The sequence below is a fragment of the Magallana gigas genome, chromosome 8, assembly GCF_963853765.1.
Source record: "Magallana gigas chromosome 8, xbMagGiga1.1, whole genome shotgun sequence".
Taxonomy (NCBI): Eukaryota; Metazoa; Mollusca; class Bivalvia; order Ostreida; family Ostreidae; genus Magallana; species Magallana gigas.
In genome coordinates, this window is record NC_088860.1 from 3,578,321 (window position 1) to 3,866,678 (window position 288,358).

General features: G+C 34.3%; 23 protein-coding genes across 48 annotated transcripts in view; 10 read left to right on the plus strand and 13 right to left on the minus strand.

Moving 5' to 3' along the window:
* Positions 1-8,827: 8,827 nt before the first annotated feature.
* LOC117690104 (uncharacterized) lies at positions 8,828-16,910 on the plus strand. The gene is made up of 7 exons (XM_034473226.2): positions 8,828-9,218; positions 11,713-11,797; positions 12,438-12,590; positions 12,860-13,071; positions 13,820-13,992; positions 15,022-15,197; positions 15,363-16,910. The coding sequence occupies exons 1-7, from the start codon at positions 8,937-8,939 to the stop codon at positions 15,404-15,406; spliced, it is 1,125 nt and encodes a 374-aa protein (XP_034329117.2). The 5' UTR covers positions 8,828-8,936; the 3' UTR covers positions 15,407-16,910.
* Positions 16,911-22,585: 5,675 nt separating this feature from the next.
* LOC105345057 (uncharacterized) lies at positions 22,586-25,945 on the plus strand. The gene is made up of 2 exons (XM_011453038.3): positions 22,586-22,660; positions 23,063-25,945. The coding sequence occupies exons 1-2, from the start codon at positions 22,638-22,640 to the stop codon at positions 23,550-23,552; spliced, it is 513 nt and encodes a 170-aa protein (XP_011451340.3). The 5' UTR covers positions 22,586-22,637; the 3' UTR covers positions 23,553-25,945.
* A 4,595-nt stretch (positions 25,946-30,540) lies between these two features.
* Positions 30,541-35,023, minus strand: LOC105345068 (neuronal acetylcholine receptor subunit alpha-3). The gene is made up of 2 exons (XM_011453048.4): positions 34,422-35,023; positions 30,541-31,867 (listed from the first exon to the last, which is right to left on the minus strand). Exons 1-2 carry the CDS (start codon positions 34,752-34,754, stop codon positions 30,959-30,961), a joined length of 1,242 nt encoding a protein of 413 aa, XP_011451350.3. The 5' UTR covers positions 34,755-35,023; the 3' UTR covers positions 30,541-30,958.
* Positions 35,024-36,448: 1,425 nt separating this feature from the next.
* On the minus strand, positions 36,449-41,188 carry LOC105345073 (neuronal acetylcholine receptor subunit alpha-6). The gene is made up of 2 exons (XM_011453063.4): positions 40,242-41,188; positions 36,449-37,985 (listed from the first exon to the last, which is right to left on the minus strand). Exons 1-2 carry the CDS (start codon positions 40,572-40,574, stop codon positions 37,074-37,076), a joined length of 1,245 nt encoding a protein of 414 aa, XP_011451365.3. The 5' UTR covers positions 40,575-41,188; the 3' UTR covers positions 36,449-37,073.
* A 150-nt stretch (positions 41,189-41,338) lies between these two features.
* Positions 41,339-63,248, minus strand: LOC105345078 (sodium/hydrogen exchanger 6). 11 transcript variants are annotated; one of them, XM_011453090.4, is made up of 22 exons: positions 62,949-63,248; positions 62,255-62,472; positions 62,063-62,140; positions 61,463-61,539; positions 61,039-61,136; positions 60,549-60,654; positions 60,201-60,351; positions 59,713-59,818; positions 59,226-59,314; positions 58,538-58,651; positions 57,378-57,489; positions 56,957-57,110; positions 56,585-56,636; positions 56,404-56,418; positions 55,900-55,965; positions 54,885-54,926; positions 52,292-52,368; positions 51,602-51,710; positions 50,867-51,019; positions 48,635-48,760; positions 46,701-46,724; positions 41,339-43,931 (listed from the first exon to the last, which is right to left on the minus strand). In XM_011453090.4, exons 1-20 carry the CDS (start codon positions 63,211-63,213, stop codon positions 48,686-48,688), a joined length of 2,157 nt encoding a protein of 718 aa, XP_011451392.4. In that variant the 5' UTR covers positions 63,214-63,248; the 3' UTR covers positions 41,339-43,931; positions 46,701-46,724; positions 48,635-48,685. The 11 variants fall into 11 exon arrangements, with proteins under 11 accessions (XP_011451392.4, XP_011451451.4, XP_011451403.4 ...); XM_011453149.4 differs by lacking the exon at positions 48,635-48,760; XM_011453101.4 differs by lacking the exon at positions 46,701-46,724.
* A 2,560-nt stretch (positions 63,249-65,808) lies between these two features.
* Positions 65,809-68,684, minus strand: LOC136270829 (uncharacterized). Its single transcript, XM_066069611.1, has 3 exons — positions 68,521-68,684; positions 68,229-68,371; positions 65,809-66,695 (listed from the first exon to the last, which is right to left on the minus strand). The coding sequence occupies exons 1-3, from the start codon at positions 68,682-68,684 to the stop codon at positions 66,025-66,027; spliced, it is 978 nt and encodes a 325-aa protein (XP_065925683.1). The 3' UTR covers positions 65,809-66,024.
* A 1,780-nt stretch (positions 68,685-70,464) lies between these two features.
* On the plus strand, positions 70,465-73,301 carry LOC136270828 (uncharacterized). Its single transcript, XM_066069610.1, has 4 exons — positions 70,465-70,631; positions 71,467-71,765; positions 71,863-72,047; positions 72,387-73,301. The coding sequence occupies exons 1-4, from the start codon at positions 70,465-70,467 to the stop codon at positions 72,957-72,959; spliced, it is 1,224 nt and encodes a 407-aa protein (XP_065925682.1). The 3' UTR covers positions 72,960-73,301.
* A 2,879-nt stretch (positions 73,302-76,180) lies between these two features.
* LOC117690456 (uncharacterized) lies at positions 76,181-87,314 on the plus strand. Of its 2 annotated transcripts, XM_066069612.1 has the most exons (10): positions 76,181-76,542; positions 76,999-77,214; positions 77,662-77,774; positions 77,893-78,073; positions 79,690-79,815; positions 83,295-83,456; positions 85,021-85,127; positions 85,222-85,312; positions 86,064-86,178; positions 86,772-87,314. In XM_066069612.1, exons 1-10 carry the CDS (start codon positions 76,488-76,490, stop codon positions 87,244-87,246), a joined length of 1,641 nt encoding a protein of 546 aa, XP_065925684.1. In that variant the 5' UTR covers positions 76,181-76,487; the 3' UTR covers positions 87,247-87,314. The 2 variants fall into 2 exon arrangements, with proteins under 2 accessions (XP_065925684.1, XP_065925686.1); XM_066069614.1 differs by lacking the exon at positions 86,064-86,178 and having other exon boundaries at positions 76,184-76,542; positions 86,772-86,911.
* A 161-nt stretch (positions 87,315-87,475) lies between these two features.
* On the minus strand, positions 87,476-95,682 carry LOC105326326 (uncharacterized). 2 transcript variants are annotated; one of them, XM_011426296.4, is made up of 3 exons: positions 95,390-95,682; positions 89,977-90,025; positions 87,476-89,745 (listed from the first exon to the last, which is right to left on the minus strand). In XM_011426296.4, the coding sequence occupies exons 2-3, from the start codon at positions 90,012-90,014 to the stop codon at positions 89,094-89,096; spliced, it is 690 nt and encodes a 229-aa protein (XP_011424598.3). In that variant the 5' UTR covers positions 90,015-90,025; positions 95,390-95,682; the 3' UTR covers positions 87,476-89,093. The 2 variants fall into 2 exon arrangements, with proteins under 2 accessions (XP_011424598.3, XP_019921960.3); XM_020066401.3 differs by lacking the exon at positions 95,390-95,682 and adding an exon at positions 90,751-90,864.
* A 1,890-nt stretch (positions 95,683-97,572) lies between these two features.
* Positions 97,573-119,305, plus strand: LOC105326325 (uncharacterized). The gene is made up of 28 exons (XM_066069154.1): positions 97,573-97,724; positions 98,082-98,284; positions 98,550-98,642; positions 98,963-99,086; positions 99,406-99,523; positions 99,692-99,782; positions 99,993-100,070; positions 100,207-100,361; positions 102,039-102,091; positions 102,370-102,475; positions 102,604-102,753; positions 103,437-103,581; positions 104,386-104,517; positions 106,369-106,419; positions 113,520-113,715; positions 114,513-114,601; positions 115,100-115,222; positions 115,414-115,465; positions 115,579-115,649; positions 115,847-115,969; positions 116,115-116,166; positions 116,478-116,618; positions 116,849-116,998; positions 117,096-117,166; positions 117,320-117,442; positions 117,621-117,672; positions 118,769-118,912; positions 119,134-119,305. The coding sequence occupies exons 1-28, from the start codon at positions 97,625-97,627 to the stop codon at positions 119,232-119,234; spliced, it is 3,087 nt and encodes a 1,028-aa protein (XP_065925226.1). The 5' UTR covers positions 97,573-97,624; the 3' UTR covers positions 119,235-119,305.
* Positions 110,497-113,236, minus strand: LOC136270490 (uncharacterized). Its single transcript, XM_066067985.1, has 2 exons — positions 112,000-113,236; positions 110,497-111,744 (listed from the first exon to the last, which is right to left on the minus strand). The coding sequence occupies exons 1-2, from the start codon at positions 112,147-112,149 to the stop codon at positions 110,497-110,499; spliced, it is 1,398 nt and encodes a 465-aa protein (XP_065924057.1). The 5' UTR covers positions 112,150-113,236.
* A 4,062-nt stretch (positions 119,306-123,367) lies between the features above and the next one.
* LOC105326324 (succinate--CoA ligase [ADP-forming] subunit beta, mitochondrial) lies at positions 123,368-131,116 on the minus strand. The gene is made up of 11 exons (XM_011426294.4): positions 130,990-131,116; positions 130,507-130,663; positions 130,208-130,319; positions 129,863-130,022; positions 127,774-127,944; positions 127,433-127,532; positions 126,544-126,848; positions 125,862-125,982; positions 125,552-125,640; positions 123,949-124,119; positions 123,368-123,504 (listed from the first exon to the last, which is right to left on the minus strand). Exons 1-10 carry the CDS (start codon positions 131,056-131,058, stop codon positions 124,045-124,047), a joined length of 1,359 nt encoding a protein of 452 aa, XP_011424596.3. The 5' UTR covers positions 131,059-131,116; the 3' UTR covers positions 123,368-123,504; positions 123,949-124,044.
* A 2,598-nt stretch (positions 131,117-133,714) lies between these two features.
* On the plus strand, positions 133,715-136,798 carry LOC105326323 (E3 ubiquitin-protein ligase RNF103). The gene is made up of 3 exons (XM_011426293.4): positions 133,715-134,080; positions 134,649-134,895; positions 135,231-136,798. The coding sequence occupies exons 1-3, from the start codon at positions 133,855-133,857 to the stop codon at positions 136,645-136,647; spliced, it is 1,890 nt and encodes a 629-aa protein (XP_011424595.3). The 5' UTR covers positions 133,715-133,854; the 3' UTR covers positions 136,648-136,798.
* Positions 136,799-138,176: 1,378 nt separating this feature from the next.
* LOC105326322 (tetraspanin-33) lies at positions 138,177-143,895 on the minus strand. Its single transcript, XM_011426292.4, has 7 exons — positions 143,649-143,895; positions 141,682-141,870; positions 141,335-141,529; positions 139,865-139,999; positions 139,703-139,756; positions 139,458-139,586; positions 138,177-138,525 (listed from the first exon to the last, which is right to left on the minus strand). The coding sequence occupies exons 1-7, from the start codon at positions 143,751-143,753 to the stop codon at positions 138,415-138,417; spliced, it is 918 nt and encodes a 305-aa protein (XP_011424594.3). The 5' UTR covers positions 143,754-143,895; the 3' UTR covers positions 138,177-138,414.
* Positions 143,896-146,719: 2,824 nt separating this feature from the next.
* LOC105326321 (DDB1- and CUL4-associated factor 10) lies at positions 146,720-152,248 on the minus strand. Its single transcript, XM_011426291.4, has 6 exons — positions 151,916-152,248; positions 150,262-150,375; positions 149,355-149,552; positions 148,743-149,028; positions 148,218-148,277; positions 146,720-148,113 (listed from the first exon to the last, which is right to left on the minus strand). Exons 1-6 carry the CDS (start codon positions 152,116-152,118, stop codon positions 147,025-147,027), a joined length of 1,950 nt encoding a protein of 649 aa, XP_011424593.1. The 5' UTR covers positions 152,119-152,248; the 3' UTR covers positions 146,720-147,024.
* A 5,329-nt stretch (positions 152,249-157,577) lies between these two features.
* LOC105339655 (ras-related protein Rab6) lies at positions 157,578-168,670 on the plus strand. 5 transcript variants are annotated; one of them, XM_011445297.4, is made up of 8 exons: positions 157,578-157,797; positions 158,564-158,622; positions 159,048-159,101; positions 160,151-160,256; positions 161,685-161,796; positions 162,413-162,506; positions 162,861-162,924; positions 168,253-168,670. In XM_011445297.4, exons 1-8 carry the CDS (start codon positions 157,728-157,730, stop codon positions 168,327-168,329), a joined length of 636 nt encoding a protein of 211 aa, XP_011443599.3. In that variant the 5' UTR covers positions 157,578-157,727; the 3' UTR covers positions 168,330-168,670. The 5 variants fall into 5 exon arrangements, with proteins under 5 accessions (XP_011443599.3, XP_019927488.1, XP_011443601.1 ...); XM_020071929.3 differs by lacking the exon at positions 168,253-168,670 and adding an exon at positions 167,868-168,217 and having other exon boundaries at positions 157,579-157,797; XM_011445299.4 differs by lacking the exon at positions 168,253-168,670 and adding an exon at positions 167,874-168,217 and having other exon boundaries at positions 157,580-157,797.
* A 1,569-nt stretch (positions 168,671-170,239) lies between these two features.
* LOC105339654 (von Willebrand factor D and EGF domain-containing protein) lies at positions 170,240-197,931 on the minus strand. Its single transcript, XM_066068728.1, has 19 exons — positions 197,799-197,931; positions 196,649-196,849; positions 188,240-188,407; positions 187,756-187,770; positions 187,277-187,539; positions 186,987-187,076; positions 186,471-186,875; positions 186,164-186,246; positions 184,421-184,487; positions 183,979-184,179; positions 183,175-183,389; positions 182,726-183,020; positions 174,954-175,127; positions 174,081-174,264; positions 173,423-173,613; positions 172,953-173,210; positions 172,478-172,592; positions 172,206-172,368; positions 170,240-171,908 (listed from the first exon to the last, which is right to left on the minus strand). Exons 1-19 carry the CDS (start codon positions 197,857-197,859, stop codon positions 171,845-171,847), a joined length of 3,213 nt encoding a protein of 1,070 aa, XP_065924800.1. The 5' UTR covers positions 197,860-197,931; the 3' UTR covers positions 170,240-171,844.
* A 2,632-nt stretch (positions 197,932-200,563) lies between these two features.
* LOC117690098 (transmembrane protein 164-like) lies at positions 200,564-216,983 on the minus strand. Of its 2 annotated transcripts, none has more exons than XM_034473210.2 (6): positions 216,826-216,983; positions 214,020-214,392; positions 213,480-213,597; positions 213,049-213,127; positions 211,985-212,085; positions 200,564-202,715 (listed from the first exon to the last, which is right to left on the minus strand). In XM_034473210.2, the coding sequence occupies exons 3-6, from the start codon at positions 213,531-213,533 to the stop codon at positions 202,419-202,421; spliced, it is 531 nt and encodes a 176-aa protein (XP_034329101.2). In that variant the 5' UTR covers positions 213,534-213,597; positions 214,020-214,392; positions 216,826-216,983; the 3' UTR covers positions 200,564-202,418. The 2 variants fall into 2 exon arrangements, with proteins under 2 accessions (XP_034329101.2, XP_065925892.1); XM_066069820.1 differs by lacking the exon at positions 216,826-216,983 and adding an exon at positions 215,125-215,247.
* Positions 216,984-222,678: 5,695 nt separating this feature from the next.
* Positions 222,679-231,946, plus strand: LOC117690094 (uncharacterized). Its single transcript, XM_066068936.1, has 11 exons — positions 222,679-222,682; positions 223,416-223,580; positions 224,185-224,199; positions 224,425-224,687; positions 225,304-225,393; positions 225,482-225,880; positions 226,105-226,187; positions 227,442-227,508; positions 230,793-230,993; positions 231,239-231,453; positions 231,659-231,946. The coding sequence occupies exons 1-7, from the start codon at positions 222,679-222,681 to the stop codon at positions 226,135-226,137; spliced, it is 969 nt and encodes a 322-aa protein (XP_065925008.1). The 3' UTR covers positions 226,138-226,187; positions 227,442-227,508; positions 230,793-230,993; positions 231,239-231,453; positions 231,659-231,946.
* A 3,074-nt stretch (positions 231,947-235,020) lies between these two features.
* On the plus strand, positions 235,021-241,480 carry LOC117690095 (uncharacterized). Its single transcript, XM_066069854.1, has 6 exons — positions 235,021-235,205; positions 235,305-235,495; positions 239,243-239,500; positions 239,601-239,715; positions 239,839-240,013; positions 241,115-241,480. The coding sequence occupies exons 3-6, from the start codon at positions 239,285-239,287 to the stop codon at positions 241,161-241,163; spliced, it is 555 nt and encodes a 184-aa protein (XP_065925926.1). The 5' UTR covers positions 235,021-235,205; positions 235,305-235,495; positions 239,243-239,284; the 3' UTR covers positions 241,164-241,480.
* A 3,602-nt stretch (positions 241,481-245,082) lies between these two features.
* On the minus strand, positions 245,083-258,816 carry LOC105317217 (transmembrane protein 164). 4 transcript variants are annotated; one of them, XM_066068975.1, is made up of 8 exons: positions 258,658-258,814; positions 256,937-257,028; positions 250,824-250,884; positions 249,310-249,681; positions 248,794-248,910; positions 248,354-248,432; positions 247,594-247,694; positions 245,083-247,251 (listed from the first exon to the last, which is right to left on the minus strand). In XM_066068975.1, exons 4-8 carry the CDS (start codon positions 249,649-249,651, stop codon positions 246,955-246,957), a joined length of 936 nt encoding a protein of 311 aa, XP_065925047.1. In that variant the 5' UTR covers positions 249,652-249,681; positions 250,824-250,884; positions 256,937-257,028; positions 258,658-258,814; the 3' UTR covers positions 245,083-246,954. The 4 variants fall into 4 exon arrangements, with proteins under 4 accessions (XP_065925047.1, XP_065925046.1, XP_065925045.1 ...); XM_066068974.1 differs by lacking the exon at positions 256,937-257,028 and adding an exon at positions 256,704-256,904 and having other exon boundaries at positions 258,658-258,810; XM_066068973.1 differs by lacking the exon at positions 256,937-257,028 and having other exon boundaries at positions 258,658-258,816.
* Positions 258,817-258,983: 167 nt separating this feature from the next.
* On the plus strand, positions 258,984-264,357 carry LOC105317219 (methylosome subunit pICln). Of its 2 annotated transcripts, none has more exons than XM_011413795.4 (6): positions 258,984-259,187; positions 259,908-260,044; positions 260,552-260,665; positions 260,905-260,982; positions 261,493-261,627; positions 263,924-264,357. In XM_011413795.4, the coding sequence occupies exons 1-6, from the start codon at positions 259,036-259,038 to the stop codon at positions 263,989-263,991; spliced, it is 684 nt and encodes a 227-aa protein (XP_011412097.2). In that variant the 5' UTR covers positions 258,984-259,035; the 3' UTR covers positions 263,992-264,357. The 2 variants fall into 2 exon arrangements, with proteins under 2 accessions (XP_011412097.2, XP_011412099.2); XM_011413797.4 differs by having other exon boundaries at positions 258,986-259,187; positions 263,927-264,357.
* A 1,263-nt stretch (positions 264,358-265,620) lies between these two features.
* The window catches only part of LOC105317220 (lysine-specific demethylase 6A), a 34,780-nt gene continuing 12,042 nt past the window's right edge, over positions 265,621-288,358 (minus strand). The window contains exons 1-25 of one of the 5 annotated variants that reach the window (XM_066068972.1): positions 288,268-288,302; positions 280,861-280,981; positions 280,007-280,061; positions 279,402-279,436; positions 277,715-277,808; positions 275,748-275,874; positions 274,834-274,932; positions 274,254-274,426; positions 273,849-273,933; positions 273,302-273,386; positions 272,765-272,893; positions 272,581-272,667; positions 271,744-272,461; positions 271,473-271,585; positions 271,269-271,368; positions 271,108-271,178; positions 270,773-270,904; positions 270,589-270,662; positions 270,193-270,398; positions 269,951-270,065; positions 269,681-269,825; positions 269,013-269,197; positions 268,656-268,782; positions 268,283-268,453; positions 265,621-267,763 (exon numbers count right to left, since the gene is read on the minus strand). In XM_066068972.1, the coding sequence (XP_065925044.1) occupies positions 267,749-267,763; positions 268,283-268,453; positions 268,656-268,782; positions 269,013-269,197; positions 269,681-269,825; positions 269,951-270,065; positions 270,193-270,398; positions 270,589-270,662; positions 270,773-270,904; positions 271,108-271,178; positions 271,269-271,368; positions 271,473-271,585; positions 271,744-272,461; positions 272,581-272,667; positions 272,765-272,893; positions 273,302-273,386; positions 273,849-273,933; positions 274,254-274,426; positions 274,834-274,932; positions 275,748-275,874; positions 277,715-277,808; positions 279,402-279,436; positions 280,007-280,061; positions 280,861-280,981; positions 288,268-288,287 (3,282 nt within the window). In that variant the 5' untranslated portion in view covers positions 288,288-288,302 and the 3' untranslated portion in view covers positions 265,621-267,748. Of the gene's footprint in view, positions 267,764-268,282; positions 268,454-268,655; positions 268,783-269,012; positions 269,198-269,680; positions 269,826-269,950; positions 270,066-270,192; positions 270,399-270,588; positions 270,663-270,772; positions 270,905-271,107; positions 271,179-271,268; positions 271,369-271,472; positions 271,586-271,743; positions 272,462-272,580; positions 272,668-272,764; positions 272,894-273,301; positions 273,387-273,848; positions 273,934-274,253; positions 274,427-274,833; positions 274,933-275,747; positions 275,875-276,732; positions 277,271-277,714; positions 277,809-277,970; positions 278,114-279,401; positions 279,437-280,006; positions 280,062-280,860; positions 280,982-282,024; positions 282,075-288,267; positions 288,303-288,358 lie in introns of those variants that run through there. The other 4 variants (XM_011413799.4, XM_011413798.4, XM_011413800.4 and 1 more) reach the window with 4 other exon arrangements.

Here is a 288,358-nt window from a genome sequence, read left to right on the forward strand (position 1 = left end):
TGCTCAGCGTAAACATCTTTGTTTTTTACGTTAAATCGTGAAATAACTTTACGTTTCAAGATGAAAAAAGGTTTAAAATCACATATCTCAAATAATAATTGTTTAAATCGATTTTGAACTCTTTGCTGTTTTATTCTTATCAAGGACATTTTGCTTTTTATAATATAAATATAATATCCCTTTTCTGTTTTCTTGACATATATATGGAAAGCTCAATCATTGCGTTATGCTGCGACTGGTTGAAAATCCTTGAATGTGAATGGATATCTGCTTAAGGAGGTTGGCACCTTAAATAATAGTAATGTTAATCATTCGAAAACCACTTGGATATAAAGATGGGACCTAAAATGTTCTTTTATTTTATATCTGACCCATATCACAAAGTAAAACAAGTAGGGGGTCACATTTCAAAAATTTGAGATATAGCAAGAAATAAGCTAATTTTAGGCCAAAATTGGAGTTAATTTTTTCTTAGCTTCTATGAAATATAATTAAATATGCCGAAATATATTAATAGAAACATCAAAATATTGTTTAAATATGTTTTTTAGAACATCATAAATATATCGTAATACACAAACTATCTAGAAGTTTAGTCTGCTTTGTAAATAAGGAAGCTAGAGTAACAGTACTCTAAAACTAGTGAGCTATGAAAATTGCTCATTTCCTTCTTGAAAACCTTCCGCCACAATATATAGTCCCTTACTTAACTCTGTAAAAATGTAATTTTTTAAGACAATGTTATCCAATTAAGTTTATTTGACATTGTAAAGTATAGATATACCACTAGAAATAATATGTGATGCAGAATTTTCAGACTAGAGGTGACCCAAAATGGCTACCCAAAACCTAAGGATCGAACCTCTTTAACTGATTTTTCTCGTAAAGTCTTTCGTATGTGAAAGCTACATTGAAATACTGTTGGGGCCCTATATTTCCAAAAATTGCATGTGACATGGGTCACAAATAAAATAAATTTACATTTTAGATCCCCATTTTTATATTCAAGTGGTTTTCAAATGATTGACATTACTATTACTTCAGGTGCTAACCTGCCTAATGTCTTTATTTCTTGTGGATTGTCATGTATTTGGGCCTAAATATGAACGCAGCACGTAGATCAACATTAAGTTATCAACTTATGAAAACAAAGTGCACGTCATGAAACAATTTTTAGTTGTTTAGGGATGCACCCGATATCTTCACCTGATTCTCTACATGGAAGACTTGCTGGATCTTACTCATGTTGTAACTTTTAAGGAAGTTGGGTTGGATCACGGTTGGATCGCTAAGTATTGGTTGATAGGTCATGCCCATTAAAGTCTATATTGATCTCCTTTAAAGAAAAGCTCTGTCTAAAGAAATTGGGGGAAAATTATTTTATAAAATATTTGGAATATTTACTTTATTTAATGATGGTTAATGGCTATATAAAAAAATTGGAGGATTAAATCATAATTAAATATTCGTTTAATTAAAAATTAAGCTATAAAGTTGGCGTCAATAATTCTAGATTTACCTTTGATTAAACATTATAAATTGGTTATTCTTCCTGGTGAAAGCGGATAGCTAACAACAAACAACAAAAGTAACACAGTTTTATTTAAGGAATAAGGAATCATTTGTTATGTATTATGAGGTAATAATTTTGGCAGGGGATACTTTTTTTGGTCGAGGAAATGTGAGGCAGATAGTGCTGATATATGATATTTAATTTTTCGGTGGATTTTTAAATTTGCTAAAATTGGTTTGCATGCAGGGGACCCATGGTCCCGACTCTTGATAATTTTTAAATATTTCAGAATAAAACAAGTACAAACTAGATGCTGTCATTAGACAGTAATACCCGCACCATGTGTTCGCCCCTAAATAACACTGTTTTATACCAGTTTAATTAAAAATGAAGGCTACATGCAAACTCCGGTAATACATTTAAAAATTATAATTTTCATAACTGAAGGATGAGATCCCTACCCATATGATAATACACATCGTGACATGAGCAGCCTTTATGTGCAATTTGGGGTAGAACTGTTTGCAGTGAATTTTCAGTTAATCAATAATCTTAACATTTTATGTCATAGGAAGTATAATGGTCTATATAATTATTACAAACAAAATTAAAAATTAAATTATGCCCCCTCCCCGTGGCGGTGGCCGGTTTTAGATTTGCTTCTGTGTGCCTACATGAACATCATCGTGTGCACAGATTTAGAGAAGGGGTGGGAGTGAGGGGTCCAGACCCCCCCTCCACATGAAAATTCGTAAATTACCAAAAATACACCTTGGACCCCAATGCTCTTACAGACGTAAACGCGCTAACCCATTGTGCTTCAATGTTAGATAACATTATTTGGGGGGTAAATATTTAATCAATAGTCAACATACTTTATTGTTTATCTCAATAGGAAGTATACATGTACATCACAATATGCAGGTGTCCTGCACCACCTTAAAGCTGTTATTTACCTAATAAAATAGTGCAAGTGGATTTGAAGAATAGGTCATAAAAATACATGCATGTTACAAATGACTGATCTTTGTCTGAAGTTACGTACACAACACAGGTTTGCATGTCTCATTAGCGGGTACTAGTTTTACCCAGCTCTTCGATTAGATGGGTTCACGTGTATACATACATGGGTGTTGCTAAAACGCGGAACGGAAAACGGAACGGAAGGAAAACGGAAAATCTTATCTAATGTTATTTACCTCATAGATTTGTTAAGTATGCTAAAACGATATACTTTATGTACCTTTTTAATTTTTTTTGAAAGATTAGCAATATTAGATTATTTATTCAAGAATATTTATTTCCTCAAAATTAACAGTACATGCATTGACCACTATATTCTGTCCCAAAATATCCTCGATTCACTTTTTGCTGTATATTTATATATACCTCAGGGTTCAAGCGATTCTCTTTTAGAAGCATTAAACATTCTCATTATTCTTTCTTTAAAACGTCCTCTCTAGCTTATCAGCTGGTATAAATACACGGCTAAAAATAAAGAAGTCTACGGGGTTTTGCATTTTAACAGACCCGGATGATGGTGTTGAAAAATTGTGCAAGGTCTTCTGAGTGACTTCCAAATGGAGAAAAGATGTCAACATTTTCCATTATAAATCGTCCAAATGTGCTGCATGAATATTTTGGGATCGACAGACTATAGTCCCAATATATAATCGGAAAATCAAACCAGGCAACGTCTAGAGCTCTCTATTCGGATCATATGTATATAGCTGCTGGAATAAACAACTGCATGCTTTGTAATGCAAACGTAAACAAAATTGCATTGCTAAAAATACTAGTTTCACAAATTACTAGTTTCACAAATTACCGGGTATTTTAATGTTTACTGTATTTTAATTTTTTAATGTCGTCAGTCCTACAGTTTTTTTCTTCCATCTCAATGATACTGTATCGTCTGTATGATAAAAGATCGTCTAGAACACCGAAAATTCAATTTTGATGTAAGTATATACATGTACATCATATTTGAAAATAATATAAAAATACTCAAAACACGCATAAAACGCTTTCACTAACTGCGTATGTTACGCTAATATGCCAGCAATACCATATAAAAGAAATAAGTAAAAAGTTATAGCTAATTTGCTCGTTTAATCATGTTAATGTTTCACAATTCGTATACATTTGATTTTTCCGTTTCGTACTCAACTAAAGCCGAATGAATACAATGCTATAATTGATAGACATTCATATGAATATTAATTAGATAGCAACATGTTGATAATCATTCATTAGATATAAATAAAAGATACAAAGTAAATCGTTTCTGGCCAGTCTATACCCTTTTTAAGGGATAAACGTGATGATATTTTCCATTCCGTTCCGTTTTCCGTTCCGCGTTTTAGCAACACCCATACATACATGTCTGTGTTTTCCGTATGCAGAAAAGGATTACGGTAGTTAAGATCAGCTAAAGGAATTCATTATTGTGTTTTAATTGGATTATCATTATGATGTTGACCAATTTAGGTAAGCATAATACATGTAGTAGCAGTAGCACAATATAATGAGATGCCAGCATGGGATTCCTGCCAGCATACATACACATGTATATAAGTTCTACTTTCACTTTCTAAATGTAATCTCCCTTTGACAGCATACTGTATCATCATCTTTTAATATTTAAATAAGCTTATCATCGTTACCTATCCTATCGCATTTGTAAAGTTTCTGTCATTTTAGTTGCAAAAGTTATTTTTTTCATTTGTCAGACTGCATGCACTGTTGAGTTGACCCCATATTGACCCTGTATAAACAATTTCTTATTAAATTTGTGTATTTCATATGTAAGTAAGTGTAGACACTTATATTTTTTACATGAGTAATAATAGGAAGGAAGGAGTATTTCTTTCTTAATGTATTATAATGCATCAAATACAATGTAGGTCATGACCTTATGGGACTGTTCTGACCCCACGAAACAGGAAAATACAAAATATCTTCTAAAGTCATTATGATGCATCAACTGGTGTAAAGTACATTAATGACCCCCAGGTGTTGTCTTTAACCCCCCCCCCCCCTTTATGAAATAGGAAATGATATGATACACTGTATATTTTGTTAACTTCTGAGATCTGAGATCCTCATCCCTAAACCGTTTAATTTATTTTTGCTCTTTGTGTCATTGCGCGTAAAATTGTATTGTAAGATTATGCCCCCTTGGAGACACCCTGACATTTTAGAACTAGAAATAATAATGTATTTTATCTTATTCATATGTTATACAGTAGTGTTTGATCCATATGGGTAATTCCTAGCCTAATGATGTCACTGCTTTGTTTAGGAGACTTTACAATTGCCCCAAATAGGTGAATACACATGGCAGTGATGCATATAACATTTTGTTTATAAATCTTAAAAATTGAATTAAGCAATTTCCAAAATGTTAATGTGAATCACGAGAGAAAAAGCAATCAAGAAATGATTTAAAATTTGCTACTGTACACATGTAAGAATGTATTAAGAAGACTGAATCTTTATAAGCAGGTTAGATTGGGGGGGGGGGATGAATGTGGAGTATAAACATTTATAATTTGAATCATTTATTGTTATTAATTAATTTTAACTTGTCAATGAATACTACTTATCTATCCCAAGGTAGAAATATGACCTCTGATCGTATCTCAATAGATCATTTGTCAATTATGCAAGGTGTAATGTAATTTTTTTTAAGAATAACATTTTTTACCAGTTTATAAAAGTTTTTAGACACCCAAATTATATTTTGATTTTAATAGATTATTCGACAAGGAAGGGGGGGGGGGGGGGGAGAGAGAGAGAGAACAGTTTATATTTGAGTTTGTTTGGGAGTGGGGGTTCCAAGTCATATATTTGACAATTTTTTAATGTAATTTAAAATAAGACTAAGCCATACTACAGTCATGAACATGAATAGTATAGAACAAAACACAAACTAATACATGTACATGTATATATACATAGGAAGTATTACAAAACAGATGATTGATCTATATCTGGGTTCTTAAATTGAATCATATATCATGTACATATCATATATTATTGTTTCTTTGTTCAAGGCATTTAAGATGGTATGTAGGTCATGATCCCAAGTGCTCTTCCTGAAATTATCAAATATCATAAAAACCATTGAGATCCCCACCTTAATCCAAAGATATTATTCCTCCTTAGGTCATGCAGGCGCATCAGATCATTATGGCATGTAAGTCATGACCCTAAGGGGTCATCCTGACCCCCTTAGAATCAGAAATTGTCAATTATCTTTAAATTATTGATGTTTGATGATCCTATCTCTATTTAATCTTTATTAATTATTAAGTCTCCTGAATGAAGTTTGGAGACTTATTGTTTTTGTACGGTTCTTAATACATGTATATATTCTTCATCTTCTTTTTCTTCTTTCCCGCTCTGAACTTGTTTCTCAGAGATGGCTGAACATAATTGTACAAAACTCTAGGATATGATATGCCTGCAAATCTAGTTGTGCACCCTGGTTTGATTTTTCTCATTTTGGGTTAGACAACCACTTTTCGGGGGAGGGGGGGGGGGGGAGGGGGGTGTCAAAAGGGTGTGGGGTCTAACATTGAACCTTGTAGAAAGAATCATAGACTCTATTGTAAATGGTAACTTGAAAACGGACAAAGATAATAATATAGGGTTTTCATAATCATATATTGGCTGTTACTGGCAATATATAGGGTTTATTAGATCTGACCCCTGGGGTCATCCCCACCCCCCAGGAATTTGAAATTACCATATATCTCAGAAACTGTTATAATCATGACCCCTAAACCATATATATTCATGTTTCTGATGTCAAGGGGCATCAAATGTTATGTAGGTCATGGGCCCTGTGGGTGGTCCTGACGCCCTCAAACAGCAAGTCCCTTAATATCTTCAAAACAGTTGAGATCCCCACCCTTAAACCATATATATTCTTGTACCTTGTGTCAAGGGGCATCAAACGGTATGTAGGTCATGGGCCCCGGGGGTTGTCATCACCCCCCTTGAACAGGAAGTGCACGAATATCTCGAAAACGGTTGAGATCCCCACCCCTTAACCATATATATTCTTGATCCTTAAAGGGCATCAAAAGGTATGTACCGGTAGGTAATGGGCCTCAGGGTTAAATTTAATTTTTCAAAACCGTAATGCACATCTATGGAACAGTTCCTTTCATATCCCAAGATATGATGTGTCTATCCATTAAATCATAAAAGGAGTTCTAGGATCTATGTTTTTTTTTAAGTGATAAACGTCAATTTTCTGCTACTATTTGACTCCCAGGATGAAATTTAAATTTTTAAAACCTTATTGCACATCTATAGGACAGCCCCAATTATATCCCAAGAGATGATGTAGCTACTCCAAAAGTTGTAACAGGAGTTCTGGGAACCATATTTTTTTTGCCAAAAAACGTCATTTTTTGTTGCCCACTGATCCCCTTAATTAAAAAAAAAATTCTGGAACCTGATCATGCCTCAATATGACACCCCCAATCATATTCTAGAAGATCATTTGGCTACTGCTTAAAAAAAATGATGTTTTTTAAACCAGTTTTTTTGTAAAAAAACGTCATTTTTTAGCCATTAAATGACCCCAAGGACAAAATTGAAAATTCCGAAACCTTATTGCGCATCTATAGGATACCCTAAAACATATTCCAAAAGATGATTTGTCTACTTTTGAAAATGTAGGACGAGTTCGAGGAAGAAGGTTTTTTGTGAAAAAACGTCATTTTTTACCAATTATTTGACCCCCAGGACTAACAGAGAATTTTTGAAACTTTTTTACAAAACAACATGATACCCCAAATCAAACTCCAAGAGTTCAGTTTGCTGGTTTATAAGATGTAAGAGCAGTTTGAGAAAGTAAAACGTGACAGACGGACGGACGGACAGACAGACGGACGGACAGACGGACGGACGGACGGAACAGGGTAACAACAATATACCCGAACTTTCTTTAGAAAGTGCGGGTATAATTACATAAACTTTCATAGGATTGGTAGTTTAATGTATACCCATGCAAAAAATCACCAATTGATGGGGGGGGGGGGGTTCAATCACCTTCTTTTCGAATGACATTTCGTGTTCTGAACCCACTCTACTTTTCAAGCACAAAACCGAAAGTGAAAATTTTGGCCATAGTTTCGCATTTTCATTCCATATCTAATGAAAAGTGCTACCAGTGTTAAAATGTCATATATCAATGAAATTAACATGAGCTCCTCTATCCACAAAATGAATGCAATAAATATTCTAGCAATTTATACCCCTCAAATAATCAGCCAAACACCAGGTTCTCCATTTATTTCAAAATTTTGGTCTTTCCTTCGAAACCATCCCCTGCCACCTTTGCCTACTAAATAACAAGATATTGCGTTCCTTGTTTTTTCGGAAAACATTAATGCGTTCCTTGATATTTCGGGAAACACCAAAACAGAGCGATTTATCATATTTCATGAATGTTGTACGTTTAAGTATAACATAAACAAACGTTTCACTTTGATAACTGGTATCACATGCCAATCATTCTTTTTAAAAGGAACACTAGTACTTATATCCGTTCTAAATCTTCAAAGACGTTGATTCGCTTTACTTTAAAACTAGTTTGACATTTAAAAGCTCAACGTTTTTAGTTAATGAGATCGCTTAGGTGTCTTAACATAATTAATTTTTTTTTAAAAATGTATATTTTTACTAATGACACGCAACTTAGAAATTGTAAATTGAAAACTATTTAAAAAAAAAACAATTCCCTCCTTAAGTGGCAAACACCACAGAATCAAGCCTTTGTGTTTTCATCCTCCCCCTTTTAGAAAACACTCATCAAAAATTCAAATGACCACGTATTAGTACAAAAATTAAACGGCCAGACATCTTGTGCATTTTTTCTATATCCTTTAAAATTAGCACCCGCGCTTTATTTTTAATCCCAAGAATGTTTCCCTGGTTAAGACCAGTCAAAAAACAATAACAAACAAGTAGATAAGATAGTATGAGGATAGGGAATACCTTATTAAGAAAAACAATAAGAAACCTACAAAAAACAATGAAGTCTCCTGTTGTAGACGGAAAACCTTAAAAATCAGAAACAGTACTAAAACAATCAGGTTTTCCGTTGGATACAGAATACCTTAATGATTATTAGTCCGTTATGTTGTTGATTGAAGTACGCCATATATTGAATGCCAGGACTGCATCATTAGAGCATCATCTTTTGTTATTTTATATCCCCTGATTATAAATACTAACAAAGCATTGCAAGAACTCTTCGGTGTTCATTGGTCTGGTGGTGCAATAATGTCCCTGATTGGGTCGATACGTCTGTTCGAAGAGTGGCAATATAAGCAAGCAGTAAGCGGTCGGAAATTAAAGTTTATCAGTTACTCAACAGTGGCTCTGGTGACGATGGTCTAAAATGTTCCTTCAATCATACATATTTGCGTTGCTTTTTAGCCTTGGGAGATCATCCTCCGAGATTTATGGCAAGTATCTATCAGGTTTTACCTTCGCGAGTTTTGATAAAATGGGTAAACAGATGTGTGTCAGGGAGTGTCAATCTTACCCCGGGCGATGTAAGTCTGTGAACTATAACCGGGTGCATCTTAGTTGTGAATTGAACACAGACAGTGCCACGGACAAACCGGAAGCTATCTTAGACAGAGAGGGGAGTACCTACATAGAGATCTTAACTTCTGTGGTAAGAACATGCATATTAGAGCATAATAGAAAAAATGAACTTTAAGATATATTAGTAATTTAAAGACAATTTAATGATAAATCAAATCTTACAAAATATTAAATGACCATATCACATAATTAGCATTTCCTTTATTCATTCAAATTGTCTATTTGTAGATATTGCGTCAATATTGTATATTACCGGAGTTTAATCTATAGCTAGTTACCATTCTTCCCATCCATAACTATTCCATTTCAAAAGCAATGCATTGCAGTCAATAAGGACTTGGTCATTCAACATTATCAATAATTCACCTACTTTGAATACCCACGTGTGTTTCCAATCCAATATAGATTTACCAATTCTAGATTTATTTAAGATAAGGTCAATATTAACTATCAATCGCTAGCATTCAATTTATCAAAGATCTTATCATAAATATTATTATGGTAAAATTAGTCTTAGAAACACGAATAACAGGAATTAACTCTGAAAGGTATAAAAGAATATATTTGCAAAAAGGTATTAAAAATATGCACATAAAGTAATAAAATGATATAATGCAAATGTACTTCAGTTGGAGTATATTTAGAAAACTCTAAATTGTATGTATGATTTTATTACCTTTGCGATCACTGGACCTGGAGTTTCGATTTCCTTTGAAATGTTTTGTTTTTAATATTTCGAGAACAATTCATATTTCTATGGTTGCAAATGACCAATCATCTTGCTGTACATTTTCTAGGGTTTTTTTTTAGTGGGGGGGGGGGGTAGAAAAGAGGGTGAAATTAGTTCGTTGGCAATGATTTCATCGCAAACAAATTACCTATTTTCCAATCCATATCTACGAGAACTAATTCATGTTATTCAATACTCATTTGTTTTTAGATCAACGTTGATTTGATTAAGAAAACAAGACTCTAGGGAACTATTGATTGCAAATTAATTGCTTTCTCTGCTGTTACAATGCGTTTGAGGCTAACTAGGTTTACGGCTGTTTGGTATCTTTAAAACTGCAATATTAAATATCTTACATACATTCGTATGATTGTTTTCATCTCTGAACAACAACAAAAAAGAGAAACAAAAAACCCACTCCACCCTTAAAAAAAGACAAATAAACAAAAGTCAACAACATATATAATATTACAAGTACCTACAGCGAAGTAAATTAAGGCACTTAATATGTCATTTATTAGGTCTTTCCACCTTTCAGGTGAAAGACCTCTTGTTTTCTTTATTTATCTTCTTCTTCTTCTTCTTCTTCTTCTTCTTCTTCTTCTTCTTCTTACCTCGGAGTCACTTTTTTTGTTATTAAGGTTATCCAAACAGTTTAAACTTTATGTAATTGCTCATTAAACGTTATGGTACCAATTGACCCTGTGTCAAAAAAACTCCCAGATCTTACAGAGTAATTGCCCTTCGAGAAGAAAATGCTTGTTATCGCTACTCCTCTGAAACCATCAAAACAATCACCTCCAATTTCTATTACTTATCATAGAGACTTTGGACCACTTGGTATGGAAGCGTCTACCTTGGTCAAACAAATTGACATAAAGGTCAAAGGTCAAGGTCATTTGGAAATCTGTTAATTAACAAGTGTTTAGATCTCTTTTTAGGGTGCTAGAGAAAGACTTTTTTATGGATGTAGTAGGACATCGTAAGACATTTTAAAATATAGCGCCTTGGCTTCCACCTTTGAATAATTGCCGAGTTATTGCCCCTATTATACTAAATGCTTGTTATCGATACTCCTCTGAAACCATAAGAGATAGAGACGTGGAACTTTTACCAATGTCTTTAGTACTAATAGAGGATTTTCCAATCTTTCATACCGATATGGATATGAGGCCCCCATCTAGCAGTTATTGCCCCTGAAAGTATTGAAACTTTGGTAAAACCACTTCCAACTTTTTTATTACTTACATAATGACTTTGGACCACTTCGTATGGGAGCGTCTACCTTGGCCGAACAAAATGACATATGGTAAAAGTTCAAGGTCATTTGGAAATCTGTTAATTTATGAATTTTCATATCTTTTGAAAAACAGAATTATATTCAGGGTTTCAATAGCTTGCTGGATTGCGCAAAAAGGTACTCAGTTGGGTCAGGTATCACATCAAGTCATGTGGTTTCTCAAGTTGAACTTGTTTTTACAGTCAACCAATTCATATTATACAAAGTTAGCTAGCCTCTAGAACACGCTCTTCTATTGTTAGGTTTTCTGTTTATATGCCTTTGTAAAGAATATTCACTTGGTTCAGTTTTGTACAGAGTAAATGCCAAAAAATTCAGAGATGTTTATGATAAACAACGTGGAATTCCTAAATGACTTGAAATAAACAAATCTTTAAAAATCACTTGTGGGTTTGTGGTTTTCCCATTTTATAGTACAATATGTATTATAGGTAGAAGAATTTTTTGTATATTTTTTTTTAGCAATCTAGCAACTTATTAAAATATTAAGGTGGAAAGACCTCTAATTGTTTATTTATGAAACTTTGATTTCAGAACAATTCAGTCTGTGGAGACATTCAGTGCTCAAGCAGGAAAAAATGTGTCGTCACGAAGTCTGGACCATCCTGTATTTTCCAAGGTAACAATAGTTTGGTTTTTAGAGAGAGAGAGACAGACAGAGAGACAGAGACAGACAGACTATTTTTTTTTAATATTTGTCAATTATCCTAAAATTTTTACTTAATTTTAAGACATAGTTATTTTAAAAGTGGTAGCAAAGTCTTAAAGAACTGAATTTTCGTTTTAATTTATTAGCTTTACTTCTTATATTCATGCAAAATCGAATTTTCATATTGAAATATTAGCTATACTTTTTATATTCATGCAAAAATAATTCATGATAATTGCAGAGATAACAATTTCGAGTTTTGATTTGAAAGTGTAAGTAATGGAATTATTGTGATGTGATAATGTGAACTCGCCAATAATTGTTTTCCGCCTTATCAAGGTTTTTAAAAAAAATGGTAAATATTTATTTTCAGGATAAATTTCATTACACACAACCTGCTCTGTATTACTTTAACGTTAGTATCTAGTTTATTTAATTATTCATTCCAAAAGGAAACTTTGTGTTGATGTTGTTAATGTCCTTACAACATAGGCTTCTTTGATTATGTTACTCTCAGGTAGTCGTATTTTATTATGCTTTAGATTTTGTTAAACACAGATGAAAAAAGTAATAAAATCCTTGAAGAGTAATGATAGCATTTTCTTATTAGGTTGTAATATGCCTAGAATAAAAAATGCTAAATTTAATGGCGGACAACTTATGTCTTGGGAATCTATGCAGTGTGAAACAGGCTACAATTACATAACTTCACTGACGTGCACAGAGACAGGCTTGGATAAAAACGCCACTGACTTTAGATGTTGTAAGTAAGAATAAAATGATTGGATTGCAATGTGTAAAAGTTGCATTCCTAAAATATTATCATATAATGTTTCTCTTTATTAATTCGATAAATAGATTCTTTTCATGCTTAAAAATGTTTGTTGCATAGAAAGAAAGATTACATACTTAATTTTCTTTTTCATTTAAAATGTAGTTACTTGTAATACATTTTAAAAATTGCTTTGTAACAAAAGCAGTTTAACAGTTTATTAAATAATATTTAATATGATTTCATTTTACTAATTTTAGATAAAGAAGAGGACGGCTGGATTTTGATCTACAGGGGCCAGAGTGGGGGGAATCACTCTGACTATCTGTCGTTTATTTCTAACGGTACGAGCGATGAAACAAACGAGAACGTAAATGACGAGCATTGTACCTCTATCACAAAGTCTCCACTTTGTACGACCAACTACCGAACATCGCTCATCGATCGGTGGCAGTCACTTGGTAACTTTAAAGTGAGTACTATATATAATCTTGACCTTCTAAAATGCACTAAACATCGACGTTGGTAGCTTTAATGTTTTTCATTGCAATACAATAGCCTCTTCTTGTCTATGATGATGTGTATCAAAAGGGTGTTCTAAAGATACCTTACACTAATGTGTGATTTATTTTAAAACTAAAAGTCAAATTAATGAATCATGCAGTGATTGCGATGAAGTAGACATGTTCTTATAAGTTACAAATTAAGAAAAAGCCGATATCAATTACTTTGACAAAATCCCAAAATCACATGTGGATAGATATCTGATTTACGGTCCAATTGCTTTTGCACATTAAAAATACAAAAAGTGAAGTCCTTATATCTCGGATAAAATTATTTTGATTGACTTTCATTCGACTCCAAAGTTTTGAACGATGAATTATTTTTATCACGAAAACGTTCAGCTACAGCCATCCTTATAGTAATGTTTTCCAAATTTATTTAACTTTTATTTATGAGTTGAAACGTATTGATGCGTCACACACTTTAAAGAGCGTACACAGGAAGAGCAAATATCATTTTACTAATCATGTTACATAATTAAGACTATTGTTTTCTTCACTTATTGCATCAATTTCATCTATAGAATGGTATACGAGAAAGAAAATAACAATTTTATTTCTTTATTGTTACGTATGTATATATTGTGGAAATATTCGTAAACAGAAATCACTGTAAACTACCATGTGCAGTTATTTAATTCTTTTTAATAAAAACAGGTAAACGTATCCCTGTACAAAAATGGGACAAAAGTGGCGGAAGTGGTGTTTAATGGGACAGGTACCAGTCAAGTGAGCTGGTTCTCTCCCAGTAAGATCTTGTCCAGTTCCTGGTCCGATGTCACCCCCAATCAAACGTACAATTATTTCAGCCTTGAAGGAGATGTTGATGCGTAAGATATTTGTTATATTGACTTCTACTTATACATTAAAGTTCGAAAAAAATGTTATTCACGAAGTATCATTTCTTCATACACAAGCAGTTACGTAGGTTTCGATTGCAGTCTTAAGGAGCGTCAACAGATTGGTATATGAAGGTAATATAGCGTCATCTCAGTACAAACACATTAAACTAAAAATCCCCGTTTACAAATAAAAATTTTTTGTATTATAGAAATTAAAAAATAGTGCCTAAATAAATTGCTTTTTAAGAAGGCATCTAAAATCAAAACAAAATGTCGAAAACGAACGTATGAAATATTATTTGCTTATGGAAAATGTTAAAAATGTTCTTCTGTGCCTATATGCAGTAAGCGAAGGTATAGAAATGAGACGGTATTAACATAAATTTGTAAAAATCATTTTAATTTAAGAGAGTTTTTTCTGGACGATAATTTTTTGCAATAGAGCACTAAATTGCGTACAGCGTAAAAGAACTGCTAAAAGACGGGTCACTGGTCGTATAAGCTAATTTGGTAAGACCTGTAATACATCTTTCTTCTGCCGCGCTTTCTGGGAACAAGTTCCATGCGTTGAAAACTATGCATGCTCTACGTTCATTGTCTAATTGTAGCATTTAAATCAAATATATATTGCAGCATGTTATTTAAATATTTTTAGACAACTGTTTGAAAATTCAAATTCGTAAAAAATTTAAAGTTACAAGATGGTGACAACTTTTGAAGAAAATGCACCTTTAAGAGGAGAATGGAGAAACTTTCAAATATGTAAAAACAAGGGCGGTTGCCCAAATGATCTGTTTTGGATGTCGTCATCATGCAGACTGAGGAATGTACAGCCCCCTCAGTAACATTAAAATTTGTTTTTTTTATCCCTTAAGGGAATTACAAAGCCTAAATTCTTTGTCAATAACTGCATCTTTGTTAAGTAAGGACTCATCAAAAACAAATTAACTAGAGGTATTACATCAATAATGATGTCAAAGAACACATACAAAGGACGTATTTAATGTTTATCTACAGGGGACAATGGAGAAACTTTCAAATATGGAAAAGTTATGGGGGTTGTCCGATTGACATATTTTGGATGTCATCATCATATGCTGAACCAGGAAAGCTTTGTCCCCGAGAACAAACAAGCACCAAGCAGTATTTTTATTGTCCCGAAACAACACAGTGTAAATTTGACCAGGGTGCACGTGAGTACTAATTTGATCTATTCTATTTATTTAATAAATATATACATGTAAGTATCTGTTGGAGTGTATTCCCTTTCTAAAACCTAAAGATTATTGAGTAAACAATAAGCCTATTTGTTTTCAAGTTTATTTATCCATCTCAAAAATGTTCTATTTTTAACATAGATGAAGTTGCTGACGTCATGACAGTGTCTATAAAGATGACGTAAAATCCAAATAAATTTTTACAAATTTTCCAATGTAATGAATGAAAATGGTGATATAAAACGGATGTGCAATTATTTTAAATTTGGATGTTATTAAGGACGACGGCGGACCCAATTCATTTTTACAATAGTGATTTTTATGAAAATTTTAAATGAGTTAGGGTTACTAAAGATCTATCAAAATCAATAAAAAAAAAATAACATGAAGATCGAATTAGATTTTTAGTAGAGACCATGTCAAAAATTTGTTGCATTACTTCAATAAAACATAATGGGAAAGGCATTTTTGTGAGAGGAGAAATAATTTTTTTAAAATTCTAAAATGGATTTTCTATCCAAATTGAAATATGATACTTGTAAGATGATTTTGAATTAATTTCATGTAAAAATGATAATGTCACTGACTTTGTTTTTACGGGGGCACATGCCAAATGCGATGTTTTGTTTTTTTTGTCAAGTTTGCATGAAAAATACTGTTCAAAGTCTAAGAAAAAGGTTGTCTACTTTAATTCGAGGTTGATTTATGAAACAAATCAACTATTGATGTGTGCTTTACATTTGTTTTGGATTAAATAGTTCAAACCTTAAGCTCAAAAAAGGTTTTACGCTGTTTTAAATATGAGTATCGGATCGGAATGTAAATGTTTTGTTCAAACTCTGAAAACTAATCTTTGTAGATGGTAATAAATAATTTGAGTTAATATTAAACTCACAACAGTACTGCGACATCTTCTAAAGAAATTTGTTAGTGTTGACTAATGTTGAAAAATGGATTTTATCATGTTTTAAAAATAGCAAGTTCAGACGTAGTGTCTATTAAAATGTGTAATACGATGACGTAGATGATTGGCGACGTACATTGTAGAACAGATAAATATTGCTTCATAAGCAATTTTCATTGTATTTTAGTGATTGTAACGTATTATTGAGAACTTGATGTTCGTAACAATTGCTCCTTTTGGATGCACGATATATTTGCGCAAGCTGAATTAGGTTCGTCGTCCTTAGACAATAATTAGGTTCAAGAAATGCGCTTTAAATCAGCAATATCAGAAACTATATGAAGAAAATAAAAACATATAAATTTATCTAAGAATATATAAAAAATAATTAAAGCAAATGCGCATTCCATTGTAACTTCGTGGATCTTGAGATCCAGGAATAGATTTTAAAAGAAAGGTTTGATCAAAAAATATTTAGCAAAGCAGCAGCATGCTATACAACTAACCGTAAGGACATTCTCCCCAACTTGAAGAAGAGCACTGAATAAGGACGACAGAAAATACCAAGACTTTTACTGCTGCAAAGACACACTGAAGAAAGGAGGAAAATAGACCGACCAAAACAACGTATTGAAAAACACAAGAGGAACAAATATATACAGACATCGGCAAAAGCAAAAACTCGAGACAGAGGATGGTGAGGACAGCAAATAAGGACTTACATAGAGTAAAGAATGGTGAAGTTGAATAAGAACTCATTAAAAGTTTATGATTGGCTTAACTTATTATTTATTAACTTATTATTAACTTATTATTTTGGAAATCCATTTTTTTTTAAATTTATGTATTTGTTAAATTGTATACTAGTATGTAGTTTACGTCGTATTTTCTGTAAACAATACATTAGAACATTCCTTTTTCTGTATATAAAGTTCTTTTAAAATCATTTGAGATTTTTTTTTGAAGAAGCATAATTTCAAATATAAAAGATTAAAGAATTTACTAGATAGTTGTGTGTCGAATTATAATTATTCGATTGTTACGGGTTAAAATCAAAGCAGGGGCAGACTTCATTGTGATATATTTGTGCATTGTATACAGAATCTTCAGCAACGATAACACTAGGAGAATGTGTTATGTTTTAGTAGATTACAAGGTACAATAACAAAGGGATGCTTTCAACTCTGATTATATCCTGGTGTTGACTTTTTAAATTTCTTTATTATTCCTCAGCGTAAATATCTATGTTTTTTACGTTAAATCGTGAACTAACTTTACGTTTCAAGATGAATAAAAGGGTTAAAATCACATTTTTAATAATAATAATTGTTTAAATGAATATTAAACCCTTTGCTGTTTTATTCTTATCAAGGACATTGTGCTTTTTATAATATAAATTGATATCCCTTTTCTGTTCTCTGGACATATATATAAAAAGCTCAATCATTGCGTTATGCTGCGACTGGTTGAAAATCCTTGAATGTGAATGGATATATGCTTAAGGAGGTTGGCACCTCAAATAATAGTAATGCTAATCATCCGAAAACAACTTGGATATAAAGATGGGACCTAAAATGTTCTTTTATCTTTTATCCGACCCATGTCACAAGCCATTTTTTGGAAATATAGGGCCCAAAACAGAAATGATAATTTTCCTGAAATCTTTGCTAAAATTTGACATGGAAATTGATAATTTGAAGAAATCAAACAAATATTTATAGTTTAAGATAATATTTAGTTATGATTTTGATACAGTATGAAGTTGAACACACGTAGTGACTATTAAAGTAAAATCTATGTCAAAGTTTAAAAATTCTTGCTTTACTAGTGGCTTCAAAGGCCAGTATATAATGAATACAATAACAGATGTTACAAAATTTTGGAGTAATCAAATGATAACGCAAATCAAAAAAATTATAGTAATGTCTTCTTTCCAAAACTTTGCATACAAATAGACATATATTGAATGTCTCATTTAAAAGTGTAACAAGTAGGGGGTCACATTACAAAAATTTGAGATAAAGCAAAGTTTAGGCCAAATTTTTTTTTTTAGCTTCTATGAAATATAATTAAATATGCCAAAATATATCAATGGAAACAAACAAGAACCAAGCAGTATTTTTACTGTCCCGAAACAACACATTGTAACTTTGAACAGGGTGAGTACTAACTTGATCTATGCTATATATCAAATAAATATATACATAGAAATATCTTTTAAAGTATATTTCCTATTTAAAACTAAAAAGTTATTAAGTAAGAATTAAACCTGTTATTTTTCAGTTTTAGCTGTTTGTCTCAAAAAATGTTTTATTTTTAACAGAAGGTAAAGTTGTAGACGTCTTTACTGTGCCTATAAAAATGACGTACGTAAAATCCCAATAAATTTGTACAAACTTTCCAATATAATGAATAAAAATGCTTATATTGATATGCAATAAATTCGATGAATGAAAATGCTGATATAAAATGGATATGAAAATATTCTTGATGATGTTAAACAATAATTAGTTTTAAAAAATGCGCTTTAAATCAAAGATATCAGAAACTGAATGGCAAAATTAAAAACAGACAAAATTATCTTAGAAGTTATGAAAACAAATATTAAAGCAACTGCACATTTCATTGAAACTTTATGGATCTTGAGATCCAGAAATATATTATAAAGGAAGATTTACTAAAAAAAAAATATTCAGGAACGCACCAGTATGCTATACAACTCACCCTTGGGTCATTCTACCCAAACTGAAGAAGGTCATTGAATAAGGACGACAGAAAAAAATATCAAAATTTGTACTGTTGCATAGACACACTAAAGGAAGGAGGAAACTAGACCAACCAAAATCAACGTATAGAAAAACAAAAGAGGAACTAATATATACAGACATCAGCAAAAGCAAGAACCATAGACAGAAAATAGGGGGAACATCGGAAAGGGAGTTGTGTGCAGCTGAAGAGATCAGGAATGGTGAAGTTGAATAAGAAGTCATTTATAGTTGGCTTAACAAATTATTTTGGGAATCTTTTTTTTTCTAAAAAGTTATTTATATTAGAATATATACTAGTATATAGTTTGCGTTGTATATTCAGTAAACCATACAATTAAGCTTGCATATGAACATTTTTTCTGTATATAAAAATTTTCGAAAATCATTTAATTTTTTTTGAAGAAGCAGGTTTTTAAATATAAATATTGAAGAATTGACATAACTCTATGTCTAATTATAATTATTCGATTGTTACAATTTAAAATCAAAGCAAGGACAGACTTCATTGTAATATATTGAATACAAAATCTTGAGAAACGACAACACTAAAAGAATGTGTTATGATTTATTTCTCTCGAGAGTAGATAACAATTAAGCATTGAATCCTTATTTTTTGAAAGATATAGTCTCATAACTGCAACGGTATGAGCATACAAATTATCACCGTTGCAGTTATGAGACTATATCTTTCAAAAAATAAGGATTTAATGCTTATATTTACATTTTTTTTACCTTCTTGCCACAGGGGCCAAGCCCGTTTTAACATTAATTTCAATGTAACCATAAATAAAGAAAGGGGTCGAACTCTGACCCAAATAAAAAACTACCAGCTCGCTTCAAACGCCTAATAAATCAATTAATTTTTTAAACACTCGCAATATGCATGTATTTTTCGGAAAAGTAATGTCTGAGATACACTCATGTCGGATTTCAAGTTGATGGGTCTTAAAATAGCGGAGATATACGTCATTATTCTCTCGAAGTCCCCAGTTTATTTTTACTAGGACATTTACCGGTCCAGGGCTCACAATGGGATTTTGCCTCTGACAACAGCAGTATTGCAACAAGTCGAGAAACATTTGCACTAATCTTTTAAAATCTCACATCAAACGCATGCTACTTACATAATTAAATTCCGATAAAATTCCTTAAATACTCTCCAAACTGAACTTTTATTCTCCACCCACATCAACTTCTGACCAGACCGGCCATTGTGATAGCTAATGTTAAACTCAATTTCATTGGTTAATATTCCTGATGGTCCAATCAGAATCAGTCGTTCTCGAAAACGTCAAAATGGCTGGCCATGTCAGAAGTCAATGTGGTTGCAGGATAAAACTTCTGTATGGAGAGTATATAAGGAATTTTATCGGAGTTTTTGTATGTAAGTAGCGTGCATTTTATGTAAGATTTTAAAAGATTAGTGCAAATGTTTCTCGACTTGTTGCAACACTGCTGTTGTCTGAGGCAAAATCCCATCGTGAGCCCTGGACCGGTAAATATCCTAGTAAAAATAAACTGGGGACTTCGAGAGAATAATGACGTATATCTCCGCTATTTTAAGACCCATCAACTTGAAATTCGACATGAGTGTATCTCAGACATTACTTTTCCGAAAAATACATGCATATTGCGAGTGTTTAAAAAATTAATTGATTTATTAGGCTTTTGAAGCGAGCTGGTAGTTTTTTATTTGGGTCAGAGTTCGATCCCTTTCTTTATTTATGGTTACATTGAAATTAATGTTAAAACGGGCTTGGCCCCTGTGCTTCTTGCCTTGGACGCAAATGCGAATTATACCTCAAATTACTGTATTATCCTATGGGTAAGTTCAAATTAATGAAAGAGCCACAGTAACAGCCACAAGTGTGATCTTTGATTTTCGCTTGTGACGTTGTATTTATCAGCGTTCAACGTTTGTGACGTCACAATTAAAACTCGTGTTTTTACCTTTTAGTACCCTGTTTGTGTTATGGTGCTATATCTGCAGTAGCTTTACATGCAAAATATATGGGATATGTAAATATGGTACAATAACAAAAGGATGCTTACAACTCTGATTATATCCTGGTGTTGACTTTTTAAATTTCTTAATTATTCCTCAGCGTCAACAACTGTTTTTTACGTTAAATAATGAAACAAAATGCGTTTCAAGATGAAAGAAAACGTTTTAAAATCACATATTTTTAATAATAAAAATGTTTAACCCTTCGCTGTTTCTACTATTAAGGACAATATCTTGCTTTTTATCACAAGTAACGCGATGATTCATCGTATTGTGCGTGTAGTAAACGTGCCTGTAATGTTAATGATATCGAGTCTACCTTAAAGCAATTAATGAATAGTCGATATCAATATAAAATTTCAAGACACGTAATTACAAAGTCAAGCCTTTATATCTTTATTCTTCATTTACTTACTCTCCAGTGTAGGTAGAAATCGCACTAGACTTTCTTCCCATATCTGTCTACCTTTGCAGAAGATATTACATAGATGCATGTATGTTGAAATTAAATTATAGGTACATTATTTTTCAAGCATTAAACTAGACATCCAAGCGTGACTCCGTTTGAATCTAAAAACTTAAATAAAAACTATATAGCAAATAAAAAATAGTCAATAATGCTTTACAACTATAATTTTTCATCAATATATTAAACCTTATCGTCATCAAAATTGTTTTTAAACCCACATGTTGCAGCAGTCTTTTGGAAATGTTATTATTTTTTATTATGAAAACTATTTTCTCTAGAATTATGACACACAATTTCTTAGTTTCTTCATAAATACAATTAAGGCCATGTTAAAATATCGGTTGAGGAGTCATGCTTAATATTTGATCAGTTTTTCAGAAAATCATCATACCTACGCAACTCATAATTCTAAAAATATCCAATTTACAATAAGATTTAAATTAAATTTTCGTTTAATTAGAAATTAAGCTTTAACATAATTCTAATATGTTCTCGTCAAAGGGACTTTCATTTCTGACGGACCTTTTGTAGTTTTACCAGATAAAATTTGTGTTCTTGAAAGATTTTACTTTTAACATTTGTAAACTTTGTACATCAAAGCATCCATAATAACCTTATCATTTATTCTGCCTGGTGCAGGCAGATAGCTTAGCACGCAAAACAAAAGTCGCGCAGTTTCAGATTTTATTGTGTAGAAAACGATGCCGTCATGCTATTAAAACAAATGAAATAACAATTTACAAAACACTACATAACTTAATATCTTTAAAAAACTATGTAAATTCCTTAAAGCTGAACATGGTTCTTAAATAGGCATAAATTGCCTTTTTGATATATTTCTTGCCATATTTTCTTTTATCACCGTTTTCCCTAGAACCCCTATATAAGCTGCACACCTTTTAACAGTTGAAGAGGTCTCACATGTGTGGAAGTACATACATTAAATCCAAAGACAACCAAAGGAATACAACAGGTCGGCCACGAGTTTCAGGTGTGCAATCGGGTGTAACGAAATCAGGTACCTGTGTGATGGTGCCTATTTATGAGCGGTGTTCAGCTTTAAAATATAACATAAATAGCTTTAGACTTAAACAGTTGATAAGAAATAAACCTTTGCTAAAGATTTACAGTTTTTTTGCTTATTTAAATGACTCATATTTTTGCATTTAAATAATATTTAAAAAAGAAAAAGAAACAACAAGTATGAAAAAACCCAGCACCTATATATAGTACAAAAATTTCCACAGTTGTTACACTACTTTATCGAAAAATGGAGTCCTTTACTCACGAAATGTAAGTATATTATATATATATATATATATATATATATATATATATATATATATATATATATATATATATATATATATATATATATATATATAATCAAATCTAGACATAATTAATGTAGATATTGAGATAAAAGAGTCTGTTACCCTCGTTACACATGTTACTCTGTTTTACAGAAGACACGGGTTTTATACAGAATTTGAAGCATTGTTAAAGTTTAAATTTAAAAGTCCGATTATTACATTGGTCGTATTTTATTTGTACATGGGTTACAGATATGCCGTACTGGGAACATCTATTGCATTTTTGCCATATATGGATTAATGAGTAGCCTACATGTATAAAATATGATAAAGAAACAACATTATAGGGAGTTTTCAGTATACTATTATTCAAAATTGACAGATGTGAGGGAATGCAGCACATGTCGGAGACGGTGTTTGTGGCATTGTGTGAGATAGTGGGGACCTCACAACAAGTTGCCTTAAGGAGGGAGGCAATGGACATCAGGGATATGGCAATGAGACGAGTGACACCTAAAGATGGGTTCAATATAATTCAGATGTTTAGTGGAAGTCGGAGAGAGGGATTCAAACTGAATGGATCAGATACGGACTGGATGTTTTGGCCAAACAACCACCGGTTGATCATGGACATGTCTCAGTCTGAGTATTACAACACAGCCAATACAGCCTTGATTCTCTCTGACAGTTCTGAGAGTCCACCAGGATTCACTTTACTTAAGTTTCTGACACCATATATAAGCAGAGTCATGTGCTTAGCATTTGTCAGAATGAATAAGAGTCTCTACATATCTAGTTCTAAATACAGACAGTTAACTTTTTTATCGATATTTTCTGATTCTACTGACATGGACCCTGTAGTAGTGAAGTAATAGGAGCAACAGAATATGACCATGCCCACTGTTTTGTTTGTGACTTTTGGCCTCCCTCTGTCTCTTCATGGGTAGATAGATGTCAAACATGGCCTGGTCCTGAGGTTGTTAATGATATTGTTAGAAACGGATGCCACTTTGTAGCAATAGGACACCCACTAGGTATCCATGAAAATGAAGAGTGGAGAATATCTTTTTCTCAGGCTGAATACAAACTTGTGCACTCAATGAACCACTGTCAGTTTTTGACATATGGATTGTTAAAACTAATTTTAAAAAAAGTTATAGATCAATAATCAGAAGAAACCAGTAAACTATTGTGTTCCTATCACATGAAGACAACAGTTTTCTGGGCAATACAACAAAACACACTACATCCTTGGTGTCCACAAAATCTCCTGGCCGGTTTCTGGGTCTGCTTTAAACTCCTCCTTAAATGGGTGCATTGTGGAGTTTGCCCAAACTTTTTCATCCCACAAAACAACCTGTTTCTAACAAAGATTTATGGCTCAGCACAAAACAGATTGTTTTTACAGTTACATGAATTGTACAGCAAAGGTCTGGCTTGTCTGTTACAGAGTTCCTCTATCAGGTCTCACATCATTGATGTCTTATATAATCAGAGACGTTTTGTTCATACAAATGAAAGACTCATTTTGACCGAAGTTGACCTTGATCTAGAACTTTTTGATGAAACTTTTATACCTTTTTTTTCCCAAAACACCTTTTTGAAGTTACCAAAGCCATACACACATTGGAACAACTATTAGAGTCACCCCTGACACAATGTCAAATTATAACATTACAAAGACTTGCAGTCATTATTCTTCAGAGCACTGCCTTTATAATTCCAAACATGTTCACTTACACAGGTGTCAATAAACAGATGTATATTGCAGACAAGATGTCATGTCGCTTGCTGAAATTAGCAGTTAAGTTCGGGTATGTTTCTGACATGTTGTACATTGCTATATATTATTACAAGACACTCAGATACAGGGAAGCTTTATTTGTTTTAGAGATGACAAAGGTCATGTTAGCTCGGCCATATCTGATGTGTAATGATAATGTAGACAAAGAGAGGTACACCGAGGCTTTAGGAGGACAGTCCTGGTCTACAAAAATGAGACATGCATGCTGTAGCAAGGGATATCAGTTTTTACAACAGAATCTGTTATATCAGTGAACTAATACCAGAACAACAATCTGCTCTAGAGAATACAGTGTGTTTATTATTCATTCCAGTGTTTTTATGTTACCCTTCCTAGAGTTCTTGTGTTACAGACACATTGATACAACATTATCACAAGCAGCTCTAAATGAGTTACAGGTCCTAGTCCACAATGATCAGGGACTGAATGTTTCTTTACTAGACAGAGACATCTCCTGGGAGATCCTGGGTCTCTGTCAACAGATCACAGGGAACCTCCAGGCTGCTCTATACTCATACCAACAGTCACTTAACACACAGTATCCTTTACACAGAATACAAGCCGCTACACAAAGGAGAATGAGGAGAATACAAGATATTGTAGGTGAAACAAACATCCATAATTGATCTAGAAAGTTTAAAATGTTAATGCGTATTTACCTTGTTTTGCTACCTTAATTCATAGGAGGCATTTCATTTGATTTATGAACTAAAAACCACATTTAATTACTGTTCTATTTTTTTAGTTTCTTATTTGATTTTGTCTAAAAATTGTTACATTCTTAGCCACTCTTATGATCTTTTCAATTGTATATATCAATATAAATTGTGTATATAATCACTGGAAGTTGAACAAACTTTTTTTCAATGTATCACAATATACTACTATCCTATTATTCATCCTATTCTTCATATTTATGATTTGAAATGTTTTTCTTATTGTATGTACCTATGTGAACGGTTACTTATTGGTAATATAAGACATGTCATGACCATCCAAAAATTGAATCTACAGTTAGTGTATTATATGTGATGGTTGTGATATCAGCGAGAGAGGACTACATTAAGAGCCAGTATCTCTGTGCATAAACAACCTATCAAAGAGCCGGAGTACCGCTAACAAGCCATTTAAATACGGACAGTTCAAAGTGTGTCATTTTTAAAAGTGTTATGAGACAGTGCAACAGAAAAAAATTATTCAAATTTTACAACCCTTTCCTCAACAGGCTACTAGAATTTAATCGTTATTTGTAAAACGTTTGAAGATAAGTAAGACTCTATACCATTCTTTACTCTGTTTAGAAATTGTTCATCCTATGGTTGGAGAGAGAAAGAACTTCAACAGTGTAAAAACAATTGACAGTAGTGCATCTATCTAATAAGTCCAGTTTATTGTTTAGTGTGTGTATCATTGTATTAAAAACCAAAATTGTTTAAAACCAAATTATTGTTGTTAAAAAAGTTAAAAGAAAGCAGTTTTTGCAATTGAATAAAGATTTGAACAATCAATACATGTATATCAATAAAAGAGGGAAAACTCACAGGCTTCTTGTCTTTGATGGGTGTTACTACTAGTATTTTTAAGGTATCCGATCAGAGTTAGGATCTAATATCCTATTATATCCGTAACGTATTAAATACTTTGTTTTTATTTCGAAGCATTTTAAAGTAGAAAAGGATTTACTAAGAAAAATTTTCCAAAATGTTATTATCTAAGCAGTAACTTATAGGCCTTCGGACTAATAAACATTCGGACTAGTGGACCTTCTGACTTATGAACCTTCGGATTACTGGGCCGTGATCTAAATAAATTGGTGAATGCATTATTTACAAACAGAATATGCATATAGAATAAGAAATAAATGCAAAATAAATCCAAAGACCACTAAAGAAATTCAACGTCCGCCACGAGTTTCAGGTGTGCAATCGGGTGTAACGAAATCACTAGGTGCCTGTGTGACGGTGCCTATTTATGAGCTTAAAGGCCATTATCGCGTGTAAATCTTTATAGAATGGTCTTTCCGTATAATAAATTTCAATCTGTAAGTATGCTTCAAACAAATGATTCAACACTGAAAAATTACAGCAATTATAACAATAAGGAAGACTTAAGGTGGTATGGGACATCTTTCGATATTATTGTGGATTAAAGAGCAATAAAATTAAAATACTTTTACCAGTTTAGAATTTCACATTTTACAATATTTAATAACAAATGCGATTTGAAAACTTTTGGAAAGGTAAAAATTTTAAAATCCCCAACGGGATTCAAACTCATGAGCCGTATTGAACCCCCTAACCCACTGTACTACGTTGTTTGGGGTCAAAACTGGTAAAGAAAATATTCATTTATAAATAAAATTATTTATGAAATTAAACTGAATTCTATTGTTTATTTCGATAAATCATGGAAGTGTCCCATAGCACCTTAAGTAGTATATTGAGGCTGTCATCAAATAGGAAAAGGATTGACAAATGTGTGACCATACTTATGCTGCCTCAACTACACAGGTAACTTTAAAGGGACATGGTCACGATTTTGCTAAAAAAAAACAACCCTGTTTTTATTATTTACAATGCTTTATAAATGCGTTTCTAATGATCAAATGAAATTTGTGTGTCATTTGTTGAGTTATATGCGAGTTACAGAGCTTTCAATTCTTCATCATGTAAACAAGGCACGTGTCCTGTTTTTTGTTACATAGGTTTAATATACCAGTAAAAGGTTTTTTTCAAAATGATTTGTCTATCCTCTTATTCATTTTAAGCATTAATGAACAGTTTCTAACGGTCAACACATTCATTTCGTGTTTAAAACTAGAATTTTCACTTCAACATTCAAAATGTAAACAAAAGCTTTGTTTACATAGCGAAGAATTGTAAGCTCTGTAACTCGATTATAACTCAACAAATAACACTCAAATTTTGGTTGCCTTACTAAAGCATTGTAAACATTTAAATCGAAAAAATAATTTTAGACCAAAATCGTGACCATGTCTCTTTAAGGTAACAAATAGCTGTAATGGAAAGCTCAGAGGCATCGCAGTAGATCAACAGTTCTCAAGATTTGGCGTCATTGAGATGAGGTACCATGACCTGTGATATCTACAATTTTTTCAATGATTGGAGTGTTGATTTCCAAGTTGTCCATTCTCTTACTATTTGTGTGTGTAGCTGGTCGTCCTAGTCCACACTAGACGCAACAATTGTCCTGATGATAATTTTTTCAGCAATGGTTACAAGAGATGAGAGCCCCAATGGGTCGTAGAAGCTTTTGACTGTGGAGAGAGTTCTCGTATCACAGGTTTGATTTCATCAGAGATGCTGAATCTTAAGTTGTCTGTTTTCTAGTCCCACAAAAGGCCTAGGATACGCATGGTAGGTGTGTTCTGATCAAAATCTAACTCACTAAATTACTGGTTAGGTCTTGATGGTCTAATGCATTCGTTACTGCTCTGCTGTTTGATGCAAGGTCTTAGATTCCCATTTATTTTCAGCGCAACTTGTGTTTAGAAATGAACTCAATAGCTTCTTGTTCTGTAGGGCATGACTTCAGACCACCATCCATGTAAAAGTCATTGACAATAAACTCCATCACTTCTCGTCCATGATCATGTGTTTCTGCAGCGAACCCTCTAATGTGTGGAAGTCCATACATAGTTGTAGATGGTGATGGACGATATCCGAATACTGACGTGCACAGAGCGAGGCTTAGATAAAGACAACGTGGATTTTGACTTTGACGTTTATTGTTAACGACACGAGCGATGAAACCAATGAGAACGTAAAGGACGAGTTTTGTACCTCTACCACCCGGTCTCCACTGTGTACGACCAACTGGACAACGCTGAGAGATCGCTCGGTAACTTTAAAGTGAGTATTTAGTATAATCTTGGCCGTATAGGCCGGTTTAACGTAGAATAATGACCCCCGTAGAATAATGGTCATTTTTCGACGTAGAATAATGACCCCTCGGTTATCCTTTTGCCTGAAGAATAAGTGTCATTTTCATAAAAATGAGCACACTCTACATGAAGAAAAGTGACCCCTGTAGAATAATGACCCACCTATAGATTAAAGTTTTTCAGTATATTTTTTTATTTTACTATTTGTGAAATAGTCTCTATAATATTGTAATATTTACTGTTGTTTACAGTTTACGCCTTCGTCTGTTTTGATTGCATTCAGCAAGTCTCGGTCGATCGATGTTTGTAACTTTAATGTTTTTCATTACAATACAGTTGCCTCTCTTTGTTTATGATAGTTACAATTTAAAAAAAAGGGTGTTCTAACAAAACATTACACTTGTATGTAATTTGATTTAAAAATAAAAATGAAGTTAATGAATAACCATACAAATTTTTTTCGATTTGATAAGCCTTTATCGTCATTCTACAGAAAAGTGGTATCATTTTTATCACGAAACGTTTAGAACAGCCATCCTTTTAATAGAGTTTTCCCAATTTTTCACTTTTTATATACAAGTTGAAATTCATTGATGATTTGAACCCACTTTGAAGGGCACAAACAACAAGAGCAAACATCATGGAATACATATAAAAATGATAACATTGTTAAATTAAATTGTACAACGAGGCTAAAACCAATTAAAAATGATCACAGATTATTTTAAAAGCTTGTTAATGAAAACAGAGACATATAAAATAACATTTATTGAATTATTTGTAATTGCTAACTTTGATGCGGTAACATTATAGAAATTTAATATTTCATTATAAAAAAAAATATTTCACAGCATCTTAAATATCACGAATTTTGTTTTATATTGCTTAAACACTTTTGGTGTTTCTCCTAAATGGATTATTCTTTTCCATTTAAAAGCGTTTGAAAACAGGTAAACGTTTCCTTGTAGAAATATGGAACCAAGGTGGCGAAAGTGGTTTTAAATAGCACGGGAACCAGCCAAGAGAGATGGTTTGTTTCCACTCAGATTTTGTCAAGTACCTTGTTCGATGTAACCTTTACTCAAACTACTAAATACCCTAAATAGCCTTGAAGGGGATGTTGCGAAGGATATTTGTTACAGTAACTCCTCCTTGTATGATGAAGTTCGAGATATGTTTTTCGCGAAGTTTCTTTTTTAATAGTTTGTTTTATTACTTTGTATATTTTGCCTCCCCAAAGATAAAAGTATGATTATCTTTTAAAGTTCTTTACTTAGATTTGATAACGTGAGTTTTGGAATGATAAGTGATTTTATGACTATTAACCACCATCTTAGTCTTAGCAAAGTTTATATTTAGTCCTGATGTATCAGCAAAAAAAAGAATCTAGTTCTTTTAGAATCTAATTTTTCTGGTGATCAATTTTTAGATAAAGATGTGTCATCTGCGTTTTGTGAAATTTCTATCTTTAGTATATCCAATTTTTATGCCTTTAATGTTTTTATTGTTTCTAATTATTGTTCCTAATATTTCTGCACAGAGCAAGAATAAGTAGGGTGATATTTGATCAACCTGTCTGTCTGTACCTTCTTTGTAGGTAAAAAAAATAATCTGATATTATTCCATTCTAAATACTAGTAATGCCCTTTTATATATTATAAAAGATTTGTATCAAATCGTTTATTAAATTTCCGAAATAAGGTCGAGTGTATGAAAGAAAAGATTCCATGGTATACAGTTAAAGGCCTTTACAAAAAGTATAACTGAAATATATGCATTCTTCATTTTAGTATAGTTCATAAGATCATATACTAATCTGATGATTTTCACCTATGAATCTTTCAATAAGGAGCCAAGTTTGATCTCTGCTAATTACTTTATCATTATATAACTTTAACTTATTAGCAATCCAGCATGACGCAAATTTGTAAATAACATTTAAAAAGGCGTATCTCCCGAATGATTAGGTTTATTCAACTCGCATGTTATTCATCGATTGTAAACTAAGCAAGCTTCAGAATTATTAGTCAACAAAATGCAAACATGTTTTTTTTAATTTGCCAATCATTATGACCCTTATTTATAGCCAAAGTAGTAATACAACCATAGCTGCCTCTACGTCAGGGGCAAATTATAATATGAGGCGAAATAACGCGGTACTCTCCTGTGTGGTTTGTTTTTAAAACAAATTTTGTACATCATTCTTTTCATTGAAATATGGCTTAAGGAAAACTACTGCAATAGTTTTATTATACACATACTTAGCATAACCATCTCGTTTAAAAGCGTTTACAGAATTTGATATAAAATCGAACCAAGCAGCTTAAAAAAATAACAATACAAAAACAGTGCATAATATAAGAAAATTTATGTACGGAACATTATTATAAACAGCCTTTAAATATAGCACACAAATCTGACGTAAACCTTGTAACCGTGTGGTTGCATAATGGTTGGTTCAATGAGCTACACATTATTACTTTTGTAACAAGTTGAAGAGAATTGATGAGTATTTAGATAGAAGTAAGCGAGAATATACTATCATATTAAATTTTTTAAGCCATTGCCATTTACATGTTTGCTGCCATTGCAAACATGACTATCGATATCAGTGAGTTTGTGATGGAGAAAAACCAGAATGCGAAGAAATCAATGGAAGATGCAACCTGGTTCCAACCAAACGTTTCAGCAGGAGCAACGTAATTATTACGCACGGCTTCTTTACCTTCTTTCTCGTCATTGTTGTTTAGATTTTCGACTTGACTGTACTTTTTACACCGTAGCCTTTGCTGTAACTTTATAGCTTTTACCCAGAATGCATGAACTTCCTCAGTCTCGTCTCTGTGACGTAAGCGGAGCTGAAAAGCTGATATTATAAGGGCCAATACTCCATATACAAGTTGAATTACCAGATAAATAGCTAAAATTGGTATGCTGGTAGAACTAGTTGGTAACAATGCAGATATGATAGTCAGAAATACTGCAAAAGACAGAAATACTGTCACAGAGAACGACATTTTTTCTCCAGCATCTACTGGGATTACAAACACCAGAATGTTCAGATAACCCAGAAAAATAACGGGTAGAATGATATTCATCACGTAATACAAAGGCTTCCGCTGTAGTTTGATCGTAAAATCGATTTCAGATTCTGATTGGTCTTTTTTTATCATCGAAGATGTATCTACAATTTTCCATACTCCGTTTTCTTCATAATTATAGAACTGGATCCCATTTGTAGATTTTGAGATTTCAATTTGGTCCACGGTGTGACTCCACGTGATAAACTTGATGTCACATGATTGGGTGTCGAAAGGGAATTTGGTGATGTCCATGGAGCAGCGAGTTTCGAACACGTCAAAGGGCAGCCATATAACACCGCCTACATGGACGATAGACAGGTAGTAGAACTTGCCGCCAAGCTCTTCAAATTTTTTAAACCCGTTCTTTAAAACGAGATCGGGCTTCCAAATGTCATTCTACAAATAAACTACAATATTGTATTACAAACTCTTTAGTTTTATTTCATATGATATTGCTCAGTTCAAACCTTTATAAATGCAATTGCTCTTTTAGAAAAGACGGAATCAAAAAGCTGCCAAGGTTGAAATGCACATAAAATCAAAAAGGCTTATAACAAATTCTATAACCATAACATTATTAACTAAGGTTGTTTAATCTGAATTTTAAAACAAAATATTTGGTATACATCCACAGGCTATTTCAGTTTACAATGCTATGTAAACGAGAACATTTTAAATCTAATATTAACTATCTATAAAGTTTACCTATATTTATAGTTAACTTATATGTAATTAAAGTATATATATAACATTTAAGCTTTCATATTAAAAGTAATTCCTTTTTATTAACCTTGCATGGGACAATGCGTTCTTGTGTCGAGTCACTATGCAGAGAATTCGAAGCCTTGTTTCCGAATGGAAATTAGCACATAGATTTAAAAACATAATACAAACGGCCTTTAGATTAAGAAAAAGGAATCATTTTCAAATGTCTTATGCGTGTATCTCCATTGGTATCGTTGGCCTGTAATTGACTTACTGGACTTTCAAGGGGCATGGTCACGATTTTGGTCAAAAATTATTTTTCCGATTTTATTTACAATGCTTCAGCAAGGCATTTTTAAAAGGCAGCCGAAATTTGAGTTTCATTTGTTGAGTTATATGCGAGTTACAGAGCCTGAAATTCTTCGCTATGCAAACATAGAGTTTGTTTATATTTTAAACGTTAAAGTAAAAATTTCAGTTTTAAACCTAAAACGAATGAGTTAAACGTTAGAAACTGTTTATCTATGCTTAAAATAAATGAAAAGATAGACAAATAAGCTAGAAAAATATTTTTTACTTGTATATTGACTCTATTTAAAGAAAAACAGGGCACGAGCCTTGTTTACATGACAAAGAATTTGAGCCCTGTATTTTGCCTTTAACTCTAAGAATGACTCTCAAATTTTATATGATCATTAGAAATGCATTTCTAAAGCATTGTAAATAATAAAAACATAAAAAAGAATTCGACCAAAATCGTGACCATGTCCCTTTAAGAACTGGCATTATAGGATCATCGTCGCATTGTCTACCATTCACACTTACGTTTTATATATCTTTTATTGTAGTTTAAGCACGGGATATTACAAATATAATGAAATTGCACTTTAACGATTAAAGGAATTGTTCTCGTATGAATTTTATCAAAACAAAAAGCATGTAGACGATATGGGGATGTCTTCTCAACAATACGACTTTAATCCAAAATGTAATCAATACGGAGATTCCCAAACCTGTCCAAAAGGGACTAAATTCTTTCAATGTAGAACCCTATTTGCAATGCCTTGCCTTTTCTGTAATGGTGCTAGTATAAATCAAAGTACTGAAGTACTGACGGGAGTTGATTTTATCGATTATCATTTATTCAAAATCAACGATATGTGATTTTGCATGGCAAGTAGTATCAGTAATTCGTTTATCTCCGACAAGCAAGAGAGACTCTGTTTTGTCGGATATTAAAGGAGACCGCCAAGAGTCTGGTTGAACGAGATTACATTGAACTCTAGCGTAGGAATACATACGACTTTAAAAAATATCTTAACTGTTTGTAAAATTTAAAATCTTACTATTTTCATGGTATTAATAAATAAGTTTTCTTGAAAAACAATGCTTCAGTATACATAGCATCGAATTTATCGATTATTTTTCATGAACTAAGTGTTGTCAGTGGTTTTGATTTCTGCTTAGGTCCAAACACTGTTTCACTTTCGCTTTGCCCGAGTAAGTGCATAGGAGAGTTGATTAAAATCAACTCCCAAAAACTAAATTAAAGCAACACAAGTTACTTTGGACTTGGTCTGAGAGTCATCATTACGATATGGCAAACAACGTAAAAATCTAACAAACCATCTAGGTTTTATATACTCTGTAGATGCTCTAAAGAACCATGCTTTTATCACTCAAAATAATGTTACTTTGATTGCAATTCTTCTCTTTTTTGAAGCACTAGAAACATTTTCCTTTTAATTTGGCAGATATGAACATAGTGTTGTAAGGAGCTACTAGATGGAGCGCGATTCCAGTAGGCATACTGTCTAAACAAAAACGATATGAACTTGACATCAGTGGAAAAGAACACTTTTAAATTTAAATCTAATCATCAGAGCCATGAAAAATCTAAATCTACTCCTAATAAATATCTAAGTGTTAGTATTTTTAACCTCACATTTTGAAAAAAACAAACAGGTTCACTGGTAACATATGTTAAACATACGTTGCAGTTTTACCTGTGATATAACATCATAATTTTTTTTAAGCATTTCAATTCTATTTTTTCGCCATTGCATCGAGAGAGTTAATAATGATATATCTATGGGCATCGAAATTAATTGACGGTTGTTAATTGGAAAACAAAATTGGATATGATTATATAGATGAATGAATCATAAAAAAAACTTTTAACTACATGACTGAAGATTATAACTATATTCTCTGATATGATATAAGTTTCGTTTTATACTTGTACCTGCGGAACAAATATTGTGTCGGTGTTGTTATAGTCGGCGGGCGTCCATTTCAACAGTTCGTCCGTCCATGACAACTCCAGGTAACCCGTGGTAACCATTTTTTCATCGACCTCGTTGACCTCATTAACGCTACTGACGTAGAAGCTGACGTCAAGCTGGAGAGGATGTTGCTGATTTACCACAGGGCGAACTTTTGAGGAATAAGAGTCAAACAGAGTGTCGACCAGATTCTTCAAATCATCACTGGTTTGTGACGTCACGGAATCAATCAAAAAACATGCAAAACACACAGTTATTCCTAATTTCAACCACAAATGATTTTTAGTCTTCATGATGACGGTCAGTACGAAACTGCACAAACGAGGTTTATCTTATTATTCACACCAATACACCAAAACGTGTTTATAAAAAAAATGTCCAAATATATTGAAACGTCCTCATATAGTCTAGTACATCAAGCATGAGCACTGAAGTCGAATAGTGAATGTTTAAGGTAGTTATGTGAAAAGATTTCACTTTTCGAAATCCTGTCTAATTGACATGTTTACAAAAGTTTAATGCACAGGGACAATAGATCCGGTAAGAAAATCTTCTTTGTTAATACATATCAATAAAATGTTTGTACTATGTATATTCGTTAACAGAAGGGTGTATCTTTGTAATTAGGAAAGGGAACTATAAGCTTTCCCATATTCAAACCTTTGTGTCAATAAGACTGGAAAGCTTCTTAAAATCATTGTTTGGTGTTTAGAAGTTTTGACCTTACTGTGTCTTTTTTGCTATGGCCGATATTTCTATAGTCATTTCGTTTTTATCTGAAGATATCTAAGGTATATCCAATTTTTAAAAGACATTTTAACGGCATAAGTTTGTTTTTACATTGGTTTTGCATTAGTTAACTTCCCCGCACAAGAGTTCAGGGAAATGATAAAATATTCATACTCCAAGTACTACGGTACATAAATGGTATATTTACACCATGTCCTCTAAACATGTTATGATAATGCTCTCATGTATTATGATGACAAGATTAGAATAAAATATATTGAATTCCGAGGTAAACATTATTGAGACAAAAATCAAAACATCCGGCCACAAGTTCTAAAACATAGCGCTAAAAAGTGTACATATAAAGTTTCTATTTCCAATTAAATCAAAATTTCTCACCTGTCATAAAATATACGGGTTCAACAGAAGAGCGATGCACGCTGCATTCTGACCCACATATTTTCAATCAAATGAATTTTTTAAAATTAGATGTGGAGAAATGTAAACAATATAATGAACAATAGTAAGGTAATCGGGATCATGGCGGTCATAAATCGAGAGTAACCACGTGGTCATATTTCGTATTTTGATTTGATGCCATCCAGATCTCTCTATAAATACCGGATAAGAATATCGCCAAGTGGTTCCTATTAATTAATGGCCGATATAGACCACAAAACCAATTGTTTATAGATAATATAAACCCTTGTTTAGACGTACATGTATGTAAACGATATAAACCGGAAGACAGTTTTGGTTATATCTGACATCAGACCCCAATGTATATTAATTTCAGTTAAAATAAAAAAGCCAAGAGTTTTTTTAGATGAAAAAAATGTACATCGTTTTTTACCATTGACTTCTATTTACACATTGATAAAAAGCTCTATAGATGATCATGAGTGATTCAATTTACGGAATTCATTATGCAGGCCTTTAAGTCTACCGTCCATTGGTCGGATATCCGGGAAGGATGAGTGGGCTGACAATCATAGTAAGTGGATCAGTCAATCTACTCTCTGCCAAACCTTAAATAACAACATTGCAAGACCTACATGTAAGGGCCTAATAATTTAATGAAGCTGCAAAAAACAAGAAATTTGTGTTAAAACCTTCGTTTTTAGTGAAAAATATTAGCAAACTGGAAATTTTATTTTTTTTAATCTTTTCTACTTAAACGGGACATTCAACATGCTGATTATAAGTTCAATATTATGATATTTAAAATATAATTTACCAATTTATAATAACCAGTCACGTTTTTTTTAACAATTTTGCTCAATTAATAAACAATACAGCATAGTGTCTTTTCTTCAAAATGGATGAGACCCCTAAAACATGCGCATTGCAGTTGGTTAAAAAATCATTTCAACATAAAAATGTGCATACACTGTATACTGATTTTTCTTACATATTAAACAACTAACAATCTTTTAAATCAGAATTTACAAACCCAGTTCAAAGTTCGAACACTTCACTGTTACTGTAAATGAACATGTGATGAAAAATCAATGCCCGTTCAGAAAGATATTATTATATAAAAGACGTTTTTTTTTCTGGTGACTGACAATTGTTTTATGTACATGCTTGATTTTGAAAAAAGGTTCTTAAATCTTCATATATTTTTGTTAGTCTATACAAATCTTGTTTGTCTACATGTATGATTTATAAATCATGTGCATACCGTAGTGACTGTTTTCCATTTTAGATCAGTTCAAGGATCTTAATAGCTAAGTTAAATAACCAAACAATTTTAAAATGGATTTTGGGGGATATTTTTACTTTTTCTTTTAAAGGGGATAGCATGACATCATGATAATAGTTTTAAAAGTATTTTTTAGAATTACGTTTGGTGACAAAACTGAGATAATACAAAAATTTGGTTACGATGCCGCCACACTGAACATTGCAATAGTGATGATGATGTTTGTAATGAGAAAAGACCAGAAAGCAAAGAAATCAATGGTTGATGCCACGTGATTCCAACCAAACGTCAAATCCGGATTTTCATCTGTTTTAGGTTTGGATTTAAGATCATCAATGTTTGAATTTGAATCGAAGGGTTTTACTATAACGGTATTCATCTTTTTGCACCTCAGTTTTTGTTGAAACCGAATGGCCTTCACCCATATACCCGAAACCTCTTCACTGTCGTCTCTATGACGTAAGCGAAGTTGAAATGCGGTGATGACAAGGGCAAAGACTCCATTTACCAGCTGTATCACAAGGTACATAGCAAGGACGGGAATATTTTCAGAACTGGTCGGCAACAAGGTAGAGATGATGGTCAGGAAGACGGCGAAAGACAGAAACACGGTCACAGAGAAGGACATCTTCTCTCCTGCGTCGGCCGGGATTACAAACACCAGTATATTCAGATAACCCAGGAAAATGACGGGTAGAATGATATTCATCACGTAATACTGCGACTTTCGACGCAGTTTAAAAGTAAACTTTACTTCCGATTCTCTCCCTTCCTTTTTGATCTCGGACGTTGTGTCCAAAATATCCCAGACGGCGTTCTCCTCATATTCATAGAAGTTTATCCCTTTTGACGATTTCGTTATCTCGATCTGTTCAGCAAAATGGCTCCAAGTAACGAACTTGATGTCACATGACTGGATGTCAAACGGAAAATTAAAAATATTCATGGAACATCGAGATTCGAAAACACTAAAAGGCATCCAAATAACCGAGCCTTCGTAATCGATATAAAGATAGTAGAAACTACCGCCAAGCTCTTCAAACTTCTTGAACCCGTTCTTTAAAACGAGATCGGGCTTCCAAACATCATTCTACAAAATAAAAATCTAATAAAATGGAAGTTTGCAAAATATCTACATAATAAATAAAAGATTAGATTATACCACCACCACCCAAAGACTACAACGAGCCAATTAAAGTAACTACTCTAAGCGCCGCGTTAACTATATTTAATGCATAATTGTAGCTTTCTAGACAATAAAATAGAGAAAGGACTAGAAGATTTAAGTTTTGCTCAAAATAAAGAATGAGTATCTATGGTACACAATTGTTCTTCTCAACCAGTTGAATTTATTACCCGCATTAAATCGCTGTATCAAAGCAAAATATCTGCAGGTGAGCCAATGCTCACTAGGTATACCCTCGCCCTAATGTGAGCACACAAAATAAGCTAAGTTAAAATTTAACAGGAAGTTGACATCGAATTTGTCAAAAAAATTGAAACAACCATATTACACGAGAAACAGTGTGTAATAGAGAACGCCTCAACTGCCTTATGTAGATAATCTTCATAATATGATGATACTTCAACATTACATGCTGATACTTTAACATTACTGCTCAAATCAGATTCAACAGCAATGCAATGCTTTATCCTTTGCATGATCTTATAAGTTGCATGTATGGTTGTCGTTTGCCTAAATACATTGCACCAAAACAAATCGTATGTTTCGACAATATTAATATTTTTATTCAGTAGAGATCCTCTCTCGTGAGCTGTAGTTTATTGTGTACTTCTTCAGTTCCAGCTTTTTTTTTTATTTTTTATTTATTTATTTTTTTGTTTACACATAAATCCACATACACACATATTTCAGACATATTTCATACATTTCAAGATTCTACATATTGTAATATCTTATTAATCTAAAGGAAATAGATTATCCGTGTAGTGTGAAAACGTGTTTTATTGCAAAAAATATATATAGATAAAAAAAATAGTAGTAAATGAAAAGAGAAAAGGGGAGATATAGAAGATAAAAAAAATACAATAGAAAAGGGGGTAAATGTATCAAAATATTTGTTCACAAGTCAAAATAATTTTAAAAAAAAAGTATCTACAGTTTTTCAATAACATATATTTTCAAGCAGAATCCTGTTTTTTATTATTTGTAGTTCCAGCTTTTTGTCATGATCCAAACTAGTCTCAGTGGATCTTAGTCCTATCTCTGAAACAGAGAAACAGCCCAATGTTAAAACTTCCCTATTTTAAGAACCACCGCATAGTGAAGTATCATCATATAATGAAGTATCAGCATGTAATGTTGAACTATCAGCACGTAATGTTAAAGTACCATCATGTAATGTTAAAGTATCAGCATGTAATGTTAAAGTACCATCATGTAATGTTGAACTATCAGCACGTAATGTTAAAGTACCATCATGTAATGTTAAAGTATCAGCATGTAATGTTAAAGTATCAGCACGTAATGTTAAAGTACCATCAGGTAATGTTGAAATATCAGTATGTAATGTTAAAGTATCAGCACGTAATGTTAAAGTACCATCAGGTAATGTTGAAATATCAGTATGTAATGTTGAAGTACCATCATGTAATGTTGAAGTATCATCATATTATGAAGATTACCTAATGAGGCAGTTGAGGCGTTCCATAGTGTAACCTTGTTTAATACCATAGCTTGGCAAGTTTTCTATTGTTAAAAGTGTGGGTTATATGTACATATCACGTTACAGACGGACAAACAAGAGCTTGTCACGAAAATACGGCAATATTCAGTGGAATATACCTTTGAATTAGGCGAACATATTTTGTCATCAAGACGATAAATTGTACCAATTCTTTTATCGCTTTAAAGATTAAGATACTATCTGACAGTTATACAGGGTTAGATTTTCTATTATTCTGATGCGTCTTTGTAATGTATTCCTTTTAAATTCTATATATCTCTTTCACTTGTTATTGGTATTTAAATTTTTTTAGCCTGGGTTTAGATTTGTTAACGGATTAGGAAGATAAGTAATCTAAATATGTGAAGGGGATTTAATCAAATAGAAAAGAAATTATTGAGAACTACCAACTCATTAACACACGAAGGATCTTTATATAATCCAATGCTTCAGTACATTCATATCTTAAAAAGTTGCTATATTATAATTGAGAGAGAGAGAGAGAGAGAGAGAGAGAGAGAGAGAGAGAGAGAGAGAGAGAGAACGCTAAACAACTGAATTTTCTTATGATTCCGAAAGAAGTTCTAACACATTAAAGATTTCAAAGGCGGAGATGTCTGTTGCAAAAAATGTCTTTAAATTAGAGAATAAATCTTTACCTGCGGAACAAATATTACTTCGGTGTTGTTATAGTCGGCGGGCGTCCATTTCAACAGTTCGTCCGTCCATGACAACTCCAGGTAACCCGTGGTAACCATTTTCTCCTTGACCTCGTTGACCTCATTAACGCTGCTGAGGTAGAAGCTGACGTCTAACTGGAGAGGTTCTAGCTGGTTAATCACAGGGCGAATCTTGGAAGAGTAGGAGGCGAAAAGATCGCCTTGGAGTGTCTTAAGATTCTCGTTAGTTTGTGAATTCACAGAACAGATCCAAATACTGAAACAAGTAACTAAAAATTTCATTGTCGGATAAGTTACGCACGGAACATTCATCACGTTAACATGGTTAAAGTTGTATGGTTGTTCCGTTTAAGTCCACTGTTTTGTCTTCTCCAGTACCCTCATTCCTCTATAGCAGAGACATGTCCTATGTTTCTTGATTACAAATATTATTATTATCAAGTCACTACCTTTTAAGCTTATTAATACCGAGCGAAAACAGTGGGCATTTATATTAAGTTTTAAGAGCCGTGATAAACAACCATTTACCCTAACTTAAAGGCAGGTGTCGTAGAATTTGTGAACCATAAAACAAACATTTATAGAAATCAATCTCGAGTGAACTACGCCCCCTGTCTGAGGGCAGTATCGGATACGGGCAGTAAGCTCATCCAATGAACTCTAAAGCCAAGAATGGAACAGTTAATAACATTTGGAAATCCATTACAATATCCAAATACAGCGAGCAACCCCCACTGGAGTAATTGTTAGGAAGGTCTATACATCTCGATATTTCCCACATAATCATACTTTTTAAATGTTAACAATGAAGTTTTCCAACTCATTGATGGTGATAACTTGATATGGGTAGAATTCAAATTAGACAATTAAATAACTTCTCGCAGACCTGTCAGGTTAGGGTAAGGTCGAGTTGTTTATAAATCCGTACTGTTTCATTTAACACACAAAAGCACATAGATTTCAATCTCATGAATTGGCTAGGTTCTAAATAACAAGTCCTAAACCATATAGTCTATTCGCCCCTGCTTTCAAGATTATAATTTATGATATAAATGAAACCAAAAAAAACCAAACACTTTTGCAGTTAAAATTTATTAACAAAAAATCTTATAATATGCCCAGGTGCATTTATGAATGCGCCTGGTGTATCTAATTGATACACTTGTTTAAACAATGCATCCATAACATTCACACACAATTAAAATGGGACATAAACATGTATACGAATATTTTCTAATAAATAAAAATAATAACTCGAACACACATATTTGTAACCATAAAATCACATCAAGAAATCCTTAAAAGCACTTTTATCGAAAAAATGTTATGTATATATCTTTGGGAAACTGTTAGGTCAGTCAGAATAAATATATCTCCGTTGGGAGGAGAAATCTCTCTATCTTAATTATTAAACATATTTGCCGACTTGTAACAACGGCAAATATTGTTCATGATATTGCATACAATGAGAGATTTCCCTTTGTTTGTTGTGTCGTTTTGCAATACCTGTTTATCTAATCAATTAAAGGTTTAGACTGAGATGTTTGTAATTTGAATGAGAGTATTTTTTCCTGTCAATGAGTAAATATATTTGAAAGTTTAACAATCTCCAGACTTTGTCCTTGTTTACAAAGCAAAGGGATAGAAAAAAATCTATCACATAATGAATGGTGTGTTTCATTTGTGTCTTTTATCCTTGACAAATATCGAAGAAAAAATATTTAATGGGACATGAGCAATAGAAAACATCAACATCCAAGTTTGATTCAGTATTTGTAAATTAAAACTTCTTTCTCTCAGATCTTTCTTGAATAAAACAATCAACAAATAAAAAAGGAGATTGCTAAATGATTATGAATTATGAAAAAGATTCACAGTAATAACAGCTTTAAACACCTAACATACATAATTAATCAAAGTTCTAGTGTACTATAATGCATGGTCTAGAAAATATTAATGGATGTTTATCAAATTGATACAATTCCATTTATATCATTTGATATTGATTCTAATCTGACAGCTATATCGGGCAGTCCTTCCATCAATGAATAAATTACAAGGAGTCCCCAAATGAATACTAGTAGGACTATAACATAATTAAAGCAGGTAACAAAGGTACTCACAATACCACCAATCAGGTAACAACGGTACTCACAATACCACCAATCAAAACTGGAGGTTTATACATTGAAGTAAGTTTGGCATATTTTGACAGAAATGCTACAATTGATATTAGCTGACATGTAAGTAACTCGCACTGTATAATGTCTAACATTCTCAACAAATCATGAAAATAAAAGGCCCATGAGACACATCGCTCACACGAAAACAGTTCCTTGCATCATTCTTTTTCAGCATTTTAATACATTTCCTCAAATATTTCAATGCTAAACTTTAAACCCCTCTTGGGGCCCATTATTAGTCTAGGAGTCATGATTTTAACAATTAGAATCCTCATTATTTGAGAATGCTTGCGCAGTAATCTCACAAATTGTAGTTCTTGAGAAGTGTTTTTAAAGCATTTCACTATATGTTTCAATTTAATCTTTGAACTCCATTTGGGGCCCCAGAATTAATCTGGGTGTCACAATTTTAACAATTTGAAATGTTCACAAGCTTTGGTTTAAATATTGAAGATTCTGGTGAAATGGTTCTTGAGAAGAAAATTTTTTATTGAGGACATACAACCTGTTTTCTCTGTTTTGAACCTATCTTCCTTTGAAAAATGGTTTTACCCTTTATTTAAACAATTTAGAATTCCCTTCCCATAAGGATGATTCACACCAACTTTGATTAAATTTGGCCAAGTGGTTCTAGAGGATATTATAAATGTGAAAAGTTTACCGATAGACGCACAGACAGAAAGACAGACAGACTATGGACAACAGATAATCAGAAAAGCTTGCTTTAACCTTCAGTTCAGGTGAGCTAGAAATAAAATCTCAAATGTTTCCCAACAATGGCTCCCAGAAAATAGTTGATCCCTGAGAGTCATTGCCAGATGTATTAAACACATTGTTGTAACCACAAGAGAAAGTAACCTGTATATATTAAGCAAAACTAAATAGATTAATCAAAATTATGCATGTACACAGACTTCACTAACAACATTCAATCTTTCAGATTATATCCCATTCTCTCAGATTATCACAATCCTAAATTATGCCTCTCAATCTCTCAGATTATCACAATCAAGTACATTTAAATGACACAGGTGGGTATTTAGTGAGAGTGGATATTGGAGAGGGTGTGTTTGTGTACGTAAGGTTATCAATCTATCCTTTGATTATAGTCACCTCCTATCAATCTGAGCATAATGGCAGTGCATGACAATTCATCACAAAAACAATATGGAATGGACAAATTCAAACGAATTCGCTTTGCACATCAATAGCTGCTTTTGTTCTTAAATGTATGTGGGTTTTTTTTTAGATATTTTGTTAATTACTCTACATATAGTATGGCTCTCACTAATTCATAACACAACATTATGAACATATATCTTCTAAATGTACACAGATGGCGGTCCACTAGGTGCATAGCGATTCCAAACAAAGGTTCTTTCCTTTAGTATCACACGCGGTCACCAGGGGGCCCAGGGATATTAATACACATGTTCCTGGGTTGGAGGGCTCCTCCAGAGTCAAAGTTTACTTCAAGTTGAAATGTCTAATATGAAACAAAAAAAAGTGCAAGACTATATGAATCTAAAGTAAAGATTGTCTGATAATTAAGATTCCTTTAATGAATTGTAACCTGATTACCAAAATAAATTTAAATGTTGAATGGTCACTATATCTACATCTTTTCATTGCACAGAAGAAGTAAATTTAATTAAGAATGAAAAAATCAGATTGCTGTTCTGAGAAAACTCATGGCAGTTCATGTTAGTGTTATTTTACATGTAACAACTGCACACAGTCAAAATATAAACCTTTTCCTTGTGGTAAACAACTCTAGCTAAGTGAGTGTCAAATCTGGTTCTAATGCATTTATTTAGTTAATTTTACATCATATAACCCTATTTTACTTCAGTGAAAATTTAATTTCTTGGATCTACAGTGTTACTGAACTAAGTAAATGAATTGTTTCTCCAAGATATCACACACCAAGATACATTTTCAAACAACCCTGTTCTTATAAAATATATACAGACCAAGGTAATAGTACAGTTGCTGTTTTGCTATTGTTTGCATTGTAAGTAAATAGGTGTGAATTAAAATACTGAAGGATACATTAAGTCATTGATAAAAAGTTTGGTGTCAGGGTTTTTTTTTATCTAGTTTGATCCAAACATAATCAGAGAAATTACAGAAATAAATCACATGGGAAATAAAAGCTTCTGCCATATAGATTTGATGATCACAACTTTCATTGTGGGCTAAAAGCCCAGAAACTTTTTTATAGTGTATGTTGTTTAGATGCACTGGCAGGTTTACTTGCTCTCTTTCTATATAGAATAAAAACAGTGTTTTAATTTCTATGCGAATGCATCAGTAGAAATCAATTTCTAGGAATGAATTCAATAGCTATCCATCTAGAGTAATAAAAAACCAGATGGTTTCCATATACTATATGGATTCCTTAATTGCAGTGACAACCTATTTGAGATGTCTGTCATTAAATGACTTTTACTCCAATGGTGCATGGTGGAAGTGTATTGTAATTAAATGGCAGTGCATGGAGATAGTTTCTAAAAACCATTTATTGTCCTGAGGACCTCAATTGAAACAGGACAGAAAATTGTCTACACAAGAGATCCCTTATTGCTCATAACCATATCATCAAAGAGAGTTCTTCATGACGTGTTAACCTTCCCCATCTCAGTAACAGTAAATATTTTCCCTATGATGAAAAACTTAATCATAGATATATCAGCCGATTCCTAAATGTCACGATGCCTTGCTGGCAGTACTTGTAATATTCATATACAGGATGCATCAAAAGCCACTTCTTTCTGGAAATGTTTTTGTTTGTGCATTTCTGCATTAGCTCTATATATTATATTACTTCATATAATTAACAACAATTTTATTGACATAGCTTTTATAATGAGCAAAATGATTTGTGTATTAACCTGTAGTAGAAATATGTGTAAAGTGTTTGAGTGATATCAGAGAGGAGAAATGTTAACAGCCAACTGATTTAATGTGACACAAGGTGTTGTGTGAACAGGGCTGTGTTCTATATGCTTACTTCAGTGTGTTATTTTTGTTGTCTACTGTTTAATGCCCTGGCTGTATAATGTTGTCCTTATTGTGTGATCCTTTTTACCTTGTGTTAGTAGTGGTCACCAGTGTATATAGAGCAGCTTATAGGCATCACACCAGTAATCGACCAATCAAAATGAACTTATCACACCGGTAATCGACCAATCAAAGTTACCGGTAATCGACCAATCAAAATGAACTTAGAAAATTTGTTTTACCACTGAGTAGGATATTTCATGTATTTTGTTAGGTGGTGATCTTTTTCCACAGGGACTACTTCTTTCAGGGCACATGCAGCAGCTTCCTGGGGAGTGGGCAGTCTGTTTACATACAAATGGAAAACACGTGGTTTTGAGGGTAGACCTGATTGGAGTTAGATATTTTGAGAAAATGCCGTATCGCTTGCCCTTTTTATGGTGTTAGCTGATGAGATAGGTCACAAATAACATTTCCTCCGAATATTTTGTCATGAGAAATACAAACTGATTTTTAAGAATTTTTTTCCCTTCTATAGTGCTATATAGTGAAAACAATTACCGGTGTGATACCTTGATATATTTGTTGGAGCAAAGTTGTATTAAAATTGTTGTCTGCAAGAAATTATGTTGTTTAAAATGAGTTGTATTTGCCATTTGTGATTTTTCATGTTGTAATAGCGATCAATTCATTATGATGAATTGGTAAATACTAGATAAAGAATTGCATTTGCCATTTTGTGGTGGTGTAGAGTTGTTTGTACAGTTTTACTGTGTATGCCACAGGTATAAGGTATTTTTATGTACAAGTTTTATTTGTTGTGTTCAAGGAGTTTACTTGTAATTGTTTGAATAGATTTTAATTTTTTGCTTGCAGTGAGCTTGATTTTTTCCCTAAACCTAGGTGTATTTTTGCTTGTTATGTTTTTGTATAGAGTTGTATTATACTTTTTGGGGTTGTTAAGTGCAAGGAAACATTGAGTTATTATTTCTTGCATTTGTGCAAAGCTTAGATGCTATCATGGTAGAAAAAAGATTGCTCAGTATTGTCTGTATCATCAATTTTTGTTTGTCAGCAGTTTTTACGTTAAGTCTTAGACTACTGGTTTTTCTTTTTGTTTCTTACTACATTGTATTTAAGGATAATTTTGATAGATCAAATTAAACTATTTGAGTAATAACCATAACAACAATGAATGGATTCTTGGATCAGAAAAGGTTAAGTGTGTAATGTGAGTGTCTGAACTAAATACCTTTTGTTAGACTCTTTCTTGGAACTGAAAATAAGTTAAATAAATCAAATATTACAAGCAAGCATTAAAGTGTTACAATGCATTATCAATTCCCTACAACTAATAACATAACAGGTTAATGATGGAATTAATACACAAGTATATGACAGCTAACACATGTTTTTATAAGATAATTAATCTATGTACAAGATTACAAGAATGTGACAACATGCTAGATATGATAGAGTGAGAAAGGCATACAAGAATGTGCATAACAATCACTGAAACAAAGAAATGCAGGCAAAGGAGGACTTTTTTCTCAATACAATATATGTGTACCTAATCAGCTAAATAAAAAGCAGCCAACTTTACCTCAAATGAAGAAGGATCATCTATGCCCCATTACTTGACCTGCGATTTGAACTTTGACCTAAATCAGGATTTTTGTTATTTTTTCTATTCTTACACCACTAGTTCCACAACAAACTACCAGCCTGAGGGTACTTTCTAATGAGAACCAACTTATCTCCTCCCTAAAGACCTACAAGTTTTGCTTAGATGCCTCAGTAAAGTCAAATCAAACATTCAATCAAAATTCTGGGAGACTTGATAAAATTTCAATTCTACAAAAAAAATTAATAAAATTGAATGACAAGAAAACTGCAAACTCAGGAGAAGGGAACAACTTGTACTTTATTGATTGCTTTCATGGAAATAACTATATAAAATGATATGAGTCAAATTTGGCCTCTATAAATCACAATTTTTTAAAGTACATTAAATTGTTATATCATTTTTTAGAATAGTTGATATAATATGTTTTACACCTATTTGTTTGCACTCACTGGCAGTATATGATGTCAGAAGTGACATTATTTTTGTAATTTAGTCAATATCAGTCAAAAATAGACAATTTTTTTTACTTTTTGAATGGGAAAAATAGAGCGACACTTTGAACAAGAAAAACTTTTTGTCACTTTTAAGTCTTTGATGGATAATGTGGAATCATTTATATTTGTGGGGGCCAATTTTCATGGATTGTGGGTTTTTCGCTTGTATGTGAGAATGTAATTTTGTGGATGTCTGTTTTCAGTAGCAGTACGAAACCGAACTCAAAGTTTGTTTTTTGTCGAGGATGTAAATTCGTGGGGGAGGGCTACCCATGAATTCCACAAAAATTATGCCAACATGAATTCTAATGATTCCACAGTTCATCTTTGATTAAAATATTTTGTTTGTTCAAGGAATGGCTCAATGTTTTCTGAAAGAAAATCCATTTCAAAACAAGCAGTTTTATGCAAAAAAAAAGAAAGAACGCCGAGAAAAGATTAACTTTTTGATGTCATATTTCAAAATTAGGCCATTTGAATCAAAACGATAATTATAAAAGAACTTTACAAAGGAAACAAAGAGTTACAGTAAATTGATGATGTTCATTTTAGAGGGCCAAATTAGGTCCGTATCACATATAGTCCTTTGTTTATTAAGATAAATAAAATCCAAATAATTTTAATTCAAATTCAAAGTTAGAGACATCATTGGACACCAGCCCACAGCAATTGTTCCTTAACCCAAAGCTAGGTCAATTTTAAATCTGAGCAAGTTCCCTTTCAAAGCCAGGTAGATAAAACTCAACTGGGCCCCTTTCAAATCCAGGTAAATAATGAATTGATTATAAAACAGGACCCCATTCATATCCAGTTACATGAAAAAGAGCAAGGACCCTCAAAAATCAGGTTTGACAATACGAATCATTTGTTCACAGACACAACAAGCAACATAACCAGGCAACAACCCATTTCAAGCATTAACATGATTCCTGATCACACCACAGGACAAGCTTGGGAGGTTACTTTGGTTCTGTCAACCTGGCTATAAGCTAGTAATCTTTTGTTAGTGCGTCTGAAACTACCTTATCTTGAATTGATGCACACAATTCCTTCAGAGATTCTTACTTGCAATGCATTTTTGTAGTTTTTCAGAGAAGATATTGAAGCGGGTCAAGGTCATGGGGTTAAAGGTCGGTCATCACTTGAGGGCGAGGATTTATTATTGTGAAGGTCTATTGGAGAAATATCCACCTCCAAAAAAAGAAAGAATGTGAGTACATTATCATATCAACTGAAATCCAATAAAAGAATACCAGAACTTTCCTTTTGATTCTCATCTGTTTCTGGTTTCCAAGGGTGCCAAAGCTGCTAACACTGATGTTTTTGTATCTAGACACCAAGTTTTTCAAAAAAGATACTAAGATCAATCCTAAATACGGTATATGTATTACTACAGCTGTAGTGTGCCGGACAGGTTTTTAGGGGTTTTTGAAAAATGTTTGAAGAAGCTTTGAAAAATAATTGGAATACAATAAAACTCTTCCAAATAAAAATTGCTTATAACCTTATTATAGTATCTTTGCAATTTATGTTAATACATTTTCTTAATTGTAGTAAAATGGTCTTTAATCTAAATAAATGGTAGCTATAGAAGGATTATCCAAGATCTGTGTTTTCAGCACTGCGCCAAAAAAACTCAGATAAATTCAACACTGTAATCATTGTATTATTCTTTTAAATAAAGTATCATTCATTTTATACAGATTGTGTAGTGCTTCATCCCCACTTCTTCACAATTTAATCCAGTGAAACAAATATTGTCACAAATGTTTCAACAATTATGGCATTTATCATGGTATGTTGTAAGATCAGAGGTCACAGCCTTACAATGCTTGGAAACCAGAGACAGGGTGCAGCATTCAACACCTCCAGCTGATCTGGCATGCTTTTAAATGCAGCATTGGTGAGGCATGAACAGCATTAGTTGCAAAGAGGTGTGCACAAGCATGCTTCCTTGCTAAGCTTTAAAATAAGTCCCCAACAATAAACTGTCAGACTGAAAAATTCTAATTAATACAAAAAATTAAATTAAAAATCATGATACTGAATTCCATGCAGTCTGTTTTGTGCTCAAACTTAAAGACAAGAACTGGACATACACGGGGATGTTCAATCTCTAGTTCATTTAATCAGCTGGTTGTGTTTGTGGGGTTATCTACAAAATTGGTAGTACACGACAACAACATTTAATATTGTTAAGATATAAAACACCTTCCATTATTTGTGATCATATAATTATTGCGATCGATTTACATAGAGTTTTCTGATGGGGTGGGCAATAAACTGTCATTTTCTTAATACATGTATTTCGTGAGCATTCAAATTTGATAATAATTTGTGGATCTCATAAATTTCAAAGTTTCAAGATTGTTGATTTGTGGCAAATTGTCCTTTAAGCAAAAGCTTTTTCAATTTTAAAATCTGTTAACTTCAATAGTGAAAACCTTGAAAATTTATGTCCTCTAAAAATTGATAAAAGCTTAGTAACACACAATCAGTTCATATGCAACATGTGTAATAGGCTGAATATTAAGTTATTTAACATCTATTTTTTGTTGTTGTTGAAAAGTTATAGTCCAATTCAAATGTGGGACATGCAACAGACAGATTGACAGACAATCAAGTATATTAATTTTTAAATGTCACATCCCCCCCCCCTTCCAAAAAAAAAAGAATTAAACATCAAACATCAAACACAAATGATGGAAGATTCTTTTCATCACATGTTTTTCCTCTTTCTTAAGAAATCAATTTATGCAGGGGCTACACAAAATATCACTTTTTTAATAATATGTTGTACCCACTGGTATATCAAACATGTGATAAAAAACAACATGCATTTGAAACATAGTAACAACAATAATTTAACAAGTAACATACAATGTCTAATAAAGCATACAATGCTACTGGAAAAGTAGGTCTAAACCAGGTAATCAAATCATAAAAGCTGACAAAAAAAGGATAAACATGCTTAAAGAAAACACAGTTCCACTTATTTACATATTTGAAATGTCTAGAGATATTTGATTTCAGATTCGAAGCAAAACAATTTGATTTCACCTGATTGATTTAACAAAGCTTTAAGTTTTAAATCTACTGCTTTCTCTACTTAAGTTTGTTAAAATACATTGTACAAATGTTTATGCAGTAATTACCAATTGAATTGTTTATCTATTTGTTAGAATTGGATGAGTCATGTTTTCTAAATTTTCATTTAACTGTTAATACAGTTAATTTATTGGTTCATTTGGTTGACCTACTTTAATCTGATTGGGTGATTTGAATGTGAGGCTTTACCTGATTGGTTGGATTGTGAATCTCGACTTGCTGAAAGCCTGGTTGTGGGGTGGAGGCAGCACTGGTATTGTTACTGGTCCCCTCCCCAATGGACAGCTCTCTATGGTCAATAATCATGTCTGTGTCGGAGTCCTCCTCAATGTGGGACCTACCCTGTGTACCAACACATCATCACTTAATTTAGTGCATTTCTATTAAACTTTCCCAAGTATATTGCATTAATTTTATGTAGTAAATGAACAATGGGAATTACATAGGAATAGAATTGAATGCAACAGAGAATAAAAAATTAAGATAGCAAATAGGAATACTGTTATGATAAAAATGGTGATGCCTCAGACCTTTGGTCGGTAACCACTTTTTGTTTTAGATATTTTCTCTGCTAAAGAGGATACAGAAAGTGAACTGTTATCTTGTAATTTTATCAAAGTGCATTGCCACATGGCTCTATATAAACAAAGTATATGGCAATTTAATAAACTCTGAAATCAAACTATGTGTATTAAAATAAAAACCGTTGTAACTTCTTGCCAATTTTTTAAGAATGAATGAAAAATCTTTTTACCAAAGATTCAATGATAACACTCCAAAGAGACGCACAATAAATAAAGATAATTATAATGATATCTCGAGTATCTTAGGAATCTTTTTATCAAGGTGGAATAGATAAAAGTTGATCCCACTTCCCCAGCTTGTGAGGACCTCTATGAGTAGACTGTAGACCGAGTAAAGTACCTCCAGGAGCTGTTCCTCAGTGGTCAGTAACCTGGTGATGGGTAGACAGCACGCTGGCAGGGTCTCCATCAGTGTGGGACGACTGTGGGTCAATAACGGCTTCAGTATCCTGAAATCAAGAAATAACACATCTACTGTTCACCTATTCATAGTATTTACCTGCCTACTATAAAGTATTTACATAACATGAAAACTGTCCTCTATAAAATGGTTAACTTTCATCAAACATGCCGTCAATAAAGTTTTAACTTGACAAAGACCTTGTGTTTTACAAAGTGATTAATTTGACATCAAACTTGCTTCCTATAAAGTGATTAACTTGACATCAAACCTGCTTCCTATAAAGTGATTAACCTGACATCAAACTTGCCTTTATAAAGTGATTAACCTGACATCAAACTTGCCTTTATAAAGTGATTAACCTAACATCAAACTTGTCTTTATAAAGTGATTAACTTGACATCAAACTTGCCTTTATAAAGTGATTAACCTGACATCAAACTTGCCTTTATAAAGTGATTAACCTGACATCAAACTTGCCTTCTATATAATGTCAACTTGACATCAGAACTGACTTTTATAAATGTTTACCTGTCATCAAAGTTGACTTTTATAAACATTTACCCGACATCAAAGTTGACTTTTATAAACATTTACCTGACATCAAAGTTGACTTTTATAAATATTTACCTGACATCAAAGTTGTGCCACTTGCCCACCAGGTAGGCTTTGTCTCTCTTTCTCTGTTCCGATTCCTGACCACTTCCCTATTCAAGATTGAAATTGACCCATATAAACACATTTCTTGTATTTTTTTGTTTGTTTATATAGTACATTTTTCACCAACAAGACTGGTGCAAAGACATTTCAAATATTCATCAGTCTACTGTTACGTGGTTTTTAGGATTTGAATGAAAGCTTGTAAGATATATTTTGATAATGTACTGGTATATCTGAACGGTAAATAGCTATTGCACAACTTAACAGATTAAACACTTGTAGGGATCAAATATGGCTACACCATGGCTGGATATTACTAAACCATAAACATATCATAAAAATGGATATTTTTCATAGACGGGTCATTATTTTTAATTTCTCCTCAATTTTTTTTATATCATCTTAGTTCTACATTAATAACTTTTACTTTTTACATGAAAATATCTCTTGAAATCAAAATTGAAACAATGAAAATGTACAGATTGACAAACAGAAAAAAATTAGAAAACACCCTAGTACAACAGTCAAAGAATTGAACAAACAAATGAAACTTAATAGCAAACTTAACACTCATTTCAATATATAGATATGTCTCGAAATACCAGTACCTCAAAACCTAAATGACATCATCATTATATTTACTAATACAGCTTTCAGTTGCTTTTTTTATAGAATAATAAGAGTAGATTGACTAAATTTTAGTTTTTAGTGTCAAAGAGATTAACAGATATTCACTACTTTCATACACAATCATCTGTAAAAGTACCAGAAGCATTGAATACACACCACAACCAGAAGCTTTATCTATTCAGGGTGTGACAGGGGTGACCGAGTCTCACATTAATATACGTAACCGACAATTGACTCTGTTAGTATTAGGTTGGATGTATTGTGTGTGTGTGTTTGTGTGTGTGTGTGTGTGTGTGTGGGGGGGGGGGGGGGGGGGGGAAGGGGGTGTTAGGGTTAGATATCGTTAGTTGTTGGTGGTTAGTAGAAAACTATTCAGTTAAAATGGAATATTGATGCAGTGAAAACATCTCAGAAAAAAATTCTTTATAATCATCATCAGAAAACAGTGTAGAAAATTCCTGCAAATATTTGTGTTGTTGTAATTCTGGCTTGGGTTATCAAATTACTGCAAAAAAATGGTGAAATAAGGTGGGGGAGGGAAAGTGTGCTGATACTGGGGTGTCAACAATATTCATGGACATTGAATTTCATAATTTCATTTTATATGTTGATGTTCTGTTGATTTCAAATTCATAAATTAAATCAACAACAAAATCCACGAAAATCAGTGTTTACTGAATACTGATGAAACCACAGTAGTTAGTATGATAAATGTACTTACAGGTATAGAGGAATAAAAACCAGCATGCCTATAGTGTAGCTAAAAATTAGTCAAATTAGTCTGTGATCTGAGTAATAGTGTGACAATACTTTGTAAAGAAAAGGAGAAGCAAACCAAAGATATTCTACCGCTGATTAAAGTAAAAAGTTTCATATTAAAATATAAAAAAATTAACAAAATATCATTGTTCGTAACCATTAATCTGGTCAGTGTTTATATCTACTGGATAAATTTTGATGACCTTGTGAAATCAAGACAAAAAACTTAAAGACAAGATCATCAAGATCAAATCAAAAATCTTCACCATTCCATAGTAAGACTTCCTGTGGCATAATTGTTTAGTTTTTTGTTTGCATTTTCCTCAAATTAAGATAATGTATTATTCACAGGAACATAAAATTCACTCAAATGTAGATTTGTTTTCTGAGATTTTGCTATGAGAGAGATAACCAGGAGTTATCTAAGCATGGAGCATAAGGCCAGCTTTCTGGCATCATTTATTGTTCAGATATAGACTAAACACTGTACATATTGTCCAAAAGTTTTGTTATAGTTTCTATTTTGTCTCCCTTGTTTTATTTTTTGGCAACTCTTTCCTAACATAATGAATAATCAAAATGACACAAATATGCATGTCTGTTAAATCAAGTCAGAATAAGCTATTAGGCAAGATTTTTAGTGATGAAAAAATAAAATTGATGAAATTAGACAATAAAACTCCAATGACAAACAAAAGAAAACTACACAGTACAGAACATTGCCCACTGATTATCAATCAACCTGGGTTAAGGTCAGACAGTTGGATAAATTATAGTTCATGAACTTGACCTTAATCAGCTGACCTTGATTGACATCTGACCATACAAAAAAATTGTTTAAAATTAAGAGAAAATTGTGTGGTTTTTTTTCAATATGCCTCTTAACTAGATAATGACACTTGGTATGATAGAAAACTGGATCAGATATTTAAATAAAACTGAAAACTGGTATCTATAAATAAAAGCAAAATTAGATAAAGGATTAACTGCCAAAAAAAAAAAAAGAGACAAGATGTTACTGACAGTGGGTTAGGGGAGGCTACATACATCAAAACTGAGACCAGTGCTGAGAGACAGAGATGTCACCCACAAGTCGTCCAGTCAGTTGACCAGACCCACAAAAGAAAACCCCCAGGGTCAGTGTGTACAGAGTCTAGTTGGATTCAAAGAATACCTTTAACAAAGGTACAACTTGATGTGAAGTGCTCTCTTCTTGCTAGAAAAACAAAACAGTAAGTGATGACAAGAGCTGGAGGGTTTGTTACATGCATGAACAGAGCAAGTTCAATCAAATCTAGGCGAGCTTGTCAACTGTCTTTTCAAATATGTGTGTTTGTTAAATAATGATCTGAATAACTATAAAAATAATATATAATTGGCATTACAGTAGAGTCTGTTAGTGCTTTATAGAACCCAATCTACAGGCAGCAGACATCCAGAGCACACCAGGAGATATTTATTCACTGGTTGCTTAGCATCAACTATCAAATGGTTACCAAGGAGATCATCAAAGAATAATAGAATAATTAATCAGAAGGAAATCTTTATAAATTCATTCACTTTAAGTTTGGATTATATTCAAAACAAGCTAAAGTGTAATATTTTAAATGTTACTCATTTGACAGAACAATCAATAGACTCTGTTGTTTACAAAAGGTTTAAATTTGATTCACTGGTGATCGACTAAAAACTCCAGTCAAAAACTAAGAGTTTGAAAGAAGAACAAAAAATCCCGCCATGGAATGGCTGATAACAGCTAAAAACTTAATGTATGTATTATTTAATAGATATAAACACATGACCAGATAATATAGGGGAATCTCTTCTACTTAACAAGCACATCCTCAACCAGGAAGCTAAGTCATGCTGAATAATTCTAGGTCATACAGCTATAAATATCATGCTTCTTAAACATATAGGTCATAATGTACATGTACATGCTAAATATCAATCATGGATTTGGTTTCAAAAATGAATATGTCTCATGGGTTTAATATCAACCATCATATTAAAAATTTGGAGATTGCTTTAGAATGAAATATTCTTCAGTTTTAGATCATATTGGATCAATGAGATTTATCTATCTGAAAACAAATCCACCTTTCTTCATCAAACAGAAACAAAAGAGGATAAAAACAAGTATCAGAGAGCAGAGTGACACAAGACGTCGATAAGGCGAGCGAACAAACCATCTGTGGCTGAGCGTCGTCGCGCATGTTCTCCATCGTGCTGTACTGTCGCTGCCATTTTCCTTTCTACATCCCAGCAAAAAATAACGCACATCAGTCCATATGCATTACTTACATATTTAATGCATAGAAGTCTGAGAGAGATTAACCAAGGGTTTACCCCACAGAGTACAAGATTTATATACATATGACTAATGGCTTACCAAGGAAATATATGAACTAGATATTTACTGATTGTAAAAGAGGTATTGTAGAGAACTGAAAATAAGAGCAATAGATGACCTCTATAGCTAAGCTCTGCCAAATGATATGTGCTTGATCAAGATATGGATGAAAATGAAAGCTTTGGGATCATTTTAAAATCTAAAGTACAAAAAAGGGGAAAGGAAGATCCATTTAAGGTTTTAATTAAATTGTGATTTGAAATTTTCTGTATCAGATTAGGTATAAAATAAAATGGTGAATTCTGTGTTTTCTTGTACGACAATAAAATTGTATACTAACTTTGTCATTATCCTGCTGTTTGATGTGCATTAATAAATAAAAGACCAATTTGATAAGAATCAGAATCATCAATGAAGATGTATCATCTGTGATTCACACATGTACAGACACATGTAGAGAATTAAAAATAGCATATTGGTGTAACAAAGTCAGAAATAAGATGACAGGGTAAAGAACTTACCCCCGCGGGACCAGCAAAGCTTGTCATCTCTTTCTCTTCCTCAACCCCAACTCTGTAACACAGACATAAGGACTAAATACAACATAAATTATCAAACAATTAAAATCTATATCAGACCAGTCTCTCTTTGATGATTGCAATTTACAAACTAAGACCTGACCTGTAGCCATCCAAGCATTGGGGTTGTGAGACCCCCCCCCCCCCCCCCCCCCCCGTATTACCTTGATGATCTCAATTTACATAAATTCTAAATCTGACCTGATTTGTAACCATCCAAGCATTGGGATTGTGAGACCACCTCCCCCCCCCCCCCACCGAGAATTTCCTTGATGATCCCAATATATAAGTTCTATGATAAGTTCTAAATCTGACCTAATCTGTAGCCATCCCAGCATTGGGGTTGTGAGACCACCCCCTAGTATCACAGTGATAATCACAATCATCATGGTGGCGGACACCATCAGCTGGCGAGACTCTGTAGATGTGTTCCGGATGGCCAGAGCGAAAGCTATGGCTCCTCTAAGTCCTAAGTAAATAAAGCATCTATATTATGTGTGTACTGAATACATGGTGTATAATAGAGGCATGACAAGAACTGAAAGTGTGACATGCTGTACAAATACAGGTGTCAACACACCTATGGTCAATACTAAAGCACTTGGAAAGAATTTTTTTGACTTAATCACAAATTTACTGTAAATGCTTTTAAATTAAATTTTAAAGAGCATTTATATATGTTTACTCTGGCATGAAATTATTCAATTACATAGAATGTGAGTTTAAGACTACTCACCCGAGAACATCATCATATGCATGAATGGGCGGGTGATTTTGTTTTTCCTTCCCAAATTCAATAACAATGACAAAGGATAAATGTTGAAAAATCTTGCAATGAAAATAGATATCTTCATAAAGTTAAGGGCAATTTTTCGGCTGATTTTAATGATCCCTTGACATATATTTACATATATTGACAAATGACCTAATCTGTATACATAAAGAACTGTACAAGGGTATACTCTACATATTACTTTAAAAAAAAATACTGTGAAAGCAGAATTATTTGTTGATTAAATCCAATTGTTTAATTCATTGTTAACAATTAACAAAAAAATTAATCTCAAATAAAATGTACATCTGGTACATGTATTGTCTTATAAAATACGGCTATTTCAAAACAAGATTTTAACTCTATAAGGAACCATCTCAGATCAAAGATGAACAAAATTTCACCCCCATGAAAATGTCTGCTTTTTCATTATGGCTACGATACAGGAAGTGACACGTACAACAGGAATTATACAGCTGGGCTGCGTTCAAGATCGTAGCTGCTACATAGGGCTATACGTAGACATTCATAGCCTAAATATTTTATGCTAAGTATGAAATCCAAGATGGCCACTTTAGTTACCAATTTGTAAAAAACCTTAAAATCAACTTAATTAATGATATTTTGTTCGTCCCTTAAGTTATAATGAATTTTAACATGTATATTTCCGCTTGAGATTATCAAATTATGTCGATGTAATTAGTCTTTAGTTGAATATTTCCAAATTCAAATCTGAGACCTAGCAGCTAACCTAGCAGTCCGTTCAATAGACCTAGATATCTACAACCTAGCGGCTAGGATAGCTGCTACGATCTTGAACGCAGCCCTGGTGTATGCAGTGAAGGGAGACTATTCACAGTGATACTTTTCTGTTATTTACCCACTTAAAAGACATTAGTTTTCCTTTGATGCGATAGAGAGTGTTTAAAATTAGATTTTTTTTCTCTACTTACAGAAAACAGAATACTGAAATTGTTCCGTTATTCACTATTATTACAGGGTTTGTACGGTAACAGCAATCCTTTATAAATGATTTGATAAACCTATGATAACTGGAATAATTTATTGGAGTATGATCAAAACCCAGGCAAAAAACATTTATGACTTGTGTGGCAAAAGGATACGAGAGCTGCTAATATGAAAAGAGGGTTCCACTTCTGCGAATGAAATGTGAAGACAGCTACTCCAATGTAAAGGAACACAAAGTTTTCTGCCAGGAAATTCATCAGCTCAAACAACTGTAAGATAAAAACCAACTTAGGGACTAATAAGGCTTCTCATTAATAATACATTAAGCTCATGTCAATCTAATGAAACACAAATCTAATTAAAATCAGAACTTCCATCCGCTCGAGCCTCCCTGATCTTCCACATGACGTATCAGAACTGGGGAGCAGATGGAAGTTCTAATTTTAATTTATAGATTAATTAAACACAAAAGGACAAACATTGTACAGCAAACACATCTTTTCGTTTGGCTGCTCAAAAATTGAATCACTATATATATCTGAAGATCTCATAAACCCTGCATTGTTTTTACATTAATACAAAAGAAAATACATCTTTTGTAATTATGTACCTTAGTTTTCAAAAGTTTCAAAAATCTTTAATTATCATAAATTTTGCCATTGTCTTCTCTGACAATCCCTCCACTTACGAATTAAACTTCCTACCCCAAAAAACATCAATTTTGAAAGGTTTCACAAAGTCTATCTATAATTAACGATGCTACAGTTACTGTTATTTTTTTTCTTTTATCAGAAATCAAATGGGTGTATTGTTTTTGCTGTATCAGTAGAGTAACACACCCACCTGCTTCGTCCTGAGTTTGGATTCCACAGACAGGTTATTATACGTGTAGTGAGCTTGTGTAATCCCACAGAACAGCACCGCTACAATGCCTGCAAACAAAAGAAAATTTTATTTAGCAGAGGCAGACAATACAAAAAGGCACATGATTAATACATGTTTCATAAAAACTAGGTAAATTCAGAACTGAAATGTTCAACTTATTTTAATAACTGAAATCATTTTAAAATATAACATAACTATTTAAAAATCCTGAAAGCTGGTAGACTTTTCATAAGTATAATGTTTTTAAGGTTTAAAAGTACAAAGCCCAATATTTCTGCTGATCTGAAATTTCCCCATATACAGTACATTACATATAATTTTAAATGGTATTGTACTGAAACTTTTAGAGAGACGTTGGCTAGTGCTGTTTTACAAACTGATCTGATCCTTTCTTAGTTTTACAGCTGTATTACACTGCTTTCTTGGTCAAGGTGATTCTTTTTACCTGTGAGTCCTGCTGCTTCACATGCTTGGAAAGACATGTAGGACATCAGGAAAAACATGGCTGTCTCCAGCAGAGGGAAATCCCGGATCTTGGTGAATTTAGTCAAGTAGGAAAGTCAAGGATCAACAAGACTACAACAACACTGGTAAATACTTGTTGCTTGAACAAGCACACAACAAATTACAATTGTTGGCTCTACTGAGGACCATCAATCTTACTGGAGCTTGAGCTAAACTTCACCAGGTAACAAACTTAGCTCATAGTTATCAAAATCAATATCATTAAAGTGAGCCAAAATTAAAAGCTATGGCATGAGTTCATGATAACCAACATTAAATATATTTCTCAAATTTCTAAAATATCAGTTTAATTTATAAAATTGATATCATTATTTCTTTTCAGATAATATATTTCTGAATATATTATTATATAATATTAATATTAATTTCTTTAACTTAATCATTCTTTAACTGCTGCCTGAAGGATATGATAGCTGTAGCACATCCAATCAGAGACCCAATGGCGAATGCCCCAGCAAATATTCCAACAAAGTTTCCAAGCGACGAGAAAAAGGCATGAACACTGAAACCCTGGGATTCACCAGATTGGGATGCCGAGGACCCGTAAGTTTCTACAGCTCTAAATTAAAGACAACATCCATATAAGTTGTTGAGAAGATAGCTAGGTACATGTATGGTCATTGTGAAAGCCATGGTTGTTTCATTTACAAATATAAGCCATATCATACACACACACTTTATACCCAATGTCATGTATATTATGTCTTTGTAACTTTTAATCTTACTGACTTTTTTTCTGCGTTTTAGTTTACTCACCCTGAAAGAACTATGGCTACAGCATCATTCAACACACTCTCCCCAAAAATGAAAGCAAACAAATCTACATCCACTTTTAAATCACTAAAAATGGCCAGTACAGTAACTGAAACAAAACAATTCAGAAAAAAATTATTATCCTTAAATAATTTGTATAAAAATACATTGTATAAATATGCATTAAAACATGGATATTTCAATAACTTGTTTATTACTTGAATCTAGAGTGAAATATACTAGAATATGCTTTTGGACTAATTTAAAGACTCATAGGATTCAATCTTTCTATGTTTTAACAAAGGTTTCTTTGAATCCTAAAAACCAAATAATTTAAAAGAAAACAAAAAAAATTTCCCACATTAAGGCATGGATGAGAAAAGATTTGTGTAATCAGCAAACCAGCAACTTTCTTTTCCATGTTTTTATTTCAAATAGAAACATCTTTTGGATAATTACTAAGCTATTTGTTTGAGTTTCTTCTCTTAGTTACCTGGATCTGTGGCTGAGATTATAGCTCCAAAAAAGAAACAATCATTCAACGAGAAAGAGGTCAGATTCATCAGACGTGTAACACCAAACATGAATCCTCTACAAAAGAAGTTGTGAAAATTACCATAAACACGTATGATATTACAGAAAAGTTGTGAAACTTACTTCACATGATACCTCTTAATAGAAAATCATTTATAAATGAGATCCCCCTATGAATTTCAAAAAAGTTGTAAAATCTATTCAAAATGATCTTCTTAAATATTAAAACTAACAACTAACATGCACGAATATACAATGTATTGTATGGGAAAATACACAATCTTTTTTACTGACAATGTACAGTCAAAAATGAATGAAATCCTTCTCTTCTGTAAGTTCAAGATTGTTTATAAGTGGATATACTCAGTTGTTCAGTAACTCACCCCACCACAACACAGGAAATCGTTGTACCAATGAATGCGAAGGCCATGATGGATCCTAGATTTCTGAAGAAATGTCTCTGCAAAGGGAGAACAGCTTGTTTTTTATGTACTTGTATTGCAAAGATAGTCTGTGAATGACACTCGTCATAAACATCATATTTTAAACCCAATGTGAAAATTTCAGTCCAATATTCTTTTTTATAAAAATATCTGCAAAATTATTTACAGCCCAATCAAAAGAATTTAATATCTATAAATCTAAAAAAAAAAAATGATCTATCCTTACTTGTGTCTCAACAGAAGAAATGTGTTAGAGATAAATGACTTGAATATAAAGTATTCTTTACTGTTGATTCATGTCTGTTCTCATTATCTGGAGTAAAATGAATTACCAAATTATTGGCTCTCTTAAACAAGTTTTGAGGGGGTTCTTTTTTCAAAGAAAATGCTGAAACTTGTTTCGTGTGGTGAAGAAGTTGGCTGGCTTTTCAGATTTAATTCATTGCTAAATAAAAGTGCTCAGCATGAAGAAGCATCCCTGTATTTTACAGGAAACTTACACATTAAGATGCATCAAAATAAATTAAATGAATAACTTACCCTCTTCATGCTATAGCCAGCTTCAAATATAATGAATGGGAGTAGAACATTGAAAAATAGCTCTGGATCAAATGTCACCTGAAAGAGAAAAAAAGTTTTAAATAATTTTAGCCCTGTAGGACCCTATGTTACTGTTTTTGTATGTAACATCCAGTGCGACTTCAAGATTCTGAAGCATTATTGGTGACTTACAGCCATTACAAGTTGTGACAGGGCCTTGTTCTCTTCTGTCACTTCACCCCAGATGTTGTACTTGATAGTCATCGACTTGTTCCTCACTGACAGCAGCACGGACTCCGGGGCCTGATCATCTGGGTACGTATTATTCCCTGTGTTGATGATCTCCACATGGGGAGGTTTTGTGCTTGGTTGAAAACTGCCATATTTAATTATAACCCCAACTATCATTCCTGGAAAAATATATATTTTAATTTATAGCGAGCTCAGAGAGCGGCTATAAATGCCACTTGCATACCAAGCTCCATAGACAATGTGTACAATGAGCAGAAATTTGATTGGGAAATCTGCACAATGTTCAAAGAAGTTTTTATCAGGCCAGGTGAATTCATCTGCCTTGTTTCCCCTCCATTGTTAAGTTAGCAAAGTTACCAGGTTACATGGGGATTTTGCTTTCATGTCGATCAAATAAAATATACCAATATTTGTAAGATGCAGCTAACAGTGTCTAAGTGAATGATACCCAATACTCAGTCTAGATTTAAAATCTCATGATTAAACATGGAATATGTCTTTTCATAGCGTTTCGCAATATTTATAAACACAGTCATATGACCATGAATACAGTATTGATCAATGCCCATAAACTTAGCTAGACGTTCGCCAGGAACAAAGCAACAATTCACATTCTTCCAAATATTAATATTACCGTAAATCATCGATAGTCCTGACTCGTGTACAAATCGGAAACGGCGAAACTTGAAGAACCATATCGTCAGGATAGTGAGCAGAAGCAGCCCGAGTAACATCAAAATGGTGGAACTGTCAATTTTATGCGTTTGTATCACCTGTTTCTCTTCTTCTTTTTCGATAGCTGGCTCTAAATGTGCAGGAGCATTCGCCATAGTAAAGGGCTGTATTAAAACGCAACATAAAAATGATATCCAACACAACAACTTTGCTTTGACAGCCATTTTTGCGGATCTGCCCCTTTTTGTATTTGTTAGGTCGTTCATGGAATCGCCGCCGGTTTGTAGTTCAATCGTACGTTGTATGCATTGGGCAATAAGAATATACTGGCACAATTTTATTCTTACATCGTATTTTTTTTAGAACAAAATGTGTCTTTTTTATAATGAGATATAACGTTCTTATTGACTGAAACATGACATCCTATAGAGGGAGTCAAAATGAAATTGTAATATTATACAAATATTGACTGGGGTTGAGGGCAGCATTGATTATATTAGCCCCCGAGGGACGAAATATTGCCCGACGCGAAGCGGAGGGCAATATTTTCGTCCCAAGGGGGCTAATATAATCAATGTTGCCCGAAAACACAGTCAACATTTGTTTTGTTATATGAAGAAACAAACCAAAATTTAAGAAATTAATTGAAAACAGATCGCCGTAATTTTCTCAGCTCAACAAAGAATTCACGAATTCAATTTTGTGCAAAGTTCATTTTCAAAATATCCTCCGCATTAAACGGTGACTGGTGATATTCCGCCAACCGTAACGGTAAGAATTAACATACATGTACAAATGTTCTACCTCATGTTCTTTCACAGTAATTCGCAAATCCTTATATCCGTTATGATAGCAATCCGTCGCAATTGCGCGTTCGTTGTTTTCTTGCCTTGACTGACTGTCTATTATGATGTCATCTTGTTTTGGAGTCGCGAAAGGTTATTTACGTCATCGTTTACGAATCAACAAATCAGAGGCGATTATATGAAATAGAGGGAATGTTCTCTAGATATTATTCCTAACCGGTCAATACCAAAAAAATATTGACCGGTCAATATTTTTCGGACGAGCTAATATCACAATTATTGACTATTCGTTTATATAGAGTTATATAGTGAGAATATACTACTGAATATAACAATGGACGTTATTGTCCTAATATATCCGAACACGGATTTGTGTGCTTGCTTACACAGTGGGTTTATTTTATTTTACAATAATGAACTCGATTTTGAAAAAAACAAGCCAAACTTAACCATTTCAACAGATTAATCATTATATTAAGTAAAAACTAGAGATGTCAACGATTGCTTGATTATCTATGGCAAGCCAAATTCACAAAATTAGCTAAACATAGTTTCACAGTCGATAAACTAGGTTTATCGACTGTTAACTATAGTTTACAGATCGTAAACTATAGTTCTGTAAACTATAGTTAACACTGAAAGCAATCATCTGCGGTTGTTAAACATAGTTTATCTGATAAATGAGGTATGTCCAATGCACGATGTTTTATCAATATTGTCGACATCGCAATGCTGACCAATATCGTCTATCGACTGTCTACATCATGTTCCTTCTTTTCTGTTTGCATCGTCGACATCGCAATGTTGATCAGCATCGAGTCGACATCGTGTCTACATCGTGTTCCTTCTTTTCTGTTTACATCGTCGACATCGTCGATATCGCAATGTTGACCAACATCGAGTCGACATCGTGTCTACATCGTGTTCCTTCTTTTCTGTTTACATCGTCGACATCGTCGATATCGCAATGTTGACCAACATCGAGTCGACATCGTGTCTACATCGTGTTCCTTCTTTTCTGTTTACATCGTCGACACTGTAGATGTTGCAATGTTGACCAACATCGAGTCGACATCGTGTCTACATCGTGTTCCTTCTTTCCTGTTTACATCGTCGACATTGTATATATCGCAATGTTGACCAACATCGAGTCGACATCGTGTCTACATCGTGTTCCTTCTTTTCTGTTTACATCGTCGACATCGTCGATATCGCAATGTTGACCAACATCGAGTCGACATCGTGTCTACATCGTGTTCCTCCTTTCCTGTTTACATCGTCGACATTGTCGACATCGCAATGTTGACCAACATCGAGTCAACATTGCAATGTTGATCGGCATCAAGTAAACATTGTGTGTACATCGTCGACGTTGTCAATATCGCAATTATGGCCAACATGTTTTATATTCTATCTGTATTACATTTGTCATTTTTACCCTATTGTAATTATTGAACAAACATCGTATAATGTTAGTGATGATAAATAAAAGAATTATCCAATCTGTAGGTAAGTGTTCTGCTTAACTGACTACAAGTTATCATTTTGTCATTGACAAAAGTATCTTATGCTCTGCTTTACTTGCATTGTTTGTAACCACCAGCGGAGTGATAAACATAAAGTAGGGCAGAGTTCAGTCCTAGACCGTTAATCTTGTCCCGTCGGTGGAATTTCACTATCGCACCATTGAAATTATGAATGATTCTACATTTATTAGTCTTGTTAGCATGGTTTACATCGTTAAGATTACAATAGTAGTTGATATAAAGTTTTAATGATGTTTACAGAGCATATCAACTATCTTATTCACAAGCTGACGACATTGTCCACTTTGCATTATTAGTGTTGATATCTATATGTATGTAATTAACTTTCATATTTTACCCCTTCAATATAGATAGCATCGTCAACCCTTTTATTTTACCCCTTTTATGACAAATTTAGTTGACGACATTGATTGTTTTATCTCATTTCTGCAAATTTGCATTACTAAATATGTGGGCACGAACGTTGAATTTATGAAACTATATTCAAGAAACATTTATGATCCAATGCTTGAATAAAAACAACACTTAACACTTACTATGAGGTAGGAGAGATATATTTTTAATCTATTATGTAAACTCGACATTTAGGAACTAGATCGAGTTATCAATAATATTAATACTTGAAAGTTAATCATGAAAGGTCGTGTACAATAAACATCATAAATAAAGAAACATGTTCACTTTACAAGTCTGCGATCTGGTTCGGAATGCTATTGACAACTTGAAGTTTCATCTTCTTAGTTGGGGGGACATTTTCTGAGTTGCTGATGAATGACTCCTCGTAGTCTTTAATATCTATACCCAACCTACTGAGGGAATTTGTCATCTGAACAATGTTTTCGAGAGGCATATCTTTAGTCGATTGCTTGATGAATGTAAAGATCAATCGCCCCCCTCCCTGTGGTTTTTCATGTTTGGTTTCTCTTAGGCCGAGAAGGCACAATGATCTCATTTCATCTTTGACCTGCTCCGCAGTATTGCGCGTGCTTTTAGTAATTGCATTGCAAGGGACAATAGGACCCGGGTATAAAAGGATTTTCTTTGAAATTTGCGGGATTTGAAGACTGGTATGTTGAAGAACACCCCCTGGTGTGTATCCGGATAGGTATTTCTTATGCTGCATAAGGTAGTTTGCAAGGCAGATTGATTTCTCTGTGCTGTGCAAGTTCACATAGCATTTGGTCTCATCATCTTCGGATTTGGTTAAAGCGTTTTTAACTTTACTTTGGAACTCCTGAGATAATGGAAGAGACAAACATTCTCCAATCAATTCTAAAAATTTTGTCGCATTAAAGGCCGCTTGCATTATCATGGCCAGGCGCTGGGTGTGTCCCTTTAATTTCCCTAGTATTCCTGAAAGATAGTGTTTGTTTATGTAAGATAAAATATGAATTGATTATAAAAAATGTAATGGAAATCAAATTTAGTCTCAGATTAATCAGTATTGTTTATTTGCATGATCAATAAAAGCCAGATAATGTGAAAAATATAATTATTTTTCCATTGGTTGAATTTTATAAACCAAATTATTTTTTTTAATATTCATGTACTATAAATGTGGCAACCAAGTGGAAAGAACAAAGTTATATATATAATTTAAATTACAACGTTGTACAAAAATCAGTGTAGTATTTTATTTAAAAAAATAATATTTGTAAGAACAAGGAATAAATTTAAAATTGGTTACAAAGACAAATGTGGTAGATTCCACGCTTTTTAAAAGGACAGTTTTCATTATAGTGGAAAACTGCGTCCTTGAAACAAAATGTGTTTAAAATGTTAACATTTTATTTATAGTAAGACTATTTGTTGAAAACAGTCATTTCATATTGTTGTATGAATAACCATAAATAACCTCGAAATATAAGAACGCTGTGTTAAATTTTCTCAACATTCTTCAGGACCAGAATATTAGAGTGATAGTCGATTAAGTATTTAGAACTAATACTGACCGAGACTGTTTATTTATTTATTAACGCTTGCAATTGTTGTAATTTATTTCGTTTAATTGCAAGAAAATTTTATGTATATCGACATTTATGAAAGTGTCATAAAAAGTTTTGTAATTGAAGGCTTCTCAATATGTAATAACGTATAAGGGGATATTTACGTGCTGCTAATTTTTACTAATTTTTACGAGTTTTATAAATCCGTAAAAATTAAACACGTAAATTTCCACAGAAGTTAAAAAAAACTGCACTTAAAGTTTCTACATCGTATGTATGAGAGTAATGTTCATGAGCTTCAGCTCAGTACCTGACGGCTGTACATGTAGGTATATTTGAGCGTTTTTAGTCATGTGGTGATAACAGTTCAGATCTTTCTATTCAGTCTTGAGTATTTTTTAAAACTACGTATAATGCCAGGTTAGTAGCTCTAGATGTCTTTTTTGGTTGGGAGAGAAAGATAAAGAGAGAGAGAAAAAATTTGAAATGGAGTTATCTTTCTTTTTTTCCCGGTAAATCGAACTGAGACGAGCACATGGTGTACATCAATGATGATACCCAGATAAATATGAATAAGTAAAGTGTATATCACATATGAAATAAAGGTAAATGTATAAACACATATACGGAATCGTTAACAGAAAAACGATTTTCTGATTTGTATGTGTGTTAACTGTAACAAAATCACGGTTGAATGTCCCCCTTTTACCACAGATGATTTTAATTTTTACAGGCATGTCTAATTCGTAAACAAATTACGCGTAAAAATTCAAATCACCCTATTTTATGACAAAAATCACGGCAGTAAAAATTACCCTTTATACGGTATTTTGCATATGTGCTTTAAGGATATTTAATCATCTTTTTCACGATAAGGTAATAATTCAGATTTTCGGCAACATCTTCTTAAAGAAATCGATTAATAATACCCATGGCTTACCTGATATATAGGTGTCAGTACTGTGGTTTTCTCGGAGGAATTCCTGTTGTTCATTGTAAAACTTGACCGCCACTTTCTGAGCATCGTCATCGTAGATATAGACCCTTTTGGTTTTATGCATCTGGTCAATCACATAGAAAACTCTAGAAAGAAATAGAATGAAGATCAATAATATGAATAAATACTAAAAGTTGTGTTTATACATGTATGTACATGTAGTCTAAATTCTTAAATTTTCAAGAATAAATTTTAAAATAAATATTAAAATATTCATATAAAAATAATGGTATACCTTGCTAGGTTAGGTGTGTTTGGCAAAATTTCACTATTCACATCTGCATCCCTAAACTCTGGCTTTGGCATGCAAATAAGGAATCTGCTGTAAAGTCCATCATTGGAGTTTGCGTTTTTTCTTTCTTCGTCGAGACATCTGCATATTTCGCCGGGATGTGCCATACCACAGATATTCAGACCGGTTTTTGAACGGAGATGTTACCTTTAAATATAGATATTAAAGTTAATGTATAATGAAATAGGTCACATTTCAATAAAGGTAATAATTATAACACAATTATTCAAAATATATGAATAACATACTGCTACATGTCTGTCTCTTTAATGTTCCTCCATTATAGGCTGTTAAATAAATGGTGGTATCGTAATCAGAAGCAGATCCTGTTTTGTACAGCCCCAGGCTGCTCTGCCATGTCTTAAGTTCATCCCATAGCTGAATTTGTCTGCTATCGTTGTTAAGCTGCTTTAATAGCGATTCTACTGTAGCTGCTACAATTTAAAAAAGAAAATCTTTTTGCTTATTATTAATGATTAATTCTCTCTCTCTCTCTCTCTCTCTCTCTCTCTCTCTCTCTCTCTCTCCATCTACAATTAATCTATTAAAAGTCGGTGTTTGATAAATACATATAATACTATATATTCTAATGAGTACTGGAATGTTAAATACTGTTTAATATTGAGAACTTCTATATGTCTTTGCTACGTTAGAAAATAATTATTTTTGTTTTACACTAATCGGTCATTAATGAATGCGAAATGCACCGTATATCAGTGCGGTATTATTGAAGTATGTGTGAAATACATCTAGAGTGTGATGGGTTTTTAAAATACATAACCGTATATATTTAGTGATTGCCTTTTTTTAAATTCTTATCCGTTGTATTACAAATTTGTACAGGTTTCTATTTTTACTATTTTCAAATGACTCCGATCAATTTTCAGGATAGACAGATTTGTAAGAAAATATATATATATAACAGTGTGGGGAAAAAAAATCTTTAAATTGGTTGTTGACACTTACATTGATTGACTCTAGACTGTAAGTCGCATATACCATTAGCACTCTCCACGTCCGATATTGCGTTACGGATGGCATCTATAGCTGCAGTTTTGTTGGTACCTGTAAATCCTACCGTAGCTGAGTAGATAATCGATGGCTGTGTCCAACTTCCCCAGGGACAGATTTCTGACTTGTTTAAAAAATGCGCGATTGCAGTCAAAAAGGGCGGAATTAAAAATTCCATTGGAACACTGTTTGATAGAGCAGTATTTTCAAGCATTCGGTTGGTAAGATCATCGAATGGCTCCTGTATAGTTTCATTATAACAATATTCTATACGGTCCCGGTGCAGAAAGGCAGACATCGTCCAAAGTTGTTGGCGGTTTTTCTAACAATAACGTTAACGTTTGTATTGTATTGTTTACGTTACTATTGAAACGTGGTAAACGTGACGTCAAAATAATATTATTTTGCCAACGTCAGGGAAAAGTCACGTCGTTTATATATATAACGATGCCGTTAGGAAATATCTGTTATTAGTCATGGATTTAAACAATTTATTAAAACCGCTTCTTAAAATCGAAGACGTCATCAAGATCATAGAGTATACCAAAATCGTACCACAAGGAGTTCCTGATAGGTATGAACATATAAGAAATGTGTTTAATTTGAACATCAAAGAACAGTGAGTTGTCCATTGCTGACGTTGCGCGACTAGTACAAACATTGGAGACTTTACTACCACGATTTGGTGATAATCCGGCGGATATTAATCGTGATTCAGTGGAAAAAGATTTGCAAAACTATATTTCAAAGGGGATTTCTGAAATTGGAACGGTGAATATTATTCCACCTATAACTACATGCTGTGGATCCTTAAGGAAATCAGGACAGAAAGCGTGTATTGTTTACAGATCTAGATTTAGACCCGTGGTAAGAGTTATGTATGAATTGAAGTGTAGCAAGTGCAACACTGTATACAAATGCAGTACATATAAGAGGAAAGGATTGGAACTTTATTACAACGATGTTTTAGAGCAGGAGTATTTCATGTCAACATGCGACTCTGTGTTTTCCATGGAATTTATGAGGAGGATTGATATAGATATGTAAGTGTAATTAGAAATGTAAATACGGCTTGATAAAGACTGATGATGTTCTGAATCAAAATAACAGTAATTTTATATATTATTACGTTAAAAGTAGGAGCAAATATTTATTTGAATCATAATTCATACAATGTACATTTCAAACGAAGGACCCCCCCCCCCCTTTTTTTCCCCATTTCCCCGCATGAAATCTTGGTCAGGCTGTCGGCGCATTATTCACAAATGTATGATCATTATGTAGAATTAAAAAAATCTATTCCAATGAATATTCATCACATACGAATATCAAACATTGAGATCTGTGTTAACGTGATAATAAAACGAGTATATGTTAATATAATGATGGTCCAGAGTTTTTTTCCTTGTGGGTATGGTTCATGGGATAATATGAATAAGTTTGAATAAGATCCGATTCATATTTTCATTATTAAATTTAATTTTTCAAAAGGGGGGGGGGGGGTACCAGACCGCCTATCCCCAATTAAACAAACTCTAGATGCGCGCGTGAAATATAATAGAAAAATTCACAAACACAAATTTTACTCGAGAAAAATATTTTGTGGAGAAAGTTATAGCTGGTCCGATCATCAATGAGATTTTTAATATGATTTATACCGAGATTCAATATTATTTTTGTATTAACGGATAGGAAAGAAATTAAAGTATTGTTCATATTCATATTGATTAGCGAATTTGAACTAATTAAAAAGAGAAATGAACTTTCATCAATGAACTGTCAAAAATAAATTAGAAGATGGTTTTTACAATATGAGAAGGAAGATAACTGAAGTAAAATTAATGGCAGAGAGCTAATATTTGATTTAAAATGTTATAGATTCAGGAAATCGGCATCATTTGAAGGAATTGCGTATGCATACAATGACGAACACTTGGGGATAGAGTGGATGAATTCGCTGAACAATACACAGATATTGGACAGACGACGTCTAAGTGAGGCATGGTACAAAAAAACATTAATTGAAATGAAGAAAAATTATAACCTACAAACCGATATAGAATATATTCTTTCGGATAAGCTGGAAGGTATACTGGAATGTGAAAAGGATGTCTTATGGGAGAAATTTTCAATAAAATGGTCTTCATCACTACATACTGACAACTGTAACCACGAAGGTACGAATTTTAATGACATAATTCAAACGAGATAATATAATTAAAAAAACCATTGAATTAATGTTTTAATGACATGTATATGTATGTATTTATTAAGAGTGCTGTAAAGCAATAGTCATTGACGGGCATATGAAGGGAACACGTTCAGTTTGTGGTGCAACGGAAGTGAAAACAATTGACTCCGAAGAACTAGGTAGCATCCATTTGGGCTGTTGGAAAATGCCAATGAAGGGATCTCTTTATTGTACTGAACATAAACATGTGAAGGAAGAACATAAAAAGGTTATTACCAATACATGTATTTGCAATATTACATTTATATATATATATAAAGTAATTAAGAAATTATATATTTTTATATATATATATATAAAGTAATTAAGAAATAATTGTGTATTTAAGAAAGTAATTAAATACAAGAGATTTCTATACTAACTAATAGTATCTGTATGCGTTCTGTAATTTTGTTCATTGCATTTTTTTTCTACAAATGCATAACCTGTTATGTAGTACAAACACATTTGCAAGTATTCGCTGAGCAGGCAATTTTAAATTTAATATGATAATAAATTTGTGCTTGAAAGATAAATTTTCAACATAAAGTTAAAAACTTTTTGACAGAAACCAACTGAAGGAGCGAAGACAGAGGAAGATTCTGAATGTAACACCCTTAAAGAAAATGGTCATCTCCAAAAGTTCAAAAGTGCAGGAGTGTGTGCATCTGTATATAACTGCGGTATTATTAACGGCATGAGAGAGTTGTACGGATGTGAGTCTTTGACCCAAGTCTACATCTTTTTGATTTGGCTGGCAAAGGTGTTGGAAATTTTTCCACATTTACTTGCCTATGACGATGCTTGTCATCTAAAAAAATTCATAATGAATCCGATCAGGGCAGAGAAAAGTGAATACTCCAAATTTTTGACAACACTACGCATCGTTGTTGACAAAATGCATTTTGCAAATCATGTTGATAAATGGTGTAGAAGAAATGTCAACCCATACACTGATGATTTGTTCAAACACATTAACACGGAAGCATGTGAACAAACTTTTCAGTTTGTGGCTAAGTTTAAGTTTGCAACGAAACACATGTCCTGTGGGAAGTACAACTTGTTTATGTTGAAAATTTCAGAAATGTATAATAATGATAGGTTGGTAAGAAACAGGAAAAGAATCAAAGAAGATAAGTAAGTGAAATTAAACATTATTGGTTGTAATAATCATTATGAATTAATTGACAGATGTATTGTAGATCGATGTATTTAATTTTAAATGTAAATGATATATTTGCTTTCAAGTTGTGTAATACTCGTTAATAAAATGGAAATGGATGTATGCATTTGTAATTTGTATTTGTAAACAAAAAGCAATAACAAATTTAAAACGACAATGTTAACAATGTAAACGTGAAAGAAATATCCATAATGTAGACAATGTAAATTTGATATTGGTTCAACATCGTCGACATTGCGATGTCGACAATGTTGACGATGTTAACAGAAAAAAAATATCGGCAATGTTGACGATGTAAACTCGATATCGGTTCAACATCGTCGACGTTGCGATGTCGACAATGTCGACGATGTTAACGGCAAAGAAATGTCGGCAATGTTGACGATGTAAACTCGATATCGGTTCAACATCGTCTACATTGCGATGTCGACAATGTTGACGATGTTAACAGAAAAAAAATATCGGCAATGTTGACGATGTAAACTCGATATCGGTTCAACATTGTCGACGTTGCGATGTCGACAATGTCGACGATGTTAAGGGCAAAGAAATGTCGGCAATGTTGACAATGTAAAATCGATATCGTATCAATATTGTATACATCGCGATGTTGACGATATCGAAAAAGAAATATGCATTGGACATGAATGTGATAAATAGGGGTTTATGGTCAGTAAACTACGGTTTACAAATCTAAAGCACGCCAAATTCCCATGAATTAGCAAAACATAGTTTCACAGTCGATACACTAGGTTTATCGGCTTTTAACTATAGTTTACGGATCCTAAACTATAGTTACCGACGTTAATCTATATTTCACATCTGTAAATCTGTCTGGAAATACACGTTTACAATAGATTTTGCTGATAAATATAGATTCACATCTGTAAACTATAGTTTACATTCGTAAACTAAAGTTTAGAGTTGATAAATATAGTTTCACGATTGTGAAACTATATTTATCAGATATAATTTGCATTCGTGAACTATAGTTTGGAGTTGTTAATCATAGTTTCACAATGGTGAAACTATATTTATCAGATAAACTATGTTTAACAATCGCAAATGATTGTTTTCAATGTTAACTATAGTTAACAGATGTGAAACATAGATTATCGCGTTAACTATAGTTTACAGACGTGAAATATAGATTAACGTCGTTAACTATAGTTTTTGATCCGCTAACTATAGTTAACAGTCGATAAACCTAGTTTATCGACTGTGAAACTACCTGTATGTTTAGCTCAATTTTGTGAATTTGTCTGATAAATGTAGTTTCACGATTTGTGAAACTATAATTAACAACTCTTAACTATATTTTACGACTGTAAATTATATTTAACAAATGTGAATCTCTATTTATCAGCAAAATCTATTGTTAACGTTTTTTACAGATAGATAAACTATGATTATCATTCGTAAACTATAGTTTACATTCGTGAAATATAGTTTCACAGATGTAAACTATAGTTAACGAATCGTTAACTTTAGTTTAGGATCCGTAAACTTTAGTTAACAGCTGATAAACCTAGTTTATCGACTGTGAAACTATGTGCCATAACTATCACTCGATCACACCGTTCATCGACTAACATTTTCCTAGTGGGTCACTCGTAATGAAGTAAAAAGTTTTTCTTTTCTCGACACGTTTGATCCGTAAATTACACTCTATTAAATCGGTGTCCCTGGTGTATTTTTGAAACGGCTAATAATTGATCCTTGATACCTGTAAATAAACTACATAATTATGTTTAACCTTGTCCAGTCAGGTCAACAATTTACCATTAAGAACTCGTGAGGTCTGTGCTCTCCTGATAGGACATAAACTGTTTCGCTTGGAAAATATTCTTTTCTTTCCTCTTTTTACCTTTGGAATATGTATACAGCAAATTTACTTCTACGTGAAGGATCTCTAGTATTAGGCTATGTCAGAAAGGGAAATGAATTATATCATGGAGATCATTGTATACGTAACATAAATTGCAAATGCTTACAAACACGATGTAAAAACTATACATGTACGTTGGTTATGTTTGCCAAACAAGGTATGATTTTTAAGAATGTCAGCGCAAAAAATACCCTAATGTTTATTTTTTAGATGATAATATTCTTAAACTATTACTTCAGTTCCAACTTCCGCATTCAATGTTTTGTTAGGGTTCAGCGCCTTTAACAGACACCATCATTTTGTTTTGTTTTGGGTAGAGTGGAGTGGGGGGGGGGGGGGGGGGGGTTACATATTACATATTTTATGTGTTATTGAATCTGTTCCTTGGTGGATTTTCACAAATGAACAGAGCACCATCTACAATATTTTGTTGATGAAATATTTACACATGTATACGAATTTAAAATTTTGTATACTTATATCTTGTTTTAATGATATGGGAAATTACAGTGAACAATTTACTTCAAATTCAAAAACAATACAAATTAAATTGATACAATGCAAATGGAAATTATAGAATGCAATTGGAAAATTATACAAAACAAATAAGAAATTAAATAAAAAACGAATATTTATCTAATACAAACGGAAAAGATCGAATATTGCAACGTTTGACATGCTATAATATAAAGCTCTATTTTGCTGTGTATTTCAAGTAGAATTTTGGAGGAAAGTCGCAAGTTTACGCGTACGCTAAATCGAGAGAACCGCAAAACACCATTCAAACTGTATGTTATTGACTTTGATTTGAAATGTTCTTTAAAAGATGTAAATGCATATACTTAATGTATTTCACAGAAATCTACTGCCTAAATTTTTGCTTTCTTGTTCGTTTTTGTTGGATTTGTTGTTGTTGTTGTTGTTTAATGTTTTAAAAAACAATTGAAAACTTATTTTTATAAACTGGCTTTTGATTAATTTTTAAGATATATATTTATGTATGCGCAAACTTTTTTAACATAGATGATTGTAATCTGTCGTCCTATTAGTATATTATTTACTTCTTGCATTCTATGTTTTGTAATGTCCATTTTATGTAAAGCGCCTTAGAGTGATAATTTTATTTTATAGGGCGCTATAGAAATTATTATTATTATTATTATTATTATTATTATATTGTTGTTTGGGTTTGTTAGTTATTTGTTCATTCTGTGCAAAGTTAAATCCAAGAGGAAAGAGAGACATATTATGACAGGAATACAAATAGTTAATAAATAGCATGTTTCACAGTTTCACATTCTACATCTGAGTCTAGTGTCCACTGCCTAAACAAACCCTTGATTTGTAGTACGGACTTCCTGGTTAAAGATGACCAGACAATGAACCAGGGAACAGCCTGGTAGGCGACAGTTTCAAATGTAATTACTTGTTTATGTTCTTAATGGGAAATCACGGATGAACGCACTTTGTTTTCCCTGAATTTTAAAAACAGGCCGTAAAGAATGGCTGGCCGGGTCAGAGGTCTGCGGACACCAGTCACCTTCCGTTTACACTTGTCAGATTGAACATGTCTATAGTACGATGTCCACCGAGCAGCCATGGAAAAAGAAGTGATTGTTTTACTGAGCTTGGTAGCGAGGCTCTGTAGTTGGGGTGAGCTCTCTCTCTCTCTCTCTCTCTCTCTCTCTCTCTCTCTCTCTCTCTCTGGGATAAAAATCGGTAAATATCTGTACCGTTTATTGATATAACGGCTATATCACAAAAAAAAATTTCAAATTTCATTCAGCAGTAGATAAGAATTACATGTAATCTATATTTAATAGTTTTTATATATCTGAATTCCATGCATATAGTGTGATTTTGTAAACAACCGTAGACGTAAATGACATGAACATTTTAGCTAGAACAAAGCATACTACATCACTGGCATAGGAGAACGAAGTTTAAGTCATAATATACATACAAAAACATTTCCGATTCTTATTAGACGTTTTCTATTCTCAAATACTAAATTAAATGGTCGATATCGAGTTTTGAAAACCACTCAAGCAGACAGACATATTGGTTATGTACAAGTAAGTAGATATTCTATGAGTTCGGACGTTGTAGTTGCATGTGAGGGGGCGGACACCGAGGTCATTATACTGGACCAGAGCCAGTCCTGGGGGGATGGACTCAGAGAGTGTCACGACAGAAACGGTTCACTGCTCAGCCAGGAGGAAGCCGAGTCCGTGGACTGGAACACGATGTTTAACGGCAACCAATCAGAACAGGGGGTGTGGACCGGGATGCATCAGTACCAGTCTGACTGGTTGGGCGCCATTGGTATTTAAGGATACATCTCAGTAGAACTTGTTTAACTCCAAAGACATGTATAGTATATAAATAAATGTAATAAAAATGTGTATACTAAAAGTTATACAGAATTGAAGTCAAAAGCTACCAAATAAGTAAGAAAAACAATTGGATTTGGTCACCTTACGCTTCAAGTTTAAATAAAGTCTATTAGCTGATTAATTGTGTGTTTCAAACTTATACTGAAGCATTGTGGTAAAACCAAAAGCGAGACAAAGAAGCGGAAAACGCCTCCTCATAATTGCTGAAATTCTTTGAATTTGCTTTATGTACACTAAAGAGCGATATCGATACTTCTAATTAACGAATGACAGTCTCTATAGTGTCTCATTAGAGGTATATAGTTGTATATCTTCGTTCTTGTGCTGTACTATTTTACACAGAAGTTACGGTTACTTGGTATATATTTTTTATAAGGATGGGTTTTCGATAGCAGTATAAGGAATGTCGCTGGAGTTACTTTTGAGATGGATATTTCGTCTCCAGGCGCTTGCCAAGAGTTATGTCGAACGTCATTGTATGCAATAACAGTACGTGGTTAACTAAATTTTACCTACACATTCAACAAGCGAGTCTATTTTTAAAAAATATTCATCGAGTTATTAACCACATTGTTCTTCTTCTTTTTTCTTCTTTTTTTTTTCTCAGAATGGTTCGACTTGTCTCTGTATACCTAACAGCGACGGTTATCCAGGCTTCACTATATACACGACTAGAGCATCAAGTTGGAAGCGGTGTGATGATTCAGAGACACCAAATATATGCGGGGGAAAACAAAATGACCTTGACATTGCAAGTCTGTACGGGGATGTAAACTACCTATTACAAGGTTAGGAACACACTACTGTGCCATAATTTTAATTATATTGCGAACATTCACGACGATTGATATAAATAACAGTAAGGCAAATAAATTGGTTTTTTATGGAATCCGTAGCTATGGTAACCAAAGGTGCATAACCTTTATTTAAAGAAGATGGGGGAACAAGATAGTGCAAATGCCCATTTGGTTTAGTCGTAAAATACAATTTCACTTTTTTTCAACTAAATATACTTGATAATGTTATAATAAAAGTTTACAAAAGCACAATATCTAACTATATTCAGTTTTGAATATTTTAACAAGCGATAAGAAAAAAAAAAATAAATTCTTAAGTTTAAGTGGTATCGAACCCACAACCTAAAAAACCTGGCTCTATAAAGTTACCGAATGTCTGATCCCCTAACCACTGAGCCATTTTAGTCAAAACAAAAATCCAATGTTAAAGGGGCATTGTAACGATTTTAGTCAAATTCTATTTTTAAGTTTTTATTATTCATAATGCTTTAGAAATGCATTTCTAATGATCAAATAAAATTTGAAAGTCATTCGTAGAGTTATAAGCAAGATACAGGGGCTCAACGTTCAAAATGTAAACAAACGCTTTGTTTACATAGCGAAGAATTTCAAGCTCTGTAACTCGCTTATAACTCAACAAATGATACTCAAATTTCGGTTGCCTATTAAAAATGCCTTTCTGAAGCATTGTAAATATTGAAATTGGAAAAATAATTTTTGACCAAAATCGTGACCATGCTCCTTTAAATGCTATATGTGACTTCAACCACAAAATTACGGACTTGTATTATTTTTCTAAAACGTTCAATTGTTGCAATACAAAATGACATATTTAAAGTATAGTGGGTCATCTCTCCACGTTTATGTTGAATGAAATCGGTTTGATTTCCTTTAAACCTTATATATAGACTATGACAAAAATATGGAGCTCAGACCCACACAATAAAAAAAAATGCAAAAAATGACAGTATTTGGAGGTTTTGACAAGCATACGCCGGATAAAATCAACCTATTCCAAATATTTCAGATATTTAAAAGTTATAAATCGGTATGGTAAATATACATTGTTTTCAATAACTTAGAAAAAAATTATGAGATTTGTTGATATTTTAATTTTATAGTATCTTATCTAGTATCCTCATTTAGGCAGTTTACACGCCTTATTCACCCATCATCTTCTTTATAAAGGTATATGTAAGCTATCAAAGGTAAAATTAAAAATTGGATTTATTGTCTATAGATGTGTAAATTTTTAAAATCTATTATTAAAGAAATAAAATTCAAAGGATGTTGCCTTGGAAACTGCTTAATTACACCAAATTATGAATCAGATTGCTGCGTTTTTAAACATATAATTTGGTTAATTTGGAGAGTTTTATAACGTTATCATTAAATCAACAACTTATGATAAAAACACACATTTCTGTGCTTATGAAAAAAAAAATAAAAATAATTGAAAAAAAAAAATATGGTGATTTTGAAGGATTGACATTCTTGTTTTGAACACATTCTTTTATTTCTTGAATATTTAAATCTGCTTAGATTTTTCTTCTGCAACAACATGGAGGTCTGAAGCAAAATAATAACTACCCACCTTATTTTTTAAGGTGTGACCGTCAGCGAAACAAACGGGCACTGTGCCACGGCAAGGTGCAGTTCTACGTCAGGTTTTCCGACGGTCCAGGGCTTTGACTGTCAGACAAACCTCCCATATAATTGTGAACAATCATCTAGTAAGTTTCCTTCATTTGTAGGAATTCAATCTTACTTCAACATGTCTTAATTAGTACTACTGGATATTCCAGTTATAACTTATTAAGAGGAGATCACTGCATGTGGTGAGTTTTTTTTTAATTGAAGTACTCACTGTGTCCGGACCCCCCTCCCCTGCAAAATTCAAATTTCATTAAATTACATTATTATAAAAATATCAAAAATATGCCATATGCCTCGGACCCCTCCCCCTCCGGCAAATATAAATAACCGTTGTATCCCCCCCCCCCCGTCTCTCTCTCTCTCTGGAAAAAAAAATTCTTGATCTGCGCATGCTGGCTGTTCCTAATGTGATACGTTCAAATTGACATAAAAATTATTTACTTGTACTTGTCTTTACTCTCTTTTTAATGAATAATTGATTAAATGATTAAAAGATAGATGTACAGTAAATATAGCAAACACGCTTATAATGAAATGACGCTTACAGCGAAGTGAATTTCATTCCCCAAGACTCTATTATATGGAACGCCATAGCTGCCTTAAGATCAATTTCATATTATATGAACTGGTATCTTATTTATATGCAATAGTAATATCATTATATGCAGTGGTAACGTCATTATATGCAGTGGTAACATCATTACATGCAGTGGTAACATCATTATATGCAGTGCTAACATCATTATATACTATTATATCACCATTATATTCAGGGGTAAAATCTTTATATGAAGTGGTAACATTATTACGTTATGTCGTAAGATCATTATGTGCAGTAGTTTATTCATTATATGCTATGAATAAATCTTTATATGATATGATAAACTCATTTCATACAGAGCTAAACTCATAATGAACTCTTGTTCAATCGTTATGTTATATGGTACACTCTTCATGTGCAGTTGCAAAATCCTTTTATGCAGTGCAACTTCTTGACATTAGGTGATAAGTTCATATATGCAGTACTAACATCATGTTATGGTGTATTAAAACCATTATGTATGGTGGTAAAACCTTTATGTATTGTGGTGAAAGCTTTACATGCAATTGTAAATCCTTTATATGATGTGACAATTTTATAATATGCCGTTGTTGAGTCATTATATTATGAGGTCAGTTCTTTACATGATGTGATCATTTCATTATATGGAGTGGTAACTTCTTTTTATGCAGTCGTAACTCTTTATGATGAGGTTGTAAACTGGTTCTCGCTGAAAAGTTTTAATGGGGAAGAGGTCCAGTTTTATTTTTAAAAAGATGCCGCGCTCGTTGTGGCGATGCACATTTCCTGGTCAACTTGTCGTTTGTTTTGAAGAGAGAGAGAGAGAGAGAGAGAGAGAGAGAGAGAGAGAGAGAGAGAGAGAGAGGAGAGAGAGAGAGGTGTGGGAGGAGGTGGGTCCGGGGCTAATTTTTGGTAATTTCATGGAAATTTTAAGAAATTTTAATTTTTCTGGGGCGGGGTCCTCCCCACGACCCACCCCCGTTCAAGACCCCCATGCATTAAACAAATTGTAAAATTGTTTCACTGAAAAATGTGTTTCATGGCATATCCGATTTTTGTTTCAAAGAGGCATATTTTTAAAGATTAAACTTCGAAAAAAAAAATCCGAAGTTAAAAAACGGTGTTTTAAATCTTAGCAAACTTTATCGTGTCTAGTATAGCCGAGTGGTTATGCAGGATGTCCGAATAATCACCGAGACTAACTGCTTGGTATTTTTTAAATTAATTTTGAAAAGGTAATACCCCTATTCCGATGGTTTTGAAAATAAATGATGTCGGGATAAATAAGTTTCAAAACGCTTGTCATTGTAATATTTTACATGTGTGCTGATTTTTTCAACGTTACCGACTTTGTTCACATTATAAACATTTGTAGCTGCAGATCTGCAGCTTAAACATTTGCTGCTGAACGAGGAAGTAACGCATTAATCGATAAAGTTAATGTATCTTTTTTTTGTAAAATATGTCGTTTTCAAAATATATATACATATTGTTCGACATCGTTAAAAGCAAGCCGTGCAATAATGTATGAATCAGCAAAATACGGATAAGTTTGTTCCAAGCACCATGGTTTATATGGATGCTATTAAAATTATTTTAAATAACAATCAAGAGCAAAGTAACTCCTCAATTTAAACGTTTTTGAAGAGACAGAATTAGATTTATTAATTCAAAAAGCTCCAAAAAATTACATACATATTTAAAACACGATAGCAAGTAGAAATCAAATTGTTCTATGTTTCAATATCAAGATACATAAAGTGATCTTCCTAACTGTATACGCGGATCTAGAAGCAGAGGGGGTATACAATTTCTATAAAGTACAATCATTTTTTGAAATTTATTTTACTTTTAAAATTAAACGCGTACTCTACTAAAAATTCATTCGATTTATCACACATCGATGTATCAAGAACAGAGAATATCTCTCTCTCTCTCTCTCTCTCTCTCTCTCTCTCTCTCTCTCTCTCTTCAAAATAAACGACAAGTTGACCAGGAAATGTGCATCGTCACAACGAACGCGGCATCTTTTTAAGAATAAAACTGGACCTCTTCCCCATTAAAACTTTTCAGCGAGAACCAGTTTACAACCTCATCATAAAGAGTTACGACTGCATATAAAGAAGTTACCACTCCATATAATGAAATGATCACATCATGTAAAGAACTGACCTCATAATATAATGACTCAACAACGGCATATTATAAAATTGTCACATCATATAAAGGATTTACAATTGCATGTAAAACTTTCACCATAATATATAAAGGTTTTACCACCATACATAATGGTTTTAATACACCATTACATGATGTTAGTACTGCATATAATGAACTTATCACCTAATGTCAAGAAGTTGCACTGCATAAAAGGATTTTGCAACTGCACATGAAGAGTGTACCATATAACATAACGATTGAACAAGAGTTCATTATGAGTTTAGCTCTGTATGAAATGAGTTTATCATATCATATAAAGATTTATTCATAGCATATAATGAATAAACTACTTCACATAATGATCTTACGACATAACGTAATAATGTTACCACTACATATAAAGATTTTACCCATGAATATAATGGTGAAATAATAGTATATAATGATGTTAGCACTGCATATAATGATGTTATCACTGCATATAATGATATTACTATTGCATATAAAAAATATACCAATTCATATAATATGAAATTGACCTTAAGGCAGCTATGGCATTCCATACTATTACATGTTTAAAAATAAATAACGCTTAAAATCAAGTAAAATTGCCCGTCCCTGGGACTTCGTTATAAGCGTGTTTTACTGTAAACATATACAGTTAATGGGTTTTTTTTTTGGTACTTCATTCGGGCTATGAAGGTAGCTAGCATCGCAGAAAAGTTAACATACCCATCTTATGGGTATTTCATAATGATTTAGACTTAAAAAATCCAACACATTCAGACTAATTTCATTATTTCAATGACGTTAATTTGATTATCATTTCAACAGAAACGAGTAGCAGTATCTGGGACCAAGCGTATGAGAGCTGTTTGAACGTCTCTTCTCTCACTCAAATATCAGGGTGTGTCACATTTGTACAAACACCCCGCTTGGCAAGAACTAATTACTGGGTAGGACTAAAGAGGCAGAACTATACACGGAGGGACAGGGGTAAGACAAAGATGTATTTATACGAGCGACAGGGGTAAGACAAAGATGTATTTATACGAGCGACAGGGGTAAGACAAAGATGTATAAACGAGCGACAGGGGTAAGACAAAGATGTATAAACGAGCGACAGGGGTAAGACAAAGATGTATAAACGAGCGACAGGGGTAAGACAAAGATGTATATACGAGCGACAGGGGTAAGACAAAGATGTATAAACGAGCGACAGGGGTAAGACAAAGATGTATAAACGAGCGACAGGGGTAAGACAAAGATGTATAAACGAGCGACAGGGGTAAGACAAAGATGTATAAACGAGCGACAGGGGTAAGACAAAGATGTATATACGAGCGGCAAGGGTAAGACAAAGATGTATAAACGAGCGACAGGGGTAAGACAAAGATGTATAAACGAGCGACAGGGGTAAGACAAAGATGTATAAACAATCGACAGGGGTAAGACAAAGATGTATAAACGAGCGACAGGGGTAAAACAAAGATGTATAAACGAGCGACAGGGGTAACACAAAGATGTATAAACGAACAGCAGGGGTAAAACAAAGATGTATAAACGAGCGACAGGGGTAAGACAAAGATGTATAAACGAGCGACAGGGGTAAGACAAAGATGTATAAACGAGCGACAGGGGTAAGACAAAGATGTATAAACGAGCGACAGGGGTAAGACAAAGATGTATAAACGAGCGGCAGGGGTAAGACAAAGATGTATAAACGAGCGGCAGGGGTAAGACAAAGATGTATAAACGAGCGACAGGGGTAAGACAAAGATGTATAAACGAGCGGCAGGGGTAAGACAAAGATGTATAAACGAGCGGTAGGGGTAAGACAAAGATGTATAAACGAGCGGCAGGGGTAAGACAAAGATGCATAAACAAGCGGCAGGGTAAGGCGTTTAATATAAATAGTGTGGTAGAGGTAAGGCACTAATTATAAACGAAGCGACAGGGGTAATGCATTTAATATAAACGATGCGACAGGAGTAATGAAATACATTTATTTATAAATGGAGCGGTAGAGATAAGGCACTAAACAGAAACATTTTAAAAATGAAAGAGGTATTGCACTATAAAGAGAGCGATAGAGGTGAGACACTAAAAAATAACGGAGCGACGGAAGTAAGGCACGAATTATAAACAGAGGTAGAGGTAAGTCACTTATTATAAACCAGGCCCTTGCAATTTTCTTTTAAATACGCTTTAAGCTATATGTATATTACAAAAAAACATGGTAGTTTAGAAAATTGAATATATCCCTATTTCTTTATACAGAAATCTCTCTCTGAAGGAGATCAGAAAGGTCTAAAAATGATCACGACCATCAAGCCTAAAACACCATTATCAGAATACTTGGCTTTTCTATCCGTTGCATTCCTTTATAACTTATAGAAAACCCGTCCGTTCCGACTCAGCTCTAAATTTTCTATGGGACAGGTTCCAATTCACTACAATAACCAGTTTTACTTTGCTTACACCTTTTTCATTATATGACCACTGCTGTTTTCTTTTACATTTTTGTCTTAAATAAGACTTCATCTGTTTTTTAACATAGGCGACGTCGAATTCAACTCGGTTCAAAAATGTCAAAGCTGTAACACTTCCGGAAGTTGTGAATTTCAAACAGATTGCCAAAGCGTCAAAAAACTGGTCCCATGTAAGGTAAATACTTTTTATATTGATATTTGTTGTAAAACTACACTATCTCGAGTAATGACACTGATTATGACTATCCGCTCTTTTGTTGTTTCTTTAGGTCCCCGCTTCAGACACACCAACAACCACGCTCCAGACAGTATACCTAGAAACAGCGGCAACAACCTCTGATCAATCAACAAGGGAGATAAGTATGTATATCATGCAGCACATTTTCTTAAATTATTTGATATTTATAAATTCTGTACCTCCGGCCCAAACTATGATAATTCAGTACTTTAAAAATCAAGAATTTATTATTTTAAAACACCGCTCTAGCTTCTCAGGCAAATATAAAAAATATGCTTTGCAAGGGAGATGAAGGTACTCAGACGGAAACGTTGAGAAAAATTGTGCGCGGTGCTCCAACAACTTCAAAGTGACTTTTAATGTCATATTTTCCCCATTATAAATTCCCGTAAGAAATTTGTTTTAGCTCGTGTGAAATCTAATATTTTTTTTTCTTTCATCAATTTTAATTGTACTTCTTTAACAGGTACATGTATGTGTATTTTCGTTAAAAGTCGTGGAAAGGTGTATAAAACGGTAACTTGGGTGACTATAGTCACACTCGAAGAAGATTCCTTGCTGCTCAGGCTGGTTTAGAACTCTTTTTTAAACTATAACATTCAAGCGAGCTTTCTGATGATAAAAAAAAATGTCGCTGGTGATTGCGTTGTCTGAACTTTTCACCACATTACAGTACAACAGATTCCCAACTATCTCTTCTCAATAGTTACAATTAATTACACTTTTCTAAAAAATAAATCAGAGTTTTCGGTTTATGCGGAAAAGGACGTAATCAAATGGGGTTAATGTTTTTTTTATTCTTCACTCTTTTACCTTCTTCATATAACTCATAAGGCATTTTTCTCTTGTACTAATAAACAAGGTATAATCTAGTTTCTGCAGTAAAGACCCCAGAAGATGACTTTCCCTTGCTATTGGTGCTGTTTGCTGCGATAGGGGGCGCTACGGTGATTTTGCTGTCAGTGATTTCTGTCGTTACCTGTGTCAGGTGAGACATTTCCCCACCCTGCCCATATGCAGCTATAGAGGAAGGACTTGCTTGTAATATGATAAAATTCAAAGTACTGAAAGTACTGAAAAGCGGTTAGCAAGTGTAAATAATACTGTTGTAATGAAATTATCATGCTTGTTAAAAAAAACAAAAAAAAAATGTGTGCACGTACACATAACGTAGACCAGATTTCATTATCAATACTTTGATTCATCATAGATAGCGCATTCGGTTGCGTAATGATAGTTTTGGTGATATGCTAACCTACTGTATACAGGGTAATTTTTTGCCCCTCCTAATTTTCGCCCTTCTACACTTGCAAACAGTTTCGCCTCGTCTTGAATTCGTCCAGAAACTGTTGTGTTTTAATAGAAATCATAAGAGAAATAGGAATTCGCCCAGTTTTAAATTCGCCCGCTCACAACGAGGGCAAAGGAGCAAAAATTAAACGGGGGCGAACATTTCCCTGTATACAGTACTTAAATATATCCGTATAGTTTTACAAGTATTTTATCGTCGCTGAATGCATGTGATGAATAAGACTTGATATTAAGATGGCCGTGACTTAACCATGTAATATTTTATATTAGATTAAGAAGTAAGAGGAACAGAAAAAGAACTGACAGTTCTGTACCTAACGATGGCGACGCAACGACACAGAGGCAAAACACTACAAATGACCTTAACCTTAGAGATTTAAACCACCGAGGTCAAGGAGATTCAGACCGAGACACATACGATCACATTGAAAGCAAAGAGCTAACGAATGGAAGAGGTGAAGGTTTATCAGACAACCAAAATATTTACCACCATCTCCGAACGAAAACCGACCGGAGCGATGAATCCGAAAGTAACATGTATGACGTCAGTGGTGGGAATGGTCGGAATGGCGAAGATATTTATAATCATCTCAGAGAAGGCTTATCAAATGAATTACTGAGTGAGAACGAGTATGACGTAGGAGGGTGTAGCGGTACTGAGGACCCAGAAATATACAACCATCTCCATAGTGATTCTTTTGTTGAAAATTCTGACAATAATTACAACATGTATGGGGTAAACTAGTTATCGTCTTTCTTATGGTAATGGTTTTAAACCCAGAGAGAGAGAGAGAGAGAGAGAGAGAGAGAGAGGGGAATGATTCTTTTTGTTATGATAAAGTTGTATGAATAAATGTTGACTTTCCTTTTTTCTATTAAAAAGATCATATTCATTATGTGAAATACATCTTAACAAATATTACAAGGGATTTGGACATTTATGATATTTTTTCTGTTAAAAATGTCAAAACCAATGATAAAATAATTGTTTTATTAAAACAACAGTACCAAGATCAAAGATAAATCAAGATTACGAACATTGTATCACATCTAGTTACATGAATACAATTATAGTAACACGATAAAAAGAATATGATGATGTATGATCTTTATGTGAAAACATGTTTGACATTAATCCAACGGCCTTCTGCCAAGGGAGGTAACTTTCACAAAGATAACTACCTCTACTGCAATGTCTCTCAAATTCTCTCCTCCCTTTTGCTGTACCAAATATAGACTGTCATGTATTAATGATTTATTATTCTCTTTTGAAATCGTTATCACTAATGGAAAATTAGAGGATTCGTCACTTGAGAAGACTAGACTGCATTCCAGCCAGGATCTGTGATCTAAAAACTATATAGGAGAAATTGTCAAACACGGTAACAGAGATGTGAAGAGTATATTACAGAGTATATATGTATCTTGAAATAAAGCATAAGACATGAGTTTTCAATATTAAAAAAACACGGGTATAAATCAATTCGACTGCTCTGGTTTTGTAAACAACGCCCGGAAACTTCTTTGATTTAACGATCGAAATGTGACGACGGTGAACTTCGAGCGCAGCGGAAATGTGGCAATTTCACCGTCAATGTCGCAATTTCATTTGCTAAAGCTCATATAATATTTACATCTTTTTTACTTTGAGTTAAGGAATTGGTGACTTTGACGTCATGCATCGTGAGGGTAGTTATTAAGTTAAAAAGCCAGAACAGTTAGTTTCAGGTTTGTTGATTTTGTTACAGGAATATCACAATTTGTGTTTAGCATTTATCCTCATGTTTCCGAAGACATCAATTAAAGGAAAACTTACTGCCGCTTTTAAACATAAATTATTTTCATAACTTATAAGTTCTTTAAAGTTGACGAAACTGCGAAATGTCTCCAGAAGATTTACAAACAAACGATATTTTCATGTAATAAATGGTAAATTGAGAAAGTGGTTATCACTTATTATCATTTATCGCATGTACTTCCCCTGACAAGTTGAATAACAAGAATAGAGCATGGTAAATATTTACAAATGAATAATATGACAAGAAATAAAAATGTGACATCACAGAAATAATCACAGGATTGCTTCATGCTGCTTGTCAATTACAATTTTTCTTATAGTTATCTGTTTGAGGTTATTTAAGTTGACCAAAATCTTGGAATTTATGGTAATAATTTTAAAAATGGTAAATTTATGTAAGGTATTCTCCCTTATAGATGGCAAGAGATCAATAGCAGAATAAATACTCAGGAGAGGTTTTTTTCTTGTAGAACAGATGACTTTTGTGCATGCCGCTTGCGCTTGCAAAGTTTTTAGGGATCCAGATTCGTGTTTGTCACGAAAATCACGAACATTTGAACCGCGCAAAATTTGTTGATTGTACAGAAGTATATCTCCAAATGATCAAACATGATGATTTCACTGTAAGTATTAACCTGACGGATTGAATGAGTTATGGGACATTGCTGAGGGTTGTATATCCTTAAGAGATTAGGCGTTGAACGATTAATACAAAATAACATTTCATTGTTTTCTTTAGGAATCTTTGTACATATCACATTTATTCATATTTTCGTGTTATTAGCTGTTCGGGTTCAATCTGTAGTAAACACAAGACGTTTCTTCCGACCTCTCATCAGGTTTTTCTCTTCGTCTCCGATCCTCAGAAGTTGTTTGGTAAGTTCCAGGGGAGAGTACTCCTGTTTCTTCGGCTGGTAACCGGAAGTCGGATAACCCGGCTGTTTCGGGCCGCTTAAATAAATAACGTCCTCTACTTCTTGGTACGGTGGTGGTGGGGTTTTACCGGTGTGCGTTTTCGGTCCTTTCTGGGGCATTGTGTTTCCATGTTTAGACCTTGCGTCCATTTGCTTCACCTTTGTCTCCGAATTATCAGGAACCTCCCATGGTAGTGGGGTAGTCCTGGTTTTCTGTTCGGTGGTCTGGGTTAGTTCAGGGTGGATGCTTGCCGTCGAGCGGGGGCGGTTATCCACTTGGCGCTGTGTGACGATACTTCTCCTTCGGTTTTCTTTGATTAGAAGTTGGCGGTCTTTCCTTCGCTTAGACTTTTTACAATATCCCATGCATTTGTAGATGCAAAATATCAAACTGCATCCGCCGTATACAAGAACAATTAGCGGAAGGACCAGGTACATGGCCATGTTGTTTTTGTCGGAATAGAATTGCTCTATCTGTCCCCATAGTGAGTTGTCGACTGGTGTCGCCGGACCCACCAAGCTGCCGTTGGACCTGGTACAAAGAAAGTACATTATTATCGTGGTAAACAAATACATGAATACATGCAGATTCATTTGGAAAACATATAAGTACGAGCTATTTTATTATGAATAAAGAGACTCATTTCAAAAGCATGGGAAATTATTTTGTCATTTAGATTATATTTTAAGAAAAATAATTGTAAACTGACAGATAATACTGGGTAATTTAAAATATATATATATATTGTTAATGTTCACTTACGGTGAGTTGGTCACGTTGTCTGTCGTCACCGATGCCATAGCAACAAGTCCTAAAAAATAAAACATCAACGATTCAGTACGAGGTGGCTTGGTAGTGGACATTTATTAAGAAGAATGGATGGTCGTTGAAATACTTTGAAACTGTTTAAGGGGGCTGAATGGTCGTTGCCATTTTTAATTTATATCAATCTCCTTCAGAAGAAGAGCTTTGAATAAAATATCGAAAAATATTCAAATTTTACCGCTAAAGTACTTAGATTTTTTTATTTACTCAATTATAGTTTAAGGTTAAAGAAATCATGCTTAAAACTTTGAGGTAGATCCGTTGATTACCCAGTCTTATTAAAACAAAGTCCATTTTAATGATTAATACCACACAACATACAAAGAAGGACGTGAAATGCTAGTAGATTGATGCGACATGATAGACTTGATGCATTTCTTTACATCCAAACGGAATGACATTTGTGCTATCATCATAACTGCATGAACCGTCAGAGAGAGCCGTTCAATGGTTGAACCAAAAATCATTAGAGGATAGCTTCCTTTTTATCACTGTGTCGACTGCAAGTCTATAGGATTGTTTTCTATCGTAACCTTTAATCTGATTGGGTTAATATATGGAAGCAAAAAAATTTAATTTTCCTATGAATAACATCATTTTTGCTATAAATCTGCCAAAATACATCAAGTGTAAAATGTTAACTTAATCTACGTCAATTTATGAGGCCTAGGATTGTGTTATCAATAATTGATTGAAAACAGACCGTTTTACCCAAATGTTTGTCTCGATAACCTGTGCTGCAGATACACTGCATGCAAGCCGGTGAGTGATCTCAGTTCGATATATTGAGATTCATTACATGGTTACTGACAACACACCTGATGATGGATATATCTGTAACAATTATTAAAAATCCAACATGTTAAATAATTAACACCTGTCATTTAAAACACCGGCATCAGTAAATGATCTCGTCTTCCCAAGAGCTCGATAGGTATATATTGATTCCGCCAGTGGGACCCATTGATGCAGCACGAACACTGAAAAACCGTTCGCGGAAACTAACAACTCAATGTCAATTCTCTGCGCAAACTAAGGACCTTTTTTATAATTGATGATTCTGATATATTTCCATAAAATTCATGGAAATGTACGGTTTGTGTATGTTTGAGGGAATAAACACGCTGACAAATTATATAATTTCACAATACCATTGTTGAAAGTTAAGCACTACATCGTTAAGAACATAATCAGAAAATACACTTTTTCGTTGATCAACATTACAACCTATCATTTTTACAAAATGAAATATTTTGATAAATTCATTATTTTTTGCAAATATTGGTATCTGGACCAAGCCAACTGATAAAAAGGTGAAATATCCGCTTCACCAGCAGAAACACAGAACAGCAACAATCCAATACCTGCATGACTTGCTGATGTCACGAGTCAGTGCCCAATACCTGCCTGGCTTGCTGAGGTCACGAGTCAGTGCCCAATACCTGCCTGACTTGCTGATGCCACAAGTCAGTGCCCAGCCTCCAGAAAAATTCTTTATACGATCGAGATTCAGTTAACAAATGACGCGTATTGATCTGTAAACTCCTGAAAATCCAGCTTTCACCAAGCCAGAACTACTTCTTACTTAAAACATGTACACCCTCTACAATTAAGCTGGGCATTGAACTCCCTTTGGACATCAGAAGTCTCTTTTTAATTTTTGGAATCGCAGAGAAAATATTATACGTTTTCAATTAAGAAACAATGCTAGTATTTTTAAATGGAGAGACCTTTTTGATGATTCTATTCGTGAAAATTCAATCTGCGAAAATTGTGGCTATCATACTGAAAATGCATATCATTTTTTCTTTGAATGTCCTTAATATGATGATGTTTTTAAATCAGATATCAATGTTAGACTTACTAAAATTAGTAACTCTAGATATATAGTTATTTGGAGTTGATAAAATTTCATATGATGAAAATGCTGTACTATTTAAATCAGTTCATAACTATATTGCAAAATCTAAGAGATTTATCTAACTAAAATTACTTTAACTTTAGCTATATATCTAATACATGTACGCAAAAGTAGATTATACCTATGCTGTAACAGTACTGTTTAAGTTCTTGATTATTTTGAATTTTTACTCTCTTTCTTTTTTCCTCAAACCGGTTTTTGCCAATCTTGTTTTTCCCATCTGAGTATATATTTTATGCTACATCACATTATATCATAAAAAGTGTATTATTTTATTTGTCATTAATATTCTGCACTTTATTTGTATTACCTTGCATCTTACGAGAAAGCTTACATTATAGGCATTGTCTGCTGCCTAATCCATTTATGTAAATAAATATTTGCATGATATAATATGTTCAAATAAAAAAAAGAAAACAAAAAAACTTTCACCAATGAAATCGAAAACAACCAAAATAATATAAGAAAAAACAAAGAAAGTTAAATGTCATTTTGGATACTTTAGAAATGCTCGTGTTTATCTGTGAAATCAACAGATTCACCGGTACACACCAAAAAATGTAAAGCATCAAAACTAGTTATAAGAGTAAACCTATCAGTCATAACTTGTAGTATGTAATACAAAATGCTTATTTTCGAATCTATCTCTATCAATTATAACTTGTAGTATGTAATACAAAATGCTTATTTTCGAATCTATCTCTATCAATTATAACTTGTAGTATGTAATACAAAATGCTTATTTTCGAATCTATCTCTATCAGTTATAACTTGTAGTATGTAATACAAAATGCTTATTTTCGAATCTATCTCTATCAATTATAACTTGTAGTATGTAATACAAAATGCTTATTTTCGAATCTATCTCTATCAGTTATAACTTGTAGTATGTAATACAAAATGCTTATTTTCGAATCTATCTCTATCAATTATAACTTGTAGTATGTAATACAAAATGCTTATTTTCGAATCTATCTCTATCAATTATAACTTGTAGTATGTAATACAAAATGCTTATTTTCGAATCTATCTCTATCAGTTATAACTTGCAGTATGTAATACAAAATGCTTATTTTCGAAGCTATCTCTATCAGTTATAACTTGTAGTATGTAATACAAAATGCTTATTTTCGAATCTATCTCTTGATTTCAACTTTTTCTTTTAACTCGTTTACATACATGTATATTTTTATGTTGTTTAAAGTCAATAAACAAATTTGAGTAGTAGCCTCCAATGGTTCAGAGCTCGTATATTGTCATATTTTCGTGTGAACGTTTGGGAAAGGGGGGGGGGGGGCTATAATTAGACTACAATCACTGTATAGACTCAACATCGCGTACATATGTAAACTTTTTTCAAATATGCATCTATTTTTAGTTAATTTATCTCTTGTATAGACAAAACAATTACCTTATCAATCATTCAATTAAAGGGACTTAGACACGATTTTAGATCAACATTTTATTTTTTAATTTTTATGTATAAAATGTTTAAATTGCGCATTTTGAATGGTTGACCAAACTTTGAATGTTAGAAGTCAAGTTATAAGAGAGATACAGAGGTAAGAATTCATTGTTGTATAAACAAAGCTCGAGTCTCATATTTGTTTACAAATAATGTAAAGTATGGAATTACCATTTTCTTTGACATAATGACTCGTGGCAAACATAGTAAACTGATCCAATGTGTTCATAAATAATATTATCAACAGAAGAAATCAACATTCATTTGAATCCTTTACTAATAAACCACACATGTAAACAATAAAAAGGCTCGAGCTTTGTTTACGAAACAAAGAATGTCAAACCCCGTACATGTATATTGCTTACAACTCAACGTTTGACTTTCAAATTTTGACAAAGCATTAAAAATACCTATATTAATTACTATTCCAAAAAATTAAAAATAGATTAATATTTTAGATATTGACCCCAAATTGTTTCTAGGTCCCTTTAATCAATACTCTTTTTCTTATAGCTACCATTTTTAACATTTAATAAACATCTCGTTCAAATATATAGATTGATGAAATAGTGGTCTAAAACCCCAGTCAGTAGATGAATTAGTTCAATGGATGCAATGGTGCCTGGTTTTCTGCCATGAAAAAATATATGAACTTCAATTCTACATGTTCATGGTGGGCTGTTCTTGTAAACAGGTCATGGGAAATCGTCCGCCATTATTTTCAAAAGTGTCCGACAAAGCACCAGTTTACTTCACTGACTAATGTGGGAATTGTATTCCTAATGTCTTTCTGACATTTTTAAAGTTCGACCAATAAAAGTATATTATTTCTTTAAAGTCACTAGACACTTCGTTTCTTTCTGATATTAAGTTGATATGTTAATATTAATGTAGACAAGAAAATTGGCATGACCAGCATTTCGTATGGATAAAAAGTATTTTAGATGCATACGTGTATTTTCATTTTTTTAGGATACAAGTAAATGTAATGGTACATTTCATTTCAAAATATTTCCCGAGAATCGGTGTGGTTTGACACAATAGATTGAAAAAGGACTGCCTTAGAATAATAGGTAAAAATGGAAATCTATTATCTTTGCATAGAGAAGTATTATTATTTCATCAAAAACTCAAATGTCTATATTACGTCTCAGTAAACACATCTGACAAATGGTCAACGCCCACTTGATTAATTTTACCAGCAAATTTGCTTATTTAATTCAGAAATCATATATTCCATTTTTTTTGTTGACGGTGAACTTTTTTCTAAATAAAATACGTATGTTATTCTCTAAGGTATTTTTTAATACAATGACTGGGTCTGAACAGATATATCTCAGAAACCATCAGTGTATTCATATCTCACGAACATGATCGTTTAGATTCCATTGGTAAATGTACCCCTCATCTACCAGTTTCCCCTCCCCGTGTTGAATTGTTTGGAACTATTATCCATGGTCTACATTGTACAATGTAATACCGTTAATCGAACAGCCTTTTCATTTCATGGTGCCCCTTCACCCACCAGGCTTCATTTAATTGAAACCCCTTAATTGTGGATTTAATTGTTATCCATTTTCCAAAAGAATGTGGATTTTATTGCCACCCATCATCCACTGGGCTGTGGATTTCATTGGAACATTTTCTCCGTTTAAGAAAATATTCCCATTGGGCAATTTCACTACGTTTTTGGTTCGAATATTTTTGTGAAATTCAAACGCCATTAAATTCTTAAATAACGAACCTATCCGCGACTATAAATGTCTTTACAAAAATATTGTTTAAGAAAAATCCTCACGACGTTTAATTTAACAATATTCATATTCAGAATTTAAAAAAAAACCCTTCTGTAGATGGGTAAATCTGACACAATCCACAAACATTGCTCCTCCCTCATACAGATATTGTTTTATATTATCAGATTTTGTAAATGATTCCCCTCTGTAAAATTGATAACGACTTACCTGACCGGATGACTGGGACCCGTTTAATAAGTCTACCTTTTTTTTTATCCCAGTCTTCCTGAAATACCTGCAACGCCGGTGTAATTTGTCGTTTTGAAACTTCCAATGCTTATTCGGTTCAATATCGATCTGGTTACCTCTGTTGCGATAATTGCTTTTAAATAATTCGATCTATCAATTTTTCATGTTTGTCACAGCCCAGTTAGATTCCTTGATATTAATCCGTTCAAAACATAGCAGCAGTTTGGTAAACGTAGATAAAACAAATATTTTTTGAAAACATTGCAGTGAATCCACTTAGATTATAATAATATCATTTATCTGTGTTGAAGAGCAGGGAGGAGGGGAGATAATTGGTGAACAATTATACATAGCTAGTAGGATGAGGAAATAGTCTTGTAGGTGTGTACACTACATGTATGTTGATTTCAAGCTTAGATTTATAATTTTACTAATGGTTCCTCCAGTAGAGAAGTGAGTTGTAATGAAAGACACAATGACATCGAAAACAATCAATGATAAAAAAGGGCTCGTGTCAGTTTCATCAACTTGCAGAAAATGGGATAGTCTATTGGTGCTGGTTGCATCACCGCCGAACTATTGATTACATAGACGTAGCAGCCTGCTGCCTGATAGCTATCCTGAAAACGGTTTGGGCTTTATCGTTTTCTCCTTTTCCGCTTCTGATTTTTTGCTTATTGTAATTTTAAAATCACATCTTCGTTATATTTTTCTCAGAAATGCATCTAGTTCAAATTAAAAATACACATTCTATATAAACAATCAAAAAGTATCTTCAAATTAGTGAATATCTTCTCTCAGAGAGAGAGAGAGAGAGAGAGAGAGAGAGAGAGAGAGAGAGAGAGAGAGAGAGAGAGAGATTGATTGTTGGTTAGCTTTTTTCTCATAAAACACACATTATACAATTTATATCACACAGGGTGTCCTTTCAATGGGATCAACAGAGATTTAGATATTTAATGTTGCACACATCGATTTTCTCTTCATTACTGGTAGAACAGATGTCATTAATCACATAGAACAAGCACTAGGGTGTTAAAATATATTTACTACAGACAATTAGTTCCAGATTCATTTGCCTGTGTCAATTCTTCTCCGGATCTTCGAAAGGATTTACTGAATACTTGTCTAAACATTCACCTCTTAAAAAATTCCTAAAGTGCATCAAATTGGCGAAACATCGATAAGTTGTTTTTTTTCTTTATAAATTACAATTTGTACATAGAAAAAAAAATACTGCTCAATTTTGTGAGAAATACAAATATAACAACTTGTAGATGTAGGAAATGTCCTCCTGTATCATATTTGATTTTCAGTAACATTGCTGCTATCTTAAATTAATATATATTTATACGAGATACGGTCTGCCATGGGTGTGCACTTTCCAATATCTACTCTACTTTTGACTGAACAAGGTTGATCAAAGCATATCTGGTGTTTTCAATGGCACCAACCAACCTGAAAAAATGATACATAAGGACGGCAGGACCCAGTCATTGATTTTTGTAAACAATTTATCGCCAGAGCTGGTGATTAATTACTTCATCAAAAGAGTTGGTCTCAGCAGTAGGTCACTCCGTGCAGCAGCCAGCGGTGAGGACCACACTCCTCCCGGCATTGACGGTATAAGATGACAACCTTTGGTCGCTAGCCTAGGAGAAAAGCTTTCTCGACAGGGAGCAGATACTTACTATTGCCATTTTATGCATGAGAACACAGAAATAATTGACAAAATGAAAGTATATCTTTTCTTTTAAAAAATGATAACTATTTTTAATAATTATATATTCTACCCTGGAAACCCCAAGTTCGGCACATTACTCACAGTATGTTCTTAAATAAGCATTAAAATGGCATTTTTACATCTTTACCCTCGGTTACCATGGCAACGGGACCACATAGCAACAAACAAATGGTGTTAGGCTTTTATACTCACCAATGTCTATCAAATTGTCAAGTATGAAGAAAATCCGTGACTATGCGTGGCCACTGAATTTTGATTCTTACATAGAATTGGTCTTTAGTCAATTTTAAAAATGACGTTGGTTTTTATGAAATTCTATTTTAACGAAGAAACCTGAATCAACCTTAATTTATGTCCCGAGTTTGGTCTTTTTTGGGAGGAAGTTCTGCAAGATAACTGTTATCTGTGATAGATAAAGTCACGTGATACTTCAAGAATACTACAGGGAAATCAAAGCAGGTAGTCTGGCCATGGTTTGGTGTCTCTGTATATTTTTACTGGCCCCTTTGACACAGGGTCTTGATTTGTCAGAGGTATTACAGAAACACGTAACCGAGGTGGAGTACGAAGGTTTGTGCATTTTTAAAAATTGAAACAGCATAATCAGTTTAATCTCTGAATCCATACAAAACCCAGTTTGGCTTATGTTTTGCTCGTTAGTCTATGCATATAGAATACCGAGTGAGTAGTCAAACAAATTGACACAACTGGACGGCCAAATTTTAATATTCTTTCAATTTTTTTTCAGAAAATCAATTGTAATTGTAAAATCAACGGCAAAAAGTAGAAAATACACAACCAAAAAGAACAACCAACTGATCTTTTTTTGTATAAAAATCAATTCAAAGCTGAAGTTGTTTATCTAATATTTATTAAAAAGTAAAACAATTGCAGACGACCCCTTTGTTTGATTTTTTTCTCTTCCAGAATTTTCTAGAGTCGATTGTTTACCGTCATCTATATTCACAAACCATGGGATGCCCCATCACCTGCAGTGTAGCTTCCACCACCGAGGCGAGGAGGTCAAGCTGGACCTCATCCGTAATAGTCCTCACAGATACCAGGTTCCTGTGTACTCGTTCACTGACCAGAAAGTTGAACAGGAAACAAGACACGACCTTGAAGCCAAGGTCAGAACAGAATCTGACACAGAATTCTTATCTGACATTTGGTAACCCAAAAGGAAGTCATTAATGGAGACAAATAGGGTCACACCATTTTGTCCCATACATTCTAATATACACCAATTGAAAAAAAGTACTTTAAACAGCATCATTAATAAAAAAAAATCAGAAAACTAATATTTACTGTAGGGGATTAACAAATTTATTTTCGTATTGATTTATATTTATTCATTACATTCTTTTACCTGAGTGAATTCACTTCTACCTCTAGAAAGATCCAACAGACTTCTACCAAAACCAGGATGGCACTGCATCATTTAAAGTCTCAAAAGTCAAAACCAATTCTGGTGAACATTATACTCTAGTGAGTTCCTTAATTTTAATCATTAGTTATTCTTTTTTTAAACAAATTGGCAACGTGCGTTCTTCTCTAAATAAACTAGGAAAGTGTGAATTGCAGTTCACAAAACCATGAACTCTAAAAAAACACTGTATACTTCTTATATTTGAGTTTTATAATTAATTTACCTTTTTAACTGTTAATGTGAGAAACTATGTGTGTGAATGCAAACAAAGGTTGTATAAAGAGCAAGACTAAGTGTTAGTTGGTTATGCAAGCATTATGTTGCATCGGTAAATCTTATGAAAAAGTTCAACCAGTTAAATTTTATTTTATTCTTTCAGACAGGGTATACATTTCGAGAAATGAGTCATGTGATCTTGCATCCACTGCCTGGAAGAGAGGACCACAGAATTGCTATTCCTCGAAACTTGCACTATAAATCAAATCTGAAGTATGATATCACAGGTATGTTGACTAAATTTGAATTTTCATATCAAATTGGAGAGTCTTTAGAGAAAAGACTATATGGTGTTTAGTGCTGGTTGGTGATAATTATCCATTAAAGTCAACGCATTTCTGATTTGTGTCCACCAATTCATGCTAGTTTATACAGGACATTTAGTGATGTACTTAACCTTCCACCAAAAAGTCTGAAAACAATGCCCACTTTTAATGGCTTTACAGTATGTTCCGTTGTTACTGCTACATGTAAATGTATCTACTAGAAAGTAATCGATGCGCTGCGCACACCTGTAATATCAAATATTGTGGACTCTTTTCAAAGAGAAGAGGTTCGCTTCCTCCCACGAGACGTACAGAAGAGCCGCTCCCCAGGGATCCGCCACCCTACCCCTCCAGACGGCCGAGATCCTGGTGGTGGTGGATTACAAGTTCTATAGCAGGTATTACTATAAGTATTTATTTAAATTTATAGCTGTGTTTAATAAACATGACTGTTGAAGACCTCTAACACGGTCAAAATACTTTAAAAAAGAGTTTGCGACTGTTAATATATATATATATTAACGTAACCTTGATTTTACAAATTTTTTTCCACTTCATCCTTTCAGCCTCGTTGCAAATGAAACAGACTTCACGCACGGAACAACCTCTGGCGTATCGTCTTTCCTCAGCGAGTACATCGCTCTCCTGTTTGACACGGTAGGATGTATATATACATACATGTATATTTTTAAAGAAATTTGAGATAAATGTATATACATGTTTGTCTTAAATTTACAGAAAAGCATAACAATACCGGTATACATGCAGACCCGCCTCGCTGAAGTTCACAGCCCTAGATGATATATGACATAATTTCTACGATTCGATTCACAGAAATCGTAATTAAATGTATTTTTTCTGTTATAGACAAATATCCCATACAGAAACCTGGTTAGCGGTGGAATACACCTTGTTTTAAAACCCGTGGGAATTGTTGTTGCCAAGGTAATATTACTAATGACATGCATGTATTTAATTGAAATATGTATAATAAATTAGATATAATTTTGGTTTATTAATTATGAATTAGCTAAAATCAATAAGAAAAAAATCCGAAGTGATTTCTATGACGCTGTTACAGCAAAAAACTGCATCACCATGGACAGAAACAAGTTTGTTAAATTCCACGGAGTTCCCAGATATCGCCAATGCGTCTGTTGTCTTGGATAAATTCCATGATTACGTGGTCCACCACAAAGCCCTGCCACCGCACGACCACGCCATGCTCCTCACAGGGCAAGTAACGTATGATAATTATAACAACAACCACGCCATGCTCCTCACAGGGTAACCAACATATAGTTAATATAACAACAACCACACAATGCTCCTCACAGGGTAACCAACATATAGTTGATATAACAACAACCACGCAATGCTCCTCACAGGGCAAGTAACCTATGATAATTATAACAACAACCACGCCATGCTACTCACAGGGCAAGTAACATGATAATTATAACAACAACCACGCCATGCTCCTCACAGGGCAAGTAACCTATGATAATTATAACAACAACCACGCCATGCTCCTCGCAGGGCAAGTAACATGATAATTATAACAACAACCACGCCATGCTCCTCACAGGGCAAGTAACCTATGATAATTATAACAACAACCACGCCATGCTCCTCACAGGGCAAGTAACCTATGATAATTATAACAACAACCACGCAATGCTCCTCACAGGGCAAGTAACCTATGATAATTATAACAACAACCACGCCATGCTCCTCACAGGGCAAGTAACCTATGATAATTATAACAACAACCACGCAATGCTCCTCACAGGGCAAGTAACGTATGATAATTATAACAACAACCACGCCATGCTCCTCACAGGGCAAGTAACGTATAGTTAATATAACAACAACCATGCCATGCTCCTCACAGGGCAAGTAATGTATAGTTAATATAACAACAACCACGCCATGCTCCTCACAGGGCAAGTAACGTATAATAATTATAACAACAACCACGCAATGCACCTCACAGGGCAAGTTACATATGATTATTATAACAACAACCACGCCATGCTCCGAACAGGGTAACCAACATATAGTTAATATAATAATAAACGCCATTATTCTCACATAGTAACTAACATTTATGTATAATCAATATAAAAGCAATTACACCATGCTACTCACCTGGTAGCAAAAAAAATAATGTATTAACAACCAAGCCATGCTCCTCGTTGGGTAACCAACATATAATTAATATAATAACAAAAATGTCTTGCTCCTCTTTTGGTAGTTAACAAATAATTGATATGATAGCAAGCACGCCATCCTCCTCATTGGGTTTACTATCATATGATTTATGTATTAATAACCAGGCTATGCTACTCCTCTACCCTTTTATAAACTTAATAACTATGCCATACTCATCACAGGGTAAATGACATATGATTAATATGACAACAATTACGCCATGCTCCTCATCCAATAACTAACATAAAATTAGAACCATTTTAACATTAAGTTGGACTTTGAGTAGTTGTGTTAAACAGCAATGTGACATAGGCCTGTCTATTTCAGTGTCGGCCTCTCAGCCATGGCTCTTTGAAATCAACCAAATTTGTCTGGCTTTTGAGCTAAGACTACGCAATCAGTGCATATTTCGCTTGAATCCGCGTCATTTTAACTTGTTTTGACGCAAGAATTAGACGTCCTACTGAAAGTCCAAGGTCTTGTTAAAATGGTTCTAATATTATAATAACCACGTCATGTTCCTCATCGGGTAACTTACAACACTTTGCACAAGAGAAAGGTCTAGAAGAAAACAAATATAAACTACATGAAAATTGAAAGGCTTCATTCAAAACCAAAATATTTTTCTTTTGCTATCGTTGAAACTTATACGATGAAAAGCTCAGAATTGATAGATAAACTTTTTTTTTCTTTTTACAGATATAAAATGAAAGACAGCACCATTGGAAAGAATAACTACACGGACATTTTAGGTAAGCGGTCAATTTTCTTTAGACTAAGTTCTACGCACACTATACAATGTACAGTTAGAAACTATTACATTGTTTATCACTATTAAGACTTTTCACATAAAATTTATAAATGGATCAGATACATGTATCACACTCAGCTGCAATATATTTATATAATTATATTTCTGCTGTAAACTTCGTAAAGATACGAAACTGAGTTTCTTAGATCTCTTGAAAATCAAGGAGAAACCAGTTTTACGTACATGTATTAAGGCCGTGGCTTCCTTCCCTGGTTTCAGGTATCGCCTCTCTGTCAGCGATGTGTGGGAGGAGGTCCCAGTCCGTCGTCTCCTCACAGTTTGACTTCACTCCCGCCTTCACCATTGCTCACGAACTCGGACACAGGTATTTTCTTTACTTCTCAAAAAAACTATAATTTTGCAACAATACTTGTTCCTTTCTGGGATGATTTATGTAGTTAGACATTATTTATTTGGTGACGAATATTTAATAATAATTTTGTTGCTTTGCAGTTTTGGATGCGAACATGATGGTGAAAACAATACTTGTCCCGAGGATGGTCACGTGATGAATTCCACTTCCGCTAGAAATACATCCAATATCTGGCAGTTCTCCTCATGTTCTGAGTCCTATATAAAAACTTTGCTGCACAAACTAGACAGGTAGAATACAGAAACTCAGGTTATGACCTAAGTCCTTCACTTATATCTCATGTCATCTCTTTCTTATGAAGCTAGAAAGAATACTATGATTACTCAGCTTCACTTCATTTTATCTATGTCAATTTCAATTGTGTAAGAAATCGGTACCATAGTCTACGCAATTTATTGCTGACATTTTTATACACCTGTATAGACTTCAACATTAACCATAGCGAATTAATCCTTATCGACCAACGATGTAGAATATAGTATTTCAACTATCAGACGTCATAAGACGTCCGTGAGTATTGAAAAATATACTATGGAACGTACCGTCAACGTTTGACAGAAGCATCAGAAACTGTCAGATAAAAAAATTGAGAAATATTACAGCGGTAGAGTACTGTTAATTGGACGTACAGGATCATAATCAATTTTTGAATGTAATACATCACGTACAAGAGAATATATATACTGTGTCAGGGTTATTTTTGCCACGTATAGTTGTTACCCCTTTACTCTTGCAAACTGTAACTGAATTATTGGTTATTCGGTACCAGGCAAAGGAATTATTAAAATGTTGGTCTTAATGTCACTTTTACAAAGGTAAAATAAAACGGAAAAGTGATATTGAGATCATGTGTTTGCTTGTTTTAAGTTTTGTATCCCCGATCTTTCTATGCATAACAACATTATACTGACAGAACCCACAAGAACTGTCTGCTGACCCAGGAGAACCACGCCGTGGACCCGTCCCTGACCGTACACGAGCACGAGCTGTACGGACAGATCTACTCCGCCGACCAGCAGTGCCAGATCTACCTGGGCCACGACTCCTACATGGAAAGGGTGAGACTCTCTCAACAGATTCGTCTTATCTCTCCACTGGGTCATTTATACTGAATCAAAGGCATTATGGAGTACTTATTATAAGTTCCCTTGCCTTTGGGGTGACTAATTTCCATCTAACTCTCAAGTAACAATCTTGACGTCTGGTTGCGACCCAAGACCTAGGTCTTCGCTGGATATCATCAACATTTCCGGATTGGTTGAATTTTCTTCGAGGCTTTAGGGTTGTTGTTATTCGATTGAAATAATAACATACTTATAGCATTAAAAATTATGTTAAAATAATTTTTTACACGGTCTGACAAATATGAAAACATAATCGAGGTCAAAACGAACAGTTGATTAAGAGTGAGTAAAACCTATCGTTAGAACAACTCAGACACCAACATTCCAACGCCTCTGGTTTTTTCCCTAATGATCATTCTGCACTTTTTAAAAGTGTTTTTCTTTTGAGACTTTTACTAAAGACTACAATGTAATGTCGATCGCAAAAAGTTGCCATTTATATGAAAAACTTGTTGAAAAACGCCGATTTCTTGTTCTGAAGTTTTGTCACGGGTAACTGATTTCGATAAATGTTGTTTTATTTCTACTTTGCTATTTGTTGAGAAGACATATCGGTTACGAGATGTTGAAAATTTCATATTTATTTCACAGTTTTCTTTCAAATTATCATATTTATCATAGCCAACTTTTAAGAAGTTGTTTTTTAAGTGTATAATACTGTGTTCTGTATCGTTGCTGTCAACTTATTAATAGACAACAATTGATGATAAATTCTCTCCATTTAACTAACAATTGCAGGATGATTTTAACTTCACCGGGGCCTACCAGACGGCGTTCTGTCTACAAATGGTATGTTACGATCCGGTCAACCATGAGGAGTTCAATCGGTACGCCGTGCCCGGGGACGGAACAACATGTGGGCACCAAAAGGTATCGAACCAAATGGTGTGGGTTCCTGTAAATAAAATAATAATTTATAAATCTCAATATATATTGCCGACACTAGAATTGAATTAGGTATGGCAATAACTATACATAATGGTAACGGCCATTTTGCATGCACCTGAAATTGACCGAAAAAAAATATAATTTCGTTACTGCATTTAAATCTGTATTCCAACAAATAGTATACGATTCTATCAATTGAATTATTTTTTTTTTATTTTTCAATATTACATTGCCTAATCTTCCTTAGAATCAATTACTAGTAGTTCAAATGTCTTGTTTACATATGTAAAAAAAATATTTCCTAATAGAACAATCCAGACAAGCATCAATATTTGACTCCAGTGTTAGTTATGATATACAAACACAGGTACATAGCCTGCGGTTTCTCTGGGTCTGTTTGCCCTATATGTTGACGCGGAGAAAACCGATGAATCAATGCTCTTATCAATTCGTAATCAATTCCAAATGCACTTAATATCCAAGGAAATTAAGATATTCTTTCCGATAAGAGCTGGTTTTTAAACAGCTAGAGTTGACGGAGAATAAAATCATGTTTAATTCAGATAGGAATCAATACCAATATAATAACAGTATCCGTTTTTCAGATAGAACGATCCATCATGTCAGTCAAGGGACGTAATTTATGAATCATAAATCACCTGGTCCAGTGTTTTGACTAACCAAACATGGTTTCACTTTTTTTTTTATTAAACTGTAGCTTATCAATACATTTCTTTTATGCCATATAAGACATAGTGACACCATCCTAATAAGGGCATTACTTCATATTCTGGAGATTGATATCTACTCTGATACTTACTTATTTACCGAAATATTTAGTCCTACCTTACCCAAGCATTACTGAATTACACGGATATCACTCCTATCTAGGAAAGCCCAGTAGGGCTTTGTCAAAAAAAAAAAACCCTCTTAAATACAAAAGGCTCATTTGAGATTCGAATATCGAAGGAGCCTTTTGTATTTTAGAGGGTTTTTTGACATAGCGGGAAACAGTTTTATTTGCTAAGCTAGGGAAAATTCAGTGAATTTTTTGAAAGACAGAATCCGATTTAATTTATTTCTTCATCATCATTACTTCCGTAGACCACATTTTATCATCTTACCTGGATGTTTTTACATAAAGTTTACGTAGACATCAAAACCTTATCAGACATACCCTCCTTATATTTAGACATAACTTGCAAAGACGTTCATATCTTTTAGACATCACTACGTTTTGACCAAATTACCTAATCTTGACTTGTACCCTTACCTCAGATCTTAATTTTTCATTTTTTAACAGCAATATCTTATACGTATGTTTTAAAGAATTGCGCATTCAGAATTTTTTCCAGGGGAGGGGTATTCCAAGGACGGGGGGGGGGGGGGGGGGGGGGGGTTCAGAGGCCTATTTTTGCCAATTTTGATAAATATGAATTTTCCCAGGGGCATCCGGACCCCCTACCCCCACCCTTTTTAGATCCGCGCCTGTAGGAATCACCAATCATATACCTATGTCTGATAGGATTTAATACAACTGAACATACATACAATGTTCATACATGTATATGCAGCAACAACACAAATTCTTTGCTTTTTATGTTCACTTTCTTTTTACCTTTGTCGTGCATGGTGTATGAAAGGGACGTGTATCCTCTCATTGTCGATTTATTTTTTTAACAGGTATTTTGCAGGGGGCGTGCATTCACCCACTTTCTGTTTATTTTTGTAGTGGTGTGTGGCAGGGCGGTGTATTCTCTCATTGTCGATTCATATTTTTAACAAGTATTCTGCAAAAGCGTGCATTCACCCACTTTTTTTTTATTTTTGTAGTGGTGCATGGCAGGGGCGTGTATTCATCAACCGACTTTGACGCATAGTTCTGTTAACGTTTTTAGAATCTTTCGGGTTTTTTGGGGGGATTTTTTGTTGTTTTTTTGGGGGGTGGGTGGGGGTTTTTTTAATAAGGGAAACAAATGCCATTATACATGTACGTTAAAATCAAACAGCTTCTGAAGAAATGGCGCATTGTCTGTCGCCGGGTGGCGTTGCGGCTCCAAAATAATAACGTTCAATAGGTTTACGTAGCTTTTATTCAGGTGATAATTTACAGATAAATTTCCAATTCTTCAACAGACTTGAGATTAAGGTACAAAAAGGGATCTGAAATATAAATGAAATGATAAATACACAGATAACATTATTTTACTCATAGTTGCATTTTACTGCACATTACTCTACTCAATACATTTTCCTGTATTTACACTTACATTTTGCACATTTTGCTGTACATAACTTTACTACTTCACTACATATACTTTACTTTACTCAATCACTAGACTCGTACACGTACTTCACTTTCATATACTTGTGTACTTCATAAATACATTTATTTTACGGCAACTACTACGCGCCTTACTCTGAAATACTATACATCATATGTTTACATCACAACAATACACATACTTTTACTTAATAGTTTCCGTATGAGCAAATACTCGTTATCACACATTACTTCTAAATACTTCCAAATTACTCACGGAAAATATAAAACAAGATTATCTGGCCATTTTAGGAATAAATACGGCATTAAATCCGTTTCATTAAAATAAAACACACTTACCCAGAATAGTTGGACTCTGGTCAGTTATACTTATACGTTACATGTAGGATGAAATGAGGGAGCTGGTAGAAAACGTCCGCTCTCTCCAATTGCTACGCCCAGACTGAATTCTTAAATGCACGGGATTAGAACCCGCCTAGTAAAACCGGCTGAGTGAGCTTTAAACTATGGAAAGCAACTCTAACAATAAATTAGTAACATTATAAACGTAGCACAAAATGTATGGAAAGTAATTATGGACGTAAATTGTGACATACCTCCCCCCTTTAATAAAAAAAATAAATATTTTTTTATTATACACAACAATTTATGTACATAAACTATGTTTTTACTTATTTTTTTTTTAGATAAAAACAAGATAAAACTGTTCATTTCCTCATTTTATTTACACTGAAACACTCACTTCTACTCTTACTCACGTCTGACGACTTAAATAGTCCGCTCCAACATTGTCTTTTCCTCTAATTGCAATAATGGGGAATCGATATGGCTGTAACAGCAATGCCCAGCGCATCAATCTAGAATTCACTAACTTTGTTTTGTTCAGATACATGAGAGGGTAATGATCAGTCTCTAAGATGAACTCTTTTCCATAAAGATATCTATGAAACTTTTGCACTGACCATATGATGCCCAGACATTCCTTCTCGATGGTTGAGTAATGTTCCTCACTTGTCTTGAGTTTGCGACTAGCGTAAGCCACTGGGAGTTTGAGATCACCTTCTTCCTGTAGAAGCACTGCTCCGAGTCCTCTATCCGATGCGTCTGTCTGCACTATAAAAACCTTAGAAAGATCTGGCAATTTCAAAATCGGAGATGTGGTAATTGAGGATTTTAAAGTTTGAAAAGCTAGTTCTTGAGCTTCCGTCCACTGAAGTTTGCTTGGTGAGAACTTCCGGGTGAGATCTGTTAAAGGAAGTGCAATTTGAGCAAAATTTGGAATAAATTTTCTATAGAAATTTACCAATCCTAGAAAAGACCGTAACTGTTTTTTCGTTGCAGGATGATTTGCCTCTCGAATAGCTTTGACTTTGTCGGGATGAGGGTGCAGTTTATTGTCTCCCACTATATGTCCTAGACATTCCAGCTTTGGGTACGCCAATGAACACTTTGTTGGCCTTGCTGTGAGATTTGCTGAACGTAGACGCTGTAACACCTCAGAAAGCACAGACATGTGATGATCAAAAGTATCAGTAAAGATCAAAATATCATCGATGAAATTGTCCACATTCGATACATTTTGCAACACATCACGCATGAGACGACAAAAAGTTGCTGGTGCTGTGACCAACCCAAAAGGCATTTTAGTGAACTGGAAAAGACCTAAAGGAGTCTGAAAAGCTGTCAAAGGACGGGCAAAATGAGTCAATGGAACCTGCCAATACCCCTTAGACAAATCTAACCGAGAAAAATACTTATGACCTGATAGTTTAGCAAACATTGCATCGACATCTGGCATTGGCTCAGCGTCAAACACAGTGATACGATTGAGAGCCCTAAAATCAACACAAAAGCGATAAGTGTGGTCTTTCTTGACTACAAGGACTATTGGGGATGAATAGGGACTATCTGAAGGTTCTATGACCCCAAGTTCTAGCTTCTTGCTCACCTCATCTTTAACAGTGTCCATCATAGCGAACGGGATTTGTCTTGGACTAACTCTTACAGGTCTATCTGTTGTCGTCCGTATCTCATGTTCGAGTACATGCGTATGCCCTGGTACGTCTGACAAAACATCACTATACCTGTACAGAAGTTCTTTCATTTTCTGCTTTTCCTCTCTACTAAGCTCTGGATTTACATCTACATCAACGTGCGTTTCTTGAGACTGAACTTCCAAGAAATCTGTTTCTTGACTACACTCAACATCTCTGAGTCATCAATCTGTTCTGAATCTACAACTGACATAACACAATCCACAATTGGTTCACATCTTTCTACATATTTCTTCAACATGTTTGCATGATAGGTCTTTACTTTGCCCTTTACTTCTAACTGATAGTCTACTTTACCTAATCTTTTAACTATTTGGTATGGACCTTGCCATTGCATCAGGAGCTTGTTACTATCAGATGGCAAAAGAATCAAAACTCTCTCACCTGGTTTCATATTCCGCTTTCTAGCCTTCTTGTCAAAGTACACTTTATGTCTATGTGTTGCTTTCTTCAGATTCTCCTGCGCTAACTCCCATGTTGATTCTAACCGCTCTCGGAGATCTAAAACGTATTGGTATGTAGACTTTACCTGCTGATCTTGGATTTCCTTTGTCCACAATTCTTTCAGAATTGTCATTGGTCCCCGAACAGTACGGCCATACAATAACTCAAAGGGAGCAAACCCGAGGCTTTCTTGGGGAACCTCACGATATGCAAAAAGCACAGTGGGTAAATATTTATCCCAATCTTTAGGTCTATCTATACACATACGCTTCAGCATTTGTTTGAGTGTACCGTTGAAACGTTCCACTAGCCCGTTACACATAGGGTGATATGGCGTAGTGGTCAGCTGTTTCAATGAAATGAGCCTACTTACCTCCTTCATAAGCCCTGAAGTAAACTGACTTCCCATGTCTGTCAAGATTTCCTCTGGTATGCCTGTATAAGAAAACATTTCGAGAAGAGCTTCAGCTACCCGCTCTGTATCTATTCCAGGAAGAGCCTTGGCTTGTGGAAACCTTGTAGCGTAATCTACTAACGTTAAAATAAAGCGATTACCTTTATCAGTAGGAGGATGTAATGGACCCACAATGTCGACTGCAACTCTTTTGAAAGGTACATCTATCAAAGGCATGCTATCTAACGGAACTTTACTCACCTTTCCTTTTGACACTGTCCTTTGACAGGTATCACAAGATTGACAGAACCGTTTGATCTCGGACTGCATACCTGGCCAAAAGAATTCTGACAAAATTCTAGAAATCGTTCTCTGTATTGCTAAGTGCCCTGACATAATTGATTCATGAGCGAACTTCATTACAATATGGCGAAACTTTGCAGGAACAATGAGCTGACAATAGGTTTTACCTCTATCTTTTTCTAATCCTTCATATTCACGGTATAGTAAACCTTTCCTTTCAATCCATTTTACTTTACCATCACGTGATGTTCGACCTTCTCTTGCATACTGACGTGCTGTTTCTAGCGAAGGATCTGCTTGTTGTTCTCGCAGTATGTCCTCAGGACTGATTTCCTCTTTGACGATTTCAGGAACCTTGAGTGGTGGGTATGCTTTCTGTTTGTCTTTTACCTGCTTTCGCGTCTCCACAGTAGACACAGTGTTTGGTTTCCATTCTGGATCTGGATCATGTGGTTTTCTTGCATTATCTACTTCACCTATGATCAAATCAAATACTCACCAGATGCATAAGGAGAATCAATAATAACTTTTGCCACTGGGACCACTATCCTTGTACTATCTGCTAGAATACAAGTTTCCTGTTTACCTGTAAAGTGGTCATCTCTAACAAGACTTTTCCGAACTACAATGTTCCGACAACCAGAATCTCTAAGTAACGTTACTGGTTGACCATCAACGTAACCCGCTGAGAGTGGCATTGGTTTTTGCACAGAGTGACAAGCAGATGTTAAGACAGGTGTATGGTCACTTACTTGAGTATAAATTGATGGACTTTGGGTGCAGATAAGAGCAGCGCAATTCTTTGCAGTAGCTTGACAAGTGGCTTGTTTGTCTTGGTCTTCCTGCGCATATACTGCTGCACTAGAATTTCTGTTTCTGAATTTGCATTGTGGTGCTATATGACCGTGTTTATTACAAATATAACACTTTCTCTCATTTATTGGAACAAACCTTGACTTCTGTTGTTGTTGAGGGTGTCCTTCTTTTGGTTTCTCTGGTATTTTGTTTACTTCAGCTGGTTTCCTCATGACTTTTGAACATAAGTTTATAGCACTTGTATTCCTTGCTTCCCTGAACTGATCGGCCAGTGTACACATCTCATCAGCTGTCTTTGGAACGTTTTGCTTAAGAAAGACTGACAATTCAAAATTACTTACATGTAAAATTTGATCACAAAGCATAAGATCAACTAGAGATTCAAAAGTACAATCTATTTTCGACATTTCAATCCAACGAGTTAAATACGAAGAAAGTCTAACTGTGAACTGAGAAAATGTTTCTCCAACTTCAGGTCTGCATGAACGAAATTTTCGCTTGAAACCATCTTCAGTCATATCGTACCTTCGAAGTAAAGCTGCTTTGAGCTCATCGTAATCACTGACTTTTGCTGTAGACATGAGAGCATAGACATCCAAAGCTCGTCCTTTTAACAGAGCACTTAAATGTGTAGACCACAACGATTTGTCCCAACCCATAGCGGTCACATATCTTTCAAACCTTCTCAAATAGCTATCAATCTCATCTTTATTCTCTTCGAATGGAGGAATTTTGGGAAGATTGGGCTTAACCATTGCGTCAACAGCATTACCTCTAGCAGTTCTCTCTGTCATTTCTAACTCGTGTTCCTCTTCTAACTCCTTCATTTTCATTTCGTAGTACAAACGTTCCATCATAAGTTGATGTTCTCTTTCATCTTTTTCTTTCTGACGAATTTCTGCTCTCTCTTCTCTCTGAAATTTCTGTTGATCACTAACATATTTTTTCAACTCATCATCTTTGTAACCTAACCTTTCACCTGCAGCTATTAACTCTTGTACTGAATCCATATTAGACATTTTGTAAGACACAAATACTTTACTAACACATTGGTTTTGATACAAATACTGCAGTACTTCTTTGTAATCTACTAACTTTTTATTTCTACCACTTTTTTCAGCAATTGACTTTTCAGAATGGGCGACACAATTGTACTTTGTTTTTTTTACTTTGATACAATTACCCTGACCAGTTTCCACACACTCTGAGGAAGTCCAACCAACACCCTTTCTAGAGATCTGGATCCCAAATGACCAAATGACCGTGTCTCCTACAAAGACATACAAGACAGCCAAATAGATTAACAAATGTGCATACATTCATAAACAATGACAGAACACACAGCAAATTTAGATAAATATTGTACAAACTAATTCATCTGCTTTGTTTCAAAAGAAAACTTTTTAAGTCAAAATTCTGTTTCAGATTAGTTTTCAAGACACAATCAGTTTTGTTTTTAGAAACAGTGAAACTTGTTTGAGGAATTGTATCACGTTCCTGGGTTTTAATCAGGACATCTTTGAGGAGTGTAGTAATTCTGTAGGTATCTGGTCTGCGGAGATATTTTCTCTTGGAGGATAACTTCAAAGATAGCTGATATGAGTAGTTGTTCCCGTAGGATCCTAAGTCAGTTTAATAGAGATCTGATTTAGGTCTTGAAATCTTTGATTTGGTATCCGTGGAGACGTATCCCTGGATAGGTATCTCTCTGGTGTAGGTATCTTATACAAAATGATGTAGATCACTGGATAGGTATCTTTGTATAGATATTGCTGGATCCTTGAAGAAGTATTTCTGGATAGGCACTGCAGCATCCCACTTCTGACACCATTTGTCGCCGGGTGGCGTTGCGGCTCCAAAATAATAACGTTCAATAGGTTTACGTAGCTTTTATTCAGGTGATAATTTACAGATAAATTTCCAATTCTTCAACAGACTTGAGATTAAGGTACAAAAAGGGATCTGAAATATAAATGAAATGATAAATACACAGATAACATTATTTTACTCATAGTTGCATTTTACTGCACATTACTCTACTCAATACATTTTCCTGTATTTACACTTACATTTTGCACATTTTGCTGTACATAACTTTACTACTTCACTACATATACTTTACTTTACTCAATCACTAGACTCGTACACGTACTTCACTTTCATATACTTGTGTACTTCATAAATACATTTATTTTACGGCAACTACTACGCGCCTTACTCTGAAATACATACAACATATGTTTACATCACAACAATACACATACTTTTACTTAATAGTTTCCGTATGAGCAAATACTCGTTATCACACATTACTTCTAAATACTTCCAAATTACTCACGGAAAATATAAAACAAGATTATCTGGCCATTTTAGGAATAAATACGGCATTAAATCCGTTTCATTAAAATAAAACACACTTACCCAGAATAGTTGGACTCTGGTCAGTTATACTTATACGTTACATGTAGGATGAAATGAGGGAGCTGGTAGAAAACGTCCGCTCTCTCCAATTGCTACGCCCAGACTGAATTCTTAAATGCACGGGATTAGAACCCGCCTAGTAAAACCGGCTGAGTGAGCTTTAAACTATGGAAAGCAACTCTAACAATAAATTAGTAACATTATAAACGTAGCACAAAATGTATGGAAAGTAATTATGGACGTAAATTGTGACATTGTCTTCGTTTCAGATAGTTGTCCCCAAGGCGAAGTCCCCGATAAATGGCTAAGACTTTATTACTACGACGATTCTCCAGAACTCCATTCCTTTCACTTCACGTCATCCTGTAAGGCTTACATACAAGCCAGACCCGAGCAGTGTTACATTCCAGAAATAAGATACTCATGTTGCCAGAGTTGTAGCAATGTACCAGAGTACACTAACGGTAAGGCTTACCTCAAATATTGGTACACTAACGGTAAGGCTTACCTCAAATATTGGTACACTAACGGTAAGGCTTACCTCAAATATTGGTACAATAACGGTAAGGCTTACCTCAAATATTGGTACACTAACGGTAAGGCTTACCTCAAATATTGGTAAACTAACTATAAGGCTTACCTCAAATATTGGTACACTAACGGTAAGGCTTACCTCAAATATTTTACACTAACGGTAAGGCTTACCTCAAATATTGGTACACTAACGGTAAGGCTTACCTCAAGTATTGGTATCCTAACGGTAAGGCTCACCTCAAATATTGGTACAATAACGGTAAGGCTTACCTCAAATATTGGTACACTAACGGTAAGGCTTACCTCAAATATTGGTACACTAACGGTAAGGCTTACCTCAAATATTGGTACAATAACGGTAAGGCTTACCTCAAATATTGGTATCCTAACGTTTGGAACCATTCTGGTGTACTCCTGTTTTTTTATTCATTGGTACACCAAATTTAATTCTGGTTTCACTGAAATTGTTAAGTTAGTTGGTGTTGTGACCTTGGGTGTGCTTACATTAGGTCCAAATCATTGGAATTATGGTGTTGATGTTGCTGTAACTATAACTCAGATATACATTTGTATATTGATATAAACACGTTTATCAGTTGATAGAGGAAATAAATGACCGTGTACGACATACTGATGTACTGGTAATAGGAATATCAGTGCAATTGTCATAGTTTTGTTGCTAGTGATGTACAATACGATTACTTGGCCGAATTTGTGTTGGTTTCAGGTGTCCTGCCAGAATCTGTCTACAATGCCGTACTTCCGGAGGACGCTCAGTGTAAACAGACTCTCGGGAGCTCGTCCTATTACTGTGGGGTAGGTCTGGAAGTCACTAGCAAACCAATATAGTAAGGTTCAAGTAGCTTGGCCTTTAAAGAAATCCAAAATAAAGTGTTTGTTGGTTAGTAAACAAAGCCGTCACAGATTCACGTACTTACACAACACGAGTGACTAAAAGGAGTTCTTTAATTTTGGATACTGTAAACCAACTATTATTCGCGACGACTTTATTTCGCGATTAACTGGAGATGAAATGGTTCGCGGTGACTTATTTTCGCAAACAAGCCTTATCCATACCTGCCCTTTTTATTACAACTTTAAGGTACTAGTAAATACTGGTTCCCGGGGAGAAGTATTCGTGATATTGAGGCTCTCGCGAAAATTTCTTGCACGCGAATAAAAGTTGGTTAACAGTATTTTGTTTGAAATGTCTCTAACTTGTAGAAAGCGATTGTCAATCGATCACACAGTCTGCAATATTCTTTCAAACCATGGTTTGTTTTTTTCAACTGGTCCGTTTTATTGGTTTCCTAGAGAAAGGTGTACGGTGACAATGAGACTGACCTTTTCTGTACCCAGCTGCGATGTTACCTGCCGATAGATGATCTCTGTCATTACCTGGTGCCCCAGGACGGTACCAGGTGTTCTTATAACAAGGTAGGTAACAGACAGTGGCTGTACCGTATTTATAGAAGATACATGTATATTGAAAACATCAATGCAGTGATAATATTAATTTTATAACCCGTTCGTCTTTATCAAACATAACTTTACTAATATATGATAGTATGAATAAAGTAAAGCATGATATCAGTTTATATTACTTATATCACTTGTTCCTGTTAAAGTGGTGTGTAAATGGCGCATGCGTGGACGATCCAAGAGCTCTACTTCCTACAGGTAAAATTTGAAACATACGAAACTTTTGTAAGAAGAACCAGATTCATTGATCAGACTCAAGTTTATAAAATGACAAATTCCTACTGATGTTCAACATTTGTTTTTCCCGCCAGATTACAGCCATGTTCCCAGTCCTCAGCAGCAGTGCCAAGATTCATACGGCGCGCATGGCAAATTCTGCGGGGTATGTACGAGCGAAAAACTGAGCATTTTTCTGCCGTACAAGCAGAGAATATACATGTATAATTAATTAAGTCCCAACCTGAAGACCGAAAGTTCAAGTAAAAGAATAATGATATGAAAATCTTCTTTATTTTATACGTTTTAATAGATATAAAATGAGTTTTTGACCTTAAAGCTTGTTTTCAATTAACTTTTCAGAGAACAGATACATACTCTACCAATTATCACGAGATATGTAAATCCCTTTACTGCATAATACCTGAACAAAAACTGTGTCATTCCATCATGGCGTTAGATGGAACGCCGTGCGGTACGAAAATGGTGGGTGGTGTTCATTATCATGTCATGAACGTCGTCATTAACAACATGCTTCAATTTTTCTGACGTATACTCGTATAGAATCATAATCAATATTTCAACGAATACACAGTGTACAAGAGAATATATACATTGTATTATGGTACAGGTTTGTCAGGGCGGGGAGTGTGTCCATAGTGATCACGGACTGGACCTGCCAGGTAAGACAGACAACAATTCCAGATCAGGCGGGCAAAATACAATGTACTCACAATATAAAAAACAAAGTCATGTATTTTATTGAACATTACAGCTACCTTTACTTTCACTCGTAGTGAAAATGCAAATAGTACGTGCGATCGGTTTCTTACTTTTGCAAAACTAACTTATAATCTTGCCTTTATGATATTTAACTTTCGGTAACATGATTGTGTTCCAAGCCCTTTACTGTTCAAAAAGCTATAAAAATCATTTCAATTCTCTTCCTGTCGTTCTCTAGAACCATTTTGATTCTTTTCTTGTCGTTCTCTAGACGACTGCCTCTTTGTTGACAAAAGTACTTGGTGCCCAGCTAACATCCTTGGACGGGACACCGCCTATAAATGTACATTCGGTAACAATGAGAACGTGTGTTGTTACACCTGTCAGAAGTACGCCAACAAGTCCATGCCAGGTCAGTTTAACTTTACACAGGTACAATTCCTAGAAGTATGTACCAGATATATAGTAGGTACTTTCCTGTAAAAATTGCTTACTTGGCATAACTAAGACAGTTTATCTTAAAAAGGACGCCAAAATTACAGCAGCAATACCACGGGTTCATTTTTGTCATATCGTCAGTTTAAAAAAACACCTACCGCTGCTGAACTAACACAAGAATTAAAATTGATCTTTTTTTTGTAGCGAATTGTCGCTATGGAGATGAACTTTCGTACACGCGCTACCACCTGTCCTGTGACCAGCTGGTGACCCCGTCCCCCCAGCAGTGTTACGAGCCGTCCGTCCGAGAGAGATGTTGTCAGTCCTGCTACAACGTCGCCTCCTCACTTCCGGGTATCGTACATCAACACAGCTTATAATGGTAGATCTATACGGGTGATTTTCTAAAGGATAAAACTGTTTTGATTTTGTTTCTTTCGTTCTGTTCAAGGAAAGTCAAGACCCCCGTCTTTAGATGAGCAGTGTCATGTTCTGTTTGGGTCTAGCTCATCCTTCTGTAAGGTAAAGGGGATCTTTACATTATCACCTTCACTTTGTTTGCATGTTTGATTTTACACGACAGAGTAAACAAGTAAACTACCTGTACGTGCTGTATATTAATTAAGCTGCTCTGCCGCTTATAAGGGTAGATAACTTAGAACTGAATTTCTGCAGAGAGTAGACGATTACGCCACTTCCTTTGAGCCTCTCTGTGGAACCATGTATTGTGCTGATGCTTCTGGGAAGACATGTCATGGTGTCATCGCAGCGGACAGAACGCCCTGTGGTCCCAAAAAGGTGGGTAGTGATCGCAGAGCAGTCAGAGGTTTATTTTCATCCCAACATTTAACATCAATATCAATAGATGTATCCATAAATGCATCTTTAAATATGTAATAGAAAAACTCCTTGAAATATGAAATAAGATTGTTTTATGTGAACTCTGAAACAGCATTTCTTTCTCTTTCCTACAAAGTGGTGTTTGAATGCAACATGTGTCCATGACGATAACGCTCCAAACATTCCAAGTGAGTACTAGACCAGTTCACATAGAACAATTACAACTCATACTGACCAGTAAAGGAAAGGGAGGTTATACTCGTAAAATGGCTTTGTTGTTAACAATAGTTGCATATACTTGTATATATACATTAATTGTACTGGTCATTTTGTTGACAATGGCGGCCTATGCTCATATACAAGCCATGTTGTTAAAAATGGCGGCCTATACTCATATGCAAGCCATGCTGTTGACAATGGCGGCTTATACTCATATTCTGGTCAGGTTGTTGACAATGGCGGCTTATAATCGTTTATACTGGTCATGTTGTTGACAATGGCGGCATTTACTCATGTACTGGTCATGTTGTTGACAATGGCGGCTTATACTCGTATTTACTGATCATGTTGTTGCCAATGGCGGCTTATACTCGTATATACTGATCATGTTGTTGCCAATGGCGGCTTATACTCGTATATACTGATCATGTTGTTGACAATGGTGGCTTACCTTCGTGTATACTGGCAGAGACATGTTATTTATGTCTCTGATACTGGTCAGGTTGTTGACAATGTCGGCTTATACTCATAAACTGGACATGTTGTTGACAATGGCGGCTTATGCTCTTATATACTGATCATGTTGTTGCCAATGGCGGCTTATATTCGTAAATAGGTCATGTTATTGCCAATGACGGTATATACTCGTATTTACTGATCATGTTGTTGCCAATGGCAAACTATACTCATATACTGGTCATAATGTTGAAAATGGCCGCCTATACTCGTATACTAGTCATGTTGTTGACAATGGCGGCTTATACTCATCTACTGGTGTCATGTTGTTGATAATGGCGGTATATACCCGTATACAGGTCATGTTGTTGACAATGTCGGCTTATACTCGTATATAGGTCATGATGTTGACAGTGACGGCTTATACTCGTAAATAGGTCATGTTGTTGACAATTGCGGCCTATACTCGTGTATAGGTCATGTTGTTGACAATTGCGGCCTATACTCGTGTATAGGTCATGTTGTGGACAGTGGCGGCCTTAACTCGTGTATATAGGTCATGTTGTTGACTATAGCGGCCTATATTAGTATACTTGTCATGTCGTTCAGACTCCTGTGTTCCCGGAGACCTACATAGCTGGTGCTCCACCAAGAAGGCTGACGGCTCCTACCAGTACTCCTACGTGTGTTACACTAGTCAGAAGGACGAGTGCTGCGACATGTGTAACAGAGTCCATGCCCCCAACAACAAGGGTAATCACTCCTTACATCCTGTATAGTCAACCAATTTAACTGTTTGGTTAACTTAAGATCAAACCTTTATTTAGGCCTGAACATCACAGAAATTCTCTATTTTTTGTTAACATGATTAAATGCTTTTTGAAATAAATGGCTTAATCATAATTAAGTTGTACATAATTATTGGTTTACTCAGTCAGTAGTAGATGTTTATCTGTGGGTATTGTTGTCGGTAGGTTGTGAGTATGGCGACCACACGAGTTCCTGTGAGAGGTCCAAATGTTCTACGTACGACGATCATTCCAGAAACGTCCTGTGTTGTAAAACCTGTGCTTAATCTCATGTTTTTTTTACAAATACTTGTTTCAATAAATATCTTTATTTTCTATTGCATGTACAATGTTTGATTTAGTCAACAGCTTTTAAATGAGCTGGGACAAACCGAATTTAGGTGACGAGTGCAAATATGATTTTATACATACAATTCCGTCAAAAAAATTGAATTCATTCACAAGTAAGCTACTGCAAACCAACGAAATACGTTCAAAGATCAACAGAGATCGTATAAAAGGGAATCTTTCTAAAATTGTTTTGAAAATTCCATAGTATCATAATGAATGTTATTATGTTGATGCTAGTAAAGTGTGGTTTTATTATCCCTTTGGTAACACGTTAGGTGTAAAAAACGGCCATGTTGCTATGGTAATAGGGGTAATAGATGGTTAAGTGATAATTTCAATCAAATTAAGCCCCTCAAAAACGACAGTTTTTAAAGCGTTTCAACCTTTTTAGATTGTTTTGTGGTTTTAGAAAAGTTGATCAATAACTTTATGAAATCTTTATAAGTTCGCACCAGCCGTTCACCTCCAAAACGCTTGAGTGCAGACGAATGGAAATGATGCAATAATAAGCATTTTCATATTTAAAACCAAATTTAAATTTTTTAAAGAATTTTTCATGCCCCCATTCAAATATGTGCATGTTACTGGCAGGATACTTTTAATACTACTTGTTATGAAAGACCAGATATGTACATATTGATATCAAATGAAACTGAATTTTAGCAGCAAAAATTGCAGTTGTTTTTAAGTTTTTAAAACATAGGTAATCACAGATTACAAAGCTCACCGAGACGAGACATCACCCTTATGAGATTTCACCTTTATGGACCATCTTTATCATATTAAATGAAAATCATACTTTATGATCTTGGATATTCATGGATTCTGTTTTGACACAAAATCGTATATCATCTGTTAAAAAATTGTATGATAATCATATGTTTATATGTTAATCAATACAATAATATAAAATTAAATATTGCATCCAATCATATTTACAACATATACCATATAATACAATAAAATACCATTATAAACAATGATGAGATATGATATTGTAGCGTATGATACGACATTGTATTGTGTTATACGTTATTGTATTTGATCAAATAATACAATATCATAATATATAAAACAATATTATATAGTATTATATTACAATATCATATTACATAATACATCATAACATTGAAACATATGATATTATATTGTATAATATAGTATGATATTGTATGATACTGTATCATTTTTGATACATAATATGATATTGTATCATATGATACAATATAATTTGATACAACATTGTATCATATCAAATGATACAATTTTATGTGATAAAGTAAAATATTATATAATACAATATTATATTATACATATGGTATCATATGATACAATAATATATTTTACAATATCATACAATACAATTTCATGTGATGTGATAATATATATTATAAACCAATATCATATTATACAATATTGTATGATACGATATTATATAATATAACAGTATCATATTATACAACTTCATGTGATATTATTCTCTATTACAGAAACTAATATCATATTATGCAAAATCGTATGATACAATATTATAGAATATACAATATAGTATCAATATACAATATTATATTTTGCAATATCTGATGTAATAGTATCATGTGATTAGATAATAAATTAATAATACAATATAATATTATACAATATTGTATCATTATATACAATACTATACATAACGATATCATGATACAATATCATTACATAAAATATCAAAAAAAATTATACAATATCATGTCGTATCATTTAACTTTTTATAATATTACATATGATATTATATTGTTTCATATTAAACAATATTGTTTCATACCATACAATACTATATCATAGGAATCATGTTATATCATTTATCAACAAACACATCTATCTATCGAGCAGGTTTGAGTGAGGTAGGAGATTTCTTTAGCATCCTTGATAATGGAGATCAGGCTCTGCATCTGAAGCAACCCCTGCGTTTCATTTATAATATAGTTAAATCAACTATGCAAGCTATCATCTATAAAACATGTGACCTGTTCCAAAAAAACTAAACATCATCCAGCATCCGAAACCTATGGCTCAGATTCAGCATTCAAGCGTGTCTGGTGCATCAGTATACATAAGACGCATCTCCATGCAAGTTTGGTGAAGTTCTGACCAGTAATAACTAAGATATCATCATCAGAGGGCACTAGCAATTAAAACCTTAACCTGCTCCAGCATCTGCAACCTATGGCTCAGATTCAACATCCATGCCTGTCAGGTGCATCTGTATCATAAGACACACCATCCATTCAAGTTTGGTGAAGTTAGGACCTGTAATAACTAAGATATATTTTTTAGCATCCTTGATAATGGAGATCAAGCTCTGCATCTGAAGCTTCCTCTGTGATTCATTCATACTACAGTTTAATCAACTATGCAAGTTTGAAAAAGTACTATTATCTATTAAACGTGTGACCTGTTCCAAAAAACTTAACCATATCCAGCATCTGAAACCTATGGCTCAGATTCAGCATTCAAACCTGTCAGGTGCATCAGTATCATAAGACGCACCATCCATGGAAGTCTGGTGAAGTTAGGACATGTAATAACTAAGATAAAATCATCAGAGGGCACCAGTGTTTCAAAAGCTTTAACCAGCTCTAAAAACCTTAACCTCCTTCAGCATCCGAAAAGTATGGCTCAGATTCAGCATTCAAACCTGTCTGGTGCATCAGTATCATAAGACACACCATCCATGGAAGTCTGGTGAAGTACGGACCAGCAGTAACTAAGATATAATCATCAGAGGGCACCTGCAACAAAAACTTTAACCAGCTCTAAAAACCTTAACCTCCTCCAGCATCCGAAACCTATAGCTCAGATTCAGCACCCAAGCCTGCCTGGTGAATCAGTATCATAAGACACACCATCCATGCAAGTTTGGTGAAGTACTGACCAGCAGTAACTTAAATATTGCTATCAAAGGGCACCTGCAACAAAAACTTTAACCAGCTCCAAAAACCTTAACCTCCTCCAGCATCCGAAACCTATAGCTCAGATTCAGCACCCAAGCCTGCCTGGTGAATCAGTATCATAAGACACACCATCCATGCAAGTTTGGTGAAGTACGGACCAGCAGTAACTTAGATATTGCTATCAAAGGGCACCTGCAACAAAAACTTTAACCAGCTCCAAAAACCTTAACCTCCTCCAGCATCCGAAACCTATAGCTCAGATTCAGCACTCGTCTGTCTGGTGCATCAGTATCATAAGACACACCATCCATGCAAGTTTGGTGAAGTACGGACCTGCAGTAACTTAGATATTGCTATCAAAGGGCACCTGCAACAAAAACTTTAACCTGGTCCAACAACCTTAACCTCCTCCAGCATCTGAAATTTAGGACTCAGATTCAGCATCCAAGTCTTTCAAGTCCATAAGTAGGTCCAGAGGCATCATCCATGCAAGTTTGGTGAAGATAGGACAAGTAATAGCTTAGATACAGGACCTGCAACAAAAACTTTAACCAGGTCCGGACGCCGACACCGACGCCGAGGGTATAGCATAAGCTCCCCCTGACTTCGTCTCGGTGAGCTAAAAAAGGGAAGGTTTTAAAAAATCCAACACCACAAATTTTCTCTAACAACAGCAGCAACTCACTGAATATAAAAGTTTTGTTACCAGAGCCATAGGTATCGGATTTTTTAAAATGATATTTCTGTTGACCATGATAGTTAATTTTTTTCAGTCACACTTATGTCAGCTGGTATCCATAGCAACCAATTACTGATGCATTGCTCCTTCTTACACCAGTGTGTACAAAAAGAGCATAACAGTCATTTCGCATTTTTAAAAGAAAAGCACTGTTCTTTTTATTTTTTTTTTATTATTTTATAAACCTAACACATCAAATATGCAAAACATTTCAATACAAATGACTGCATATAGTAGTAATAAATAACAAAATATTGTTCCTTTGAGTCTAAAAAAGCACTTTGTTTTAACCACTGCAGCATGCAAGAAGTCCTATGTGTCTGACTGGACAGCCAAGCTATGGTGGATTATTATGCTGCACTTTGACAATATAACTTAATGAGGATGTTAAAATGTAGCTGGAAAGATTAATGAATTTGGCAGATTGTTATTCTAAGCAATTTCTCAATATCAATATTTTGCCCATATTTTATGTTTCAAGAAATGGAGATTCTGTAGAATAGATCAATTAAATGCAAGCAAGAGTTTTTAAGTTTAAGGTCAGACGACACGTTCCTCAATTTCAGATAACTTTTCCCAGGAATTTGTGAATGGTTTACTACTACTTTAACAAGCTTTCTTGCAAAAAATTAGGGTACCTAACCAGGCATTTATGCAAAATACTAGAGTATGCAATAATAATCTTCTTGAAAATACACTTGAATTGCTGATATAAAAGTAAATACAACTACAGCACAGCGAAATTCACTATATTAGAACAATATCTCCGTCGGGGCGGGGACTTGAACTTACGACGTCTAGAACCTTTACGCTTTTGACAGTGAGCGGCCACGGTTCTCACCACTTGACCATCTAGACAAATATCAAAATCCAAGTAAATTTTGATCATTTTTAAAGTAATTATAAAATTAATATTTTTTATTGGAACTCTTTATGAGGAGATACAAAAAAGATTTTTGAGGAACGTGTCGTCTGACCTTAAATAAGACAGTTCACTTGCACAGTTTGTTTCTTTTGTATTTTGTATATATAATCATTTGATATTTAACTGTAACAACTTTGATAAAAGACATTCTAGAGTGGTAGTTCAAAATTCACAGCAATGTTGGCTTCTTTTGCAAGGCCCACAATCCTGGAGAGTCGCACCACCTGAAATCAGCAAAAGTTGACATGCAGAAACTTTTTTAAACACCCAACATTTTTACAATTATTTAATAAACAGTTCACACACTTTTAAGACTATGGAATCAATATCAAAATCTTAAGCTACCGGTACCCATATGAAAGTACATGACTACATTTATGTAGTGTGTACACGCAAATGCATATAAAACTAGTGGGTATTGTTTTTTTTTACAAAACAACACATGTCTCCCCTTCTCCCCAAGGATTGTAATATGGGGCAAATTTAACGATTGTAAAGAATAATGTCAGCTATATGTTACCCAGACCCATCTTTTTCTTAATTTGACCTTGAGTAAAACATGGTCAAGGTCATATATAAATCAATAGTACACCTAAGTGTATTATTATTGTTCTTTGTTTAAAGTTTGAACTCCTTCTGTCAAAGTATATTCAGGAGTTGAACAATGAAGTAATGAAATAAAAATTCTAAGGTCAAGGTCAAATTTTTTGGTAAGGTTCAACTAGTTATATACCATCTATCCATGATACAAGTTAAAAGTCTGTATGTTAAAGGAGTCTTGTGTTATGGTCAGGACAATGTTTTTTATGAAAAGCTTGACCTTGAAGAACAAAATAGGTCAAGGTCAAAACTTTTGGTGGCGTGCACTCATTCTCAATACCATCTACCTATGTTCCAAGTTTGAAGTCTTAATGTCAAAGGGTATTAAAGTTATGACCCAGACAAAATTTTATTATTTTTTTCTTTTTTCTTAATTTGACCTTGAGTAAAACAAGGTCAAGGTCAAATATTATCAAATAGTACAACTAAGTGTATTATTATTGTTCTCTGTTTAAAGTTTGAACTCCTTCTGTCAAAGTATATTCAGGAGTTGAACAATGAAGTTTTTTCTAATATGACCTTGAAATAAAAATTCTAGGTCAAGGTCAAAACTTTTGGTAAGGTACAACTAGGTTATATACCATCTATCTATGATACAAGTTTAAAGTCTGTATGTTAAAGGAGTCTTGCGTTATGGTCCAGACAATATTTTTCATAAAAAGCTTTACCTTGAAGAACAAAATAGGTCAAGGTCAAAGCTTTTGGTGCCGTGCACTCCTTCTCAATACCATCTACCTATGTTCCAAGTTTGAAGTCTTAATGTCAAAGGGTATTTAAGTTACGGCTTGGACAAATTTGGATGAAGAAGAATAAGAAGAAGAAGAAGAATAAGAAGAATAAGAAAGTCGACAAAAACAATATGTCTCCCCTTTGAAAGGGGAGACATAATGACAACTATAGAACATAATGACATAGTCTTTAATATTCCGAAAATGAAAAATTTCTCAATTCAGCTGATTATAATAAAAAATGTATTTCCATCTTGGTAAAAGCCTTCCACTAAAGGCTAAAACAGTGTATATAAACTACACTATTCTGATGAATAAACAAGCTTACTGTTGCAGCAGCTGCATCCAGGTTATCATCAGCCATTATCTTGAGACTACTGGCAGCCATTAAAGCCTTGGCATCCTCTACTTTTGTTCCTGCAGATATTTCATGCTTCATATTAAACATTCTTATTGATAGGGTAAGACATCAATGAGTTTCTTTGATAAATAACTTCATAACTTTCTCTCTATACACTTTTAATGGTTTGACTTTCTGGATCACTAGGCAAAAATCAGTTGGCATATTTAAAAAAAACCTTGAACTAAATGAAACTAGAGGTATACTTTGATACCATTTTGAGCACTTGATACTGTACCTTGAAGTCGCACCATGATGGGAACTTTTAAGTGCAGTTCTTCTGCGGCGGCTATGATGCCTTGAGCAATAACATCACACCTCATTATGCCTCCAAAAATATTGACTAAAATTGCTTGCACCTAAAAAAATACCCAAATTGAAAATTGATAGAGATGTATAAAAAATTGTCACATAAAATATTAAGTTCCTCTATTCATTAATCATTTGAAATGAATTTTCCAAAATATGTTAGGAACACATTTAACATTTAGAAATAAATGACTGACAAGAAAATGTTGTCAGTTATTTCATATAAATGAAATAAATAAATTTGTCTATCCCTCTGCAAAACTAAGTTAACTCTTAAATAACTCTGAAAACCTTTAATTTTGATATATCTTAAAATTTAGCTTTAATGTTAGAATATGTGGTGACTCTATTACAGAAAGAGGTTAATTTAGAAGATAATTAAAGACTTGGGCTCATTGGTATTCCATCATGTAAGAAGTTTGTAGGTTCAACCTTCCTGTCTGCTTTTCCAAACTTATTACTTCAACACAAATCTTCTATATCTTTTCTGTATTTTTTATTACAAATTTGTAGTGCAACAATTACTTTGTAAAACCCCTAAATATAGTATTTAAACTTCTTTTGATTCTAATTCACATTTGAAGAAAAGAAGAAAGTAAATTGTGAGTTACATTAGGGTCTGAGGTGATGAGCCTGAAGGCCTCCATCACTTGCTTGGCTGTTGCTCCACCTCCAACATCTAAGAAATTGGCCGGGCTCCCTCCATGCAATTTAATAATGTCCATAGTGGCCATGGCTAAGCCCGCCCCATTAACAAGACAACCGATGTTCCCGTCCAGTCCGATATAATTCAGATCGGCCATTGCAGCCCTCTCTTCTCGAGGATCTTCTTGTGACCAATCACGAAGCTGGAAGATTTGTTTCTGCCTGAATGATGCATTGTCGTCAATGTTGATCTTACAGTCCATGCAGTATACTATAATAGACATTCTGGCAATGAGTACATATTACATCAGACACTAAAATAACAATGTTACATCAGACACTAAAATAAAAATGATACGCATTGAGTCATCATTTATTTCTTTAATTTGGATCATTTCATTTACGTCACCTAAATATAGTTGAACTTCCATATTTCAAACACTGATATCTTGAAAACAATGGATATGTTGAAGTGATTTGTAAGTCCCTACCACTTATTTTTAAAGTATTATACCCTCGATATCTTGAATACTCAGATATCTTTAAGTTTTTAAACAGTCCCATCTAGTTCAAGATAACGAAGTTTGACTTTATGTTAAAATACTATAAATTAACATTCATGTCATATTTAATACACTGTATCAGCCCAAGAAGCCCCTTATCTGCCTAAGGGCAGAGGTAAGATTATACCTGTTAATGACTGAGTGAAAACATAATTTACATCACTAGAATGGTAAAGTGAATATATACTTATAAAACTTATGTACATCAGAAAATATAATATCATTTTGAAATATTAGGTACATGTGTGTAGAAGATAACATATAACACAATCAATCAGAAGAAGACAGTTACCTGTTCCATCGTTAGATTCTGACATTGGATTTATTTCTATCATTGTAGCATCATGTTTGAGGAAAATATCATGGTAGAGTCTAAGGAAAATATCTGCTGCCTGTAACACAAGCCATTAAACCCACAAGATTTGAATATACTGTAATTATTATATTATCCAATAAAAATTAATTTATTAACTTTAAATGTTTATAATTTTAAAAATTTTACACATTGATTGGACAACCAGCAACCTGTAATACATAGCGGTACATGACAAATATAAATGTCTAAAATATGTCCATAAGCATTGCACACTGTATATTATTCTTTTAATAAATAATGAGCTTTGATGTTCAAACCTGGTCAATACACGCGGGACTGAATCCCATCTCTCCGGCCATGCTCACAGCCTGCTGTCTCGTCAGTCCTGCAAAGATGTCTACTGGTTCCTTTAAGATGGCCGTTGGGTTTTCTTGGGCCACATCCTCAATGCTCATTCCTCCCTGGGAACTTCCAACCATCACTGGTCCCTGTGGATCAAAACATGCAAAGATTTCTAAACTGGTTATCTATTTAATGATGTTTCACTAAATGTACGATGAGCTGGTACAAAACTGGAATTCTGGAATTGTCTAATACTTCCTGTAAAGGGTACTGGGTGTGTTGTGTACCCAAGGTTAGAGAGGTTAAGCATTGATGTATGTACATTGATGTATGTACACAAGTACAGCCTACTCCGGATATATTGAAATTCAGGGGACCATGCAAATTATTTCAATATATCCATATTTCAATATAAGCGAAATTGACTGACGTGAAGCCGCCATTTTTGAAAGTTCAGTCCTGATGTAAGCATAGAAAACCAAACCCGAACAAATTATTTGGTCATCATTTATCTATCACAGTGAACAGATAACATGAAATATTAGTCCTTCAAAGTTTGATTAAAATTATATTCGTAAGTTTTGTAAGTTTCATTTTGTTACTATCTTAAACCTCGTCATAATCTCCGATCGCATTCTTTTACATTTAAGAGAAAAATCACTAGACTCAAACGCTTAAAATTCTGCTGAACGCTGCTTGTATATCATCGTAAGCGTACTCGCGATAATCTCAAAATCCTTAGCTATTTTGAATTTAGGCTTTGTCCTTTTATCAATAGCCATAACTACATGTAGTTCGTATTTAGTGTCCGAAGATAAGGTTTTTCTTTTCCGTGGGGTTTCCATATTACGTCTAATCTCAATACATCCGTATATGTAAAAACAAAAAATTCAACAGTGAATAAATTTTACTTTTCAAAAGAAGTATAAAAACACACATGATGAGAACTTATCAATAAACACCTTCGTATATCATTAACCGGGCAGTCTGGCATAATTACTGTCACTAACCGTGACGACAGCTGCCTGGGAGTACTTCAATATAACTGTTATGAAAACATCTAATTATCACCTATGGGGACTGATCAGTGGCTTCAATATAAGCGATATTTCAAAATAGCCGATTTCATTATATCCGTTAAATCAATGCAAAGAAAATGAGAGGCAAAAACTGGGGATTTATTTCTTTTTCAAAATAAGCGGAATTTCAAAATAAGCGATTTCAATATAAGTGGAGTAAGCTGTATGTGTAACTTGGGCAATCCCATAATTTTATGCAGATAACATCATTATTTCTGAATACTGCATAATTCTACAAGTTGTAAAAAATGCGTAGAATCAAAAGTACACAGAAGTAAAAACTTGTAGTGATTTTTGATGAAATATAGACTTTATGTACATCAGACATTGTTTTGAGTAAAGCAGATGATAAATTGAGAAAACTATGATTTTTGTTTCATTAAAGCCTTTTATACAATTATTTCAAAAACAGTGATAGAAAGATAGAAAGTAAACATGTTGGAATTGTTGTATAATTCATTGATCCCAAATTTTGTTACGTGTACTTGTAAACATACTGTATACAGGGAAATATCTGTCCCCTTTTTATTACTGCCCCTTTTGCCCTTGTTGTCAGTGAGCAAATTTAAGACTGAGTGAATTCCAATGTCTTTAATTATTTCTGTGTCAATTACAACTTCAAGACATGGCAAAACCTTTTGCAAGTGTAAAAATATGAAAAATAAATGGGAATAAAATACCCTGTAAAGAGTACTTGTAACTTCACATACTCATAGACATTTATTTTCAAATGCTTAACCTCTCTAATATATACATATCATTACCTAGTATATAAGAAAATGCCCTACGGTCCAACTCTAACACTTTTCAAAACCAGAGTTGGTATCAATTTCAAACCATGTTCATAGATAAAGCTAAACTATTAAAAGAACACATTACAAACAATATTCTATAGCATTTTTTTCTGTTTCAATAAAGCATGTAAATGCAATCTTAACTGTTCAGGATGTCAACAAAAATGTTACTGAAATTCAGATTCTCATACCATAAATGACCTCTCCATGGCTAAGGCAAAGTAGAATTCTCGTCTGGCATACAATCTCTCTGAAAGCATAACCTGGTTACAGATTCTACCCATGGGGGCCTGTTTAGTAATCAGCCTAGAGCCAATCATCTGGGATGCAATATCTGATGCTTCATCTGGACTGTAAAGACAAGACCACATATCCCAGAATGTTATATCTCATTTGATACAAATCAAATACTAATTATATTCATTTGTTGTTTTTTTTTCATCTCTGACGTGAAATTCCTTGAAATTTTATATAATTGTTTTAATGTCTGACATTAAAATCGTTACTGAAAGTTTATTTTATAATACATGACTTACGAAAAACATATTTTGACACCTCCCTTGAGACCACTAGTAAAATGCCCTTTGCCACGCCCTCCAGCTAGAACCTGTGCCTTTATCACCACATCTGGGGAGCCAGTCTGCTCCACTGCAAAAAAAAATAAAACAGCATACCTCAGCACTACAGTGTAAGTCTAGCTAATATCAAGATAATACTATCATATAGGAGGGAGATATTCAAGTAATTCTATGAAGACTTTGAAAAGAGGTTTTTAAAAATGTAATTTAGAGCAATGTTTCGTGAATACTAATGATAATAAGTTGCCACTACTTACACAAATCTCTGGCGGCCTTCTCCACTTCCTCTGTGTGGTCACAGACCTTGTATCGTGGGATTGGTACTTTGGCTTCTTTAAGGAGTCCAAAACTCAGGTACTCATGTAAAGACAGGTGACGCCTGTCCTGATGGTTGACACCACTTGTGCCCAGCACCTAGAAGAAGACAGCATCAGAAGTTATCTGACATGGAAACTGCTGGGTGTAACTTTAAGATTCAAAAAGAATTACAGAACTTCCAACAACAAAAAAGTATTACGGCTAATTTTCAAGAGGTTGAAAATTGGTGGATTTGATTTTAATTTTATTAAACCATTCTAAGATTGTTTTTATTAAGATCGGCATCGGGATCTCAACAAGGACAAAAAGTCATTCCGATAATAACCCTTTTAACATAAAGCAGCTTCTGTTACACAAATAACAAGTAATTAAATTCGCCATATCATTAAAAATATTGATGGCAATGCAAATATATAACATACCTTGGTGACATTTTCTAAATTAAGCTTCGATGCTACCCGTCTGCTTTTCCGAAAGAGAACAGCCGCCATGTTTTTTGCTGTTGCTCCTAAATAAAACGTAACTTCCGGATTTTAGTAAAAGGTGGCGGATCAACTTATTCCCCAAAAAGGTAGGGGTACCCCCCCCCTTTTTTTATCTAAATGAAAAGGGGAGGGTGACATGCTTAATGAAAACATGAAATAGTTGATAAAAGTATATTGATTAGCATTAAAATGATAATATTAAACAGTTAAAATGAAAATTCAGAATGTTTTTATTTTTTTAAAAATGGGGGGGGGGGGGGGGGGGGGAGGTTGGGATACACTATACTGTTATAAGTAATTTGGTTAGACAATCACTATTCATAGAAATCGGACCCCCCCCCACTTGTGTGCAAAGTTATACATAACCATAACCAAAAACTTTTTTTTGCTAGTCTCAAGATTTTGATAAGCCTAGCCCCCCCTCCCCCCTTTACACACACTCTCAGTTTGCTTTCAACGACACTGCTTTTAATTTGTAATATTTTCCCACACTACTTATCAGTGTTTAACCGGCAATTAAATTGTCAACTTAGTTTTATACATGTACGTCCCCGTTCATACAAAGTTTTAAAGAAATAGAAAAATATGATATTTGAGAAATTATTTGCACAGCATTTTACTATGTAAATAGTGCCTGTTTGGGAGGGTAACAGTTGAAATTGACACCCCGAGAAAACCATTGTCAACCGACGCGAAGCGGAGGTTGACAATGGTTTTCGAGGGGTGTCAATTTCAACTGTTATCCTCCCAAACAGGCACTATTTATTTTGTTATACTGAATGTCTTAATTTTTAAGAAAATTTTACTGCTTTTATATAGGAATAACGTGAATTCTACAGCGAACCGTATGCGCATAATTTTCGCGCATGTAACATTTTTTATTGTTTTGCCTCGGACTAGAATGTCGCGATGTCATTGGATGAAACGCGTCACGTGGCTGCCTTACAAAGGACTATATATGGTTTGAGCCTAAAATGGCCCCCTAAAATAAACATTGTCATTTTACTGTAATTCTTTGTTTTATTTGTACAAATATACATTTGAAGTTTTTTCATCATTTTCATTTTGATTTTAGTGCCCACAATTTAAAAATATGACATCATAAAGTTGACCTTTTCCCGCCATTTTCTTATTTTTAGCATAAAACGGCTTGTTTTGAGGCAGTTTTTCTTAAAGAAAACATTGAGCGACTGCTTGAACAATCAAAATATTTTCACCAAAGATGTATCTTTACAATACTTATAAGTGACAAAAAGTTCATTCTTGTTCAAAGAGTCGCTCTATATTTCCCATTCGAAAAAAGATAAGAAAAATGTCAAATTTTGGTTGATTTTGATTGAATTATAAAAATAGCGTCACTTCTGACGTCATATACTGCCAGTGAGTGCATATAAATCAAATAAATGGGTGAAAAACATATTTCATGTCAACTCTTTTTTAAAATAACACAACAAGTTAATGTACCAGAATCATTTTAAAAATAGCGAATTTTGGGGGCCAAATTTGACTAATATCATATATAGTTCTTTCTTTAAAAGGCAAGCGTCAAAATTTATAGGGCAACATGGCGGACGTAACGCTATTTGAACTGATTTTCTACACAAACGTTTGTTTACATATCAAACTTTAGGTCCTCGACAAAACAAAACACTTATTAGGTTTGTTACTGACTGTTTAAAGAAATTTGTGGGGTCGGTAAAGTCCATAGAAGGCTCGGCTTCGCCTCGCCTTCTATGGACTTTACCGACCCCACAAATTTCTTTAAACAGTCAGTAACAAACCTAATAAGTAATAATGTTACCCGTTGCTAAGTGCGTTGCTAACGCTGAGGGTAATCGAAAATATTATTAACTGCGTCTTAACCAATCAGATTTCAGTATATAACATAAAAATATAACAAATGTAATTGTACAATGCTTGATGATTTATGTCGGTACTGCCTCTGAAAGTTTTATCGTATTTCTTCTAAATGTGATCATTTATAAGGTTCGAATATATATACATCTAAAATAAATATATACCTTTCAGAGAAAATTCCAAGTAAAACATGTTTACCGTGTGTATATATATATATATATATATATATATATATATATATATATATATATATATATATATATATATATATATATATATATATATATATATATATATATATATATATATATATATGTTTACCAACCGTGTAACACGTGGTAAATACCTCACATTGTAAAATGATGTGCCTTTTTTTTTTTTTTTTTTTTACATAAAATGTACATTGATCGTTTGAAATTCATGTGCTATATAGTATTTAGTTTTTGTTCATGTAGTCATGTACTATGCACCCAAAGAAAATAGTTAAAGGCTTAGTGTACATTGTTGTTTTTTGGGTTGTTTTTTTTAAAGTCAGTAAGTTATAGTGTCATTTCTTGATATTGCTTCATCCTTGGCAGTAATAAAATTTTATGCACGTTACAAAAATTCTCAATCCCGTAAAATAAATACATCGTTTTCACAATAAAATTGTTTGTGACTATGTCAAGTATCCCGGGATTAGGAAACGCGATCAACTCAGGAAATACAATACTGCTTTTGTTTACTTCCGGTAAATTTGACAGTTTTCGCCATCCCCCTCTTTGGCCATTTTTGTTTTAATTACTGATGTCTGGTGAGCAAAACAATCGGTGTATTAGTATTTAACTACTAAATACTATATTCGAACCCACAGAAAGGATGTCATGTCTCCATATCCGAAGATTAGGAAACATAGCTGACGTGTCATATTTCTGTCCCCTCTTCTGAATCTTGAAAAAAAAAATAATGTGGTTTAAGTTAATTTTACTGCTGATTTACGTAGCCGTGCTTTTTGTCTTGGCACGTGTTCTGGAGGCGGTGAGCTGGATAGAGACGGGTGTTTTGTCACATCGCTTGCTTGACCCTATGACCCTATCCGTGCTGAAGCTGAAGACACTCTTGGAGCAGAGGGGGGTCAGTTATGAAGGAGTAGTGGAGAAACCAGAACTCAGTGAGCTTGTGGATACCACAGGTAATTATTAACACAGTCAATCAAGAGAGGGGGAAGGGGTACACCACAGGGAAAAATATAAACGGTCATAGGAGAGAGGGGGGAGAGGACACCACAAGTAAAAATATACACAGTCATAGGAGAGAGGAGGGAAGGGACCCCACAGGGAAAAATATAAACGGTCATAAGAGAGACGAGGAGGGATATTGCAATGTTCTATGTGACAAATTGTTATACCCTAGTACACCGAGAGTATATGCATGCATGTTGTTGTAAAAAAAAAAAAAAACTTTGCAATTGATCTGTTTGTAGACAATGCGGTTAAAATAATTCTAGGAGAGAGAGAATTAGATATCAAAACACCTATTTTAAACATGCATGTACATATATGGTAGAGCAAAAGTAATAGAATCTCTCTATTTTTGTGAAGATTTCATTTTCTAAGGAGTTTGCAAATACTTGTTCACAAAAACTGGAATTAAAAGACAGTGTAGATTGTAAGTATAGGGTCAAAATAGGATTTGAATGGCATGAATTAGAGCTTGTTTGCATGGACCAACTATTTTATGAAACTGGATTAATGTTGTAGGCCTGGTGACGGAGGGGGAGGTGATTGATGCTGGATCGGAGGAATCCTGTACCGCCACCAACTTCACAGGTGGGTCCCACTTCCTGGAGCAGGTGGAGGATGCCAAGGACAGTGTTTGGCTGGTCAGAGTCATTGCTAAGCAGTGGAATTTCCAGCCTCCTTCTGAGAGAACATGGACGTCTGTTATCAACAAGGTCACAAAGTTTGGGGTTAGAGTCGGCAATTTTCACTGCAAGACTGATTACAGGTATATAATTGAAACATTGGAATGATAAGTGGGATTATCATTTAAATACAAAATTAACAGTTTTATTCATATTCTGTTAACCAACGGCATTTAGTATATACTTTATTTTATGAATCATTGATGTCAAAGTATTTAGGAACACCATATCTTCATAATTAGTTATTCATGTTATTACTGTAAGTATATATGGTATTTAATAGTTAAAAACATTAAAAATCATTTAAGTATTAAATAAATGAAATGGTTAGCAACAAGGAATTTATGTACAAATTCAGAGGTACCGGTAGTCTAAAGACTGATTAAAACTACATTACCATTATTAAATTTTTGTGCAGGTTCTGCCATATGAAAAACTGGGACTCCACTCGCTTGATCCTTGGCTTACCCCAGAACTTCCAGTCCAAGTCACAAGTTCAGCTCTACACTTACAGCGGCAACCACCGACTAGTCAGCATCAGTCACTGGATCAAAGACACTGTCAACAGGAAGGTCCTGGTCATCTCCGATCCTGGCGAACTCAACAGGAACTGGATCTCCTACACACAGGCAGAGGACCCCGAAATTCGAATTATCATGGTCTCCAAACATTCACAAGTTCCGCTGTTTTACTCTGCGCTGAGTGTACGTTTTCCTGGAAGAATTCGTTTTGGAGTGACTTCCAAAGAAGTTTTGATAAGAAGTAATGCTTGGAAGATACTTCGGGAAAAGAAAAATTTGACATACTTTATTATCACAAAAGAGAAAATTTTTCAATATGGAATGAGACCGTCTGAATCCATCACCTTTCAATCCATGGAGACATATTTAAAATGTTTATATCCGAGTCTTAATGATGTATTTATATTGACACTTTTTATCTGTAATAGTCTTACTATTTTTGAAATCTGTTTAATTCAAGGTTCATTTGTTAAGAGAATTGTAATGTTACTATACTGTGCTATTAAGTACAATATTGTATTGATTCTCCTTTGGATGGGGCTTTTAACACTTTTCCAAATTCCATTTATAGCTAATCTTGTTCCCTACGGCCTTAGGTTGATTCGTTTGTTTGGTAGTACTGATACCATGACGTTCATTAGGGCTGATGTTAAGTTTTATTGTCAGCATTTGTTACTGGTCGAGTTATCCTTGGGCCTGTATTTACTATTCCTTGGGCTGTGGTTCTATAAAGAGAGTTCTGAGGAAGAGGCTGACCAGGAATGGAATTTCGCACAGTTTCGTACTTTAGAGCATCTCTTCTACCCTCTACATCCGCGGAGCCTGAGTCACCTGGATCGTAATGCGTTCCTGGAGTGGAACCAACAGGAGATTCCGTCGCTGTGGATGGCCGCTCACATGTCTTCTGATTACATTAAACTGCTGCCCACCTGGTCATACATTATCAGGGACCAGAGTACAGAATGTGCTGGATCCAATACACAGCCCGCATACAGTACAACTAATAACAGAACAGAGCAAGATCATCCCCCGATACAATCTGATAACGTCACACCCTCTCAGTCTTACATTACTACAGAGAGATGTCCCCCGGCCCAGACGCGCCCTCTGTGTGTGTGGGACTATGTGGAGTGTAGCCAGTGTGTGATATGTCTGGAGGACTACGAGGAAGGTGTCTTACTGTGTGGGCTTCCATGTAAGCACAGCTTTCACCAGCGCTGTATCGTGGTCTGGTTACAGAGAGACAACCATTACTGTCCGGTGTGTCGATGGCCCTCCAACAAGGCAATGCCGGTTCATGTTCACTCGGAGTAGATCCTGGGACCAAACGATGCTTGCAGTTGTTTAATATACATTGTAACTCTAGTTTATATATATATTTTGACAAAACCAAAGTCGAATATAAAATCCTCCTTATGTATAGAACAATCAATCTCAGTTTAGCCTTTACTCTGGAAAGAATGAATGATTGACCAAACATAAGAAACATCTCTTGGTTGAATATTATTTAACAGAAAATTGCTACTTGTATTGGGTCGATCTCTCATATTTTCTCAGTTATAAGCACTGACATCTGGATTTCTTAATATATTTTAATACTATATTTATATATTGTTTTGAGCAGTTTTGACTTATGCTGCTAGCAACATACATTGTATGCTTTTCATAACCAGGAAATGGAATCATACATCACCAATATGTAACAAAGGGAGTTAAATCCAGGTTAGATAAATGATATCGGGATGGAGTCGGGGAATGGGGTTATTACATTGTTTTGATCTTGAACCATCTTATTTTTAGCACTTTACAGTAATATTATGTTTACATTTTTTGTTGACAGAATTTAAATGTTTTGTTTAATTGTTTTGATTTGGTTTGATTTTGAATTCAGTGCAAAGTCAAAGGGCATATTCAGTGACCAGTACTAGAGTGCGACTCAGGATTGCCTCAATCTCCAGTTATTGTTCTCTTTTATTCCTGTTTTTTATTTATGTTGTTTATTTAACTGTTAAGAAATATTTATGATATTTAGCAATCCTTCTCTTGGTTTTTCATAACAATGCATGTTTTTGTTAACTTAAACTGTGAATTTAATCTCCAAACAATGGGATATAACTGAAGATGTCATAAACCGGTAAATATATACCCATGTTTTACACATCCTATTCAAATGTTTTTCTTTACTGTGGAATCATTAAAATTCGTGGGGGCCAATTTTCGTGGATTGCTTAAATTTTACAGGTTCGAGGGGACGTTATTTCGTTTATTTTCGTATACATTCAAAAGAATTGTGACTTTATAGCCCTAGTTTATTAGCTCGTGGGGGTGTATATTCATGGATGGGAGGTAGCCATGAATTCCACGAAAATTGAGCCACCACGAAATCTAATGATTCCACAGTATGTTGCATTTTCATTTTATTTATATCACCTAAAAATCCACATATTAACAAACAAAAATCTCATATTGTATTAAGATTATCAACACCAGTTTATTAAGACTGTTAAAAAGTTTATTAGCCAAAGAAAGGTGTTGGGAAGTGGGATTATTTTTGTATTTGATTAACTACTAATTTGTTACACCAGATTGTCCTCTTGCTAATTTGATGTTTGAATTCACCTGATCAGGGGATTTTTATACAGTATTTACAATATGGTTGTACCTTGTTTTATGGCTGATTTTGTTGACAATGTGAATCAAATGAACACAAAATAAAAAAAAAAAAAGTAACATTGTTTAACAAGTTTTTATTTTTCGTACAAAAAAGAATTTCAACATTTTGAGGAATCACCGCATCTCTCTCTCTCTCTCTTTCTATCTCTCTCTCTCTCTCTCTCTCTCTCTCTCTCTCTCTCTCTCTCTCTCTCTCAAAGAATTTAAAAATTGAAAACTTCATAACAAACATTACAACACTTCGTATATTGCTAATAACCAATGTAAATCAGATATAGTAATTGTTATATAAGTCATAACTTATTTTTATGATAACTGTATTGACTTGAAATTTTGAGATAAAATGTTTAAAAATCTCTAAATAGTAATGAAAGTATACATCTAGCCAAAGTTCCATTTTAATTAGATTTAGTACCGCTCAAAAGCTCGGTTGTCATGGTAACGTTTCGGTCGGTTCCATTTTGATTTCTGTATCTTTATTTGGTCTCTCAGAGATCTTGACATGCACATCACAAACATCTGCAATGCAAAATTCAAACAAAAAGTATACTTTATTTAGAAGCTCAACAAGAAAAAAATCCATCGGGTATCGCAGCTAAAAGCACAGGCACTTCAATTGACGTTATAATTTTTAACCGGGTTTTCCAAAGGAAAAATCCGGTTATTAAAATGGTGAAAACGGCGGGCGGCTGCCAAAAGGGTACCCTCATTGTACGGATAACTCCTACAGTTTTCAAGATAGGAAGTTGTTGTTTTGCAGATCAATTGTACATATATCGGAGGTGTGCATATTGCTAGGATTTTGATTTCCGATAATTTTTGAAAAAAATACCAGCTTTTGAACTTAGTCATTTTTTGGCAAAATATTGCATATAGAGTACCCTCATTGTACGGATAACTCCTCCTACAGTTTTCAAGATAGGAAGTTGTTGTTTTGCAGATCAATTGTACATATATCAGAGGTGTGCATATTGCTAGGTTTTTGATTTCCGATAATTTATGAAAAAAATACTAGCTTTTGAACTTAGTCACTTTTTGGCAAAATATTGCATATAGGGTACTCTCATTGTACGGATAACTCCTCATACAGATTTCAAGATAGGAAGTTGTTGTTTTGCAGATCAATTGTACATATATCAGAGGTGTGCATATTGCTAGGATTTTGATTTCTGATAATTTATGAAAAAAAACCCAGCTTTTGAACTTAGTCACTTTTTGGCAAAATATTGCATATAGGATACACCATTTCACTGGATATGGGTTGACATGGATTATGGATACAGTTCACATAAAAGAAAACCCGGTTTGCTGTCACATTGACAGCTTTTCACTTGTTTCTCATAATTCAGTATAAATAACATATACCTAATAATTAATACACGATGTATTATTAGGCATAGGTTGTATATTTTTATTATTAGATTGGTATGATTGTGTTATATTGTGTTTACCTGTGGAAGGAGTATCCCCAGCAGAATGCCCCCTAGAACCATAGCATTGGTCTGAATCCACGTCCCAAGCGACTTCACACATCCCTCCTTGTTAATACGACTGATGTACGGACCATCCATAATATTACCCTACAATCAGTAAACAAATGCTCTGAATGGGTACCAATGCCTATATCTGTTGTCAATTTTTTATTGGTGAAGAATGGTATTGAATCATTTAGTTTTTAAAATCATTATATACTTACGTTTTCATCATACTGCATGACTTTTCTACCACAAAGAATGTTTATTTCCTCTCCCTGTAAACAGTGACGCATCATGAATTGATTATTGTAATCTCTCTCTCTCTCTCTCTCTCTCTCTCTCTCTCTCTCTCTCTCTCTCTCTCTCTCTCTCTCCATACCCACCGGCTTGATCTTACAGCAGGAGTGGGGCACGGAGCATGCCTCTGGACTGTTGTTTGATTCTGAACAGTTGTAGTAGATGTTTTTAGCCCAGCCCCTGTATCCGTCATCCGTGTTGTCCATGCCACAGCACTGAAGCTGTAAAGTAAGTTATACTGTAAGGAATTTATTGTACCAGTCTAGTAAGGAATTTATTGTAATCTAGTAAGGAATTTATTGAAACGTACCAATCTAGTAATGAAATTATTGCACAGATTTAGTGACGAATTTATTACACAGATCTAGTAAGGAATTCATTGCACAAATTTAGTAAGGAATTTATAGCACAGATCTAGTAAGAAATTTATTACACAGATCTAGTGAGGAATTTATTACACAGATCTAATAAGAAATTTATTACACAGATCTATAAAGAAAATTATTGAACTGTACCGATCTAGTAAGGAGTTGATTAAAGTGTAAATGATCCAATGAGGAATTTATTGCACAGATTTAGTAAGAAAATTATCATAACGATCCAGTAAGGAATTTATTGCACAGATCTGGTGATGAATTTATTGTACAGATTTCTTAAGGAATTGATTGCACAAATTTAGTACTTAAGTAATTAAATGCATAGATCTAGTAATTTAATAATTCATTGCACAGATATGCAGTAAGGAATTTGTTGTACAGAACAAGTAAGTAGAGGGGCGTGGCAATCGTATTGCGCAGTGATGAAGGTACAACGTAAAATCTGTTCAATTAATTAAGTCATGCTTTTTTACCTAATCCATTCACTCTTTCTTTGTTTCTTTAAGCGTTGCAGCTCATCAGATTATACAAATTAAACATAGTAAAGTACAGAAGTGGGTATTTTACAGGCGACCCTAGTACATACATGTATATGAAAAATGACTTAAGTAAAAGGGAAAAGAATCAAAAGAACAACATCTAAATCAAACAACATCCATCCTCAATAAAATTTCAAAAACGTTCCCAAAAGTTGCAAAACAAGCTTTTGCAGATGTGCTCATCACGAAGTAATTCCTTGTTTTCTATCGGCAAAGCTTTGGGGTAAGTGGAACTGTTTATTTAAGGTAGTCCATCCATAACAGAGGTGAATTAAACAATTTTGATTGACCTAAACTACATTAAATACCTCTTTTAAAATCATTATGAGGCAGACATCAACCAAGTCGGGAGTATATATATGTAGACTATTAAATGAACCTTTTGCACTTGAAACTTAAAAAAAAAATTCAAAATGTGATAAATTTGTTGCGCTTTAAAAGTTCCAGAATATTATAGGCCTACGTGTATTTATTACATGTAGTCTGGAATTTGAGGCGTAAGAAAAACGTCACTTAATTAACACGTAAACGTCACTGACGTCACATCAACATATTAACTTCAGGGATTTTATGGGCCTGTCGTTTTTGGGGTGTTGTGACGTCTGTTAGAGAGTTGTAGATCAGGAACTTAGGGACCTACCGTTTTTTGAATGTTGTCTATCAAGTTAACCATATCATCGTCATCCTCAACGCCATATTTCACTATCGCCTCACTCAAACTTTTTTCCGGGAAAATTCCAAGCTTATCACGTGACTCGGGGACGTAATAAAACACAAAGATGAGAATGATCAGCGCCATCTCTCCGAAGAAAATGAAGCCCAAAATGTAGTTGTACTGAAAGCAGATATAGTTATTTGATATAAACAAAGCGTTTGTAAGTCTGAGAGCGATTATAGCATTTCTTATACTGCATTTTATATTTTACTTTCATCAACTAAACAACTTCAAGTTTTTCATTTCTTTAAACTAAAAACTGCTGTACTTACTGTTTTCAGAAAACACACATTTTCCCTCAGGGCCCCCATACATCCAAAGAATGTGATGAAGACGACGATAGCACCCCCTGTCGTCATCAGTGTGGACGGGTCCAGAAAGAAATCGAACGCATCCTTCACCACCTTCTTCTTGATATACAGGACATAGGCGCCTATAGCAGTCATCGCAAGACCAACGAGCTAGAAAGACAGGGCACGGTATAGCCATCAGCAATCAAATTTATCACAGTTTTTATTTATTTTTAAGAACCTAATTTTTTTTAGAGGTTTGCCATAATTAATTGATTACAACTTTAAGTTAAGGCAAGCATATGAATTTTGTCTCAGTCTATAAGTATGTTTGAATGTTGCCTCTTCATTGCATCTTTCTGTTGTCAAAGGTAAATAGATTTTTATTCGTAAATCATGATCTCGAGGTGAAGTTGTAGGTTCCCCCTCCCCCCACTCTTGACCACAAAGATCTGTTGGGTGCTATCATAAACAAGGAGAGAGTCCGAGAAACACGTGTGGTTCTAAATTCAAAACTTGTTCAATATATTCTGAAAGTATTGTCAGAATGAAAGTAACAAAGGGAGTTTTAAAATATTTGTCATAAATTCACCATGCATTCGTTGGATGTTAGTGGACCTTCTTTGGGACATTTTAATTAAAATGCTTAGGGTGGTGTGTACCAACATGGTGGACATTTGGATAACATTGATAATTAATTGTACTTAACGTTTAAAAGGCAAGACATGTTTTGAAGATCTTAAACAAAGAAAGACGTCTCCAATATGTTCTGAGTAGCCCTTCTGGCTTCAAGGGTTTTGATCACGTGACCAACCAAGTTCATATCCTGGTAAACTTTTTAACATGCTGTTTATTTCTTAGGTGAACATATCGAACGTTTTTGTTGCAGCAAGAACAATGTAAATGGTTGATACATGTTAGTACAACATTATAAATCCTATAGTACTACTAAAATTATAAAACAGCGGAAGTCCATCACTACCGTAAAACGTGAAATAAGTATCAATCAATAGATGGATAAAAGAAATATCGAAATAAGCGTTTTTAAGTTCAGATAAATCTGTTCAAAACTTATAACAGGTTAACATCCAAAGCTTAATTATCTCTACTGATTGATTAGATTTTGCGATGTTTTGAGAAGTTCTGTAAAATTTATTAAGATAGTTTTGAGCATCAACTATTTTGTAATATTTTGTATAGTATGTTTATCAGACAATGATAATGCCACGTCTATACAATATAAATATTTATATTATGTAAACAATACTCAACGATGTTAGATAGGTCTTTGCCAGTTGTATTGTAAATGTATTTTTGCAAACAAAATATTTGAATTTGCATTTTATTCACATTTACTACTGTCTCTCGGTAGTTCTGGTACTTATTAAATCAATAAACATAGAACTCCTATCAAAAATCCCTGAATTCTCATTGCCCCACTCCCATACCAACTCAAACTACAATCCAAACATCACTTCCAAGTTTCCTATGTGTTGTATACTGCATGGGTTTTAAAGAACTTGTAGCCTGATTTAAAAGCTGTCGAACTCCAATATTTATCTTAAGGTCAGGAACCAATGACAAGACCCAGGTAGTTCAAAAATTCTTTCTTGTAGTATTTATTCAATACAACTACACGTAGATCTATAAAAGTAAATTCAAAAGTCGTGGTCGATCAAATTAAGGTACTGTATATAAGTACAATACAATACATGCATAGCAGAACTCAAAGAGACAACGCAAACTTCAACATGACTACGACAAGCACCTGTAGACCCAGGTATGTGCACACAATCAGTGATATCGATACTGGGTTTCCTACCTGTATATTTATATTTACTTTATTGTCATCTTATCTGTAATAACAATGCACCCAACCACAAATTTAATCCGCCAATCGCGTCATAATAAACCAATTTCACAGACAAATCTGGCACCTGTTCACTTACCCAAATAAGAAAATTTTCAAAGAACAAAAAATACTTCAGCATCGGGTTGATTTCCGAGTAATCCTTTCGATTTCGTCTCCGGAAAGTCCTTCTTAGTGTATCCATGTTAGAAGTTTAGAATCTCCGGAAAACAACTTGAACTAGTCGCTCCTGATCGAGTCAGGTGCGCGCTCCGGTAAAGTGTGAAGTATCCAGACCAGGACGTAGTTCGCTCTCTCTCTCTCTATCCAGGGAAGTGTTTGTCGCGTTAGATAAGAGACCATTATCTCACAAACATGGGCGGATCTCCAAACATATGAAAATTTACAGGAGCGGATCTCAAAATGTTTAAAAATTTATAGGAGCGGATCTCCAAAGATATGAAAATTTATAAGAGCAGCTCTCCAAATATATAAAAATTTATAGGAGTTGATCTTTTAAATCATTAATCAAATTTCTTTCGTATCTACAAATATTAAAACCCTACGGCGGTGACCTCAACCTGTCTGAGCCTTTTCGGGAAGGATCTCTACAAATAATCAAATCTTCTAAGAAAAGAGGATGTCTTTACTAATCTGAACATACAGGTGTATAACTTTACGAAATATTTCACCATAAGTTCTTGCACCTTCCAAGCTATGGTTTCCAGATTACGCCATCATGTCTACAGAGCCCGGGGATCCCAACTATCAAAACATTTTAGAACGGTTCATAAACTAACTCAACTATCTCTATATATCTAAACCTTCTCGTAACGGATCTCCAAATATATCTAAACATATTCGGGAGACACATATTTTGGTAACTGATACCTAAACTGTGTAGGGGAATGGCCCTCATACTCTCAGTCTCGGCCGATAGCCCTAAACCTGACCACATTCATCGTCCGACCAAACAAACTGCTCATGGGTGCGTTCAGAGTATTTCCAGTGGTACCAATACCTGTTTGCCAATGGTAACAATTTGTGCCATTGGTGCCATTGGACCCATATGTACTCTGAACGAGTTTTAGGGTACAGATAGTACGAAATTTACCAATGTTAACAATGGTACCTTTGGTGTACCATTGTTAACACTTGATGATTATTTAGCGGAAAATATCAAACCAAGATGCAATATTTTTGCCTCGTTGATCATTTTGCACCAAAAGGATACATTCAGAAATATAATTTGTGTACAGTAAATCATTTTTTTCTTCTCCTGAAAACCGTGAGTTGATCTTTGAAAAAACATGCCTAGAATGATCTAGATTACTATACTATACTATACACCTGATGATTTTAATACCGTTTGTCCAAGGACACATTTGAAAGTAAATGCTATGGTTCATGCCAAAATCAATCTATAGGGCCCTACCCCTAATTTTGTAAAGGCTCTGTTGGTTTTGGTGTTTTTTTTTGGTAACTACGTTTGAGAGCTTTCGATATATGGCTGATCGGTTTTAGAACATCCATAAAGGGAAGTTTTTTTTAAAGAGTACAGTATATTCTCCTCCTTGAAAAATATTAAGGCCGAACAGATAGCTTACACCAGAAGCAAAAAAAAATTAGAAAACTTTCAATTTAAAAATGTTTAGGGTGCTTTAAATAGATGAAAGTCATATTCCAACCAATGTCCCTAAACACCTACAACATGTCTACGTATACGGAAAGATATTTTATTTAGCTGTACTTCTGGCATGTTACAATGCTTAAAACGAATTGTTAACTGTGAAATTAATATGTTGCCTTCCATGCATACACAAAATCTGCCACTTTTGTGACGTCATAAAAAAGTTACCATCGCTAACAGAGCTCTAGATCGTCTGCAGAAATGTCTACCTATGGTAAATTTTATCGGCAAACATTGGTACCGTTGGCATACCAATGGTAAAAAATATTACCAGTGGTATATATTTGCCAACGGCAGTACTCTGAACGCACCCCATGTGTTCTTCATTCAAGAATAAATATATATCGTCACTATTCAAAGTTCACATACTTTACATTTGTTGACTTGCATCAACTTCTGTGTAATTTATTTTGATGCGAAAACAATCTGTTTGGTTGTCCTGCATGTGTGAAATCAATAATATAAAAATAAAGCCCTGCTTTATTATAAAGATCTATTTAGTGAAACCTACGGAAGGAATCTTCTTTTACTATGGGATGTGTTTTATAGATATGATGCTACGTTTCACTATCACGATTCGCGGCGGCGCGATTAAAATCGCGGAGTTAATCGTTGATCAGTCGTTGTTATCGTATCATGCAGATCTCACTTAATCTTGAGGTTTGTCGCGGCAATCGTGTTGATCGTAGAAAAACTTTTGACTCATACATTTTCTACGATCAACACAATAAATTTTCAGTCGAAATTAATTATTATCATCGTGTCAGATTTCATTCCATCGTTACTATGGTTACCAGAGACGTACGTGTTTTAAATATGTCTCTGTCGTTACCAAGCGCAACGTGTCGCATTTATACGTGATCCACCAATCGTGTTGATCTGGATCAAGGAGGGTACAAACACCACGCTGCTCTTTCTTCAGTTGCCATGGTTGCGATGTGTGAATATTGTCATGCAGTCGGGCTATATTACCTAAAGAAAAATTCGTTGGGTTCCAATCCTTGCTCAAATCGTGAAGATCTATTTTTTTATGAACAAAATCGCCATTATTATCATGCCCTATCGCAACAGAGCGCATCCGTTCGCAGTTAAAGTACATCGTAAAGTACCGGTATACAGACGTATCTGCACGTACACGTGCGTCCCAAATCGGGAAGTTATTGCGATGTTCGGATGAGATCGAGATCCAATCGAGAATTTATGCAGATATTCGAATTAGAACGTATGTTATCGTATCTAAACAAGGACTTAGATCGTCAGAGATTGTGTCACCTGAAATATGTATATATCGTGACTTTAACATATTTAAACTTAATTAATCACACAAAGACGCATTGACTCCATCTAAGTCTGAAATTACAGAGATATTCCACGATCAACTACGATTTGTCCATCGTGGTGTTCATGAAATATTCAAAACAGTTGAAACCTAGCATGAACAGACCCGTATTCTAAATCATATTGCCATTGCCAAAACTCAGTATCATATGACAGATTTATTAATATTATTCATTCACATGTGGAAACATTCATTCATTTACAATCTAAACAAAGCACCAGGCATGTTTATCATATATATATATAATTCAATTTTATATTATGCTTCAAGATTACACAACAAAAACTTACCATCAATGTGCGCATGTCCAATATTTTTAATGCATGTCGCAAGCACACTGTTAGGATCATTACTACAGTGTGAAGTCATTAACAAAAGCTTTCAGAAAAAGACTCATAAGCCATTAAATAACAAACCAAATAAAAGAGTACGCTGAGATTTCTGGAATCAAAGAACAGGCTGGTGAAACATGACCTTGCCACTCAGACAGCCCGACACAAACATGCAGTGTCTGGGTGAGAACTTGCAGGTGACCACGATGTTACTGTGGGAGAGACAGTTAGCTACTTCATACAGTCTAACTGGCTGACTAGGCACCACGTCACAAAGCTCGCTACACAGCGGGTCAAATCCCAACAGACGCACGCCAAATCCAAACGGTGAACAGATCAAGCGGCCGTCTGAACTGAAGCACAGCTCCTTGATGAACCCCCTAGCCACATTAGGTTCCTCCGTGTAATACATGAGTCTGTCCGTTGTCCGTGCGGCGGGGCTCTCGTAGGCACTGCCCAGTCTTACCCTATGATTGACATCGATAATGCCCCTCGTCACGTCGTACCTGACGATCAATGCCACAAGATCCTGGTAGCGGGGTCTGTCAGAGGGATTATCCTCGCTCCGCTGCACCTCTGGAGCCACAAACTCACCATCACTGTCATCAGCACTGGACTCAGAACTCAACTCATCTTGGAGAAGAGACTCAATCTCACGGTCGCTTGGGTGGTTGAGCCCCCACTCCTGGTGGGTGTCCGAGTCTACAGAGCTCGGGGGGGAGGTTTCAGATGAGGTCAATAGGTTCCTCCACCCACCCTGAGAAGTGGACGGCCCCGCTTGAGTTGTGATGTGGATTGTGACAGAAGACTGGAAATCGTCTGATCCGCTTGAGGGGTTGGAATTGATCACTAACGCAGACTGCCCGCTTCTAGCGGTCTGTGGAGAGTTGTCCGATACCTGCCGTCCTTCCACACTGAAGGTCGGTGGATTGATCACTATAGAGGGGGCACTGACTGTGCCCATTGCACTGTCATCAGAGAAGCTGCGGTTGATGATGATGGAGCGAGGCGTCTGGGTCCTGATGGACGCCCCTGGGGAGGTTGATGTGCAGGGTGAGGTGGTAACTAGCGTTGTGGGGGCAGTTGAGGATGAGGCAGGGGTGTAGGTGGACGAGGACTGGCTACAGGAAGTGTGGGGCATCACAGAAAACTCCTGGGATTCCCGTCTCCTGATTGGCTCCTGGAGGTCATGAATGCAGGTCCACTAAAAATAAAGGACTTGCTCTAGAAACTGTGCACATTTTAATAAATAATTTCTATTTTATTAATTTACAATATTGTTAATTTTCTACAACTGATTTTGTTTACCTCTGATTTCTTGTCCCTGCTGACATTTCTAGACATCACACACCAGCCTTGTGGATGGATCTACAAAAAAACAACACCATGAATTATCCAGAACAAACACTTGACCCGCAAGATTTCATCAGTTCTGGTCAATTCACATTTACGTCATTTCCCTATGTTATATTTAGTTTGCACACAGAGCTGGTACTTAAATATGCAATCATTGGTTTATCTGATGTGTTACAGTAGAAATACATGTACCATGTACTATAATTCTGCCACAGTGAACATTACATTAACAGTAAAGGTTAAAATGACAATGTGCAGAAATGCCATGATTCAGTTCCAGAAATAGTTATTATAACAATGTGTAGAAAAGCCATAATTAAGTCCTAGTAATAGTTATTCTGACAATGTGTAGAAATGCTATGACTTTGTCCCAGTAATACATGTAGTTAATATGACAGTGTGTAGAAATGCTATGACTTTCCCAGCACAGATTGATATATGCAATGATTCCGTCCCAGTGAAGGATAAGCTGACAACCTGAAGGGAGGCGATGTCGCTGGCATTGTCCCCCGACGGCCACTCTCGGATCAACTCCACTCGGTTCCGGCGCTGATTCCTCTGGAAAGGGAATGAAGATGGAGATCCATAGGGAGGAAAATTTTTCAGGTCATCTGCCAGGGTTAGTAGGTCAAGGTCGTGAATAACTATGATGTAACCGTTCTGGGTGGAGACAACAAGCTTGGAGGAGTCAGGAGACAGCTTGGATCTCATCAACAGTTTGTAGGTGAAGACCTTGGTGCCCTTCGTCTCAGTATCTGTGTACCTGCACAAAAATGTTAATGGATAACTAAATACAGCTGTCTTAACAAGAGCTTGGGCTTTGGGCAGTGTGTCACAAACTCCAATTTGATGAAGACAGGATCTATTTACGGTAAACTGTTTGATCATTGGCTAATAGATATGAATATATTGTACGCAATGACACTTGTCCGGCTTCATACAGATGTTGTTGTTGAAACAGTGTCAATTTCACATAACAGACCAGATATTTGCATCAATAGGACCAGCCAGGGAAGTAATGTTACCCCTAATGAACTACTTCTTAATGAGCTTCAGATGAATTGGCACAGGCAGCATCTTTCTCTTTACCTATTAATATCCCAGGTGAAAATGTTGCCATCAAAACCGGAGGTGAGAAGGAGGCCAGTGTTGCGGTCATATTCAATGTTCTTGACCCAGTTTGTGTGACCTTTAAGCTCATGCAGTTTATGTTTCAAGAACCGGACATCCCAGAGAGCAACAGTCGAGTCATCTGAACAAGTAGCAAATAATCTAGAGTCCAGAAACCTACAAACACAAACAATTTATTGTTTATACTTTATCTTTTAAAAACAGAATAAACATAATGAATGTAATGTGTTTCATTTCATGGAAGCCAATTTCTGTAAATTGTCAATTTCATATACATATAAAGGTAAGTATGGATTTATTTTTCAAATTGTTGATTAAGTTGAACATTTTATGAATGAAGAATGTGTTGCATTTCAAATGCATTGAATATGAATGGGCGAAATTCCACAAAAATTGAGCCATTATGATTTTTAACGATTCCAAAGCATGCACAATGCATACTTTCTTTATATGATACTGTAACAGTAAATTACATACACCAGTATAAAACTTCATCTGAATTAAGCATTGATTTGAACATATTTTATTGTATACATATATATAAAATACATATACAAATGGTTTGGACACAAGTTCTGACAACTTACTAGGTCTTTTAGGAATTAAGCATGTATGGTCTTCCTACTGTATACAGGGAAATATTTGCCTGTGTTTTATTTTCGCCCTTTACTTCCTCATTGTCAGTGGGCGAATTTAAGATGGTGAATTCCAAATTTCAAATATTTCATAGTATCCCTCTTTAAAAACAACTGTGTCTGGGCCAATTAAAGACAGGGCGAAACTGTTTGCAAGTGTAGAAGGGCGAAAATTATATGGAGCGAAAATAACCTTGTATACAGAATTTCTAAAATACAGATATCCTTACTTAACAATGTTGACACAGTCAGTGTGTGCTTTGCTTTTTTCTCCGATCAGACGGCCATTGAAGGGATCAAACAACAAGATGCTCTGTCCTTCACAAGCTGCTGCCAACAAAGATCTACCAAATACAAAACAGTCAAAACAAACCCATTGTCATCTCTTTCATGCAAACAAGGAAAATTTGAGGTTTTTTTTTAATTCAACACTCATCAAAAATTTTTAGGAGCCAGAAACTGTTACATATTCCATTTTGGACTTAACAAACTTGACAAGCATTTAAATTAATGTTGAAATTAGTAAAACTGAGTTTCATCCCTCTGATATTAGAAACGTGTATTTTTTCTTACAAAAATTAAAACTTAAAAGTGTATACATACCAAAGATTATCAATTTTTAAAATACATCATGTACATTGGTGTAAATTAAAATTGGATTATCAATAAAGCATAGCTGTTTTGGATTTCAATTCTGATTAAAAATAATTAGTGTCCTTGACATCACTGAACTGTGGAGGCTTTTAGCATTTTCTTTACATTCCAATTATGAATACCATAATAACCTTGACATTAAAATACGACTTTTAACTGATAAAGAGAAAGCATGGCCTAGAAATTGACAAAGATTCCAGACCAAGTTACATGTACATTGTACATACTGTATAATTAACTTCTTGAATAAATTAGCATGATAGTTATAAGTAATGATGGAAATGATCATGCAAAAGGTATCTTATTTTCATGTTTATGATACTTATGTAATCTAATGGAGTACAGAACAATATCTTGGTCTGCCTTTTATTTATTCAATATCAATTTAAACAAAATTGAAATGAAAATAATAAATCCATAAATATAATTAAGAATAATTAATTTATTGATAATCAAATGAATGATATTGATATTGTTATTATTGTAGGGTTATTGTTCTTATCTAATATGTCTATATAAATTTGGAAAAGATGCCCAGCACAGGTTGGACCAATCTCCAAAATGGGGTATAACAGCCCGTTTGGAATATAGTATCCCAAACTGGATATACATTTTCAGTGCAAAAAAACAAATTTTATTTTGCTAAAACTATAGTACAAGTACTTCATCTGTATTACAACAGATGACATGTAAAAACTTGGTAAACAACTTTTTCTGAAACTGTACCTTTACGGAAATTGATCCTTCCGTATATCCAAAACTTCTTGGGGATCAATCATACAAACTGTAGGCTTATAGGAAAAATTGCTTACCAAAAGTTGTTGCATTTCATATACATTAATGATTAATGCCGATTTATCAATTAAAAAAATAAAAATAACCAATCAAAAATTGTCATTTTTTGCACACCTAATTTATATCCCATTTGGAATAATATCCCAAATAGGCTATACAGTTGATTTGGGCGATTGTCTAAACCTGTAAAACCCAAACAGGCATTTATTTATTATCCTTCGGCACAAAAAATAGCCGTTACATGAGAGAGAGAGAGAGAGAGATAGAGAGAGAGAGAGAAAGAAAGAGAGAGAATAAGTTTTATGTATTCATCCTACAGTATACTGAGTATAGAACATGTAATTCGTTTGTACATAGCTGTATACAGGTATAAGCGCTTGTTCATCTGTTCATGTTCATTACTCACCCCATAAAATAATAACTGAATAATCTTACCCATCAGGAGAGAAGTCAAAGTTAAATATTCCACCGTGGTGTGTAGAATCCACAGTCTTCTGCGGGTCCCATTTATGGACAGCTTTCAATGAGGAATATAGACCTCCACGGAAACTTCTGGCTTCAAAGCTGGAAAATTTGTGTCCAAGTTCTCTCTTCTTCAGCCAGAATAAAGGAGTAAACTTGGCATCTTTACACGTCATACTACCCTGTTTACATTTGTGTTTCTGGGATTATCGTCTATGTGAAGAAAAAGATGAGGATAACATTAAACATCATGTGAGTCAAATGGTTAACAGAGGAAAATGTCGTTGCAACAACTTTTCTATCTCCTTTATAGAAAAACTGTTGTAAAGGGAGATAACCTGAAAATCAGTCTCGATTATTTCAGCATTTGAAAAAAGGAGAAACGGGGAAGTAATACTATTACGCCTCATCATTTATAATTTTCAGGTTGTTCGGTGACGTTGTGGAGGGGTAGCAATATGGAAACAAATTGTACCCCTCCCGAGCGGCAAACACAATTATCCCTCGACCCCCCCCCCCAATGCAATTTTTTCTGGATCCGCGCATGGCCACTAGATCTATATTATAAAAATTCCGAGGCGTCGAAAGGTACTTTATATTTCGGTGGTGAGTAGGTGGAAGGGGGGGGGGGTGGGTGAACGAAAGATACACAGGCAAGTAGCATCGGGGGTGGGGGGGGGGGGCAGGAGGGGCCTACTTTTTTGCGCAGCAAAGATGGAGTTGCCCGCCCCCCCCCCTCCCTCCACTTTTATGGGATCGTGTAAAAATTTGCATTGAAAATAAGGAAATAATCAGTGAAATTGAAGTTAAAAGTATACTACCCCCCCCCCCCCCCAGCACGGTTTCGGATTTTGGAAAGTAACCTTTTTTCCCCCCCTTTTTTTTTTGCTTGTCAAGATTTTTTCGGGATGAGTCTGCCCCCCCCCCCCCACTTTAAAAAAAACGATGCTACATGCCTGATACATATATTCAAGTTTGTATGTTCATTTCTATTTTGACATATTTATGTATGGTGTTTAACATTATACAAATATTGACTGGGGTTGAGGGCAACATTGATTATATTAGCCCCCGAGGGACGAAATATTGCCCGACGCGAAGCGGAGGGCAATATTTTCGTTCCAAGGGGGCTAATATAATCAATGTTGCCCAAAAACACAGTCAACATTTGTTTTGTTATATGGAGAAACAAACCAAAATTTAAGAAAGTAATTGAAAACAGATCGCCGTAATTTTCTCAGCTCAACAAAGAATTCACGAATTCAAATTTGTGCAAAGTTCATTTCCAAAATATCCTCAGCATCAAACGGTCACTGTTGATATTCCGCCGACCGGAAGAATGAAAATACAGATGTTCTACCTGATTTTACTTCACAGTAATTCGCAAATCCTTATATCCGTTATGATAGCAAACCGTCGCATTGCGCGTCCGTTGTTTACTTGCCTTGACTGACTGTCTATTATGACGTCACCTTGTTTTGGAGTCGCGAAGAGTTATTTACATCACCGTTTACGAATCAACAAATCAGAGGCGATTATTTGAAATAGAGGGAATGTTCTCTAGATATTATTCCTAGCCGGTCAATATCTAAAAAATATTGACCGGTCAATATTTTTCGGACGAGCTAATATTACAGTTATTGACTATTCGTCTATATAGAGTTATATAGTGAGAATATACTACTGAATATAACAATAATATATAGAGGACACTGTATTGAATGTATAGAAACATAATATATACTAATTAAATGTTCATGTCTGTCCTAGCTCTTTCAATCATCCAACTCTTTCCCTCTTGTATACATGTATGTTTATTGAATGTTTTATGTACATTGGATGTTGTATGTACAGTCTTCATGTTGCCCCTTGAGGGCCCTTAATTGGTTAATAAAGAAATTGAATTGAATTGAATTTAAAAATCATGATATTGTCACTTATTTGATGGCACTATTAATACAAGAAACAAAGTAATGCTGTTTATTTACGTTTGACGACAGCTGATCAAATTTAATCCCATGCTGACTACTTTTTTTAAAAAATAATATTCGTTTGCCTAAAAGTTGGAATTTTAAATATTTTTTTTTACAGCGTGGCACTAATACGCTTAGAACTGTGCAATGCATTCCAAATACAATGTACCCTGTAACAAATTCCACTATATGGTTTGGAAGAGTTCAACATAAACGGTCCATTTTTTTACTACCTAAATGTTTTAAGAACTGCATAGACCTATGTTATTTTCCCTAACAGTATAAGGTGTCTTGCCTTCTTTCTCGTTTTAAGTTCATAATTTTTCCATGTAACAGAATTTTTTTATCGTAACTTTTACTAAAAAAAAAATAAAAATCAAAACTCAAGGTATGAAATTCAGTCAAAAAATTACCCTCATATATAGATTATCTCCCAACCAAATACTTTTTGTTTTTAGACTTCTGTTTTTCTATATTCCAGACATATCTGCACATGAACTAATTGTTGTGTAAATGATGTGACTTCTGCAGAGTTGCAGAGTGTGGCAAAGTTAGACATAACTTTCAAGCACGTAGCATCAGGGAGGGTCCGGCCCCTTATAAACCTGATAAGCTAACAGGGGCATTTCAAATAAGAAATCTTGGAAATTTTTCATACTTTTAAATGAACATCGTATGAACCCTGAGGTGTTTATAGATATCGAGTTATCAAGCAAAATGTGAATCGAGAATATCTTGGAACAGAGTTTAGTCAAAAAATAACAACACTGATATTTGTATACTTATTTCCTTGATATTTTATTGAAATTGACAAGTTCAAACAAGATTTTATATCATGTTTACCAAATATTTAGGTTCTGACACACCCTATCAAACATAGATCATTGAGAAGAATTCATAATTACATAAACCTAAACATGCGCGGATCCAGAAAATTTTTCCAGGGGGGGTCCGAAGGATAATTGTGTTTGCCAGGGGGGGTCCGAGGCATATTTTCGCGATAATTTTACTATGTAAATTTAATAAATTTTCATTTTCCAGGGGGGGGGGGGGGTCGGGACCCCCCCGACCCCCCCTCTAGATCCGCGCATGCCTAAACATAATCCTTCCATTTTACCATACATATGGCTCGCTAAATTCACAAAAATGAGCTAAACATGGTTTCACAGTCGATAAACTAGGTTTATCAGCTGTTAACTATAGTTTACGGATCCTAAACTATAGTTAACGATTCGTTAACTATAGTTTACATCTGTGAAACTATATTTCACGAATGTAAACTATAGTTTACGAATGATAATCATAGTTTATATATCTGTAAAAAACGTTAACAATAGATTTTGCTGATAAATATATATATAGATTCACATTTGTTAATTATAATTTACAATCGTAAACTATAGTTCAGAGTTGTTAATTATAGTTTCTCAAATCGTGAAACTACATTTATCAGACAAATTCACAAAAATGAGCTAAACATAGTTTCACAGTCGATAAACTAGGTTTATCGAATGCACTGAAAACAATCATTCGCGATTGTTAAACATAGTTTATCTGATAAATATAGTTTCACCATTGTGAAACTATGATTAACAACTCCAAACTATAGTTCACGAATGCAAATTATGTCCGATAAATATAGTTTTACAATCGTGAAACTATATTTATCAACTCTAAACTATAGTTTACGAATGTAAACTATAGCTATAGTTTACAGATGTGAATCTATATTTATCAGCAAAATCTATTGTAAACGTGTATTTCCAGACAGAAAAACATAGATTTACATTCGTAAACTATAGTTTACAGATGTGAAATATAGATTAACGTCGGGAACTATAGTTTGGGATCCGTAAACTATAGTTAACAGCCGATAAACCTAGTTTATCGACCGTGAAACAATGTTTTGCTAATTTATGTGAATTTGGCATGCTTTAGATTTGTAAACCGTAGTCCACTGATCATAAAACCCTCTTTATCAGATAAACTATGTTTAACAACCGCAAATGATTGTTTTCAGTGTTAACTACAGTTTACAGATGTGAAACATAGATTATCGCGTTAACTATAGTTTAGAGATGTGAAATATAGATTAACGTCGGTAACTATAGTTTACGATCCGTAAACTATAGTTAACAGTCGATAAACCTAGTTTATCGACTGTGAAACTATGTTTAACTTATTTTTGTGAATTTGGCGTGCCATACATATAACGTTAACATTATGGACAATTAACAATTTTTTTTCAGTGGTGTGAACTTAGCGAATTCGAAATTATATTATAGCGAGCGCAGCGAGGCGGCGCAAAGCGCCGCTCGCGTAGCGAGCTCCATAGACAACGTGTTTGAACGGAGGAAATTCGAGTTGAAATCTGCACATTGTTCAAAGAAAATTTTATGAGGCCACGTGAAAACGTTCTACTATCCCAGTGATCCTTTGCGGTGCATAGCAACATGGCGGAACAGGAAGCGTTTCTAAGGAAAATTCTTACCTGTAAATCGCATACATCATTTTCATTTAACAAGAAAAATTCCTTTTGAAAACATTAAAGTAAACAACACATATGCTTACGTAAAAAAACTGTACCTATGACGTCATTTCCTTCCCCGAATTTGTCCGACAATTTACGAAAACTGTCGAGCGGAAAAAGTTAAGTATGACGTCACAGTGATCTCGCGTTTTATATTCCCGCGATACATTTAGAGGTGGATCAAGCATCTGTACTGAATGTAACGTGTAGGAAGTATGTACACAGTAGGGAGTCACCGTTAATACTGACACTGCGCTCGCTATTAACGGTGACTCTTTGGCTGATTAGTTTTGTTTTGATGATTTTTTTTTGCTCAGTAAATACACATGCAAGTTCCAAGCTAAATTTATTGTCATATTGATCCAATCATTGTATACGTTAGGTAGGTGACAAAAAATTATTAAAAAAGAAAAGTCTAATCGTTATTAGAAATACGTGTAGCCACGTCATTTTGTAATGAATAAATAAAAGAAAAAAATTAAACTGTTAAAATATCAACATGTATTTGTTATAGTTGCATATGTGGTCAAACCTTTCAAAAATATTACTAAAAAGAGAGGGAGGGCACATATGTCTACAACGCTTACATGTATATAGCGTACAAAATATAAAAACATTAAAAACAAAATTGATGTCACAGAGGAAAATAAAACACCAGTAACAAAAAGGAACAAAATGAGAAATAACACAGACACACAATTTATTGACTTTAATGATCAAATTATTAAAAGGTAAAGAAGAGATAAAAAATATAAAAAAAACCGGCTTTGTGTTTATCAAAATATTTTGATAAGTCTGTTTAACATTTTCTTAATGCTCAGTGGTAGTTTTTTGTTTAAGTGTATAATTAATCCTAGGAAGGGACCATTGGAATAAAAGTTTGATATCTTCCGGTTCCTTGCGGTGGTAAAAGTTTTCGAGAAGTCCACGGTTAAGTCCACGGGTTGCATTTAACAATGATGACAGATGTGTGGCTCCTTCTGCGCTCGCCCCAACGGTCACACCGTAAAACATATTAATAAGGTATATTTAAACTATTTATTTAACATATCTTTTTCAACATAAATTTAGCAATTTCAAAATTTCGCGCTATCGAAACCAAAGCGCTGCAATGACTAAGACAACCATCCGTCATTTTCACGCAAGCGCATTGAGGAATATCCAGTCGTATAACGTGTCTACGTCAAGACTGATTATAATTAATTTAATACAGATGAGATTTGTTATTTATTTGTAAACTCTGTGCTATAGACTGTGATATTATATTATACAACATTTTAAAATGAGTTCTTCGGGTGAATTCGGGAACCCGTTGAGGAAATTCAAGCTTGTGTTTTTGGGGGAACAAAGTGGTAAGTTAACCTGTCATTATACTTGTCAAACGCATCCTGCTACGTCTCACATTGAGGCAGGGCTTGCTTTGGGTGTTCCATTGCATAATGTGCAGATTTTGATTTTGGAGAATATATGCATCAACTGGCAGATTTTCTCTCTAATTCTTAATTGATAGAATTTGGCTATATATTGTATATAAACAACCCATGATAAGATTTATGAGTCATGCGCGTGTGTATTCCGTTGCCTGCTTCCAGCGTGGAGACACGAGTAAACTTTAACAGAAGTAACAAGTGAACTGCTCTTGTGATATCTCGTGTGATTTTAGTCGTATTATTGTGTCAAAAATGAATAATTGGAATCACATTGACAAATTTAAATTGTCTCTTTTTGGTGAAATGGGAGGTAAGGTATAAAATTTCTGTTACAAATGTAATCTCTTGTGACTAGTGACCATACTTAAGGCAACATTTTTACTGGATGATGGGTTGTTAGTGAAGTCATTAGCTGTTTGATAATACCTGATTTATAAAATCGCTGTTACGTGAATAGTTCTAGATAATTAAAGAGAAGGAAGTTGATCTTGTTGATTCTTCCACACATATATTTAAGAAAAGTATCTGTGTGTCTTGAATCATGTTATTGGTCTTTGAATTGATGAAGATAAAATCAATAAAATTATGGTTGAGTGAAATGTCAGTTGGGAAGCCATATTTGTCTTTGAATCATGCAACTGAAGTTTATATCATCCAATTTGATATTGATCATTCATCTTTTTTTCAGTGGGAAAGACTTCTCTAATTACAAGGTTCATGTATGACAGTTTTGACAACACCTATCAGGTATTGTAACAATTACTGATTTCTACAAAAACAGGTGCATTTATTAACAATATAAAATATTTTGTGGAATATCCAGCAATACACACATCAAGTAAAAGGCTGCTGCTTAATATAGATCTACAAAGCAAAGGATGGAAAAATTGAATGCATGCTTCTCAGAAAATCAATGAATTGGTCGATAAGGCAGGCTGCTTTCTGCTCTGTTCTAGACACATCATTAAAAGATTCATTATTTAGTTCAAAGACAATGCATGTATTTGACATGTCTTTTGATAGAATCAAAATAAAAATGGCATCAACAAGGGTACTTTTATATCAATAAAAATTTGATAGTGTTTGAAAAATAGGTGTGAAATTTTTTAAAATTTATATATCTTGTATGATATTGATGTAATATAACTTTTTTTCTTTTTATATGTTTCCAGGCCACAATAGGAATTGACTTTTTATCAAAGACCATGTATTTAGAGGACAGAACTGTAAGTGTAATAAAACTACTAGTGCTGAAACGAATGTTCGAATATTCGCCAATGAATAGTAAATTTCTAATATTCGAATGCATATTTAGCATTGGAATATTCGATCATGTGTTTTTAACACCCAATGGCATATAAAATGCTGTAAAGTATGCAGCATCGTGTTATTTTGTTACTATGGAAAACTTTACTCTGAACGAAAGTAAAGACAAAGCCATCTATTATTGCCATGCATTACTTAACCCAGTAATAGACTCTTCCGCCACGCTTGTTTACATTGAAAGTAAAAGCAGGGTTTACATCGAACGGAGACAAACATCCTGGATTTTTCAATTCATATCAGACGATGAAGAAATAATTTGCTTAAAAGTTTGAACGAGTGTGAGCTACCGAGTGTTAATATTGAAAGGTACATTGAAAGTTTTTTTTAAAAAAAGATACTTCAATGTAATTTTTTTTTTTTTTTAAATAAACGGAACATTTTCGGAGTAATGAGCGTTGTTAGTTTTCTTTTTAATACTATATCAAACATGGCGGAAATATTTGGAATGACTTACGAAGTTACGTATCAGTCTCATACAGGAGTCAGGACTGCAGTATATTATTAAAGAAGTCATAAATCTTTTGATTGTAGCTGATGGAAGTTAAAAAAATTAAGTATATTAATATTGTTTGCATAAAAAATAAATGTGCACATAATTCAATGGATACTCATGCATAAAGTGTCAACTTCGAACTGACGTGTTTAAGCAGTCTACACATACACCCACTTAGTAATACAAACTATCAAACATGCTTAATACCTTGTCAATGACATCTAGAAATATTCGAATACGAATCGAATAGCACTCAGTAATATTCGAATACTGATTTATGGTATTCGTTTCAGCACTAAAAACTAATCAGTACAAACTAGACCCTTAAAATTTTGCTCTCCAATGGACGTTTTCTGGTTGGGAACATCCCAGTTCATGAACGCAATAATCTGAACACTACAGTTTGTTAGCAGTGACTTCTTTGTTATTCATTTTTAAATGTCTGTGTATTTACAGATACGGCTACAACTTTGGGACACAGCTGGCCAGGAGCGATTTCGGAGCTTAATACCCAGTTATATAAGGGACTCATCTGTAGCAGTAGTAGTGTACGATATTACAAGTACGTATCATTGTGTCTACTATTAGTACATGTCGTAACTCATTTAGGGAATTTCAAGTAGCAGTGTGATGTTTTTCCACCAAGTAATTTCAGTCTTTAAGAAGTAGAGGATTTTTCTGATATGAGAATTCTCATCCTAATACAACAGAAGTGGGAATAATATTTGTTTGGTGTATAAGTATTTTCTCCCTTGGTTCTTGAGTAATCAACAGCTTAAAGTAAACTATCTTTCCTTTTCAGCTTGTTTCATGAATAAGATGTTCATTCATGTAGAAGTTACCCCATATAATATTGTTGGTTATGTGCAGATACGTGATGGAAGTGGTCATAATGACATAGGGAGCGTAGCTCTCGAGTGTCGTTAAGACAACGCCCATCAGGTATCTGCACATACTCAACAATATTATATGGGGTAAGTTACTTGTACCATAGTTTGCGATTATTCATTATATCTTATTATAGTTATCAAGAGTGCACTTGCCTCTAAACAATAGGGTGCCAATGCGTTTGTCTTTATATATGTACATTTTACTCTGTGAATTTCCAAAATGACTTTTATCCCCAACAAACGTTAAGTATTCTTTATTTTTTTTTTAAAATTCATAGCCCTAATGAATAGATCGACTTCGCATTGTTATATTTTTATTTCATATTTAATCATTTTCCGACTTAAGTATCGATATTTGCTTCAAAGAATTAAACTTATTAACACAATTTCATATTACGAAACCTATATTGTGCAATGCTTCTGTGTAAACAACTAAATTTTAAATTGATGAAGGTAATTAGTTTTTTCCATCACATTATACTCTGTATCAATAATATACATGTATGTTTTTTTAAAGCATGTACATATATATACTGAACAAAATCAATCAATAAGCCAAAAAAAAAACTATCTGAGATATGCATGTCGCGAAACCATAAATGGTAAATGTCAAATCTGATTGGCTTCCGCTATTCACTCAGTCCACAAAACAAGTTTACAATTCAAACACGCTCCTATCACGTGATTGACTTTCAATGAAACCTTTATATACAGGATACCCCTATTTCATCTAACAAGCGTTTTTCTTCTTGTCCACACATGGAAGAAAATATTAGAATAGAGTCTTTTTTTGATTATAAATTTGATGGACTAAGTTAGTCGAGTCAGTTATCCGTGTTGAGTTTTGGTAATTTTAATCTGGAGGAATCTCTTACTGTGGAGTATTATGGGCGTGTTTCAAAACAACTTTGTTGATGTTGTTTTTACTTGAGATAGTGGGCGGAGTATGTACATATAACCCACACTTTTAACAATAGAAAACTTGCCAAGCTATGGTACAAGTCCCATTAACAATGTTACTTGTATTATTTTCATGTCAAAAGACCAAGGGCCCACTCTCTCAGGCTATAACAATATCAATATTTATCATTTTTTTGCAGATGCAAATTCCTTTCAACAAACATCAAAGTGGATTGATGATGTTCGGACAGAAAGAGGAAGTGATGTCATAATTATGTTAGTGGGAAACAAAACAGATCTGTCTGACAAAAGGTAGGTTGGCACAGCTTGGAAAGAAGGAGTTTTATATTGTTTTATACTCTGTTCCAGGTTAGCATTTTCGTCACTTTTTGATCTTTTTAACAAAAGTAAACATGCCTGTCGAAGAAGTGCAAATTGAACCAGATATCGGAGGAAAAAATCTATGATTTCTTTATTAACATGTCATCTCCTCTAACTTAGAGAAATTGACAATAATGAAAAAAACCACCATATTTCTACTAGGGAGATCTATAATGAAAAACATATTATTTCCATTCATAAGTTTCTAGAACACCTTGCACAATTTTTCAATGTTTTCATGCTAGTTGTTTCATTTTGTTTGCAATGCAAAAATTTCTTATGACGTTTATTTTTATCACATTGACCAGATGAAGAAATTTCAAAGGAGAAATCTGGATTTTTTATTCCAGTGAATGTATTATAGTTGGTTTGAACTCTGTGTAATTTATGAGTATTGAATAACTAGGGAAAATATGTTGCACGAATATTTAGGGACAGAGTATAATCCTACTATTTTTTTATCCTAATTATCCTACTAATTTTTGTGTGTGTACCAATTCAGTTGAGTCATGAATATCAATAATGATCTTCATATGAAACCTTTCAGGCAAATAACAACGGAAGAAGGAGAGAGGAAGGCAAAAGAATTGAGTGTCATGTTCATTGAGACAAGTGCAAAAGCTGGGTACAATGTCAAGCAGGTAGGACACATTCAGACAAGCTAGCAAGCATTTCTCTGATATATTTTTAACTTTTAAAGGGTTATCTACACTGTATTATCCCTAATATTAAAGTGCCCATGGTGCTTGAAAAATGGTGAAAATGAGGTGCTTACTTGGTATTTGTATTAAAATCTTTTCTGATGTGTTTTTAATTCAAGAATTTAAAAAAAAAAAATATTAAACTTCAGAAAACTTCTTTATGATTGTTATACTTTTCTTCACAAGAAGATAATCCACCCAAGTCATATTTCCTCACAAAAAAAAAATATTAAATCTAGGTTTTTCACATTACACCTTTTATAGTAGATACTGATTGCTTTTTCTCACTTACAGTTGTTTAGGAGGGTAGCCGCAGCACTGCCTGGAATGGAACAAACCGAGCCAAAGAAAGGAGAGAGTATCCTTTGTTGTTTTATTTACATGTATCTCGTTATGCTCATTAGTCATTATGCAGGTGACGTAGGTAGGTAGAGTATTTGGTGGAAGAGAGGAGTACAGGACTTGGCTGCTTGTGGAATCGGTCGTAGTAATTTGGTTGCCTGTGTTCCAATCTTTACATCTGGCATGATGGTAATAAATTCTTTGAAGACAACGTATAGCAGTTGCAGTCAACACTTTTAAAATTTAAAACTTTCTTGAAATTAAAATTCAGTTTTTAACTCTTTTGTAATGACATAAATATATAAAAATTAGTTTTATGAAAAATCCCCTGAAAATGAAAAAAAACTCTAACCAAATATGGCTGCACATATGGTGTACATATTGAAAACTGTTACACTGTAAAGACTGGGGACCCAGTCTAGTGCTACAAAACGTGTCGTCAAACAGCTGATGAAGCATAATGCTTAAAGACCCTGTGCTACGTACAAGTAGAAGGTGTGGGTACTGTATTAGGTATTACAGCCAACTAGCAGGGAGCTGTATGGGGGCATGGCCTATGTCAGAAGGGGGCGTGGTTTCGATCAGTAGGGGCATGGTCGGTCAGTAATCTCTGCTGCTTTTTCAACTAGTGCTCTGTATCTGGCACTTCACACTGATCAACACCAGTGTCTTGACTGTACACACATAACAATGATCCAGTGGTTTGTATGCTTGCATGGCATGATGTTGCATTACTTAAGTGTGCATGGCCTCCAATAGTAATATATTAATAGCCGCTTATGATAGTACATAGTTTTTTCCCACCCTGCTGTCTATGTCTCGACCTAAAAAGGTGCAGTGAAGATGATATGGATTAATAGAATTACACTTAGGCATTCTTTCAGCAACTGTCCTTAAAATCTGTTTGCAGGTTAAGAAAGAAGTTGTTATATGAAATTAGATATTTTTTATGGAAGAAATTTTATGATATTCAAGTTAAGTGGTCTCAACAGGCTCTCTGATTAAGTTGGAATTAAAACATCTTTGCAATTTGTTATGCTTTAAATGATAAATCCCCCATCCCTCCCCCCCCCCCCCCAAAAAAAAAGAAGAAAAAGAACAAAATTACCATCTATTAAAAAAAATATAACAAACAAATAAAGCAGGCAAAAAAAGAGGGAATAGAAATAGGATGATTCTAACACATTAAAAAAAGTCAGGTTAATTTAAAAAAAACTATTCAAACCAATGTTCAAGATATATATATATATAAAGTTTTAGGTTGACAGCTAATTATAAATTCCAAGGTTTAAGCCTTCAGCTATCCTTTCCAGGGGATGCAGAGCTGGCTGTTTAAGATTTTTGTTTTTAATGTTGTCAAGTTTTTTTAGTTTTAAAGCTTACTGCTTTCATTTTCGTGTGATTATTTTATTTTTTGTTTCCTTAACCTTTTGCCGCAGTGACGGAGGTTAAACTGAAGGACACCGGGCCGATTGAACCGGAACACAAGGAAGGAGGGTGTTCGTGTTGAGTGGGTTGGGCGGGGCAACATCAGGCGGAGACAGCTACAGAGGAAGACGGTCAATCAGGTCAAACAGCAGACCCCCAGGAGAGGTCCCCTGGGCAGGACCACCACCTATATCTATTTATAAATACGCCCTCCGAAATTCTGCTAACTTACTGTACTGAGACATTAGGTGCTGTATTGAGAGACATACTACACATTCTCTATGATATCACCTGTATCAAAATTGATGTCTATTGTTTGTAACCATTTCTTATTTTATGCATGTTTTTGATTATGATCAAATTCCATTAACCTATTTCATTTGACTGTGTTTGTTGAATAATGAACTTTGAAATAGGGCTAGCCTGATGAGTAGTTTTGTTTGCTTGCATTGTGAGTAAGAATTTACCTGTGTTCAGTTTTCATCATCCTGAAGTATGAACACCAATTCATTTACATTTTGCTTCATTAAGTTTGCATGTCACTTTTGATACAACAGCCCAAACGTTTTCACAAGCAGAGCATGTAATATATTGAGTTATGAATTTTGTATATTTTTTATTCATGATTTAATTTAAGAACCCTAATAAGTTGTTGGTTAACGGGATGTTGTTGAGAACTAATTAATCAGAGCCTGCCTTTGTTGATGGGAGAATGAATCTGTATGTACAATGGTTTATTATTGCAAGTGAGGATGTACCGAATCTATGCATTGAACTCTTCATTAATGCTACAGGCATCGAGTCTTATTTCATGAAAGGTGTGTTTATGAATTTCATTACATATCTGGCTATTTATGATTGCATTTTAGCATGTACATTGTATATTAAATACTTGTGACCAGCAGGAAAAAAGAATGTAAAACTGTGATGATCAATGGATAACATCAAAGTTCTTGTTGGTATACCAATAAACTGTGAATTCTGATTCATTCTCTGTCATTGTCCTAGGGTCAACATTCTCTGTCATTGTCCCAGGGTCTAACCTATGGAGGTTTATTGGAAACTTTGATCATGCTTAGTACGGAAATGGTGATGTTCACTATCTGTGTACTAGTGATTACTGATAAGGGAAAAAATCAAACTTGCTGCACTGTGTGCAGAGTGACAAACCTTAAAGGATGACTAAAAGAATTGCTTACCTAGTATAAGTGTGTTGCTGTTAGCTGGAAAAGAATTCCAGTGTGGTGAATGATTGGTCCTTGGGTAGACCTAATGCCGTGATTTATTATCTGTCCATATTTTTTTTCGGCTTTGGAGACATTTTGAGAGATACAGAGAGCAGCTATATGATAAAAGGGGGAATTATTATAGGATTACTAGTGTCTGACATAACTACAACCACTGCATGTTTAAGAATATTGGGTCAGATGGATACTTCTGATTGGATCAGATTTATGTCATAGGCATCTTTCACTGCGTTAGGTTTGACCCAATTCTAGGACGTGTTTCAATTTTTTTTTCTGTGGAGTTCCGAGAAAATTGCATAAAGCAGATTGTTGCTTGCCTGTAATGACCCGGATACCGGTAAGTTAAAGGAAGAAATGCATTATATAAACTATACACATGCTGTAACACACATGCTGTAACACAAATCTGCTTCCACGGCAATTTTTGTAATAATTATCTCGATTTTATTGTAAAACTAAGATGTCCGGATAGGGCCATTTGCAAAACTTCATAGACCCATCACGCCGTCGATCTTTTCTTAACAATGCTAGAATTTAATTTATTGTTTGTTGTGACGTCCTTATTCTTTCATATTTTCGTGTTCTCGGGATCGAATGAGCTAATTTTAAAAAAAATACTTGACACAAAACATACTTGGGCAAAAAATTTTAAGCCAATGCAAATATAGAACCAGACCCACTTCCAACTTGGCAAAAATAGATAAATGAAAGAATGAAAACGACGTTGCTTTTTTTGAGAATCTATTCCTCAATACCTAAAGAACTTATAATGTCTTAACTTTTACAAGAGCTTCCTTATGTGTAGTTGATTTACTATTGTTCATATCATGACCATTAGGAGTCTGAAAAGGGACCCTATAGGTGTGTACAGTACTTCATAAATTATTGATAAACAACTTTAAAACGAATTTAAGTCATGTCGTTAACCCCTATGGTCAACCAGATGCTGTGGTTAAATTTTCGTCTTCTTCACAACCATTGGGCTAATTTCAACCAAACTTGGCACAAAGCTTTTAAATGGTACGAATAAATGGCCAGGCCCACTTCCTAGGGGAGATGATTATAAAACGAAACTGAGGTATGAAAATAACATTTAAATCAGTGTCGTATTTGTGTTGTTGAATGTGTTAAGTTGTTTTGATGAGAGGTATGTTAGATTGCCATTGTTTCTTATGTGATGGGTGTGGTTTTCGCAAGGTTCTCTTGTTTCTGAACGTGCTGTTGGTCTTGCAGTGGTCTTATCAGGACACAACATAAAACTGTATACATTCATGGGCTATATCTTCTAAAACCAATTATTTGTATTATACATTTATGTGCAACCTAAGAAAATTAAACGAGGGTTTTTTTTAACCGCGTGCTTATTAAATAAACACATAACTAACGCCAGATAACCATCATATTAATTTCGTATTTCCCTCTATCTGGACCACTAGACCCAGGTATGGAATAAAATAATGTAAACAAGCAAGACTTGGGTTTGTGATTGATCAGTATATAAGTTTCAGATTGTTGTAATCAATTTATTAACCCAATCAACATTTGCCGCGCGACTGTCTTACTAGGAGGTCAAAAGAGGTCACGAGAAATGTCTTCTGTAAAGTTTGTATTAACTAGGTGATACTTTAGACGCAGTAGGCCCACTAGTTGTCTTGCTGCAAATTCAGAACTATCTAGATCCGTAAATTCAATATCAAAAATTCAATACTTCCCGGTATTCTCACAAAATAATCTGTGCGAAAAGTATTTCAAAATTATCAGATCGTTGCCCCTGTAATGCAGTCAATTTCTGAAAAAAGAGAAGAAAAATATAATATTCGTGTGCAGGACTACACACCGGGGCATTTTTTCAGTTTAGCCCTTTTATAAAGCCTGAGACGGAGTAAGAATAATAAAATATATATCTTATGAATGATTATGTTTATTCATTTATTCACCAATCAAGGGCCATCAGGGACATATACATTAAAAGAAATAATATCATGATTTTAACAAATAATGAATGAAATAATAGCCGAGAATGTCAAGGTTATGTTTATGTTTAAAATTATGTTTAAAATGTTTTTTTGCAATCTTCATGTGCTTGAAAATGAAAGAGAAGACGTATTTTCTTTCCATGAAACTGAATGCACGACTGTTAAAGAAACGTGCTAGACTTATAAATAAATTTAATGCCGATTTAGTTTAGTTATAAATCCCTTGTTTAAGATTAGAAGAAAATAACAGCATGCAAATAATAATTTTTTACAAATTTATAAATTTATTATGATATCCTTGACGACAGCTTCAGATATAGAACTACTTCCGTCGTCCATAGACCACGTGGGACAGGAACCGGAAGGGAGTGGCTGTTCCTGCTGAAAGCAGTGCGTGCGCAGACTGTTCATGTACAAGAGCTGGTCACATTTTTATTTGTGTTCTGTGCCAAAGGCTTAAAAAGCATGAGTTTTTTCGGTTCAATAAGTGTGTCCTGTTGAACTGACGAACGATGGAAGAAAAAGTTATAAGCAGAGTGGAAGAATGTCTAGTTTTTGTTGCTAGTGTGTTTGATTTTCTATATGCACACCGAGTATCATGTGATGTCTTTATTACTTCTCCATTTTATATAAACAAATATACGAGTTATAACTTGCACTGTTTTTGTTGTACTGATCCTTGACTTGAGTCAGATGTGGAGCTACAGGCCGTGCCTCTCCGGACGGTCGGGACGTCAGAGCTTGTGTCCGGGGGATGCACGTGCGGCTAGAGCTCGTGCGCGGGCCCATTGCTTCATTCATGGTCCGTCGTAACATCATTAAGGCCATAGTTCTGTTCGTCGTTCTTTTTGCTTGGCAAACTCCACTATCATTTCCTTGGCATTGTGTCTTTCGGACTTTGGTGTTTAAGTAACAACCACGATCAAGACTTATATTGGCGACGTATTAAGTACTCCGGTGTTAACTGGCGTGAAGTTTTGAACGAAAACTCATTTTCATTTTGTTTGCTTACTGCAGCTGGGACCATCATTGAAAGTAAAAATTTGCCTTATTGAACAAATTTAGTTGTGATTACAAATCATGAATTAAACGGAGGACGAGAATTGGTAAATTGTTTCAATATAGAGGTGAGGGACGGTCAAAATAAAAACCAAATAACAAAACAAAAACCAAAAGTCAAAAAACAAAAACAAACAAATGAAGGAAGAAGATGGTGTTATTCTAAATTGGATTTCGTTTTGATTTAAATACTTATGCAATACGCGACTTCTTCTAACAACATTGTCTTGGTGTTCTCCAATACCATATTAAAAAAAAACAACAACAACAAAACGAAAACATAAAATTGATATATTTGACTTGATTTATACTGCGGAATACCGAGACGTGCAGTTCTAATTAATTTAATTTAACAAGCTACGTTTTACGATCAGTAAAAAGGGACTATTACTAGTATGTATCCGGACTAATTTAAGGAGGCATAGGGCACCACCATTTTACGACATGTGGCTTAATTTTCATGCTTAGAATTGTTTGATTGATTGATTTATTTAAATATGTGATAAGAAGATATATCTTCACAATAAATTACGCAGTTTATATCAATCGGGTTAAAAAGATACAGAAATTAATAAATAATTTTTATAAATAAATAAATCAATAAATAAGTCCACGATAAATAGAGCATTTGAATATAAACCCCGCCTTAAATCGGCCACGTGATACCACGCTTAGTCTTTCACAACATCAATGGAGACGACGAGAGAGATACATGTAGGTATACCCGTAATACCGTTAAATTTGACAGATTTAGCCAAGAAAGAAAAAAAGATAGACTGACAAGGATAGGAACAAAGGGAAGATTGTTATCGGAGACCATGTAGATTGTTGTAATAGGAATTAAAGCCGAATTAAACTTAAGTTTTTATCATGAAGTTGTAGGGGTTTTGCTAGTGCTCCATGTGTTCCATGTCTTTACTTTATAAATTATGAACCACAAGTGGATTTTCGTTTAGAGAAATTTTTGAATAAAGAATAAATAAACACTCTCAGTACATCCCTCAGGGTAAGGGATATTCACTCATTTTACCGTGTCGTTGATGCTAAAATAGTGTTTCATCTTTATTACACACAATTAGCAATTTATATCGTTCTACATTAATGAATAACGGAATAATAATGCTTCGGGTATCATCTGATATAAGAATTATCTAATTTAAGACACGAAAAACGTGATTCTAATTTGTAAACAAACTGTTCTTCCATCGTGTTCTCAATACTAGGTTTTTCCGCACTCATGCGCAGTGGCATTACAAATGGCCGATCACATTAATATTCATCAGACGTGTTGCAAAGTTTAGAGACAAATAACTAAAGAAAAACATGTTTTACGGGCCTAGAGTTTGTAAAACGTCTAATTATAAGAAGCATGATGTATATTTTTACTCCAAATACGCCACATATACCTTTAAAAATATATAGCTTTTAGTAGATGTAAGATTAAGCTAATGAGTCATAAGTTCGAAACCACATGATACTTTTATATATTTGTTCACATACAATTTTAAAATTTTAAAACAATGACTAAACGTGTATTTTGAATATGGTGTACTTTTATCCATAATAAAATCTCAAGGTGTCCCGTGTCATTTAAGGACACTACCAAACAATAAGAAACAACACTTGTGAGTTGGTTTTAATTTTTCTTATATTACAAAATTGATCTTAGCATCAAATGAGAAATGAAAGTCAAGTGAAACAGACGATTAAAACATCATTAGACATGCTTTGTCATTACAGTGAGACATACATACAATGAAGTGTATCATATCCTCAATCGAATTTACTTCTCCGAAACACGAGTTCGTTACAATAAACAAAAATAATATTTGTTTTCTGGGTAATCAAACTAATTATAGGTATGAAAAATTCATACAGAGTTGCAAGTAATGAAAAATAATTAAAATATTTATCATGCTTATGTTTAAAAATGGTTGTATAAATAGGCAAAAATAAGATATATTGTAAATACTGAATTAAAGCACCTTATGTTACATACGTAAGCACGCAGATTATGGAACGACGCACAATAATGAAACACAAAGAAAAATTTAATTCCTTAAAATACATTTGTATGCTGTAAACACCCAATGAAAGTCATACACATGAAATGAATTTAAAAAATAAGGGTAACAATTATTTCCTTAAAAATATCCATTTATTAAACGATATTAATTTATGAACAAAAAACAATCTAATATCGGAATGATTAAGCTTGAAATGAATAATTTGGACACATACCTTCACCAAATCTCGGGATAGTACCCCCTAACTGTAATATTTATCCGATTTTCATTCCAGAAAACAACCAGATTTTGGGCTGAAATTTTCAAGAAGATTTGGTGAACGCGCGCATATACTCATTTCATTGGCCAAATCTGCACGAGCTTACTCTTGACTTGTTTGACAATATCTGTAATAGACCTTTCTCTGGCAAAGGAGCCTGTAAGGTACACATAATCTACCGGGAGGCAGCTAATACTAATATTATATAACATGACAAAGCTTTTATTGCAAGTGCCCCTCAGTAAAATAAAAATTACAAGCCTACAAATAGGCACCACTCAGGGTTCCTAGTACTTATTGCACGTTGGTGTATACAATCGCATTTACACAATTTACACAGACATCACGGTAAAGTCTGAAATGTTTACACAACTTTCATACACATGCAAATAAAAAAAGCTAGAAACGCAATTACTTTTTAACTTTGGAAATAAAATTACTGATTTATATTTTATATGTTATCATATGGTAATTTTTTTTTTCTCCATGTATATTTGAAAAAATATAGTCAATTTTCTGGAAGAAAAGAATGAAATGCTCTATAAATTAACATGTATAATACATCGTTCTTTGAACATTGCGTTATACATATTACAAAAATAACCAATTAAAAAAAAACATTATTCAGTGCATCTTTGCACATAATTCTATTTGTCATAAAATCCGGGAACCACTTTATGTACAGTGTTTAGGCCTTTAACAATTAAAAAAAAATGTGTAGATGCAATGGTCGTTCACAAGCTCAAAGCAATTTCACTTTGTAAATAAAATGACATCAAAGAATAAATGACAGAGATCGCTTGTAATAAAGACGATTTCTTCTCGTTTAAAATGCTTTAGTTTATTTTCGACCAACTTTGTTTGCAGGACAAACGGCATGCAAACAACCTAAACTGGCGGACTGACAGACAGACAGACAGGCAAACAGACAGCCCAACTTTCACGTCTCTTCATGTGTAGCTACCTCGCTGTAGGCGACCCTATCTTCTAATTTTATGGAATGGCTGTAAAATATTAATTTCACAATCATAAAACAATTAAAAGTTTAAACACATCCAATGGATTGTAAATGCAATGAAATTATTAAGAAGTACTGCAGTTTTCTTTATTTTACACTTTTCAAAGCTTCAATCAGACGTTTTAATCATATGCCTATAAAATCATAATTATCGAGGTGGCTGTTCTAAACTTTGTTTGTAAAATTCTATAAAGCGAAACAAGAAGAAAAGGTAGTTTATACTTGTAGAACCCTTATGCACAATCTTACATAAAAAACTATGGTATATTTTCAATAAGAATACCTGGCCGAGTGTTTCTTCTTCCTGTATAGTATTAAAGCTACTATCAAAGCCGCTAGAACTAGAACACACACTAGTACTATAACAACCACGGTTGTCGGAAAACTATCCTCTTCCGGTTCCACTTCCGGTTTGCCATCAGACTCCTCTACCACTAAGCCACAACCTGTGATCACACGATATCATAAACTGTTATCAACTATCTGAAACTTATTTCATTAACATTTAGTTCGATTGATAAGTTTTAATTACTAGTACTAAATGACAAGTCATACCTTCCACTTTGCTCCATTCACTAGTACTTTTTTCAGCATTGCAGTTCATGCATTCATCGGTTTCATGGATGTGGCCATCGCCGTAACATTTCCTACTGATGTAACAATACCCTCTCTACAAACGATAGGAAGTTTTGTCACTGGTGGTATTGAAAGTTAGAAATTAGAAACATCCAGAACTTCATGTACGCTGAACAACTTGATAATAGACAGTTCCCAATTGTTCAAAAAATTGATGTTAGTTAACATTCCTAAGCATTGTCTGATTTATTGAAAACTATCCTCAATAATGAAAGAAATATTCAAAGTATTTCCATAATATTAAAAATTTAAGAAAAGTTTTTCGTTTGTCAATCGACATTGGGAAACCAAAAATTAAACCTATATATAATTACTTTGAAGACAAATCCTGAGCCACAGGCAATTGTTCCTGCGTTTAAGAATAAATTATACTTTTGGGATAAACTGAGCGTACCCTGAGAGTGAACTGGATATCCCCGGAAACATTGACCGTGTCCTGACAGACACCGTCCAACACATAGATGGTGTGATGTGTGCTGAAGTTACGGCCGTTGTTGGCCACGGAGAGGGTGATTCCCTGAACGAACCCCCGGGGGACAGAGCGTCTTCTCCTGGCCGGTCCCAGGGGACAGAACACCTCGGCTATACTGTCGTGTTCAGCTTGAACCATGTGCTCCATGACGTCACCAACTACTGTCTTGTTTTCTGTAACCTATATTAAATCAACTTTGTCAACCACCAAAACAATTCATTTTAACATTTGAAATAAATCACATTGAAATGTTTTTCAACACGATATTAACCTTTACATGGAAAAGATACATCTAATTTGTTTGTGTTTTGTTCAACTTTCCTTTTATTACTAGGGAATTCTTCAAAATGGAATTTTTGTTTAGACTCAAAACGGTACTCAGTATGCTTTACCTGAAAAACTGTCAGAGAACACTGGAGAGTATCCATGTTTAGAAACCCGTAGCCTTCCACCAGGGCCCTTTGGCAGGTTCTTTTATCACAGAGCCCACCCTCCTCAATGTTCACCCCATACACTACTGGGGGTTTGTTCAGGTCCATGGAACAATCCTTGGCCCCAAAACCTTCATCGCATTCACATGTTCCTGAAACAAAAGCAATATGAAATCTGTCTTGTTCAAATACGAATATTATTTTGGGAGACTTATTACCGATTTGTGATTTCGCTAACAAAGCTGTTAAATGCCTCATTTTTTAAAAGAAGATTTGTATTTTGTTTGTTGCTGAAGAGAGAAAATGCTTAATTTTTTAATTGATATTACAGGACTTTTAAGATATGAGAATTTTAGGAATCCTATTTGCTTTGAAGTTATGGATTGGTTGAAGTGTTGTTATTGGTTTTGGTTACCAGATAGAGGCTTCAAAAGACCATAAGTTCTAAAGAAAAAACACTATAAAAATAAAATTTGTTATATATAATCAACTTAAAAGTGTACAACTGTTTTTTTTTATCTTACGACGAATTTTATTATCTAATTATCAAAACATGGAAAAGGGACTGGTTTTTGAAAGAGATTTAAGGGTATTTTTATCATTATAGTTTTCAACTTACCGTTAAGACAAACGCCGTTGCCACTGCATTCATTTACACAGGCAATCTTTTTCACTTGTTCGGCTATAGATGGCTTTCCTTCCTCTGTAACTTCCTTCAGTGTGGTATTCTGTGACAGTTCCTTCATGCAAGTTGTTCTCAAAGCCTCTCGACTACCTGCAGCCCAAACTGTAGTATTGGTCAACTAGTCAAAACAGAACAAAATAAAGGAAAATAAAACGCATAGACAACAGCGGAGGAGACATTCTATAACATTTATGTAAGTAGCGAACGAGCGATCTTTAAAACATGTATAACATATGATACAATGTATATGCTTTAAATTAAATGCAAGGGGAAAGAAGATTCTTCTCCAAACCTTTAACATTTTCATAAATTAGCTTAATTTTTATGAAAACTTTACAATTTTCATTAATATTATCCACAATCATCATCAGATTGTTGATATCTATTCAATATCCAACCCAGAGATTCTTCGAGGAATGAATTCCTCTAGGAATTGCAATAATTACAAATATTTCAAAAAAGGAATTCAACCATTCTTCTGTATTAAGTACACACACTAGCTTCATGATGTGCTTTTGGTTGATTTTGGGAGTAATACAACTTACCTCCTTATCCTATGCACTGGTTTTTAGGAGTAATATAACTTACTTTTTTATTCCACGCATAGGTTTCCAGGAGCAATATTATCTACCTTCGTAGCTTAAGAACATGCTTCTAGGAGTAATATAACTTACCTTCTTATTCTAGGTTGCCAGGAGCGAAATAACCTACCTTCTTATCCTACGCACAGGCCTCGGGACCATTAACATGTAGAAGTCCTAGCGTTGGTGTCTCCCATGCCTGGTTTCTTTGAAAAATTGGACTCACCTCTATATCCAGGATGCAGGATTCTATGAGGAAATCTGCAGAAACACTAGGAACCTCATTGCAAGCATTGTAAGTCTGAGACTTTTTGATGAAGTGATTACAAAATTCTGTCGCTTTTTCCTTTGTCCAAATAATTTCTGTTTCTCGCTTATTCCTTGAAAGGTATTCTGGAACCTAGTATGAAGAGCAATACCGTATGTAATATTAATGTAACGATATAACTTGTATTGATTTATTGAGTGCATCTAAGTAGCATTTGGAAACACTAAAACTATTGTAACTTTAAGAAAAATCTTAATATATACACCATTTTATACCATGAACATTAAAAACAAGTAAGAAAAATTTAAAAATCCAATATAAAAAGGAGACAAAAAAGTTCACAAGACAACGAGATTATCTTCTAAATTTGTGGTCCGAACAGTAATTTAATCAGTTCATAAGCCTATCTTTTCTTGAGCAATATATTACAAGTAGGTATCTCGCAATGTTTCCCTTTAGCAAAATAAAGAACCGTATTTAAAGGGGCATGGTCACGATTTTGGTAAAAAATTATTTTTCCGATTTTAATATTTACAATGCTTAAGAAAGGCATTTTTAATAGGTAACCGAAATTTGAGTGTCATTTGTTGAGTTATAAGCGAGTTACAGAGCTTGAAATTCTTCGCTATGTAAACAAAGCGTTTGTTTACTATGTAAACAAAGCGTTTGTTTACTATGTAAACAAAGCGTTTGTTTACATTTTGAACGTTGAAGTAAAAATTTTCGTTTTAGACCTTAAACGAATGTTTTAAACGTTAAGAACTGTTTATCCTTGCTTAAGATAAATACAAAGATAGACAAATAAGCTGGGAAAAGATTTTTTACTTGTATATTGAAACTATGTAATCAAAAACAGAGCACGAGCCTTGTTTACATGACAAAGAATTGTGAGCCCTGTATCTTGCTTATAACTCTACGAATGACTCTCAAATTTTATTTGATCATTAGAAATGCATTTCTAAAGCATTGTAAATAATAAAAACATAAAAATGGAATTTTTCCTAAATCGTGACCATGCCCCTTTAAGGGGGATGTGCGGTCCTCTTGTACATTGAGGATGAAAATATAAATACTTCTTGAACTGGCTTGATTCTGCCCAAAGTGGTCAAAACCTTGTCGTAAAATAAAACAAAGTACTGAAGTACTGAAAGCCGGACTCTTTTGGTGTGTCTTTAAGCATATTGTGTAGTAAAGACTGAAAATATCTCTCTCTCATGCTTTTTATGTCGGTGTTACGTCGAAAAGTGACCTCTGTAAAATATTGACCTAGGGTCACTATTCTACGTAGAAAAATGACCCACTCAGTTGTAGAATACTTGGATTACATCGTAGAGATTATGGCCTTAGGGTCATTTTTCTCCGTGTGGGTTGTAGAAAAATGACCCCGTAGAATATTGACTAAATTTTATTACATATTCTATGTTTACTTGTATCAGGTCCATTCTTTTTCCTTAGGGTAGTTACAGGGATGGTGGTGATGGGGGTGGGGGTTGGGGTTATTAAATTGCCTGCTTGGTACTTAGAATTTTTATCGTATAACCTTGTACGAATAACCAGCCTGAGTTAGCTTTTCCAATAACTTGTCATCATTATTTCAGTCAGTTTTTTAATTTTTCAAATAAAAAAAAATAAGATATATATTTCTTTTATTAAAGTACATTGTTCAACCATGACTGAATAGGAACGATATCAATCTAAATAAACAAAAATACTCGTTCAAATTGTATTGTAACAGGAATTGATACCAGTAAATTTTAATGGGGAATACAAAATTATTCATCACGGTCTTTATCACAATGAGAAATTAATTATCAGCCATTGGTCTGAAATAAGCATATCTCATCACATGCGTGAATTAAGAAAATTTTATCCGGGATTTGGGGGGAGTGGATATTTATTGGAAGGGGGGTGGAGGCCTATTATAGATAAGTTTGATAAGTGACCATAATAAGTTTGAATTCCTCATCCCTTAGATCCGCGATCGATTGCATGCGTTATCTCATTTGAATATTTTTAACAATCAGTTCTTTATTTTTACAACAGACTTAAAAAGAATGCATTTTTAAAAAACACAATGCTTGATTTTAAATCCAAAAACTTCGAATTTAGAATTAAACACAAGATACAGAATATTTTACAAATAATTTTGCATAAATTTAAAATCGGTATCTGTTGTAATATTTCGGTATATAACAGTGAAAACAAATTGCAAAGAAACAATGACACCAAAACGGGCTTTGGCGTTGACTTTGACTCTGCAAATAGGAGAGGAAGGGGAACATCAGAACAGGTTTACATCTTAAGAAACATACTAAAACAGTCCATAGAATGGCAAGCACAATAACCTTTATAGATTTCAAGAAAGTCTTTGACAGCATAATAAGGGGTAAATTATGGAATATACTCAAACATTATGGAGTTCCTGATATATATATATATATATATATATATATATATATATATATATATATATATATATATATATATATATATATATATATATATATCAGGCTTGGGGTAATGCTAAATGTAATGGTAATGCATTGCAATGCAATATATGTTTTCAAAGTAGTGCTAGTAATGTGTAATGCGACAAATTTAGCATTACAAGTAATGGTAATGTAATTCATTTCTTTCCAAAATCTAGTGTAATGCTGGCAATACTTGGCATTACTTTGAATTACTATGCTTATTTATGCATGTTCACTTTAAAAAATGTGATGAATAAATAAATAGCTGAAATTGAATTTGATTAAATTTTTTTTAAAGAAGAAAGAAATAATACTTCAGGTAAAAATGTTTTAGTTGTAATATTGAAAAAGACTTTTTAAAACTCACTTTTAAATTGTTAATATTAGTAGATATAACTACACAATTTCATAACATTTTAAGAGTGTTGTTATTAAGAGTTTTGAATCATTTAAACAATTTACTCCAATTAGTTTGTTCAGCAAAATGTTCAGCAAAGAATGTCAACAACACACTGTTTGCCCCCAGGATAATCTAAGTATCATAACACTCTATTGTTATAAGAAGTGCTAAACACCCCAATCCCCTTCCCTTTGCTATGTCCCAAAAGAATAGAGGAACAGGCGTGCACCTTAAAAAGCAAAATGAATGCTCTGTCCATCCATGATGAAAATCAAAATATATATTTTAACCCATTTAAAAATAATTTTACTCTCTCTCTCTCTCTCTCTTATATTAAGTACATTAGTACATTAGTTTGGACTGATAGAAAATACAAGATTCATCTATTTTTTCTTTTATTCCGCTTAATATATCCTAAGATAAAGATTGCCAAACAATTTTTCAGTCTAAGCTTCCACTGCTCCTGTAAGACATTTATTTAGTATAGCTGGGAAGATTTTCAATCTAACAGGATGCAACCCTTTGAAACTTAGTTCATAAAGTGCAAAAGCAATCTTTTCTCTTAAAGTGTCCTTAGTATAAAGAAATCCAATTAAGATATATTAAGAAATATAAATGGGAAAAACCCTCGGTTTATAAATTAATACAGTTAAGTGTCCAAGATTTGTGTAATCGGGGGAAATATCTCTATTTAGCTTTTAATAACCACAACATTATTCCGGAAATTGTTTTCTGTTATACATGTAAATCTGTGTCTCTATTTCATATCTGACATTGTATCATGCCAAATGTGTATAAGTATCTTTTTACTTATGTAATATGGTGTTCAAAATGCCACAAGATGATTATATATGACCAAATAAAGAATGACTCTTGTATAGTCAATGAATTTGAACTTGATGCTGAACATGAACCTGCAGATGTGTTAAAGAGTGTTTTATATTTGAAACATTTGCAAAAACTCTTTATTAGCTTTAGGTTTTGAAAACAAAGTAATGGTAATGGTAATGCATTACTTTACTCATGAAATGGAAATGTAATGCATTACTTCAAGAAAATCAAGTAATGGTAATGGTAATTTAATGCCCAAATTCATGAAGTAATGGTAATGTAATGCATTACTTTACAATGTAATTTGCCCCATGCCTGATATATCTATATATATATATATATATATATATATATATATATATATATATATATATATATATAAAGCACTAAAAATAACCAACGACACGAACAATAAAGTAAAATATTGTCAAATTTTCGGGACAACCCGTCCCTTCTTCAGGACAACAAAATAAAAACTACATAAGAAAGAAGAAAAACATCTTTTCAAGATTGTTTCAAACTTTCACTACGAATTATCTTACTAGTACAACTTAATTAACAGCAACTCCCAATTAGCAAGTTAATTCTGGAAGCGCATACTTAGTTCTATCTAATTTTTTATCTTTCAGCACTTCTTCACAGACCGTCCGCTGCGTCGGACGGGATTTTTCTTTCTCGGGCTCGAATTCTTAAATATAAAGATGTAGCTGCCACGTTTTGATCCGGTGTTTAAACATTATCTAGTTTTTATATATTATTTAGTTTAGTTTAGTGCTAGTTTTGTAGATGTTTTTCTTCTTTCTTATGTAGTTTTTATTTTGTTGTCCTGAAGAAGGGACGGGTTGTATCTTTTGATCCGACACTTTAGATAACGAGTGTTGTTGGTTTGCTAGTGCTTCTTATATATATATATATTTATATATATATATATATATATATATATATATATATATATATATATATATATATATATATAAATGTTAACATTCAGAAAAATGTATGATGGAAAACTGAAAACTGAAAAACAACTGACTCGTTCAAAGTTCAGACCGGAATGAGGCAGAGACTTTTCATGTCTGAGTTCCTATTCATCTTTGTGGTTGATTGGATAATGAGAAGCACCAACGATAGAAAACGAGGTATACGCTGGAAATTCAAGTCCACACTAGAAGATCTTGATTATGCCGACGACCTTGCGCTGATATCCATCAAAAATAGCGACATACAAGAGAAAACCTCCAGACTGAAAGATGTCGCAAGATATAGAGGACTAAATATTAAAAAGAAAGATGCCATCAGCCTAAACAGCAAAAAAGTTAAGGAGGTGCAAACATTCCTTTAGCTCATAGCCATAATATAATAACATAATAGAGAAGACCGGAGGGACAGAAGCAGATATAAAGAAAAACATATGGCTAGCCAGGAGTGCCTTTCCATCCCTGAGCAATTTATGGAAATCAGCCCAATATAGCACCGAGACCAAGCTGAGAATATTCAACATCTCTGTCTTAATGTATAACATTGAACTCTGGAGAACCACCGAAAAAGATGACAAGAAGCTTGATAGATTCCACCGAAAATGTCGTTGGAGAATTTTGGAAATACACTGGCCAGACAAGATATCAAACAATCAACTATATACATATGAACAAACAACAACTCATATATCAGAACTGCGCTGACCTGGACTCCTGAAGGAAAAAGAAGGGGAGGAAGGCCAAGGAACACCTGAAGGCGTACAGTGGAGAAAAAGAGAGAAGAACTTTGGAGGAACAGTTGGAGAGAGGCTTGTTGTCAGGGACTGACGTAAGTGGCTTCTTTTGTTGCACGTCTCTAAGCCTCCTCCGGGGCACGGAGGGGAAAAGTAAGCAAGTATAATAATGAGGCCTATTTAGCAAAGCGAGCATAATGCTAACAGGGAGCGCATGCGAGCACATCATAATGCTTATACCCGGGGGGGGGGGGGGGGGCAGAGCCCTAAAAAGGCTTAGCGAAGGGGCTCAACAAGGCAAACTGGAAGCGCATACTTAGTTCTATCTAATTTTTTATTTGCTATCGCTACTCCCCCCCCCCCCCCAACGACACTCGCCAAACATGAATGCTAAACGAATCGCTTTGAATTTCTTTAATTTCTACGTAGTTTATAAGTGAGGTAAAAATCTGTGGGGGCCAGTTTTTAACGTGAGGGGGGTCGTAGATCTACAGGTCTGGATGAATTTCTACTGTAGAAAAAGGACCCTACTTGTCATAGAATACTGACCCTGGGTCAGTTTTCTCCGTAGAAATTTGAACCCCCGGGTCAATATTCTACGGGGGTCACTTTTCGTCGGTACAGGCAAAGCGTCAGAGAGCGACCAAATTTTGTAAGCGACTATAAACAAAAATATGTCTGTCTAGTAGAAAAAAGTTCAACAGTTGCTGCCTTGAATTTTGCAACAGGCGTTATATGTTCAATCCCCATTTCTTCAACACGCAGCAAAGTAGTTCATTGAAATTCATGCGCATTGTATGTGTCCAAAATGCATAGTCTTCTTTTTCAAACACGTTATTATTGAGACAATTAAAAAAGACAATTCTCTCAAAATTAAAAAAACAAAACAAAATGCCAACAAGTTTGACAAAACGTGGCTCTTTGTGTAACTATTCGGTATAGCGGAAGCCTTTACTTTGACGCTGTTTGGTTTTTTGTTTACCTTTGAAGTTGTGCTATTTATAGTAACATTGGAGATTTGCCTGCCTACAGCAAGGACTCTGCTTTCTGCAGAACCCGGTTAAAACGTAATAAATAATAGGTTCTACTTCTTGTTTTGTATGCAAATTACGCATACAAGAGCAGAACAATACCTTTTTTAATCACTTAGAACTGCGCAGCTACAGACTTAAATTCATAATTTATGAATCTGATAAAAAATATGAAAGGGGGGCAGTAGTGTCCAATCTACACCCATTTTGTTGAGAAAAAGGTATAAACCTGCTTATTTAAGTTGAAACTTTGTCTCAAAAGAGAGTACACTATCCTTAAAGTATGTCTTAAAAACCATCAATTCGCACGAAATATTTTTGTCTGTGTCAATGGGAGTGCATTGAAGTTATATTTTCATTGAAAATTAATGTATGTCAATTTTTTATTAAAGTTATTAGATCACTACCTTTTTTCTAAGAAGAATTACAATTAATTTTTTATTTATAGAAATAAAAAAAAAACCTTTGGAGGAGGTATAGACATGCCTGTCACATTCAACACAGATTGATTATTTTCTGAAAATGTCAATATGCCTCCATAAACACGGGAATTCTAAGTAAAGACTGGATTTTTCTTGTTCTAAAACTAAATTCCAAGCCGACTGACAAAAATAGGGTACCCTGTTTTGAGGCAAGAAGTTACTCCAACACTGTGCAAGATTAAACCTTTTTCTCAACAAATTGTTGTAGAAAGGACACCAATCAACCGCTTTTATTCTTTCAGATTTTTAACCCTTCAAAATAGGTCTGTAGCTGCACAGTTCTACAGCTGTTCTAAGTAATTAAAAAGGCATTGCTCTGTTCTTGTCTGCGTAATTTACATACAAAACAACAGGTAGGACATCATATTTATTACTTTTTCATCTTCTGACAAAATTTTTGGCCGGTTTTAGACAGAAACAAGCTAGTTCAAGAAATGTTCACAGTTTATTCCCAAATACTGAAAGCGTATTATATTTGGCGTGTACGATATTTGGCAGAAATTGGTTTTTGAACAAGTTGGCGTGGATTTGAATTAGCGTATTCCTGAATGTGACTATTCTTATACATATATGCATGGCATTTAGAGATGTAATTGATTTAGCGGAAGCCGCATTCCGCCGAAATCGCTAAATAGAATACACAACCAAATGTAGTACGTTTACAGTATACAAAATGGCTGCACAGCCTCCTTAAATGGTAATTGGAAATACCGTTCCCTTGATGATTTATTGTGTATCATTATAACAATTCTTGTTTACTGAAAGGTTTAAGAACTTTTTACTTGATAGATAACATTAACATACCTCGTCAATGTCTGTAAGTTTAATGTCTTGTCTCTGGAACATTTTGTAGGAGAATGGTTTAACAGTAGATCGTTTCGATCGGATTCGACAGTTGTTCTTGTTGAGTGTTGGGTTGTCCTCCTTGGCACATTTTACAATGATGTCCTCGCTACACTGACCAACTTCCTCCGGTGTGTCGCCTTGGACTTCAAATTCTTTGTGAGGACAAGTACAGTACATCACAGCGTTCTGCCAGCGAGGCAAAGCATTTAACTGGCCCTCGTTCATGTTTCCAAGAAACTCGTCCTCCTTCAGACTATAGTTAGAGAACCAAATGCATATAATGATAAATGCATAATTGACTCAAAATAATTTTAAAATTGGTTATTTTAGTAGCCAGATATTTATGAAACGACAAAAAAGAAAAAGCAGTTTTTAATTTTCAAAAATTGATATTCAGATGGACATACCTCCAATATCGATTAAATTCTTCGTTACCATTTAGTAAATTACCGTCCCTGTCCATGAAATCATCCCATATATTTCCGTTCAGAGTTCCACACAGTCCGCCCGTCCGGTCGTGGTCGGATTTGGACGGATACACGTGTACGTTGATTGTCCGTACGTTATCTGTACGATAGTCCTGTAACAGCGCGTGAACGTATGTACCGCTCGGGAAGTATATCTAGGAACAAAAAGACAAATGTTAGTTTTTGAGTTCATTATTTATTCAAAGAATTAACTTTCCCTTTCAAGCATGGCTTATTTTGGATTTGTTAAATCAGTTTCCCCTTCTCTGTTTTGCACTAAAAAGTTTCAAACAATGTGAAATAAATCTATTTTAATCAAATTTGTCGTAAGGTAGCATGGTCATGATTTGTGTAGAAAAAATCCAAAATAAAGCTTCCATTTTTAAAGCTAAATAATGCTTCATCTTTGTTATTTCTTATGTTAAATGAATCGTTGAATACATTTCTCGATTCTGTGATGTGTAAACAAAGTTTGTGTCATATATTTTTTAGAAAAATCATTGAAATCATTTTTATGTTGTTGTCATTTTGCAAGCTAATAATGGACACTGTTTCCATGATTATCAATTGCCAAATTTCATCAAAATGTGGATTTATTTTATTTAACAAGTATGAGGTTAATAACAAAGAATGGGGAACTTTGTACTGACGACTGATTTTCAAATTTTGATAAAGGAATCAATTGAATGAAAACGCAAGGTAAAACCGTAGCGAGATTCTTTTTAAGAAATTCTATGGACAAACTTTGTATTCCATTTCTGTTTCTTTACGAGCGTCCAAAAGGTTCTCTTTACAGGACAGGTATTTAATCCGTATGGGTTTATTCGGACATCGATCAATGACGAACACGTCCGCCCCCGCCCGTACGGCTAAAGCGCAGACACAGTATGGGGCCCATCTAGGGTTTCCCGGATGTCTGTTGCACGCTGTTGTCTCAATCTGAACCTAAGATAACAAATATATTTACCTGAATTTAAACACCCTAGACCTTGTCCAAGAGAATGAATAAACCGAAAAGATAGAAAGTGTGTTTAAAACAAATTACAGAGCAAAAAATACTAGAAACCGAGGAATATTTAAAGTGTTTTCAGAAATTACCAGTTATCAAGGCGGGTTTTTCTAAATATAGAAAGGGTCTTTAAAAACTATTGTTTGAGTTTAAAGGCTTCAATACGATTTTATCTACCTCCATTGGAAAATCCTTCCTCTTTCCCCAGTACAGAACGAATCTCCCCTCGTTTTGATTTTCGTACCTTTTAAAATAAGAAAAATACATGTAACTTTTATAAACAGTGATGTAAAGTCTATCATAACAAAACCAGTTTGCTCAATGTATGGACAAAATCGACAATGTGCTTGATATGAGCCACCACTATTCTTTTGTCGGGTAACTCGAATTGACTGCCTGTTCTTTTAGACAAAAATAAGATATAAGCACTTTATATCGACTTTGACTTCATCAAATTATTTCACTTGAGCAATACTATATTTATTTTCAAAGGACTACATATGGTTTCAGCCTAAAATGCCCCCTTAAATGAACATTGTCATTTTACTGCAATTCTTTGTTTTTTTTGTACAAATATACATTTGAAGTTTTTTCATAATTTTCATTTTGATTTTAGTGCCCACAATTTAAAAATATGACATCATAAAGTTTACTTTTTCCCGCCATTTTCTCATTTTTAGCATATAACAGCTTGTTTTAAAGCAGTTTTTCTTTAAGGAAACATTGAGCGACTAGTTGAACAAACAAAATATTTTCAACAAAGATGTATCTCTCCAATACTTATAAGTGACAAAGAGTTCGTTCTTGTTCAAAGAGTCGGTCTTTATTTCCCATTCGTAAAAAAGATATGAAAAATGTCAGTTTTTGACTGATTTTGATTGAATTATAAAAATAGCGTCACTTCTGACGTCATATACTGCCAGTGAGTGCATATAAATCAAATAAATAGGTGAAAAAAACATATTTTATGTTAACTCTTTTATAAAATAGCACAACAAATTAATGTTCCTGAATCATTTTGAAAATAGCGAATTATGGGGGCCAAATTTAACTAATATCATATATAGTTCTTTATGATATTTTTTTGTTGATTTCATTTTCAAACACAAATGGCGGGCGTTAATCATAAGGCACACTGTTCATAATTAACTATTTATTTGCTTAAGGAAGGAGTCTTTTCGTTATCAGACATCCTTTTAATATTAAGAAATTCAGAAACATTTTACACAGTCAAACATATCATATAACCAAATGATTCCATTAAATTAATCAAATTTGACCTGACGGTTTTCCCATCAAGGTCAGGTCAAGGTCACTTCCATCCTTTAACCTCAACTTAAAGGATAGTTATCTGCATTTAGATACGAAATTTCTATTCTTCAATGAAATGATAGAATATCAGAATATCCATCAGCTTATACTACTAAGTTGGTAATAATATTTTAAATAAAAATGATATTGCTTTGTCCGCAATTCCTCTAATTTTCTTAAATTTTGAAGATATTTTGATTATTTTTTTATGCTTCCAATCTTTCAATATTTCTGATTTTCACATATTATGAAGACTTTACATAAAGATATAAATTGATAGAAAAGCTAATATATTGATCATTTAATAAGATGAAAAAACCGATTTTAGTGATTTTTTAACACAAATCTATTTATAGAATGCGCGCTTATAAAAGCTAATAAAAATGTAACATGATATTTCAAAAACATATTCTGAAATCCAAGTACCTTATTGAAACATACTATTATATATAAAGAATAATTACCAAGCATTTACAATCAAGTTCTCTTTGAAGTTCTACATTATCAAACCAATCACATTTTCGATAAGCATTTTACGTACAGTAGTGCCCTTTTTGTTTAAAATGTAAAGATCGATTGCCCTTAGAATTCCAAAGCTAATGAACTCACCCCCTTCCATCAAACGTGTACATATGGGGGTCGTTTACAGCGGCACATTTCTTGCCCTGCCAGATGTCGGAGCTATCGGCAATCTTGAATGAATTTGCAATTCATTATTAATTATTAATTGGATTAATTCATTTATTTACAGCAAAATAGAATTATACTTTTTCAATAGTTTTTAAAAAAAAAATGAATATTCATAGTTATATAGCTGTTATATAAATTTTAACAACTTGCTAGATTTGGGCAAAATAAACATTTGACGGATATTAAACATTTTGGATATCTGTTGCTGAAATTTTAAATGGCATACATGGACATAAACATCCTGGAGTTCGATTCTACTCCACTCAGGTTTTTCTTTATTCTGTACAGTTATCATTCCGATCCGGAAAGCGCCATCTGGTGAATCCGGAAGTACTAAATTGTATTCCGGTGTGTCAATAAATGAAATGGGAAGAGCAACTGTTTCCTGCCATTCCGTGTTGAGAATTCTAAACCCACAGTTCTTTCCTTGACCAATCAAATCCATTGCTTTGACGGCTTTTACATCAGAAGTACATTTTGTTTCGTTTCTTGGCACGTTCATCTCGATGTCCAATCCACAGTTTTCTACACTGCCGTCTGGCATAAAGGGACAACCAATCGGTACCGTTAACTTTACGTCAATCTGACCACGTGGTTCATCTCTTTTGATGTTAACCTTTGTTGATTTGACCTGTGATTAAAAATAAAAATGCTTCATCTATACAATCAGTAAGAAATTATCAAAATCTGATTTTGATTTATTACGTTCAATATCAATTAAGAAAAGAAATTTGGATCGTACCTCAATGCCAGCAAAGAAGTTTTCACTGAGCGTGGAGAGAGGTCCGGGGGCACCTTCAGGTTCCAGTTTTAATCGCACCGCGCACTTGATCTAAAATCAATTGAATTCAAGTATATTGAGAGCATTGATGATTTTTTAATTCAATAGTTGCAGGGACAATCTAAAACAATAAAATCGTTGATCCTATAATTATAGGTATTTTGTAGGAAAGTGAAACACAGGGTCAATATTTTAAATGAAGTAATGTATTCATAAATTGTTTTTATTGCTGCATAACAAAAATATGTTACATTTATTCCAAGTTTAAGATATCCTTTCGTGGGGTCTCCATCGCTTCGGCCTAGATTTGTTTTGGTTATGGAATCCTTTTTAACAGGCTCTGTCACCACCACAGGTTTATCTTCAATATACCACACCACCTGATAGTAGAAATCGGTGTCCTCAGGGGGAAAGGAGCAGATGAATTGTAGTTCTTGAAAGGCTATCCTATCCTCTTTCCTGACCAAATTATGACGTACTACTGGTTGTGGTATCACCTCAGTCGGTGGAGCATCTAAATACGGCATAGAAGTAGAATTGATGACCATTATTGAACAGATATATGCATTTTAAAGCTAATGTTCTCTTAAGACTTACGTGCATTTTACAATCAATACTTTATCTGCCTTTCCTTGCAGAAATGACCAATATTCCATGCTTTTATGTTATATATGTGAGCGAATTCTTAATTTTTATCTGCTTTTGTTAAATAAAGTTTCATATCACTTACCTTCAGTAGCATATTCTAAAATGTAAGGATACGTTTATTACATTAAAAATAAATCAGTTGAATTCTAATACATTGGTGTACTTTATGTAAAACAGTCATTTTTAATACATAACCAACATTTCTTCATGTCTATATATTAAAAATTTATAAAATTCCAACGATTTTAAACATTGAATATTTTTTTAAAACTGTTCATAAATTCAGACTGCAACTTGCGAAACTAAATAAAATTATAATGTGCTGACTCTCAATCATCTACATCCTAGACATTGGAATTATTTGCTAATAAATATATGGATTTCCAAATAACCTTAACGTATAAAACAATCCATATAGTTATTTATTTTGGTAAATTACTCAATTAGAAATGCTAAGTACTCATATATGCTATACTCTTGTCGCTAAAATTATGCCGATATGATAACCAGAGCTCTGTCAAAACTCATTTACATAAAAATACGGTTTAAGTTCTACTTTAACTTACGGAAACAGTACGCCTTGTAGCAGTTTGTTGGGGGAGTCAGGAAATAAACGTTGTAACCGACACATTTCTTGATCTTGATCGGCAGTGTTTCTTCGCACGTGCCCCTCAACCCAACTACACACGCCACTTTATCAACTGGTTCCTCATCAACGGTTTCTGGAGGAGGCTCTGCAAAGAAATCCTAAAGTGTTTGATAATTCAATTTTATTTTTAATGTATTTCCTCTACTTTTTGTCAGGTTTTCCGCGTTTTGCCGAATAAACTTTAAAATTAAGTATTCTGTGTTTAGTTTATTCTAACCTTTTTTCACAAATAATAGCCTTTTGGTTTTTCAGAAAAAATTTTTAGCGTCTAATTCTACTACTATTTTCTGAAATTTTAAATCATTTAGGACCCCTTCTTGAACCCTTGGAGTAATGATTTGAACAAATTAAATTTTTTATAATTTTTATAATTTTTAATATTTTTTATAATATATATATAATATATATAATATATAAATCAGATAATTAATGTTAACTTTGGGTTATTACGGGATATCTGGTTCTACAGAGCAACATGTTTATACTTCCTCATCGTATCTTCACTCTTTCTTAATTATCTCGCCTTTGAAAAGAAACTGGTCCCTCCTTTGAAAAAAGGAAGCGGCCAATAGGCCTTAACGGTCACTTCAGTACCATAGCCCATACACAAAATTGTCGAGGAGTCTCACTGATGCATTTAATTGAATTTCATTATGGAGTAGAAGATTATAATATTGTAATGACATCCACCTCCCTACCTGAAATCTTTCGAAAAGGACTCTTTACCTTTAAGTCTCGCACAAGACTTAAAAGGGCATAGTCACGATTTTGGTCCTAAATTATTTTTCCGATTGGAATACTTACAATGCTTCAGTGAGGCATTCTTAATAAGCAAACAAAATTTGAATGCCATTTGTTGGGTCATAAGCAAGTTACAGAGCTTACAATTCTTTGACATGTAAACAAAGCTTTTGTTTACATTTTGAATGTTGGAGTGAAAATTTCAAATTTAGACCTAGAATGAATGTGTTAAACTTTAGGAACTGTTTATCTATGCTTAAAACGAATAAGAAGATAGAAAAATCAGTCTGAAAGAGGGTTTTAATTGGTAAATTGAACCTCTGTAAACAAAAACTGTGCCTCGTTTACATGACACAGATTTGTGAGCTAGCTCTTTAACTTGCTTAAAACTTAAAGACTGACTCTCAGATTTCATTTGATCATTAGAAATGCATTTTTAAAGCATTGTAAATAATAGAAATAGAAAAATAGAATTTGACGAAAATCGTGACCATGCCCCTTTAAGGCTCATAACAGAGTGTATGACGAACTACAGAAAAGGTGCACAGATTCCATTCCAATTGTTTACCTCAGGTATGAAAGTCTTCCAAATAGGTTTTATGATTATATGTTTTCATAGATAAACTGTAACAAGGTGGCTAGTATACTACTTATTACTTTACTATGAACAAGGATCTGATTTATTTAAAAAATTTAAAAACTGTTTTTGTTTCAATTGATAAAATACTTGGATAACTATTTAGTCCTACAACTTCTTAATTACATTATTTTAATTATACATTATGATTAATTACTAAATATGAAGCCAAGCCAAGGAAGATAACTCCATTATGAAGAAGCAAGGGTAGATAACTCCATTAGCTGTTATAAGCCCCTTCCCTGTACTCTTATCAAATGCTATTACAATATCTTATTGATAACTTTGATATCGATGTTCATTGAAATTCCTGAGCAGAATAAAATAATGAGACAAATACACTACCCCCCTCCCCACCCCCCCCCCACCCCAGCTATAAACCTTGCCTTACATGCAGGTGATATGAAATATTATTAAAGATGACCGGATAATTTTTTTTCTAAAATGTTGTTAAATTTTTATTCTGTGTTCTGTGTTCGTAGAGAAGAAGATTTTTAAACATTATATGCATTAACACTATAAGGCCATATTGTCCCCCGCCTCCCCTACGACCTGAACCCCTGACCCAGGTGCCATGAATTTCATAATATAGGTAGAGGAGTTTGTGCACATCATAACCATGCATTTAGTTTTTTTGTGGGAGTAAAGAAGATTTTTTAAGATTTAATACATTTTCACTATATGGCTAAAGTGGCCCTGCCCTAGGGCCTAAAGCCCTGTCCCAGAGGTCATGAATTTCACAGTATAGGTAGAAGAGTCCGTTGACATCATAACCATGCACTTAAATTTATTCAAATGTATATGGGGGAAGAGAAGAAAATTTTTTAAGATTGAATACATTTTCACTACATGGCCAAAGTGGTCCCGCCCTCGGGCCTAAAGCCCTGTCCCAGGGGTCATGAATTTCACGGTTTAGGTAGAGGAGTCCGTTGAAATCATAACAATGCACTTAAATTTATTCAAATGTATATGGGAGAAAGGAAGAAGATTTTCTTAGATTAATACATTTTCACTATATTGCAAAAGTGGCCCAGCCCTGGAGCCTAAATCCCTGACCCAGGGGCAATGAATTTCACAAGTTAGGTAGAGGACTTTGTGGACATTATAACCATGCTCTCAGTTTTATTCAAATATATATGGGAGAAGGGGAGAAGATTTTCTAAGATTTAATACATTTTCACTATATAACCAAAGTGGCCCACCCTAGAGCCTGAAACCCGGACCCAGGGGCCATGAATTTCACAATTTAGGTAGAGGGCTTTACGGGGATCATAACTATATATTCAGTTTTTACCTCACATGTGTGGAAGTAGAGAGGAAGATTTTTGAAAATTTGGCTTATTTGCATATTTGGCCCCACCCCTGGCACCCCAGGGCCTTGTAGTTTTAAAGAAGAAGTTAAAGATGTAAAATTGTTAACGCACGACGCACAATTCACGACGACGGACGAAGACCAATTGCATTAGATCACCTGAGTAACTCAGGTGACCTGAAAAGCTTAAAAGTCCTTTCCATAAGGATGCTTTATGTCAATTTTTTAAAAGTTAGTTCAGAGGAAGGATATTTCTTTAAAAAACCCACTTCTTTCGTCTTTTTTGGAGAACTGGCCCTTTCTTTGAATACTTTAGATTCCTTATAAAACGCTACTACACAATTTCTACTTCGAACTGTTTTTCATCAAATCGCAAGAATATCAAATCGCGAACGTCGTATTTTTATTATTATTTATTAAAGAAGATGGGGGATTAAGATGGCGCAACTGACCATTTGGTTTTGTCGTAAAATAAAATTTCAAATTTAACATTTTTTTAAATTAAGTATACATAGTATTTGATATGTTTTATTACAAGTTTACAAAAGGGTAATTTCTAACTACCCAGTATATTCAATTTGAAATATTTCCTTAAACGATGAGAACAAATAATAAATCAATAAGTTTTGGTGGTATCGAACCCACAACCTAAAAACCCAAGTCTATAAAGTTACATTATGTCTGGTGCTCTAACCACTGAGCCATTTCATTCACAAAAAAGTGCGTTGTTTAAATGCTATATGAGACATTGGCCACGAATTTACGGACTTTTATATTTTTTTTAAATCGTTCAGTTGTTGGGCTACAAAAAGACATTTTTCAAGTATAGTGGGTCATCTCCACATATGAAAGTCTTCCAAATAGGTTTTATGATTATATGTTTTCATAGATAAACTATAACAAGGTGGCTAGTATACTACTTATTACTTTACTATGAACAGGGATCTGATTTATTTAAAAAATTTAAAAACTGTTTTTGTTTCAATTGATAAAATACTTGGATAACTATTTAGTCCTACAACTTCTTAATTACATTATTTTAATTATACATTATGATTAATTACTAAATATGAAGCCAAGCCAAGGAAGATAACTCCATTATGAAGAAGCAAGGGTAGATAACTCCATTAGCTGTTATAAGCCCCTTCCCTGTACTCTTATCAAATGCTATTACAATATCTTATTGATAACTTTGATATCGATGTTCATTGAAATTCCTGAGCAGAATAAAATAATGAGACAAATACACTACCCCCCTCCCCACCCCCCCCCCCACCCCAGCTATAAACCTTGCCTTACATGCAGGTGATATGAAATATTATTAAAGATGACCGGATAATTTTTTTTCTAAAATGTTGTTAAATTTTTATTCTGTGTTCTGTGTTCGTAGAGAAGAAGATTTTTAAACATTATATGCATTAACACTATAAGGCCATATTGTCCCCCGCCTCCCCTACGACCTGAACCCCTGACCCAGGTGCCATGAATTTCATAATATAGGTAGAGGAGTTTGTGCACATCATAACCATGCATTTAGTTTTTTTGTGGGAGTAAAGAAGATTTTTTAAGATTTAATACATTTTCACTATATGGCTAAAGTGGCCCTGCCCTAGGGCCTAAAGCCCTGTCCCAGAGGTCATGAATTTCACAGTATAGGTAGAAGAGTCCGTTGACATCATAACCATGCACTTAAATTTATTCAAATGTATATGGGGGAAGAGAAGAAAATTTTTTAAGATTGAATACATTTTCACTACATGGCCAAAGTGGTCCCGCCCTCGGGCCTAAAGCCCTGTCCCAGGGGTCATGAATTTCACGGTTTAGGTAGAGGAGTCCGTTGAAATCATAACAATGCACTTAAATTTATTCAAATGTATATGGGAGAAAGGAAGAAGATTTTCTTAGATTAATACATTTTCACTATATTGCAAAAGTGGCCCAGCCCTGGAGCCTAAATCCCTGACCCAGGGGCAATGAATTTCACAAGTTAGGTAGAGGACTTTGTGGACATTATAACCATGCTCTCAGTTTTATTCAAATATATATGGGAGAAGGGGAGAAGATTTTCTAAGATTTAATACATTTTCACTATATAACCAAAGTGGCCCACCCTAGAGCCTGAAACCCGGACCCAGGGGCCATGAATTTCACAATTTAGGTAGAGGGCTTTACGGGGATCATAACTATATATTCAGTTTTTACCTCACATGTGTGGAAGTAGAGAGGAAGATTTTTGAAAATTTGGCTTATTTGCATATTTGGCCCCACCCCTGGCACCCCAGGGCCTTGTAGTTTTAAAGAAGATGTTAAAGATGTAAAATTGTTAACGCACGACGCACAATTCACGACGACGGACGAAGACCAATTGCATTAGATCACCTGAGTAACTCAGGTGACCTGAAAAGCTTAAAAGTCCTTTCCATAAGGATGCTTTATGTCAATTTTTTAAAAGTTAGTTCAGAGGAAGGATATTTCTTTAAAAAACCCACTTCTTTCGTCTTTTTTGGAGAACTGGCCCTTTCTTTGAATACTTTAGATTCCTTATAAAACGCTACTACACAATTTCTACTTCGAACTGTTTTTCATCAAATCGCAAGAATATCAAATCGCGAACGTCGTATTTTTATTATTATTTATTAAAGAAGATGGGGGATTAAGATGGCGCAACTGACCATTTGGTTTTGTCGTAAAATAAAATTTCAAATTTAACATTTTTTTAAATTAAGTATACATAGTATTTGATATGTTTTATTACAAGTTTACAAAAGGGTAATTTCTAACTACCCAGTATATTCAATTTGAAATATTTCCTTAAACGATGAGAACAAATAATAAATCAATAAGTTTTGGTGGTATCGAACCCACAACCTAAAAACCCAAGTCTATAAAGTTACATTATGTCTGGTGCTCTAACCACTGAGCCATTTCATTCACAAAAAAGTGCGTTGTTTAAATGCTATATGAGACATTGGCCACGAATTTACGGACTTTTATATTTTTTTTAAATCGTTCAGTTGTTGGGCTACAAAAAGACATTTTTCAAGTATAGTGGGTCATCTCCACATATGAAAGTCTTCCAAATAGGTTTTATGATTATATGTTTTCATAGATAAACTATAACAAGGTGGCTAGTATACTACTTATTACTTTACTATGAACAGGGATCTGATTTATTTAAAAAATTTAAAAACTGTTTTTGTTTCAATTGATAAAATACTTGGATAACTATTTAGTCCTACAACTTCTTAATTACATTATTTTAATTATACATTATGATTAATTACTAAATATGAAGCCAAGCCAAGGAAGATAACTCCATTATGAAGAAGCAAGGGTAGATAACTCCATTAGCTGTTATAAGCCCCTTCCCTGTACTCTTATCAAATGCTATCACAATATCTTATTGATAACTTTGATATCGATGTTCATTGAAATTCCTGAGCAGAATAAAATAATGAGACAAATACACTACCCCCCCCACCCCTGCTAGCTATAAACCTTGCCTTACATGCAGGTGATATGAAATATTATTAAAGATGACCGGATAATTTTTTTTCTAAAATGTTGTTAAATTTTTATTCTGTGTTCTGTGTTCGTAGAGAAGAAGATTTTTTAAACATTATATGCATTAACACTATAAGGCCATATTGTCCCCCGCCTCCCCTACGACCTGAACCCCTGACCCAGGTGCCATGAATTTCATAATATAGGTAGAGGAGTTTGTGCACATCATAACCATGCATTTAGTTTTTTTGTGGGAGTAAAGAAGATTTTTTAAGATTTAATACATTTTCACTATATGGCTAAAGTGGCCCTGCCCTAGGGCCTAAAGCCCTGTCCCAGAGGTCATGAATTTCACAGTATAGGTAGAAGAGTCCGTTGACATCATAACCATGCACTTAAATTTATTCAAATGTATATGGGGGAAGAGAAGAAGATTTTCTAAGATTGAATACATTTTCACTACATGGCCAAAGTGGCCCCGCCCTCGGGCCTAAAGCCCTGTCCCAGGGGTCCACATTTTCGTGATTGAAATCGGTTTAAATTCCATTAAACTGCATATAAACTATGATAAAAATATGATGCTCAGACCCACTCTACAACAGAAAAGGCATTGAAGTTATAAAAATGACACTATTTGAAGGTTTTGACACGCATACGCCAGTTTAAATCAACATGTTTCAAATAATTTAAATATATATTTAAGGGTTACAAACCGATGTTACGTTAAATATACACTGTTTTTAATAAAAAAAAAATTAAAATTAACAGATTCAATGATATTCTAATTTTGCAATATCTAATCATTCCTGATATGGTCATTTTACACGCTTTATTTAACCATCTTCTTTATAGTTTAAAATTAAAAAAAAAATTAAAAAATGTTATTCTCGCAATTTAACGTAGATATCAATTCCTCGCTTTTAATTAGGAGTTTACAGTAAACTTGAAAACGCTTTCCCCAAAGGATGCTTTGCCCCAAGATTAATCGAAATTGGCCCAGTGGTCTTTGAGAAGAAGATGAAAAGTTTACGACGCTGACAACGACGAATTATTTTTTGAGTATTATGACATGATAATTTTGGTCGATGCGTGATCAAATCCAATAAAGTCCGAAGGGCCTCATTATATTCAAAGAATGAATCATTATAACTTATATTTGAAGAATTTTAAGCCATCATACGATTATATACTTAAATATAAATAAGCAAACCTCGCTGGCGCCTCAATTTGGCATCATTTGAAGTTATGGGTTATATAGTACAAAATCGATGCATAGTGTTATCACAAGTAAAAACAGTGGAAAATGTAAACATTAACGGACTAACTTACATATATTTTTCTTATATTTTTAAAGTTATTTGTGGCTATTTTTAAATGCATGTTAACCTTATTAAGTAAGTAAATAAATCATTTATTATAGCGACAAGTGTTTCAATTGAACATATACTCATTGAAATATAACATATATTGTCACACCCGGCCCATCGGACTTAAATGTCACTGTTTTATATTTTAATACAAATGCAAAAGTCAGCCTGAAAGTTTGGTTTGCCTTATCCTGAGCGCTTTAACTATGACTTGAGCACATTGTCGGGGAAAGTTATGGTGTGATGTTTCAAATAAATTGTTGTCATTAAAAATGGAGCCTAAAGTGTTTCCTAAAAGAGAGTTGCGTAAGTCGTTATATAATGAGCATTTTAAAAGTAAGTGTTCTTCAGTTTCAATTTCGTTTAAGTCACAGAAGATTCAAATTCTATCATTGAGAGGTTCACCGTGAAACCGCCCACTTTCCACACGAAGGGGAAGTATCCCACAATTAAATAACATATATTACATTTTTTACAAATTTTCAGCATCAAAGTATTTGATAAAATTAAGTTTTAGAATAGCCAATTTTTAATAACAACTTTGGCTATTCTTCAACTTTGTTTTTATCAAATTCATATGCCGAAATAACAATGCAAAATGTTAGGAAATGTTGCAAAAAGTTTCCAAGCAGTGTTTTATGTATTCTAGAGATCTGCTGCATCTTATACATTACTAAAATTATAAAAATGGATCATTGCACAATATACCAATTGTTTATTATATTACAAGTTTAACATTTATAAATTTTTTGGTGAACGACATACCCTTCATCCAGATAGGATAGCGGGTCCCACATAACTCGTGGGGTTGGGGTTCGGTCTGTAACAAGTCTTGTCCGTCTGCTCTGACCCAGCGTCCATTCCCTAACCGGAAACGATCACACAACATCGCAGAGGAGTCCTTAGCAATGTTCTCTTTAAATCGTTGATCCATTTTATCCAAAACGTATGCTGTTGTGCAGGGATCTTCCAGTTGTATTGAAAATGATTAAATACAAGTTTTAACCGAAGTGATACAATGACATTGATTTAATATCATTGATTTAATTTTAAAAATGATTACATACCATCGAATATGATAATGACTTTTTGATTAATAGTTTTCAATAAAATATTAAATACCTAACCTTGGAAGATTTGGTTCTGCAATCCATTATTTTTCTTGCTTAACAAGGCTTTTTCGGATATATACTCCATACCATTTTTATATTTATTTAAATATTCTTTTTCAGAAACACCAATACTTTTTAAAAAGCATAACATTACTATCAGGTGATTATAATTTAGACGCAAATTGAAACAGATATAACACACCGTTACTGCACGCCCATTTACAGCGAGCAGAGATGTGTTAAATGGAGCGGAACCTACAGCATGTTCTTGTCTTTGCAAGATAATGTAATTCATGTAAACATCATGAGAATTAATACTAGATCTAAGGGGTTTTTGGGTTTCATACCGACAAATATTTCATTATAACTTTATATTTTTTTGTATTTTTGGGTGTTAATTTATTGATTTGATTGAAATTGATTTTACGATACCATATATAAAAATGGATTTTTATTCGTTGTTCTGATCATAAGTTACTGTTATCCACTCTTGACTTTGACTTTCATCGTATTAGCTACTTTCTTTTTTACAAATCGTTATTTTAAAGGTACTTCAATAAACGAATTGAAGTCAAGGACATGTTAATGTTAGAGCATCGTCCTGCTTTAATAATTGATCTCGATGAGTCATACTAACATGCAGCAATTGCATAAAAATTGAAGACACCATAAAAACTTAAAGTGCATGCGTCTGGTTTTACGTCGTTTTAGGAGTAATCTGCATATGATTCAAACATTATGCATAACTTAAACATGTAAACAGGTAAAATTGCGTTGATCTAAATTGATAACAGAAATCCTACCTTGTGCATTTTGTGCAACTACACACGTAGAAAGGAAAAACAAACACCAAATACGCTCCATGTTTCTTTCACTGCAACTTGTTAGACATCATTACCGCGTTTGTACCAAGCTTGTCGTGCGCATGTGCAGCGTGAAAACAACTAATTATATAATACTGTTCTACTCACAGAAAGAAACAGAAACCGACAATCAGATTTTACTTTGGTTATATTTATTAAATTTATTTAAACTTATAAGATGTACCACGTATTTAGGCGTGATTCTTACAAATTGAAGAATGATATCTAAATGTTCTAATGTTTCGACAAAATGACAAGTAGCAATTCTAAAATGTTTGTTTCGAATGAAATCGTTTGGGCGCAGTGTTAAAATGCAGCTTCGAATACATTTTACTTTTTATCATGTTCCTAGTTTAAAAATTAAATAAAACTCCTACGAATAATGATGCTTGTGCCAAGGTGGCATTTTTGCACCCGTCTAAGCTGCATTTATCAAAACTTTCAAACATGCTATATATGTTAAAACATTAATGAAGGGGTTTATAACCACTTTTATTATTATACCCCGCGACGAAGGCGAGGGGGTACATGTAAACTCATGTATTTCAACGTTAATACAACGTTGAATCAACGTTGAAATAAGGTTGCATATGAAAGTTGGGGCAACGTTGAAAGTTGGGGCAACGTTGAAAATGTAACGTTGTTTCAACGTCGAAATTCAACGTTGATTCAACGTAGAAATCGTGTTGAAAACTAGTTGAAAATATTTTGATATGATGATGAAAATAAGTTAAAACTAAGTGATTGTTTTCGTAAAATGTTGCTTTTAAACATATATTTTTTTATTATGTTGTGCTGTTCTATGTGTTTTGACACTTTATTAAAAACTTAAAATCCAAATGTAAAAAAGTCGCCCTTCATTTAAAACCTAGTAGTATTTGAGTACATCCTTTGCTAAACAACTTGTGTATAAAGTCCTCGTTAAAAAGTTGAACTTGGCATTTCAAAATGTTTTAAATTAGGCTGTAGGAAAATGAATACAAAGAAACCACGTGTACATTCCGCCAATTGGTAGCCATGCTTGTTTTCCATGAATTGGAACAAAGGGTGTCAACACAAAAACGTAGAATCCACAATAGTCAGTTCATCATTTGTATTCTGCAGACTGTTGTAAAAAATAACTCCCAAGATACTCGAATGTAAAATATAAAATAGTTACAATAGTCTAAAAGCTAAAATACCGGCATTTTACTGTACATGAAATCCATGTAATGACTGCACGAGTTGTACCTAAAAACTGAATTTCTTTGTTCACCACTAGCGTCTTTAGCGTTCAAACTGACATGGGGCAGCCTGGTAAATTGCATAATTCCCAAGATCAGCAGTGATAGGTGCGCATCCCCTTGCCACTGACCTAGTTACAATGCATTTATCCACTTGCTGTAGGCACAGCCCATTCTCAAATTTCTAGTAATGTGAAATAATTATTTAACATTTCATTTAAAAAAGATTTATTGATGTTTAAAATTGGATAATACAACAATATAATAATTTTATTCGAAATAATATAATATAAAAATATATCCAAATTAACATTAATATTCTTAAAAACACATATCATTTAATACTTCTACAGTATACAAAATATAAGTAAAACCTAAATAAAATAAAATAATAAGGACGTTTAAAATTTTAAAATATGTAATCAGTGTAATCAGTGTCATTTACTAAAACGTTGTTTCAACGTAGAAAAGTGGTTGATATCATCAACGTTGAAAATAAGTTGGGTCTTCAACGTGGAATCAACGTTGAGTTATGGTTTGGGTTTCAACGTAGAAACTTCAACGTTGATCCAACGTTGAATAATGGTTGATCAACGTTGCAACTTGATTTCAACCATTTCTCAACGTTGAAACAATGTCGGAGAACTGATATTGACTATCATTTCCTCCTTGCGAGTTTTCAGTATTCCCTCAAATCAATTTGAAAACATGTTTTACATAGTTATGATTCAGAGAAATAAATAACCAATAAAGTTAAAGGGGCATGGTCACGATTTTGGTCAAAATTATTTTTCCGTTTTGAATATTTACAATGCTTTAAAAAGGCACTTTAAATAGGCAACCGAAATTTGAGTGTCATTTGTTGAGTTATAAGCGAGTTACAGTGTTTGAAATTCTTCGCTATGTACACAAAGTGTTTGTTTACATTTTGAACATTGAATTAAAAATTTCAGCTTTAAACCTAAAACAAATGTGTTTAACGTTAGAAACTGTTTATCTGTGCTTAAAATAAATTAAAATAAAAATAGACAAAAAAGCTGGAAAAAGTTTTTTTTACTGGTATACTTAACCAATGTAAACAAAAACAGGGCACGAGCCTTGTTTACACGACAAAAATTGTGAGCCCTGTATCCTGCTTATAACTCTACGAATGACTCTCAAATTTTATTTGATCATCAGATATGCATTTCTAAAGCATTTAAATTATAAAAACATAAAAATAGAATTTGACCAAAATCGTGACCATGCCCCTTTAAGGGTTGAGAAAATCTTTATTATTGAAAAATGTTTGGAAGACATATCCCATCAAAATACAATGTATATTTGAAAGTTTCTTCTTTAAAGTAACAAAACATTCGATGAAAAACTATTGATTTCTTCAATAGAAAAACATGATTAACAATCATGAACACCCTCCTTATCAGAGGGAAGTACTATATCCAGCATTATTGATAAAACAAATGTCAATACCTTGGTGCCCCCCCCCCACCTATATGAAAAACAGCCCTGCATCAGTCGTGAAAACTCAATTGAGTGAACGGATTTTATTTTGGGTATTAAAATGGAGTATGATATCGTTGCTTAATCTGCCTATGTAGAACATCCCAGACATGTTCAGTATGGGTAAGGTTTGATGACTACGCAGGCCTTTACATTTTCTTTGGAGCCTTTGCCTTAAGACACTTGTTCACAATGTTAGCTCTGTGGTTGTAATATGGCCTTACCACACACGAGAACGTATTCTGTACTTATGTATGGACCCAGCAAATGAACTCACGATTGGGTGAAAAATATGATTTCTTCACCCAATAACTGTCAATGGTTTATTTTTGATGACATACAACTCATTGAACCCTTGATTGAAATGTTTCCTCGCACAATAACAACCTCTATCCAAGTGATCACATTGAGCCACAAAGCAGTCACTGAATTGTACATTCTTTTGTTTTTAAACACAAAATCTTCCATTATTAAAGTCTACATATAATTTTAATTCGTCAGTAATAAGTATGATTCTAAAGAAACAGAAAATTTGCATGATCACTTGCACAATCTATTCCCCGTTTTCTGTAACCTGCAGTAAAAATATGACGTACTGATAGCCGCCTTGCCTTCAAGTTAGCTTCATGGAGCTTATTTCAGCAATACTAATTAGTAATCTTTCTTCAGACTGTCCCTGTATGATTCAACGAAAGTCCCTGTTTAAGGCAACAGTCGAACTGAATCCGTTTTGCTTTGGTAGAGTTGGCGGTCCTACCGGGCCATCGTACATCGTGATGATTTCTTCATTACTCTTTCACTAGTAACAATAAAGTTTGCAGCATCCCTATGGCGGTCTTTGAGGCATTACGTGTAATACGTTTCTGCATGAATAATCTTAATTGTTACTATTAAATTAAGAATATTGTTTTTTATTTCATCATGCAAATAATTTTGATGGGACAGCCCGAAATCATGATTCCGCATATCAGTACTCTTAATACTTTGATATTTATTTCGTTTACTATTTAAAACAAGATTATAGTGTAATTTTATATAAAACAAACTCACGCCACGGCAATCTGGCGTATCAATAATGATCTACTAAACCAGCTGCAATTATCACGTTTACTTATCGGCAAAAGATCACTTTTTATGCTTTTCACATGATGTAAAAATTTCTCAGAATTTATACAATTGCATATTTTCTTATATATTTTTTCATATTATTATTTTAAATTGTTGCTTTTAGTGTGTGCTTTCTGATTTTTATTGCAAGAAAGTCAGAAAGTTTATATTGTAAATTAAATTCTTATCTGGCACTGTCTCCAAAAAATGTAAACCATAAACTTTTATTCGGTGAATTTTAACACAATTTCTATGAGTGTGGTCACCCCGCGATTCAACATATCGTTGATTGAGCAAACCTATGCTTTGTTGACGAGTTGTCAATAACCAGGCAAACTTAGTTGTGTTTGTGCACATATTAGTTAACAAATAAAAAACATTATTTTGATACTTTTGATACTTTGCGGAACTTATTTCTTATGCGCAGTTAGATGGTGATGCAAAAGAAAAATCTGGACGAATGCCAGACTGGACGATCGCTAAAAGACTTTCAAACATCTTTAGAATGTGAAAGTCTTCTGTAGGTTCTCTACGGAATTAACAGCATAAATTATTGTTTTAACATCAACAAATCTGTAATCGGTGCATTTATTATACCGAGTCAAGTTAAAAGAATTAAGAATTTTAGAATGTTTCCTTCTCCCCCCTTACACTATGTTAATTACAAATTGATTTAAAAACGTGTGTATAAAGTCAACAATAATAAGTATTCAGTTAAAGCTAGGTTTCTTCAGGAAGACTTGAGGTGTCTATTGTTGGATGGGCGATCCCCTTGACTAATCACTCCATTCTTCCCTCTGAGATTGTCCGGTGCGGGGGTCTCGGCACTCCAGTCTATACTAAACACAGACACCTCTTCGTCCCGTGCGGAGGGGGTGAGGAATTGTTGTGACAGCCATGTGTAGAACCTGCCCACCGTTAGTATAAGTAGTGCCTGGTGAGTCATTGCACAGATTCTGTAGTACGGCCTGTAGAACGGGTCCGACACCCAGGGACAAAGCATGGTATTTAGGTTCACTAATGAGATCTGTTAAGTTTAAACAGGAAATATGAGTTGTCCTGATCAATGGCAAACATTTCTATAAGCAATAATGAAAGCATTGCATTCTACAGGTCCACTATGGAATTCACAGCAGCAACTGATGTTTTAACATCAACAAATCTGAAAACAGTGCAATTATTATATCCATCAAGTAAAGGATTAAAAATTCTGTAAATTTTGCCTCGTCCCCCATAAACAATGCTAATCACAAAATGCTATTAAAAACCTGTGTATAAAGTCAACAATTACAAGTGGTCAGTTAAAGCTAGGTTTCCTCAGGAGGACTTGAGGTGTCCGTTGTTGGGCGGGCGATCCCCATGACTAATCACTCCATTCTTCCCTCTGAGATTGTCCGGTGCGGGGTTCTCGGCACTCCAGTCTATACTAAACACAGACACCCCTTCGTCCCGTGCGGAGGGGGTGAGGAATTGTTGTGACAGCCATGTGTAGAACCTGCCCACCGTTGGTATAAGTAGTGCCTGGTGAGTCATTGCACAGATTCTGTAGTACGGCCCGTAGAACGGGTCCGACACCCAGGGACAAAGCATGGTATTTAGGTTCACTAATGAGATATGTTAAGTTTAAACAGGAAATATGAGTTGTCCTAATCAGTGGAAAACATTTCTATAAAAAAAAGTTTATCAAGGTATTTCATCATATTTACATCTAAATTGAATACAAGCGTATGTACTCTTAGTAACATCAGTAAACATATCGTTTTATGGAACCATTATGATATTTTTTCTGGAACACTGTAAAACTGAAGTTTAAGCTTTATTTGTTCCTACGAAAGCAGAGAAGGATCATTCGAGATTCGAGATTCAAAATACGAGAATCGAAATACGAGATTCAAGATTCGAAATTCGAGATTCAATATCTAAATTAACCAATCAAATCATGGATCTGAAACCTGTATCCTAGCAACATCAAACTGTTCTAAATAAAGATCATTCGTACATGCTCTTTCCTGCAAATAAATGTCTTAATAGCTCTTATGTAATGGTTATAAAATGGTTTAAATTAACATTGATGAATTAACCCCACACAATATAAACAATTAAATTAGTGATAACACTGTTGGCTTTGCGAATCTTTGTGATTTTGTTTGTCCTGTATGTATTTTCCCTCCGAACTATTTCAACCCGTAGTGTATTCGCCCCAACTGTGTAAAAATAGGCTCGCGAAAAAAGATCTGTTTAATCTAAATAATTAAAACTGAGTGTGGTTTTAGCTATGAAACGAAATTCAATGAAATAATCGACATGTCAAAATATAGGTTATGATAAAGTTTTAAACCATAGAAGATATAATGATATACAACCTCAACGACAACAATCCAGATAGGAATAGTGTATTGTAGGGTATCAATGTCATTGTCGATATAAGAGAGAGAGAGAGAGAGAGAGAGAGAGAGAGAGAGAGAGAGAGAGAGAGAGAGAGAGAGAGAGAGAGAGAGAGAGAGAGAGAGAGAGAGAGAGAGACAGAGAGAGAGAGAGAGAGAGAGAGAGAGATTTGTAGTGTCATATTCAATTTTGATTTAGAATTTGAAATTGATTTGATTTGATACAAGCATATATAGACAATTAGGACTCTCAAAGGAGAAAAGAGAGGAGGTAGCTAGGGTAGGGCAGACCAACTAGCAAGCTTTAATTTGAACGGTGTTAGCGCACGTGTGATTTACATCGACTCTCTCTCTCTCTCTCTCTCTCTCTCTCTCTCTCTCTCTCTCTCTCTCTCTCTCTCTCATCACCTAGCATTTCCTTTTCCGTGGAGGGGTTTGGGGTAATTGTGTGTGATGTCTTACATTAGCTAGCGAAAATGATAAAAAAAAACCATGAACTTTTCTTTAAATTGTGTGCGGATGTTGTACTCAATAATCTGTTTTCAGTATATACATTTCGGGGGGAGGGGGGCTATATAGTCCTAATTTAATTTGTCAGTTATTCTGTCCCCACTTCGTTCGCTCTTCGTTTCCAGCATTTTTTTGATTTGGCTCGGCAAATTAATTTCAAACTTTCTGTGTAGCTCCATAACGATGCACTATAGATATATTATGAGTAGTTTAACTTTTGATAAACAGGTATATATATATACTTGATTAAATTTGACTCTTATAATCGGATTTAAGTATGAGTAGTTTTACTTTTGAGAAACAGGTATATATATATATATATATATATATATATATATATATATATATATATATATATATATATATATATATATATATATATATATATATATACTTGATTATTTGACTCTTATAATCGGATTTAATGTTCCAATAAATATAGGGTAGGAAAGAGTAGACGGGACTTTTTTGCGCATATCCTACTGTACCATTCATTCAACACATGTATAAGCACTCATCGACTTCGACTTTCCTTTTTTTATTCACTGGTTTTAAAGCAATTAATTTTTGAAAATATTTAGAATTTATGGCCTGATTATATATAAATTAGAGCTGCGTTGGTGCATCTACTAGTATTTACCCAAATGGACCAAAATATACCCAAATGAATCTAACAAATTTGACAAAATTACTTTTAAACGACTCATTTTTCAATTCTAATCGGGTATGTCCTTTAGAAAAATCTTGAACCACACACATGTTTAGCAAATAAAACGACAATTGTTTCATTTTTTTTATGGGGAGGGGGTGGTGCCGGTAAAGACATTTATTGTTTGTGGCAGTTGGGCTATACTCTCATTTGTTATAATAAGTAATACTACATATTGATATAAAATGAAAGTTTCCAATTACACGGTACATAGCTTCTATCATGCATGTTGACCCGCGCGATAGTTTAAAACAGTTTTCAAAGCATTTAATGTAATTCAACCGATCATTTTTGGAAATAATTTTTCTGGATCCCCGCCTGATACGTCCGCCTCCATGTACATTAGAATTACATGTACATTGACTATATGTAAACATTAACTTAATCGGCTATGTTATGTGAGGATAACATTTTTTATCAATGTATTTGCAGGATAGGTAACAAATAACAGCCTATTTGTTGGTTTCCGCACTGGTTATTTGAGATAATTTGCCGCCATCTTCTATGCATTCCCCACACCACACACAGTTTCCTTATTTGGTGTTCTGTGTGTATGGCGACAAATTGGTAAATTTGCACTTCTCGCCCTTTGTAGCTTCACCCTTAATACATTTTATCTGGCTAAGTGTAATGTAGTAGTATATTTAAAAGTACACACATCTTTGCAGTGCTTATTTACATCTTTAGAGAGTTACTTACATACAAAGTAAACTTTTGTATGATTTATATGCAATTATTGTCAATTTTGGTGCGTGGGGGGGGGGTGGGTGGGTAGGAAACTACAGAGAAACTCAACTTGGGTGTGATACATATGCCTGTCTATACCTTCTAGTCTTTCTTGTTGATATATCAATGAATGAATTATAACAAACTACAACAATAAATTTTGAAAAATTCATGCACAATCAAATTTTTAAAATTTTACTGTTCTCTGCACAAGAAATCGGCAATGTGAACAAATTGGCACCTATTATCCCTACCTTTAATTGTACAGAATATGTATCCTTCTATATTGGTTACATGTGTATGCGCATGTGTCAAGGTGGTTAGCAGTGAGTGAGGAAGGAGAGTGAATTTTTTACAAAGTTTTCATTTTTCCCAGTGGATTTCTTATGAGAAAATGCTGTGTGCCGTTTATTACACTATCCCGTTTCAATAGGATGAGTTCTGTGTCTCCAGTGAAACCACCGAAGAAGAAAAAACGAACTAAATCCAAAACGGGAGGTCAGGAAGACAATATGGCGTCTAACATGAACACTACTATGACGGGTCCTGCTCCTAGCATATTTCAACATCCAGGTACCAGTCCAGTCCCTACACAACAACAGCATTACCACCAATCGGCAGTGGATCCACAATTTTATGCAAGTACGCATCCTACTCATATGCAACAAAACTTTCAACCGAACATTCAATCGAACATTCCTAACAATAACATTCCGTCACCAAGTACAGGCGTTCCACCTCAGTGGGCGCTAGATATATTTAGCAGATTAGACGGAATTTCTCGCCGTCTCGAAAAGCTTGACAGTATCCAATCATCAATAAGTGCTATACAGAGAGAAGTGAAAACCCTTTCTTCGAGAGTTGGTGAAGTGGAGAAAAGCCAAGAATTTCTTTCCAAGACAGTAGAGGAAAACAAACAAAAAACCGAGGGAAACAGCTGTGTTATGAGCAGGTTAAAATTAGAACTTGAGGAGTCCATTAAACTAAACACACAAATGAAAGAAGAAATTCTGGACTTACAGTGCAGATCGATGAGAGATAACCTGCTGTTTTACAACATCAAGGAGGCTCAAAACAAAGAAACTGAGGATTGTGTCCGAATTATTCAGGATATCTGTTCATCTGAATTGGAAATAATGGAAGACGTCAGTATCGAGAGAGCCCACAGGATCGGCAAAAGAGAGAGTGGAAAGATTCGCCCGATTGTTGTGAAATTCACCAGATTTCCTCAGCGGGAGCTTGTGCGTAAGAGTGCATCTAAGTTGAAAAACACAGATCTCTCCATTTCCGAGCAATTCCCAAGGGAAATCCAAGACAGAAGAAAACAACTTCTTCCAGTGCTGAAGCAAGCGAAGGCCAACAACAGGAAAACGGTTTTTGTTAAAGATAAGCTTTTCATTGATGGGCGACTCTACAGACAGGACCAGGGAACAACACCATTACCAAACCGCAAGGGATCCCAGTCGAGGTGAGGAGGTCCGGAGAATGAAAATACCCTCAAAATTATTAGTTGGAACATTAACGGTGGTTTTGTAAACAAGTGGGGTCAATTAAAGCACTAACTGTGTACATACGACATTATATGTCTATCGGAATGTTGGATTCGTAAAGACTTCTCCGTTGATGTGGAAGGCTATAAAACACACATTTTCCATAGAGATTCTAGATCCGTCCAGGGAGGAGGAACTATTATTTTGATAAAAGATATATATGATAAATATGTGTCTGTTATTGATTCTTTATACGATATGATTATATTTGGTTCAAAATTGACAAATCTCTTTGTGTATATAAATGCGATGTGTATTGCGCATTTACATATTTACCCCCTGCGAATTCTGTATTTTTAAAAAATCTAAATTGTGATATCTTTAGTGAATAAGAAAATTTTTTGTGTAATTATTTGAATCAAGGTGATGTTTTTGTTTTTGGAGACTTTAATAGTAGAACGCAATCATTACCAGATTTTATTGAAAATGATTCATTACATAATGATATTTTAGATAGTCTGCCTACATATACAGCTGACAGCAAGTTACCTGTAAGAACGAACCCTGACACTGGGCATAATGAATATGGTACAAAACTATTGTTATTATGTAAGACCACAGGTCTTCGTATTGTGAATGGAAGACATAAAGGCGGTCACGCAAATGATTTTTCTTTCAATGAGTCACGTGGACTCAGTACAATTGATTATTTACTATCACCTGTTCATATGTTTGATTGTTTTCATAAGTTTATTGTCTGTAATTTCAATGCTTTTTCTGACCATGCACCACTACACATAGAACTGCACATTAGTATGAACAACAACCCATGCCAAAAGCCGGCTGACTCGCATGAATACTCTCAACGTAAACGTTCCTCATGGAAAGTGAAACACCTCGGACCGTGCACAGAATCTATTATCCAAAATCAACACAGATTGAATGATTGTATTAATATTGAACATATCTCATCTCAAACTGACATGGATTTTTGTATTAACAAATTTAATGAAGTTTTTCATGAAATTGTAGATCCATTTTTTGAAATCAAGAAATTTGACACCAGTGATTGTAACACTAGAAGAAATCAAACAAAGCAAGATAATGTACATGAATTATATTTATCTACAAGTGATAAACCATGGTTCGACTGTAAATTAAAATCACTGTATAAAGAGTATATTGTTGCATTACGTAAATTCAATTCTTGTAAAAGTGTTGTTAATCATCAAGTATTGATATGCAAAAAGCGCACATATAAGCTTTGTGAAGCTAAATGCAAAAGACAGTATTTATTGAATGAAGGTCAAAGACTAGAAATTCTTAAAAAAAATAATCCTAAGCAGTTTTTTGCAAAATTTAAACGAAAATCTAATTTTAAATCTAATGTGCAACTAAGTGAGTTTTTTGATCATTTTAAATGAACTTCACAAAGCAATGTTACTATTGATAATGATATCTCCAATGATGCTGAAGATTGTACTTTTGAAGAACTAGATAAGGATATTGATGTTGAAGAAATTAAAGTAGTTATTAAGAAATTAAAAAAAGGTAAATCACATGGTGACGACTGTTTACTTAATGAATATTTCATTGAATTTGAAGAATATTTGTTGCCTATCCTACATAGACTTTTTAATTGTATACTACAAACAGGTTTCTTTCCTGAATCATGGTCTTCTTCTATTATTGTGCCTATTTTTAAAAAGGGAGATAAATCTGATCCTAATAATTATAGAGGAATCAGCCTTGTTAGCAACATGTGTAAACTTTTTACTTCCGTATTGAACAACAGACTTATAACATGGTCAGATGAAAATGATGTCCTTACTGATGCACAATTTGGTTTTAAATCTAAATGTGGTACAAGTGATGCAATCTTTGCTCTACATACTTTAATTACTACATCGTTGGCTAGTAATAATAAAAAACTTTACTGTGCCTTTATTGATTTCAGAAAAGCATTTGACTCTGTTGATAGGTCTAAACTTTGGATGAAATTGTCAAAAATTGGTATCCAAGGAAAACTTCTACGTGTTATAAAAGGGTTGTATAAAAATGTTAAAGCATGTGTGACTTCTGATGGACACTTGAGTGATTTCTTTAACAGCAATCTTGGTTTAATGCAAGGTGAAGTACTTTCACCCATTTTATTTAATTTGTATGTAAATGATTTTGAAATCAATTTTTTAAATTCTGAATGTGTACCATTTGAAATTTCATCACTGAATCTTTTCCTTCTTATGTATGCTGATGACATGGTGATTTTTTCAGAAACAATTGCTGGTCTTCAATCACTTTTGGATGAATTAACATATTATTGTAGCACATGGAAATTACATATTAATGTTGATAAGTCAAAGATTGTTGTTTTTAGAAAAGGTGGAAGGGTAAAAGAAAACGAAAAATGGTATATTTATGGTAAACCACTTGACATTGTAGATCAGTTTGCTTATCTTGGCATTATTTTTTACTACAATAATAAATTTTCTAAAGCTGAGAAACAACTTGCTGAGCAAGGCAGGAAGGCATTATTTGTATTGAAAAAAAATATTAGAAACATGTTTTTTAATCATAATACTTTGCTATCATTGTTTGATTGCTTTGTTGGCAGTGTCATTAACTATGCTTCTGAGGTATAGGGTTCACTCAAAGCACCTAATATTGAGAAACATCATCTTGATATTTGTAAACATATCTTGAGAGTTAAAAAGGTCAACTTGTAATGTAGCAGTTTATTCTGAATAAGGACGCTGTCCTCTGCTGTACCAAAGAATGTTCAACATAGTTAAGTTCTGGAAAAAAATACTGCACCATAATAATTGTATTATTCAACATTGCTATTATACACTATATGACTGTGTCGAAAAACATAATGCAAGATTTTTTATGCAATCTGGGTATGTTTGAATTGTGGGAAAAACAAAAAATAACAGCTGCAGATCTCATTGTTGTTAAGCAACGTATTTTTGACCAAGCTACACAGTATATTTTTTCTCAACTAGATATTTCTAGTAAATGCTCTTTTTTCAAATACCTAATTGCAACCCATAATTTACAATTTTATTTAAGGAAACCTATTCCAAACAAATATCAAAAGTGTATTTCCAGATTCAGGTTATCTTCACATCAATTGTCGATAGAAACAGGTCGATTTTATAATATTGAAAGACACAATAGAAACTGTTTTTTATGTTCAAATTCTATTGAAGATGAATTTCATTTTATTTTAATATGTCCCATATACGAAGGCTATCGCAAAAAATACATTAAGCCTTATTACTGGAAAAAACCTTCAGTGTGTAAACTTCTGCAACTTTTTAATGTTGAAAATGTAAAGGAACTATGTAATATGGGTAAATTTATTCACTTTGGTTTGAAATTAAGAAAAGATTTACTTAATGCAAATTAGATGTTGATATCATAGTATGTACACTTCTGCCACATTCTCCTGTTAACCTACCTGTACGTGTATATTGTTTATATTTATTGTACTGATGAGCTGTATAGCTTTAAGTTAATAAAGAACATGAACATACATTGAAAACAATACCAAAAGTGAGACTCATAATAAGTTGTTTACTCAAGAAAAGGGGGGAAAATTGTATTAATTAATAATTCCGTATGATGTGATAATATTTCAATGATTAGTTTATAATCATAGTACTAGTGTATGCCTGTATACATAAAAAAAGATAAGTAATGCTAATATTTATTGGTGAAACCTGGACTGATTATTTATATTTTGATTAAAACATATTTTAGTTACTATATAATCTTCATGCGCGGAGGGTGTCTATAAAGGAGGTGGTCAGGGGGTCTGGACTTTTCTCGGGAAAATTGAAGCTTATTTAATTTACATAGTAAAATTATTGAAAATTGGCCTAGGGCCCCCCTCCCCCTACCGAAAAAAATTGGCTCCGCTTATGAAGCTCTCTACCATAACCGCATTTTTACACAAAAAGGGTGAATAAAGCCGGGGTTTAAACTATTGGTGGTGAAATACCCCAGGGTTCAAACGCATCAGGTAGAAATGCACCAGGGCAAACAAAATCACTCAGATCTGCGAAACACACTGCATTATTACTAGTCTACTTCAATATTCTGTGTAAAAATAAATACAAACAATTATTTAGTTAGCTAGGGAGAAGTGAACATAGCATTTATTTGTATATTAGAGCTTGGATTAATGATCTTTATTTAGAACAGTTTGATGTCGCTAGGAAAGGTGTTTTCAGATCCTTGATTTGATTGGTTAATTCGATAATGAATCTCGAATTTCGAATCTTGAATCTCGTATTTCGAATCTCGTATTTTGAATCTCGTATCTCGAATGATCCTTCTCGGCTTTCGAATGTTCCCAATTTATTCCTTTTATTTCTTTTAAAATTTTATGGATATATTTGTTTTTACAGATAGAGTAGATTTTGACAAAATAACTTTTTAGCAGAATGGTTAAGTATTTCCGATTACTTACATATGCTATATACTGTACGGGTATAAAGTATATAATGTATTGAACTCCCATGGACACTAGCACCCAGCTGAAGTCGTTAATAGGTTCAGCAGTGTAGGAACCTACAAAACCCAGAGCAAAACCATGGAGCTTGAAACAGAACAAAACCATGTAGCCAGAACAGTCAGTCATTACATCAATGTTAAAATAGAGAATGCAAGGTTATTTTACCCCATAAAGATTTCGCCATTACACAATTTTTAAAGATTTCACCAAGTTCTCGTTTTGCTCTATCACAACTTTATATAAGGCTAACCATGAAAGTTTTTGTCCGTCGGACATCCAGTGAAAAAGGCACGAGAGGGCGAGCGATTCAATAATCAAATCATTATATTTAATAGCCAAACTTTTTAGGCGGTACGTAAATAAATTTGTGCGGACGGCTATATTTTTTTCTTCTTGTTTCTGATTAATTAATTAAAACTATTTAAAATACCAAAAATAAAGCGGAAACATATAACAAAAAACAACGCAGAATTTCCTGGATGTTTCAAAGTAATGATAACGTTATTTGAAGAGTTTTATTTAAATACGAGCGCGCAGGGTCCGACGTACAAAAAAATTATATTGGTGTGACCTAAATAGAAAAAATCAACAAGCATAATTTAAATTTGCCGACTGACAATAAGAGGGTAGTGACAAAACATTCATGTAAACAGTATTTCCCTAGTATCTTTTAATTTGAAGATATAGACCTTAATTTTTTTTTTATTTTTTTTTGGTAATTAGAGGAATAGTTGCTTACTGAGTTCAAATGAAAGATTTACATGACTGCATATAGATAATAGTACATGGAGTAAATCGTAAACAGATATATTTTTAATCATGATTTTTATAGGAGCTATGGATAAAATATCATAGCAAATGAACCATTTCAGAAATATTAAAAGATATGACTTTGACAAACTTTGTTATTTTTCAATAAAATAAATCAATTATTTCATGAAGTGTTTCTGATACAAACTTGATAAAAAAAATTTAAGTAGTCAGTATAAATCATAATTTTATCAATAATAATGTTTTACCTCCGATTTTGATTAAGTAGAATGGAATGACTAGTATCAGGAAATGTTGCATATAATACACTTCTGTCTCAAACGGCAGCTGTAAAGTTATCGACACATTACTGTTAATTATTGTATCAACATTTACAAAATCATTTACTTATCAAGGGGGGGGGGTCTACAAGAAAACCATGCAAAAACATTTTCAAAAATGACATTTTAAATCTTTACCAATCTAATATAATTACGACTCTTTTTTTTAAAATGCAAGTTTTGTAATTAAAATTAATATTGCAGACTTGTTCTGAATATAATCTAAGCAATCGAACATTCAATAAAATGTTTTACCAAACAAGAATTTCAATTCAAATCTTACCAAATGATTATTCAAAAGAGAATATTTTCATTCAATCTTGAATTTATAACAAAATCTTACCAATCGTGTATCTTACCAATCGAGTGTTTATTACAGGGAACAAGATGGCTATATGAGCCCCCGTTAACATGTGCAGATGAAGCCGGAAAACTGTGGTAGTCAGTCTCCCTGAGGGTGCCGCCAGACAGAAATATCTGAAATAAAGAAAAAAACTTTTTACTAACTTACAACGCATACTAAATGTAACGATATAGTCGTTTTATAGTAAAAGACTCTATAACTAGCTAATTTAACAGAGGATATCTTTTCTTTTCTTCATTACTTATCATTCTAAAATGAACTTTTGCAAGCGTTGGCTTATTCAAATTACCAATATCAAAACATTCTATTTCAATTTTATGCAGATCAAGGGTAATAATAATTCCAAACCAATAGTCCAACTATTCCGATCATACCAACAATGCACTGTTTTTCATTGGACTCCATTTTAATTTCATCTCATTAAATTACATCTGAGCAAATTAAGTTAGGACATGAGTAAATTGTCGAATAGCACATTCACACAAAGTCAAATCAAAAACAGGAATACACAGTACAGTCCATCGATTTGCTCTACCTGCATCATAGTTACTAAATGGCATGGATTCAGTATAAAAATCATCCTATTCGTAACAAACTTGAAGCCCAGCTCGATGCCGAATGTTAAACAATGGACCACTAAGAGGATTCGTTTTCCGACGGGATCTGGTAGGAGAACCGAGTTTTTTGGCAAAGTCAGGTGTGTGATGGCTCTGTACAAGATAAGACCTGCCGCTGCACAGCTAATCACTGTCTCAATGACTCGCTGCTTTACACTGATGAAATCCCTACACTCGATGCCTCCACTTCCTGCCAGGTCAAAGTTTACGCCACTGTAGGCCCAGGAAAATAATCCTGTTACATTTTCCCGACTCCTTCATTGCTTAAATCATCAATCCGTCAGCAAAGGTCTGAAAAATTTAAAAAAATTCAACTGATCAACAATACATTTCACACACATCTTTACAAGGAGGAATATTTGCATTTGCAAATATCCTTCCTTATAAACCTAGAAAGTAAAAAAAAAATAATTTCTCAAACTTTTCAAGTGTCTATGACATCAGAATAATCACAGCATGAGTATTTGACTTGACTGCTGCCTTACTATGCATTCAAAAACCTTTAAGATTCACACTTTTTTGTTTGTAAAAAATACCAGGCTGCTCTACATAGTATTAGAAATTTTTTAAATAGAACCATTCCCAATTAAACGTACTGCATATTGTTTAAGAACTTTCGATATTTTATCCCAAAACCAAATCAATAAAAGGTAACAAAAAATGGTACATTTGTCAAAAAAAAAACTGTATTGATGCAACACACTGAAGAATACGGACTCAATACTTAACGTAATTTGTCATTGTACAAATAAGAACTTCTAGATCTATTTTCTCACGTGGGCATTATTTTCTTATATATTACATGTCCGGCAGGTACAGCATATTAACCTTAACTACCTGGCACATCTTACCAACTTGATATGTGTACAATAAGGAAGTTATATCAATTTTCAATTTCTTGGAATTGACAATTTCAATAATAATTTAGTTAACTAAATGCTCTAAGAAAACATTTTTGTTAAAGTAGGGGGGGGGGGGGGTGAAGTAGAGTGGTTGAGGTGGATCTAGAAAGAATATTCTTACAGTGAGCGGGCTGCCTTCAAATAAACCGGGTCCGTAGGATGCATAAAACGATGGATGACTTCTAAAGCAATCCTGCATTTTTATATCCATGAAACTTTGGTAAGGAATAAAACCTAAATGCGAATGTAAGAACAATTCAAATGGATACCCTGCCCAGTAATTCGAAATTACACAGTAGCCCCCTCCCCCCCCCCCCCCTAAATTCAATGAAGCAAAATTAAGCTGATTTCTAGTTGTAGTAATGATGAACAGCTTTTTACTAACGCTTAACAACCCATGTAAGGTGACATTTAATGTGGTTATACTTTCATGTTAAATACTGAAATCTGATTGGTTAAGACGCAGTTCATAATCCGTTCTATTACCCTCAGCGTGAGCAACGCACTTAGCAACGGGTAACATTACAAATTGTTACATGCGCGAAAATTATGCGCGTACGGTTCGCTGTAGAATTCACGTTATTGCTATATAAAAGCAGTAATATTTTCTTAAAAATAAAGACATTCAGTATAACAAAATAAATAGTGCCTGTTTGGGAGGATAACATTTGAAATTGACACCCCTCGAAAACCATTGTCAAACTCCGATTCGCGTCAGTTGACAATGGTTTTCTCGGGGTGTCAATTTCAACTGTTACCCTCCCAAACAGGCACTATTTATATAATAACGAACAGTCTTCAAATGGAAAAGTCCAAAACGGCTGACCTTAATCCAGCCAACAAAACTGACGTCGTAATAAAAGATTAATCAGAAACATGTTGTAACTGACTCACCAACATTTACAAACATAAAAATGTACTCATTTTGAATCTAAACTTCAGTGGTACATTGAATTATGAGCCATCCTACGTTTGAATTTGAACACTGTTCGTTATCACCACAATTCACAAAGCTCTGTATTATAAGAGACTTTTTCTTTGTTCCAGGAAACAGGTACAGAAGAGCACATGACTTTTTTCAGATACAGAATCTAGTCCACTCCTGAGCCTTCATCTTTAAATTACTTTCACCAACTTATCAATTTAATAGCTACAATGATTCTGAACTTACTTGTTTATCTAATTTTTCGACAACATCATTCTAACCAGGGCAAGCTGATTTTGTTCAATTCTCTGTGTGTAATAAGACAACTTGAGCTTATATTACATTATACTTACCCGGTACTAATGACATTACACGTAATTACATTTGTATGTCTACTATTACTTTACTAGAACAGGGTATGTTACTACAGAGACAGTAATAATTCTATAACTAGATGTATAAGAATGACTCTCTTCTCCTTATCCATCTTTCCTCTCTCTACCGCCTGTATCCTGTGTTATCTATGTGATCATCAATATAGATATTAAACATAGATGTACAAGCAGTGAAGTACAAGTAGTAGGGAGAGGGTGGATGGTCACTCAGGAACCCACACAGTGAAGTAGCTGGTCACTATTTAGTAATAATCAGTAATAATGACATTAAAGATCTACTAAGAATTTGTACTGATTGTGGATGATGTTAGAGAAGCAGGTTATCACAAGAGGGTTTTGTTTCCAAACATAGTTACAACAGCTACTGCAGCTGATTGAATGAAAATAAAAAGTTTCCTTTCAAATTCAACTTAATTTGTAATGAAAGCTTTAATAAGCATTATGCTGAAAAGCTTACAATGGTAATTATTACATTATAATTATATCAAACACATCTACTTACATTGCTTATATTGACCGTGTTATCCTGTGTAGTTTTAAGTAATATTGACACTGCATAGGGTGCATCACTACCGGATCATGGCGCCGGATATAGTGAGATGGCTTCAATAATTATACAATGTAGGGTTATTGACAGGATTGAATATTTGAGCGTTAAATGAATTCAGTATACGACTGAAAAGCAAAATTTTAAATTTTCTATGATAAACAACCTTTATTAAAGGATTCAAAACATGGTAATTCTCAAAACTTGGAATTAACGATTAGCCTGTTTCCAAAGTCTATAAACTACCCATAATACTTCAGCAAAACTAGGCCAGGCATCTACCGTTTATTGGTAGCCTGTTTTCAAGCCTACCCACAATGCGCTGGAAAAGAGGTTTTGCGGAATATTATGGTTATGAGGGAAAATACCATGTGTCAAAACTCTGCAAAATTAAGCTCAAAGCTTCTTCTGTGAAGCAAGAACACATTCGATAATAAAAATTAATTGTAAATATTCACCTTAACAGAAGAGCAAGATTTAAATGGACAACCTCGTAATTAGTTTGAATTTCCATGTCCAATATTTTTGTGAGTTGTTTATTTGATATACGTCAATACGTGTGTTGCTACCCCTTACATAAAAAACCTTGAACTGAGCGAAGAGACTGTCCTTGGGTATTGAATGTAGTATAATTCCATTGCTGCCTCTGCATTTGAAAAACACTCTGAGTCTCTGCCTCAAATTACTAGTTCACGATATTAGCTCTCTGTGGCTTGGCATTATCATCCATTAGAATTTATTCCGATACTAGTACATGTACCTGTAAATGATTCATTCTTGATAATGTACAATTCTTAGGACCCTTAATAGAAATGGCTCCCCACACCTCCATATAAGTAATCAGAAAAAGCCACAAAACAGTCACTAAATTCTTAATTCTTTTGTCTTTATATTCGACATCTTCCATCATTAAAATCTACACAGAATTTTAATTTGTCAGTAATAAGTATGGATCTCAAGTGACAGATTTGCAAATTTGCATGATCTCTTGTACACCCTAGTCCCTGTTTTCTGTAATCTGTAGTCACAATTAGACGTACGGCTAACCGTCTTGATTTCAAGTTAACTTCATAGAGCTTAATTCGGCAAGGTTGATTAGAAATCTTTTATCTGTCTGTCCCTGTCTGATCCACTGAAAGTCCCTGTTAAAGGCAACAATTGAATTGAAACGGTTTAGCTTAGTAGAGTTGGTCGTCCTACATCGTAGTGACCTCTTCATTCTCTATATCTCAAGTGACATTCCAGTTTGCAGCATCGCTATGGAGTCACCAGCTTCCTGTACATTAAAACGTCGTCTTTGAAACATTATATGTAATTTTTTTTGCGCAATTTGAATGCTTGTTCTAAATTCAATAAAAGTAAAAAAAATATTATTCACAAGTACATTGGCGTCTAAGTTATTTCTAAATACAAAAAACTACTGGAATGTCGATTACCATTTCCACAAAGTAACTAACCTCGGTCCTCTCTTATATTCGCTCTTTCGTAATTTTTCCCGTGCATGGAAGATTATATAAGGTAAACTTGGTTCTGGTTCGTTTTAAATCCCCTTTATTACTATGATCAGAGTTTCTCTTTACTTAGCATACTGCATGAATGACTACATGATTAACTGCGCATGTGCAGATCATGCCAAATGTAAAAATATAAAAATTGTAACAGCAAGTGTCAGCAAAGACGATATGGGGGGTTTGTGGCATCTGTGTCTTTTTTCTCTGTGTACAATTGTACACAGTGCAGGTATGATTTAATTTAACAGTTAAATCTTAATGTTTTTGAGAGCTTATTTCTATACAAAAGGTTAAGAATAAGTTAAAACGCCTAGACAATGTTTTTTTTAAAAGAGCGGCTGCACAACAAGAAGTTTGTGAGATAGTTGCAGTATGCTAAAAACGCATTACAATATATATGGTTTTAAAACACTTCGAATGTATATCTTTAAGGACAAGTACCGTTTCATCGGCTGTTTGATATAAATTTCCTTCCAAATTATAGTTGTTAGTTCCGCTCCGGTTTGCAAGATATTGTGAACCAGCATTAACATATCTCTACCATCTATTTACAAACATGTTCGTTCCAATGTAAAGACTTTTGTTTTAAAGACAATTGTTTACGATATCTAACATGGAAAGATAATAATCTTGTTTAAAGATGAAAAATGTAGTCCAAGCGTTCCTTGTTCAATTTTTATGACCAGCTTCTATTGCGAGGTTGGTTATATGTTGGTTAATTCAAAAGTAGTCCACATGCGCTGAAATCATGAAATCTTGTCGTAAAAAGCCCTTTCAAATATTAAATATTTCATTCAGATCTAAAAAATTTAATGTGACATGATGCTTTCTTGGGGGGTGGGGGGGGGGGGGGGAATGCTATAGAGAGTTTGGGCGTTTGTAACATTATTAATCAGGATTTTTGGTGCTTTTTTAAAGGAGACTTGATAGTCAACAAATAAATCATCAAATCCGTTTTTATTTTTACTTTTTTACAAACCATTTAAAAAGGTCTATAAAGTATTGCTCCAGTATTTTCCACATTTACAAAAACATGATAGTTTTAAGGTAAAGAAAGGCTACAGATAAAGAAGTTACAGACAAGACAAGTCAGATATATATGAAAAGATTCCTCAACATAGTTGACATTGCTATCAGATAAAGAAAGAAGAAAATACAATGCTATTGATCAAAAGGACCCTATTTTGCTTGTATGTAGATCCTTACAATGAATTTAAAAATATCGATTAGGTGTACAAGGGTGTCATCAAATGATAATACAATCAGAGGAAAAATGAGGAAAATAAACAGATTCGATAACGATAAAAAATTTAAGACACAATAATGCAAAGATAAAATACACATTCTTTGGGGATGTTACATAAGCACGTTGCATGCATTCATTGAAGAAACGACACATCTGTGTGCGATAAAAAGATCTATAAAAAGAACTCTTTCACCCCTGAAATAGAACCGGATTGTATCAAACTCAGTCAAACAGTGAAAGAAATAATTGGAGGAACCTTGAAATTTTAAATGGTTAAAACATCAAACACGTAATTTAATATGCAGACTAAAGGCGACAGCAAAAAGAAAATCTTTGCGTAAACAAGACCTTTCCTGATACAGATCTTACTGCTTGTTTGCTTAAATTAGAATTCGAGATATCTTGCATTATGGTAGGGGTTGGCTATTGTTATATGACAATTTAAAACGATGAGAAACTGGTGAAGAGGAGGTCGTCATTTTATCCACCTATCACACAGACCAAATCGACATTTTTTAGTTGTTTTATCTTTTCCCCCTAACGCTGATTGTGACGTTGTAGCGTTATTTTTTTTCCAGCGGCGCACTTGCAATAACGTGAAGAAAAAAACTAATTTACAGTATAGAGTAAAGTTTGTAGTGCACAAGTCACGTATTTCGTCGAAAAATACTGAGTAGGTCATTTTAATCATTGGTCAGAAGATATTGTAACTGTGCATAACTTGAATTGGGGTAATCTGGTAATTGTATGGCCCTATTCAATTTGTTCAAATTTTTGTGTACATAATTTCATTATACATACAGAGTGTTTTGGACCAAACATTTGTATAACGACGTATTTGCGACCAACTATTTTTAATAAGTACCATGCACATGGATTTCGTGGTTAAAATGCTTGTACACATTTATTGTAATTATTGTGTTTAAACATCTTGTTATTTTCCGTAAAATAATGGAATTTCTAATCATTAATTGTATTTTTTCATCGGGATTCCAAACAATTTTCTTCTCTCGCATTTCATATTTCATGTATGTGCATGAACGGTACATTTTTTGCTCTTTTTTAAATTGCTGGATTTTATATCATTCAAATAATACTACTAGATACTGATTCCGACTGCTTTAAAGTCAATTCGCTTCATTTTGCTGTTTACATAAAAGAGGCGCGCCACCATCCAATGAAATCAAATGCTCAAAATTTGATTGACAGGTTAAGCCAGATAGCTGATGTCCGATGATATGTGTGGTATTTGTACACAATCTTATCGTGTTAAAAATGCATGCTAATTACATCACCACAGCGTCATTTATGGTTGATTCATATGTTGTTATAACTGTGTAAAGCATGTCGATGTATTGTGCATTCCACAATCGTACCGATACGGAAACATCGTAGTCAGACTTTATCGGCAGTCTCCATTTTAAAACTGACTGAATTTTTTTTTTTGAAAAAGAATACAATTTTGAGTAAAAGATAATACAATGTATATTAATTTCTACGAGTTAAAGTTTTAGAATGAATTCACACGGTTCTCGCACGCTTTGTTCGTAACGCTTTACACACCTGATGTGACCCGCAATTCACGATTTCGTTGTATTAGTAACAATATTTTTTGTGCAAACATTTTGCTGAATGAAAAAAAAATCAACAATTTAGATTTTTAATTCCAAAAATAACAAGGTCTCAATCGTAAAGGAATAGAAAACAGAAAAATTAATTTGGACTATATCGTACATCATGAAATGATCAAGCAAAAATTCTTATGTTTTCTTGTATTGGGAAAATGATGGGATCAATTTTTCATAATAAGTTTGGTGAATACATAATATAGAAATAGAAATAAATATTTTATATCTCTTTAACGTTTAAATTAGATCTAACCTTTAAAAAAACTTACCTTTTTTCATTACCAGAAGTGAAAACAGCGAATCAACGATTCAAAATAAATTATACTTTTGCTTGCGTTTCGCACACCGTTTGTTTTAGATCATAGCCATCAAATTTCAGCATTTATTAGAAAATGGAAAAGATTTTCTTGCTACCTGAGGAAGATGAATTTTTTAAGTTACAAAACCATTGCCTGCTAAGTATCCATGGATTTATTAACATTATTGCATTTATTTAAGAGGTGGACATGGTGGCATAGGTCTGCCACAACTTTTCAGGTAATTAGGTCGACTTTAAAGATCTTGATGTCGACTTATCAGACAACTATGATGACTCGTCAGATCTTTATGTCCACTTTAAACTTATTCACGTGTGAAAAAAAATCAATACTAAAACGTTTAGGACCCATATTTTCCCATATGGTTGACTTAATATTTTCCTACAAGTCGGCTTAAGGATCTGACGAGTCGACATAACCATCTTTTAAGTCGACATCATTATTTGACAAGTCTATATAATTATCTGATAAATCGACATACTTATATGACAAGATGACATAATATTTGACAAGTCAACATCATTTTCTGACAAGTCGATTTATAATATGAATGATCATTTTCTTCAAGCTTGTGGCAATATTGTTTTTTTCTGTCACATATTCATGTTAACCTGTACGATCGTTATGTCATCTTGTCCAATAATTATTTTAACTTGTTAACTTTTTATATCGACTTGTCGGATATTTTAAAGACAAGTAAGTACGGTAGCGTAGCGGGGCCAACAATTGTGTTTCAACTTATAGATTGCATGTCCTTCTTTTTATTGTATTGTCATTACATAAAGTATTGTGACCTCTTATTTATTTAAATGAATTGAATTGTATCTTGTGATTTCTATACAATTTAAATCACTTCATTGGATTTCCCAGTTTATTGCTATCTGCATTATCGACTTTAAAAAAATATGAAGTTTGAAACGTTGATTTATGAAAGAGAATTCATTACATTGACAGATACAATTCAAAACATTTGCATAAATAAGAGGCTATATAACTTTATATGTTGACAATTCATTAAAAAAGAAGGACAGTTTATAAGTTGAAACACAACAAGTGTAGGCTCCGATACCCTCCGTAAAAGTGTAGAAGTAAAAGAAAGCCACCAAATGCGTAGGTTGAAACTTTTGTTCATTATACCTTCTAATTGTACATGTACACGACATCAAAAATGACATTAATATTGCTGCTACTTCATTTATTTTCTTTCTACTTTTCAATAGAGTGTAGTTTTTTTCAACCTTATAACTCTGCTAAAATTCCAATATACCTATATATCCTTGCACCATGTTCATTCTCCCCCATCTTCACACTCCCTTCCCTGCCTGTTGACGTATTGCCAAGTATGTCTCCTAATTCAAGCATGTTATCTGCTTGATAACGAAAAAAGAAAATTAATTATACAAACGGGTATAAAGGTATCTAGAATTCAGAAAAATACCTGCATCAGATAAAATTGTTTATAGATATGAGAGTCCTCAGAGGATGAAGATATTTAATATATAAAACAGCACTTATCGACAGTAAAATTATGCTCTCTTGATCGTGCATAATAAAAGCCAATGAACATGCCTTGGATGTACTATTTTTTCATTACATAAAATAAATTCATGAAATATTGTAATTATCATCACAGTAAGTTTGTTTTTCTTTTTGAAGAAAATGATTTCGAATATATATATATATATATATATATATATATATATATATATATATATATATATATATATATATATATATATATATATATATATATATATTGGCATTGTAGTTCTTCAGAAAATAATGCAAACGTACAATCTATTTAAAATACTTGCACTTAACTAGTTTACTCACAATCATATAGAGCCTCCTCCTGGAAACGTTAGCGAGGAAGTTGAGAGGGACGCATGCGTCGTGGGACTACAGGACTCGTGTGCCGAAACACTGCCGATCAAGATCAAGAAATGTGTTGATTACAATGTCTATTACCTGACTCCCCCAACAAGTTGCTACAAGGCGTACTGTTTCCGTGAGTTTTCAAAATTTTATTGAGACTTACTATTAAATTAAAAATTCACCAAAGCTCCTTTTTAATTATTTTTTAGCCTTACAAAACAAAAATTCAAGTTGCATTTAGTTACTGTTTACGTTCATATCTCGCTTTCTTCCCTGGAATCAATGGTGTGATCTTTTTTAAGTGCTATTATCAAATCAAAGATTCTTATGGTAATCTAGATGAGTGGTCTTAAAACGATAACTCTACTGGCAATAGTTATTTAAAGTTAATTAAAGCTGAACACGACTGGTAAAAGGCATTATCCTCCATATTTCTCTTTCGTCACCGCAATCCGTTCATCCGTTTATAAGCTGATATCTCTAAACATAAAACACTTCAAAGTAGTTATGAAGGTCCGCATACTGAATGTAAACAGAAAATTTACATAAAACAGTTAAATAATGTGCAAAAATGTATGTCAAAGTAAGAAAAATTACACATCAGCCAACAGTTCTAGGTGTGCAACTTGGGGTAAGAAAAACTATTTTTTTTAATTTGCTACAATCTACAAGCCATTTTTAGATTTAATGTATTTTCTTAAATCGTTTATTGTTACTTTTATAAACTGAATTTTCAGAATATTCTACCAACGGTACGTACAATTTTTTTTTAAAAAGAAAAAAAAAGTCATCAATAACTCAAGTGATTTTAATGCATTTTAAACATTAGAACATTATACTTTTATGTGAAACATTTTCATCTCGTTATGAAGAAACAACATAAACAAAAATCTGGATATAAAGTGGATTTATAGGTTATTTTTGTTTACTCCTGGAAGCATTGCAAAATTCATTATCAAAAATAAAGTCTAATTTAGGTACTCCACCAACTGATGTGGTGGAACGACCCGTGGTGAGCCACCAGTTTGTCAGGGTGGAGGGCAAGACAGCAATGCAGCAACTACAATTCGTCTGTTCCTTTACTGCAAAAGGATTCGAATACTACTATCAGGTGAAGTGGTATATAGATGACGAGCCTCTTATGATTAAAGATGGCGTCCAAAATGAGTCCATAAGAAATACAGATCTGGGTTATGACGATAAAGATGAAAGAAAGGGATATCTGAAGCTTGGCATCAACGTAAGTTATGACAGTTCAAAATTTTCCCTTCTGTGCGTTAGGTTCCGACAACAAATTAAATAATATTTATTTTTTGTTTTTTATTGCTAATTATATTGTATAACATTGAAAATGCACGCATGCGAATCCCCTCCCTCTCCAAAAAAAAGATGATTCGTTTTCTTCTAAAAGAGAAGGGAGTGGAGTGTCCACGGAAACCATTATTAACTTTACTAAATAAATTATAGTACGTCATAGGTTATCGTTTCCGTCACTTTTTGACGATGTAAAACAAAAATGCACTCACCTGTCACAGAAGTACAATAAAACCGACACATAAATCCAGACAGAGTATAAATCTGAAATACCTGTAGACTGAGGGGATCCGGACACTTAATACACCCATCATTCCCATAGATCCCGGGTTTAAGTGAATTATAAAACACTTTCAGACATTGGGGTCATTTATTGTCATTATTTATATTTGATAATTGTTGTTGGTTTCTTTTTTTGTCATATTTGAGTTTATGGTTTTCCTAGTATTTTGTATGTTTTTCTATTTTGTTAACATATTACTCATTAACAAGATAGAATCTCATATTTAAAATTGAGTCCTATTCATGAACCTTTATTTAAGATCAAGTGCTCGGTGCGTTTAAAAGAGGTACCAGACGGTGTGCCCGGACCTTTCTCGGAGATAAGTAAAACTGTCTTTGCTGGCATACAAGTAAGTAAACCCTTTATAACAAATAAATCTCTAATTTGTGAAATTGAAATAAATATTTTGGGAATATCAATTAACGATTCAAACGCAGGTCACGTCCACTAGAGTTAACATCAAAAGAGACAAACCAGAGGGGCATATTGAAATCAAGTTAACAGTTCCTTTCGGTTGTCCTTTCATGCCAAATGGCAGTGTAGAAAACTGTGGGTTGGATATTGAGATGAACGTTCCAAGAGATCCGGAAAAATGTTCTTCAGTGATAAAATCTGCAAAAACCTTAATAAGTCAAGGCAAAAATTGTGGGTTTAGAATTTTCCAAACGGATTGGGATAAAAAAGTCACACTTCCAATTGCATTTATTGACATGCCAGAATACGATTTGGTTCTTCCGGATTCACCAGATGGCGCTTTCCGGATCGGAATGATAACTGGACAGAAGGAAGGAAGTCCCGAGTGGAGTGGGATCGAGCTCCAGGATGTTTATGTTCATGTGTTTATTTAAGCTATATTCCATTTATAATAATGTAGAAATAATTTTCAATTACATAATTTGATGAAGGCAAATTAAGATTTAATGAAAATCGGTTAATAATATAAATATTTGCTAAATTTCAAAAAATACAAAAGTATTAACGTTTTTTCCTTACCTTTTCTCCAGAAATGGCTGTATATGCTCTATACAAGCTCTACATTTACCTGGGGTGTACTTTGTAGATTTTACATAGCCCTGATATTTGGCATGGCTAGGAATGTCCCGCCGTCAATGATCCACACATGCTGACGTTTGATGGAAGGAGGTAAGTCCTCTGGTATCAATATTTTCTGATACAAGATCATGAAATCATTTAATATTTATTCGTTTGATGAGATATCGGCGCTTCTGATTGGTCGAAAAATTTCTTTGATACCTGCATCAATAAAATTTTTGCCGGATCTACTTTTCTAAACTGTTCTGATCTAACACTATTTATAGAACGGGAATTTCCAAAATAAACACTGTCAACAAAATGTAAAGTTATGTCTGTTTTATTGTCAGCAGACAAAATACAATTTTATAAACATAAAAACTTGAAAGTTTAACCTTCAAAAATAAACAAAATACATTATTTGATTCACGAAATAGAAAATTAAGCGTCTTCTCACGATTTCGTCTGCTTGAGATCAATCAACATTACTGCGAGGCTGGCTGTTCCTTTTCCAGAATAATTATAACGAACATATAGGCCTATACACTTTCACGGTAACACTGCTGTTCAAATTTGGTAACGATGATTTTTAAATTTACACATGTACATGATCGGTCATCAGAATAAGCATCGTAAAGAAAAGCTAAGACTAAGAGTAATGCATCAACTCCTCCGGCGCATTCCAAGCGGCAGATATACCATGTAAGTACATCACTGGCTAGCTAGTTACCACAACGTTTACAAAAGTAGCTTATACATACTATTCTTTGTCGACATATCAACTATATTCGTCCATGATCGCCTCTCTTTGGATAGTTATCTCCAGTTGCATATTCCAGCGATCACACATGAAAACTAGTTTTATTACGAATTTTCCAGCACAGTGAATAATATCACAAGCTATCGCATGTATTTTCCTTTTGTTTTCAATTCAGCCGGTTCAGATTTTAACTCACTATTTGTGTTTAATCCATTAATTCAACTCAGTAGCTCTGCATCAGCTGAAGGCGCAACCATTTTAAATATTGTTGCTGTTGTTGTTTTGTATTCATACGCGCCGCTTCATTTACATTATTTACATTTTTGATCAATGACACTTAACATTTTTTGATTTGAAAATGTTTTATTAAATGATAAGAAATGAAGATAATAATTTTTCTATTGATCGACGTATCAAAGATACGTCGATCAATAGAAAAATTATTATCTTCATTTCTTAAATGGTTACTTATTCACATATTCTACAATGTAGATACTGTTTAGTTTGAAAAGTTTGCCCAAACTCTTTACAATTTCATCAAAATGTTATGGTATTTCATAGAAGAAATGATCGTCTTAATTGATTTCATTCATCTTCTTTGTAAGATACGAAAATCAAAACCCTGGAAGATTCGTTCTCTACTGGGGAAAGAGAAAAGGTTTCTCTTTGGAGGTATTTACGTATTCTCGTATTTTTGCTTTATTGTCTTACAAAGTTTTGATATGATACAATAACGAAAGGGACATGGTCACGATTTTGGTCAAATTCTACTTTTCTGTTTTTATAATTTTTTGAATATGTCGTAAGTAACGTGTACTCCATGTTCTACTACCCAAGAAATTGAGTTAATATTCTCTCGACACGCTTCTGGGGAATGACACAATTGTCAACGATGACCACATCACCGAGAAAAATACTGGTCGTCGGAAGTCGTCCAGAGAGAATGATGACTCGTGCCAAAAGTAAAGGTAAAGGCTGTGTTTGCGGAACCATCAACGAAATTGAAATACAAAACAAAATCACACCAAACGACAAATTTAAAGGCAAATTTCTGCCAGCAAGATTCCGGCCGATTTCGATGCATGGTTCCCCCTGTTTAGAATGACCATAATTTCTGTCACCGCATGTGACCTTAAACCCGCTTTCATCTATAAATTTAAGTTGTCTTGCCGTCTTTCTTTGACCAAAATCTATATATGCCTGGTTATACACCATATCATATTGGGTAAATCCGGTACCTTTTGAGTGGCTCACACGTTTGTACATATAGTTCAGTTCTTTTGAAAGAGTCACTTAGATCGTTTTCACAGAAATGGCCCTTACAAAACAACAAATACAAAACAAACCAAAAGATCCCAAGATCAAAAAGAAGACTAATAAACGAATTTACCAACAACTTTTCTCACAAAACTCGCACTACATGCCTTTTGTAGTCTATATTGTAATTTTATAACAACATTTATGAATGCGATTTTATATTACTAAAACAATTTTAAACAGATAGTAACCTGAAACAGGAAAGTATCTTTTAATTTTATCTTGTATTTCTTTTCCGGTCATTGTTGGCGACTCATTTTTTACAAATTCGATCACGTTTACATCTGGAGGTGTCTGGACGACCATTCAAATGTTGCGGGGTCGCCTCTACGTTTCCGTTGGACATATACCTTTTACAGCTTTGAAGAAGTCATGAATGAAACTCGATATTTATTAGCAACGATAGTAAAAATACCCTTGGAAACATCACCGGTATCCAGTTTTTCTCCATGCTCTATTATTTCTTGAACTATCAGAAGTCACAGGTCTTTGCTTGTACCCACGCTGTTCTTGTATTCTCTACATTTTGGGTCCTTTGCGGTTGCCATTTTGTTTGTTTTAAACCTACCTTTTATACATCTCTTAAAAAACGACAAACGACTTTGCATATTATAATTCAGCGCGAAACTTTGGAATAGTATATCTTTATTTTATCTGCGAACACTCATTCATAAACCCCATATTTGATTACGTTAAAACTTGCTACAATTTATATTATAATCGCCCGAACTGCATGTCTAGAAACAAGATGGAGGATATTCAAGTGCAAGTGGAATATGGGCCAGGGGAGATAATCAAGTTCAATGTACCAGATAAACCGTGTACTTATGAAGAGTTAAAGTGTGAAATAAAGACAAGAATTAATCGTTTGAAGGACTTTTGAAAAGCAATATCTTGACGATGATGCTAACTGGATAATAGCAATCAGCAACACGTGCATTGCCGAGGCATTCAGGTGCGCCGTCCCTGTCGCTGGATCGTCCTTGCGTCGGTTCAAAATGAAAACGTTTGATGGATGTTCCCCCAGCCAGTATCCTAGCAAACTCAGGTGGCTTCCAAAACTTTTAAAACCGAAATTATTATTTGTTGAAGAGCAACATGATTCACCTGATATCACTATCAATGTAGATCTTCATGAACATGACCAGTGCCAATTATCAACACTTATCCATAAGTCACCGCTACAAATTTTTATTGATGAATTAAAAGATGAACTCTGTAGGAATTAATAGCGCAAGAAACCACGTATCTCATCTAGAAAAAAAACTTAAGTAACCCATTAAATGTCAAAATTGATCAAACTAAACTCAAATGTGGAAACTGTCATTTTAGACTTGGACACACAAAGTGGGGTTGTTCTTAAGGGCCATGTGAGGGAGCGCAGTATTGTGGGGATTTGAGAAGAAACAAGTTATTGATAACCAAAGTGCCGTGAAAGTTTTTTCAAGAGAGTTGGATAAATTAAAACATTGTATGACAATAAAAGAACCGCCTTTGAAGAACAATGCAACACTTTTTAGCAAGGTTCTGTCCTATTTGGTTAACACAAACATCGACAAGTATTACCTCGTAGTAAAATTCTGTATTGCGGACACTTGCTATGGGTGCAATCCATCAAGATATTTCTGTTCTTGAATAGTATTTTCAAAGTGCGGTACCTAGAAATTTAGAAGATACCTCGTAAACGTCCCAAAACATTCTGAAATCTCAAAAGTCGACGCATATGTCATTTGAAAACAAACGTGGGAATGCTGCAAGACTCCTTCCTGAGGAACAAGGAGTGCATTTTCCAAATTTCAACGAGCTTACCACTACCCCAATTCACTATACTAGCTTACAGTGTCCTAACATCACATCACCGGAATTGGAAACACATACTACATTCCAGTGATGCCATCAGATTTGGATTTGCAATTTTCAGCCAAATAGGCTAAATTACATATAAGAGAAAATCACTTTTTTGACTTAATGTTTTGTACGTTACTGGTTTATCATCATATTTTTTTTCAAACACTCCACACAGGATTTCGTCCCACACAAATAGAAATAGACATAGGCCACATGTAGGTTCTAAGACATTTTGACGAATACTACGAAGGTTTTTATTAGAGGACACACCTTCTCTCAACGACCTGCCCAGAACTAAACCGGTCTATCAGACAGTGACTAGCTGACTGTAGCACTCTATGGAGCACCGTTACTCACAATAATAAATAAAAACTAATAACTTTTTAATTGAACATATATACAAAATTGTGACTTACCTCCCCTTTCAAGTTTTTTCATGATGATCTTGCCAATCTATTTTGTTTGGACACCTTTTTTCGTTAAATATGACAAAGGAGGAGCAGGTCCAATACCACGAAGGTTCTTACCAAAGAACACACCATCTCTCAACTACCTGGTGAGAACTAACTCGCACACGAAAACTGGTCTAACAGTCAGTGACTAGCTGACTGTAGCACTCTATGGAGCGTCTTTAATCACAAAAATAAATAAAAGCTAATAAAACTTTAACTGAATATACATACAAAATTATGACTAGAAGATGGGATATAAATTTTTTTTATTTTATCTTTATCGTAAAGACTTCTAACAATGAAAGACCATTGGGGATACTATTCATTGTTATTCTATAGGTTCAGATTGAGACAACAGCGTGTAGCAGGGGACCAGGACGTCCCACATGGGACCCCTTTTGTGTCTGCGCTGTAGCCGTACGGGCGGGGGCGGACGTGTTCGTCATTAATCGATGTCCATATAAACCCATACGGATTAAATACCTGTCCTGCAACGAGAACCTTTTGGATGCCCGAAAACTTCACGAAAAAAACTATAGAGTTGGTTTTTTATTCAGTAAAATACTTCATAGAGACTAATTATCTTTTTTTTTAATGCACTATCCATATCTTTTATTAAGCTTCATTTGATTCAAAATAACCACTTTATAAAGGATTTATAAATTAAACTAAAAGTTAAGTATAATTGGTCAGATAAAACACAGAATAATTGTGTGGGTTATTAATTGAAAGATAGTGTTTTTTATATCTACCATTACAAACTGATACTTCAACTTCATCCTTAGATATACTTTCCGAGTGGTACGTATGTTCAAGCGGTGTTGGAGGATTATCTCACAGATAACGTTCGGACAGTCAACGTACACGTTTATCCGTCCAAATCCGACCGTGATTTGACGGGCGGACTGTGTGGAACTCTGAACGGAAATATGTGGGATGATTTCATGGACAGGGGCGGTAATTTACTGTGGAGTACTGAAGCATTTAATCAATAGTGGAGGTATCGTTTTTCAAATATTTCATATAATCGTTAAATTTTATTAAACCAGGTTAATCTTTAAAAAATAAAAATACTTCTAAAACCATCAAGGTTTTACCTGTGCTATGATGAGATTTCGCTGAAAGCATCAAGACTTCAATGTACCCTGAATGAAATACATTTATATCCTTTTCCTTTGTAAATTGTAAAATTTTTCTGACGATAGTCTCGGGAAGGCTGAGTTTTGGGGAAACATGAACGAGGACCAGTTGAATGCTTTGCCTCGCTGGAAACACGATGTATTCTACTGTACATGTCCATATGAACAAGTGTCCGGAAACAAACCTACAGAAATTCGCGATTGCTCTGAGGACACCATTGTAAAATGTGCCAAGGAGGACAACCCAGCACTAAATAAAAATAAATGTCAAATCCGGAATAAACGGTCTGCTGTTAAACCGTTCTCCTACAAAATGTTCCAGAGACAAGACATTCAATTGAGCGAATTCACAGACACCGATACGAAAGCCGAGAAGGATCATTCGAGATTCGAGATTCAAAATACGAGATTCGAAATAGTTACGAGATTCAAGATTCGAAATTCGAGATTCAATATCTAAATTAACCAATCAAATCATGGATCTGAAACCTGTATCCTAGCAACATCAAACTGTTCTAAATAAAGATCATTCGTACATGCTTTTTCCTACAAATAAATGCCTTAATAGCTCTTATGTAATGGTTATAAAATGGTTAAATTAACATTGATGAATTAACCCCACACAATATATACAATTAAATTAGTGATAACAGTGTTGGCTTTGCGAATCTATGTGATTTTGTTTGTCCTGTATGTATTTCCCCCCCGAACCATTTTAACCCGTAGTGTATTCGCCCCAACTGTGTAAAAATCGGCTCGCGAAAAAAGATCTGTTTGATCTAAATAATTAAAACTATGTGTGGTTTTAGCTATGAAACGAAATTCAATGAAATAATCAACATGTCAAAATATAGGTTATGATAAAGTTTTAAACCATAGGAGATATAATGATTTACAACCTCAACGACAACAATCCAGATAGGAATAGTGTATTGTAGGGTATCAATGTCATTGTCGATATGAGAGAGAGAGAGAGAGAGAGAGAGAGAGAGAGAGAGAGAGAGAGAGAGAGAGAGAGAGAGAGACAGACAGAGAGAAAGAGAGACAGAGAGTTTTGTAGTGTCATATTCAATTTTGATTTAGAATTTGAAATTGTTTGATTTGATACAAGCATATACAGACAATTAATCCACTCAAAGGAGAAAAGAGAGGAGGTAGCTAGGTTAGGGCAGACCAACTAGCAAGCTTTAATTTGAACGGTGTTAGCGCACGTGTGATTTACATCGACTCTCTCTCTCTCTCTCTCTCTCTCTCTCTCTCTCTCTCTCTCTCTCTCTCTCTCTCTCTCTCTCTCATCACCTAGCATTTCCTTTTCCGTGGAGGGGTTTGGGGTAATTGTGATTTCTTACATTAGCTAGCGAAAATGATAACAAAAAAACATGGAATTTTCTTTAAATTGTGTGCGGATGTTGTACTCAATAATCTGTTTTCAGTAAATAAATTTCGGGGGGGGGGGGGGGGGGGGGCTATATAGTCCTAATTTAATTTGTCAGTAATTCTGTCCCCACTTCGTTTTCTCTTCGTTTTCCAGGCTTTTTTTTTTTATTTGGCTCGGCAAATTAATTTCAAACTTTCTGTGTAGCTCCATAACGATGCACTATAGATAAATTATGAGTAGTTTTACTTTTGATAAAAAGGTATATATATATATATATATATATATATATATATATATATATATATATATATATATATATATATATATATATATATATATATATATATATATATATATATATATCCGTACTTGATTAAATTTGACTCTTATAATCGGATTTAATGTTCCAATAAATATAGGGTAGGAAAGAGTAGACGGGACTTTTTTGCGCATATCCTACTGTACCATTCATTCAACATAGGTATTAGCACTCAGGTCGACTTTCATTTTTTTATCCACTGGTTTTAAAGCTATTAATTTTTGAAAATATTTCGAATTTATGACCTGATTATATATAAATTAGAGTTGCGCTGGTGCATCTATTTACCCAAATGAACCAAAATATAACTAAATGAATCTAAAAAAATTGACAAAATTAGTTTTAAACGACTCATTTTTCAATTCTAATCGGGTATGTCCTTTAGAAAAATCTTGAACAACACATGTTTAGCAAATAAAACGACAATTGTTTCTCTTCCATAACCGCATTTTTACACAAAAAAGGTGAATAAAGCCGGGGTTTAATCTATTGGTGGTGAAATACCCCAGGGGTCAAACGCATCAGGTGGAAATGCACAATGGCAAACAAAATCACTTAGATCTGCGAAACACACTGCATTATAACTAGTCTACTTGAATATTCTGTGTAAAAATAAATACAAACAATTATTTAGTTAGCTAGGGAGAAGTGAACATAGCATTTATTTGTATATAAGAGCATGTACTAATAATCTTTATTTAGAACAGTTTAATGTCGCTAGGATACGTGTTTTCAGATCCTTGATTTGATTGGTTATTTAGATATTGAATCTCGAATTTCGAATCTTGAATCTCGTATTTCGAATCTCGTATTTTGAATCTCGTATCTCGAATGATCCTTCTCGGCTTTCGTACACCGAAGAGGTATGTGTATTATCTTTATATAGTAAAAAGTTCTTCAACCTTTGAGCAATAAATAGAAAGTACCTAGGGTAAGCGATAAATCAGATTTCGTTTTTATGTTTCTTTTTCTTTCTGAAAAAAACAACAACCATGTTCTCATTGTTTTAATTACACTGATTTTAGTAGCATTTGATTGTCATGGAACTCGTCACATCACTTGATTACGGTATTAATATGCAGAATAATATAACTTTCTATCAGAAAATAAAATTGATGAACCAACCACATAAATTGTATTACGAATAAAGAAGTTTTCAAAAGATATTATGGATTTTAACACACATTTTTTACCCGGTGACATGGAAAAGGAATTTAACAATTTGAGATGACGGTCACTCCTGAAGATGGTTATAATATTGACTTGAAGTTAAAGAGAAGTTATAAACGTTTAAAAGATTAAGGATAACAATGGACAAACATTAATAGCATCATTTGAATAACTTAAAATGTTTTTGAAACTTGTGAAAAATTTTAAAGTTGTGGGGGTTTTTCTTTGACAGATAAATATATCAAGGACGAAGCGTGAAGCGGAAGTTATTTGGACGCGGGAAAAAGCAAGCGATTTTTGCAATAACTTTATCAAACAATCTCAGACTTACAAAACATGTAGTCGAGTTCCAAGTGTATTTCCTGACTCTCTCATAGAATACTGTGTCTTGGATATCATGATCGTATAAATCTGTGTTTGGTATTAAAATGGTTCAAAAAGTTATTTAGATATTAACTTAACATCATTTGCTGTTAAAGCTTGTTTTCTCGATATAATCAAGGCACGGAGCAATAAAAAATGTAATCGGATTGAAACCAGGTCATAGTTAATTACTTTTCAGATGACCAATTCCACGATTTGGGCTGGAGGGAGTCGAGAGGCTTTGAGAACAACTTGTATGAAGGAAATTTCTCAGAAAACCACACTTAAAGCAGTTACAGAGGAAGGAAAGCCATCCATAGCAGAACAAGTTAAAAAGAAAACCTGTACAAATGAATGCAGCGGACATGGAATCTGTATTAATGGTAAATGAATGAATGTTGAAAAGCAAGAACAAATACTACATATACACTTTTTTTCTACCATACAAAAAATAACTGGATGTTCACATGTTTTTGTTTCAGGAACATGTGAATGTGATGAAGATTTTGGAGCTAAGGATTGTTCCATGGACCTGAACAAACCCCCACTAGTGTATGGAGTAAACATTGAGGAGGGAGGGCTCTGTGATAAAAGAACCTACCAGAGGGCCCCGGTGGAAGGCTACGGGTTTCTAGATATGCACACCCACTAATGCTTGCTGACAGTTTTCCATGTGAGTAAAGCATTTTACCCTAAAACAGGAGAATATTTTTAGCTCACCTGATCCAAAGGCTCAAGTGAGCTTTTCTGATCACAATTTGTCCGTTGTCTGTCGTTGTCGTCGTCGTCGTCGTTGTTGTAAACTTTTCCACATTTTCATCTTCTTCTCAAGAACCACTGGGCAGATTCCAACCAAATTTGGCACAAAGCACCACTAGGTGAAGGGGATTCAAGTTTGTTCAAATGAAGGGCCACGCCCTCTTTAAAGGGGAGATAATTAAGAATTATTGAAAAATTGTTGGTATTTTTCAAAAATCTTCTTCTCAAAATTTATTCGGCCTGAAAAGCTTAACTTGTGTGGAAGCATCCTCAGGTAGTGTAGATTCAAGTTTGTTCAAATCATGGTCCCCGGGGGTAGGGAGGGGCCACAAGAAGGGGATCAAGTTTTACATAGGAATATATAGAGAAATTCTTTAAAAGCCTTCTTCTCAAAAATATCAGGCTAGAAAAGCTCAAATTAAAATGGAAGCTTCCTCAGATAGTGTAAATTCAAGTTTGTTCAAATCATGGTCCTCGGGGGTAAGGTGGGGCCACAATTGGGGGATCAAGTTTTACATAGGAATATATAGAGAAATTCTTTAAAAGCCTTCTTCTCAAAAATATCAGGCTAGAAAAGCTCAAATTAAAATGGAAGCTTCCTCAGATAGTGTAGATTCAAGTATGTTCAAATCATAGTTCCTGGTGGTATGGTGGGGCCACAATGGGGGAATGGATTTGTACAGAGGAATTTATTGAGAAAATCTTTAAAAATCGTCTTCTCAAAAACTATTAGGTCAGAAAAGCTCAAATTAAAATGGAAGCATCCTCAGGTAGTGTAGATTCAAGTTTGTTAAAATCATGGTCCCTGTGGGTAGGGTGGGGCCACAATAGGGGGATCATGTTTTACATAGGAATATATAGAGAAAAACCTTAAAAATATTCTTATCAAAAACGATTAAGCCAGAAAAGCTCAAATTTGAGTGGAAGCATCCTCAGATAGTGTAAATTTAAGTTTGTTCAAATAATGGTCCCCGGGGGTAGGGTGGGCCACAATTGGGGGATCAAGTTTTACATAGGAATGTATAGAGAAAATCTTTAAAAATCTTCTTCTCAAAAACTATTAGGTCAGGAAAGCTCAAATTTGAGTGGAAGCATCCTCAGATAGTGTAGATTCAAGTTTGTTCAAATCATGGTCCCTGTGGGTAGGGTGGGGCCACAATAGGGGATAAATTTTTATATATCGAGAAAATCTTTAAAAATCTTCTTCTCAAAACTATAAGGCCAGGAGAGCCCAAATTTGAGTGGAAGCATCCCCTGATCGTATAGATTCACGTTTGTTTAAATAATAGTCCAGGGGTAGGGTGAGGCCACAATGGGAGGTGAATTTTTACATAGGAATATATAGAGAAAATCTTTAAAAATCTTCTTTTTAAAGACTATTTGGCCAGAAAAACTTAAACTTGTGTAGAGGCATCCTCGGGTAGTGTAAATTCAAGTTTGCAAAATCACAGTCCCTAGTGGTAGGGCGGGGCCGTGATGGCGGTTTGAATTTTTACATAGGAATATATAGAGAAAATCTTTAAAATATTCTGGAAAAGTTTTCGGTCCAAAACTCATTACTTAGTGTGAAAGCACAGGTTATGCAGATTCAAGTTTGATGAAACCATGATTCCCTAGAGAAAAGTGGGGCCACGAAATGGGTGGGGGGGGGGGGTTATATAGGAATAGAGAAAAATCTTCTTACAGGTACAACAACAAAAGGGGCTTGGTATTTACCCCCCCCCCCCCCAAAAAAAAAAATAAAAAGAGGTGGATAAAAATTGACAGATTTTCAATTTTTTTTAGCAAGATCTACTTAGTTGTCAAGATATTTTGATACTGTAATGCTAATTTGATCAGAATTAAGGCAATTGTTGCTCAGGTGAGCAATGTGGCCCCTGGGCCTCTTGTTTAAATTATGTGTCAACTCTGGAATACCATGTAAGTGATGGATGAAAATAAAAATAGTTTTATCCTTTAGAAAATGAAGACTTATCTAATCTAAAAGTTATCTTTTCAGAGAAAATACGGTGTTCATTATGAAGTGGGTAATTTTTTAGGTCACCTGAATAAATCAGGTGACTTATTGCATCCCATTTTCGCCCTTCATCGTGCGTTAACATTTGTAAACATTTTCAGCTTCTTCGGTGAAACTACTAGGGTTATTTTGACCAAGTTTGGTGTCCAGCATTCATAGGAAAAGTGGAACATAAATTGTGAAATTCATGACCCCCATTCCCCAGGGGCATACATTTTCGATAAAAATTTGTAAATAAAAATCTTCTAGACATTCAGCAGAGAAATTAAAAGCACATGGTTAGGATGATGAGGGATGCTTTTACCCAAATTGTGAAATTCATGGCCTCTGGGTAAGGGATTTAGGCTCTATGGAAGTGCCAACATTGCCTTAAAAGGAAAATTTATTTAATCTTAGCAAATTTTCTTCCTACTTCCATTTGAGGAAAAGTAAATGCATGACTATGATTTCTATGAAGCCCTCTATATAATATTTTCTTCTGTACTTTTAAATTTGAGAAAGATGATCTAAATTCAATTAGAAAGTTACAACAAAAGCACCAGCGGAAATCGAACTCGGAATGTACGGACCACATGCCCGACACTTTATTTACTCTGCTATGTAGAAAGTTACATTTTGCTGTCGATAAAATTCTTTTAATAAAACGATATGTCGTTCTGATCAGAAGTTAGCCATTTTGTGATGATGTGTTATTTAAATTGTAAATGCATCGTCCATAGGACATAAATTCAGGCTTTTCACTTGGGGATAGATGGATGGATGGATGCAAATATGGCTTTATAATGAACAAGAATAGTTTGAGGTCACTTGAGTCACTCGGGAAACCTTTAACCGTTGTTCGTATGTCATCCGTTAACTATTTTACAGTATATTGTGGTATTCAGGTGACCCTCAAGGCCTGTGGGCCTCTTGTTTTGGCTTGTTTGGGGTTTATAATTACAGAAAATTACTCTGTCAAATTCAAAAGATTTGTGGCAGTGTGGACGAAACAGCTTAACTTAAAATGTTTAAAAGCATTTAAGGTAACTCCGTACCTATAAAATTATAGGTTCAAAGTTAAAAAACTTAACTTTTTTTAACTTATTGGACTTGAATTTCATAAAAAAATAAAGAAAATATATATGTATCCATACTATTTAAGATGTAAGGTAATAAAAACCAAAGGCTGAAATTATCATCTGAAAATCACACTTTTTCTTGTTTAAAAATTAAATAAAAGTGGATGGATACTGGTTTATATATTCAAATTTTATTGCTTACTATGCCAGAAAACTAAAATTAATAAAAAAAAATTGTTTACATTATAAAAATTATAACATTTAGATATATCACTTAGAGAAAAATAGAAAAGAGTTATTTCCCTTTGTCATTATTGAATTATGTCGAATATAAGGATGAAAAACGCTAATAAAATATCTCCAAGTAAACACTGATTTGAGTTTTTGATGTACACCTATAATAACTTAGAAATTACAAATCTACTTGCAAGAATTTTAATGAAATCATGGTTTATGTAAAATGTATGACGTCATAGGAGGGTGGATTTACTTTAAGGCGAGGAAAAGAACCCGAATGGTGATTTTTTGTCAGTGCACTTGGCATATATCAAAAAATAATTTCAAAGACGATGATATTGTAATGTAGGTTACAGAAAACAAGACAGAAGTTGGTGAGGTCATTGAGTACATGGTTCAAGCTGAACACGACAGTATAGCCGAGGTGTTCTGTCCCCTGGGACCGGCCAGGAGAAGACGCTCTGTCCCCCGGGGGTTCGTACAGGGAATCACCCTCTCTGTGGCCAACAACGGCCGTAACTTCAGCACACATCACACCATCTTTGTATTGGACGGCGTCTGTCAGGACACGGTCAATGTTTCCGGGGATATCCAGTTCACTCTCAGGGTACGACGCTCTTATTTTGTCATTAAATATGTTAAATTGTTTTAAGATGTTTAAAAATTTATATGAAATGTTTGCAAACCAACCATTCAAATTCTTGTAGGTAGGATATTGTTACATCAATGGAAAATGTTATGGTGATGGCAGCATCCATGAAACTGAGGAGTGTATAGCTTGTAACACCGAAAGGAGTACCACTGAATGGAGCAAAGTAGATGGTTAGGTTACGTTATTTGTTTCGAATCATAGTTCATAATATGCACGCCAATAAACGATTCTAACTCTAATTACAGAAATGGTTATAAGCTTCATAAGAAATTCCATTCGTTTTTCAATTTTAGGATGTGGATTAGTGACGGAGGCCGTTGATGACAAACTGGAAATAAATGGAAATCTCAAACCAGAAGGAGACAGTTTTCCGACAACCATTGTGGTCACAGTTCTAGTGAGTGTTCTGGTGCTGGCGGCCCTGGTAACATCTGTGGCCCTATACTACAAGATGAAACGCTCGGCCAGGTAATAATGGATTTTTTTTCTCATAAAGTTCATAATATTATAAAAGTCAAGAAAGGAACATACTATAGTCTGTCCCAAGTTATTGCTTCCATCAATTTTTGATGATTTTGAATAAAATTACACATACATGTGAAAGAAATACAGTTGAAATCGTTAAAAGGGAATATATCCAAGATATCTTCGTTGAACAATTATCCATTTCCATCTCAGAAAAATTCACAGGAACGAAAACAGATTCCTTACGGAGATTTATAATGGGGAATGTTTACATCTTTTCTCCATTCGGAATACACTCGGAATACATCGCGCAATTTTTTAACGTTATCATTCGGGCTTATTAATGGCTGTTGCAATGCAAAATCTCCGTAGACTTTCAATTTCGGGATGTGTATTGAAACCTGAAGCGGTAGAGGGGGCGTTTCAAAACAGATAATCTGGACATTTTTTTATATTAGTGGATGAACGTAGTTTGAGCACAAAGGTATTTACTATTAATGAAATATCATGCAAAAAGTGGTGGAAGCAAAAACTCGGGACAGAGTATAGTACGTGTTTCTGGTATTTGAAATATGATTTCCGTCGATGATACTTGACAACATTAGCTCATATTGAGTGTACAGGAGCAGAATTTTAATGAAATGTGAATTAAACTAAATCTCAAAGGATTTTTTTATCCTAAAACTGTATCCGAATACATACAATTTTTCAAAAACGGTAGTCTATTAGTATTTTCTTGACTTTTTTTCAAAAAAATATATCAAATTTAATATACATGTACTATTGTGTGTATCTGGATTACTTTCACATAAATCCAGTTCATTTTCTGTAACTCACTTATGACCATTAAGTACCGCAGTGAAGTATCATCATTTAATAATTAAGGAATGAATATCATTAAATATCTAGTGTTTAATCGATTGTTTGTTTGTTTTCATTTTGTTGTGGGGTTTTTTTTTTTGCATTGACCACTATTTTTTTCTTTATCAATATATGTGGTTTAGTTTGTCTTTTTGAAAATATTCAATTTTTTTATTTAGTAAATGAATCCTTTCAATTCTTTGAATTATTGTGATCTCATAATCACATTTCTTTGTTTTACAGCTTTTCATTAAAATCAGAAACCTTCAAAAACATGGAAAATAGATATTAAAAAGTACCTTTAAAGTTTGTACCATCTATTGTGCACTGTGTGTGATAAGTGACGCGTTTCTTTAATCGCTGAACTCTTCGTGTAAACCATACCCTCGTTCTTTTATTAAAATCGTATACTCAAGTATTCAATAACATATAGATATGCAGATAGATTTTTGTTTTTGTATTGGATTTATGTGTTCCATTATTGATTACTCAAACTAATATGTACAATTAAAGTAAAGGTATATTACGTTTATATAAGTGTGTTTAACTAGAATGCTACCCATGTGTTGTTATATTTTTGCTAACATATAATTTTCAATTATTCAATTAATGTGTTCTTATTACATGCTTCATCTTATTAAGCTTCATAAGAAATTCCATTCGTTTTTCAATTTTAGGATGTGGATTAGTGACGGAGGCCGTTGATGACAAACTGGAAATAAATGGAAATCTCAAACCAGAAGGAGACAGTTTTCCGACAACCATTGTGGTCACAGTTCTAGTGAGTGTTCTGGTGCTGGCGGCCCTGGTAACATCTGTGGCCCTATACTACAAGATGAAACGCTCGGCCAGGTAATAATGGATTTTTTTTCTCATAAAGTTCATAATATTATAAAAGTCAAGAAAGGAACATACTATAGTCTGTCCCAAGTTATTGCTTCCATCAATTTTTGATGATTTTGAATAAAATTACACATACATGTGAAAGAAATACAGTTGAAATCGTTAAAAGGGAATATATCCAAGATATCTTCGTTGAACAATTATCCATTTCCATCTCAGAAAAATTCACAGGAACGAAAACAGATTCCTTACGGAGATTTATAATGGGGAATGTTTACATCTTTTCTCCATTCGGAATACACTCGGAATACATCGCGCAATTTTTTAACGTTATCATTCGGGCTTATTAATGGCTGTTGCAATGCAAAATCTCCGTAGACTTTCAATTTCGGGATGTGTATTGAAACCTGAAGCGGTAGAGGGGGCGTTTCAAAACAGATAATCTGGACATTTTTTTATATTAGTGGATGAACGTAGTTTGAGCACAAAGGTATTTACTATTAATGAAATATCATGCAAAAAGTGGTGGAAGCAAAAACTCGGGACAGAGTATAGTACGTGTTTCTGGTATTTGAAATATGATTTCCGTCGATGATACTTGACAACATTAGCTCATATTGAGTGTACAGGAGCAGAATTTTAATGAAATGTGAATTAAACTAAATCTCAAAGGATTTTTTTATCCTAAAACTGTATCCGAATACATACAATTTTTCAAAAACGGTAGTCTATTAGTATTTTCTTGACTTTTTTTCAAAAAAATATATCAAATTTAATATACATGTACTATTGTGTGTATCTGGATTACTTTCACATAAATCCAGTTCATTTTCTGTAACTCACTTATGACCATTAAGTACCGCAGTGAAGTATCATCATTTAATAATTAAGGAATGAATATCATTAAATATCTAGTGTTTAATCGATTGTTTGTTTGTTTTCATTTTGTTGTGGGGGTTTTTTTTTTGCATTGACCACTATTTTTTTCTTTATCAATATATGTGGTTTAGTTTGTCTTTTTGAAAATATTCAATTTTTTTATTTAGTAAATGAATCCTTTCAATTCTTTGAATTATTGTGATCTCATAATCACATTTCTTTGTTTTACGGCTTTTCATTAAAATCAGAAACCTTCAAAAACATGGAAAATAGATATTAAAAAGTACCTTTAAAGTTTGTACCATCTATTGTGCACTGTGTGTGATAAGTGACGCGTTTCTTTAATCGCTGAACTCTTCGTGTAAACCATACCCTCGTTCTTTTATTAAAATCGTATACTCAAGTATTCAATAACATATAGATATGCAGATAGATTTTTGTTTTTGTATTGGATTTATGTGTTCCATTATTGATTACTCAAACTAATATGTACAATTAAAGTAAAGGTATATTACGTTTATATAAGTGTGTTTAACTAGAATGCTACCCATGTGTTGTTATATTTTTGCTAACATATAATTTTCAATTATTCAATTAATGTGTTCTTATTACATGTATCAAATATTCATCTAAAACAACTAATAAAAAATATGATAATTAATTTACTTTTATCTCTGTTTTCATTTAAGTGCCTCTCGAATGGAACATACAAGTTTGCTACCCCGTATCTTTACTCTGTCAGTGAAAAAATTCTCATATTTGGCTCTCCTACATTCCTGGATCCGGTTTTGTTGGGCTTTTGTTCATCTTTATTATTTCCTTGTACTTTCAAGCTGAAGTGAATAATTCCATTTCTTCTGTTTTGAGATTATCTTTCTCGGTCCTTTTTTTTCATTTCCAAGAATTTGTTAATATTTAAAGAGGACTTTGCAGAGCCATCAATCATTATTCCATTGAGCTAGCACCTCTTGAATGGAACTTACAAGTTTGCTTCTCTCTTTCTTTCTTTTTTTTTACTCTGCCACTGAAGCCTCATATTTGGCTCTCCTTCACTCCTGGGTTTCTGTTCGTCTTTCTAATTTTCGGAGATTTTCTTGCAGAAATGTACTGCACTTCTATTGTAAGGGGTCATCTTTCTTGATCTTGTATTATTTTTTTCAAAAATTTTTGAATTTCAAGACCTTGTACAGCTACCAAATGTTATTCCTTGGGTTAGCGCTACTTGACAGGATGACATAATATACTCCAACGTTCCTCACTATAAACATTAAAAAATTAAGCTTTTCATGGTCCATCTCTTGAAGTTAGTTTTGTGGGTGCCCTTTATTGCATAGGAAAGCATGTCGATCTGAATCATTCCTGATGCGCGGTTGAGCGACCTCTGTAAAACATCCCACTTAATTCATGTAATATATGAAGACTTAGTCTCGGATCCATTATGATAACTTGTCGAACTTTACTCGCCCATTTCTCTTAACTCTAGATTCCTCCCTTTGGCTACTTTAGTTTCTACTTCTCATCACCGGTTTTTTCTTCTTTAGATACTATTAAGTTATTCCAACTTATCAAAACAAATATTGGACATGGGTTGCCCTTTCCTTACGTTCACATCGAACTCGTGTTCTTTTTCTTCAGTATTCCAAATTAGTAAATGAAATGTTACTAAAATGTATTCTCTGTTATGGGACAACCCTCGGTTATGACTGATCCATTGTCGCAGGCAGCGGCCAATATGTACCACCCCTCCTATTTGGGGGAGAGCTACATATGGGGACTCTAGACCTTGAGATGGTGCGACATTGGCCCTACCACAATTCATGTACGGGAATACAACAGTGACATGATTTGAATGCCTTAAGTGTCTTGCCAAAAAAATAAAACTCGATATCCTGTGCTGAAAACCATCATCCCTAACATACGTCTCAGGACTTTGTACAACGTTTTCATGGTTGACATTTTTTCAAAAGAGAAGTGCATTTCAAGATACTAGTAGATCGATATATTTATATGAAGGAGTAAATTTAAAGCCATATGAGCTGCAATTTTCATGTTGAAATTTTTTTTTACGAAACGGGTTTTTCTTATAAAATTACCAAAAAAATCATGGTTTTAAATATCTGTAAGCTGTATTTTTGTGGGGAAAGCTGTTAACAAGCCTTTATTGTGGCAAAATTGAATTATTGTCGTCCTGTACAAAAATTGATTTGCTATATATTCCTTATAAGAGAAATCTTTCTTCTGACAAAAATTAATGAATTTTTCAAACTTTATTTACCATAAAAGTTTAAGTTAAATGCAGACTTATCATACTAGCAGGTTTCTGCAGGAAAATAAAATTCTAAAAATACAGCTCATATTGCTTTAAATTCTATACATTCTTCTCAGAACTCATGTGACTATACGAGCCCACAGGTATAAACAGTGTTTATAATAAATACTGGAATGTTGATAGCATTGTTTCTGTCTGATAAATTCAACAAAGGCAAATCTTTTGATTTTAAATATTTATTAAAATCACAGACAACAAGGGAAAAATAACACATTAATATAATAGGTATAAACTATTGGTTCTTAGCTCTTGTAGTCAGACCAAGTGAAAAATCTATGAAAATTCTCGTTGTATAATTTTTCAGACAGCTACAATTTCAAATTTCAATTCCTAAGCATGTGGAGCATGGTCAATTTCTTCTTGATGAACTTTTTGTCCCAAAATGTATCAAATTCATGGATATCTCCACTAATTACAGTAGTATTAAGTTTATACAATATATGATTCTGGTTACACAGCTCAATAACAAGAATAGTTAAATTACACACAATGGGGTAATACTATACAGGTCTCTCATCATCTTTTGGTCTGTGTTTATATATTCACCATAGGACTTTCGTAAAAATTACTTCAGAGAGTGAAAAATGTTCCTTAGAGAGACTTGTAGGAATGTTTAAGACAACAACATGTCCTTTGAAAAATACATAGTGTGAAATACTGTATAAATGTTATGAATTCAAATAATATCATTAATCAAAATAAAAATAAATTCAGAAAAATCAAAAAAGTAGTACTATTTCTACAGATATTGCACAAACCTGAACATAATTCATTATGCTAAAATGCTGTTAATTCAACACAAAAAAATGAATTTTTTTTGGAGTTTATAATACATATTATAAATTATACTATTATAAAATTCAACTAGGGTCTGTAAGCACACAAAGGTGTATTCCTTGTGGGAGTCCTACAGATTATAACTAATTCAAAAACATGCATTTTGACGAAATGACACGCGAAATCAACATCCATGTGAAGTTGTTAACTAACTAAAAGCATTTCCAAAGACGTATCTTAAATTCAATAACATCCTTCCTTGAAAGCTTTGAAGAAAAAAACTTGGACACATTGTTTAAACTAAATTCTACTTGTCTACCCAACAATTCTGTAATCCAAACAAAATCAATATATTAGAAAAGAATTTCAACATTAGTGCACCAGAAAAAAATAAACCAATAAAAAACATTTATCAAGCACTGATACAGTCTGTATACCTCTTATCAAGTACTATGTAGCTTGACTGTAGGTTACTATCAACTGCAGAATTAAAGCTATAATCAACTGTGTCCAAGTATATCTCGTATAAAACTGACAGTCATTTCCAACAGTTCAATAATTTTTAGATATACTAGTAGATTTTTTTGTCATTAAATTACATGAAAACTTGCACTTGCGTACTACCGGTAATTGGGTTCATAGCCTCAAACCCCCCACCCCCAATGAAAAAAGGTTTTGATTTACATCTCACATACCAAAATTACATAATAATAAATATTATTTAAAAATTTTCAATATCCCTAAATGCTAGAGGTTCCCACTTTCTCATGTTAGTTATACCATAGAAAACTTTCCCGTCAACAAATAATTTTTTTTTTTTACTTTTGATGCGTCAACTAATATACGTTCTCTAACCTACCAATTTATAGGGCATTGTCACATCAAATAAACTCTGTCCACTGTGCTTCATATACTGTCTAATAATATCCCAATCAGACAGCATTGGAAGGTTTGAAAGTTACATAAATAAACATTGTAGATTAAGAGAATTAATGCTTGTTATCTTAGCAAAGGAAGATAGCTTTTTTGAAAATTGTGAAAGTCCTCTACAGGTCCACTATGGAATTCACAGCAGCAACTGATGTTTTAACATCAACAAATCTGAAAACAGTGCAATTATTATATCCATCAAGTAAAGGATTAAAAATTCTGTAAATTTTGCCTCATCCCCCATACACAATGCTAATCACAAAATGTTATTAAAAACCTGTGTATAAAGTCAACGATAATAAGTGGTCCGTTAAAGCTAGGTTCCTCAGGAGGACTTGAGGTGTCCGTTGTTGGATGGGCGATCCCCATGACTAATCACTCCATTCTTCCCTCTGAGATTGTCCAGTGCGGGGGTCTCGGCACTCCAGTCTATACTAAACACAGACACCTCTTCGTCACGTGCGGAGGGGGTGAGGAATTGTTGTGACAGCCACGTGTAGAACTTGCCCACGGTTGGTATAAGTAGTGCCTGGTGAGTCATTGCACAGATTCTGTAGTACGGCCCATAGAACGGGTCTGACACCGCTGGACATAGCATGTTGTTTAGATTAACTAATGAGATCTGTAAAGTTTGAATAGGAAATATGAGTTGTCCTGATCAATGGCAAACATTTCTATAAGCAATAATGAAAGCATTGCATTCTATTTACATCTGCAATGATTACAAATGATTGTACTCTAGGCAACATCTGTAAATACATTGTTAAGTAATAAATGAAAACTTTTTTTTGGTATTTTTTTTAAACTGTAAAAATTGTAGTTAAAGCTTCATTTGTTCTCATTCTAATATTTTTTTTTGACTAACCATATTCATATTTTAATTGTATAAATGGATTTGTTCTTACAAGTAGACTTTAACAAGTTAATTTATTAGTAGAATGGCTAAGTATTTCCAAATACTTACATATGCTAGATACTGTACTGGTACGAAGTATATAATGTACAGGACTCCCATGGACACTAGAGCCCAGCTGAAGTCGTGAACAGGTTCAGCAGTGTAGGAACCTACAAACCACAGAAAAACATTATATGGCCTGAACTGTGAGTAAACAGTTGACGAAAGGAAAGATACATCATCAATGTTTTTGATTTAAAAAACTACAGAATGTGGGTTTATCTTGCCCGATATTAATTTTGCCATTACACAGTTCATATAGATTTCACCATGTTTTCAATCTGCCCTATCCAAGTTTCAGATAATAAGAAATAATTTGCAGTTATCATGGCCCTATTTTAAATGTGCCCACTGTCAATAAAGGCATTGGGGCAAAATCTCCCCTGTATATTTACAATATTTCCATAGTACCGTTATATCTTCGAATGTAAATAAGTTAACTGAATTAAAAATTGTTTTAATTAAAGGAATAGTTGTACATGTATATAAACGAAAGGGCATGTAGTAAGTGGCCAATGGCGATATTTGTAACCATATATGCAATGTATTGAGGAAATTACAGACAGAAAATCATGGCAGATGACCTTGTCAAGAAAAATTTATACCCGATGACCATGACAAATCTTGTTATTTTTATATGAAAGGAAATTATCTACCTAAAAAAACAATGGTTTAACTGCTACTGTTTGTGTTGCAAAAAATTTGATGAAAAAAACCCAGGTTCTTGTAAGAGTATATAGTACAGATTATCAACGACCATGTGATTTACCTCCAATTTTGAGTAAGTAGAATGGAATGACTAGCATCAGCAAATGTTGGATATAATACACTTCTGTCTCAAACGGCAACTGTAAAGTCAACAAATGTTGGATATAATTTACTTCTGTCTCAAACGGCAATTGTAGAGTCAATGTCTTTTTACCATCATTAAATGCATCAACAATTACATCATTTACTTATTAGTTATTGAAAGCAAAAATTTTACCAATCTAATACAATTATTAATCAAGTATTCTGAATATAATTTTTGGAATTAAAAATTAATTTCACAGACTTATTCTAAATATAACCTTAATAATAGAACATTTAATAAAAGATCTTACCAAACAAGAATTTGAATTGTAATCTTACTAAATGATTATCAAAAACAGAATCTTGCTTCAATTAATTTTGAATTTATCATAAAATCTTACCAATCGTGTGTCTTACCAATCGAGTATTTATTACAGGGAACAAGATGGCTATAGGAGCCCCCGTTAACATGTGTAGATGAAGCCGGAAAACTGTGGTAGTCAGTCTCCCTGAGGGTGCCGCCAGACAGAATATCTGAAACAGAGAAATAAAAAACTCTTACAAACTGTCAACGTAAATTAAATGAATCAGTACAGTTGTTATACAGTAAAAGACTTAGTCTACAGCTGTATATAGGATATCACAGGATCTTTTCTCTTCTTCTTTACATCATTATAAAAGGAACTTCGGGAGTTGCTGGCTTATCTTAATGACAAAAAATTTCCTTTCAATAATATATTGTGCAAGAGTAGAAATAATTTTACATCAAAAGTCCAGCTATTCTGATCATACAAACAATGCACTCATTTCAGTGGACTCCACTTTAAATCTATCTCTTACATTTACGCATTAGGAAGAAATTGTGACATTGTACATTCACACATGCTCAAATCAAAAAAGGAATACACAGCACATTTCATCGATTAGCCCTACCTGCATCATGGTTGCTACATGGCATGGATTAAGTATATAAATCATCTGCTTAGTAGCGAACTTGAAGCCCAGCTCGATGCCAAATATCAGACAATGAACCACTAAGAGGATTCGTTTTCCGACGGGATCTGGCAGGAGGATCGAGTTTTTTGGCAGAGTCAGGTGTGTGATGGCTCTGTACAAGATAAGACCTGCCGCTGCACAGCTAATGACTGTCTCAATGACTCGCTGCTTCACACTGATGAAATCCCTACACTCAATGCCTCCATTTCCTGCCAGGTCAAAGTTAACGCCACTGTAGGCCCAGGAAAATAGTCCTGTTACGTTTTCCGACTCCTCCATTGCTTCAGTCAACAAGCTGTCAGCAAAGTTCTGAAAAAAATAAGGTCAACAGATCAATAATACATTTCACACACAAATCTTTACAATGAGGAATATTTACATTTGAAAATATCCTTCCTTAAGCTATATAAACCTATAGAAAAGCAAAACTGTTCAATTCTCCCCAACTTTTTTTAACAGTGTATGACATTACACTGGTGACAGTATATCGCTTTCCTGCAGCATTACATGCATTCAAAAACATAAAAAAATTTCAAAAACATAAAAACATTTAAGGTTACCGGTAATAATTTTATGTTTGTTTTACCACGCTGCCCCACATGGTATCATTGAGTTTTCCAATAGAGCCATTTCTAATCAAAAGTACTGCATATTTTTAAAGAATTTTAAATACTTTGTCCAAAAAGCAGATCAATGAAAGGTAACAAAACTGATGCAATTGTCCCAAAATACATTAATTTGATGCAAAACACAGAAGCATACAGACTCAATTCTTAACGTTATTTGAGATGGTACAGACCCACTGCACATGAGAGCCATTATTTTCTCAAGTGAGCATTAAGGTCAGACATCATGTTCCTCAAAAATAATAATTTTTACTGGAACTCTTTATTACGAGGAGATATTAAAAAGATGCTCGGGGAACGTGTTGTCTGACCTTAATTTCTTGTATTTTACATGCTCATTGTACACATCATATTAACCTAAAATACCTAGAACATCTTATCAACTTACACAACGTTTTTTACAAATCAGGAAGTTATATCAAATTTCAGTTTCACAGAATTGAGAACAAATGAAGACGGAAACGGAGAAAGAGAGATTACCAGAAATTCAATGAAGGAAATTTTTAGGCAAAATAGAACTGGTACTCTTGTAGAAGTAATGATGAACAGCTGTGTACCAATGCTTAACAAGTCACCCCCCCCCCCTCAACCCATTCCTGAAGAGTCCAATTTATCACATTACAAAACAGCTGGCCTTAATCTGACCAATAAAACTGCCATCATGAAAAAAGATAAATCAGATTCATATTGTCACTGACTCACAAGTATTGTTCTTTTAATCCCTGTGACTTTTAAACTAACTATAAAAATGTACCGAGAATCAATACATAAAAAGCTGCCTGCAACATGACCTTTCTCCATAACTACCTGAATCACAAATCTTACCACTTGTTCTTATCTTCCTCATGTCGCAGGATGTGGTCAACTTCAGAAACTCTTGGTTCTCCTGAAAGAAAATGTAAAAAGTGATTTAAATAGCTTTTACAATTATCCTCCATAGCATGTAAGGTGGAACTCTGGTAGAAAATCATAAGACAGTGACACAGGTATCACAGGTATACAGGCATTATTCTACCGATATACTCTTCCTGACAAAGATATTTCAACACTTTTAAAGCAAAACCTTTAAATAGGAAATGATAAATAGGTGCATGACTTACAATGTGTTAAAATATATTTCACAATACATGTCATTTCATGTACACAAAAAAGATATAGTATTTAATCCATATGTGTAAAATTAAAGAGACTTTATCACTCACACTACAAAAATACATGTATTAAGAACTAAGGACAGAGCCATTATAATAAATGCACACCATTGATTAAGTTCATCAGCCAAACCAGGGTTTATCTGCCCATCTACTCACAAAGTTTAAAAACGGTTTTATTTCCTAGTGTAACAAGATCAGACAACAAGAGCACCTGGTACAGAGAGAGAGAGAGAGAGAGAGAGCAGGATTTCATTCAGTCTGTTTTGACAGCTAAGGTTGATAGAATTAGAACAGTAATGAAGTTGCTGTGACATTGTCGTTCCTTTAAGTTGATCTCTGATAGACAAGCATCTCATCAACTATATAGCAGTGTGCTGAACAGCATGACAAACCTTCATAAATTAACACACCTGTTAGGAACTTCAACACTTAGATCTACACAACAACTGTTTACATTATACATGTGTATAGCAGAATAGGAGAGTTTTTACTCTTTAAAATAAAATTTCAGTCAAAATCAGAAGCATAACAAAGCAAATAATAAACCCAATAACAAAAAACAAACCACAGCTCGCACTGAATTAAATGAACATTGAAGACTTCTGAAAATCCAGTGTATTCTCTCAATATTCATCCACTTCTATGACTGTTTCAGTCTTTGAAGTAAATGAATATCGGAATACTGTAACATATACCACGCGTTCTTTACCATCTCTGTAATGCTGATGGATGAAGTACACTCTACAACATACTGCCCAAAAATGTAGTAATAACGTGTTTATACTTATCTGAACTAAGTACCTCGTTAATTAGACAGCAGACTTTACATCTACACATAGTGTATGGTTGATATATAATGGATCATTTATAGATTTTGACTGAATCTTTAATTCTCCCTGACCTGTGAAAATCTTGGCCCCATCTGTCCGCAGGGATCTATGGTCCCACTCCATAAATAGTTCATCTGTAGCAGCACCCGTTATTGATTATCAATATTTTGGCATCTCACACACAAAAACTACATTATGCCACAGAATAACGATAAAACAGGGGCTCCTGCTCCTAACAAAGGGAGACAAGCCCATAATCTATAATCCTGTGTCAGAATTGATTGGGATTCATTTTACACCTCAATATGTCCACTGTTTACATATTATTGAACTTTTTCTTTCAAAAATGAGAGAGAAAGACAGAGATGGGTGATTCTCTTATTTGCATGGGCATGTTGACTGAATTAATGAGATATATCCATACCCTCATTCTTATTTTAATGAACATGTGCATTAATTGTAAAGATGTATTTAAATTTATCAATAGAGATTGTAGTCAAATAACAATGCTACTTCAAAGAAGCTTTGTTCTCTTATGCAACCTGCCCTCTTTGTTTACAAATACATCCATTCAAATCATCTTTTTAACAGTCATAACCGAGTTCATTCATCTAATAATAATTATATAGTTGCCTTTGATCAATGCAAACATAAAGTTTATGCCTGATTGAATAACTATGCTGATCAGTTAATCTCCAAATGTATTTCAAGATGCCCTCATTATTGGGTACCTAACTTCTGGGCATTATTACAATAAATGCAGGCCCCAGCCAGTTTAATTGACCCCATTTTTACCACTTGATTATAAAGTCAGTCAGCTGACTATACGAAAAAAGAAATGCTGTGTTCAAAGTATAGACCTTAGATACATAAACAAAAGATGCATTGTTTGAAATAAATTTGGATCAGTGGAGTTGGTTTACTTTTACAATATAGTTAAATGTGCTTCTATAGTCATTGATTTCAGAGCCATGAAATTGACCTGTAAGTAAATGCAAGACATTCTTTTCTTTTAAGTTTTAAAAAACCAAGATAAGCCTTAAACATAGACAATGAAATCAAACGAAGGTATAATCTGCTAAATATAGGTTTCCTTTTAGATGTTTTGCACGCTTCAGTGAGACTGGCCTATAAGGCATTCGGTACTTTTATTTTTAAATCTTACAGAGAAACCATAAATGGCAGTTGCAATGGTTTAAGATTTCTGAACAATCAGAGACAATCAATATATTCTGCCAAACACAGCAATGACCTACCCAAGAGATTCATAATCAGTTTAATAATGAGCTGTCTTACAGACAAAACAGAGAAATTTCAAAATGTACGAACTATCATTTCCTCCTAAAGCTGCAACATTCACAAACATAAAAATGTACTCAATATGAATTCAAACTTAAGTGTTACATTGAATTATGAGCCATCCTACGTTACACAAAGCTCTTCACCATTAGAGACTTCCTCTTTGCTCCAGGAAACAGGAACAGAAGACCACATGCTTTACTTTTCAGATACAGGATCTGGTCAATTCCTTGTTTCACCTGCACAAACTTATAAATGTAATAGCTGCAATGATTCTGAACTTATTTATCTAACTAACTCGATCTACATCAACATTACTCTGACTAGGGCAAGCTCTAAGTTTGTTTAATTATCTATGTGTAACATCCTATTCTCTTTTGAGAAGTGGATGTAGGCTAAGAGAATATGTAACATCCATGAAAGAAACTGCAGGCTCAGATTATAACCCACTTACCAGGTACTAATAACATTACAAATACTTATGTCTACCATTACTTAAGGTTACTACCGGTACATGGATAGTAAAGATTCTATAGAATGACTGTCTTCTCCTTACCCATCTTTCCTCTCTCCACTGCCTGTATCCTGTGTTATCTATGTGATCATCAATATAGATCTATATATAAAACATAGATGTACAAGTAGTGAACTACAAGTAGTAGGGAGAGGGTGGATGGTCACTCAGGAACCCTCACAGTGAAGCAGCTGGTCACTGGTCTAGAATCATGTGTACAGGGGTAGGGGTTGGGGGTGCTACAGCATTATTGATATGTTTATGATGTACATGTAGAGCTGTACAGTGTAGGCTTCATCTGGCCCTAAGGCAATAAAACAGAGACAGGCTCACTTCTTCTTTTTGTATACTAAATACAGCTTATATCTTTTTGTAAAAGGTCATGAGATTCTGAAGTACATGTTATGACAAAATCAGAGTTGGGGTCAATTACTTTGAAAAGTAATTAATTACTTTCAAATACATTGACAATTTTATCAATTACTTGCAATTACAATTACATTGATTTTTTAAAATGTAATTAATTACTCTCAATTACTTTGATAAATGTAATTAATTACATTTCAAATACTTTAGTTTTATTTTTTTAAATCTTGAGAACATATACATATATTAATGACATTAAGATATACAGGACCATATATATATACTGTTATTTTTTAAAGGTTGTATAGTTCAGTTCAGATCAGATTTCTTGAAAATTTTCTTTAACATTAAATTCATTAAGTATCGTTGAGTTCATTTTTGGTTCTGAATAATATTTTCTCTATAGTGAATTAATTTTTATTCACATATCAAAACTATGTTTATTGAGAAAGTACAACTTTTGGCAGTACAGCATATCAGTATATAAATAATAATTGCTATAATTCACAAGAATGAGATATGTTGATTCCCTTGAGTCTAAAATCCGTTCAGTTCAGTCTAAAATCAATTGGGGTTCTTGGGTATTGGAGGAGTTCACACCTCCACAAAATTAGATCTTTACCTATTGCTCTGGGCAGTGTGTCATACTGTATAAACATATGAAACATTATGGGACATTTAATTATTGTATAAACAAAAGTCCATGCCAAACATGTATAAAATCTATTTATCATTATAAGACACCTTTATTATATCTTAAACTTGGAGAAAAGTAATTGAGATGTAATTGAAAGGTAATTGAAAATACACAATATTTTTGGAATGTATTTAAATACATTCAATTACTTGTAATTGAAGACAGACTCAATTACCAATTACTTTGAAAAATGTAATTAATTACACTCAATTACAAATACTTTTTTCAATTACCCCATCCCTGGACAAAATGTGACAGATAAAAACTCGATACCATTAAATATAGGTGCTCTCATTTGTTGGACTTTGTTCATGTTTGTATTCATCCCATACAAACCAAGTGTACTTTGTTTTGTGTGTCAAGGAAGTTATCATGACAACTTCAACGTTTGAATGTGTTATCGTACTAAGCACAAATAAAAATTAAGGAATGCAGAAATCAAAATAGGAAATATGTGAACCTGTAAAATACAATCCTGGTCATGCAGTCTTACACATATTTATAATTTTTAACAAAAGATAAGAATTGAAATTTAAGTCACAACGATTTACATGGATATAAATTAATAATCATGATTAAAGACTATGGAGCTGAATTCCGTATTTAACAAAGGAATTCTGTACATTCGTGCCAAAAACTGAACCATAAAACTTTTTTTCTATATACATCCTGAATCCATCTCTCCATTCATCTACATTTGTTTGGTATTTTAACAAAAAAATCTGTCCACATTCACTGTTAAAGGACAACAATCTCTGAGAAAAGATTTTTAATTGGATTGCATGGCATGACATTACAAGAAAAGACAAACAAGCACTATAATTGTACATGTGTTACAACACCGTCTTATGCTTGGAGTTAACCTGTGACAGACTGCGGTTCCATCAAGGGGGAGTCAAAGACACTGCTTAACAGTTAACACCACACACAGAAACCAGCTACTTACAGGAATTAGAGACACCAGCCGGTTTGGAAAATCAAGGGTCCACAGAGGCATGTGAGAATTACAAGTACCGGTACAATCAAAGATAAAGCCATTGATAAATTGTACAAGTACATTGTACAGTTCACCTATTTTCCTAATGGACCATTTTTTTTAGCCCTATCACCAGAATTTGAATCAAACAGTTCTTTTTTAATACTGTGACCTATTTTGTTCTTGTACCCTGATCACTTCAAGGTTTCCTTTAAATATTTCATATTCTCTGTGCAGCTGCTGGATTAGTTATGGTTACATTACCATCTTCTTTCACTAATAATTTACTTTCAATGTTTGGTTTGCACTATGTTGCCTCTCTTCAATACAATCAATATGCACTCCCCACAAACCGTGCTACCATGTAGCTCAGTTGTGCAGAACAAGGTGAGCAGACAATGGTTCTACAAAAACCTATCGCTTTGAAATTCTCCTATACCTTCTCTCCATCCCCTTTTTTCTTTCCCTCACCAAAACCACATGTAATGATTGCAACATTTTAGTCATAAGAAGGAAAGACATAATTTGACTCTGGTGATTTTTAACATAAACAATCTATGATAACTAACTTCTTCTCAGAAACCAACTAATATTTCTGGGGTTTAAATTTTAGTTTTTTTAGAATAGGTTTTTTCAATTATAATACATTCAGTTGTGGTGGTTGCAGGTCTGAGGAAACTGCCTGCACGTAATGTAGCTGTCAAATTATGGCAGAGTCAGGGTTTTTAGAAGATCATTGGAATTCATTGATAAGACAATTCTTCAACTTTTTCAACTCTTAAAATAGTCACAATAAAAAAAGGATAAAGCAGTATTATGTAATATAAAGCACTGAGCTGCAGTAACCATTAATGAATTCTTTTGTTTACCATCATTCGACATCCAATGGAGGATTTCTCAGTCACAATGACACAGCCATCTTTACTTCATGGTAATCCATATCTCTGCGGGGCACCAAGAACCACTGAACTGCCAGATCTACAGCTTAATTTTGCTAACATTCACCACAAGATGGTCGCCTTGGGAAGCTCATTCAAAGGAGCATCCCAAACTGAGATTCAAACCTGTATCTAGGGACAAAGAAACTTAAGAATCACTGTACCATTTCAGCAGAGTAAGAAGCCATTTCTGCTAATGATCTCCAACAGCCCATTGGACGGGATGCAGTTGTGGGCAGCAGTTGTGGGCGAGGGACTTCAATAAATAGATTTACTTTGATTGAATCTGTACAATCTGATCGAAATACAGTTATTTTCATAAATCATGGACAGAATTGTGGTTTGTTAATTTGGAGGAAGGAAATCACCCTGTGTCCAGAAAATCACAACATTTCACCGATATAAAGCAAAAGCATCCATACTTTTGCATCACTTTATTCAAAAGCATATTATACTCTGTCCCAAGATTCATATTTTGCTTAATTACTCCATATTCAATTATACCTCAGAGTTCAAAGTTGTTCATTCAAAAGTATGAAAAATTTCCAAGATTTCTCTTATGAAACATCCCCTCAAGATCATCTGGCTCAATACACAGCTAAAAATAAAGGAGACTACCAGGTTTTTGTATTGAACAGCACCCAGATCATAAAATGAAAAATTGGGCAAGGTAATCTGATTGACTTCCAAAAGGGGATAAGATGTCAACAATTCCCATTAAAATTCTCCATATGTGTGGCTTTTTCCGAGTGAAAAATCATAATGTTTCAATGAACTGATCTTGGATATTTTTTCTTTTATCAATTTCAATTGCTCTTCTTTCACAGGTATGTGTATTTTTATTAAAAGTTGTCCAAATGTGCTGCATAAATATCTTGGGACAGACTTAAGTGCATTGCACTTACGCAGCTGGAAGTGTCAGTATGCATACATGTACAAACTGGTACACATATTGATTACAGACTAGCATTCAACGTTCATTGTTGATGATTATATATAGACCGTGATGCAAAATTAAGATACGGATACATTATTCAAAGCCGGTTTAAATTGTGTACATGAATTACATTAACTGCCTGAATGTAGCACTAAAATATATCTTAACAAACTCGAAGTAGAATACTTTAAAAAAGTATCCTCACATACAGCTGATTAAAATTAATGCTGCTCACAATAGGCTCAATGCACCCTCTTTCCAAAATTCAAAATTTTTCATGATATGTCTTTGTGTTGCATTACCCAAATATTAGGATTACATCACTGATCAAAGTTTTATAAGAATTCTCATTATAAATATTGAGTAAAATTTTGAGTATCCTAGTAATATACGTAGAAAGTCTTCAGTTAATAGTTACAACAAGTCAAGCAAATTTTTCCTGATGTTTTTCCATTACAAGTAATAAGTTCCTTGTAGTGGTTTTGAATGCTTGATTTATACAAATTGCATAGACAATGACATTGGAGATTTACAGAGAATCTGTACTTAATGTTGGTGTGTTCTCTTTTGAGAAGTGGACAGGCATAGCCTACCTCCACGAAGTGGATACACTAGTAGGCTATGCCTGTCCACTTCTCAAAAGAGAATGTGTGTTGATGCTGTTAGGGAGGCAGGTTATCATACAAAAGAGGATTTCCTTTCCAATAATAACATTCAAATTCAAAACAGCTGCTGCAGCTGATGAAATTAAAATAAAAAAGTTTCCTTTCAAATTCACCATCCTTCGTAAAGAAAGCTTTAATAAGCATTATGCTGAAAAGCTAACAATAGTATTTATTCAATCGAGCACATCCACTTAAATTGCTTATATTGACAAAATTATGTACACGTTATACAATCAGATCGCAGCACTAATATTCAAGAAGCCAATGAACCTTGACAACTTACCTTATCTGCAGTGATTTAAATTTCACTGTATGGTAGATGTCAATGAAATCCCTTTCGGTGAATTAAACGACCCTTATACTTGTGTACTTTTGAGTTATATTGACACTGCATAGGTGGCGCATCACTACCGGATCATGGCGCCGGATGTGGTGAGAAGGCTTCAGTAATCATACAAGGTAGGGTTATTGACCAGATTGAAAAAATTCCATTTGAGCATCAAAATTAATTCAGTATACGACTAAAACCTAAAATTTTAATTTTCCACGATAAACAACCTTCATTAAGAGTAAAGATATTAATCCGCTTTGTTGCAAAGAAAGGATTTGATTGGCTAAAAATTAGGTGATTCCCCAAACGTGAGGTAAACGATGAGGGAAAATGCCATGTGTTTTGACTGAGGAAGCTAACCGAAAAATGTTGTTGACAGCTCTTGACGTTCCAACGGAAGGGGTGAGACATGTACAAGACGAAACAGTCGCTTATGTGGAGGATGACAGTCAAGGGAACGGGTCTTTGTACATAACAGACAAGTAAGTCATTATGCTGTATCTGTAACCCGAATTTTCTTAATTTTTTGTAAAATTAAAATAAATGTGACAATTAAACGAAAAGGAGTATTTAAAATGTATAATATATACAACAAGTGTTTATTTATTTGTATGGAATTATTTTTAGATTTCTTCCATGCTTACTTTCTATTTATAATTGGTGTCAAATTAAGAGTGCTAACCTTTTCTAAGATGAGAAATCCCAGACACAAACCGGTGTTGCTTAATTACCTAATTTTAATTATGGAATTATAATATTTGATTGACCGTTAAGAAGCTGGAACTCTTTAAAAACCTGGCGTTTCACTTAGATCAGGGTTTTTATAATCTAAACAGCTAAATATACCTAACGAAACGAATCAAATCACAATAAAGGAATCATTTAATCAAACCTTGATTAAACTTAATAGATGATTGTTTAGAGCTAAAAAGAGTAATCCTCAGATTTGCTTGCCAACAATACTGGGACTATCAATAACATTAGTATAGCATCTTCATCAGATCTTAGATCAGTTCCTTGTAACCTCCAAGTCTAGTCTAAAGTTTCAGCGAAAATTTCATTCAAGAGGAAATTTTGTATGTCCAAGTGGTTTACCAATATTCTAATCTTGATTGTGATTTTTTTTAATAGGGTAATAAGGCTTAGCTCTAATATTTTAGTTTATCCGAGTCTTGCAGTATATCATAATTTGATGATTTCAGTGTGGTAACTTGGAGAAACAGCAGTGGACAAGGGTTCTCCCTGCAGTATCCCTCCATCAGCCTCCATGCCGTCTCAAGAGACCTTAATGCATTCCCACATGAGTGTCTTTTTCTAATGGTGGATGGGAAACTCTCAGGTAAGCTTGCCAAGAAATGATACATGATAGTGGTCGCACAATAACTGTGGCCTATAAATTTATGATAACATCACGGAGGCACATTCATGTCTCTGTGGGAGAGCTTAGATTCTTATGTCATGAGATGTTTTGTAGCTAAAGGGGGTTATGTAAATTTTTTCTGCAATGATCACTACCTTCATAACCCGCATGAATTATCAAAGAAAACATTTTATTGTTTATATTTACATCTTTCTTTTAACACATTATTAAATTGACTGTAAAATGTAAGTGAAATTTAATAAATTACTGTTCATGTACATAAGAAGGTTAGCTAAAACAAACAGCCAAATCGTCTCCTATGGGAATTTGAGTCTTACATCATGATTATTTCGTGCAGTCCATGATTTTTCTTAGGACGCTCTAGGTTTCAACCAATCGATAAACGGAGCATGTAGATTTCAGCACTGTAAGTTTCTACGGCTGTTCTGTAATGGATGTAATATGACACTGCATTAATTTTTGTAGATGATGCAGACCCCCGACAGAAATCCTCAGATGATGAAGATGAAGTAGTGGGGCCTTTTGAGGGGGATACTGCCACTACAGAAGTCCGATTTGTCCCCGCTGACAAGGGAGCTTGTAAGTACATTGCAATAAAAGCAGAATCCATTGTAAAATTATTTTTCTTTGATTTTTACATTATTTCATCTAAATTCTAATGACTTGGTTTTTTCTTATAAAGAAAAGGTCCTTCAACTATGAATATATAAAAGCAATCATAATATGTTCTTTGAGTTTTCTTTCAACTGGTATTGTGGTATGTTTGTACACACAATCAGTTTGTCCTCTGACACTGTAATTTGATTTTGTTGTCTCAGTGGATGCCATGTTTAATTCGATGTCCGACTGTCAGGCCCTTCACCCAGACGAACAGGACACAGACTCGGAGGCTGATGGTAGGACTTTGTTTACCTCTCTTCCTAAAGATTAAAAGATTGCTTGTATATAGAGTATTTTCTCTTTAAACTGGTGGAGGGAATTGCAGTATAGATATATCCAAGATGAGATTCAGTTCTGAACATACTTTAGAACAACCCTTTATTTCCTATGTTTCTAAAGTAATGATAAAAACTCTAGCTTTTTATTCTAGCTGACCATAATATCATTTTTAAAGGACTCTCTTTGCACTGTTTAAATGAAAAAATAGTCAACAGTAATCCAAGTTAATATTCTGAATGTCATGTTGATTTAGAAAATAACGTGAAGAATGTCACATAGAAATACAGCTATTGTACCGGTATATTAGAAGATGTTCAGTTTCTGTTATTTTTTAAAATCAATATTTATCATGTTTTGTAAAGGAGAAATTAAGTTTTATTAAACCATTTTGTTGATATCTCTATGTATTTCATTACCCCATAAGTATTGCTTTGAATCTGTATAAGTGCTTATAACTCTTCATTCAGATTTTGAGGCCAATTATTACGAGGGCATGGAAGGCGAGGACAACTTAACTCCTGAGGGACAGAGGACACTGGAGCACCTCGAAAACTTGCTCCTCAACGGACAGGGACAGGGAGACGGACAAAACCGCCCTAACGGTCAGTCAATCACAACAGTTATAATAAAACATGGATTTGACTTTTTTTATGGCGTCGAGCGAAGCTCGAAAGCCATCTAGGGATCGTACGTCCGGAAGTTACATTTTTAGGAGCCAAACAACTCAAATGAGTGCAAAGTTTTCGTATGTGTTTCAAGAAAAATAGATGACATACTTCAATTTCGAGCAGAACTGTACGTCAACAAAACAAGTTTGCAGATTCGAAATGGTTGCCGTCTTTAAAAATGTTCACATTTTATTGAAAACAATATGTCTCGGTTTCAGCGGATGAATACACTAGCACCGAGACACATGCGATAGCTGGGCTTACATACTCAATTTGGTTATGAAATGTACTAGCCTGCAAAATAGATGATTTTGTATCCATATCGAAAATTGACAATAGACAAATGTTTGATCTTGTAGAAACAAAACTTCCTAATCGAGCGATAAGTACATCTACATATACCAACTAGTGAACTACTTTCACTTTGTAAACAACGTGAATGGGTGCTTTCTTTTATCTACCCCCGATCTTTTCGGCCCGTGTCATTTGGATCCTTGTGAATTTTAGATGAAATTGATAATAAGAGACAGAGTGGTTATCAGCAGTATACAATATATAGAATTAAACACAATAATAATTTAAATATTTATTTCCATATAAATAGAGAAAAAAAATCTAAAAAATTTTTAACTCCTAAGATATTACTATAAACTTAAATTTTCAATTGAAATTCAAAACTTTTTAAGAATTAGGTGAGCAAATTTGTAATGAATTGTAATTTTATTAGTTATGTGATGAATAACATTTTCTATTTTTTGTGAAAAAATTTTTTTTTGATAATTTATGTAAAACAAAATACCAGCTTTTGAACTTGGTCATTTTTTGGCAAAATATTGCATATAGGGTACCATCATTGTATGGATAAGTCCTCCTACAGTTTTCAAAATAGGAAGTTGTTCTTCTGCAGATCAATTAAACATATATCAGAGGTATGCATATTGCTAGGATTTTGATTTTCGATTATTTATGAAAAAAATACCAGCTTTTGAACTTAGTCATTTTTTGGCAAAATATTGCATATAGGGTACCCTCATTGTACAGATAAGTCCTCCTACAGTTTTCAAAATAGGAAGTTGTTCTTTTGCAGATCAGTTATACATATATCAGAGGTATGCATATTGCTAGGATTTTGATTTTCGATAATTTATGAAAAAAATACCAGCTTTTGAACTTTGTCATTTTTTGGCAAAATATTGCATATAGGGTACCCTCATAGTACGGATAAGTCCTCCTACAGTTTTCAAAACAGGAAGTTGTTCTTTTGCAGATCAATTACACAGATATCAGAGGTATGCATATTGTTAGGATTTTGATTTCCGATAATTGATGAAAAAAATACCAGCTTTTGAACTTAGTCATTTTTGGCAAAATATTGCATATAGGGTACCCTCATTGTACGGATAACTCCTCCTACAGTTCTCAAGATAGGAAATTTTTCTTTTGCAGATCAGTTATACATATATCAGAGGTGTGCTTATTGCTAGGAGTTTGGTTACTGATAATTTATGAAAAAAAATTGCTTGTATTTTGGTTACTGATAATTTATGGAAAAAAAATTAAGTCATTTTTTGGCAAAATATTGCATATGATATAGCGTACCCTCATTGTACGGGTAACTCCTCTTACAGTTTTCAAGATAAGAAGTTGTTCTTTTGCAGATCAATTATACATATATCAGAGGTGTGCATATTGCTAGGATTTTGATTACTGATAATTTGTGAAAAAAATACCAGCTTTTGAAGTTAGTCAATTTTTAGCAAAATATTGCATATAGGGTTACCTCATTGTACGGATAACTATTCCTACAGTTTTATAGATAAAAAGTTGTTCTTTTGCAGATTAATTGTACATGTATCAGAGGTGTGAATATTTTTAGGATTTTTATTTCTGATTATTTATGAAAAAAATACCAGCTTTTGAACTTAGTCTTTTTTTAGCAAAATATTGCATATGAGGTACTTTATTTCACTGGATATGGGTTGACATGGATTATGGATACAGTTCACATATAAAAAGAAAACCCAGTTAGCTGTCTCATTGACAGCTTTTCACTTGTTTAAAAAATTATTTAGGTTTTTACTCTTCAAAACTTTAACTCGACGCCATTGTGGCCCTTCAGGCCTTTGATTTTATAATTTTGAAGGTTTAAGATACCATCAAAGGATGGAATTATTTATCTAATTTACTAAATCTAAATCTAAAGGTTGACCTTTTCATAACTATCATTTAGCAGGTAATGAAGAAAACACAAATCAGATGGATGAGGACCAGTTTGCAGATGCTGATGAAATGCAGTGAGGAAAACAAGAGCTGAGAACCAGTTAATATGAATATGATGAGATTCCTTTGATGGAGATAGTGACAGCTTAGAACAAGTTGTGAATTCTGAGGAGAGACTTGCAGTTCTAAGAAGACACTTAAATTCTAAGGAGAGACTTACAGTACACTGAATGTTCTTGTGAGCAGAATGAGATGTCCCTGCTTGTTTTCAGAAATGTAATACACAGCCCTGTGATCAAACTGTCGTCAAAACATTAACGTATTTTCCCGGACATAGAGGATCAGGGAAAAGATGTTTCTATTCCACTGTCATATTTCATTATTATGTAGATACAATACCTGTATATACAATAATTAGTGCATAATAAAAACTTTTATAGATTTGCCACGTAGTTCTTTGTGAGGACAAGTGCATGTCCTTTTCCTATAGCCGTATTATTTGTGGAAGCTGTGTTTGTAAATCTATTTACGTATTTATCTTATACATGTAGATGGTTTATTAGCTTTGGTAAAGAGACCTGTAATTTTTATCTCTCTGTATTCCTGACATCGTCCTTTGCAAAGTGCCAATCATCTGAGCCATCTCAGAATCTAGTTATGCATTGGTTCCCGAATTACTCCTGCTCCTGACACTTGCTTGGAAATCAAAAGTTTTTCTTGGTAAAAAAAAAATTTAAAGCAACATAATTGATTATTGTCAATTTCATGGTCTATTTTCCATCTTCAAGGAAGTAGAGCTCCACTAGATTTGAATGATTTTTAGTTGATCAAATCAGTCGATCAATTAAGTGCCGCTGATTGGCTCAGACAATTGAATCTGTCCTCAAATCTCATAACTCTAAATATTACAGCATTGCTTATCATACTTTTCAAAGTACATGTACCACGGACCTGTACTGAATTTAATAATCAAATTTTTTTAAGTGAACATAGTATTAAAGTTTCCCAAAAATATGCCTTTGACCCCCTCTGGCAATCTTAAATATTCCTGCTACCTGCTGATATGGATTACTAATATGTAAATAAAAAAAATATTTCTACAATGGTTGCAACCTTATATGTCTTTGAACTAACAATGAAAGCATTTTACTGTCCACAAATGTATTGGTCAAATCCCTTGTGCTTTCAAACCGAAGCGTTGGATCAAACTACATATCCCCCTACTCCTGCAAGTACAATAATTTATCTTCCCAATACGATCCCTTAGTTTCATTTGTTACATGGCACCAAGTGTGAACCTTTACCATGCTGGAGTGGACATTAGCCAAGTATAACTGTTCTTTGTCACAGAAACTTGCATGTCCTTCATTTCTGCATATCTTGTTCTATGTGAAAGAATCAGTCACAGAAACTTGCATGTCCTTCATTTCTGCATATCTTGTTCTATGTGAAAGAATCAGTCGTTCAGATATACCAAACTTTTTCTTATTTGACTTATTTGACTGATGGATCAGGGAAGTTACCACTTTATTTTTTATATGACCTACTAACATTCATCACAATTATAGAACATAATTATCGCACATCCCGTAATCATGCTTGTGACCTATATACTTTCATCATATCTACAGAACAAAACGATCACATATAGCATAACCATGCTTGTGCCCTGTAAACTTTTATCATATCTACAGAACAAAACAATCCTAAGTTTTATAGTGTTTTATTGAAACACAATAAATATATTTTTTACAGACTCTCAAAATCACCAAATGAAGAAAAAGAGGAAATTTTAAGAAAAGGCTCCATGAGGTAAGTTAAATGACACAGAAATTGCATTGGTTAGCACTTGACGTTAACCCAAGTCTCCAATAAATAAGGATACAAACCAGTAAATGTGACAAGATGGTAGCGCAGACCATCAGAATAGGGATTTCAACATTAATTTGTCATCTATACAGTACCTTAAGCACAAAAAGATAATTAGGTTGCAAAATATTTACAATCTGACCTTAATAAAGTACTACAAAGAGCTGAAATACGCAGACCTTAACATAAAAACGAGGCGGGAAATTACCGTACTATTTCCTTCACAGTATTAACAAGAAAGAGAAAGTCACAATCATTAACATTTCTTACAATACCACACCAGTCACAAAACTGCAGTGTTGTAAAATTAATAGAGTACAAAAGTTAAACTAACCAGTGGCTATTTTTCTAAGTAATAATAAAAAAAAAAGAATTCAGTCAATCATGCAGTCTAGCTTTCATACTTATTTACAAAAAGGGTAAAACATATATATATATCAAAGATGTATCTTCATGATCTTTTAAATCTATCAATGAGTCAGCACTAAGATTTGTAACGGTGAATGATTATAACTTAAAAAGAGGGAAGGAAATATGCACAGCAACATGAGTGAGAAAACAATATCTAAATATAAAATACTCTAAACAAACAAATCTTATAGCATACCATCTCTTTAATCAATGTAAAAAAAAAAAAAATGTGCGTATGCAAATACAATATAATCTTTTGCAGTCATGAAAATCTGAATGCAGTGTACATCTTCATAATTGAGATCACAAAATTTCAGGTCTCAAACCTTTGTTCAAGAAAAAAGGTGATCTGACCCAGCAGTTAAATCAGCGCTTCATCAAGCCGAGCACACAGATCTAAATCTCATTTGATACACACAAATTCAACGTCAATCAACGGCAAAAAAAACTTGATGTCAGTACACATACACACAGGAATAGGGGTTGAATGTCTTCCTCCATCATGTTTTCCGCTTACACAATGATACTTGAAAACATTCACATCCCACAAGTTATTGAACATTGAGCTATAATTGCTGGTTGACTTTCCAGGTATAATACATGTACAAGCGCTTACTGTTACATATATCATCTTATTCAAGTACCTCTACATCAAAACAACAATAGAACATCTCTATGTAACACACAGCCTTCATTCTATGGGCTGTGTTGGATTGTGATCAATTTCCCTGAGTTAAATTCATCAGCTTCTTTCATTCAGATAAATACAGTCACAGAAGCATCATCATTTACACACAATCACAAAAATGTCTCACTGTCTATCAGTGTCTGCCCAGTCAGAAACATGTACACAAATCCACTTGTATCACATTTCTGTCAGCCAATCAAATCTTGGTTTATATATACATGTACTTCCCAACTGTTATGCAAGCTTTTCTTTCCCATTAATAAGTACATTGGGATAACTTAAAATTCTCTTTTATAACTGTTTTTAAACTGTTTTCAATCTTTCAGGCACAGTAATTATAACAAATGCACAATGAAATGGTCAGTCATGGTGAAGCTCATCCGATGGAAATGCATGATGGGAAGGGAAAAAGTATGAGACACCTTTTGTCCCCAATGCCTTAAGATGATGAGACACATTCACAAGTGATGGAGTTTGAACCTGATATTTCTTACCCTTGTAAAATGGTGACAATTACTTTGAAATAAAGGAAAGGTCCACATTAAATATTATACAAGGGCAAATTAAGCAAAACACTTGTAAATAAATATATGTGCTTTTTGCTAAATAAACCTTTGGTATCAAAATGTATAGAACATGTACAATGTATAAATAAGACACTTCAATGAGCATTGTGTTAATCCCAGCTTTGTGGTGAAGTGCAGGACTTGTCCATTGAGATCTATTAGAGGTGGTGTTTTGGCTTGCATAGAATCGGAATTCTGTCCTTACTGGCTGAGTTATCTCCCTTTTAATCTGGTGGATTTTTTTTTCAAGTGTCCGTTCAAAAATAAATTGTCTTCTTTTGAACAACTAAATAATTCATATTCAACTGGTTGGTACCTGAAATTTTAAAGATAAATTCATTTGTTAATAAAAGTTATCCCACTTTAAGGGGAAAAAACTATTCTTTGCTGTATTTTTGATTCATTAACAAAATTCATGTTCTTAATATATCTTTGAACCACAGCTGTGCCTAATATCAAACAGCACACTGATAAAAAAAATACCATTCCATTGTTTTTACTTCCAAAATTATCAAAAGACAAAAAAATGTTGCACACGAAGCAAAACTTAACTACTGTAAACCAACTTTTATTCCAGACAACTGTATTTTGTACTTAACCAGGTGTAAACTAGCTCAAGATAAATAATTTTTGTGACCGAGTCTATATTGGTAATAATAAAAAAAATATTAAAGGACTCTCTTGAACGTCAAGAAATTTTTAAATATCACTAAATATCAAGAAATTTTTAAATATCACTAAATATTTATCATAAAAATATCAATGAATCAATATCAATAAATATCAATGGTTGATTTTCAGTCCCCTGCCCTTTGGACGATCAGTGTGGACTTACGTGGTGGGCCAGCTGGAAGCGGTCAAAGATTTCACACAGCTGGGCAGTCTGGTACTGCTTCAGAACGACGAACCCCTCCAGGCGGGGGTGAATCTTACGCGCACAGTCCTGACAGTGGACGATGAACTTCTTGTCTTGTTCCAGGACAAATAGAATGTCAAACACCTCAACCTGCCGAACCAGAAAATATCAATTTTTCAGTGACCATATGACAACCATCATTTCTATGTGTGATCAAACAGTACATCTATAAGGACCAATTAATGTGACAGACTTTGCTGCAAAATTTAAATTCAATTTAAGCAATTATATTTGGTAGAAAATATTTACTGGCACAAAATTATGTACATAATGAATTCGCACTATTTCTTACCTCACAATCATTGCAGTAATGAGCAGCCTCATTTTCACCTCGACCATGCCATTTGACCTCTAAACCCAATTCTTCCACAAAATCCAGCGTGAAACGAATTTGTCTCAAAGATCGCATTAAACAAGACCTGAAATGATTGAGATACAATAAGAATATAGAGGCCATCTCTTTGAGAATTTAAATTGAATTTCAGGATTTAAAATGAAAATAAAATAGATGTACATTCTAAAATAAGAAAAAATAAAGTATGATTAATGGATCAGAATGATGTAAAAATGAAGTTAAATAATTTCACCCAACTTCATATCAGACATAAATGATTCTGGTGAATAGGTCTCTCTGCATTCATGTACTTACTTCACTTGTTCAAAAAATTTCGGCTCAGACACATTCAAATTTCTGGCAATGTTCCAACCCAGGTGCACCATGGGAACTATAGATTTGTAGCTCTGTAGTTTGTTCCATTCATAGCGCTCCAGGGCTAGCTGGAACTGACGTGCATTGACAGGCCCCACATTCCAGGCAATGTTGTTACACCAGCCCTATCAAACACAAAATGGTCAACATCTCTAAAAGTCATTCACTTTCAGTTTATACTTTAATTTTTTTTCATTAGGTTTTGGATTGGCTCTTTCACAATAACTGCTATCCTGCTTAATTTATAAACTTTGGAAAAGTTTTAGTTACTGTAAAAGTGGTTACTTACATGTGAGGGAAATTTATATGGTAAGCTTGAAACCGCGAAAAATACCCCCGTGCGTATGGTAATAAATTTAAAACTTTAGTGTGGCAAATCACACATCCGCGATTTAGTTCCCATTCATATTGTTTGACCATAGAAAACACATACTTAACCATCGGCATAAATAAGCACTTTTACAGTAGTAAATAATCAAATGACATTTTAAAACTAATGACTGATATGTCATATTTAAAGAAAACTACCGGTAATATCATTCTGCCCTGCAAATGAGCAGTACCAGTTATTGTGAAACAGCCCGATTGGAAATATTTCATTCACTCACAATGGCTTGAACCCAGTGCACGGTCCCTGCCCCCACCCACACCAAGTCACCCGGCTTCTGGATGAAGCGGTACACGGGAACGTCTTCCTCGTACAGGTCCTCGAGCATGGGCCACCAGGAGCCAGTCAGGTAGTTCACATTGTTCCTACAACACAGGTAGCACACAGGTAAATCATCAGTCTACAGCCCTCAAACATATACATGTATAATGCAACAGTGATTCATCAGTGACAAAGACAGGGGAGATTCTCTGAGAGCCTTGACCCTTACTTTTCACAGAGGTTATGGATCACTCCCCAGTAAGACTCAGGGACAGCAAACCACTCACAGTCTCCTGGCCCAATGTTTATGTTCACAGAACAAAAGTTATTGTTTTCTTGGTGACCTACAAGTATAAACAGATCACATTCATTTCATATTTTAAATTTTATCATTTCTAATAAGAACTTTTTCACCAAATTGAAATGTATCTGATTTTTCAAAATGCTTTTTTTAAAGGATTGAACTCTGACCTGGTGTCCTTGACCCTGGGACCTTCATGTACAGCTGGACTGTGTTCATCCCAAGGATAGTGTTGCCAACATGACTGAGGAGATTGCTAGCGGAGACGACTTTGGTGAATGCTGGTAACTTTGTCAGTTCCTGCAGCTGGGGCTTCCACTTCTTCTCATCAGATAAATCTACATTTGTGCCAAATTTGATTGTTTTCTTCTTTCTTCTGCAAAATAACAAATAACAACATAAAGCAGCAGTCCATTACAAGAGTAATACCTTACATTTCCTACAGCTTTGCCCATTAATGGCATCCAAAGACCCTTATCTTAGGAACAGACAGTTTAAACATTTGTTCTGTCCAATGATATTAATGACCAGGCATCACACTACTACTGGTGTATTGAGAGACTCACCCCTTGGCTCCTGAGGATGAGTTGGAGTCACTGTCTGAGTCTTTGTGTAGGCCTTTAGCTTTCTCATTCTCCTCCTGTCAAATAATGAACCAATGAATGCTTTATGTGAAGTAACAATGTATCAGTAAAGAGTTCACAGATAGGTGTGACCCCTGTAAGAGTTACGAGGGGTAGGACTACTCACCCTGAGGGACTCCTGGAAGGAGGAAGCCTGATACTGGGCATATCTAGCGATGGTCGTTCGTCCCCGGCTGCTGTCACAGCGCCACAGTCGGTTCCCGTACAAATCACGGTTTTCGTCCGGAGCTTGTTGTCTCTGTAAACAACTTCTCACTTTATTCATCTTGTCAACCCTAGTCCATAATTAACTTTTTACTTCTAATTTGAAAACTATGCCAAAGTAATTCTAATATTTTTTCTAAGTAAAGTTTCCAATCACTTTTCATACAAAATGATTCCACGGGTATGGAATGCATGAGAATTTTTTTTTCTGGTGGTCTTAAACATTTTCTAATTTACCTGTGTGCGAACTTCTACAGCATGGTCAGCATTGGCCTCTACTAAACTCTTTGTGGAAAACAACCCGAGATCTGTGAATACAATACAAATGACACTAAGACTTACTTCCCTTTCACCTACAATGAAGAGGACATAGCATGACATTTGTTAAACAACTGTACCTAATTTGAGGGCTCCAGCAAGTCCCCTAATCACCACCACCGGCTGAGAGTAACAGTACTGCTGAAGTTCTATGGAAAAAGCATCTTTTTTGGTTTCGAGCTGCAAAAAAAATGTCAAAAATTAAAAGACAGAAACACAGAAACATTGTGAGACAAAAGTATTGCACAGCAATGATAAGACTGTTGACTTCATCTGTGACTTACATAAACACTTGGTGTAGGGGGGTTCAGACTGTCCTTGGGAAGGGGGTAAGGAGGGGAGGGGGGCCTGGGAGGGCACCTGTCTCCCAGCATACTGGTTGTTATTCCTCCTTTCCCTGAAAATGCAAAAGAAATTTTTGATGAAAATCACAAATTTTTTCATTCTAACATTTCAAATTTCTCAAACACTTATACTCTGAGATATATGATAGAAAATAAGGTGTGTAAATAATAAGAGGTAGAGGATTTTTACATGGTATTTTTATTTACTCACCATATCCCTTACAAGCGGCCAGGACCTCCCTGCCCTTCATGTTGATTGAGATGTTGAAGGGTGCGGGGGGAGGGGAGTGACTTCGGGGGACATTCCGGGATATCACAAGCTTCGTATCGCTGTCACATTTCACTCTGTACTCCACCTGAGTGGGGTCAATTCGCGGCTCCCTGGGGGAGCCTGAGGAATGTTTACCGGGACTAGGGTTTTTCACAGAGTCGTGAGAGATGGGTGTGTTTTCTTGTTGACTAGATTCAGATGATTGTTGAGAATTTAATGCAGATGGCTCTTTCTTTACACTAGTGCTCTGGCTCTGTGTAAACTGTGCCAGCAGGTCTTCTGCAATCGAGGTAGCTAGATCGTGTCTAGACGAGTTCAACAATGCAGACAAGTCAGTCTCGTTTAAATGATCAGTGACAAACTTCTGGAGATCCTTGGGTAGACCAGCCTCCGAGGAGCTCTCGGACGGGACTGAAGAAGCCAGAGGGGTTCCTGTGTCTCCCTGAGATTGAGTGGCGTTATCTGGAATGTTGGCATGAGGTAAAAGTCCTGATGATGTGATGGGTGTGGGCAGGGGCATGCCATTGAGCATGTCTGCTGACCTCTGACCTTGTTCTGCGGCCCGCTGTTGGTGGACCTTTATCTGGTACTGCTGGTACCTCATCATCTGGTGGTGCAAACCCTGCAGCTGCTGTCTCTGGGTGGGACTCAGGCTAGCCTGGGTAAAACAACCAAGAACGCACATTAAGCATAACTCAAAACACAGAAACTAATTGCATCAACAAGAAGCTAAAGAGTAAAATAGATACAGGAATTCCCAACAGTTAACTCCCTTACCTCATTTTGCTGTAGTTGATGGAGAAGCTGCAGCTGTTGTGGAGACAGAGGGGGAGGGGCAGGTAACTCCAGGGGCTCAGAGGAGGGCTGTAAAACATCAATGTATAAAACAATAAGGTCCATTCTAATTTTTTCCAGATATATTTTATTATCAATTTATTAACAATCAAAGATAGAAATTTACCCTTTTGAGAGCCTTCTTCTTGTTCAGGGGGTCATCTGGAAGCATGACTCCAGCACTGCCGGGTGCCAAAGTAGTTTGCTGAACTCCCATTGGCTGAGAATGGAGCATGGCATTCTTTCCCATTGGGTGCTGGAAGATAAATAAACATTCAGATTATATGATCAGGAAGTTCTTAATTGTGCATGTTATCATGACCATTAACAGATTTCTAAGTAAACCAAATCCTCCCCCACAACCATTACACTTAGATAAGCTCACTGATCTCAATCACACTTTTACTAAAGGAATATATAGTGGAATAATGAGATCAGATCAAAAGTGAATTTGTCTAAATTTTATGGCCCCAGACCTCACTGTCACTAAAATTTTCAAATCACTCAATTTGGTTCTAACCCAAATCTTTAAAAGAAAAGTGCATAAATTTAGAGTGAACTCTCAGACATGAGGCTGAGTATTGACTTGAGGAGAGTTTGTGACACCAGGACCAGTAAGGAGGGTGGGGGTATCTGACCGTGCTATGAATGCGACATTGCGTACCTGTGAGATAGTTCCCTGTCGTGAGGTCAGCTCAGCAGGAATCGGAAGGGCCCAAGCTTCCTCGATGCTCGGTAACTTCTTCTGCCTATAAACAAAACAAAAATTCAATACTCCTTGTTGATTCCATCTACACACCAACAGTTTATTATTATTATCTATAGTATAGGGAAGCATTTAAATTATTGATCACAAGTTTCACATTTTTCATATTTAATTCTATCTGATACACTGTAAAATGTCAATTATCCTGTTGTGCATTCTAATTACATGCAATAATCTCAAGCCTATCCATTTGCTTTACTAATTTTCTTTACTCTCTTTAATTCAATTAATCTGTTGAGCCCGATAATCTCTATACATAACAAACACTGCAGTCTTTACATCCTGTTTCTTCTATCACATCCTGTTCTACCCACACACTGCTCTAAGAACTGAGACTTTAACATCCTGTTGTACCTATCCAACTTTTGTTAAACATTGGACTTTTACATCCAGTTTGAACAGCACTTCCTGCTTAGTGATTATTTAGGTCAAATGTTGCACTCACTTGCTCTGAAGGTGCTGGACAGCAACGCTGTCTGAATGTTGCTGGAGGTACTTGATTTTTGTGGTCAGACTTGAACTGATTCCTCCTATATCAAAAAACATTCATTGATTACTCTCTTTTTCTTTTATTCATAGTTTTCATACAAGTACCTGGTATATCGTTTTTATTTTTCTGAAAACTGTTAAAATCTATAATACTGGTAATTTTCTGAATAACCTTTCATCATTTCTCTCAATAGCTGTCAGAAAAAAGGGATCAGTATTAAATGAACAAAAATCAATAGTCATCAGTAAATTCATTGCAAGCTCAGCACATTGGGATAGCAACTTCAAAGGCCGATGGAGGTGATGAAGGACTGCTGTAGGATTGAGAGAACTGATAGAGATTGGCTTCCCTTCCTCTTACCTTTGTTACGTGTCGCATTGATGTAGCAGGTCAGGGCGTCTTTTGGCTGTTCGCAGTTCTCGTAGAGAATTCCTAAGTCAGTCCAGGCAGCGGTGTGAGTCTTGTCCAACTGTACGGCGCAGATATAGGCCTGAAGCGCATCCATAGGCTGGTTCTGTTGTTGGTACAGTACTCTACAATGGAACACAACATTATATAACAGTACAACACAAGAAAACATTATATTACATGCATTGTACTCTACAACAAAATAAAACATTTCATAACAGTTATACAGTACATTAACAGACCAGTTAATACAACACCTTTATATTGGAAAGAAAATATAATGATAATATACAGTTAAATCTAACTCAAAAGATATGATTCAGAATTAATGGTCAAAATACCTACCAGTAGTTGCAATGCATTATATGAATTGTTGGGGGTTTTTTTTAACCTTAATTAACTTCATTTAAATAGGATGTTTACACTCCAGCAATGTCAGCTTGATTGCTAATTCTCTTTTTAATACCATTGACCTACAAGCAGTAATAATCATTATCAGTGTGGCTACAGCTTTATGTGGACGTGGACGTACCCTATAGAGCACCAGGTGTCAGCACTGGCCTCAGATTTGTCAATGGAATTCCGGTAAGACACGAAGGCATCATGAACTTTTCCCAGAGTAGAGAAACACCTGTCAATCAAAACAAGACTGGCTTTAATATTCACAACATCAGCAAAAATGTTCGCATTCTGAAGTGTTACCGTTTGGGATTTTTTCAGGTTTATCCTCAGGTTATATTGGATTATTGGTTTAATAGTTAAAACCTGGTCATTATAACTGTCTGTAGACTGTAAAACCGACTGTATTAGAGAGACTGCATTATTATTCACACCTCAGATGGCTCGAGAGAAAACAACATGTTGATTAACACCTTCGTCTAGACAAAAAGTCATCAAGAAGCAAACCTTTTTTTACATATGGGATTAAGGCTGCAGTGATTGGGTAATGGTAGCCACAAGACAGAGCATTGTGTAGTTATAATGGTGACCATCAGACAAAATCAACAACAACACCCCCCTCCCCAGTGGTTCTAATTATAGTAACCACTAGTCCAAACAACACCCCCTCCCCGGTGGTTCTAATTATAGTAACCACTAGTCCAAACAACACCCCCCTCCCCGGTGGTTCTAATTATAGTAACCACTAGCCCAAACAACAACCCCTCCCCGGTGGTTCTAATTATAGTAACCACTAGTCCAAACAATAACTACAATAACCAGACTCCTAGGTGTTATGATAATGTCAACAACAAAACAAATGTAGTACCCACCTCCCCGTCGAGTAGTTTTTGAAATAAATGAAAATTAGATAAACAAATCAACTACAGTCCCCCCCTCCAGTCAGTAGTTTTACTAATGGTAAATTAGATAAACAAATCAACTACAGTACCCCCCCCCCCTTCCATCAGTGACTGTGAGGATGATAACAGAGACTGTAGGACCCACCTTCCGAGGAGATACCAGGTCTGTCCGTTGGAGTTGTCAGAGGCCAAGGACTCCTTCAGATAGTGGACGGCCAGCCCCTCCCTCCGATTCTTGTCCCCGAGCTGTTCTGTGATGTGGTACAACCAACCTACAGGAGTCACCAAAAGTTATCACACAGTTAGCACTGATCTAGTAACTGTATCAGTAATGTGTGCTCTGCTTATGGTTTGACTCATTTACATACAAGATAAGCTTGATTTGAAGTCAATGACATGATAACATATGGATAATAGGTTCACAGGGTTCATAGGTAAGTAAAACACTGGATGAATATATAAACAAGACATAACTAGGTCACTATATTGTATTTAGGTCAGCAGGTAGCCTGTACCAGTAAACTATAAATCTGACATACATAACTCACAACAATTAAAACAGGATAAAATGCCCCCCACTTGTTGATCAGTCAGTGTCTTAGTGAAGTTTAATTCTATTCTGCCTTTGTTTTTTCCATTCGATTCATCAGCAGTAAAAAGTAAAATGACTTCCTTTAAATTTCAATTCAGTTCATTAACATCACCATGTTGGCATACAGTCAAAATGAAATCAAATGACAGACAAAATAATATTATAACATAAAGGCTATAGCATGCAAGACATTTTTATACATTTTTTTAAAGTCCCTTGAACTGTTTTCTCTGCATAAAGCATTTATCTAAGAAGACACATGGATGTTTTGTAGTATTACAGGGTATAAACACATGGGTTACCAATTTCTTTAATGGGATCACTGCCACAGTATAATTTATCATAAAAAATATCACAATATTGAAATTGAAGATTAAAAAGATAGAAGACAAAACAACAATAGATTACCACCGGTATTCCCAGGAAACATGAATGCCATGGTGGTTTCCCAACTTTACAGATCTGAATTCAATAATCCTACAATATTCCTGCTTTATCTAAGTATGTTCTCCACTAAACAGAAAGAAAGGGACCCTACCATTATCCTGCTCTATGTCTGTCATCTCTCACCGGTGTTTCGTCTTGACAGAGCGGAATGTTAATAGTGGGAAAATTTACACATCCATTTATTTATATCGCGACTACTACGTCACTACACAAAAAGGAGCCATATCCTTTTAAGGTGCATGACACAAATGGAGTTTCACAAAATCAATACGTAGCCCGACTTTGACGTGAGATTTCTTTGACAGGAATATGTGACTGAAGGCACTCAGGGGTTCTCAAGTTCTGGCAGAATTCACTCTCAATTTTTATAAAGCTGACTGGATCATTGAGGCATGGTCGACTAGATCTGATGCTGGGTTAAACTGAGGACAGGCCGGTGACCTTCCGTGTCAGTGGTACAATCTCCTATCTGTAGACCAGCAGTGAATCTAGGTCATCAATACTGCACAGACCCACCTAATCAATAACCTTCAGGCACCTTTGCTTCCTCTTCGCTTCCTCTTCCAGAGAGCTTCCAGTCAATCTGTCCCACAGAATAGGGGGAAACGAGAGGGGGCAGATTGGGGGAGGGGATAACACGCTCTTAACTGGGTCAGCTTGTAAACTTCACCTGGTTCTGACCTTTATCCATCATTACAAATGGATATTATACACTTCTTAAACCAACTTATACAGAAATCAACAGGAAAAATCCATCAACTATATATAATCTCAGGTAGGTCATCCTATAACTCTAAATCAATAAGCGACTTGCCCTCTACAGTTCAAAAGCTGCAAATCCTCAATTCAACTTATGAACATTCTTTGAACAATAGGACTGACAGGAGAAAACAAAAGTATTGGGGGATCACTGTTACAGTAGAGGGTGGGGAAAGTACCATGTTCGGGACTTACCGTAGTAATTTAACAAAACACTCAAGCTCTTCATTTTCAATGAGATAAAATTATCAAGGCTGATAATCCCCAGCAAGTACATACATTACATATGATAGGAGATAAGTAAGAGGACTTACCCAGCTGTTTAAGAGCTGTGGCCTTGACCTGAGGTTCTGTCCCTTCAAGCTTCTCAAACTGCTCATACGCTTCCTTGGCTTGTTTATATTTACCCTGTCAAAGAGAAAGTAGGATTACATGAATCACATGGCCTTACTGAAGTTCAGTGATAAACACCATCAGTTACATCAATCTGGACTGATAAAGACAGGGGACAGGTAAAGTCAGGAGATAGGTGATAATACAAGGCTCCTGCCCAAGCGATGTTACCCCTACCATTTCTACGCCGTAGTGGTGGCAGATTCCGGGCTTCCACTCCTTTAATATCTGACTGAGTAATTATGAATGAGAATGGAGCCGGCTCCAATCATACACACATACTACGTAATACGTGAAGTCACTCAGGTATTCTGTTTACAAAGAGTTTAAATCCCTATCTTATATACGTGAAGTTAACTCTCTCGTCAACACGTGGGCGTAATGATGTCACACAGAAACCATGTCTGGTTGTCCCTTTCAATATTTTTTCAAAACAGACAATACACTGGCAGAAATAATTATTTCATCTTTGACAAATGTTTTGCCAACCTCTTGTAAATCAGTGAGAATATTACCATAATGCGGAAAATTTTACTGCATGATAAGAAGTTTCTAAAATACACTTATTTTCTATAAAAGACATAAAACGTAGGAATTTACAATTGGCCTTGCATTTTCACAAATTGCCATGTCTCACTTGGTTTCAAAAAATACATATACATGTACTTGATTATCTTATCAAATCTAATTTTAGCAACAGTAATTGACAGTAAACATCATTTACAAGGGACTCGTTTTGGGCAGTTGGTTCAGGACCCCAGACTACTGTGTGGAAATTTTCACTGATAAAGGTGCCAAAATTATTGTTCACTACCGATATTTAAGGGTGACAAAAACAAACATTAGTGGAAGTGTTTAATAATAAATGTACCGGTAACATACCGGTACACAAAGATTAGTGGATCACTAATAAAGGTGACATACAGAAAGATTAGAGGACATCTTCACTAACAAAGATGACATACACAAGGATGAGCATACTACAGTTGTAGTAGTGGAGATAACACTACATCGAATGTGACCTTGTCAGAACAACAGCTGGTACACCAACCCCAACACAAAGCTTCATTGTAATTCATCACACTGTATATCTACAATTCTGATCAGAGTATACACAATAGAGAACAGTCATCGGAATTCAGAAACGTCCTTCATACGAAAAAAAATTGATTAAAATATGAGACAGGTGCAATCAATTAACAGTAGGACAGTTCGCTGTGTTATTTTTATTTCTGTCATTGGAGTGTGTATCAGACAATGCCAGATTACGTAACATTTATTATTGTACAGATATAAGGAGCCCATTGGTTCAGGAGATAACAAATACTTCAGAGCTGTCCCTGAATTACCGAGTAATGATGTAAACAGATTACCCACAATTCCGGGTCAATAATGCTGTCCTCAAAAGTGTCTAATGTTTTCTTCATTATAGTTAAAATACGACCAGACATGAACGGAAAAGCTCATAAACAGTAAACCCAAGCAATGAAGGCAAACCTCCAATACAATATGGGATGGATTCAAACTGGTAACCCCCTACTTATAAGCATTACCACTGGACCTGTGAAGTTTTATAAAATAAGGATTTAGTCAGTAGAGAAAACTCACCTGTATTTCTAAAAGGTGTGCTATGTGGAGACGAACTGAAAAAAGAACAAAAATATCCTTGTAAACTACAGTTTCTTTTAAACAAACAATTACGTCAAAAGAACGTACACAGTACTGATTATCCTAAGATATCATGTATGTAAACAGTGTTGATTTCCCTAAAATGATTACGTGGAACTATTTCTGTTAGAATTATTTTTTAAAATAATGAATCATTTCATGCTGAAAAGGTCCGTGTTAGTATTTATAAACAGAATTGTCAAGTTTTTTAATTGAAATCAGTAAATCAAAGGAGATAGAGTGTTTCTTCCTTGTAATTCAATGTAAGATAAGATTAAAACAAGGAAAAGGGAAAATTGTAGATTTACTGAAGTAAAAGCATTTCCATAAAATACTTAAATGTCTCATCCTTATTCATGAATACGTGTACACGGCTTAATAGATATAGCGGCATTCAGTTAATGTTAAGGAAGCTTGTCTGAATAATGTGGAAATGTACTGTTGACATTTGCAATCTAACATTGTGTAAAACAGATTCTAGAGGAAGTAAAGAGACAGAGAGCTGGTCGTTATATGGTCATCAGGGAAGATAACTGGAGACTTACTTTGGGCTTTGGACAGGGAGCACTTGTTAGAGTCGTTCAAGGCCTGTCGGAAGTGCTGCAAAGAAAACAGAAACACGGTCACACAACAACCTTCATATGAAGCCAATCAGAAACAGCTACAACCATGCTCCCTGGCCATGTACAGAGAGATGTAGAGATGTCCTCCATGTTTCTGACTCAAGGTTCAAAGAAACCTGATCATTAAACCTGCACCTGTTGAAGTCTGGTCAATACAAATTTCTGATTGGATTTGACCTACAGCAATGTCTGCTGTCAGGAAATCTTAAAATATTTGAAATCTTTGTTATATTTAAATATGGTGCATCAAATTATCATTGCATCATGGATTAAATTGACCCAGGTTATAGATCACCATTCTATTCTGTATATGTTTGCAGGTATAATGAGAGACTCCTGACTGCCATCCCTCCTGATGCACATGATACAGTGTCTAAGACAAAGCTGTAGTTTCATGATACAATATATCAAGTATCACACTAGAATGACGTATCAAGCAGTGGTAGGTACGGTACATATCATCCCTGGCATGTGTTGGAGCAGTTTACCGACATAACTAGATGTACTCTAATACATATATGATTATGATATATATATGACATTATAACTTGATTTTAGATTATAACTGGTTAAGAATTATTCCTACATAGCTTTTAGTTGCGTATGGTAATATTACGTAGTAAAATACTGACACCAGAACTTGATTCATATTATAACTGGTTAAGAATTATTCCTAGTTGCGTATGGTAACATTACGTTGAACAATACTGACATCAGAACTTGACATATTATACCTGGTTAAGAGTAACTAAGTTGTGTATGGTTACATTACATACCTTGACGCTAGCCTCTTGGTTGTGAAGGGATTTGTGTATAAGCCCTAGGCGTATATGTATCTCATTTGCTCTTCTAAACCCCGGCTCTGTGTACAAAACCTGCTGGAAAGCTCGAGTAGCCCTGAAAAAAAAAAAAACAACAGGTCTATAATTACTTAATACCTACTTGTCTATTCTCATTCATAATTATCTATCTAAAGAACCCATTGTTGTACAATGTTATTACATCACATACTAACTTGGAATGGGATTATTTTATTGAATTAATAAACTTGAACAGCCACAGTTTGTTCAAAATAGACTCTCATGGTGTAAGAAGAGCTTTGTATACAGTTAATGAGGAGAGTGTAGGTCTAACAGGGGCAGTGACTATTAGTCAGTATGACAGTGCATTAAGTGATGGCTGTACCATACATCAAGTATTAATTTCTGTAATAAAGATCTGTCATTCACGGATTTATTACAATCTATTTATACAGGAGTTACCGAGGACACTTGTGACGATTTGATGTCATCTAAATTTTAATCCAATCACTGCATTTAACTATAGTAATCCACTACAATTATAATTAGTCAAGGTCAATTAGAGGGCCTTAACACAACAAAGAACTGAGATCTTCTGAATGAGCTGTAGTCACAAATTGGACCACCTACTGACAATTATCTGTTGTGTAAGGACAGACCCACACAAACTGTGTAAGCTACTCACTTCGACACATGTTGTATTTTTCAATTGTTTTATATATCTTCCCTTTTTTAAGGGGGTAGAGGGTGTCAGTAGAATCAATGAAACTTCCATGCATTAAGTTAGTAGAATTTTCTATTTCAGGGGCACTGTAAAACTTTCTATTTCAGTGGGACTGTAAAACTTTCTATTTTAGTGGGACTGTGGAGATTTCTATTTCTGGGTGACACCACGGCCCTTATTAACTTTTCATCTGAAGGTTGTTCTATTATTACTGTTACCTTTTTAAAAGGTTGACATTAAAGCATGGCATTATACGAAGCAATTCATCTTGTGTTCAAAGCGATGGAGCTCTAAACTAAACTTCTTTGATTAATTTCTTATACCCCCCCAGTCTACACTACCTTAATGAACTAGACCAAAATCAATAGTCCAACAATAGGAATGCATGCACATGTACGCAAACTAGTGCATCTTACGTCACAGTAGAAAAAAGGAGCCCCGTCTGTTCCATGGTCTGCTAGCGAGACCATCCCCGACAATGAATTACGCTTCCTCAATTCAGTAAGTCAAACACAATATGACGCAACAGCCCAGATTTCCCAACGTCTTAATTGTACTACCCCTTACAGTACAATAATGAATGAAAGATGCATAGAAAACAGCAGAATCAGACAGAAGCAACGGTTTGTTGGTTTTCTCCAACAGAGAGTAGAGTCAATACTTCAATGACATACCTGTCTATCTAAAAACAACATACACTGCTTAACCCACAGCTCTAAACAGAAAGTTGCTTTGATTTTTTCTTAATGAATTGATCAAAAACCCCTTCTGCAATTAACATTAAGGAAAAGATAGTTTACTTGCTTATAGAATCAAACTCTGAAAGTAATTTACCTGTCTGATTCCGGGTAATTAGCAGTGAGGTACAGGTGAGACGTACCTGGCTGACAGAACACAGGTAAGTTATGTGACCTGTTTAGACATGTACACAGATTTGTGCTGACTTTGAACAATGAGACACATTCCTGTTGATCTGACTAACTAATGCAGGGGTCTACACTTCTGGCTGACCTGCAATCTCCTGTTACACAAGGACACAATGACATGTATACATGTTACCTACACCCCGCCCCTCAACACATACAGGTAGTCTACAACTCTCACACACAGGTAGTCTACAAATCCTTGTAATTGTATACAGATTCTACATGGTACATGCATTAAAGTTAACCAAGTGTGAAAGCTGCTGATTTTTGTACAGGTGTAGATTTTATGTGAAATCTGAATGAATCTATGGGTTAAAGTCAGATGAATGGAGAAACATCAGTGGGTCAAACCCCCTGCCAGAGAATCGGAATGTCTCACTAAATGCTTCAGAAAACTCTCTTTATGACAAACTCACATAAGTTATATCTTCCTAAAAATAAATAGAAATGTTCCGAATTCAAATGGATCTTTTAATGGCTGACTATTTGTTCTGCCTGTCGTAAATGTGCAAAGATCAAAACCCTTTCATCTCTGCTTAATTGAAAAGCTATCAAAATTCCACTTCATAAAACATCTGCAGCTAAATGAGGGTGACTCATTTCTCATAGAGTAAACTTTATTTTGATCAGCTTGAGTTTTGGGGGAATCTTGAGTAATGTCTTTGAATCCCCCGGATACTCCGACCAGCGGTGTTTCTGTGTGCTGATCCACTGACCTTAGGATCGAGGTCACAAGGACTGGGCCTCGGAATGCTTACAATACAAAGCAAACATTCCTATCTCGTGACACCAGACTTGACCACATTAATAAACCCCTCTGGACATAGCAACCGCTGGTCAGCAGATATCACAGGTAACTGTGGGACATTAGTCAAGATACCTGTGGTCAAGATACCTGCATAAAGTAGGACGTGTATTTTCAGAGAAAAAAATAAAACAACTCAATAGACAATGTTGGGATGCTGTAGAGTCATGTTCCCATATATCAGTCATTTTTTTTTTTAACCGTTTAAACAGCTTGGGTATTCGACCAGATAGGTCTTTGCCCTACTCTGACGAATCCTTTGGCATGCCAACCAAACCTCACTCCTCTTTGATGACAGTATTCCAAGATCTTCAACCTGAGAAGTAAACCACAAAACCACATCACTAGATTCAAAGCCTCATCATAGAAGATTGACATCCACAGTATACCAATAAAACTCTAAGTTATGGAGTTTGAGATCCAGAGGTTTCACCAGTTTATTGGAGTCTGAAATTTAACTGGTCTCAAATTTGAGGAACACAGATGGTCAGGGTCCAAAGAAGTCTTTAAAATTGATTTCGAATGAATCTGACACCCTGAAAAATATTAAGACTTCATAATTCTTGTCTTCCAATTGAAAATCACCTAAAATTTAGTCTTGACCCAGATTTTTCAGCATACTGGTATTACAGATAAGATTTGATCCAGGTAAGTTGTTGTTTGAGGTGTCATTCATCTAAAGCATCTCCCACACACTGTGTCCTTACAAAACCACATCCCCACAAATATGTGTCAACCATTCCCATGTTGACTGATCTTTCCAGGTCTCCAGTCTGCTGGTTAGAATTTCTACCTTTGTCACTCCCTCCCTTCACACATAAATGAAAGCCTCAGAACACAGCAGCACAAAATGGCCATGTCATCGTAAGTCAGCAGCATAGGTTAATTAATTACTGACATTAGTGTCATAAACTATGTCACATAATTGAAAAAAGCAGTGACATTTACAGCAACCTTGATAACAAAAGAATTGTATAAAATATGTTAGCTAACCTAGTCTTCATTGAATTGTTTGGTACGTAATAGCTTTAACATACACTAGTTCTGCTTTACTCTCCTCAATGATTGGTACCTATACTGTAACCCTGAACGAGTCCTCCAACTCCAGCTGCCAGCTTAAGTGTGACAGTGTACAGTGCTCTGATTGTAGTATAGTAGCAGATTGTAGCAGCATGTATATGTGAAGCCGTCCACTGGTCAGTATGGTCAACAACCATCAGCTACACATAATCTCACTCTCAATCCATACTTACAAAAATCAATACCTGAGAGAGAGAGAGAGAGAGAGTCAGAGAGAGAGAGAGAGAGAGAGAGAGAGAGAGAGAGAGAGAGAGAGAGAGAGAGAGAGAAAGAGAGAGAATGGGTTATGAAAGGGTAACTGGTTGTTCACCAGCCCTTTTAAAAAATAACTGTATGTATATATAAACTACAAAAATAAACATAAAGTCTATATTCAACATTCTACCTGTCTGTCTGTAATAATCGACCAATCAAACAGAAAACAAAGAGAACCAGTTTCTCCATAGAACAAAGACAAACAGAGATTATAGTGAACAAACCTGAGAGGGAGCCCTCGTTCAGCACGTAGACGTAGACCGTGCCAGGGAGCGTACACAGTGTCAGGGTGAGCGGGGAGATCTGAGACCGATTGAGATTGATCGCTGGTCCTCGATTGATTCACCTGGCTGGCCTGAGATCTGTGTCAAAGAGCCCGATACACAATGATTGGCAGGCTGACACACTTAGCCTTTATATGAATTCCCATGTTACATCACCCACTCGAAGTAGTACTACTACGTTCTCTCAGATCGGTCTTTATTTTTCGTGACAGGAAATAAAACCTTCTTTTGTGTTGGGATTTCTTTTTCAGTTTTTATGTTTTCATCACACTCGACATCTGGGTCTGATTTCTGGAAGCCTGTTTCTGTTGATAAGAAGCTATGAGCTCTCTAATAAGACTCAGACCACAGCTTTTTCATACTGCACTCAATAAACTTGCAAATTAGAATTCAATGTTAATTTTGCTCTCTCCCTTTTCATTTACTACACTTGGAGCGATCCCTGATCTTGCTCCCTGCTCGGTGGTGATTCTGTGAGGTTACACTGCCCCACACGACCCCAGGACAAATCACCGGACACAGCCAGACAACAAAACACAGGACACAACCAGCCATTCTCTACAGCTGGACGGCCATAGATCTCCTGACAATGGGGCCAGCAGCATTATCCTTTGTTGTTTGAACACCCATGGTTTCCCCTTCCATAAATTTCTCTTTGATTGTCATGTACAACACAAGTATGTGCTGTTCTGATCAGATTTGTCAGAAAGGGGGGGGGGGGGAACGATCAGACACAAGACAATGATATATTTCCATTCAAAAACCATAAAGGGAGATTGAGGTTGCACAAAGGGAGATTGAAGTATGTGATTGATGAAGAAATTCCATACAAAAGAGAGATTCAGAACAACCTCTACCCCCCCCCCTCCAAAACATAAATAAATATAGCATACGTGCAGTTTTCATGTTTAGGCCTTGTAGCATACTCTCACGTACTTCCTGCAACAAGAATTTACTCTTCCTCATCACATCCATTCATGAGCCTCCATCTGACACTCGGCTCACAATTTTTTCCCATGATCATGTTATACAAGTTGGTCCATTTCCTAGAATATGCACCGATTTAGAGGGAACTCTGTGACTAATGTGACAATGATCAAACTGAAACCTGATTCAAAGGATCCATAGTAATTTTTACCTAGTCCAAGTTGCTCAATCAGCAACTTCCAAATCTGTACGTTGATCAGCACTTAAGCATCAGTTATTTGTACAGACAGGAAATATCTGCATGACATCAAATACTATACTTACTTTACATAGAGAAGGGTGTCGAATATGTGACAAAATTCTTTCCGTGATCCTATGAGGGTGAAGGAAGTTACTGTTATAACTTAACAGGTTATATAACAACTACAGCCCATTTTCATGCAGAGATAAAAAAAATAATCTATAACTGGAGATTTACAGGGTCTGGTGACATTCACCATGTTCACGATATTCACATTTGAGGTTTAGACATGACCCCTACCTTGCAATCTGTAAGGCCAGGATCCTGATGACAACACACACTCCCTCAGACTCCCACCTGCTGCCCACTCACAGAGCCTCACCCCCACACAATACAAGCATCACTCCCCCTGCAACAACTGCCAGCCAAGAGCTTCTACTCCACACCACAGCAATCTATAGCTCCCCCAATCAATACACAGTTGGGCCTCACTACAGATATAATTGATGAGCAGCCACAGTTTCCTATCTGCCACAGATTAGCTGCCCTGAGCTCAGCAACAGTTTGAGGACCGCTGATACAGGACTCCTTGCTGTTCTACTGGGCCATACTGTCATCACTTAGGGTCCAATGGTACATAAAATAGCAGAATTTCTTTGATGTGTGTATATTTGTACTCATACTTGTTGTTTGCTAAATCTACCCTAAGAGTAGTATAAGAATAGCTGGAATTCTTGCTTACCTGTATGCATACTTCCTACATCTATTGGTACATATAATAATAAATTAATTCAGTTATCAAATAATTAACTCCAATAAAGTCTTAACCTGAAGTTGCTGTTTTGTTCCATAAAAAAATATCTGATGCTGGCCCCTTAGCTCTGACTAAGACACCATCTGTATGTTATTGGATGAAATAAGATAGCATAATGCCAGCACTACCAAAGTTCAATCTCCATAAAATGGTGACACACTGTCAATCTAGAGCAGCTCTCCAAATCTCTGAAACAGGAGCTTCATTTCAATCTGTGTGTAAACCGGGCCTGGAAACCATGGTAACTGAGTCTTTTTCTCCTTCTTGGATTTGGAAATGAAGTGGGTGCTTATGCTGGAATGAGCCTTATTAGCATCTCTATGCTTCTCAGTCATAAAGACGTTACTACAGGGCTAAGACAACTACAGAAATGGGTTCTATACAGTCAGGGAGAAAGCAATATTCCACAAGACATGAATACACCCTCTAGTAACTGGAGAGAGCAAAGTAGTGAAGAAACCTCATCAAACCCAATTAAAAGAAAACAGGAGTTAGAGATTCTGTATGTAGAATCCTCCATAGAATATATTGGTTTTATAGTCCCCCCAACTGTTTATTTCAAACAACAACATACTGCATATGGTCTTTTATAATATTTTGACCTTGCAAATATGAAAGCTCCATGTTCCATTTCAATGGCACACATAAACATAGTTTGTCCCACCCATCCACAATTACCCCTATCAACATATTTAATATCCCCCTCTCTGCTCCTCTTTGCCTGGATTCCTAAACAAACAGAGCTTGGATCTAAATGAAGTAGGTGCTTCTACCAATCACAGTAAACACGGGTGTTAAAGAATCTGACACTAATTGATTCTAACAAAGTTCAATGGAGAGAAGAGGAACCCCTACAAACATCAAAAGCTGGCTCTGACTACTCCGGCTCTGGCCCCACAGACAATGATACAGGGCACTGATACAGGGCGGTCAGTGACATAGGGTTAAGACTTTGTGGAGTACAAAGGGAAATCTCCCAGATTCCTTGCCTGGAACATTACAGTCTAAAGAAAGGTCAAAACTAGACCGCTGACTTGAATATAGTCACCTACAGAACAGGTCAAAAGTTTATTTTGTGCACTGTGTGTTAATATGCATGCATACTGTCTGTTAGATGCCACACGTCTTATGTCAGAAAAGTAGACAGGTTACATACAGATAAAACTATAAGTAATTTAGAAATGAACACAACAAAAAGCTCTAAAAACTCCACAGGTAGGCATTGAAAAACCAATTAACAAGCAGAAAACAAGCAACAACAAACAGCTCAGTTCATTAACACCTGGACATATCTGCACCTTGAGGTAAACAAAGAGACAACACTTACTGCTGTATGACAACCTGCATTGTCAGTGTGAAGAGTGAAAATGAAAATAAGTAGACTGAGGAGTGAGCACAGTCAGTGACACTAATCAAAG

Bases quoted from the DNA above. Each gene is read 5' to 3' on its own strand.
- LOC105326325 (XM_066069154.1), top strand. From the start codon at position 97,625: ATGGTTTGGTGTCTCTGTATATTTTTACTGGCCCCTTTGACACAGGGT. The intron at 106,420-113,519 runs GTTAACGTTTTT...GTCTTCGTTTCA, and splicing joins CGACTTTGACGCATAGTTCT to GATAGTTGTCCCCAAGGCGA. The intron at 117,443-117,620 runs GTGGGTAGTGAT...TTTCCTACAAAG, and splicing joins CGCCCTGTGGTCCCAAAAAG to TGGTGTTTGAATGCAACATG.
- LOC117690095 (XM_066069854.1), top strand. From the start codon at position 239,285: ATGGTTCAAGCTGAACACGACAGTATAGCCGAGGTGTTCTGTCCCCTG. The intron at 239,501-239,600 runs GTACGACGCTCT...AAATTCTTGTAG, and splicing joins ATATCCAGTTCACTCTCAGG to GTAGGATATTGTTACATCAA. The intron at 240,014-241,114 runs GTAATAATGGAT...TTTGTTTTACAG, and splicing joins AAGATGAAACGCTCGGCCAG to CTTTTCATTAAAATCAGAAA.
- LOC105345078 (XM_011453076.4), bottom strand. From the start codon at position 63,213: ATGGCTGTCAAAGCAAAGTTGTTGTGTTGGATATCATTTTTATGTTGC. The intron at 61,137-61,462 runs GTGAGTTACTGA...CTTCTTTTGTAG, and splicing joins ATTTCCTGTGTTGTGGTGGG to AGGATTCATGTTTGGTGTTA. The intron at 52,369-54,884 runs GTATTCTTTGAA...AATCTTGAATAG, and splicing joins AAGTTGTACCTTTGTTAAAG to GGAAGTGGTCAGGAATCGGA.
- LOC136270829 (XM_066069611.1), bottom strand. From the start codon at position 68,684: ATGGCACATCCCGGCGAAATATGCAGATGTCTCGACGAAGAAAGAAAA. The intron at 68,372-68,520 runs GTATACCATTAT...ATTTCTTTCTAG, and splicing joins AACACACCTAACCTAGCAAG to AGTTTTCTATGTGATTGACC. The intron at 66,696-68,228 runs GTAAGCCATGGG...ACTATCTTTCAG, and splicing joins TACTGACACCTATATATCAG to GAATACTAGGGAAATTAAAG.
- LOC105339655 (XM_011445297.4), top strand. From the start codon at position 157,728: ATGAGTTCTTCGGGTGAATTCGGGAACCCGTTGAGGAAATTCAAGCTT. The intron at 161,797-162,412 runs GTAGGTTGGCAC...GAAACCTTTCAG, and splicing joins ACAGATCTGTCTGACAAAAG to GCAAATAACAACGGAAGAAG. The intron at 162,507-162,860 runs GTAGGACACATT...TCTCACTTACAG, and splicing joins CTGGGTACAATGTCAAGCAG to TTGTTTAGGAGGGTAGCCGC.
- LOC105326326 (XM_020066401.3), bottom strand. From the start codon at position 90,793: ATGCAGTGTATCTGCAGCACAGGTTATCGAGACAAACATTTGG. The intron at 90,026-90,750 runs GTAAAACGGTCT...TTTATTTTTTAG, and splicing joins TTATCGAGACAAACATTTGG to GACTTGTTGCTATGGCATCG. The intron at 89,746-89,976 runs GTAAGTGAACAT...TCTTTGTACCAG, and splicing joins GACAACGTGACCAACTCACC to GTCCAACGGCAGCTTGGTGG.
- LOC105326321 (XM_011426291.4), bottom strand. From the start codon at position 152,118: ATGACGTGTAAAGATGCCAAGTTTACTCCTTTATTCTGGCTGAAGAAG. The intron at 149,553-150,261 runs GTAAGGATATCT...TTGTGTTTGTAG, and splicing joins GACTGTGTCAACATTGTTAA to GTTTCTGGACTCTAGATTAT. The intron at 148,114-148,217 runs GTAAACAAAATC...CTTTATTTTTAG, and splicing joins GCAGGGACAAGAAATCAGAG to TGGACCTGCATTCATGACCT.
- LOC117690456 (XM_066069612.1), top strand. From the start codon at position 76,488: ATGGAAAAAGAAGTGATTGTTTTACTGAGCTTGGTAGCGAGGCTCTGT. The intron at 78,074-79,689 runs GTTAGGAACACA...TTATTTTTTAAG, and splicing joins TGTAAACTACCTATTACAAG to GTGTGACCGTCAGCGAAACA. The intron at 85,313-86,063 runs GTATGTATATCA...GGTATAATCTAG, and splicing joins TCAATCAACAAGGGAGATAA to TTTCTGCAGTAAAGACCCCA.
- LOC105317217 (XM_066068973.1), bottom strand. From the start codon at position 249,651: ATGGAGGAGTCGGAAAACGTAACAGGACTATTTTCCTGGGCCTACAGT. The intron at 248,911-249,309 runs GTAGGGCTAATC...TCTCTGTTTCAG, and splicing joins ATGTAGCAACCATGATGCAG to ATATTCTGTCTGGCGGCACC. The intron at 247,252-247,593 runs GTAAGTATTTGG...CAAACTTTACAG, and splicing joins CAGTACAGTATCTAGCATAT to ATCTCATTAGTTAATCTAAA.
- LOC117690094 (XM_066068936.1), top strand. The intron at 224,688-225,303 runs GTAAGTTATGAC...CCTTTATTTAAG, and splicing joins ATCTGAAGCTTGGCATCAAC to ATCAAGTGCTCGGTGCGTTT. The intron at 225,394-225,481 runs GTAAGTAAACCC...ATTCAAACGCAG, and splicing joins CTGTCTTTGCTGGCATACAA to GTCACGTCCACTAGAGTTAA.
- LOC117690098 (XM_034473210.2), bottom strand. From the start codon at position 213,533: ATGTTAACGGGGGCTCATATAGCCATCTTGTTCCCTGTAATAAACACT. The intron at 213,128-213,479 runs GTAAGATACACG...ATAACTTTACAG, and splicing joins CTGTAATAAACACTCGATTG to CTGCCGTTTGAGACAGAAGT. The intron at 202,716-211,984 runs GTAAGTAATCGG...TAAACTTAACAG, and splicing joins CCGTACAGTATATAGCATAT to ATCTCATTAGTGAACCTAAA.
- LOC117690104 (XM_034473226.2), top strand. From the start codon at position 8,937: ATGTTCCTTCAATCATACATATTTGCGTTGCTTTTTAGCCTTGGGAGA. The intron at 9,219-11,712 runs GTAAGAACATGC...CTTTGATTTCAG, and splicing joins TAGAGATCTTAACTTCTGTG to AACAATTCAGTCTGTGGAGA. The intron at 13,993-15,021 runs GTAAGATATTTG...GTTTATCTACAG, and splicing joins CTTGAAGGAGATGTTGATGC to GGGACAATGGAGAAACTTTC.
- LOC105326322 (XM_011426292.4), bottom strand. From the start codon at position 143,753: ATGGATACACTAAGAAGGACTTTCCGGAGACGAAATCGAAAGGATTAC. The intron at 141,871-143,648 runs GTAAGTGAACAG...CTGTCTTTCTAG, and splicing joins TTGAAAATTTTCTTATTTGG to CTCGTTGGTCTTGCGATGAC. The intron at 139,587-139,702 runs GTAAGTATATAA...TACTGATTGTAG, and splicing joins TCATGCAGTATGATGAAAAC to GGTAATATTATGGATGGTCC.
- LOC105345057 (XM_011453038.3), top strand. From the start codon at position 22,638: ATGGAGTCCTTTACTCACGAAAT. The intron at 22,661-23,062 runs GTAAGTATATTA...CAAAATTGACAG, and splicing joins GAGTCCTTTACTCACGAAAT to ATGTGAGGGAATGCAGCACA.
- LOC136270490 (XM_066067985.1), bottom strand. From the start codon at position 112,149: ATGTATGCACATTTGTTAATCTATTTGGCTGTCTTGTATGTCTTTGTA. The intron at 111,745-111,999 runs GTAAAAAAAACA...CAGAAATTTCAG, and splicing joins GTCAGGGTAATTGTATCAAA to AGAGAAGAGAGAGCAGAAAT.
- LOC105345068 (XM_011453048.4), bottom strand. From the start codon at position 34,754: ATGAAGACTAAAAATCATTTGTGGTTGAAATTAGGAATAACTGTGTGT. The intron at 31,868-34,421 runs GTACAAGTATAA...GTTTATTTGTAG, and splicing joins ACACAATATTTGTTCCGCAG to AATGACATTTGGAAGCCCGA.
- LOC105339654 (XM_066068728.1), bottom strand. From the start codon at position 197,859: ATGGAGCGTATTTGGTGTTTGTTTTTCCTTTCTACGTGTGTAGTTGCA. The intron at 183,390-183,978 runs GTTTGTCCATAG...TTTTGTTCCTAG, and splicing joins AAACAGAAATGGAATACAAA to ATATACTTCCCGAGCGGTAC. The intron at 183,021-183,174 runs GTATGTCCATCT...CTCTAACTATAG, and splicing joins GAATTTAATCGATATTGGAG to TCTGAAGGAGGACGAGTTTC.
- LOC105326324 (XM_011426294.4), bottom strand. From the start codon at position 131,058: ATGGCGGCTGTTCTCTTTCGGAAAAGCAGACGGGTAGCATCGAAGCTT. The intron at 130,664-130,989 runs GTATGTTATATA...GTCTTCTTCTAG, and splicing joins ATTTAGAAAATGTCACCAAG to GTGCTGGGCACAAGTGGTGT. The intron at 125,983-126,543 runs GTAACTCACAAT...GTATTTTTTTAG, and splicing joins TCATCACCTCAGACCCTAAT to GTGCAAGCAATTTTAGTCAA.
- LOC136270828 (XM_066069610.1), top strand. From the start codon at position 70,465: ATGTATGAATTGAAGTGTAGCAAGTGCAACACTGTATACAAATGCAGT. The intron at 70,632-71,466 runs GTAAGTGTAATT...AAAATGTTATAG, and splicing joins AGGAGGATTGATATAGATAT to ATTCAGGAAATCGGCATCAT. The intron at 72,048-72,386 runs GTTATTACCAAT...ACTTTTTGACAG, and splicing joins TGAAGGAAGAACATAAAAAG to AAACCAACTGAAGGAGCGAA.
- LOC105345073 (XM_011453063.4), bottom strand. From the start codon at position 40,574: ATGAATGTTCCGTGCGTAACTTATCCGACAATGAAATTTTTAGTTACT. The intron at 37,986-40,241 runs GTAAAGATTTAT...TTTATTTTGTAG, and splicing joins AAGTAATATTTGTTCCGCAG to AATGATGTTTGGAAGCCCGA.
- LOC105326323 (XM_011426293.4), top strand. From the start codon at position 133,855: ATGTGGTTTAAGTTAATTTTACTGCTGATTTACGTAGCCGTGCTTTTT. The intron at 134,081-134,648 runs GTAATTATTAAC...TTAATGTTGTAG, and splicing joins TGAGCTTGTGGATACCACAG to GCCTGGTGACGGAGGGGGAG. The intron at 134,896-135,230 runs GTATATAATTGA...ATTTTTGTGCAG, and splicing joins CACTGCAAGACTGATTACAG to GTTCTGCCATATGAAAAACT.
- LOC105317219 (XM_011413795.4), top strand. From the start codon at position 259,036: ATGCCATGTGTTTTGACTGAGGAAGCTAACCGAAAAATGTTGTTGACA. The intron at 259,188-259,907 runs GTAAGTCATTAT...TGATGATTTCAG, and splicing joins TCTTTGTACATAACAGACAA to TGTGGTAACTTGGAGAAACA. The intron at 260,045-260,551 runs GTAAGCTTGCCA...TAATTTTTGTAG, and splicing joins GGTGGATGGGAAACTCTCAG to ATGATGCAGACCCCCGACAG.